Source organism: Mustelus asterias, chromosome 2, assembly GCF_964213995.1.
Source record: "Mustelus asterias chromosome 2, sMusAst1.hap1.1, whole genome shotgun sequence".
Lineage (NCBI taxonomy): Eukaryota > Metazoa > Chordata > Chondrichthyes > Carcharhiniformes > Triakidae > Mustelus > Mustelus asterias.
In genome coordinates this window covers 22,142,784-22,399,943 of record NC_135802.1, presented here as the reverse complement: position 1 = coordinate 22,399,943, position 257,160 = coordinate 22,142,784, and the positions used below count along the sequence as shown (strand labels likewise).

The 257,160-nt window shown below is 44.0% G+C and overlaps 2 protein-coding genes across 2 annotated transcripts; one reads left to right on the top strand and one right to left on the bottom strand.

The window, feature by feature from the left end:
* Positions 1-13,595: 13,595 nt before the first annotated feature.
* Positions 13,596-111,896, top strand: cnpy1 (canopy FGF signaling regulator 1). The gene is made up of 5 exons (XM_078232247.1): positions 13,596-14,108; positions 69,093-69,208; positions 108,139-108,345; positions 108,707-108,803; positions 110,737-111,896. Exons 1-5 carry the CDS (start codon positions 14,000-14,002, stop codon positions 110,778-110,780), a joined length of 573 nt encoding a protein of 190 aa, XP_078088373.1. The 5' UTR covers positions 13,596-13,999; the 3' UTR covers positions 110,781-111,896.
* Positions 111,897-120,664: 8,768 nt separating this feature from the next.
* en2a (engrailed homeobox 2a) lies at positions 120,665-124,725 on the bottom strand. The gene is made up of 3 exons (XM_078227653.1): positions 124,476-124,725; positions 124,212-124,403; positions 120,665-120,981 (listed from the first exon to the last, which is right to left on the bottom strand). Exons 1-3 carry the CDS (start codon positions 124,723-124,725, stop codon positions 120,665-120,667), a joined length of 759 nt encoding a protein of 252 aa, XP_078083779.1.
* Positions 124,726-257,160: the final 132,435 nt, after the last annotated feature.

Below are 257,160 nucleotides of genomic sequence, written 5' to 3'. Positions count from 1 at the left end.
CCCTAATTGCCAAATACTACCTCTTTCGTGATAATGATAGTTTCTCGGTCCTCACCTGCCATAGCCTTCTTGTCATCAATTTTTGGCATGTTATTTGTGTTTTCCACTATGAAGACGAACACAAAATACCTGTTCAATGCCTCAGCCATTTTCTTATTTCCAGTTATTGCATCCCCCTTCTCATCCCCTAAAGGATCAATGTTTACTCTAGCCACTCTTTTTCATTTTATATATTTGTAGAAACTTTTGCTCGCTGGTTTTACATTCTGAGCTAGTTTACTCTCATAATCCATTTTACTTTTCTTCATCGCTTTTTTCGTGGCTTTCTGTTGACCTTTAAAGATTTCCCAATCCTCCAGTTTCCCACTAATCTTTGTCACTTTGTATGCATTTTCTTTCAATTTGATACCCTCCTTTATGTCCTTAGATATCCATGGCTGATTATCTCTTTTTCTACAATCCTTCCTTATCACTGGTATATACTTTTGCTGAGCACTGTGAAAAATCACTTTGAAAGTCCACCACTGTTCCTCAATTGTCTCAATCATCACCTGGATAAGAATGGTTCGATCAAGCAGACGCAGCATGGATTCATGAAGGGAAAGTCGTGTTTGACGAATTTACTGGATTTTTATGAAGATGTGACTAGTGCGGTTGACAGAGGGGAACCGGCGGATGTGGTGTTTTTAGATTTCCAGAAGGCATTCGATAAGGTGCCTCACAAAAGGTTGCTGCAGAAGATTGCTGAAGTAAATTGGAATATTATTTAAATGGAGAAAAGTTACATCATGCTACTGTGCTGAGGGACCTGGGGGTCCTTGTGCACGAATCGCAAAAACTCAGTCTGCAGGTGCAGCAGGTGATCAAGAAGGCGAATGGAATGTTGGCCTTTATTGCGAGGGGGATAGAATATAAAAGCAGGGAGGTCTTGCTGCAACTATACAAGGCACTGGTGAGGCCGCAACTGGAGTACTGTGTGCAGTTTTGGTCCCCTTATTTGCGAAAGGATATATTGGCCTTGGGGGGAATGCAGAGAAGGTTCACCAGGTTGATACAGGAGATGAGGGGTGTAGCTTATGAGGAAAGATTGAACAGATTGAGTCTGTACTCGTTGGAGTTTAGAAGGCTGAGGGGTGATCTTATAGAGACATATAAGATAATGAAGGGGCTGGATAGGGTAGAGGTAGAGAGATTCTTTCCACTTAGAAAGGAAACCAGAACTAGAGGGCACAGCCTCAAAATAAGTGGGGGCCGGTTCAGAACAGAGTTGAGAGGGAACTTCTTCTCTCAGAGGGTAGTGAATCTCTGGAATTCTCTGCCCATTGAAGTGGTGGAGGCTACCTCGTTGAATATGTTTAAATCACGGGTAGATAGATTTCTGATCGATAAGGGAATTAAGGGATATGGGGAGCAGACGGGTAAGTGGAACTGATTCGCTTCAGATCAGCCATGATCTTGTTGAATGGCGGGGCAGGCTCGAGGGGCTAGATGGCCTACTCCTGCTCCTATTTCTTATGTTCTTATGTTCTTATCAAAGGGAAATGATAGTATAATTACCAGCCTTTCCTGGAAACAGAGGAGGCAGTATCTGTCCAGCAGTCTGAGGGATAGGTTTTCCATCTCGCAGCCTGTAAGCTGGTTCTAGATAGCAGACCAGAAGCAAGGGTGCAGAAACCTTTGTGGAGGCAGTTAAAACCCATATCTTTGCTGAACCAAAAAGAAACATTCCCTAGAATAACTCCTCAATCGTATACAGTGTGGTAACTATAAGCTGGCCTTTACTTCTAGATCTATTGAATTTGGATGTTGTTTGGGAAGAGGAAAGTTCTGAAAGAGTTCAGATCTCGTAAATGTATTGTGGATCAAAAGCATCATTTCTATGTGGATGTGTTTAGTAGTTTTAGATCATTATAGTCCTGTTTGTGTATATGTGTCGTTTCTGTATTGTAATAAATAGGCTGGGATTCGCCCAAAAAAACGAAGTGCCCAAAGGGTGGGAAAACGGGCGAATTTCCTGCCTATTTTTTGGGCGTACTTACCTGAATAAATCTCTGACACATCACAGAATGCCTCTGAGGGATTCACTCTGGAAAGTGGAGGGCCTCATCCCGCTGGAGAGGCCGGCAGCATAGCGCTGAGCAGGCCACTGCTCATGCGCCGATCTGTTAATGGGGAGATCTGCGCATGCGCACTGGCTCCCCACCATCTGCCTCCCAATTGTTGGCCTACCCAGCCCCCCAACACCCCCAATTGCTGGCCGACCGGACCCTTCCAGGCCAGCCCCGATCTCCCCCGCCCATGTCCTGCCAGGAGACCCCTGCCCCGCCAGCCCCGATCTCCATCCCCCCGATGGCCAGCCTCGATTGCTCCCTCACTTACTCCCCCACTGATCCCATTGCAGAGTGTGCAGTGGGTTCCCCCCACCATCACCACTGATCGCCCCCAGTAGGCCCCACCCTCAATATTCCCCCCCTCTGATCCCACCCCTTTGGCACTGACCGGTGCCAGGTGGGCAGTGCCAGTGTGCCCTTTTGTCAGTACCAGGGTGCCAGGCTGGGGCACCCCTCACTTGCCTCTGATCTCCTGGTGTGGGTCTCAATGAGCTCTGTCTCCACCAACAGTGTGGGGAGCAGTTGTAAACCCTGCTGGTGGGAACCTCTTCCAGCAGGGTGGGGGAGATGCTCTTGGGCTTGGAGACTACCATCCCAGGCCCGCTAATCATATGGAAATAGCCGGACGCTGGTCATGAGTCCCGCTAAAGTCCCGCTGACGTCTCCTGGCTTGCTCCGCTACTCGAGCAAAGCAGCGGACTGGGGGAATCCCAGCTCGAGTCTACAAAGTCTATAATGTTATACTGCAATTGGATTGGTTACTGGGTCTCGCACATGGCTCCTCACACCATTCCTGTAAACAAAAGTATACACCACCACGAACTGATGTCCCAGGTTTGAACATCCTCGCAGATAAAATCAGCCGGGTTTCTGACACAGCAGTGAGAGAGAGAGCTGGGAGGTTACAGGTAAAATCAAAAAGTGCCACAGGAGTCTCGTAAGTTGATTGGTTGATAAATATATAGGCCTTTCTCGACCTGGCACAGTGGAGAGAGATGAATGGTAAGTTACAGGTAGATTATCTCTTCTATTATACCACTCTGTCGTAAACACCTTATATAAAGTTTAATATATGTCAGTGCAGACATATATATGTCAGATTCCTATTTATTGACTCCAGCTCAGCCTTCAACACTATTATTCCCACAAAACTCATCTCCAAACTCTGTGGTCTGGGCCTCGGCACCTCCCTCTGCGACTGGATCCTGAACTTCCTAACTCACAGACCACAATCAGCAAGGATAGACAACAACACCTCCTCCACGATCATCCTCAACACCGGTGCCCCACAAGGCTATGTTCTCAGCCCCCTACTATACTCCTTGTACACCTATGACTGCGGCCAAATTCAGGGTCCTGGGGTTTTATGATCCTTTTGGAATTGTTGGGTGGAGCATGATTGACTGGTCAGGTGCTGCCCGGGACAGATTTTTTCCCATATAAGTCCAAGGTTTTAGTTTTGGTTTAGATGATATGTGGACTGCAGACAGAGAACAGTGTCTCTGTCTCTCTCTCTCTCTGGAGTTGAAAATTCTGCTGTCTGTAAGTTGTTGTTAGAAGCCAGTGGAAAAAAGCAGTGTGTTTCTGACTGTCTTTCTCCAGAGGTGTGCTGAAAGATTTCAGGACTGGGAAGTCTCAGATTTTTAATCCAATATTCAAAGGAACAATTCATGGCAGATGTTAAAAAGCTGCAAAATCCACCATCATGTGAGCATACTTTTTTGTGCCAAGTCATCATAGTCAGCTGTTACGGTTCATACTATATTATGGTTGTTTTTGCAATTGTCACAAAAGTTAAGCTAATTTTTCTAATTATTTGTTAACTGTGTTCTTAAATAAACTTTGTTTGATAAAAGCCTCCTTGTGGGTCACTGGAATCAAACCTGGAGTGAAACACCTTATGCTCACCTGTGCCAAATTCAAAGGTAAAAACTTAGGATGTAGGCTACCTTCATAAAACACCTTGGAATTTCTGGCCTGGGTCATAACAGATGGCATTACATTACTGGAGAGAGGATGTTCTAGTGGGGTCAAGGACAGAATCTCTCTGGCTGAACGTAAAGAATGAAAAGGGTGCAATAACATTGATCAGCATTGTTTAATAGATCATCAACTAATGAAAGGATGTACAGAGGCAAATTTGCAAAGTACAGAGAGGTCCAAAAATTGTAGAGTAATTATAATGGGGTACTTCAATTACCCAACTATAGACTGGAGATGGAATGGTGCAAAGGGACAAGAGAGGCGTGAGTTCCTGGAATGTGTTCAAGATAATTTTCTGTAGTAATCTGCTTCTGGCCCAACAACAGAGCAGGCAGTTACACCTAGTTCTGGGGAATTAGTGGATCAAATATGAGTGGGAGATCATTTAGGGGACAGTGACCATTGTATCAAAAGACACAAAAACAGAAAATGTTGGAAAATCTCAGCGGGTCTGACAGCATCTATGGAGAGAGAATAGAGCCGATGTTTTGACCCTTCATCAAAGCTCTGACAAAGGGTCATCCTGACTCAAAACATTGGCTCTATTCTCTCACTACAGATGCTGTCAGATCTGCTGAAATTTCCCAGCATTTTCTGTTGTTGTTTCAGATCCTGGCACCTGCGGTAATTTGCTTTTATATTATTGTATCCTAAGATTAAGGTTGGCCATGATAAAGGACAAGGAACAATCCAGCTAGAGTTATTTCCTTTCCAACACAAAACACTAAATCAAACCCCCTTAAACCTATACCTTATTTCAAATATTTGACAATACAAATATAGATCACATACTTGACAATACAAATATAAACCTACCTCAGTTTCCTGACACAGTTTAACATAGAAATCATAGAAACCCTACAGTGCAGAAAGAGGCCATTTGGCCCATCGAGTCTGCACCGACCACAATCCCACCCAAGCCCTACCCCCATATCCCTACATATTTACCCGCTAATCCCTCTAACCTACGCATCTCAGGACATTAAGGGGCAATTTTAGCATGGCCAATCAACCTAACCCGCACATCTTTGGACTGTGGGAGGAAACCGGAGCACCCGGAGGGAACCCACGCAGACACGAGGAGAATGTGCAAACTCCACACAGACAGTGACCCAAGCCGGGAATCGAACCCAGGTCCCTGGAGCTGTGAAGCAGCAGTGCTAACCACTGTGCTACCGTGCCACCCTAACAGACACAAAGACAACTGAACAGCACTTCAAAGAAAAGGAAATTAAGTTGGAAATTATATTAATATAATTATTCACAAGAGACCAGTGCACCAAATGCAGGAGCAGCACCATGTGATTTGATTTGAGTTATTATTGTCACATATATTAGTATACAGTGAAAAATATTGTTTCTTGCGCGCTGTATTGACAAAGCATACCGCACATAGAGAAGGGGCGGCACGGTAGCACAGTGGTTAGCACTGCTGCTTCACAGCTCCAGGGACCTGGGTTCGATTCCCGGCTTGGGTCACTGTCTGTGTGGAGTTTGCACATTCTCCTTGTGTCTGTGTGGGATTCCTCCGGGTGCTCCGGTTTCCTCCCACAGTCCAAAGATGTGCGGGTTAGGTTGATTGGCCATGCTAAAATTGCCCCTTAGTGTCCTGGGATGCGTAGATTAGAGGGATTAGCGGGTAAAATATGTAGGGATATGGGGGTAGGGCCTGTGTGGGATTGTAGTCGGTGCAGACTCGATGGGCCAAATGGCCTCTTTCTGTACTGTAGGGTTTCTATGATTCCTAAGGAAAGGAGAGAGTGCAGAATATAATGTTACAGTCATAGCTAGGGTGTAGAGAAAGATTTATTTAATACAAGGTAGGTCTGTTCAAAAGTCTGATGGCAGCAGGGAAGAAGCTGTCCTTGAGTCGGTTGGTACGTGTCCTCAGACTTTTATATCTTCTTCCCGATGGAAGAGAGTGGAAGAGTGCATGTCCAGGGTGCATGGGGTCCTTGATTATGCTGGCTGCTTTTCCGAGGCAGTGGAAAGTGTAGACAGGGTCACTGGATGGGAGGCTGGCTTGCGTGATGGACTGGGCTTTGTTCACGATCCTTTGTAGTTTTTTGTTTGAATTAGTGTTTTGTGTTGGAAAGAGAATAACTCTAGCTGGGTTGTTCCTTGTCCTTTATCATGGCCAACCTGAATCTTAGAACAGGAACCATACCATAAAGAATGCTTTCTATGGTGCATCTGTAAACATTGGTGAGAGTAAAAGAACAAAGAACAAAGAAAATTACAGCACAGGAACAGGCCCTTCGGCCCTCCAAACCTGCACCAACCATGCTGCCCGACTGAACTAACACCCCCTACCCTTCCAGGGACCATATCCCTCTATTCCCATCCTATTCATGTATTTGTCAAGACGCCCCTTTAAAAGTCACTACCGTAATCCGCTTCCACTACCTCCCACGGCAACGGGTTCCAGGCACCCACTACTCTCTGTGTAAAAAATCTGCCTCGTACCTCTCCTTTAAACCTTGCCCCTCGCACCTTAAACCTATGCCCCCTAGTAATTGACTCTTCCAGCCTGGGAAAAAGCTTCTGACTATCCACTCTGTCCATGCCTCTCATAATCTTGCAGACTTCTATCAGGTCACCCCTCAACCTCCGACGTTCCAGTGAGAACAAACCAAGTTTCTCCAACCTCTCCTCATAGCTGATGCCCTCCACACCAGGCAACATCCTGGTAAATCTTTTCTGTACCGTCTCCAAAGCCTCCACATCCTTCTGGTAGTGTGGCGACCAGAATTGAACACTATATTCCAAGTGCGGCCTAACTAAGGTTCTATAAAGCTGCAACATGACTTGCCAATTTTTAAACTCAATGCCCTGGCCGATGAAGGCAAGCATGCCGTATGCCTTCTTGACTACCTTCTCCACCTGCATTGCCACTTTCAGTGACCTGTGCACCTGTACACCCAGATCCCTTTGCCTATCAATACTCTTAAGGATTCTGCCATTTACTGTATATTTCCTATCTGTATTAGACCTTCCAAAATGCATTACCTCACATTTGTCTGGATTAAACTCCATCTGTCATCTCTCCGCCTAAGTCTCCAACTGATCTATATCCTGCTGTATCCTCTGATGATCCTCATCGCTATCTGCAAATCGTCCTTTGTATTTGTACAAACCTTTGTACAAACCTTTGTATCGTCCGCAAACTTACTAATCAAACCAGTCACATTTTCCTCCAAATCATTTATATATATTACAAACAGCAAAGGTCCCAGCACTGATCCCTGAGGAACGCCACTTGTCACAGCCCTCCATTGCGAAATGCACCCTTCCACTACTACCCTCTGTCTTCTTTGACTGAGCCAGTTTTGTATCCACCTTGCCAGCTCACCTCTGATCCCATGAGACTTTACCTTCTGCACCAGTCTGCCATGAGGGACCTTGTCAAAAGCCTTACTGAAGTCCACGTAGACAACATCCACTGCCCTATCCTCATCAATCATCTTCGTCACTTCCTCGAAAAACTCGATCAAGTTCGTGAGACACGACCTCCCCTTTACAAAACCATGTGGCCTCTCACTAATACGTCCACTTATTTCCGAGTGGGGATAAATCCTGCCTCGAAGAATCCTCTCCAATAATTTCCCTACCACTGATGTAAGGCTCACCGGCCTGTAATTACCTGGATTATTCTTGCTACCTTTCTTAAACAAAGGAACAACATTGGCTATTCTCCAATCCTCTGGAACCTCCTCTGTAGCCAGTGAGGATACATAGATTTCTCTCAAGGCCCCAGCAATTTCCTCCCTTGCCTCTGTCAGTATTCTGGGGTATATCCCATCAGGCCCTGGGACTTGTCTAGCTTAATGTTTCTCAAGAACCCCAATATCTCCTTTTTGATCTCAACATGACTCAAACTATCTACACATCCTTTCCCAGACTCATCATCCACCAAGTCCTTCTCTTTGGTGAATACTGACACAAGGTACTCATTTAATACCTCACCCATTTCCTCTGGCTCCACGCATAGATTCCCTCCCTTGTCCTTGAGTGAGCCAACCCTCTCCCTGTCTACCCTCTTGCTCTTTACATATGTATAAAAAGCCTTGGGATTTTCCTTAATCCTGCTGGCCAATGCTTTTTCGTGACCCCTTTTAGCCCTTCTTACTCCTTACTTAACTTTCTTTCTACTTTCCTTGTATTCCACACTTGCTTCGTGTGCTCCCAGCCTCCTAGCTTTGACAAATGCCTCCTTTTTCTCTTTGACTAGGCTCACAATATCTCTCGTTATCCAAGGTTCCCAAAACTTGCCATACTCATCCTTCATCCTTACAGGAATGTGCCGGTCCTGAATCCCTATCAACTTACACTTGAAAGTCTCGTAGCGGACATGCCAAATTTCCTTAGCCTCCTCAGAAAGTAGAGGCATTGGTCGGCTTTCTTAATTATAGGCTGACATGGAGGGACCAAGACAGGTTGTTGGTTATCTAGGCACCTAGAAACTTGAAGCTCTTGACCATTTCCACTTTGTCTCCATTGATGTAGACAGGGGCATGTCCTCCACTACGCTTCCTGAAGTTGATGACAGTTTCCTTTGTTTTGTTGACATTGAGGGAGAGATATTGTTGCTGCACCAGTTCACCAGATTCTCTATCTCATTCTTGTACTCTGTCTCATCATTGTTTGAGATCCGACCCACTACGGTGATGTCATCAGCAAACTTGAAAATTGAGTTGGAGGGGAATTTGGCCACACGGTCATAGGTGATTCAGGAGTGTAGTAAGGGGCTGAGAACACAGCCTTGTGGAGCAATGGTGTTGAGGATGATCATGGAGGAGGTGTTGTTGCCTATCCTTACTCATTGTGGTCTGTGGATTAGGAAGTCTAGGATCCAGTTACCGAGGGAGGAGCCGGCCCAGATCACAGAGTTTGGAGATGAATTTTACAGGAATAATGGTGTTGAAGGCTGAGCTGTAGTCAATAAATAGGAGTCTGACATAGTGTCTTTGTTATCTAGGTTGAGTGTAAGGCCAGGGAGATGGCGTCTGCTGTGGACCTGTTGCAGCGATAGGTGAACTGTAGTGGATCCAGGCAATCTAGAAGGCCGGAATAGATTCGTGCCATGACTAAGCTTTCGAAGCATAATGATGGATGTCAGAGCCACTGGACGATAGTCATTAAGGCACGCTGCCTGGCTTTCTTTGGTACCGGGATGATGGTCATCTTCTTGAAGCAGATAGGGACCTCAGATTGGTGTGAAGAGAGGTTGAAGATGTCTGCGAATACCCCTGTCAGCTGGTCCGCACAGGATCTGAGTGCTCATCTGGGGACCCCATCTGGGCCAGTTGCTTTCCATGGGTTGACTTTCGAGAAGGCTGCTCTGACGTCTGCGATGGTGACCTTGGATATAGGTTCGTCCGAGGCTTCCAAGGTGGAGGATGTGCTCTCGCTGACCTCTTGCTAAAAACAGGCGTAGATGCATTTAGCTCATCGGGGAGGGGTACATTGGTGCTGGTGATTTTACATGCCTTCATCTTGTAGTTTGTTATGTCTTGCAGACCTTTCCATAAAGTCTTGATCTTCAATACAGGCTATTAAAATTCCTTTTTTAGTGGCTACCTTCAGAGTAGTAAGAAGATCCTCATTTGCCATCTCAGCTGAAGATGCTGCTTTTGACAGGGGAAATTCAATTGAGAATTAAGAGGAGAAAGGTGAATTCCAGAAGGGGTTTTAGTCCAACCTTGGAAGATACGAATGTCCGTTAGGTGGGGTGGAGAGGGTGGGCAGAATTTTCCTGTCCTGCCTGCATGGGAATCGTAGCAGGCGGGACAGGACTATGCAAAGGTCCCTTGACCGGATTTTCCGGTCTTGGGGTGAGTATGGCCGGAAAATCCAACTTGTCTGCCACAACTTTGGCAGGGACCTATGAAAAATGGTGCAATCATTAAATCCTGAATTGCACCATTTTTGCTGGGCTTCTGTGGCTCATCTACAAATGCTATGAGAGATGAGTGGGATAACCGCCACTGAAATTAACTCCCGTCACATAGAGAGATTCAGGCTCGCACATAAAATTCTAACAGACATCGGGTGAGATTTTCCGGCCACGCTCGCCCCGGAACTGGAAAATCCCGCCCGCGGTCAATGGACCTTTCCATGATCCGCACCCCCCCCCCTCACCCGCTATGATTCCTGTGGCGGGTGGAATGGGAAAATTTGCCCCATTGTCTTCAAATGTTCCTTAGTTTAACTTTATTTCTGTTACATTGCAATGCTCTTCTGTGCTGTATGTAGATGCTGCAACTACAGATTCCTTTGATCCGAAAGAAGCTAGTTTTAAGACAAAGAAAGATAAAGAGAGAACACAAATGGTCTCTGTAGTCATCTATTTTTCTTAATGACTAACAATAGTCCTTTGTTTTTTTGCTTCAAACATTTATCCAAATCTCTCTGAATGTTACTACTGAAGTACTATTGTACTAATACTATTGTCCAATTGCAGTGCATTCCCGATTACAGAAAAAAGTTTTCCAAAGTCGCCTCTGTTCTTTTGTCAATAACCTTGAATCTATGTCCTCTGGTTACCAACCTTTCTGCTGATGTCTTTCTACCTAAACCGTTCAAAGGGAACCTCTGCTCAGGCTCAGGTTTTGCAACCTCGCTGAATGAAACATAAATTAACAAGCCCATGAAAGCAACATGGACAGAATTTATAAAATACAAAACAGAAACTGCTGGATAAACTCAGCAGGTCTGGCATAATAAAGGTCTAGACATAATTTATAATGCGTCCCCAAAATCAACTGCAACAAATGTCAAATTGCAGTGTTTCTTTTAAAAGGCAGATTTCATTATATATACATCCACCAGCACAGAAGTAATGTAACCAGTGTTTGCAATGGTGTGGCAGTTTCATCATTTCTGGAAACCATAGCCACCTTTATGTTGGTCATGTAGGCCCTTTCAGTAAGCTACCTACCAAGACAACTTGCTCATGAAATTTAGAACCTATTTTGATTTTTGTTTTGCTATGTGCGAATCTGAATCTTTTTTTCATGTTTTTGCTTTCATTTTTCATTATTCTAGAATTAACTTTAATTCTATACAAATGCTTTGTCTCTTTAGTACAACCATTACCACTCCCTTTGCCTTTTGTTCCATCACGTTTGCCATTTAATCTCTCCACGCCAATCCAGACCTTCCCTTTTGATTTTCCTCCCCTCTTCTTCAATAGCCCATAACCCTATCACATGGCTACCATCCTTCAGTTCTGAAGACTTATATCTGACTTGAAACGTAAACTCTGTTTCTCTCGTTAATGACGCTGCCAGGCCTGTTGAATATTTCATAGAATCATACAGTGCAGAAGAGGCCATTTGGCCCATTGGGTCTGCACCATTACCTGCAAAACACCTGACCTCCCACCTAATCCCATCTGCCAGCACTTGGCCCATTGCCTTGAATGTTATGATGCGCCAAGTGCTCATCCAGGTTCTTTTTAAAAGATATGAGGCAACCCGTCTCCACCACCCTCCCAGGCAGCACATTCCAGATCGTCATCACCCTCTGGGTAAAAAAAGGTTTTCCTTACATCCCCCTAAACAGTAAGCGGCGGGGTGGCACAGTGGTTAGCACTGCTGCCTCTCAACGCCAGGGACCTGGGTTTGATTCCCGGCTTGGGTCACTGTCTGTGCGGAGTTTGCACGTTCTCCCCGTGTTTGCGTGGGTTTCCTCCGCGTACTCCAGTTTCCTCCCACAGTCCGAAGGATGTGCTGGTTAGCTGCATTGGCCATGCTAAATTCTCCTTCAGTGTACCCGAACTGGCACCAGAGTGTGGTGACTAGGGGATTTTCACAGTAACTTCATTGTAGTGTGAATGTAAGCCTACTTGTGATACTAATAAATAAATTTTAAACCTTAACTATTGAATATTTCATAGAATCACAGTACAGAAGAGGCCATTCGGCCCATTGGCTTTGAACTAGTACACGTGAAACACCTGACTTCCTACAAAATTCAATTTACCAGCACTTGGCCCATAGCCTTGATTGTTATAATCATAGAATCATAGAATCCCTACAGTGCAGAAGGAGGCCATTTGGTCCATTGAGTCTGCACTGACAACAATCCCACCTAGGCCTATCCCACATATTTACCCCACTAATCCCTCTAAACTACACGTTCCCAACACAAAGGGGCTATTTAGCATGGCCAATGCACCTAACCTGCATGCCTTTGATGTGCCAAGTGTTCATCCAGGTTTTCATAGAATCCCTACAGTACAGAAGGAGGCCATTCAGCCCATCGAGTCTGCACCAACAACAATCCCACCCTATCCCCGTAGTCCCATAGCCCACTCTGCTAATCCCCCCGAAACGTGTTTCGCATGGCCAATCAACCTAACCCGCACATCTTTCCGACTGTGGGAAGAAACCAGAGCACCCGGAAGAAGAAACCCATGTAGACACGGATAGAACGTGCAAACTCCACACAGACAGTGACCCAAGCCGGGAATCGAACCCGGGGGTCCCTGGTACTGAGGCAGCAGTGCTAACCATTGTGCGACCATGCCATACGTGAGGCAATCCACCTCTGCCACCCTCCCAAGCGGCACATTCCAGACCGTCACCACCCTCTGGGTAAAAAAAGATTTTCCTCGCATCCCCTAAACCAGAGCTTTCTCTTTAACTTGTTATGAATAAAGTTAGGCATTCGTTTCTGATAAAGCAAAGTCAGATTTTAACAAACAGTCATTCTGATTAACAACCGAACCATCTCACATTGAGCAATCTCTGCTCTTTGGACCACATGCTCTGCTCCCCAAAGGCAGGCCTTTCCCGCCCTCATCCAGGCTTCCCATTGGTTCCCGAGCCCGGTATTAACGTGGCGAGCGCTTACTGGCTGGGGGAGGGAATATGATGACGTGGAGGTCCCGTGTCCATTTCCTGTGTCTGACGTGGCAGCGCTCAGAGGCGGCAGGCGGGAGAGATAGTGGCCGGGGCACGGGGGCGGGGCTTGCGGGGGCACGGGGGCGGGGCTCGCGGGGGCAGGGCTCGCGAGCACGCTTTCAGAATGGGCGGGGCTATAGCAGGTGGCGTGGAGGAGGTTGGCAGGATGAAGACGCCTCCGGATAGGGGAGGCGGGGCTCACATGGATAGGGGGCGGGGCTTTGCAGGATGAAGACTCCGGCTCGGGAATAAGGAATGTGATAAGGGAGGGAATGAATGGAGGGCGGGCACTTGCAGAGAGAGTGGGCGGGGCACACACACAAGGGAGTGTGGGCGTGCTCGCAGAGAAAGGGGCGGGGGATTGAGGGGATAGGGGCGGGGCTCGGAGTGCGAAGCCCTCAGGGACAGAGGAGGTCGCGGGGCTGGCGGAGATGGAGGGCGGGGGAGCTCTCAGTGGTAAAGGGGGCGGGGCTCTCAGGACGAGGGCTCTCAGCGGCAAAGGGGGGCGGTGCTTGTAGGGATGGGAGGGCGGGGCTCGCGGAGAAAGGGGCGGGGCTTTCAGTATAAGGGGCGGGGGGCGTAGGTTCTCAGCGGTGAAGGGGCGGGACCCGCAGGGATAAAGAGGGCGGGACTCGAAGAGATCGGGGCGGGGTTTGCAGGACGAAGCCTCTGAGGGGGTGGCGCTCGCGGGGATGAAGAGGCGGCGCTTGGCCGCTTACAGGAGTCGAGGTCACGGTTGTCCTCTTTCCTGGCATTACGCTCTGCTTTTCCGTGCGTGGGGTATAAGGTCCCCCCCCCTCAATCGATTAGGCTCCCGTCCGACAAGTCCGACCTTTAAACAGAAGAGCGAGCCGAAGTTCGCCTTTTTAAACGAAACTTTTTAAACGGGAGAGAAACTTCCTGAACTGTGAACAGGCGGTTTGGGGCTGTCGGTCGGTCGGTTGCTGCAGCCTGTCTCCCGTTGGTGACGGTTGGAGGGCAGCGCGTGCGTTGACAATGGGCTGGCGGCGGTGCCAGGGGCTCGAGCTGCTGCTGCTGGCGGTGCCGCTGCTGCTGCTGCTTCCCCCGGTGCGCGGGGGGAAGGACACGGAACTGTACTGCGGAGGTGAGTGAGGGTGAGCGGGGACTGGATATGTTGTTGCTCTGTCACTGACTACAGCTACATCCCAACGCACCTCACACAGGAGAGACATGACCCCCCCCACAACATCCCGGCCAAGGAGGACATTAGGACAGGTGACCAGGCAGGGTGAACTTGCAAACTTGTCTTCATGTCAAGAAGCGAAATACCTCAGACGGCTGGAAGTCTGAAAACAGTGTCGTCGAATCCTCCAGTGCAGAAGGAGGCCATTCGGCCCATCGAGTCTGTACCGACCACAATCCCACCCCGCCCCCCCCAGGCCCTATCCCCACAACTCAATGCATTTACCCTAATTAGTCCCCCCCCCCCCCACCCCCCAGGGACAATTTAGCATAGGCAATCCACCTAACCTGCGCATCTTTGGACTGTGGGAGGAAACCCACGCAGACACAAACAAAATTGTGAGTTGGACTTTAACCTCGCGTTGTTAAACTTCTTACTGTGTTAACTCCACACAGACAGTGACCCAAGCCGGGAATCGAACCCAGGTCTCTGGTGCTGTAAGGTTGGGGTGCGTTATTGACCCTGACAATCACATTTTAATTTGATGTTTTTAAGTTTCCTTTGTACTTTGATTTCTGTTCGGGCTGTCCCCCTCCTTTTGGGGAGCTGCCCCTTTTACTTTGTCCTGACTGAATCTGAGTTTATTTATTTGATTTGACCTAAAAAGAGGGCAGCAGTGCTAACCACTGTGCTGCCCTTTCTAGCATTTTCTGTCTCATTTGCCTTTTATTTGTAACACCTTAACCTCTCTCTCAATTTTGACACTGAGCCACAGAAGGAGTTTAGTTTATTTATTAGTGTCACAAGTAGGCTTACACTGCAATGAAGCTACTGTGAAAATACTCTCGTCGCCACATTCTAGCGCCTGTTCAGGTACACGGAGGGAGAACTTAGCATAGCCAGTGCACCCAACCACGTCTTTCGGACTGTGGAGGGGAAAGTGGAGCACTGAGGAAACCCACACAGAGATGGGGAGAATGTGCAGACTCCACACAGACAGTGACCCAAGTTGGGAATTGAACCTGGGTCCCTGGAGCTGTGAGGCAGCAGAGCTAAGCACTGTATTAATAAAACATCCCAAAGCAGGAGAGAGATTTATTGCCCTCAAGGAGGCTTTCCCTCCTTGAGGCTCTGGTGGGATGTGGGCAAGACTCACGTCCGTACCTTCTGTCGGGAGTACGCGAGGGGGTCGACAAAGAGGTGGAAATCCAGGCTCAAGGACTTGGAGAAGGAGGTGCTCGACCTGGAGGCACGTCTCAGTTAGCCCAACGCGGACCCGGCCCTGCGTTCGGAGTACAGGGAGAAGAAGGGCACGCTGCGGGACCTGCAGCTTGCCAGGTCTCGCGGCGTGTGCGTGAGGTCGTGGCTCCAGTTCCAGGTGGGCCTGGACCGCGGCTCCCCCTTCTACTCGCTGGAAAGAGGGCAGGCTAACCGTCAGCAGCTCCTTACGCTGCTGGCCGACGACGGTTCCCCGTCTCGGATCCGGAGGGCATCCGGGCTATTGCCCGGGAATATTACACCTCGCTCTTCTCTCCGGATCCGTCCAGCGAGGATGCCTGCAGACTTCTGTGGGAGGACCTGCCGCAGGTCAGCCCGGAGGGCGTCGGCGGGCTTGAGGCCCCTACTACCATGACCGAGCTGACCGGTGCCCTCAATGGCCTCAGTCGGGGCAAGGCTGGACGGGCTGACAGTAGAGTTCTTCAGGGTATTCTGGGACGTCCTGGGGAGCGACTACGTGGGGTCCTGGAGGAGAGCGTCGCTACCGGGGAGATGCCCCTTTCGTGGCGCAGGGCCGTCATTGCCCTGCTGCCCAAGAAGGGGGATCTCCACCTCCTAAAGAACTGGCGCCCGGTCTCCCTCCTCAGCACGGATTATAAAATCTTTGCCAAGGCTATGGCTTCACGCCTTGGATCCGTGCTGGACCACATGATCCACTGTGACCAGTCCTACACGGTCCCGGGCCGTTGCATACACAATAACCTCCACCTGGTCCAGGACCTAATCCATCATTCCCAGAGAGCTGTTCTGTCGGGCGCCTTGTCATTAGATCAGGAGAAGGCGTTCGACCGGGTGGAGCACGAGTATTTACTCGGGACTCTGCGGGCATTCGGGTTCGGGACGCATTTTGTCACCCGGATCCGATTACTGTACTCTGCCGCAGAGTGTCTGATTAAGGTTAACGGGTCCCTGACGGCGCCCCTTCGCTTTGGGAGAGGAGTACGGCAGGGCTACCCCTTGTCCGGCCAACTGTATTCCGTATGCGTGGAGCCATTCCTGCGCCTCTTGCGGAGGAGGTTGTCAGGTTTGGCCCTGCGCGGACCGGACGTAGGGGTGGTCCTGTCAGCTTACGCTGACGACGTGCTCCTCATGTTCACGGACCCGGCTGACCTGCGGAGGATGCGAGAATGCCAGGCGGTGTACTCCGCCGTGTCCTCCGCCAGGATCAACTGAGCCAAGTGTTCCGGACTCCTTGTCGGTCCTTGGGAGACGGACCCCCTTCCGGAGGAGCTCAGGCCTTTTACCTGGAGCAGGACCAACCTCCTCTACTTGGGGGCCCATCTCTGCCCAGCCGAAGAGTCCTGGCCAGCGAACTGGCGGGAGCTGGAGGCCAAAGTCTCCGCCCGCCTGAATCGCTGGACAGGACTGCTCCGAGTGCTGTCCTACGAGTTCGCGTCATAAACCAGCTGGTCACCTCCATGCTGTGGTACCGGCTGGTCCCTTTGACCCCTCCCCCTGGCTTTGTCGCCGATATCCAGAGAACCCTCCGGCGGTTCTTCTGGGACAATCGACTGCACTGGGTCCCTGCTGCGGTTCTGCATCTCCTGCTTGAGGAGGGCGGACAAGGTCTGGTGTGCCTTCGCACTCGGATAGTGACCTTCCGCCTCCAGGCCCTGCAGCGGTACCTTTACGTTGAGCCCCCTCCACAATGGTGTGCCATGGCGATGCATTTCTTCCGCCAGTGGCACGGCCTCAATTATGACGTGCAGCTCCTGCATATTGATCTGGGGCGTGTTTCGACCGTCGTGCAGGAGTTGCCCGTCTTTTACCAGGGCCTCCTCACTGTCTGGAACACGGTCGCCTCGCGACGCAGCCCCACCCCCACCCGTCAGGAGTAGCGGCTCTCGTGTGAGAGCTGCTGCTCAGGAATCCGCTCCTCCAGCCGTATGACTTCAGGTGGCTGGCGGAGAGGAGGGCTGTGGACGTCGGGGTGACCAGAATCGGGGACGTGCTCGATGGCGGAGGGGCGGGCTGGATGGATGAGTCCCCGCGTGCTGGCTGAGCGCACGGGGACGACCGTCCGGCGCGCGGCCAAAGCCATCCTAGACCTTAGGACGGTCGTGCTTGGCCCCGAAACTGCACGCAAACTCGAGGCGGCGCAGGCGTGCGGTGGGATCCCGGCCGAGCGTTCCCCTGTTCGGACGGAATTCCACATTGGCCCAAAACCTCAACCCCCCTCCTCGGGTGAGGTGCCCCACAGCCTGAGCCGCCTCGCGGAAAGGCCTCGCCTTTTTCTACCGCGTGGAGGCGTTGCCTGTGCGGGCTGCTGCTGCACGCTTTCCACTACCGCCTCCTCGTCTGTCGCCCGGATACACCTTGGCGGGCCTTGTTGCCGCCGGGCGGCGGAGGTCCCCGCTGGAGGTCTCTCTACAGCGGGATCTCCCCCAATTACGTCAGGGACCTGGGGTGGAGGGTGATGCATGCAGCAGTGCCACACAACCGTAGGATTCACTGGTTCACGGGCTCCGAAGACTGCCCTTTCTGTGGCCTTGTGGAGTCCGTGGACCATGTCTATGTTGTGTGTCTTAGGCTGCACTCCCTTTTTGTTTTCCTAAAGAACCTTTTATTGATGTTTTGTTTGCACTTCAGTCCCACGCTCCTGATCTACGGACACCCGGTGTGAAGAGGGGAGGGTCGGGATGGTGACCTCCTCGTGAACCTGCTCCTGGGCCTGGCGAAACACGCCATTTACCGGTCCAGGCAGCGGGCGATCGAGGGGGCCGTCTGTCCTGACTGTCTGCCCCTCTACTGCGGCTACGTTCGTGGCGGGGTGTCCCTGGAGAGGGAGCATGCGGTGTCCACGGGCGCGGTTGACGCCTTCCGTGCCCACTGGGCACCGCAGGGGTTGGGGTGCATTATTGACCCTGACAATCACATTTTAATTTGATGCTTTCAAGTTTCCTTTGTACTTTGATTTCTGTTCGGGCTGTTCCCCCTCCTTTTTGGGGAGCTGCCCCTTTTACTTTGTCCTGACTTAATCTGAGTTTGTTTATTTGGTTTGACCTAAAAAGAGGGCAGCAGTGCTAACCACTGTGCCACCCTGGCATTTTTTTCCATCATTTTTGAGTTTTGTGTGTAACATCTTAACCTCTGTTTAACAAAAAAAAACACACAACTTCAACACCAAGCCACAGAAGGAGATGTCAGGGCTAAATGCCCAACAGATGAAGTCTGATTTTTTTTTTAAGATCCCTTTTGAAGTTAAGGGGTTCTGGGAGGACATTCCAGACTTGACAGCTGAAAGATTGGCTTCCAATGATGGAGCAAGTAGAATTGGAGATGTGTAAGTGACCAGAATCACAGATTACTACAGAGGCTCTTCGGCCCATTGAGTCTGCATCGATGCATGAAATACTCTAACCTGCCCACCTAATCCCACTTGCCAGTACTTGGCCTATAGCCTTGAATATTATGGCATGCCAAGTGCTCATCCAAGTATTTTTTAAAGGATGTGAGGCATCCTGTCTCCTCCACACTCCCAGGCAGTGCATTCCAGACTGTCACCACCTTTGAGTAAAAACGTTTTTCCTCAAATCCCCCCCTAAACCTCCCACCCCTTGCTTTTAACTTGTGTCCCCTCGTAACTGACCCTTCAACAAAGGGGAACAGCTGTTCCTTATCCACCCTGTATGTGCCCCTCATCATCGTGAACACAGAAAAGAAGATTGAGGACAGCACAGAAGTTAAAGAGAGCACATTAATTAGTAAAGGCAGTGTCAGTAATCCTAGTACCAGACAGATCGGGCAAAAGCAAGACAGAGAGCAAGGGAAGCCCGGATTAAACTGCATTTATTTCAATGCAAGAGGCCTGATGGGCAAGGCAGATGAACTCGGGGCATGGATGGGTATGTGGGACTGGGATATTGTAGCAATTACTGAAACATGGCTAAGGGAGGGGCAGGACTGGCAGCTCAATGTTCCAGGGTACAGATGCTATAGGAAAGATAGAACAGGAGGTAAGAGAGGAGGGGGAGTTGCACCTTTGATTAAGGAAAACATCACGACAGTACTGAGGGGATATATCCGAGGGTTCGGCCACTGAGTCTATTTGGGTAGAACTGAGAAATAAGGGGGAAATCACTTTGACAGGGTTGTACTGTAGGCCCCCAAATAATCAGTGGGAAATTGAGGAGCAAATATGTAAGGAGATTACAGATAGCGCCAAGAAAAATAGGTTGCTAATAGTGATGGATTTTAACTTTCCCAACATTGATTGGGACAGCCATAGTATTAGAGGGTTGGCTGGAGGGAGATTTGTTGATTGTATTCAGGAGGAATTTCTCATTCAGTATGTGAATGGCCTGACTAGAGAGGGGGCAAAACTTGACCTCCTTGGGAAATAAGGAAGGGCAGGTGACAGAAATATTCGTGAGGGATCACTTTGGGACCAGTGACCCATAATTCTATTAGTTTTAAGGTAGCTATGGAGAATGATAGGTCTGGCCCAAAAGTTAATATTCTAAATTGGGGCAAGGCCAATTTTTGATGGTATCAGGCAGGAACTTTCAAAAGTTAGTTGGGGGAGTCTGTTGGAAGGCAATGGGACATCTGGTAAATGGGAGGCTTTCAAAAGTGTGTTAACCAGGGTTCAGGTAAGCACATTCTTCTTAGAGTGAAGGGCAAGGCTGGTAGAAGTAGGGAATCCTGGATGACTCGGGATATTGAGGCAGCTGGGATCAAGCGAATCCCTTAAGTGTAGGAGTAGAGTTAAGAGAGAAATCAGGAGGGCAAAAAGGGGACACAAAATTGTTTTGGCAGATAAGGCAAAGGAGAATCCAAAGAGCTTCTACAAATACATAAAGGCCAAAAGAGTAACTCGGGAGAGCGTAGGGTCTCTTCAGGATCAACAAGGTCATCTATGTGCGGATCCACAAGAGATGGGTGAGATCCTAAATGAATATTTCTCATCAGTATTCACTGTTGAGAAAAGCATGGATGTGAGGGAACTTGGGGAATTAAATATTGATGTCTTGAGGAGTGTACATATTACAGAGAAAGAGGTGCTGGAAGTCTTAAAGCGCATCAAGGTGGATAAATCCCCGGGACCTGATGAAGTGTATCCCAGGACATTGTGGGAGGCTAGGGAGGAAATTGCAGAGATATTTGAATCATCAATAGTCACAGGTGAGGTGGCTGAAGATTGGAGGGTGGCAAGAGTTGTGCCTTTGTTTAAAAAGGGCTGCAGGGAAAAGCCTGGGAATTACAGGCCAGTGAGCCTCACATCTGTGGAGGGTAAATTGTTGGAAGGTATTTTGAGAGACAGGATCTACAGCATTTAGAAATGCAAGGACTGATTAGGGACAGTCAGCATGGATTTGAGTGGAAAATCATGTCTCACAAATTTAATTGAGTTTTTTGAAGGGGTAACCAAGAAGGTATTTGAGGGCAGTGCAGTTGATGTTATATACATGGACTTTAGCAAGGCCTTTGACAAGGTACTGCATGGTAGGTTGTTGCATAAGGTTAAATCTCATGGAATCCAGGGTGAGGTAGCTAAATGGATACAAAATTGGCTTGACGACAGGAGTCAGAGGGTTGTTTTTCAAACTGGAGGCCTGTGACCAGCGGTGTGCCTCAGGGATCCGTGCTGGGTCCATTGTTATTTGTCATTTATATTAATGATTTGGATGAGAATATAGGAGGCATGGTTAGTAAGTTTGCAGATGACACCAAGATTGGTGGCATAGTGGACAGTGACTAAAGTTATCTTGGATTGATCAACTGGGCCAGTGTGCTGGCGAATGGCAGATGGAGTTTAATTTAGATAAATGCGAGGTGATGCATTTTGGTACATTGAACTAGGGCAAGACTTGCTCAGTTAATGGTAGGGCGCTGGGGAGAGTTACAGAGCAAAGAGATCTAGGGGTACAGGTTCATAACTCCTTGAAAGTGGAACCACAGGTGGATAGAGTGGTGAAGAAGGCATTCAGCATGCTTGGTTCCATTGGTCAGAACAATGAATACAGGAGTTGGGACATCTTCCTGAAGTTGTGAAAGACATTGGCAAGGCCACACTTGGAATACTGTGTATTCCAGTTCTGGTCACCGTATTATAGAAAGGATATTATTAAACTAGAAAGAGTGCTGAAAAGATTTATCAGGATGCAACCGGGACTTGATGGTTTGAGTTATAAGGAGAAGCTGGATAGACTGGGACATTTTTCTCTGGAGCGTAGAAGGCTGAGGGGTGATCTTACAGATGTCTATAAAATAATGAGGGGCATAGATCAGCTCGATAGTCATATCTTTTCCCAAAGGTAGGGGAGTCTAAAATTAGAGGGCATAGGTTTAAGGGGAGAGATACAAAAGGGTCCAGAGGGGCAAGTTTTTCACAGAAGATGCTGAGTGTCTGGAACAAGCTGCCAGAGGTAGTAGTAGAGGCAGGTACAATTTTGTCTTTTAAAAAGCATTTAGACAGTTAAATGGGTAAGATGGGTATAGAGGGATATGGGCCAAATGTGGGCAATTGGGACTAGCTTCGGAGTTTTAAAAAAAAAAGGGCGGCATGGACAAGTTGGGCCAAAGGAACTGTTTCCATGCTGTAAACCTCTGACTCTATGACTTCAATCTGCCCCTCCGTCTTCTCTGCTCCAACGAAAACAATCCAAGCCTATGCAACATCTCTTTATAACTTAAAAGTTCCAAAACCAGGCAACATCCTAGTGAATCTCCTCTGCATCCTCTCCAGTGCAATCACATCCTTCCTATAATGTGACGGCCAGAACTGCACACAGTACTCCAGCTGTGTCCTCACCAAAGTTCTATACAACTCCATCATGACCTCTCTGCTTTTGGAATCTATACCCCGATTGATAAAGCCAAGTGTGCCATATCCCTTTTTCGCTACCCTATTTACCTGTCTTTCTACCTTCAGAGATCTATGGACAAATGTGCCAAGGTCCCTTTGTTCTTAGGAACTTCCCAGTGTCAGACCTTTCATAGTATACTTCCTTGTCGACGCTTTTCAGGGTTAAATTCCATCTGCCACTTAGTCACCCATTTGACCTTTCAATTGGAACGGCTGAAGGAAGTTACAGAAGTATGGTGTGTTTGAGGCCATAGAGGGACTTGAAAATAAGGATGAGGGTTTTAAAATTGAGTTATTGGTTAAGTGGTAATTGTGTATTAATAAGCACAGTAAGGAGTGAACAGGGCTTGGAGCAAGTTAAGATGTGGACAGCAAAGTTTTGGTGCCGAAAGAGAAAATGCTGAAAAATCTCAGCAGGTCTGGCAGCATCTGTAAGGAGAGAAAAGAGCTGATGTTTTGAGTCCAGACGACCCTTTGTCAAAGCTCAATTTTTCAATCTCTGGACATCTCAAAATACATTCCAACCAGTTATTACTTTTCAAGGATATTCATTGTTGAACATGCAACAGCCAATTTGTGCACAGCCAGGTCCCACGTATGGCAATGTGATATTCCATTTTTGATGACATTGTCTGAGGGGTAAATATTGGTCACGATACCAAAAACACTTTCCTGCCTTTCTTCAAAATTAATGTTCATCCGAGAGGGCAATTCGAGCCTCAGTTTAACATCTCATCTGCAAGATGGTGGCTCCAGCAGCACACATTCATGACACTGCAGTATCAGCCTAGATCAGTGGCCTTCAAATCATAGGACAATGCAGGCAAATAGGTCAATCCTGCAGCCTGAAAGTTGATTGTCATTGGCTGCTGAACCGCTCCTAAAAATGCGTCGGACTCTGGCTTCTTGTAATGATGAGTAAATCATTGGCTGTTCAATCGCAGGTGCCGAAACATGGACTAATCTGGGTGGAACAGTGGTTAGCACTGTTGCCCCACAGCACCAGGGACCTGGGTTTGATCTCTGGCCTTGGGTGACTGTGTAGAGTGCTGAACAGCCACTTTCTGTACCTTGGGGATTCTATAGATTCTATTGTTGAAGACAAAATGATGAGGGAGGAACCGGGGACCTCCAAGAGTGCATTTCCATTTCGACTAGGAATGGGAAAACATATTTATTTGTATGAATGCCAAAGGCAAGACCATTTGTCAAGTAGTGTAGCCTTGAGTAAAAGAGGTAATTTGGAAAGGCATCACAGGACAATGCAAGCACCATTTCAAGGTAACTTCCCTTTAAACAGTACCATTTGGACGGAAAGAAAGAAAGGCATTAAGATTATTAACTTTTCTCATGTAATGACAGTTGTCAAGTTTGTCAACTCCATCCATGCTAGAGCTCTGGTTCAAATTGTTACCTGATGCTACCTTCGACGAGCTAATCCTTCAGCAGATGTGAGATGGTTCAAGGAAAAGTCCTCCAGAGCTTTTTAGATCTGCTACCTGAAATTGTCACCTTCAAGAAATGAGGTGTACAGAGAGCTGTCAGATAATGTGTGGCTGCTGGACTTGGTGTTTCTTACAGAGACAAGTGCAAGATTGAATGATCTGAACAGTGAACTGCAGAGAATTGTCATACATGATGAGTGCAGTGAATGTGTTCAAGTTGAAACTGGGCCTGTGGTCCCCCCAGTTAAAGAAGAAAATTACTGAGCACTTCCTAAATCTGGGGAAAATCCAACAACAGGTCAAATAGAAAGGGTTCCATCCAAACAAATTCTGTGACTCCTTGAACAAATTGGTAAGCGAATTCGGCAGACGATTTCAGAAGTTAGACAAGATGGAACAAATCATTGTTTGTCTCGAATCCATTTTTTCAAGTGAATATTGGAGAACTGACAGCAAAATTTCAGCAGGTGTTCAAACAAAACCAGTGGACCTGATATGGAAATTGCCATGCAAAATAACATGGAACTGAAAGCTGGGACAAAAACGTTTGGGCACTTGTAAACAGAGAGAAGTACCCTCTTCTAACATTGTGCGCACTCCAAGTGAAGGCTTACTTTGGTTCCACATATCTCCATGGGGTGGCTTTTCCCCAGATGAAAATCAAGTCCAAGTATTGCACTTGTCTTACGGATACCCATTAGAAGGGCTGTATGAGACTGGCCATCTCAAACTATGACCCAGACTTCACCGCACTCTAGTGTGCAAGCACAGGTGTCACACTAAGAATAGGTGAGTGTTGTGTACAAGTACATTTTCAGGGGGTTTTAGTAAAGTCACATTTTTAAGAATAGATCTTGTGTTGCATTTTGATGCTAAAAGTGATTCTGTGCTTTAAAAGGTTGGAGATCGCCTAGATGCGATGTTCATGTCTCTAGTGTCGCAACTGTGCAATGGCTGACAATAGATAATAGGTTTTGACAAATTAACACGGTGAAAGTTGAAGGGGAAGATGGAAGGAGGAGCTGAGAAGTTAAAATAACCAGAATAATTTGAGCCTGGTTAGGATCGTGGATTAGGAAATCTTCCATCCTGTAGCTAAGTGTCAACTTTTAATTACATTTGTTGGATAGGTTGAAGGAATTAAGTTTGGGAGGGGGGAAAAGGAAATATGTAACAATGACTGCAAATTTTAAAATGGCATTTCTTGAAGTGCACTTAATTATAATTTAGGTATATCCCTCACTGAATAAGTAGAGATTTGATATTAGTTATGAACTATATGAATGAATTTGAGAAAATGAACCAGCTTATCTACCTATTTGATTTGACAACCATCGGAATTGCTGGATGAGAAAGCCAAGATCTATCTTATTCACCTGACAGCTGGAGTAGTTGTAACATCCAAGATAACTGAATTGTTGACTAATGGTAGTGATCAGTCCCTTCGCTGTTAATCTACGATATAGTCATGATGTGGAGATGCCGGCGTTGGACTGGGGTAAACACAGTAAGAGTTTTAACAACACCAGGTTAAAGTCCAACAGGTTTATTTGGTAGCAAATGCCATTAGATTTCGGAGTGCTGCTCCTTCGTCAGATGGAGTGGATGTTTGCTCTCAAACAGGGCATGCAGAGACACAAAATCAAGTTACAGAATACTGATTTAGAATGCGAATCTCTACAGCCAACCAGGTCTTAAAGATACAGACAATGTGAGTGGAGGGAGCATTAAGCACAGGTTAGAGATGTGTATTGTCTCCAGACAGGACAGTCAGTGAGACTCTGCACGTCCAGGAGGCAAGCTGTGGGGGTTACAACATATCACTATCAGTTGAGAGCAAATATCCACTCCATCTGACGAAGGAGCAGCGCTCCGAAAGCTAATGGCATTTGCTACCAAATAAACCTGTTGGACTTTAACCTGGTGTTGTTAAAACTCTTACTGAATCTACAATATACCCAGCCATGGCATAACTGATGGGTTTGCTTTGGTAATCATAGGTCCAAGGTCACCAGTTTCTCCCAAATATGATAGACTTGCCATATGTTATGCTTCAAATTACGAGTAGACTATATCCAATTACTTCATTATACCAAAATGTTTTTTTTTAAAGAAAGCTATCTAATTTGCATTTGAATGAAGCAATATACTCTGCTTCCAAAATCTCCCCAGGGAGTGTGTCCCATGGATTGATTGTGAAATATTGTTTCTGCAAATTAGTTATGAATTTACCTACCTTCAAGCATAGGCTAAATTCCCTAGTTGTGCTGTTCTGGACAATGCAAAATAACTTGTCAACATTATCTAGCCATATTAGAATGCTGAACATGTCAGCTCTCATGATAATATGCCTACAATATATAATCACTTCTCATGATCTCTTTTTTTTCCCTCTTTGTTCTTTCTCACCTTTCCTGTTTTCGTTCTTCACCTTGTGCTTTCCCGTTTCCCCCCATTTCCAACCTCCCCACTCTCCATGCAGTTGTCAATAGAAACTGAGCTTGATAATACTTCGAAGGGGTGAGTCTCCCTAACTCTTGATATCTCCATCTCTTCTTTCTTTATGACCCTCACCAGGCATTTATTCACTTGTCCTAATATTTCTTGATTTGCATTAGTGTCACTTTTTGTCTGATTATGCATCCATGAAGCTCTTTTTCTACATTAAAGGCATATGTGCGAGTTGAATGACATGATGGATTTTGAGTTGCTTGATCCTGTATTGCATGTGTTGGAGTACAGATCAGAAACCCCAAGGTATATTATGAAGTCAGATCAGACCCCAACAATTTGTTATTTTGGCATTAATATGAGGATGTGATATTTCACTCCAGGCACAATTCTACTGACACGCTGGGAACCTTTAGCAAAACAAATTTTATTTAACAACACAGTTTAACTATAACAAAAGACCAATACTTAAGACAAGATACACTCATTAACTGCTAACCTCTCACTGAGTTCCAATTCAAGCAAATTTCCTCTCCGACTTAAACCCCCTCTTTAACATTAGTTAGCAAAATGCAGGCTTACTTGTCTCAGATTAATAGTCCTAGAGCTCTCAGAACGCAGAGAGACACCGGTTTCTTCTGACAACCCAAACAGTATGTTTAAAAATGAAACTCAAACAATATTTCTTCCCGACAAGCCTAGCTCCTCCCAAGTACCTGATTCTGTCCTTGTCAATCAATGGAATTGCTGCAACCCCCAGGGAGACCTAAGTAAACACAAATGCATTATCTCTACTTCAAACACTTCAGGTCTAAAATGAGTACTTATCCTGTGCTCCCAGCTACCAATTTAAAAGATTTCTTAGACAAATCAGCACCTTGCAAAACAGATCTGAATTCTAAGCATATCTCTTTCAAGAAATGCGATGTACATGTATTTCTTAAAGGCACAGTATCATCACATACCATAACTGCATTAAATGCTGAAATATTGAAAAACTGAGGTCACTACTGATTTTATATTAGTTTGTTGGTCTACAGTCTTGATGGTAATAGAAGATAAACGGAGGAATAATGAATATTTCTACCCCCTTGAAGTCTAATTTCACCTGTTTGAAGTGGCCTCTGCATTTGTTACAGATCATAAATACTATAATTGCATGATTTATTTTTCGAGGTGGGGGAGGAAAGTGGGAAGAAAAGAATTTAGGGATTGAAACATTTTTCTTTGAACTGGGAAAATGAACTGCATGTCCTCTATAGGAATATTTTAGATGTTGGCACTTTGTTCAGTTTTCCAGATTTTGCATTTCAATATTTAAACATTTTGAGCAAACCTGGAGCCTGAGGTTTCAGTATGTAACCAGCAAAAACAGCCACTAATCAAGAAAGCAAATCAGCACTGTTAACTTGGGCTAACTAGGAAGGAGGCGGCACGGTAGCACAGTGGTTAGCACTACTGCTTCACAGCTCCAGGGTCCCGGGTTCGATTCCCGGCTCGGGTCACTGTCTGTGTGGAGTTTGCACATTCTCCTCGTGTCTGCGTGGGTTTAACATAGAACATAGAACAGTACAGCACAGAACAGGCCCTTCGGCCCACGATGTTGTGCCGACCCGTTTACTCCGGGTGCTCCGGTTTCCTCCCACAGTCCAAAGATGTGCGGGTTAGGTTGATTGGCCAGGTTAAAAATTGCCCCTTAGAGTCCTGGGATGCGTAGGTTAGAGGGATTAGTGGGTAAATATGTGGGGGTAGGGCCTGGGTGGGATTGTGGTTGGTGCAGACTCAATGGGCCGAATGGCCTCCTTCTGCACTGTAGGGTTTCTATGATTTCTATGTTGTCTTGCGAGATTCTCTCTCCCCTGGAGAAAAAATACTTAAAAGATGAACTAATGCAAAATGAATAATCACTGATTGGAGTACATTCATGTAGGTTTAAGTTTATGAGCATTTCAACAAAATGACCTAAGCCCATAACACTCAAAGCTACAAGTCAACATTGCATTGGCTATATGAAAGAAAATCTTGCTGGATTTAAAGAACTGGGCTTGGAGCTAATGAAATAGCTCATAAGGTTATTTGATTCATAAAAGTACATTGATGGCATGTCTACTTGTGCGGAGGGAGATGGAGAGTTATTCATTTGTGCTGCTGAAGTAACATCAGGGGCGGCACCGTAGCACAGTAATTAGCACTGCTGCTTCACAGCCATGATGTGGAGATGCTGGCATTGGGCTGGGGTAAGCACAGTAAGAAGTCTCTCGACACCAGGTTAAAGTCCAACAGCTTTATTTGGCAGCACTAGCTTTCGGAGCCTCGAGCTCCTCCTTCAGGTGAGTGAGGACTTGTGTTCACAAATGGGGCATATAAAGACACAAACTCAATTTACAAGATAATGGTTGGAATGCGAGTCTTTACAGGTAATCAAGTCTTAAAGGTACAGACAATGTGAGTGGAGAGAGAGTTCAGCACAGGTTAAAGAGATGTGTATTGTTTCCAGCCAGGACAGTTAGTGAGATTTTGCAAGCCCAGGCAAGTCGTGGGGGTTACAGATAGCGTGACATAAACCCAAGATCCCGGTTGAGGCTGTCCTCGTGTGTGGAACTTGGCTATTAGACTCTGCTCAGCGTCTCTGCGTTGTTGTGTGTCGTGAAGGCCGCCTTGGAGAACGCTTATCCAAAGATCAGAGGCTGAATGCCCGTGACCGCTGAAGTGTTCCCCGACTGGAAGGGAACACTCCTGTCTGGTGATTGTTGAGCGGTGTTCATTCATTCGTTGTCGTAGCGTCTGCATGGTCTCCCCAGTGTACCATGCCTTGGGACATCCTTTCAGCCCCGAACGTCACCCAAGCACAACGCAACGCCATCCGCGCTCTCAAGACCAACCACAACATTGTCATCAAACCGGCAGACAAAGGAGGGGCCACCGTCATACTGAACAGAACGGATTACTGCAAAGAAGTGTACTGACAACTGAACAACCAGGAACACTACAGACGGATACCCGCAGATCCGAACAAAGAACATACCCGTCAACTCAGACTGAAGATCTTTGATCCGGACCTTCAGAGCACCCTCCTTGCTCTCATTCCACGTACTCCCCACGTTGGAGATCTCTACTGCCTCCTGAAAGATACTCGAGGCCGACGCACCCGGCTGTCCCATCATATCAGGCAATGGGACCCTGTGTGAGAACCTCTCCAGCTACGTCGAGGGCATCCTGAAACCCATTGTACAAAGAACCCCCAGCTTCTGTCGTGACACTACGGGACTTCCTACAGAAACATATGGAGCAGTTGAACCAAGAGCACTCCTCATCACAATGGATGTCTCAGCACTCTACACCAGCATCCCCCATGACGACGGCATTGCTGCAACCGCCTCAGTACTCAACGCCGACAACTGCCAATCTCCAGATGCAATTCTACAACTCATCCACTTCATCCTGGACCACAACGACTTCACCTTCAACAACCAGTTCTTCATCCAGACACACGGAACAACCATGGGGACCAAATTTGCACCTCAATATGCCAACATCTTTATGCACAGGTTCGAACAAGACCTCTTCACCACACAGGACCTTCAACCGATGCTATCCACGAGATACATCGATGACATTTTCTTCCTTTTGGACTCATGGCAAACAATCTTTGACGACAAGTTCCATGCCATCATCAGACTTGCCATGGACTACACTCCGAAATTGGTTGCATTCTTGGACACGCATCTCCATCAAGGACGGTCACCTCAGCACTTCACTTTACCACAAGCCCACAGATAACCTCACAACGCTTCACTTCTCCAGCTTCCACCCTAAACACGTTAAAGAAGCCATCCCCTACGGACAAGCCCTCCATATACATAGACATAGAACATAGAACATTACAGCGCAGAACAGGCCCTTCGGCCCACGATGTTGCACCGACCAGTTTAAAAAAAAAAAACTGTGACCCTCCAACCTAAACCAATTTATTTTCGTCCATGAACACAGGATCTGCTCAGATTAGGATCGCAACAGACACCTCCAGACCCTGAAAGATGCCCTCATAAGAACAGGATATGGCGCTCGACTCATCGATCGACAGTTCCGGCGCGCCACAGCGAAAAACCACACCGACCTCCTCAGAAGACAAACACTGGACAGGGCGGACAGAGTACCCTTCATCCAGTACTTCCCCGGAGCGGAGAAGCTACGACATCTTCGCTGGAGCCTTCAACGTGTCATTGATGAAGACTAACATCTCGCCAAGGCCATCCCCACACCCCCACTTCTTGCCTTCAAACAACCACGCACTACCTCAAACAGACCATTGTTCGCAGCAAACTACCCAGCCTTCAGGAGAACAGTGACCACGACATCACACAACCCTGCCACAGCAACCTCTGCAAGACGTGCCAGATCATTGACACGGATGCCATCATTTCACGTGAGAACATCATCCACCAGGTACACGATACATACTCTTGCGACTCGGCCAACGTTGTCTACCTGATGTACTGCAGGAAAGGATGTCCCGAGGCATGGTACATTGGGGAGACCATGCAGACGCTACGACAATGAATGAACACCGCTCGACAATCACCAGGCAGGAGTGTTCCCTTCCAGTTGGGGAACACTTCAGCAGTCCGGGCATTCAGTCTCTGATCTTCAGGTAAGCGTTCTCCAAGGCGGCCTTCACGACACACAACAACGCAGAGTTACTGAGCAGAAACTGATAGCCAAGTTCTGCACAAGAGGACGGCCTCAACCTGGATCTTGGGTTCATGTCATGCTATCTGTGACCCCCACGATTTGCCTGGGCTTGCAAAATCTCACTAACTGTCCTGGCTGGAGACAATACACATCTCTTTAACCTGTGCTTAACTCTCTCTCCACTCACATTGTCTGTACCTTTAAGACTTGATTACCTGTAAAGACTCGCATCCCAACCATTATCTTGTAAATTGAGTTTGTCTCTTTATATGCCCTGTTTGTGAACAGAACTCCCACTCACCTGAAGGAGCTTGAGGCTCCAAAAGCTAGTGCTGCCAAATAAACCTGTTGGACTTTAATCTGGTGTTGTGAGACTTCTTGCTGTGCTTCACAGCGTCAGGGACCCGGGTTCGATTCCCGGCTTGGGTCACTGTTTTTGTGTGGAGTTTATCACGTTCTCCCCGTGTCTGCGTGGGTTTGCTCCGGTTTCCTCCCACAATCTGAAAGACTGCTGGTTAGTTGTATTGACCCGAACAGCGCTGGACTCTGGCAACCATGGGAATTTCACAGTAACTTCATTGCAGTGTTAATGTAAGCCTTACTTGTGACTAATAAATAAACTTTAACTTTGTCTTTGAATGCTGCATGCAAATGAGCTGTGGAATAAGTCTGCTTTCTGATGTTTCCTTTCAAATAATTGTTCATGCTGTGATAGTACCGATATTTTGGAAACAAATTTGATATAAATTACAGTTGCTTATCTTGTGACATTTTTATATATAAATGTTACTCATCTCTACATTATTTCTCTGCCTAAACTCCTTTCCCCTTCCTCCCCCATTTGTAATTTTGTAGTGCCATCTTTCCTTTCAGCAAGCGTGAAATTTAGACACAGAAATTGGAATGTGTTCTTATGTCCATCCTTTTTTGTGTGTTCGTGTTCACATTTTGGTGCGTTTAAAAATAATAAACTATGAAAAATTAGATGCACACATTGTTTTGAATTGTCATAAACACTGAGCTCAGCAAGTTTGAGCTGATGAGCATTTCATTGTGCCGCCTTCACCTGGTTAATTTGGAATGCACATGATGGGACGTGTTTTGTCTGAGGTTAGTTAGGTGTGGATTGCATCGAATTTTTCAGTGCCAAAGCTCATCCAGAACTGAATATTTGACAACATAGGCAGTTAGAGAATGGAGAGTTGGGACGCACTTGATCTTATATGATCGTGTGAATGGTACTTGTTTACATTGTAATTGTAATGCAAAAACAAATTAGACTTGCATATCCAATATTATCTGTGTGCACTTACCTGCAATGTTTTCCATTCTAAATTCCTATGCTCATATTAATAATGGAAGCCACTTATGTGAACTGGATGAGATATTCTCCAGTGGGAATGTTGCAGTACCACGTGGACAGTGTAATTACAATACAAGTTTACAAAAACATTTTCCATTATACTAGAATTTCTAATAGAAATAGAACAGAATATGACTTTAAAATGCAGACTGAATTGTGACTACATGCCTTAGACCAATTATCTCCTGACCCTATAACCCCACATAATATAAGAAGTACATGCCTTGACTTGCTATATGCAATGCCATGGGAAATCAAATGGTGTCTTGTAAAAATCTTTAGCCTATGCATACTTCATGACAAAACCTACCTCAATTGTTCTTCTCTTCCATTGTAAATTCTTATGTCCTTATTTTTAATTCAGTGTCACACACACATTATGGAGCTGTACCTTGTTCCAAATCTTAACAGAAAGAGGTTGTTGTTCCGATGATGCCTTTATGAAAGAGTTATTCAAGTAGCCATACTCTATTCTTACCCCACAGCACTTGCAATTTTTGCTCTTTCAGTTCCCTTAGTGAATCTACTTCCACCACCCTCTTCAATACATTCATGACACTGAAAATATTATTTCGTCACCTTTTTCATTGAATCATAGAATCCCTATGGTGCCGAAGGAGGCCATTTGGCTCATCAAGCCTGCACTGACAACAATCCCATCCAGGCCTAGTTCCCATAACCCTATGTGTTTACCCAGCTAATCCCCCTGACTAAAGGACAATTAATCAACCTTACCTGCACATTTTTGGAGTGTGGGAGGACAACAGAGCAGCCAGAAGAAATCCATGCAGACACAAGAAGAATGTGCAAACTCCACGAGGCTTAACCAGACAGAGCAAGCCCCGACATTGAGGTTTGACTGGACCACCAGAGCCCTGAGTGCCTGAAGCCACAACCAGAGCCCAGGACCCCACCGGACACACCCTCTTACCTGCTGGAAGGGTGGACGACCTCACCAACCACCAGGGCCAACCAGAAGCAGCCTCCTACTCCGGATTCAAGTCCCCCTCCCCAGCATGCTCTTGGCAAATGTCCAAGCAATTGAAAACCAGCTGAATGAACTTGAAGCTTTCAAAGAGCGGAGATACTGCTGTGTGCTCTGTTTTATAGAGACATGGCTCAGTCCTGCCTCACCTGACTGTGCCTTATAACCTGATGGACCACATGACATCCTCAGGCAAGGCGAGGGGCGGAGTGGTCTGTCTCCTAATCAACTCTTGGTGCTCAGATGTGGCAAGCTACTGCTCCTTGGACCTAAAATATCTAGCAGTGAAATGCTGACCCTAGTTTGTGCCATGGTGGGTGGGAGGGGGTTCACCTCTGCTATCCTGACAGCGGTCTACATCACATCCCAGGCAGAAAAGAAGAATGCACTGGATGAAAATGTATATCGCTATAAGCAACCTTGAAACGGAATGCCCCTAGGCCTTGTTCATTTGTAGTTGGTGACTTCAACTAGGTCAACCTCAAGACTGTGCTACCAAAATACCACCAACACGTTTCCTGTCCCACCAGAGGTCCAAGCACCCTTGACCACTTGCTATGCAACCATCAAGAACGGCTACCGCTCCATCTCACGACCGTATTTTGAAAAATCGGGCCATAAACCTTATTCCCAGCTTACAAGCAGAAGTGTGAGGATCTGGTACAGAAAGTCATGCAGTGCTTTGATACTGTACCTTTAAGAAATGTTCTCTGAAGGTTTTTCAAGCAGGTCCTAGCATTTTATTTTGGCACCGTTTTGTCTGCAACCTGCGTCTCTAATTGTTACTGCAGCAATATAATGGACATCATGTTTATTTTTAATCTGGCCTACTGCAGTGTCATAGAAATCATAGAAACCCTACAGTGCAGAAGGAGGCCATTCGGCCCATCGAGTCTGCACCGACCACAATCCCACCCAGGCCCTACCCCCACATATTTACCCGCTAATCCCTCTAACCTACGCATCCCAGGACTCTAAGGGGCAATTTTTAACCTGGCCAATCAACCTAACCCGCACATCTTTGGACTGTGGGAGGAAACCGGAGCACCCGGAGGAAACCCACGCAGACACGAGGAGAATGTGCAAACTCCACACAGACAGTGACCCGAGCCGGGAATCGACCCTGGAGCTGTGAAGCAGCAATGCTAACCACTGTGCTACCGTGCCGCCCCTTTTAAATGTCTATATCTGCAAGTTGGGAGACCCTGACCTATACAGAATATCAGTGTCCTGGGGTTTTATCTTTTTGGAATTGCTGGGTGGAACATGATTGACAGATCAGGTAATGCCTGGGGACAATTTTTTCCACAGAAAAGGCATTAGTTCCATTTAATCAATGAAACAGTTCGCAGCAGGTGTTTAAAAAGCTGCAAAATCCAGCATCATGTGAGCGTACTTGCTTTTTGTGCGAAGCCTAGGAAGGGGTGTATGATTGTGGGTGTTGTTTGACTTGGAACATCATAGCTAGCTGTTAAGGTTTATACTATATCATGTTTGATTCTTGTAATTGGTAAAAGTTGTTCTAAATCTTTTTTTATTATTTTTAACTGTTCTTAAACTTTCTGATAAAAGCTTCCCAGAGGGTCAATTGAATCATTCCTGGAATGAAGCACCTTAGTCTCTCCCATACCACATTCAAGTGTAAAAAAATTAGATCTAGGCTACCTTTATAAATCACCTTTAGGAGTTTCTGGCCTAGGTCTTAACAGTGCTGATCTGAGGCAATAGAAGATCTTCTACATAACTGCTTGAATTCAGTGGCCAACCCAAATGTGTATGCCACTACCATCACGGACTTCTTCAGCAGTAAGTGTGTAGGGGACTGCATGCCAAAGAAATTAATCCATGTGTTCCCAACTGAAAACCAAGGGTGAACTGAGATCCTACTGAAGTCCCGGTCTGAGGCGTTCAAGTTGGGAGACCCTGACCTATACAGAATATCTAGGTATGACCTTTGCAAAGCCATCCAGGATGTCAAGAGACGCAATACCACACTTGGCTAGAGGTCTAGACTAACCACACAAACACCCATTGATTGTGGCAAGACTTGCACTAAGCAAAGTTGAGAATCGCTGGCAATTACACACTCCTCCCTGATTTGAGTTTGATGCATTCTATGCTCATTTTGAACAGAAGGTCCGTGATATAATGTCGCCTGTCCTGACAGCTTGGGGTGCACCTGTACCTACAGTCACTGCCACAGAGGTCCGAACAGCCGCCTTGAAACCATGGAAAGCGACTGGCCAGGATGGAGTCCCCACTCAGGTCCTGCAGGGACCAGCTACTGGGAGCATTTGCAGACATCTTTTAACCTCCTTGCTCGGATCTGAGGTTCCCACCTGCTTCAAGAAGGCCACTATCATCCTGGTACCAAAGAATAATTTGGCAATTTTCTTTAATGGCTACTGCCCGATTGGCCCTGACATCCATCAATATAAAATGCTTCAAGAGGTTAGTCATGACTCACATCAGCTCTGGTCTCCCAGATTACCTTGATTCACTGCAATTTGCCTACCACCACAGCCGGTCCACAGCAGGCACTATATATTGTCACTGGACTAGTAATCCAGAGAGCCAAGGTACCTGGGTTCAAATCCCACCATGGCAGATGGTGAAATTTGAATTCATTAAAAAATTTGAATTAAAAGTCTAAAGATGACCATGAAACCATTTTCCTTTGTATAAAAGAAAAACCATCTGGCTCACTAATGTTCTTTTAGGGAAGGAAATCTGCCATTCTTCCCTTCTGGCCGACATGTGGCTCCACCTTTTAATTACCCTTGAACTGTGGACATTTGGGATGGCCCAGCTAGTGATGTCCACATCCAACGAATGAAAAAAATCCTGTATCTGATCATCGTTCTTTGCCCTGGCACCAGTGGAGCAACATACCATTCGCTTGCCGATGCCCCTAACTATTGAATTCCCTTTGACTCCTGCATTTCTACTTTTTTTTTCTATTTTTCCCGATGTAGTGTCAAAACTCCCACGGTGCTGGGATTTGATTCTTAGTAGCCTGTAAGTAGTCATCCTTCCTGTTGTTCACAACTGCAAACCAGTTAGGAAGCACTACTAGCATGTGTGATGCTTGTAATTTCCTACATCTGGAGCTGTGCAGAGACCATATACTGGAATCTACTTTTCTTTGTGTCCTGCAGTGATAATTATGGTTATCTAGGGTGCATGAATTCAGTGGTTCTCAATGTATGGTCTGTGAGAGTTCTTTAGTTAGTCCATGGGCTTGTCCAATATTTAAGTTACTAGCTTGTAAAGTCATGACCAAAGCAATGTCAGGGAATAGACGAGAACACTTGCACCTGCTGCCATTCCCAATGAGAGAGTTCAGATAGTGGGTTGAAAACAGAGGAACTGAATAAACATGGAGCTGCTATGAGATTAAAATTTGCCATCTTGGAACCCGTTCTTCCCATTAATTGTGTTTTTTGTGGTGGAATGGGAGGGCTCGGACCCAGTAGGTCTGTGGGATTCTCTTTTCAAACCAAAATGTGTGAACAATTTCTAACCATACTTTTGTACTTGGTGGTAGAATTCCAGAAATGTTTATGCTACCTCACTTTCCTTGCTGAATTATTGGAGCCTGGCTCTTACCATAGAACAGAGAAAGAACAGATGTGACAAGGTTTTTTTTAACACAAAAACAAGTTAAAATTTAACAGATCTTTCTACATTGAGATTGTGACGCAAGCTATTTGCTACTCTTCTATTTGGCTAATATGAGAAAGCAAGCATATGTGATGCTCAGTTTCGTTGGGCAGTATCAATTTTTTGAGCACAAAAGATAAGCAAATTCCCTTCCCCTTGTGTCAAACATGCATGAATCTAATTGAATTCAATTTTTTTGACACTTAGCCGATTTAGTAAATCCATGGTCTAATTAATCACTAGCTCTGTTCATCTATCTACCCTATGCTCATTGGCTCCAGGTCCAGCAACCAGATTTTGAACTTTTTATCCTTGCTTTCAAATCCCTCCATAGTTTCACATATATCCTCATCCAACCAGAAGAAGATGAGGAAGGTTTTTTAAAAAACAAACATCTTAAAAGAGAAGGTACACCTTAAGAGCAGAGAAGATCGGAGGGAATTCCTCTTTGTTTTCTGGTTTCGTCAAATTTTGTTAACCTCTTATGCAGCACCATGGGACACTTAACTACATTGAAGTTGCTCTGTGGTTTGAAAAGTTAATATCCAAGTTTAAATGTATGGACATGTAACTTTTTGTAAATTGAATATTTGAAATGTTAAACTTTTCAAGGGGGCAGTGGTGTAATGGACCATGTTAATGCTTTGAGAATATGGGTTCAAATCCTACCACGGAAGTTGGTGGAATTTTAAAATCTTAATTAATAGCTAGCCCAGTTTTCATGGTCAGAATTGTTTTTTTAAAATAAAAAAAATCCCTTGTTCACTAATATCCGTTTTTGGGAAGGAAATCTAACATCCTTATCTAGTCTGGCCGACATGTGACTCCAGACTCTCAATCTTCTTGACTGTTGACTGCCCTGTTATAATGGCTTGCTAGACCATTTCAATAATTTGGATGAAGGGGCCAGTGGTATGATTGCTATGTTTGCTGATAACTTGCTTTCCTGCCTACCTTAAGTCATGAAGAGAACATGAGGCCACAAAAGAATATAGAAGGTTTAGGTGAGTGGACAAAAATCATCTGGCAAATGGGGTATAATGTGGGAAAATGTGAGGTAGTCCATTTCGGAAGGACAAATGAAAAAAGAAGCATGTTATATAAATGGTGAGATGCAGAGGGATCTGGGGTGTCCGAATACATAAATTGCAAAACGTTGTATGCAGATACAGCAAGTAATTATCGAAGCCGATGTTATGCTTCAGGTGTACAGGACATTCCTGAGGCTACATTTGGAATACTCTATACAGTTCAGAGAGAGTTTGTTAGACTAATACCTGGAATGGGCGGATTACATTGAGAAAAGGCTGGCTTGTATCCGCTGGAGTTTGAGGCGACCATGAAATCTTTTAAGATCCTAAGGAGTTTTGACAGGGTGGATGTGGAGAGGATGTTCCTCTCGGAATATCTGAAACAAGCGGTCACTGTTTAAAAATAGGGGATCGCTCATTTAAAACCGAGATGAGACCAATTTTTTTCTGAGAGTTGAGACTTTGGAATTCTCTTCCTCCTAAAGGTGGTTGAGGCAGAGCCTTTGATTATCTTTTAAGACAGATCCAGATAGATTTTCACTAAGAAAAGAGGTGAAATGTTATCTGGGGCAGGCAGGAATGTGGAGTAGATGTTAGATCAGCCATGATCTTATTGAATAGTGGAGCAGGCTTTAGGGGCTCGGGGGCCTGCTCCCCTAATTTGGACATACCAAACCATGACAGAAAAATTGAGGGCTGCAGCGGTTCAAGAAGGCAGCTTGGCCCAACCCATCTCCAGAGTAATTGGGGATGGGCAACAAATGCTGGCGCTCACATTCCATTAAAGAATTTTTTTTTAAAACTCTCTTGTATCATAAAGTTCTGAAGTGGAAGTGCAACTGCTGTTTAATCACTAAAATGAGTTCTGTGCAAACTTGATGGGCTGAATAGCCTCCTTTTGCACTGTACGAATTCTTATGTGTACCTCGGGGAAGGGAGCTGTCTGTTTGGTGAGAATCTAGTAAGTGGGTAAGTACTACTCAATCCTAAAGTTTAAAACACTACACAACTTGGTGGTTTAGCAGTAAATGAATTTAATTGTTTAAAGCACATTAAGGCGGCAGGTTAGCTGATGTGTCAATGCTTCAGCATGTGAGTGCGCCTGGATAATATCTTGATCCAAGGCAAACATCTCATCATAGAAATCCTACAGTACAGAAAGAGGCCATTCGGCCCATCGAGTCTGCCCGACCACAATCCCACCCAGGCCCTACCCCCATATCCCTACATATTTTACCCACTAATCCCTCTAATCTACGCATCCCAGGACACTAAGGGGCAATTTTGGCATGGCCAATCAACCTAACCTGCACATCTTTGGACTGTGGGAGGAAACCGGAGCACCCGGAGGAAACCCACGCAGACACGAGGAGAATGTGCAAACTCCACACAGACAGTGGCCCAAGCCGGGAATCGAACCCAGGTCCCTGGAGCTGTGAAGCAGCAGTGCTAACCACTGTGCTACCGTGCCGCCCAAGTGTCTCCGAAGTGTTTGTGGCTTGAGGAACTTCAGCTCCGAGTTTTTGAGCTGCAGAGTCTGCAATACAACAGGGAGACGCAATGTTGCCGGGATGATCACACCACTTACGATAGGGTCTTCTGATTTGATCAGTGGTCAGGGACAGGATAGTGTGACTGCGGGGGAGACAGCAAAGAGATCCAGGAGTGCACGAGTGTCAGCCTCTGCAATTGTCGAACAGGTTTGAAGTTTTCCCAACTTGTTTGGATGAGAGTGGTGGCTGCAAGATGGATGAGCTGACTGACCATGGCACTGTGGACAAGAAGCCACTCAAGTCCAGGGAGCATAATGCAGTGATAGGGGACAGTATATTAAGGGGAATGGGCACTGTTCTCTGTAGCAAAGGAGAAATCCAAATGGCTATGTTGCCTGCTTGGTGCCAGGATTCGGGATCTCTGCTCTGGACTGGAGAGGAATTTGCAGTGATGGGGGAGGATCCAGTGGTCGTGCTTAATGCTTCTAAGGTAGATAATATAGTCTTAAAGTGTATTCAGCAAGACCCCAGAATCAACAATAAGATAATGACCAGATGATGTTAAAAAAAATGTATTTAACGAAGTGAGGGATGCACATTGACCAGAACACCAGGGAGAACTCTCCTGCCAATATCTGAAATACTATTGTGGGGGATCTTGTTAATGCCCACAAGAGTGGGAAAGAAGCACACCTCTCAGTGAACTACTGCACTAGCATTGCAAGCCTAGATAATATGCTAAATTCACTGGAGTGAACCTGAAGCCATAACCCTCTGAATCTGAGGCAAGAGTGTTACTGCTTAGCAATGATTTTTCACAATCCATCCTTCCAAGTTAACTGAGCTTCAGGTTAAAGCTTAAAAGATACTGAGCTGTATTTCCTGTTTCAAGTATTTGCAATATTTCCTTTTATATTTAGCTGATAACTTATAAGAACATAAGAAATAGGAGCAGGAGTAGGCCACCTGGCCCTTCGAGCCTGCCCCGCCATTCAACAAGATCATGGCTGATCTGAAGCGAATCAGTTCCACTTACCCGCCTGCTCCCCATATCCCCTAATTCCCTTATCGATCAGAAAACTATCTACCCGTGATTTAAACATATTCAACGAGGAAGCCTCCACCACTTCAATGGGCAGAGAATTCCAGAGATTCACTACCCTCTGAGAGAAGTTCCCCCTCAACTCTGTTCTGAACCGGCCCCCCCCCTTATTTTGTGACCATCTTGTGTAAATCTAGTCTCCATATTATCATTATAAATAGGATAAGTATTCATTTACACTAACCTCCATTACTGAAGGAAAAAAATGGATCAGTAAGTGCTGTAACCTGCAGGGCTACAGATCAGGTGCTGGAAAGTAGGATTAGAATGGGCAGCTGTTCTTTTATTTTTGACCTGTGCAGATATGCTGGGCTGAGTCGTGGAGGACCAAAGGGTAGATGCTAATGTTCTGGAATCTTGAACTTGGCAGAATTTTAAAATAAAAGATTCAGATTGAGATAAGGAGGAATTTCTTGAGGTTCTTTTAATCTTTGGAATTATCTTCCACAGAGCAGTGGAGAGGCTTAGTCATTGAATACATTCAAAAGACTGATGGAATTTAATCCAGATAAATGCGAAGTGATGCATTTTGGAGGAAATAATGTAGGGAGGAGTTATACAATAAATGGCAGAGCCATCAAGAGTATAGAAACACAGAGGGACCTCGGTGTGCAAGTCCACAAATCCTTGAAGGTGGCAACACAGGTGGTGAAGAAGGCATATGGTATGCTTGCCTTTATAGGACTGGGTATAGAGTATAAAAGCTGGAGTCTGATGATGCAGCTGTATAGAACACTGGTTAGGCCACATTTGGAGTACTGTGTCCAGTTCTAGTCGCCGCACTACCAGAAGGACGTGGAGGTGTTAGAGTGCAGAGAAGGTTTACCAGGATGTTGCCTGGTATGGAGGGTCTTAGCTATGAGGAGAGATTGGGTAAACTGGGGTTGTTCTCCCTGGAAAGAGGGAGAATGAGGGGATATCTAATAGAGGTGTACAAGATTATGAAGGGGATAGATAGGATGAACGGTGGGAAGCTTTTTCCCAGATCAGAAGTGACAATCACGAGGGGTCACGGGCTCAAGGTGAGAGGGGCGAAGTATAACTTAGATACTAGAGGGATGTTTTTTACACAGAGGGTGGTGGGGGCCTGGAATGTGCTGCCAAGTAGGGTGATGGAGGCAGACACGCTGACATCGTTTAAGACTTACCTGGATAGTCACATGAGCAGCCTGGGAATGGAGGGATACAGACGATTGGTCTAGTTGGACCAAGGAGTGGCACAGGCTTGGAGGGCCAAAGGGCCTGTTTCCTGTGCTGTACTGTTCTTTGTTCTTTGAGTTGGGTAGATTTATGATCTATCTACAAGGGAGTCCTTTTTATTGGGGCAGACCGGAAAGTGAAGTTGGGGTCATAATCGGATCACCATAATCATGTTGAATGGTGGAGCAGGCTTGAGGGGCCAAATGGTCTACTCCTGCTCTTAGATTTGTAACCCACAGGTCATTGATTTTTAAAAAGCATTGGCAAAAAATCCAAAAGGAGGATTGGATTTTTTTTCCACTTGAGGTGCCTGAATCTGGAACACAATGTTTGAAAAGGTGGTGGAAGCTGATTCTGTAATTTGAAAACCGATTTGGACAGGTATTTCAGGATGAGGAACTTATAGCGTTATGGATGAAAAGGTTGCGGTGTGGGACTAAACATGAATGCTTTTTCAAAGTGCCAGCACAGGCATGACTGGCTAAATGCTTTCCTCTTATTGAGCAAATTTCTAGAATTTAATGTGAAATGAATAGTATTTGGTACATGGTAAAGTCCAGTGCTGTTCCATGTGTTAGGCAAAATGAGTAATCAACAGGAGGCAAGCGATATTTGCATTTCCTTGGCATATTTTCTTCAGCCTGTTTATGGGTTAAAATGGTGAAGACAAAGGCTTCACTTCCTTGGTTATTATTCATTTAGTTACATGCTGAAAGGTGTATGACAACATTCAATAATATCTTCAGGGCAATAGGGATATACAGACATATGAAGATGACAGGCAGGTAAACCAGTGGCTGGACCATCTTGGCTAAACACTTCATATTCATGCCTGAAGCCATATAATTGTATGAGGGACGGAATCCAGAGCCAAGAAATGAGGAAGAATATGCTAAAATTCTTCCTCCGGCCCTCATACGATCAAACTAATCTAGGGCATCACACACATCAAATATTATCTCATAGTACAGAGGTTGAATGCCTACCTGTCACAGTTCGGAGCTAGCGCAGCCTGCTGTCAGAGAGTCAGTGTCTACCACACCAGCTGACATTATTTTGAGGCTCTCAATTGCCTGGGGAAAGAAGAACCACTTAATATCCAGTGTACTTCTAGCTTACTTTGTTTAAATTTGTGTCCCCTGGTCCTCCACAGTCTGTTAAACTGGAATAATCTATAACTACGGATGGCCTCCAGCTGTTCAATTATTTATTGACCTCTATCAGGTCACCTCCAAGTTTACGCTACTCTAAAATAGATCAAAGTCCTCGGGTGTATCTGAGTAACTGTGTGGGTCTTTTAAACTAGGAATCATTTCTGTAGCTCTACTCTAGACTTTTTGTGCTGATGAGGGACCAGAATTGGGCACAGTACTCTAGATGTAGGGACCTACTGCCTGTACAGTGTTGAAATAGTGTCCTCTGATTTATACTGAAAGGTTGCACCTGTGGGACCAAATACCTTGTGGCTTTGGCTATACTTTCTCAATGTTGGTCATAAACCTTCACAATAACATCAAGATTTTTTTGGTGGTGTTCCCTGCAAAGCAATCGGCATTCTATGTTGGCCCGTCCAATGTGTTCAGCACCACTTTCATGTAAACGAAATGCTATTTGCCAATATGCAGCCCACTTTACTATTGTAAGCATCAACCATTGTAACTCACTTGGGGCTAGGGGCGTGGATGGGACACAGTTTGTGAGGAGCATCCAGGAGAGCTTCTTGAAATGGTATGTAGATAGTCCAACTAGGGAAGGGGCCATACTGTATGTGGTATTGGGGAATGAGCCTGGCCAGGTGGTCGACGTTTCAGTAGGGGAGCAGTTCGGGAACAGTGACCACAATTCAGTAAGCTTTAAGTACTGATGGATAAAGATAAGTGTAGTCCTCAAGTTAAAGTGCTAAACTGGGGGAAGGCTAATTACAATAATATTAGACAGGAACTGAAGAATGTAGATTGGGGGCAAATGTTTGAGGGTAAATCAACATCTGGCATGTGGGAGGCTTTCAAGTTTAAGTAGATAGGGATTCAGGACCAGCCATTCCTGTAAGGATAAGTATGGCAAGTTTTAGGAATCTTGGATAATGAGAGATATTGTGAGCCTAGTCAAAGAGAAAAAGGAAGCATTTGTCAAGGCTAGGAGGCAAGTGTGGAATATAAGGAAAGTAGAAAGAAACTTAAGCAATGAGTGAGGAGGGCTAAAATCATTGGCCAGCAGGTTTAAAGAAAATCCCAAGGCTTTTTATACATATATAAAGAGCGAGAGGGTTGGCCCAGTCAAGGGCAGGGGAGGGAATCTATGCATGGAGCCAGAGGCAATGGGTGAGGCATTAAATGAGTACTTTGTGTCAAAGAGAAAGACTTGGTGTGTGATGAATCTGGGAAAGGGTGTGTAGATAGTTTGTCAGGTTAAGATCAAAAAGGAGGAGTTTGGGGATTCTTGAGAAACATTAAGGTAGACAAGTCCCCAGGGCCTGATGAGATATACCCCAGACAAGGGAGGAAATTGCAGGGGCCTTGAGAGAAATCTTAGTATCCTCACTGGCTACAGGGGAGGTCCCAGAGGATTGGAGAATAGCCAATGTTGTTCCTTTGTTTAAGAAGGGGAGCAAGAATAATCCAGGTAATTGCAGGCTGGTGAGCCTTACATCAGTGGTAGGAAAATTATTGGAGAGGATTCTTCAAGACAGGATTTACTCCCATTTGGAAATACGTGGACGTGTTAGCAAGAGGCAACATGGTTTTGTGAAGGCGAGGTCATGTCTCACTAACTTGATTGAGTTTTTCGAGGAAGTGATGAAGATGATTGAGGGTAGAGCAGTGGATGTTGTCTATATCGACTTCAGTAAGGTCTTTGACAAGGTCCCTCATGGCAGACTGGTGCAGAAGGTGAAGTCGCATGGGATCAGAGGTCAGCTGGCAAAGTGGATACAAAACTGGCGTGGGTTCATGTCACACTATCTAATCCCCACGACTTGCCTGGGCTTGCAAAATCTCACTAACTGTCCTGTCTGGAGACAATACACATCTTTAACCTGTGCTTAACGCTCTCTCTACTCTCATTGTCTCTACCTTTAAGACTTGATTACCTGTAAAGACTCGCATTCCAACCATTATTTTGTAAATTGAGTTTGTGTCTTTATATGCCCTGTTTGTGAATAGAACTCCCACTCACCTGACGAAGGGGCAGCGCTCCGCAAGCTAGTGGCTTTTGCTACCAAATAAACCTGTTGGACTTTAACCTGGTGTTGTGAGACTTCTTATGGTCATAGACAGGGGGTAGCAGTGGAAGGGTGTGTTTCTGAATGGAGGGCTGTGACAAGTGGCGTTCCTCAGGGATCAGTGCTGGGACCTTTGCTGTTGAAAGTGACAACGCAGGTGGAGAAGGTAGTCAAGAAGGCAAATGGCATGCTTGCCATCATTGGCCGGGGCATTGAGTTAAAAAATTTGGCAAGTCATGTTGCAGCTTTATAGAACCTTAGTTAGGCCGCACTTGGAATATAGTGTTCAATTCTGGTCGCCACACTACCAGAAGGATGTGGAGGCTTTGGAGAGGGTACAGAAAAGATTTACCAGGATGTTGCCTGGTATGGAGGGCATTAGCTGTGAGGAGAGGTTGGAGAAACTTGGTTTGTTCTCACTGGAGAACGACGGAGGTTGAGGGGGCAACCTGATAGAAGTCTACAAGATTGAGGGGGGTGGATAGTCAGAAGCATTTTCCCAGGGTGGAAGAGTCAATTACTAGGGGGCATAGGTTTAATGGGCAAGGTTTAAAGGAGATGTACGAGGCAAGTTTTTTTTTAAAGAGGGTGGTGGGTGCCTGGAACTCGCTGCCGGGGGACATAGTGGAAGGGTAGGGGGTTTTAGTTTAGTCAGGCAGCATGGTTGGTGCAGGCATGGAGGGCCGAAGGGCCTGTTCCTGTGCTGTTATTTTCATTGTTCTTGTAATCCTATCACAGGTTTTGCTGTAATTTATAGAAACATAGGAGCAGAAGAAGGCCATGTGGCCCTTCGAGCTTGCTCCGCCATTCATTAAGATCATGGCTGATCGTCCAATTCGATCGCCTAATCCTGCTTTCTCCCCATAACCTTTAATAAGCATGTTATACTCCCAATGCCACTGAAGATTGTTAATGCAATATAAAGTTGTAGTTAATAGTTGTGACTCAGCTTGGAGATTTTACAAGTGGCGATGTTTGCAAATCGCCACTTGTAAAATCTCCAAGCTGAGTCACAACTATTAACTACAACTTTCTTGGTTGTGGGATTGGAGCCATTCAAATTTGAAGGAATGTCTTTAAGGGAGGGATAGAGTGGCATAGGGAGCTTTAGGTTCAGGTAACTGAAGGCATGCCTGCCAGTGGTGGAGCATTTGAAATTGTGGCTATGCAAGGGTTGCAGGGCTGGCAGAGGTTAGAGATATTGTGGAGCAAGGTCATTGTAGACTGGCCAATGGAGTATTAGAATAGTCCAGCCTAATATGTCAGGATTTCAGCAGCTGATGCGTTGCAGAGATGGGTAATGTTGCAAAATGGGAACAAGGCAGTCTTGGTGATGAAGAAGAGATGGGGTTAGAAGCTCAAGTTTGCAGATGGTTAGGTTCATGCTTGGACTGTAACCAGGGTTGGAGACGATATTGACTGAATAGAGTTTGTGATGAGAACCAAAGATGGTGGTCTTTACAATATTTTAACTGGAGGATCTGTCTGCTCCAAGGATGATGAGCAGTATGAGAAGTCAGAGTCCAGGGAGGTAGTGGTCATGCTATATCGAATTATATTTCACATTTGTATTTATTTCATGCTTTATTTCAACAATTCTGTCTGTCAAATGCAGCAAAACGTTGCTTTGCATCATTAAAGAATTGCATAGCTGTTCAGTTTGAGTTCTTGTTTAGTTGCATTAGTTTATATATTTTGAAGTTTGAGAAGTGGAGGAACCCTTTCAATTAGTATTGATAAAATCCAAGACATTCCTGGTCTGCATGGCTGAATGCTGCACCACATGATGTATTTACCCCTTGAGCTATCAGATTTTAACTGACTTTGTTACCAGATGGTATTAAGAAGCCTCTGTTATAATCATAAAACTGAATAGATCTTCAGTGTTTATATTTAATGTTCAAATTTGTTTTTCTTCATTTATACACTGCAATATTAAACTCTGTACCCACTGACAAAATTAAATTCAGAAAAAAACTCTTTGGTCTTGTATTGCTGTCAATCAGAATTTTTCTGTTTCTTCTAGTTTTAGTCAGCTGTGTGGACATGACCTAATCTGATGACAATTGATTACTGTAGTGGCCATTAGCCGTTTGAAGCATTCTGTTAAGTGGAAAGATTACAGTACAGATCAAGACAAATTCTATTTCAAATGAGAAATGATCTGTATAATTACAATTCTAGAAATATTTCTTTCATGTAGATTTCATTAAATTTTCCATTGATCCCTTGGAGGTTTTAAGGGTAACTGCAGATGGTCGCCAAGTAAATGTACCAAATATTGCTCAAGGCAGGATTTTGATTTTTTTTTCTCTCTCTTGTCTTCCTCCACCCTGTTGTTCTAGGCTAGCAGTTTAAATGCTGCAACCCAAGGACAATTTCATGGACAGTGAATTGCCGTTTCTTGGTTAACTTCCCTGGAATCGTGTGCAAAACAAGCCTGCATCCAATCAAAGCCTCACTTTTGTTCACTGTGTTCCAGTTTTTGGTTTAGATTTTTTTCTTTCATTGGTTTGTGTATTTTTTGTTCCTCTCTGGGGGCTCTCCTATCTGCATAGATTTAATTCTCTGAAATCCTTTCTCATTTTGGGCTGTGGCAAAATTGTGCAGTCAGTTTGCTTTTGCTGAACCTACATAACTAAGCCGGAGTTGTTTGCATTGTGTCGGGAAGAATTTCATAACTAATTTTTTTCTTCATTCCAGTTTCTAGGGCATGCTGGTTACAAGCGTAGTAATTATTTAATGTTGGTTGAAACTTATTTCTATCTATAAGATGATCCATTATTGTGATTGAGTAGCTCTTTACTGTTTTAGCAAGTTCATATGACAAGATTGCGTCTCTGCCTCTTCCTCCTACTCATTAGCTACCTTGCCCTTTTTCTTAGGCTGTTCTATCAAACACACTTGCTATATATTATGCATGCCAAGAATATTCACAGACTCTAGGAACTTGCATCATAAATATTTCAGTTGCAGAAATACTCAAAATTATCTCCATTTCTTTCCGAAAATTATCGGTGAATTAAAATGTTTATGATATAATTAAACTACCTACATTCAGTAGATTACTTTTGAAGGATAGAAACAATTTGAAGGTAACAACCTGTGGCACCTGTAACTTTTAGATCTACAGGAGTAGATCTAAACTAGGAGTAGGCTATTCAGCCCTTTGAGCCTGCCCTGCCGTTCAATACAATTTTTAATAGCGTCACAAGTAGGCTTGCATTAACACATTCAATGAAGTTGCTGTAAAAATCTCCTAGTCGCCACACTCTGGTGCCTGTTTGGCCATGCTAAATTCTTCCTCCGTGTACCTAATGTACCTAACCAGCACGTCTTTCGGACTGTGGGAGGACACCCACGCAGACACTGGGAGAACGTGCAGACTCTGCATAGTGACCAAGCCGGGAACGAACCTGGGTACTTGGTGTTGTGGGGCAGCAGTGCTAACTACTGTGCCACCGTGCGCCCAATACGATCTGATTATAACCTCAACCCCATATTCCTGCTTACCTCAGTAATCTTTCAGCCGCTTGTTAATCAAAATCTATCTAGCTCTGCCTTTAAATATATTCAAAGACTTTGGAGCCCTTCATGACTCACGACAGAGACACAAAATCTTCTCCATCTCGGTTTTAAATGAGGAACCCTTTATTTTTAAACATTTGACCCCAAATTCTAGATTTTCCCACAAGAGGAAACGTCTTCTCTACATCTACCCTGTCAAGATCTCTATCTTATTAAAAAGTTTCAGTTGAGCCACAATCATCTAAACTCTAGTGAATACAAGCCTATCCTGTCCAACTTGGGGGTCAAATGTTTCTTTCTGCACAGAAGGGATTCTATGAACTTTTCCCCTCAAGCCAACTTGCCCATTCCTGGTCTGAGTTTACTCCGCCTTCTCTGAACTGTTAACACATTTGCATCTTTTCTTTAAAGAGGAGATCAATACTGTACACAATAGTCCAAATGTGGTTCCACCAGTGCCCTTTACAACTTTTTATCCCTGATACAAAAAGGGGTAAGGGGATATGGGAAACAGGTGGGGAGGTGGAATTGAGACCAGGGACAGATCAGCCATGATATGATTGAATGGCAGAGCAAGCTTGAAGGGCTGAATTTGCCTACTTCTGCTCCTAATTCCTATGTTCCTATATTGTACAACTGAAGCATAACCTGCCGAGTTTTGTAATCCATTCCCCTCACAAACAGTAACATTCTATTAGCTTTGCTAATTACCTGCATGCTAGTCTTTTGCGATGCATGCATGAGAGATCCCTCCTGCATCTGTTCTGCAATCTCTCACCATTTCCTACCTGTCTTTGTATAGAAACATAGAAAAACTACAGCACAAAACAGGCTGTTCGGCCCCACAGGTTGTGCCAAACATATCCCTACCTTTTAGGCCTGCCTATAACCCTCCATCCTATGAAGTCCTAGTACTCATCCAGGAGTCTCTTAAAAGACCCTATTGCGTTTGCCTCCACCACCACTGACAGCAGCCGATTCCACTCGCCCATCACCCTCTGTGAAAAACTTACCCCTAACATTTCCCCTGTACCTACTCCCCAGCACCTTAAACCTGTGTCCTCTCGTAGCAGCCATTTCCACCTTGGGAAAAAGCCTCTGAAAGTCCACCCGATCTATGCCTCTCAACATCTTATATACCTCTATTAGGTCTCCTCTCATCCTATGTCTCTCCAAGGAGAAAAGACCGAGCTCCCTCAGCCTATCCTCATAAGGCATGCCACTCAATCCAGGCAACATCCTTCTAATTTTCCTCTGCACCCTTTCAATCTTTTCCGCATCCTTCCTGTAATGAGGTGACCAGAACTGAGCACAGTACCCCAAGTGGGGTCTGATGAGGGTCTTGTATAGCTGCATCATTATCCCCGGACTCCTGAACTCAATCCCTCGATTGATGAAGGCCAGCACACCATACACCTTCTTAACCACCACCTCCACCTGCGGGGCCGATTTTAGAGTCCTATGGACCCGGACCCCAAGGTCCTTCTGATCCTCTACAGTACTAAGAGTCTTTCCCTTTATATTGTACTCCTTCATCCCATTTGACCTGCCAAAATGGACCACTACGCATTTATCTGGGTTGAAGTCCATCTGCCACTTCTCCGCCCAGTCTTGCATCCTATCTATGTCCCTCTGTAACTTCTGACATCCCTCCAGACTATCCACAACCCCACCAACCTTCGTGTTGTCGGCAAACTTACCAACCCATCCCTTCACTTCCTCATCCAGGTCATTTATGAAAATGACAAACAGCAAGGGGTCCCAGAACAGATCCCTGGGGCACACCACTGGTGACCGACCTCCATTTAGAAAAAGACCCATCTATACCCACTCTCTGCCTCCTTTGGGCCAGCCAGTTCTGGATCCACAGGGCAGCAGCCCCTTGGATCCCATGCCCTCTCACTTTTTCTAGAAGCCTTGCATGGGGGACCTTATTGAACGCCTTGCTAAAATCCATATAAACCACATCTACCGCCTTCCCTTCGTCAATGTGTTTAGTCACATTTTCGAAGAACTCCACCAGGCTCATAAGGCACGATCTGTCTTGGACAAAGCCATGCTGAGTATTCTTGAGCATACTAAACCTCTCTAAATGCTCATAAATCTTGTCCCTCCGGATCTTCTCCATCAGCTTACCAACCACTGAGGTTAGACTCACCGGTCGGTAATTTCCTGGGCTATCCCTATTCCCCTTCTTGAAAATAGGAACCACATCTGCAATCCTCCGGCACCTCTCCCGTCTCCATCGACGACGCAAAGATCATCACCAGAGGCTCTGCAATCTCTTCCCCCGTCTCCCACAGTAACCTGGGGTACATCCCATCCGGACCCGGCGACTTATCTATCTTGATGCCATTCAAAGATTCCAGCACAACCTCTTGGTTAAAGTCCACATACTCAATCTTTTCAGTCCACCGCACGCCCGCAGTACATCCACCCGGGTCCTTCTCCTCTGTGAAAACTGAGGCAAAATACTCATTGAGCACCTCTGCCATTTCTACTGGTTTCCGTACAGATTTTCCCGCCTTCACCTTTTATAGGCTCTATTCCTTCATGTCTCATCCTTTTACTCTTCACATATTTATAGAACACCTTAGGGTTTTCCTTAATTCTACCTGCAAAGGCCTTCTCGTGACCCCTTCTGGCTCTCCTAATTTCCTTCTTTAGTCCCTTCCTACAAGCCGTATACTCATCTAGATCCCTATCTTCACCAAGCTCTCAGAACCTTTTTGTACGCTTTCCTTTTCTTCTCGACTAGGTCCCGCACAGCTTTCGTGCACCACGGTTCCTTTAACCTACCAACTCCTCCCTGTCTGCTCGGAACGTTGTCCTGTAGAACTCTAGACAGACATCCCTTGAAAAACTGCCACCCCTCTTCAGTACATTTCCCCGAGAATACCTCCTTCCAATTTACTCCTCTAATTTGCTGCCTTATGTCTTCATATTTCCCCTTACTCCATATAAACACTTTCCTAGCTTGCCTGATCCCCTCTTTTTCCAAAGCAAAAGGAGGTAGAGTTATGATCGCTATCCCCAAGGTGCTTTCCCACTGAGATCTGACACCTGTCTAGGTTCATTGGTCAGTATTGACTCAAGTACAGCGCCTCCTCTTGTAGGCTTGTCCACATGCTGTGTCAGGAAACCCTCCTGAACACACCTAACTAACTCCTCCCCATCCAATCCCCTTCTCCTAGGGATATTCCAATCTATGTTTGGGAAATAAAAGTCTCCCATCACAACAACTCTGCTATTATTGCAACTTCCAGGATCTGTTTCCCTATCTGCTCCTCCACCTCCCTGTTACTATTGGGCGGCCTATAGAAAACTCCCAGCAAAGTGATCGACCCATTCCCACTCCGAACTTCCACCCACAGAGACTCTGTAGACAATCCCTCCACAGCATACACCACCTCTATCATCAATAAATTTAGCAACCATACCTTCAGTCCCTTTTTATCCAAGTCATTTATATAAATTGTAAAAGGTTGAGGCCCTAGCATCGATCCCTGTGGTGTACCACGTGTTACATCTTGCCAACAAGAAAAAGACCAATTATGCCAACTGTTTCCTGTTCACTAGTCAATCTTCTATCCATGCCAATATATTACCACCTATACAACCTTCTTTTCCACAATAACCTTTAATGTCACACCTTAGCAAATGCCTTTTGGAAATCTAAGTACAATACATCCACTGCTTCCCCTTTATTCACTGTGCGTGCAATTCCTTTACAAAAAAAAAATCCAATAAATTAGTTAAATATGATTTTTCATTCTCAAAACCATGTTGACCTTTTTAATAGCTTTCAACGTTTTCTCTACGATAGCTGTTAAGCTACCTGGTGTATAGTTTCTTTTTTCTGAATCACTCCCTTTTTTAATAAAGGAATTGCTTTTGCTATTTTCCAATCTAATGGAACCTTCTCTGAATCTAGGGAATTTTGGAAAAGGTAGAAGCTAACGATGTGTGAGCACTGCACTCTTCAGATTAAGGTGACAGTGAAGGAGATGGAAAAAAGACTTGCATTTGTATAGTGATTTTCATGATCACCGGGCATCTGAAAACACTTTGCAGCCAGTGATACACTTTCTACATTACACTATTGTGATGTAGGAAATGCAGCAGACAATTTGCACATGGCAAGCTCCCACATCTGTTTTTACGATAGTGATTTCAGGGATATAGGCCAGACCACTAGGAATTAGAAGTATTAGTAGGCCATTTAATCTCTTGAGCCTTTTCTGCGTTTACTAAGATCACAGTTGACCTGATTATGGCCTCAAAACTATTTCCCTGCTTGCCTCCATATGCTTTGCCCTTGTTGGTCAAGAATCTATATAGTTCCACCTTTTAAAACTATTTAATGACCCTAACTCTACCACCCTCCTGGGAAGAGAATTCCACAAACTTATGATCCTCCAGAGAGAAAAACATTTCCTCACCTCCATCTTAAATGGGAGACCCATTATTTTTAGACTGCCCCTTAGTTCCAGTCTCTCCCACATGAAGAAAAATTATCTCAGCATCAACACTGTCAAGTCCCCTCCGGATCACCCCTCAAACTTCAATCCAGGTTGAACCTGGGCCCAACCTATCCTCATACGATAACTGCCTCATCCCAGAAATCAGTCAAGTGAACCTTTTTCTGAAGGTTCTAATGCAGTTATGATCTTTCTTAACTAAGGAGGCCAAACCTTTAGAAAATACTCTAGATGTGGTATTACCAGCACCCTATACAACTGTAGCAAAATATCCCTACTTTTATATTCCATTCCTCTTGCAATCAACCACAGCATTCCATTTGACTTCTTAATCACTTTCTGTACCTGCATGCTAACTTGTGGTTCATTGTGTAAAATGTTGTGTGATTTCAAGAAATTACATAAATCTCTTGGGGCTAAAGGGATACCTTGTATCCAGGAGGGGAGGGGAGGGGGGGGACAGAATGAATGGCAGAGCAGGCTCGAAGGGCTGAATGGCCTACTCCTGCTTCTATGTTTCTTGTGTGTATCAGGACATCTAGGGGTTGACAATAATTGAAGGCATTTGCCAGCAATTCCCTGTCCATGTAAGGATAAACTGGGGGGAAAAGTCTTCCTACCAAAATGGACAAGTTCACATCTTTGCATATTTACTCCATCTTCCAATTTTTTTCCACTCAAACTATCCATCTTCTTTGCAGACCCATCTTCACAAGTTTTTCTTTGAAATAGTGCCATGGGATGTTTTGCATCCACCAGAGCAAACAGCTGGGCCTTGGTTTAACATCTCATCCGAAAGACGAGAGCTCTGACAGTGGAGCAAACCCTCAATCCTGCATCGGATTGTCAGTCTTGTCATTTCTGCTGGAGTGGAACTTGAACCCGGAACCTTGTGATGCACAGTCGAGCATCCTACCACTGAACCACATCTGATACTGGAAGATTGTCTTTTTCATTCATTCATGGGATGTGTTCATTCATCACTGGCTAGGCCAGCACTCATTTCCCATCCCTAATTGCCCTTGAACATAGTGGGGGACTGCTGCTTTAAACTGCTGCAGTCCATGTGGTGTCAGTACACCACAGTACTGTTGGGGAGGGAGTTCCAGGATTTTGACTCGGTGATAGTGAAGGAATCATGATATCTTTCCAAGTCAGGATGATGAGTGGTGGTGGTGGTGGTGTTCCCATGAGTCAGAAGATGAGTTAACTGCCACCAGATTCTTAGCCTCTGACCTATTCTTATAGACATAGTATTTATATGGCTAGTCCAGTTCAGTTTCTGATCAATGGTAACACCAGGATGTTGATGAGGGCAATGGTTAGATTCTCTCTTGTTGGGAATGGTCATTGCCTGGCACTTGTGGGGTGTGAATGTTACTTACCACTTGTCGGCCCAAGCTTGAATATTGTCCAAGTCTTGCTGCATTTAAATTTAGATTGCTTCAGTATCTGAGGAGTTGTGAATGCTGCTGAGCATTGTGCAATTGTCAGCGAAATACGGAAGGAAGGTCGTTGATGAAGCCATTGAAGATTGTTTGGCCTAGGACGCAACTGGAACTCCTGAAGTGATGTCGTGAGCTGATGATTGACCTTCAACAACCACAACCATCTTCCTTTGTGCTAGTTATGACTTCTAGCACAACGGAAAATGGTTCAAATTGTTGAATTTAATGAGTGTTTATTGCTTTGACTGCTCTTGCACTCTGTCTCCACTATAAATCCAAACAAAGGCAGTTTGAGATGGATTCAGTAAATTAATACCTGAATAGTTTCAGACCAGGCCCAAGGGTCTTCCTGAATTCTGTGACAAGAAAAGATGTTAATAGATGGACTTCTCCTGAAGTCAGCAGTTTCTGTTTAGTGTCTCTTATTCTGACTGGCCTGGAGGAAAATAGAGTTTAAATACAGAGGGTTAATTGGCTCATGAGATAACCCCCCCCCCGGACCAGCAACGCAAATATGGTCAATTCAAGGTTTCGGTTTAGATATAATCAGTTTATGGCTAGAAGGGTTCCCTTCTCCACCACACCTAATGGTTTAAAGTGATTGCAACTAATGCTTTTTCCCACACTCAGTTGATTACACAGGTGATGGAATGTTTTGTGAATAGTACAGTAGATGGGCCATTTTTATTCACCCAAGATTATTATCTCTGGTTTTACTGGCTTCATTATAATGGGTTTGCAATTTGCAGGTTGCAGCTTCATTAATGTTCGACCATGTTAGGAACTTGCTTTCAGTCTTTTAAATATCAACTAGTAGTTTCAGCTCAATAAGTAAATCATTTTAGATATAAAGCATGGCTTTAAAACAGCAAGCGTTGATTGCCAGAGCTACAGTGCACATACTGCATGCACCTTGGCACTTTAGGTCAGATCCTAAAACAGCAGGTGGGCTAACTTTTTAGTTGGAGTTGTGGGTTGGATTTGACAAGCTCTGAGTGGGTGGATTTAGCGTTACCCCACCCCACCCAGCCTGCCATCTTCCCACTAACCCCCATAAAACATTAGGTAGGCAGGTGCCAAAAAAATAAGTAGGTGTCCGTTGAACTTATTACTGACCCAGATACTATGCTGTCCATGCCATAATAAGTTGCTGTATCAGGCCGTTTTGGTGAAAATCTTGTTAAAAGGGCAGGAAGAGTGTGTACTATCTTTTGGGGTGGGGTACCCTCACCTGTCTGTCTGTCATTCCCCCTCCTATGTACCCTTTCTGGATGGCCAAACCCTCCCTGCCCAATGTCTGGCCTCCTGTAATATGCAATTCGTGATATCTCCATTGTTTGTAAAGAGGTTCAGTGTCCCAAGATGCTTTGTTTTGAAATTTGGTTAGAGCTAAGCTTAAAAGCTTCAGCGATCCCTAAAATGCTACGTTGTTGTGGAACTGAAGGTTCTCTGATTTCAATTTCTGTTTGGGTCAAGGGGGTTAGTTGCAGTTTGCATCTTTTGTGGTTTACAGTTGACCGAGGAAACCCTGAGAATTGTTAGCAAGCATATCATGGGGAACTGAGATGGTGGTGGAAGGTCATTGGTTCCGTGCTGGAGGCAACTAGGTCTCAGAGGAGCCATGGAACCAAAGAAAAGTTACAGCACAAAGAGGCCATTCAACCTATCCTGCCTGTGCCAGCTCAAAAAATGCAACAAGCTGCCCCTTCAAATCCCATCTTCCAGCACCCTGAATGTAGCCTTGCAGCTTACAACCACTTCTGATGTAGACCTGGATGCCTTTTTCAATAAATTGCATCTCTGCTGCAACCACCAATTGGAACAGAGTTGGAGCGGTTTTTGAGGGAACTGAGTTGAAATTGCTCATGAGGGAGACTGAGTTTTTTAATGAGAATTTGTGACTGTTTGGTCACTGACATCTGGATGGTTTGCAGAAAAATCTGTAGGATCTGTCTTGATCGCATCGGCCACTTAATGTGCAGTGTGGTGCATTTAATCACAGTTAGCCTCATGTTAACTCTAAATGCTAAGAGTACACGATAGATACTAGACCATTTTCTTTTTCTGATTTAGTAAAGGTTATTTTTGTTCAAAATTGTGGAATGTTGTGGCTTTATTTTGAGTTGGTAACTGGGATTTCAAACTTTGTCTGCATCAAATAAGAAGTTACTGGTCCCTAACCGGATCATAAAATTACATATATGTTTACATAGTACTTGAGAGGAAATGGAAAGAGCCGAGCAATGTTTCTGTCTTATCTACTTGCTTCCTATATGGTGATAACACCACATTCCTTTTACATCGATACATATGCAGACAGGATGGCCCAGGAAACTTGTCTCATCTCCCTCTAGAGGCCACTGGTGCAGCAGTTGTGCAAGTCATGGTGTAAATTCAAGTCTTATGATTTTATATTTGTAAGCTGTCAGCTTAACATACTGGTAAGTCGATGAATACCGACCAGATGTCTTTGTCCCTCCTGAAGTGCAGCAGGGCCAGTTTAAAACATAATCAATGTCATGTTTCATCTCTGTTTAATTGTGTATAAAAGAATCTTTCAGAATGTAAATTTTCCAACCTTTATTTAGTTGCTGATTTCAAAAATAAAAATTTGTATCAATAAAACAGGCAGACAAAAATTGAGATTGGAATAGGAAGAATTATTTAACTATACATCTTTATTAAAGTGTAGCAAATCAATTCTGAAAATATTAAAACTGGGTAACAGTATAGGGAGTCATGAGAAAAATTACACTTTTTCTTTTACTCGTTGTCTCGAGTTAACTTCTTGCCTCCCACCCCAAAACCAGCACAGGACTGAATAACACATTTCTGTCCTTTCAAGCTCTATCTGGCAAAGCATAGGTCAGAACAATGTTTGATTTGATTCACCAAGTAAAATTGGACGACAGTGCATTCTGATTAAACACATGTAAATATGCAATTTCTTGGGCATGTTCCTTCAAGAAATTTGAAAGCAAGGTGTGCTAATTGTAATAACTTGTATTTTTTTTTATACTGAATGTTTTGTCTGTACTGGAGCTGCAATACACATTTTAAAAACAAAATCCAAGATTTAGCCATATATTCCCATAGCTTTTCCACTTCATGACGGTTGCAGGAGATAGTAGGTCAAAGCTTCACAAAAATCACTGAAACAAATTTAAATTGGTTTCCCTTGAGCCTTGTGACATTCTGCAATCTCTTATAAAGCCACAAACTGCCTTACACATTCCTCTGGAGAGTATAATCCAGCCATTTTTCTTTTCATTAACCTGTCTGCCTCCAAATCGTTTGACTCGTACGTGCTGTGAAGATCCAAAGAATTGCTTACATTAACTGTCTCTAGTACTTGATAGAAATATATTTCTTTCTCCCTGCCTATGTTTTTTATAAAAGCTATATTTTGCTCTTTATTTGCCTGTACTCATGCTTTGTGTTCTACGAAAAGTGTAGGTAGGAACAAAGTGGTGAAAAAGAGGATTAGCATGACAAAATTAAAAGGAAATAAAATTTCTGATCATTTTTTTCCCCTATGTCACTTTCTATTAAATTTTATTTTGGCTACTTCCCCCTTGGCTTGCGCTATCTATTTGAAATTGAAGCAATTTGGCACTGGTCTTTTGACTGAAAAGCAATTTTTCAATCAAAAGATAACCATGATGGTTTATGTTGTGATCAGATCAATGTGTAAACAAAAAGTCACCACAGCACGAACTGCCTAAAGGATGAATAAACCTGTCAGTGGTCAGAACAGCCCAACATCACCTCCAGGAACAAATGACATTGTTGCAATTGATAATCTGCAACTATTGCCTGTACGCTACCTAACACTGATTTTAGAAAACATATGCCTTTCCTTTGCTGCGTAACTACAAAACACACCAGTTTGATGTATAAAAATGTTAAAATCAAAAGTATTAAATTAAAGCCCATGGGATTAAAGAGGTCATGGTGCTATGGGTACAAATCTGACTGCGAGTAGTGGGGAATGGTTGATTTTCGCACTGAATGGAATGATGCAGTAGTTTCCCCCGGGTTATATATTGGGGCCACTGTTTTTGATTATAACCTGGGTTTGTCAAAAGGTGTACGTTTCCAAAATTTGGAAGTGTAACAAACAAACAGTCAGAAGGATAACATCAAACTTTAGGATGGAATGGTAGATTCGATTTAAGCGGGAAGTGATGCATTTTGGAAGGAAAACTGAGGGGAGGCAATAAAAACTAAATGGTACAATTGATAAGGGGTACAGGAACAGAAGGACCTGCAGATTAATGTGTAGACATTTTTGAAGGCGACTGGATGACTTGAAAAGGCTGATAAAAAAGCATACAGGAGTCTTGGCTTTATAAAGAGAGAAATAGACTAAATAAGTAAGGAGGTTATAGTTAGGCTTCAGCTAAAAAACCTTCACCTATGATTTATCAGAGTGTTATGTCCAATTCTGGCAACCATACTTTAGGAAGGATGTCAAGGCCTTGGAGAGTGTGCAGAGGAGATTTACTGGGGATGGAAGATTTCAGTTATGTGGAGAGACTAGAGGATCTGGAATTATTCTCCTTGGAACAGAGATGGAGGAGAGACTTGTTAGGAATACTTAAAATTATGATGGGTTTTGGCATGGCAAAAGTGATTTTTACTGTCAGGTGGGTTCTGGTTACTTGTCCACTGGCAGAGGACAAGCATTTAATATTACTGTCAGGGTGGGGAAGTAAAGAAAATTATGCAGCAAGTTATGATCTGGAGTACATTGCCTGAAAGAAGGGTGGGAAACATTCAATACAAACTTTCGAAAGAGAATTCAATAAATTAGGGGAGGTGCTGTTCTCGTGGTATTATCGCTGGACTAGGGGACCTGGGTTCAAATCCTGCCTCGGCAAATGGTGGAATTTGAATTCAATTTTTTTTAAAAATCTGGAATTAAGAATCTGTTGATATTGAAACCATTGTCGATTCTCGGGAAAAACCCATCTGGTTCACTAATGTCTGTTTTAGGGAAGGAAATCTGCTGTCCTTGCCTGGTCTGACCGGGTACAATTTTGTCTTTTAAAAAGCATTTAGATAGTTACATGGGTACGATGGGTATAGAGGGATATGGACCAAATGCGGGCAATTAGGATTAGTTTAGGGGTTTAAAAAAAAGGGCGGCATGGACAAGTTGGGCTGAAGGGCCTGTTTCCATGCTGTAAACCTCTATGACTCTATGACCAACATGTGACTCCAGAGCCACAGCAATGTGGTTGACTCTCAACTGCCCTTGGGTGTCGCTGGTTATCCAACATTTATTGCCCATCCCTAGTTACCCACGTCCCACGAAATAATTAAAAAATACACCACCCATAAAGTGCAGGGTAATGTGCAAAGAAGATGAGAGTGAGACTAGAAATCATAGAAACCCTACAGTACAGAAAGAGGCCATTCGGCCCATCGGGTCTGCACCGACCACAATCCCACTCAGGCCCTACCCCCATATCCCTACATATTTTACCCACTAATCCCTCCAACCTACGCATCTCAGGAGACTAAGGGGCAATTTTAGCATGGCCAATCAACCTAACCCGCACATCTTTGGACACGAGGAGAATGTGCAAACTCCACACAGACAGCGACCCAAGCCGGGAATCGAACCCAGGTCCCTGGAGCTGTGAAGCAGCAGTGCTAACCACTATGCTACCGTGCCGCCCCGACTAATTGGATAGCTCTTTGAATGAGTAAGTACAAATGTGGAACGATTTCCTTCTGTGCTGTATGAACTCCTCCTGTAACTGTGGGAATGACACATCACCTCTTCCGCCGCCCGCGCCCCCCCCCCCCCCCCCAACCGAACCTTTTGGGTTCATGGGATGATCATTAAGGGTTGCATGCTCTAAACAATCGATGGTGACTGTCAAGTGGAGACTCGGGAGGGATAGTTGTGGGATCAATGCTGAGGTTATACCAATTTTCAAGCATTACAGTTGGGTCACTATGGGGGGGGGGGGGAAGAATTATATTTAGGAAGTGTAACCAACTGTGCAGGACCAAATGCTGAATTTAAGAGTGTTTATACAGGCAAATTTTATTTGCATTTTTGACCAATAATGTGATCTTCCACCATCAACAGTGTCTACTTATCCTCCAGCACATAATCTTCTCTGCTACTAAAGCCCTTGTGCATTTTCACTTTTCCTATTGATTTTTTCCCCCTAAAATGCTGCCAACCTCCACTTCAAAGAACACAGCTGCCATCTGCATCATCATCATTCGCTTCCTTTTCCCTGGCAAATCACTTGTTTTATTAACAAAAATCTCCTTATTTTCATATTTGTCTACAGCATTTCCCCAGTACTATTTATTTAGATTATCTTTTTAAACTTATTCTCAACTCACTCAGCCCTTGCCTTTTAGAATGCATGAACGTACTAAAAGTATTTTGCTTTTTTGCCTTCAATAACCTGCTCTTTAAATATCTCTCATTATTTTCTCCTCCCTCCCCACTTCTAATTTTATCTTTTCCTACCTTTTACCCCCTCTGTTTGCCACTTCTCTCCCCACTTGCCTGTTGGGTAGGATGAGAGATGGGCAGTAAATGTTGGATTTGCCAGCAAGACTTGCCATCAAGAACAGTTAATTACAATATACATTCAGGAGAGTGATAATAAATACCATCCGTCAGAATTTCTCTGACAATCTGCCCAACGCCAAGTTAAGCTAACCAGCTCTTATTTTCACCCCTGTGAAACAACAGTTGCAGAAAGGAAACTTGCTCGCGACAACAGGATTAAAACACACAAATTTTTAAACCATAACCAAGGCTAATGTAGGTCCTTCTGGGGGATAATATTACAAATTAAAATAAGCAAGTGGCACACATTTTGGAGTCATTACTTTGTGGTCAGTTTTCATAGCTGAGGGAGGGGGATGATAATCTGCACAAAACAAAAGCTTAACACGTGATCACAGAACCATTGTCAATTGTTGGAAAAAGCCACCTGGATCACCATTGCCCTTTAGGGCAGGAAATCTGCTGACCTACATGTGGCTCCAGACCCACAGCAATGTGGTTGACTCTAGCTGCCCTCTGAAATGGCATAGCATGCCATTTGGTTTTATTAAACCGCTATAAAGTCTGAAAGGAATTAAATTGGATGGATCAACTGGCATCGGATGATTTACTGGAATGTCCACCCTGTAGAACTGTCTGTCGGTCTAATCAAGCAGCTAACTAGCATAATCATTCTCTCAATTATGCCTTACACACAATGTCCTAAACACCACCATCATGATTCCTGGGTATCTCCTGTCCCACTGGAACCACCAGACTTTGTGGCATAGTGGTATACAGTTTGGAGAGAGTTGCCCTGTTCATGTCTGTCCCTCATGAAGTCTCCTGGCATCAGGTCAAACGTAGACCTGGAAACCTCCTGGCTATCACCTGCAGTTCCCCCCTGCCCCTCAGCTGATAAGTCAGTACTTCCATGTTGAAGGAAGCACTTCTGGGCATAGAATGAACTCTGGGTTGGGGACATCAATGTCCATCAGCAAGAGTGGCTTGGCAGCACCACTCCTGACCAAGCTGGCAAGAGTCCTAAAGGATACAGCTGCTAGACTGGGTGAGGGAAACAACAGGAGGGAAAAACCTACTTGACTTCATCCTGACCAATTCACCTATCGCAGATGCATCTGTCCATGACAGTATTGGTGGCCTCTGCACAGTTCTTGTGAAACAATTTCCAACTTCACATTGAGGATACCCTCCATCTTGTGTGACACGGCTGTGCTGAATGGGATAGATTTCAAACAGACCTAGCCACTCAACATTTGGCAACTTTGAGGCACTGTAGGCCATCAGAAACTCCAAGGTATTTTATGAGGTTAGCCTAGACCCTAACTTTTTACATTAGATTTTGGCATTGGGGTGAGTATAAGGTGTTTCATTCCAGGGATGATTCAAGTGACCCACTAGGAAACTTTTATCAAAGCAAACTTTATTTAAGAACACAGTTAGAATATATCCAAAAGAATTAGCATAACTTTTACCAATTAAAATACTTAAATCTGACAAAGTATAATTCTTAACAGCTAGCTATCTCCTTTTGTTCCAATTTAGCAGTATCCCCACGTAGACATAAATCTCTTCCTTTAGAACCAGTTAGCACAGACACCAAAGATACTTAAGTACTAGATTTCCAGCCTTTTGGCATTTCTGGAGCGTGAGCCAGCCAGACACCTGTCTTCTAATTCTAATGCTGCAATTTCCAGAGACAGCTCCATCCCCAAACAGTAGAATCTGAGGAAAAGATGTATTTCTTGGCAAATTCCAGTCTCCACTTCAAACAGAGCAAGGGAAAACAACCTCTCTTAAAAATCTCAAAAGCAGACAGCCTTGCATTCTCTGTGTAGTCTAGCTATACCCAGTCATATGACCTTACCTGTCAATCAAGCCCTGCTCTGCAATATCCAACGGGAAGACACAAAGCAACAGAACCCTGCATTAATTCGGATCAAAACAAACATGGATCAATTATGTTGCTGCAATTATAGTGCTTCTGGATCCAGTCAAAACAGCTACAATAAAATGGAAGAGACTAGTAAACACACTCAGCACAGGAACATGACTAAAATGCATTTCTTAAAGGCACAGTATCTTCACAGTAACCTCATGGCCTGGCATATCCCCCATTCTGCCACCAAGCCAGATCCTGATTCAATGAAGAGTGGAGAAGGGCATGTCAGTAGCAGCATAGTATTACTGAAAAATGAGATATCAACTTGGTGAAGATAGAGCATAGGACTACGTTCATGCCAAACAGTGTAAACGGCATATGATAGAACTAAGCGATCCCACAACCAGGTCAGATCTAAGTTCCGTGTCCTGCAGCATTGAGTTGTGAATGGTGGTGGACAATTAAACAACTTACTGAAGGAGGAAACTCCAACCCTCAATGATGGGGGAGCCGAGCACATCAGTGTAAAAGGTAAACCTGAAGCATTTGCTACAATCTTCAGCCAGAAGTGCTGAGGAATGATTTATCTCCGCTACCTCCTGAGGTCCCCACCATCACAGATGCCAGTCTTAAGGCACTGGGTACTGACCAGGTTATGGGCCCTGACATCATTCCAGTAATAGTACTGAAGATTTGTGCTCCCAGAGCAACTGTGCCCTTAGCCAAGCTGTTCCATCACTGACATCTACCAGGCAATAGCTATGTACAGTCCACAAAAGCAAGACAAATTCAACCTGGCCAAATACTGCCCTATCAGTCTACACTTGATCATCAATAAACTGATGGAAAGCGTTGTTGAAGTGGCACTTGCTCGGCAATAACAGGCTGACTGATCAGTTTGTGTTCTGCCAGGATCACTCCGCTCCTGACCTCATTGCAGCCATGGTCCAAATATGAACAAAAGGTCTGAACTCGAGGTGAGAATGACTGCCTTTGACATCAAGGCAGTATATGACGAAGTGTCATCAAGGAGCCCTAGCAAAACTGACGTTGGTGGGAATTGCGGGGTGGAAAGCTGTCTGCTGATTGGAGTCCCAGATGGTTGTGGTTGATGGAGGTCAACCACTTCAGTTCTGGGACAAAGAAACATAGAAAGTAGGAGTAGGCCATTCGGCCCTTTGAGCATTCTCCACCATTCATCTTGATCATGGCTGAGCATCGAATTCAATATCCTGATTTTCCTTCCCCCGCTCCCCCACAACCTCCTTTACATAGTAGTCTTATGTGAGACCTTGTCGAAAGCCTTCTGAAAATCTAAATAAACCACATTCACTGGTTCTCCTCGGTCAACTCTACTGGTTACATCCTCAAAAAAATTCCAATCGATTCGTCAAATATGATTTCCCTTTTGTAAATCCCTGCTGACTTTGTCTGATTATGTCACTGCCTTCCAATGCCAAGTTATGAAATCCTTGATAATGGACTCTCGCAACTTCCCCAGTACTGACATTTGGTTCACTGGTCTATCGAACCTGTTTTCTCTCTACCTCCCTCTTTGAATAGCGGGCTTACATTAGCTACTTTCCAATCTGTAGGAACTATTCCAGAGTCCAAAGAATTTTGGAAAATAACCACCAATGGATCTATTTTCAGGGCCACTTCCTTAAGTACTATGGGATGAAGATTGTCAGGAACTGGAGATTTACCCACCTTCAATCCTATCAATTTACCCAAAACCATTTCTCTACTAATGTTGATTTCCTTCAGCTCCTCATTAAAACATGGGTGCAAATTGAGAGAGGTGGATACTCAACGAGACCTTGGAGTCCTCATTCATCAGTCGTTGAAAGTAAGCAAGCAGTAAAGAAGGCAAATGGTATGTTGGTCTTCATAGCGAGAAGATTTGAGTATAGGGATGTTTTGCAGCAGTTGTATAGGGTGTTAATGAGGTGTCCTTATCAGTTCGGTGCCTTTATCTGAGAAAGGACGTCCTTGCAATAGAGGGAGTACAGCGAAGGTTTATCAGGCTGATTCCTGGGATGGCAGGTCTGTCATATGAAGAGAGATTAAGTCAGTTAGGATTGTATTCATTGGAGTTCAGAAAAGTGAGGGGGGATCTCATAGAAACTTATAAAATTATAACAGAATTAGACAGGGTATATTCATTTTTCCCTTCTTAATCAATCCCTTGGCCCTCCTTTGCTGAATTTTAAACTGCTCCCAGTTCTCAGGCCAAATCTTTTTCTTACCAACCTGTATGCTTGAATCTGATATCTCTAATTTCCCTTGTAAGCCATGGTTTGGCCACAATTCCCTCACCACTCTTGCACCAAACAGAAATAAACAACTTCTGGAGTTCACCTATTTGTTCTTTAAATGCCTGCCATTGCCTGTCCACTGTGTTTCCTTTCAGTAATGTTTCCCAGTCCATCATGGCCAATTCATGCCACTGCATGTGTTCCTCAGGACAGTGGCTTAGACCCAACCATCTTTGTTACTTTATCAATTACCTTCCCTCCATCATAAGGTCAGAAGTAGGATAGTTCACTACTGATTGTGCACCATTTGCATCAACTCAGATACTGAAGTAGTCTGGTCCCATCTGCAGCAAGACCTGGGCAGCATTCAGGCTTGAATCTGCTGACAAATGCCAGGAAACGACCATCTCTAATAAGAGAATTGAATCATCTTCCCTTGACCTTCAAAAGCATTACCATTGCTGAATCCCCCACAATCAACATCTTGAGGATTGCCTTTGACCAGAAACTGAACTGGACTTGCCATATAAATACTATGGCTACAAGAGCAGTACAGACGCAGGGAGTTCTGTGGTGGGTAACTCCTCAAAGCTTGTGTCTTGCAGATAGTGGACAAGTATGACTGAATTCTCTCCACCTGCCTGGATAAGCGCAGCACTAACAACACTCAAGAAGCTTGACAACATCCAGGGCTAAGCAGCCTGCTTGATTGGCACCCCATCTACTCCACCACAACGCACAGTAGCAGCAGTCTGTACCATCTGCAAGATGCATTACAGCAACTCACTAAGACTCCTTCAACAGCACCTTCTCAAACTGCTTTTTCTACCACCGAGATGGACTAATGCAGTAGATGCATGGGAACATCACCTGCAAGTTCCCTTCCAAGTCACATTCCAATATCACCATTCGTTCACTGTCGCTGAGTCGAACTCCCTTCCAAACAACACTCTGGGTGTCCCTGCAACATATGGTTCAAGAAGGCCGCTCACCACCACCATCTTCAGGGCAATAAGGGATGGGCAAAAATAATGCTGGCCCATCCAGCGACGCCCGCGACCTGTAAAAGAAATGGAAAAAAAGCAACTTCAGAAAAATACAGCTGCATCATTACTTAACTCCACTGCTATGACACTGTATTACTTACATTTGTGCTGAGTAATTTAGTGTTTAACCTTTGTTACTTACGAGCAAAGTGTTTTTAAAAGCACATGACTGCGAATGGTGAATTGATGATCAGCGGAAAGAAGCACTTGAGTCTTGGAAATATTGTCTTCCAAACCCCCTCCTGTTTGAAAAATTGAGGGACCTTGTGGAGTGTTTGTGGACAGCAATTTTTTTCACCCTCTTTTCTGTGCTTTTCACTGTGACATAATGGCTAGCGACTATTATTTATGTGCAACCTGGACAGCAACTTCAGGTGAACAGAGCTGCATAGTTTAAAATGTGAAAATCTGTCACTGCAAATTTGTAGAGTGCATAAAAATGGCATCACTATCTGGCTCCCCATTCAAATGTATTGGATGCCCAAAGTTTCGACACTTGCATGGTAGATGTGTACTAAACTTGTCAGAAAATTAAAAGCTTGTCCGTTTCAGTCTTGATACCCTTTTTAAGTGCATTGTGTTAATTACTGCCAAACAGCACCTCTGGCGATGGAAATTAACTTTTTCTAAGTGTGAGGTCTTTGGAGATTTTTTAAAAATATACTTTCACATTTTATTTTCCTTTTGGTTTTAATCCAATCCTTCATTCCCTCTTTCGCTTTCCATCCCTGTTTTGATGTTGGGCTTATTATTTTAACTTTCATATCTTGGTGTGCTATTCATTAACAATACTTTAGTATGATTAGTCCAAAAGACACATCATTTCTTGTTACTTGCCACTTGGATCTCTACTTTACAACAACTTCCCAGTCCAAAATGGGCAAGCACATGTGACTAACAGCACCTATTTGCTGGTTCCGTAAATTCTGGCCCATGGTCTTTGAAAAGCACAGTAAGAAGTCTCACAACACCAGGTTAAAGTCCAACAGCTTTATTTGGTAGCAAAAGCCACTAGCTTTCGGAGCGCTGCTCCTTCATCAAGTAAGTGGGAGTTCTGTTCACAAACAGGGCATATAAAGACACAAACTCAATTTACAAAATAATGGTTGGAATGCGAGTCTTTACAGGTAATCAAGTCTTAAAGGTATAGACAATGTGAGTGGACAATATTTTCTCCACTCACATTGTCTGTACCTTTAAGACTTGATTACTTGTAAAGACTCGCATTCCAACCATTATTTTGTAAATTGAGTTTGTGTCTTTATATGCCCTGTTTGTGAACAGAATTCACACTCACCCGATGAAGGAGCAGCACTCCGAAAGCTAGTGGCTTGTGCTACCAAATAAACCTGTTGGACTTTAACCTGGTATTGTGAGACTTCTTACTGTGTTTGCCCAGTCCAACGCCAGCATCTCCACATCTTTGAAAAGCGAACTGTTTACAATTTGTTAATTTTTGAATTGCAAGTTAATATTCAGATGCAGCTGGAAGGAAATGCCTACAAGGTAGTGTTTGGCTTTTAAATACACTCCAGAACATTGTGAATAGTTCAGTTCTATTTAAAAACTTACATTGTGCTACACTTTCTTTTTTTAAAAAGTTCTTGATGTTTACTCCTTCATTGGCTCAATCAGCTCTACTCAGTTGCTCTAATGTTGAAAAATAACTCCAAATATTTTACTTGCTCTCCATCAGCAACATTTCATGGAGCATCATTACAATATGATAGAAAAATGAGCTCTTGTTTCTCAAGTTATATTTGTACTTTAATTTATTCGATAAACTAAAACTGTCCTATTTTTTTAAAAAGGCTGTTTTCCTGAAGGAGTGCGGTTTTCTAGCAAATGTAGTCTTTGTTCCTGTTTTAATTAATATCCAAATTTACATTTCCTAGCAGTCAAAGCAGACTCCTGAATGACATGAGAAATAACTAACACTAGTCATATAAATCCCAATATTACAATGGTTCAAATTTTTTTTCCTGTACATTATTAATCTTCAAGAATATTGAAAAATTGGTTTGCATTGGGGATTTGTTGGTTACATGCTTCAAGCTGACAATCCAGGATAACGTACCATAAATCCAGAGGTAACAGTAACCTCAGCCAATACAATATTTTAAGATTAGATGTTCCTGAATTGTCAAATTCTGTGAACTGCACATTTATTTTGGTACCCCTGATTCAAAGCTCTGTACAGACTGCCAGGTCAAAGTAGAGGAATTGTTTTGCATACAAATCTAAATCTCGTCAAACTTTGCAACAAAATTTTTCATCTGAGATAATATTTTGAGTTCAGATAAAATTTAGAGATGTAACTGCTGAGAAGAATGATGTGTGGCTTTCAATATTCTCCTATACCCATTGAGTTTTCATTTCACAATATAATCACACTGATCAGAAGTGTTTTTAACTGGGATTTCTGTTGCTCATAATTTCAGGGTTTCACTTCAAATTTTTCATATGCCAATGTCCATTCATTTTGTATGCTGCAATTTGGCAGAGAGCTTCACTCGGTTGAGGCAACTGAATGTTTTAGATTTTTTTTCCACGGACGGCACGGTAGCACAGTGGCTAGCACAGTGGCTAGCACTGCTGCTTCACAGCTCCAGGGTCCCGGGTTTGATTCCCGGCTCGGTTCACTGTCTGTGTGGAGTTTGCACATTCTCCTCGTGTCTGCGTGGGTTTCCTCCGGGTGCTCCGGTTTCCTCCCACAGTCCAAAGATGTGTGGGTTAGGTTGATTGGCCAGGTTAAAAAAATTGCCCCTTAGAGTCCTGGCTTGCGTGGATTAGTGGGTAAAATATGTGGGGGTAGGGCCTGGGTGGGATTGTGGTCGGTGCAGACTCGATGGGCCGAATGGCCTCCTTCTGCACTGTAGGGTTTCTATGATTCTATGACTAGTCCCCGCCTTTCAAAGGAGGGAAAAAAAGCTATTCTGTCAATATGTAAAAGCATTTTACTCTTTAGTGGAAAAAAGTCTTATCTTTTTGCATTTATTTGACTTGATTTTGTTTTAACTTAAGTTTGCAGGGCATTAGTAGCTGAAATAGACTGGGCAGTTAAGAAAGTGGATCCAAAAAAGACTATTCAAGTGGGATCTTTCCGAATTAGTCCTGATGGCTCTCAAAAACCAAATGAGGTATGTATACTATTTTTAATAAGCACATTTACAGCCACTTATTCAAACAGCAGTGGTCCATGAATTCAGTAACCTTAATCATACAGGGTAATAGATTATAAATTGAGTCTACCCTTGGGAAATGGAAATAATCTTTTTGTAATATCTCGGATAGACTTTAATATATAAAATAATTAAAGTATTCTCAGAATCTTCATGAAATACAGAAAAGAAAATCCAAATTTTACCCTTGCTGTTTGTAGCTTTTAGTAGTGGTTCTGAGTTTAACAGAAGAGTAATTGGAACACCATGATGACTTATTCTGAGGAAACGGAGCTGGAATATTTAGTGTAGTGTACTGATATTTTTAAGTGGAATGAGTGGAGTTCACTTGACCTGTTTGTTTGAACTTCTAGTTTTATTGTCTAATGGAGTTTGCATTCAATATGAAAGTTATCTCACTAAATTAAGGAGATCAATAATGTGTTTAGTTTGCATCAATTTCTCCTGAACTGAAGTAATGCCCTCTGAAGTAACACCCTTACTGATGTATGTTAAGATTGGAGTGTGGGCAAATGTTCAAAGGAATAACTTGTATCCTACTCAAAGTTCTTCCAACAATTTTTCTGTATAACCTAAAAGAAGATGAGATTCATCACCGAAGGAGTTTAAATTAATGTAAACTTCTATTATAGTACTCGAGCGCTGTACTCTCATAGAGGTTAAAATGAGACAGGAAAAGGAGACTTATGTCCAAAAAAAAAGAAGTGTATGACAATTATAAAGTTAATCTAGGAGAAAACAAAGCTAAATTTATAACATACAAAAGAGATCTTTTGAAAACAAAAAATACAAAGGTTAAGGATGGGTATGAGAATAGATTAGTAACTAACATAAAAAGAACTTGGTCGTCTATAAAAGTGTACATAATAAAAAAGTAGTCAAAGGTAGGAAGGGCCCAATTAGGGTCCAAAAAGAAGATTTTGTGGAGGCAGTGGACATTGCTGGGGTAATAATGAGTTGTTTGTATTTGTCCTCATTGAAGAAGAGGATGCTGCTAATGTAGCAGAATTGGACAAACAGTTGAAGGGAAAAGGAATGACAAGGCTATGGGGATAGTGCAGGATTGTGGGATTAATTAAATGACTCGACCAAGGAACCAGCAGAGGCACGATGAGCCGAATGGCTCCTTCTGTGCTTTATCATTTAAATACTTCAAGTGTAAACAACGGCTTTAAGCTGGAGTAGACTCCACCTCCTGATGAACTTTTGTTTGTTAGCTTAGACAGTAGCTTGAGGGTAGACATTTCAAAACTGGGATAATGTTTGTGAGTTTGACAAACATTCAGGATTTGGTACAGAGGCTGGGCTCATGCGTTGCTTCAGTAATGAAACAGAACTGCGTTGTCAGAAATGCTGTCCTTTTGGATTTGATAAACTGCAGTTCTGTCTCCTCCCGATGTCTTGACCAACATTCTTCCCTCGGCCAAAACCACTCTAAAAGTTCACTTCGCTGATGTTTACCAGCATAGTTGACTTGTTCACAACAAGCTTGTTTTATTAACTCCTGGATGGGGGCAGTACTGTCAAGGTTGGCATTTATTGCCCTTCCCTAGTTAATTGGAGCTGGAGCAGTGGTGGACAACCTTCTAAACCTGCTGTGTTGGTTTGGCTCAATTGTGTGGCTTGCTTGGTCACTTTGGAAAGCAGTTAAGAGGCAACCATATTTGAATTGGCCAGATAAAGACAGCAGATTTCCATTCCTAAAATCACGAGTCAGTTGTTTTTTTTTTTTGCATAACGATCCAACATATTAGTTTAAAAGTAATCTTTTAAATTGAATTCAAATTCTTATGTAGCCAGGGTAGGATTTCAACTCTTATTCTGGCTCACTACTGCAGTAATGTAACTATACTACTGTATTTAATCTTATTTGTATCAAGTCATTTGTGTTGAGCAATTTAGTGTGAGCATGTATGTTTCATTAATCATGTTAATTGTTTGCAGCAGGAGGTGTCTGAAAAGCTTATCACAGCTAATGTGGATTTTGAATTGGAATTAGTGATCAGTGGATAAAAGTGTGTGTGTCCTGGAAATACACTGACTCCTAACCCCCTGCTGTTCAGAAAAATTGTGGGTCCTGTGGAGTCTAATCAACTTGTATTTGATACTACAACAGTAAAAAATCTGTGTAGGCAGCAATTATTCTAACTACATTTCTGGCTTTTAACCCAACTGGGGGGGCGGGGGGGGGAAAAATCACTAACTGTAACAATGGTCCAGAATTTACTGTGAAAATAAGGGTATGCGAACAGTACTCACCATGTGCGAATCTGACAGCAGCTTCAGCCAAGCGCAGCTGCACAGTTAATTGTGGAAATCATTGTCAAGAGATGTGCCACTCAGCCATAAGATGCATGAAAACAGCATCTCGCTGTCTGGCTCCCCATTCAACTAAACTGTAACACCTCCAGTTTGGAAATCAACTGCTCAGAAGCAGCAGTTTGGAAATATTTGAGCAGACTTGAGCAACTCTCAGCATCATTTTAGTACAGTTCTTTGGGAGCGGAAACATATACAGTACTTGGATAAGTAAAATGATTTTCCATTACTGCAATATAATGTTTTATCTCTCTTTTATGGTTTGGTACTACAATGTTTTCCTGTTCACATTTGTGATCAGGCATTCTAACATCATTCTATAATCCCAAAATGACTTAGTCCCAAGCATTCCAGACTGGAGAGGTTACAGTATATATTGAGTGCCATGAAGTTATAGAACTTCAGAATGGTTCCAACACAGAAGGAGATCATTGGACTTGTCAAGTCTGTGCCATCTTTCTCCAAGAGCTGTTCAGTTTGTCTCATACCCTTATCCCCGTTACCCTGCATATTTCTCATCTTAATGTGCCTATTCAATTCCCCTTTGAAAGCCACAATTTGAATCTGCCTCCTCCACCCTCCTGGGAGCATTCCATATCCTAACCGCTCACTGCATTTTAAAAAAATGCTGTTTCATGTTTGGTTCTTTCGCCAATCATAAATCTGTGCCCTGTGGTCCTTGACCCCTCTACCAATGGGAACAGTTTCTCCTCATCTACTCTGTTTTGCACACTTTCATCAAATTTCCCCTCAATCTTCCAAGCTTTTCCAGTCCTGCCCTATAATTTAAGTCATCTCATCCTTGGAATCATTCTGGTAATTTTTTTCTGCACCTTCTCTGAAGCCTTCAAATCCATCCTAAATGTGGTCCCATAAATTAAGATTGTTTCAGTCTCAACTGGGGTACTATGTGCTTTCATCATATCTTTCCTTGCTTTTGTACTCTGATTTGATTGAAAAGCTCAGGATCCTGAGCTTTTGAATCACTTTCTCAGCCTGCCCTGTCGCTTTCAATAATTTGTGCACATTTCTCCATTTTGCACCTGGTTTAAAATGGTACACTTTAGCTTCTCTTGCCTCTCATTCTTCCTGCCAAAATGTATCAGTTCACTTTTCTCTGCATTAAATTTCATCTGCCACGTCTGCCCATTCCATTAACGTATGTCCTCTTCAAATCACTATCCTTCTCGCAGTTCACAATACTAAAAGTTTTCAATTTTGCTATTGTGCCCTGTACACCCAAGTCGAAGTGATTAATCTAGATCGAGAAAAGCAGTGGTCCCAATACCGAACACTGGGAGAACACCATTTGTATGCCTTTCTCTAGTCTGAAGAACAACTGTTTCCTGTCACTCAGCCAACTTAGTTTCCATGCTGCCAGTGCCCCTTTGATTCCATGGGCCTCGCATTGTGAGGCACTATATCAAATGCCTCTTGGAAGTCCAAATGCACATCCAAGATGTTGATGGTGGAATATTGGGCAATGATGGTGTGTTGAAGACCATAGGGATATGCCTGAGTGTTTTCTCACTTGTTCACTATCTCATGTGACTCTGCCATTTGTCAACTGGGTGTTATACAGTGCCTGTTGAAGGCTGGCATGGGCTGGAGAAGATGTGAATGGAGCTGAACACAGAATCACCAATGAGCAACTTGATTATGACCTTGTGTTAGATGGCAGGTCATTGAAACAAAGGACAATAGCTAGCCAGAGGACAGTTGAATGGAGCTAAGAAACTAATAGAAAATGCCCAAGTTTGATTCATAATTTTTCTTTTAAAAAAAATGTTCATGTACAATTTTACTTTTCTTTTGAAAAGGATATGGTGATGAACTTTTGAAATCTTAAATTGGATTTTAAATTATAGTTGGAATTTCATCTTATTTCTATCGTCACATAAGCCAAAATCTGCCGATTTATGCAGTTTTCTTTTAATTAAGAATTAGTAGCTTTGCTGCATGTTGCTTTTTGTAGAAATTGTCTGACTCAATACAATTTTATAAATATTGTGCAGTCAAAGTTGCAGCACAGAAGGAGGCCACTCAGCCCATCTTGTCCATGCCAACCCCTGGACACCCAAGTGCCCTTTCTAATCCCAACTTCCAGAACCTGGCCCACGGCCCTGCAGCTTACAGCACTTAAGGTGCAGATCCAGGCACTTTTTAAGAGTTTATGGTCTCTACCTCCACCACCAATCATCAGGCAGTGAATTCCAGATACCTATCACCCTCTGCGTTTTTTAAAAAAAAACTCTTCCTCATGTCCCCGCTATATCTTCTGTCACTTACTTTGAATGTATGCCCCCGGTTTGAGAAATCTCCACCAAGGGAAACAATGTTATCCTGCCCACTCTATTCTTCCCTTCATAATTTTGCACACCTCAATCAATTCAGCCGCCTTTGTTCCAAGGAAAATAACCCAACCTATCCAATTTCTCTTCACAGCTACACTTTTCTAGCCCTGGCAACATTCTTGTAAACCACTTCTGCACTCTCTCCAGAGTAATTACATCCTTCCTGTAATGTGGTGACCAGAACTGCATACAGTACTTCAGTTGAGGCCTCACAATTCCAACATTGTATCCTTTTATATTCTATATCTCTTTCACTGAAGGAGAGTATTCCATATGTCTTCTTTATAACCTTGTCTACTTTAATTGCTTCCTTTAGGGACCTGTGTACTTGTATGCCAAGATCTCTCACTTCATCTACCCTTTTTAGTAAATTCCCATTTATTCTGTACTCCCTATAACTATTTGACCTATGTAAATGCATGACCACACAATTCTGTTTTAAAATCCATCTGCCACTTTACCGACCACTCCACCATTCCATCTGTATCATTTTGGAGATTATAGCTCTCCTCTACACTATCGACTACTCTGCCAATCTTTGTTGTCTGCAAATTTCCCAATTATGTCCCCCATATTCACGTACAAGTCGTTAAATATAACACAAACAGTAAGGGTCCCAACACCGAGCCCTATGGAACACCACTTGAAACAACTTGCCATTCGCAAGGACATCCATTAACCATTACCCTTTTGTTTCCTGTTACTACACCAACTTTTTATCAAGTTTGCCACATTACCTTGTATCCCATGGTCTTTTACTTTTTTGACCAATCTGCCATGTGGGACCTTGTCAAATGCCTTGCTAAAATCCATGTACACAACATCCATTGCACTACCTTCATCAACCCTTCTTGTCACTTCCTCAAAAAGTTCATTCAAATTTGTGAGGCAAGACCTTCCTTGAACACATCCATGCTGACCACCTCTGACTAGTCCATGCCTTTCTATGTGATAGTTAATCCTATCACTCGGGATTCATTCTATTAATTTTTCCCACCACCGACTAACCTATAATTTTCTTTTGAACCCTTTTTAAACAATGGAACTACATTTACATTTCTCCAGTCCTTCGGTACTTTCCCTGCATCTAGCGAGGATTGGAAAATCATCCTCAGATCATTTGCTATCTCCTCCCTGACCTCCTTCAGCAGCCTCGGAAACAATCATCTGGCCCTGGCAACTTATCAACTTTAAAGGATTCCAACCCTTTGAATTCTTCCTCTCTCTTTATGATTATCCTGTCCAATCTCTTTTGTTCTTCATGGACTACTATGCACCATCGCTTTCCTTTGTAAACACAGAGACAAAATATTCATTTAAAACCCTTTCTACAGCCTCTGCATCTACATGCATTCCCATCTTCATCTTTGATAGGTCCCACTTTTTTGTTAACTAACCTTTTACCATTAATATGTTGGTAAAACATCTTTGGAGTTTCTTTTAACTTTACTTGCTAATCTTTTTTATGCCCTCTTTGATTTCCTTATTTCTTTTTTTACTTCATCCCTGCACTTCCAGTTTTTGTCTTGGCCACCTGCAGGGCTTAGTTCTTTGTGCCTATTGTACGCTTTCTTTTTCTGTTTGATCTTCCCCTGTATTTCTCTAGACAACCAGGGGGGGTCTAGATTTGGCAGTACCACTCTTATTTTTGGAAGGGCTGTGTCTACTTTGTACATTTTAGGATCTCGCTTTTGAATGCTTCCCACTGGGTTATCCACTGATTTATCTTCTAGCAGTGCTTTCCAGTCCACCTCAGCCATGTCCGTTCTCATTCCTGCAATATTCGCCTTCCCCTAGTTCAAAACTTTTGCTTTTGTTTTATCTCTTCCTTTTCCATGGTAATGTTAAATTTAATTGAATTGTGATCACTATCCCCAATATGGTCGCCAACTCTCACTTCACCCACTTGCCCTTTTTTGTTTCCCATAAAACACGTCAGAAACAGGAAATGTATCATCAGTTGTGATCTCCATCAATTTGATGTTCATGATCTGCTCTATTAACCTTCCTGAAATTTCAAGTAGAATATTTTTCCAGTTGTCTCCCATCCGCTCCATGCCTGGGGTCACAGGTATACTTTTGCCACTTATCCAGACTCTGGTATCTGAAGCCTCAGTGTGATTCTGGCAACCTCCATACTTTTCAATTTCAGCATTTAGTCACCTTTTGTAGCGTAGTTCAAATCTTTATACATGCAGGAACAGATTATATATTTTAAACACAAATGTTCCAAGACTTGGATACATTTTTTTTAAATCCTGAGAAATTTCTTCCTATTTTCATTGAATCACAGAATTGCAGCATTGAAGTACCACTAATTGCACCATTATGAGTACCACTAATTTTACGTACATCAGATATATATTTCACCAACCACAGTTTTTGCAGTTATTGTATTTGATAACCTCATCATTCACCCAGGTCTTGGGGTTCAGTTGATGGCACATCTGCCTCTGAACAAGTCCCATTCCAACACTTAATGACATGGTTCAATGGGTTGGTATTCAGCCTTGTAAATCCTTCCGATGCTCCACACCATTTTCTCTAAGGGGAAAAGAGAGTGAAAAGATATTCCAAACAAACAAGTGCCTCATTTATAGTAAAGGGGATGTCAATGAAGGACACCTCTTTGTTTCTAGAATATCTCTTGCATGTAGTGAAAACATTTGCAGAGAGCTTCTGCCTCCTGGTAGTGCTCTGATTATGTTTTGTTGCTATATCCACATAGAAAATGGGAACATCTTTGGGACAGATAAAATGGTATTCTTCAGGGTAATTTTAAAGGCATAGCACTTCTGAGAGATTAAATCCACCCTGCAAATATGACATTTAATGATTATTGTAGGCTTCAAAACTGTAAAACCACAGTCTTTGAACATCGCTATGAAAAAGCCATGTTTAAAATGTGAGATTGCATTATCCCGGTTAAATGGATAATGATTCCCACTTACTGACATACAGTTAGATAGACTCTCTAGTTCATGTTGAATTTAGCTGTTGGTCTTTTGAGTGGATATTTGGTGGTTAGTTCTTTTAGAAAGTGATCTAGATTATAACTGCAAATTTTATTCATGACATTTTAATGCAAACCTGTACCTTTTTAAATTTGCTATGCAGCTCTCCAAGACTGATGGGGTAAATTTTGTCTGTCTTTCAAATGCGGGGCGGCAGGGTAGCACAGTGGTTAGCACTGCTGCTTCACAGCGCCAGGGACCCGGGTTCAATTCCCGACTTGAGTCACTGTCTGTGTGGAGTTTGCACGTTCTCCCTGTGTCTGCGTGGGTTTCCTTTGGGTTTTCTCCCACATTCTGAAAGACGTGCTGGTTAGATGCATTGACCCGAACAGGCGCCGGACTGTGGCGACTAGGGGAATTACACAGTAACTTCATTGTAGTGTTAATGTAAGCCTTACTTGTGACTAATAAATAAACTTTAACTAAATGTCTGGCAGAAAAAATAGATGAGCACCTTGCTGCCTTACTCCCATTTTTCCCCTGCTGTTAAGGGTAACTAACTAACTCTCAGTGGCCCACTAGGTGGAGAACTGTAGCTTCAAATTTATATTTTGGGACTCCTTTTTGAAGATGAGAATAGTTTGTTTCATCAACAGACAAGTTCACTACATGTTAGAGCAGCATGTTGAGCTTGTGTTATTCAAATCATTATGCCAATTATAAAACATACAGATGGTGTACGTTTCTTTGACAATGAAGATTACACATTATTTATCATGCATTTTAACACTTACCAAAAACATTGTGGGTCTGTCCTTATGACTTGGCAGTAAATGCATCATATGGTGATATACTGAACCACACAGAGCAGAAAGGCCCTGACTTAATCAAGGTGTGTGTGTTTGTGGTCTCAACTGATTTGATTAACATTAAGTGTAACTCCGTACTGTGATTTATGTTTCCCCCTTTATAGCTCCATCTGCTGGTGCAATGTGCTGGTCGTTGTTTGCTCTTTTTGTCTTGGGATTTGTAGAGCTTTGTTTTGGGATGGAAAAGTAATGGGTAACTATCCATTTAAAAATGTGACCTCAGTGTAATACCATTTGGCTAAAGTATTCCAGTTGGCATATTATTCTACATAATTTGCTAGAATTTTCCTGTATTACAAAATTTGTGAGCTGTTCATAGAAATAACTTGCATTTATATAGCATATTTATGTAGTAAAACATCCCATTTGGTCCATCGAGTCTGCTCCCCCTTTCAGTCATGGCTGATAAGTTTCTTAACCCTATTCTCCCACCTTTTCCCTGTAACTTTTGATCCCCTTACCAATCAAGAACCTATCCATCTCTGTCTTAAATACGCTCAATGACTTGGCCTCCACAGCTTTCTGTGGCAATGAATTCCATAGATTCACCATCCTCTGGCTGAAGAAATTCCTTTTCATCTCAATTCTATAGCATCGTCCCTTTACTCTGAGGCTGTGCCCTGGGATCCTCGTCTCTCCTACCAATGGAAACACCTTTCCCACATCCACTTTATCCGGCTTTTCATTATTCTGTAAGTTTCTATGAGATCCCCCTCATCCTTCTAAACTCCATCGAGCACAGACCCAGAGTCCTCAAACACTTCTTTTCATTCCCGGGATCATTCTTGTGAACCTCCTCTGGACACTCTCTAAGGCCAGCACATCCTTCCTTAGATACAGAGCCCAAAATTGCTCACAATATTCCAAATGTGGTCTGACCAGAGCTTTATAAAGCCCTAGCAGTACATCCCTGCTTTCGTATTCTAGTCCTCTTGAAATGAATGCTAACATTGCATTTGACTTCCTAACTACCAAGTCAACCTGCAAGTTAACCTTAAGAGAATCCTGAACTAGGACTCCCAAGTCCTTTTCTGCTTCCTATTTCTGAATTCTCTCCCCATTTAGAAAATAGTCTACACCTCTTCTTCCTACCCAAAGTGCATTACCTCACACTTTCCCATGTTGTATTCCATCTGCCACTTCTCTGCACACAATCCTAACCTGTCCAAGTCCTTCTGCAGCCTCCCTGCCTCCTCAATGCTATCTGTCCCCCCACCTAGCTTTGTATCATCTGCAAACTTAGCCACAATGCCCTCAGTTCCTTCATCTAGAAGAGCTTTGCTGAAAATTTATTGGGGTGAGGATGTAAGCGAAACCTTCACAGAACTAATTGTTCAGAGCCAGAGGGCAATGAAAACACGAACGGGTGAGATTGTAAAGGGAGATGGAGTCAAAAGAAGTATTTAGAAGGGTGTTGAGATCCAAAACTGAGACATGCTGTGGTACAAGACCACGTTGAGTGGAGAGCGGGTGAGTGGTGCTGCTGAACAGTGGTCAAGAACATGCATATTTGTGGTGTGTGACTGACTGTGGGCCTTAGTGCAATGAACTGGACAGCTTGACATGTTAGGGCAGCATGTTGTGCTTGTGTTACTCAAACCATTATGTCAGTTATAAAACATACAGATGCTGTACGTTTCTTTGACAATGAAGATTACGCAGTATTAATCATGCATTTTAACACTTATCAAAACCATCTGTGGGGCTGTCCTTGTGACTTGGCAGTAAATGCATCATATGGTGATATACTGAACCACAAGAGCAGAAAGGCCCTGGTTTAATCAAGGTATGTAATAGTGGTTGATCTGAAACATAAAAGGTGTATTTTCAGTTGGAACCTACACTGAGTTAGAGGTTAATGTTGAGCAAGAAGCATGCTTGATCAAACTTGAGAAAGGAAACTAAAGTAAATGAAAGCAAACAAGGTAAAAGAGGCAAGCTAAAATTGTGCCTTAACTTCTCCAAGGTGACTATTCCTGCAAGAGAAGTGGCAGTGAATTAAACACTAAAACGAAAGCAAAAATACTCCAGGTGCTAGAAATCTAAATTTAAAAACAAACGATGCTGGAAATGCTCAGCAGGTCTGGCAGCATCTGTGATGAGAGAGTTGACTGTTCAGATCAATGTGATTCAGAACTGGAAAATGGAGGTGCAAGAGATTTTAAGCCAGTACAGAGGAAGGGAGAGGGAAGGAAGGAATGAGAAAGTTCAATAAAGGGATTTGATTCTCTGCCTCACTTTGACCTCTCTGTCCTTGGCCTCCAAACCTTTTCCAGCTCAAGGAACAGCACTTCCTCTTCAATTTCTTTGGGAATCTGTGTTTGAGTTCAACATTTTCAGGTTGTAACTACTTCCCCCTTTTCCCTACCAGCTGTTGGTAATGATTCTGATATGGCTATTTCCTCTAGATTTTAAAGAATTTTTTTTTTTTGCTTCTTTGCTTGTTTCATTACCACCCTCTTATTATTTGATTTCTCCTTTTGTTCTTTCCTCCCTTGTCCACCTTTGCCACTGTACTTGCTGAAAAGCTGTTACATCTGACTTTTTCCAGTTCCAATAGAAGGTTATCAAGCTGAAACTTTGGCTCACTTTCTCTTTCCACAGATGCTGCTGGCACTGAGTATTTCCTGTATTTTCTAGGTTTGTTTTCAACTTCCAGCATTTTCGATGTTTTGCTTTTCTATTAAGTATTCACTTCTAAAAATAGGGAGAGCGGGGTCAGGGGTACTTCCATTATCCCACGCTGAGATTCTATAGTACACCATTTTGGTTATGTACATTGATTATAGGAGGCTGGCAATCTTTTCGCAAAACAGTGCTGCTTAGTGCCATATTGGAGATTTATGTTGCATTCGCACCACCTCTTTACCTAAAGCTCCTTTTCTCGAGAAGATGGCAAAGTTCAAATGTATTGGTTTCAAAAGGATCAGGGGAGGGGTTGGGGGAGTTGAAGAAATTGAGAAGTCCAAATTAGGCACGCTGCCTTCACTCATACAGAGACTGTATGCCTCAAATAGCCAACTGCTTTAATGATCTCTACCTCCATGTAGTAATCAGAATATGCCACAGAAATTTAATTTCAGCTGATGCAGCTTTGCATAGCCAGATGAGCTGCAATGCAGGGCAGTCTCAGCACAGCGTGGGATGTTTGAATCGCTGTCACTTTTTTAGAAGCAGACATTGAAACTGTTTGAGCTGCTCCTGGTATAGCAGGAATCTGCAACTATGTGTTAGAAACGGCTATGATGCATTCAGTCAGAGGTGCCTTTGGTGCATAGGAACCAGTTATGATGTCTGCCTCATACATCCCTGTGGCAAAGCATTTCATGCCACACGTGTAAAGAAACTTCTCTTGGTCCCTCCTTATCCTCTGACAATTTTAAAGTGATCACCCTTCATTGCTGACTTCCCAAAGAAATAGTCTTTCCATGTTCAATTTTCAAAATCCATCATAATTGTTTAAAACCTCTATATCTCCTTGTTTGCTTCTGTTTACAATGCATGTTTTTGTGTCTTAACTGTAGAAGAATAATGGGCATTGTACTGTGATCAAATTCCATTTTTCAGAAGAATTAATTTGTTTTAAAATTTTTAACCTTTGGCTGTTAAAACCAACAATTTTAAATTCATTTATGTAGACATGAATATTGGGCTCGCTTGCCAAGCAACAGATCTTCATAACAGCAAGTTGTGTTTATAAAGCACTTTGACCATAATAAAATATTCCAATGTGCTTAACAGGAACATTATAAATTGAAATTCAACAAACACCGAGTCACCTGAGATAGTAAGACAGCTGACCAAAAACTTGGTTAAATGGGAAACCGGTAGATTTTATGGGGGTCTTAAAGGAGGAAAGTGAGGCTGAAGGAGGGAATTCCAGAGATTAGCATCTTTTGCAGCTGAAGATACAGCCACCAATGGTGGAGTAATTATAACACTTGAGGCCAAAATTGGAAAAGTGTAGAAACACGAATATGGTGGCACAGTGGTTAGTGCTGCTGCCTCACAGCGTCAGAGACCCAGGTTCGATTCCTGGCTTGGGTCACTGTCTGTGCAGAGTCTGCACGTTCTCCCCGTGTCTGCATGGGTTTCCTCCGGGTGCTCTGGTTTCCTCCCACAGTCCAAAGACGTGCTGGTTGGGTGCATTGGCCATGCTAAATTCTCCCTCAGTGTACCCGAAACAGCCACCAAAGTATGGCAACTAGGGAATTTTCACAGTAACTTCATCGCAGCATTGACGTAAGCCTACTTGTGACACTAATAAATAAACTACAAACTAGGACTTGGGAGTAGGCCATTCAGCCTTTCAAGCCTGCTCTGCCGTTATGGTTTTGACTGCACTTTCCTGTCTACCATCCATAACTCTTAACTCCCTTGTCTATCAAAATCTTGTCTAAATATGCCTTGAATAAATTCAATGATCCAGCCTCCATTACTTTCTGAGGAAGAGAATTCACATACTAACGACTGAGAAAAACATTTCTCTATTTACAAAAAAAACCTGGGAGAGTTGTGGTACTGGAGGTATGGAGAGTTAAACCCATGGATGAGGATTTTAGAAAATAGATGTTTAATTGGGAGCTAATGAACACTGGGATGATGGGTGAACAGGACTTGGTGCGAGTTGGGACACTGGTGGCAGAGTTTTGGATGACTTCAAGTTTACAGGGGGTTGAGTGCTTTGAAATAGTCATATCTAGAGTAACAAATACACAGATGAAGATTTCAGCAGCAGGGTTGGACAGAGAGACAGTGGAAGAAGATGGTGTAGTCAACAATGTTGATGGCTTATAGACAGGCCAAGGAGGATTTGTTTACCTTTCTTACAGTCACTATTTCTTGCAGAGGAATGAGATAAATGGTTCTTTTGATCTAAGATGCAAATTTTTAAATAATTCAAATAAAAAAATTATCCCTTTAAACTTTGTTATATGACTCTTCATTTCTTTGCTCAGAACTTTCTTGAGGAAGCTCCTGATGAAGATTCCTGTTGTGAAAGGTTTATTTTTCTGACAGTTAATAAGATGCCCTACATCTGTGCATCTTCAGCAATGTTGTATTTTGTTCTGACTTGAATTTTGGTTTAAATGTGTCACTCACTCCTTGCCTTGGGTGGCACAGTGGTTAGCACTGCTGCCTCACAGCGCCAGGGTCCCAGGTTCAATTCCGGCCTCGGGTCACTGTCTGTGTGGAGTTTGCACATTCTCCCTGTGCCTGCGTGTGTTACCTCCGGGTGCTCCGGTTTCCTCCCACAGTCCAAAGATGTGCGGGTTAGGTTGATTGGTCATGCTGTATTGTCCGTGAGCGTCAGGGGGATTAGCAGGGCAAAATACGTGGCATTGTGGGAAAAGGGCCAGGATGGGATTGTGGTCAGTGCAGGCTCGATGGGCCGAATGGCCTCCTTCTGTACTGTAGGGATTCTATGAAGCAAGCATTTTTGACTGATGGGTAAGTCTGGTGGGATTATTCTGTAACAGTCAGATGGATTGTAACGATACCTAACACCCATTAGTTGTCCAACTGGAAAATCTACAGTATTCCTTAAAGTCAGGTTGATTCTGAAACTTCATGTCTATTCTGATGGAACACTTTGCCTGCCTCACCATTAAGTCAGTGGACACTGCTGGTCCTCGCTTGCTTCTCTCCCCCATTCCAGACTCCCGTGTGGGCCTCGAGGCCAACATGTGAGCTAGCAGAATTGATAAGGACCTGACTAATGAGGTATGTCCTGCGTAAGGATGCACTACTATTGGCCCAATGACGAATTTAGTATCCTTCTCTGGACTCTCCAATCTGGGGATTCTTGGTTGTGCATCTGAATTCAGGCTACTATGATATTTATGATATCACTCACCACTCCAACTCAAAATGTATACCATAGCTGCTAAATGAATGCTAGAAAACTGCATCAGAATTGCTGTTCGCCAATTATTACCTTGTTTGTTCAACTGATTGAAATGTTTGGACAAGTAACAAGCCACAGAGCTAAAAACATAAAATGATTCTGTGACGTGTCCTTAGGGAAGTTGTATCAAATAGGGGTGGCACAGTGGTTCGCACAGCTGCCTCTCAGCGCCAGGGACCCGGGTTCGATTCCTGGCTTGGGTCACTGTCTGTGTGGAGTCTGCACGTTCTCCCCGTATCTGCGTGGGTTTCCTCCGGGTGCTCTGGTTTCCTCACATAGTCCAAAGATGGGTGGATTGGCGATGCTAAATTGCTCCTTAGTGTCAGGGGACTAGCTAGGGTAAATACAAGGGGATCTGGGGATTGGGCCTGGGTAGGATTGTGGTCGGTGCAGACTCGATGGGCCGTATGGTGGCCTCCTGCACTGCAGGGATTCTATGCTTCAATGGAGGAATGTAGATTTGAATTCCTGCTTGGCACACATGTTCTCTTTAGTATGCCACTTTTTGAAGCAAAGTCCTGTTAAAATGTTGGAAAAATGATGTGGCCAAATGTGAACAGCAAACTGTGATAATGACCTGATCACCTGTTTTTAATGGTGGCTGCAGGTTAAATATTGAGCTGGATACCCTGCATTTCTTTTAAATAGTGCCATAAGATCTTTATAGGTGGGACCCTGATTGGGAGTCCATTCAAGTTTGAAGAAATTTCCCCAGAATCTGTGCAAAACATTCACTAGTTTAAACTAGTTTGTGTGTTGGCATACCATGAAGTAACATATGCTGCAAATCATCAGAATCTGTGGTGCTTAGCATCTTGTCAACTCCTATAATGCTCCTTATCAATTGGCTCCTACCAAAGATGAAGAAGCCCAATAGCCTCATTCCTTTAATCATCACTTTATTCTTAATTGAAATGATTATTTACCCTTTTGTATGTTAACCAGAATGGAACATTGCTTGAGGTATTATATATTGCTTGAGGCATTATATATTTTCAGCAAGAGATGTATCAGTTTATTTTAATGTCTTATATGAGTATAAATATTCTATTCACACTTTCACTGCTTTCCACACAGATTTGGTGTGTTAAGTGCTTTCACACCTCGATCCCAAAGTACTTGGGCCACTATTTATCCTGTTGGGTGTTATATCTTTTTCTATTGAGTTTCATATGTCACTGACTTTCCTGATTTCAGATTTTATTTAACTTTTTTTTGGTATCCTTGGGTACTGCTTCCATCTTTAACTGCCTTTGGAGTTAGTATTGTCTCCATACTTAAGCTGTTTGTTTTGGCTTGTGAAAACAAAGTCATTAAAGGTGGATTAGGAACAGTGGGGCCCAGGATTGAATTCTATGCATATTGTTTCAATCTGGTTAGGGACCATTAACATTTTAAAGCAATTAACTGACACACCAAAGCTACAAGATTTCATGTTTTTTTTTAAACACAAACTTTATTATGTATATGTACTTTATTATGTATATGTAAAGCACTATTAACTTCACACTCAAGCTTATAAAGACTTGCCCTATAAACTTGGGGGTATTGTTAAACAGGGATAGAGTATATCAGTTCTTCCAACTTGTTATAAAGGAAAACTTTTTTTTAAAAAAATCAGTCACTGAGTGTATTAAAAGAAACCTGGCTAAACTCTCTTATTCTGGGTCTCACAGCAGCAAAGGTGAATAATTAGCCATTTAAGCTAAATGGTGTGACCTATGGAATCGTGAAGTTAAATAATTCTGCAACAAAAACAGAAAATGCTGGAAAATCTCAGCAGGTCAGACAGCATCGGGAGAGAAAATAGAACCAACAGTTTTGAGTCTGGATGACCCTTCATCAAAGTTAAGAGTAAAGAAAATTAGACCAGATTTACGCAATGGGGGAGGGGGTTTGTTGCTGTAATTGGGCAAAGGAAATGTAAATGATGATGATGAAAAAGGCTGGTAAAGGTGCTAAAAATGTCCATTAAGTGATCAGAGTGTAAATGGAGAACAGAAGTACAGATTGTTAAGGGACTGCCTGAGGAATGTGACAGTTGCCCTGAAAGGGGGAGGGAGTGGGGGTTTGGATGCAAGATGGAGATGTGAGACTGGAGAGGTGGAAAAATGGAAATGAGAATGAAGGGTGGTAAAAATGGATGAATGAGATGAAAAAAATAAATGGAAATAGGATGAAGGTGGAAGGGAGAGTTCATGCTCTGAAGTTTTTGAACTCCATGTTCAGTCCAGAAGGCTGTAAAGTGCCCAATCGGAAGATGAAGTGCTGTTCCTTCAGTTTGCGTTGGGGCTCACTAGAACATTGCAAAAGACCAAGGACGGACATGTGGACAGGAGAGCAGGGTGGTGTGTTGAAGCAACAGGAAGGTCTGGGTTCTGCTTGCAGATAGACCAAAGGTGTTATGCAAAGTGGTCACCCAGTCTGTGTTTGGTCTCTCCGATGTAGAGTAGACCACATTTGGAGCAGTGAATGCAATAGACCAGATTGAAGGTGAATGAGAAGCACTGCTTCACCTGAAAGGGGTGTTTAGACCCTGGGATGGTGAGCAGGCAGGAGGTAAAGGGGCAGGTGTTGCACCTGGGGGGTGTGGGGAGTGGGGAGACAGAAGAGTGGGCCAGGGTGTCCCGGAGAGAACGATCCTTGCGGAATGTTGACGGGAAGTGAGGGGATGATGTGTTGAGTAGGGGCATCATGCTGGAGTTGCAGAAATGGCAGAGGAAAGTCCTTTGAATGCGGAGGCTGGTGGAGAGAAAAGTGAGGACAAGGAGAACCCTATCCTGGTTCTGGAAGGGAGGGAGGGGAGGGGATCAGAGCGGTGCCCCGCGGGATGGGTTGGACACGGTTGAAAGCCGTGTCAACCATAGTGGGTGAAAAACCACGATTAAGGAATACGTACCGGCAGCGCTATTTTGGAAAGTGGCATCATCAGAACAGATGCAGCGGAGGCAAAGAAACTGAGAGAATCAGATGGAGTCCTTGTAGGATGTGGGGTGTGAAGAGTTGCAGTCAAGGTTGTTGTGGTAGTCAGGCTTCATTAACATCCCGGCTTTCAATGATGATGAAGCCCAGAGTGCCGATTGGATTGGCTGTGCCTGACATTGTCACCAGTGCAAGGTTTGCATTGTTTCCTGGGTCAATTGGCCAACAACTAAATTCCAGAGGTTGAGGCAAGAACAACTGCCCTTGATATAACGCAACATTTGATTGTGTGTGTACCACGTACAAAATGCACTGCAGCAACTCATCAAGCCTCCTTTGGCAGCATGTTCCAAACCCGCAATGTCTACCACTTCAAAGAAAGCCTGACAGTCGCATGTTCCCTTCCATACCATGTGCCATCCTGACTTTGGAACAGCATTGCCATTCATTCTCTGTCACTGAGTCAAAATCTTGCAACTCCTCTATCAGCATTGTGCTGTATCTATACCACTTGGACTGCAACAGTTCAAGAAGACAGCTCACCATCATCTCCGTTGGGATTATTTTTTGATGATTGCACAGTTTTAATCTCCATTTGCAATTGCTCAGATAAGAAAGCAGCCAAGGTCTTCATGCAGCAATTCAATACAATCCATGTCATATCAACAAATGCCAAAAGGCATTTGATACGTTGAAGGCTATGGACCCTGACAGTATTTCAGCAATAAGAACATAACATAAGAAATAGGAGCAGGAGTAGGCCATCTAGCCCCTCGAGCCTGCCCCGCCATTCAATAAGATATGGCTGATCTGAAGTGGATCAGTTCTACTTACCCGCCTGATCCCTATAACCCCTAATTCCCTTACCGATCAGGAATCCATCTATCCGTGATTTAAACATATTCAACGAGGTAGCCTCCACCGCTTCAGTGGGCAGAGAATTCCAGAGATTCACCACCCTCTGAGAGAAGAAGTTCCTCCTCAACTCTGTCCTAAACTGACCCCCCTTTATTTTGAGGATGTGCCCTCTAGTTCTAGTTTCCTTTCTAAGTGAAAAGAATCTCTCCATCTCTACCCTATCCAGCCCCTTCATTATCGTATAGGTCTCTATAAGATCCCCCCTCAGCCTTCTAAATTCCAACGAATACAAACCCAATAGTACTGAAGACTGTGCTCCAGAACTTGCCGTGCGCTCTAGACAAGCTGTTCCAGTACAACTACAACAGTGGCATCCACCCGACAATGTGGAATATTGCTGAGGTATGTCCTGTACACGAGAAACAGAACAAATCCAACCCAGCCAATTACCACCTCATTAGTCTACTCTCAATCATCAGTATGGTGATGGAAAGAGGTCATCAACAGCGCTTCAAGTGGAACTTACTCAGCAATAATCTGCTCACGGATGCGCAGCTTGTGTTCTGCCAGGATCACTCTGCTCTTGACTACATTGCAGCCTTGATTGAAACATGGACAAAAGAGCTGAGTGCTAGAGGTGAAATGAAAGAGACTGTCCTTGGCATCAAGGCAGCATTTGACCGGGTGTGGCATCAAGGACCCCAAGCAAAACTGAGGAATCGGAGGGGGGGAAATCCCTCCGCTGGTTGGAGTCATAACTGGCACAAAGGGAGGTGGTCGGAGATCAATTATCTCAGCTCAACCATCTCCAGCTGCTACATCAATGACCCTCCTTCCATCATAACATCAAAAGTGGTGATGTTCACAGATGACTGCACAATGGTCAGCATCATTTGCACTGAAGCAGTCGTGTACAAATGCAGCAAGACCTGGATAATATCCAGGCTTGGGCTAATAAGTGGAAGTAACGTTCGTGCCGCAAGTGCCAGAGAATGACCATTTCCAACAAGAGAGGATCTAACCATCACTCCCTTGATATTCAATGGGATTACCATCGCTGAATCCCCCACTATCAACATCCTTGGTGTTACCATTGATCAGAAACTGAATTGGACGAGACATATAAATACTGTGGCAATCAGAGCAGGTCAAAGGCTGCAGTGAGTAACTCGTCACCACCTGACTCCCCAAAGCCTGTCCAACAAGGCAGGAGTGTCATGGAATACTCTTCACTTGCCTGGATGAGTGCTGCTCCAACAACACTCAAAGCTTAACAACATCCAAGACAAGGCAACCCTCTTGATTGCTACCCCTTCTCCAAATATTCAATCTTGTCCTCACTGACTAACCGTGGCAGCTGTGTTTGCCATCTACAAGTTGCACTGCTGGAATGCATCAAGGTTCCATAGGCAGCACCTTCCAAACCCACAACCACTACCATCTTGAAGGACAAAATCAGCAAATACCTGAAAACACAACCACCTAGAGGTTTCCCTACACGTCACTCAATCATCCTGACTCAGAAATATATCGCTGTTCCTTTAATGTTGCTGGGTCAAAATCCTGGAACTTCCTCCCTAATAGCACTGTTAAAACAACTGCAGTGGTTCAAGAAGACAGCTCACCACCACCTTCTCGAGGGCAACTAGGGATGGGCAATAAGTGTTAGCCTTGCCAATGACGCCTGTATCCTGTAAATGAATTTTTTAAAAATTGAAAATCCCAGGCAATGACCACTCTTAACAAAAATCAATAACGTTCAATAATATATCTCCCACTATCAATACCATTGATCAGTCATAACCGTGACTACCAGAACAATCATGAGATTGGATATTCTGTGTGTGCTTTCTGACTCACTTGCCACTGCCTACAAAACACAAGTTAAAACTGTGGTAGAATATACTCAGTTTATGTTGGTGGGGTAGCTGCAACGACTGAAGAAACTTGACACCATGTTTAACAGGCCTGATCGGCATCTAGCATCTTAAACATTGCATTATCCAGCACCAAAGCACTTTGGCTGCAGTATGAACTATTTATTAGCTGCCATGATGGATGAATTTTGACTGCGATGTTATGAGAACTTCCTGTTTTGTTTTGCAAAGTGTTATTAGAACTTTAACTTTAGGGAGAGGCAAACAAAGCAGATAGTTTATCTTTATTCTTTCATGGGATGTGGGTATTGCTGGCTGGGCCAGCATTTATTGCCCTTCAACTGCAGGCTTACTAGGTAATTTCAGAGGGTATTTAAGAGTCAACATTGCTGTGGATTTGGAGTCATATGTGGGCCAGACCAGGTAAGGATGGCAGATTTTCTTCCCTAAAAGGCATTAGTAAACCAGATGGGTTTTTATGACAATCAACAGTGGTGTCATGGTCATTGTTAGAATTTTAATTCTTACTGGATTCGGATTTCACCATCAGCCACAGTGGGATTCAAACCCAGGTCCCTAGTGCACTACCCTGATCTCTGCAATACTAGTCCAGTAATAATACCACTACACCACCACCTCCCTGGAGAGGGGCTGAAGGATCTTGAGGTGCAACAATTTCTAAATTTTCAACAGAAGAACAGCTGTGTATGGTCGATCCTTGCGAGCAAGTAGCTTGCTGGCCAGTACAGAGATTGAACCCGCGACCTTTGCGTTATTAGCACCACACTCTAACCATCTGAAGTAACTGGCTGTAACAGATTTCATGTCTGAACTGAAGAATGAAGTCTCTAAGAACACAGTACTTGTATTACACTGCAATCTCAGCCTGGGTTATGTGCTCAAATCCTGGAGTATGTTCAAACTGTCAAAGTTCTGATTCAGATGTGGAAGTTTTGCCAACTGAGCCGAGTTGACTGACCAAACTGTGATCTTTGTTTAGTGTTGATGTAGTTATTGTTATTCTAGACATTGCTACTACATATTGGAATAGAGTCATTATGATACAACAGAAACCATTTGGCCCACCAGGTCCTCAATCCAGTCAGTTCCGTTCTCCTGCTTTGTCTCTGCTTTCCCCTGCGCGTTTATTTCCCTCAATTTTTGAAATCATCAAACACATCCGCTTCCAACATCTTTTGCAGGCAACCAGTTCCAGGTCTTTACCACTCCATGTTTAAAGAAAAAACATTTGCGCACATTTCTCCTGCATCTCTTGTCCATAAATCTGTGTGCCTAGCCTATGTATCATCAGTCCTATTATTCCCACAAAACTCATCTCCAAACTCCGTGGCCTGGGCCTCGGCATCTTCCCTTTGCAACTGGATCCTGAACTCCCTAACTCACAGACCACAATCGGTAAGGATAGGCAACAACACCTCCTCCACGATCATCGTCAACACATAATTAAGGACACCATGCAACCCGGACATTCTCTCTTCCACCTACTTCCTTCGGGAAAAAGATATAAAAGCCTGAGGTCACGTACCAACCGACTCAAGAACAGCTTCTTCCCTGCTGCTGTCAGACTTTTGAATGGACTTACCTTGCATTAAATTGATCTTTCTCTACACCCTAGCTATGACTGTAACACTACATTCTGCGCTCTCTTGTTTCCTTCATATAGCCAGCACCTACCACATTTTCCCTCATGTACCTACTCGGTTACTTGATCAGGAAGTTCAATTTGATGAATCAAACTTGCCTTTTTCCAATCCATGTTGGCTCTCATTAATTAATTCAAACCTCCCCAAGTGTCCATTGATTTGCACCTCCCCCCACCCCTTCCCACTGGATTTATTGTTTCTGAAATCTTACCCACCGCTGATAAACTGCGCAGTTGTTGCTAGGAATATCCATAAACCCTATGTCAGATTTGCTGCTCACCAATCTTTTGGCACCTCTCCAAAATCTGGGGAAGATTATGGCAAATCCATCTGCTATTTCCACCTCCACTTTCCTTAGTTACCTAGAATGCAAGCCTACCAGACTAGGTGACTATTCAACCTAAGCATAGCCAGCTTTCCTGGTGCATCCTATCAATTTTCACGCATCCATTACCTCTGCCATTGTTATGGTTCAGGTTAGAAACTCAAGTGTTCTATGGAATCCGCCTGGATCATGGTTAGGATAAGCATGAGATGTTTCACTTATGATTCAAGTGACCCACGAGGGAGCTTTTATCAAACAAAGTTTATTTAAGAATATAGTTGACATGTATAGTAAGAAAATTAGCAAGAACTTTTATCAATTACAAACAAGAGACAAAACAACTACTTTTAAACAATGCATTTGGCTACCTTGTGGTCTCAAGTCAGCACAGTCCAGTAAGTATGCTGTCTAGACTGGTCTCCCATTGTCCGTAAACTTCAGCTTATCCAGCGTTTTGCTATTGTTGTAGGTAAAAAACCTCTGACACTATTAGTGGTTCAAAATGCAGTGTTTATTTTCACAATTGTGGGAGAAGTGAGGTTCCTAACAGTGGACCCCCTGCCTTCTCATCGAACACAAGTAACATAGAACATAGAACAGTACAGCACAGAACAGGCCCTTCGGCCCACGATGTTGTGCCGAGCTTTATCTGAAACCAAGATCAAGCTATCCCACTCCCTATCATCCTGGTGTGCTCCATGTGCCTATCCAATAACCGCTTAAATGTTCCTAAAGTGTCTGACTCCACTATCACTGCAGGCAGTCCATTCCACACCCCAACCACTCTCTGCGTAAAGAACCTACCTCTGATATCCTTCCTGTATTTCCCACCACGAACTCTATAGTTATGCCCCCTTGTAATAGCTCCATCCACCCGAGGAAATAGTCTTTGAACGTTCACTCTATCTATCCCCTTCACCATTTTATAAACCTCTATTAAGTCTCCCCTCAGCCTCCTCCGCCCCAGAGAGAACAGCCCTAGCTCCCTCAACCTTTCCTCATAAGACCTACCCTCCAAACCAAGCAGCATCCTGGTAAATCTCCTCTGCACTCTTTCCAGCGCTTCCACATCCTTCTTATAGTGAGGTGACCAGAACTGCACACAATATTCCAAATGTGGTCTCACCAAGGTCCTGTACAGTTGCAGCATAACCCCATGGCTCCTAAACTCCAACCCCCTGTTAATAAAAGCTAACACACTATATGCCTTCTTCACAGCTCTATCCACTTGAGTGGCAACCATTAGAGATCTGTGGATATGAACCCCAAGATCTCTCTGTTCCTCCACAGTCTTCAGAACCCTACCTTTGACCCTGTAATCCACATTTAAATTAGTCCTACCAAAATGAATCACCTCACATTTATTAAGTAAGAACAGAGTTTATATATGTCCTGGGCCCCGCCCTCATTACATTGCAATTCTCTAAGATGTCTGTCATTGTTCATGGTGAGATTCTTGTTGTATTAGCAGTATCTTCCTCTGCGTAGTTTGTTCGATCTCCAAGGCCACGATTGTTCGTCATTTATATCCTTGAAACAACATCACAGGTTTTGCACAAACAAGTTAACACTAATATACATACAGGTTTGTATAATACTTTATATCAGGATAAGATGAATAACGTATGATGAATATATATATATATATATATATAAATCTATGGTTATACAAAGACAGAAGGCATACATGTCAACTCCATCGTGTTAAACAAAGGTACATGAAAATGGAGGCTGTTTAGCTTATTTCAAGCTGGGTTAATCGCATTTCTGAATAACAGTGGAGACAGCAAAAAATAGCTGTTCCTCTTATTTGGTACAGACATGAAAAACACCGAACTCTGACGAAAACATGAACTCTGCAGTGTTCTCAAAAAAATCACAGAGTTCGGGTGTAAATGCTTAAGTGTGACAAAGTTCATTAACCCATTCCCGACTTCAGCCAAGTATGGCTTGATCCACATCAAACTCTACTCACTTATCACATCTGTGCTCACTAGCATCTGTTTAAGCTCATTATTCCTCCTTGTCTTTTTATCTACGTCAAGACTTTGTGTGTATCCCCTTTACCTCCACCATTGGCAGCCTTACCATCAACCACACAGACCTTGTATTCTATAGAATATACTCACTCATCTTGCTTTTCCACTTCTCCTAAGACCTTCCTTTAAAACCCATCCCATTGACCAAGTTTTTAATCGCCCAACCTGCTATCTTCCCGTTGCTTGGCTTAGTGAATTTCTTCCTGATTGCACTTCTGTGAAGCACCTTGGAGGATTCCCATTATATAAAAACCAAGATGCAAGTTAGTATTGTTAATTGACAATTTTAGTTTTGCATCTGAGCAGCTAGCCATCCAAAGGGCAGCATATCTTTGTCTGCTAAGTTCTTGAATATAAAAAGAAAGATCCATTTGAATTGAGGGTCCCATTGCATCTACATCCCATCTTTTTCCCTTTTCTGCTCCAAGGAAAACAAACCTAGCTTTTCTAAGCTTGCCACATAACTGAAGATTCTCATTCCTGCTAAATCTCTTTGTCCTCTCCTGAGTCTTTAATTTTGTTAGGATGGTGTCCAGAATTGTATGCACTAATCCAGCTGAGTCCTAACCATAGATTTTTGAATGCTTAGTATGACTTTCTTTTCTGTATTCAAATATCCCAATTTACGAAGCCAAGTGTCCCTTGTGCTTTTCCTGCCATCTTCTGTTGAACTCACACCACCTTTCCTGCCCCTGCCCAAATTATACCATTTTATATTATTGCTTCTTCTAAACTGCATTGCTAGCACTTGGCACATTAAATTGAACCTGTCATGTGCCTGCCCATTTCGCATTCTGTTTATGTCCTTCTGAAGTCTGTTATTATTTACTAAGTCTGTTATTATTACCAAGTCTTGAACCTTTTATTTTTGTACAACTTCCAAGTTGCACACACTATATCCCGGTCCAGGTCATTTATCTATGGCTACCGATGCTGCAACTCTAGAAGATGTGCTCCCCATACATGCAGTTTCAGTGCCTGTGGCATCATTTTGTGATGGTGCAGACAGCATTTTGCTGAAAAGAACAATATGCTTGTCGCCTCTTCTAGAGCCCTTGCCTCAAGCAGGACAGTGAGGGAGAAGAACAGCGAGTAGGAGGCGCTGTGGGCTTGGGGGTGCAGCTCGGGAAAGGGCTGGTGAATAACAGGTGGCAAGGGTTTGAAGGAAGCGCAGTGTAGGTTTTGGGGGTTGGGTGATGAGCAGGAAGTGACAAGGGTTTTGGGTAGGGGTGGTGAGCAGGGGATGCCAAGGGTATAGGAGTGGGAGATGGCAAAGTCTCAGAGGTAACCAGCAGGAGGTGCAGGAGCTCAGGAGAAGGGCAGCAAACGGAGGAAGACAGCTGGCACGTATGTCGGCAGTGGGTGAAACTCTGCATGCGTGCCAGTGGGCATATGGGGAACTGTACTGCTTGGTGGCAGGAATTAGTGATTATGTATAACAAGAGCATGGTCCTAATATTATTTCCTGAGAGAACCTCCTGCAAGCTTTCGTCCAGTCAAAAAGCATTAACTTGCCGCTTCTTCTGCCTCCTATCTCTTAGCCCGAGTTGCCCACGTCCCTTTAATAACATATATTTCCATTGTCTGAATAACTCTGCCACTAGGAAGCTTTTTGAGAGTCCATATATATTCTTCTCTGTTACTTCATCAAAGAACTTAATCAGGTTTCCATTAATGAATCTATGCAGGCTGGCTGCTATGCTTCTCTAAGTGAGAATTAGTTTTGTCCTGACAATTGTCTCTAAATGTTTCCTATCACTAAACTGGCCGATAGTTATCAAAAATATCTAAGCTGCAAAATTGCATTTTTTTTACAAGAAACACATTTGTCAGACATAGAACATATAAGCTGGTCTGATCTTGGGCAAACCAGGTGTTATTTCCCTCTCTTGCATAAGGGAGAAAAGTGGGTGCAGCAATCTTATTCCACAGATCAGTGAATTTCTGTATCCACTCACAACATAAGGACAATGAAGGCCAGTTCATATTACTTAATGGACCAATAGTTGGGACAGAGGGATCATTGAGGATGACGCACAATTTATTTTTAAAAATCTTCAACCTTACCTTAAAAGTACAGGATTCAGAATCATCAAACCCTGCTCCAAGATGAGCAAATAATTAAGAAGCCATGTTATGGAAGTTGGGTGAGTAGACACATGGTAGAATCTGTACCTGGGTCACAGCGATTTTTATTCCAACAGGCAGTGTTCTTACTCTTTCATTTCTTTCCAACTAAGTCAGAGGCCCATAGAATAATTGACCTCCTCCCAATAATTCTCTCCAATCATGGACTCATAGCTGTGACTTGGGATCTGGGATAAAAATCTACCTTAAAGAGGTGGTGTTTGAATGCATCTGTCTTAAATGAAGAAGAATTTGTTGAATTTGTGAGAAAAGAATTTCAATTCTATGCCGCACCGGATACCTCGCCCTTGATCATTTGGGACTGCACGAAGGTCTAAGAGGTTGCATCATCTCATTTGCTTGTGCCAAAAGGAAGAAAAATGAATCAAAATGCATTGAATTAGAGAAGGAAATTCAAAATTTAGGACAGTAGTAGCTCTCATCAAGATTTGATGGCCTCCCTTACAGGCTTGCAGAGTTCTAGAACAACTTTCTGCAAAGCATCAAAATGATAAGGTTGTCAGAAAATAGTGCTAAGGAATTGGACAAATCTATCATGGGTGGCACAATGGTTTGCACTTTTGCCTCACAGTGCCAGGGATCTGGGTTCACTTCTGGCCGTGGGTCACTATCTGTGTGGAGTTTGGACGTCTCCCTGTGTCTGCCTGGGTTTTCTCTGGGTGCTCCGGTTTCCTTGCACGGTCTAAAGATGTACAAGTTAAGTGGATTGGCCGTGCAAAATTGCCCCTGAGTGTCAGCGGATTAGCAGGATAAGTACATGGGGTTATGGGGATAGGGCCTGGGTAGGATTGTTGTTGGTGCAGGCTCGATGGGCCAAATGGTCTCCTTCTGCACTGAATGGATTCTATGATTCTATCACCTTTGGAAATTGATGAAACAATAGATGCACTTAAAAATAATAAAAGCCCTGGCTTCGATGGCTACAGAAACAAATTTATAAGACTTTTAAGGACCTTTACTTCAGCAGACCTATCATCACACCCTAGAAGTGGTCATTCATAAGGAGAGTAGGGACCCAACAGAGTGTGGAACATATCACCCAATATCATGACTTGATCGCAATCTGAAAATTCTAACGTCAATACTGGCCATAAAATAATAGAATAATAACTGAGATTATGCACCCAGACCAAACTGGTTTTATAATGGGGCAGTACTCTAGAGGCTCCTTAATATTGTAACTCATGCCCTAAATAGTGGAGTTGAGGCTATGACCTTATCTTTAGATGCTGAATAAGTGTACTTATTTCAGACTTTAGACCGCCTGGGGTTTGGACCCAACTAGAAGAGCACAAATTGTCATTATATCCTGCTGACGTCCTACAACATCCATAATTTTTTTTCTGAAAGGGAGTATTAAAAAGTTTGGCAATTGCTCGGGTTACAAAGTTAATGTTGATAAAACTGAAAGAATCCCCAAACATATCAAGACACAAAGTATATTTAAATGGCCCACTCGAGGCATTAAATATCTCTGTGTTTCTTGTCCCACCATCAATTGATATGGTGCAAATTATACTAGTACCGTATCAAGAATGATCTGGATCGGTGGCTGATCCTACTCCTCTCTCTGTCAGAGCAGATTGAAGTTATTTAGGATGAATATCCTCCCCAGATTGTTGTACCTGTTCCAGATGCTGCCTATTCAGATTCCAAAATCTACATTGAATATGCTGGATCGTCTGATCTCCTGTTTTATATAGCAAGTAAAATGACCCAGAGTGCAACTTAAAACTTTACAGCTTATTAAATTGAAAGGAGGTTTAGATTTCCCCAGTTTTAAATTCTATTTTAGGCCAGCTCAACTAAAATCTATGACAGCTTAGTTAACAGAGTAGAAATGTGCTGGCTGAACCTGAAACTGCCCATGAACAGCACTGCTATTTATGGGTAATAGCAGAAGGGACTGAAGAATGAGTGAATGGACAAAATTGGCGATCAATATTTGGAAATAAATTCCGAAATCATAGATTTATCTGGCTCAATCTCAGTTCTGACGACTATTGGGTTTCAAAAAATGTCATATTCTCCATGCATGTTAGGAAATGAATATGAATATTAAGGAATATGAATGCAGTGTCACCTTCCTTCACCAGCTATTTCAGAAGGATGCTCTAAAATAATTTAAGCATATCAAAGGGAAATTTTGCCTTCTAAATACTGACATTTTAGATACCTACAGGTAAAACATAGAAACTAGAAGCAGGAATAGGCCCTTCAAGCCTGCTCTAACATTCATTTTGATCATGGCTTCATCAAATTCAATATCCTGATTTTCCCCCCTTCCCCCATTTCCCTTGATCCCTTTAGCCCCAAGAGAGAAATCTAATTTCTACTTGAAATCAGGCAACATTTTGGCCTCAACTACATTCTGTGGTAGTGAATTTCACACATTCACCACCTACTCGGTGAAGAGGTTTCTTCTCACCTCAGTTCTAAAAGGTTTACCCCTTATCCTCAAACTATGACCCCTAGTCCTGGGCTCCCCCACCATTGGAAGCAGTCTTTCTGAATCTACTCTGTCTAACCATGTTAGAATTTTATAAGTTTCTGAGTTTAGAAGTTCACTCTTCTAAACTCCAATGTATATAATCATAACCGACTCAGTCTCTCCTCATATGACAGACCTGACAACGCAGCAATCAGCCTGGTAAACCTTTGCTATACTCCCTCTATAGCAAGAACATCCTTCCTCAGATTAGGACACCAAAACTGAACACAGTAATCCAGATGTGGCCTCACCAACGTCCTATACAATTGCAGCAAAACATCTCGATCCCTATAGTCAAATTATAAGGAGCAGAAATCCTCTCTCTATGAAGGCCAACATACCGTTTGCCTTTACTGCGCGCTTACTTTCAATGACTGATGCATGAGGACTCCAGATCTTGTTGAATATCTACCCTCTCTCAATTTATACCCATTCAAGTAATAATCTGTCTTCCTATTTTCTTTTAAAGACATTTTTTTAAAACATGAAGACATAAACAAAGTATGAAGTCCAACTCCAGTAAAGTCCTACTTTGCAAACATTCAACGAAGTGTCACTGGGGGAAAAGTAATATCCTGCATATATCAGATACTGCTCTCCATGGTGCCTAGCAATTCCTCCTACATTAAAAGGAAATGGGAGGTTGAACTACAATAGGAGATACCGGTGGAAAACTGAAATCTGTTCTGAGGGCCATCTTGTCACCTACTTAAATAGCTGGAGAAAATATAAATGGAACCTCAATACTAGGTACTTCAGAACACCACATATCCCTGTAGAAATTGGCTCCTTCCACACAAGTATTTGCTGGAGAGAATGGGGAACCAATTGGTCATTACTTACACACATTCTGGCCATGTCCAAGGTTAAGGGAGTATTGGGGTAAGATATTCAAAGCATTGACCAAAGTATTCCACATGGATATTCCACAGACCTCTAACTGCTCTGTTAGGTACAATTCCAGAAGAGAATGGAAGGAAGAAAACATAACTATCATTTACAAATTTTTGTCCCCAACTGGATGAAATCCGTATTTTCAACCTATGAATCTTGCTTATCCAAAGTCAGAGTGCTATTTGAGATTGAAAGAATCATGCATGTATTAGACTTTCAGAGTGAAAAATTCTTCTGAAGGTGGATCCCAGTAATGGGAATATTGTTCACATGAACTAAATCACAGAGCACACGCCCACCCCACCTCACCCCAACCCAACACCACTCATGTAAATTTTATTTGTCCTGTTTTGGTACTTTTGTTTATGTGATTTTCTTTTACTGTGCTTTCCCATCTACTTTCTATAGTCATTTTTCACTGGTACCCTGTGTAAGGAAACAACTTTCATACAGACCGGTTATCATCATCAAATTCTTGTTTATCTGCTGTATCAACATTTCATAGAATCATAGAAACCCTACAGTGCAGAAGGAGGCCATTCGGCCCATCGAGTCTGCACTGACCACAATCCCACCCAGGCCCTATCCCCACATATTTTACCCGCTAATCCCTCTAACCTACACATCTCAGGACTCTAAGGGGCAATTTTTAACCTGGCCAATCAACCTAACCCGCACATCTTTGGACTGTGGGAGGAAACCGGAGCACCCGGAGGAAACCCACGCAGACACGAGGAGAATGTGCAAACTCTACACAGACAGTGACCCGAGCTGGGAATTGAACCCGGGACCCTGGAGCTGTGAAGCAGCAGTGCTAACCACTGTGCTACCGTGCCGACCGATTTGTCGATTTTTTATATATATATATATATCCTTGATTCTCTAAACTAAAAGTGTCTTTGTAATATGTTTCTTTTATATTTCTGTTAACAGCACTGATGATTAATGTGATCTACAATTTTGTATGCTATGAGTAAAGAAAAAAAAATTGCTTTCAACATTTTCCCTATGGCAATTAAGTTAACTGGCCTGAAGTTTCCTGCTTTTTGTTTGCCTCTCTTTTTGAATAATGGAGTTACATTTGGGTAGCATGGTGGTTCGTGCTGTTGTATCACAGTGCCAGGGATCTGGGTTCGATTCCAGTCTTGAGTGACTGTCTGTGTGGAGTTTGCATGTTCTCGTGTCTGTGTGGGTTTCCTCCCACAGTTCAAAGATGTGCAGGTTAGGTTGATTGGCTATGCTAAATTGCCCCTCAATGAACCAAGGTATATAGGTTAGGGGGATTTGTGGGTAAATGCATGGGGATAAGGGAATGGGGCGGGAGGGTGGGCCTGGGTTACAATCTGTCGGAGAGTGGGTGCAGACTCGATGGCTAAATGGCCTCCTGCATTGGAGGTACTCTATGATTTGTTATTTTCTGATCTTATTGGAACTTCCCCAAATCCAGGGAATGTTGGAAAATTAAAACCAACGCATAATCTCATTAGTCACTTATTTTAACACCTTAAGATGAAGTCCATCTGGGCCTGGGGTTGTCAGCCTGTACCGCCAACAATTTGCTCAGTACCACATCCCTGGTGATTGTAATTTTCCTGAGTTCCTCCCTTCCGCTATTTCTGGGATGATACTTGTATCCTCTATAGTAAAGACTGATGCAATATACCTGTTCAATTCATCTGCCATCTCTTTATTTTCCATTATCAATTCTCCAGACTCAATTTCTATAGGACCAATGCTCACGGTGACACAATGGGGTGGGTGGCATGGTGGCACAGTGGTTAACACTGCTGCCTAACTGCGCCAGGGACCTGGGTTCATTTCCAGCCTTCAGTGAGTGTCTGTGTGGAGTTTGCACGTTCTCCCTGTGTCTGCATGGGTTTCCCCCATGTGCTCCAGTTTTCTCCCACAGTCCAAAGATGTGTCAGTTAGTGGGTTTAGTCATGGTAAATGCGCAGGACTACGGGGATAGAGCAGGGGGTGGGCCTGGGTAAGATGCTCTGTCAGTGAGTCGGTTCAGACACGATGGACTGAATGGCCTCCTTCTGCACTTAAGTTTTCCATTCTTTAAGTACTTTCTTGTTTAAGTATCAACAGAAATTCCTACTATCCATCTTTATATTTCTAGCTAGCCTCTCTCGCACTCTAACCTTTCCCTCCTGAATAATCTTTTTTTGTTATTTTTTTGTCATTCTTTATATTCTGACCTGTCACCTATTTTTGCGCAATTATATGCTTTTTCTTTGTTTGATACTGCCATTCACTTTTTAGTCAACCATAAATGGTGGGTCTTTCCCTTGATTTATTTTTGTTAGAATGAATCTATTCTGTGTATTTTGAAATATCTCTTTAAATGTCTGCCATCGCATCTCTATTGACCTATTCCTTAACCTCATTTGCCAGTTCACTTCAGCTAGCTCTCTTCATTTCCATTTAATTGCCCATATTTAAGTTTAAAATACTAGTCTCAGACTCGCTTTTCCTTCCCTCAAATTGAATGGGAAGTTCAGTGATGTTATGATCACTGCCACCTCGGGATGTCTTCATCTGATTACAAAAGCAGGGAAGTCATGTTTGAGTTGTATCGAAATTTGGTGAGGCCACAGCTAGAGTACCGTGCAGTTCTGATCGCCACTTTATAGGAAAGATGTGACTGTACTGGAGGGGGTGCAGTGGAGATTCACCAGAATATTGCCAGGGATAAAACATTTAAGTTATGAAGAGAGTTGGATAGGCTTGGGTTGTTTTTGTTGGAGCAGAGAAGACTGAGGGGCGACCTGGTCGAGGTGTACAAGATAATGAGGGACAGAGTAGATAGGGAGCAGCTGATCCCCTTAGCTGAAGGGTCAGTCACGAGGGGCCTCAAGTTCAAGGGGAGGGGCAGGAGGGTTAGCGGGGATTTGAGAAAAATCTTTTTCACCCAGATGGTGGTGATGGTCTGGAATGTGCTGCCTGGGACAAAGGGTCATCAGGACTTGAAACGTCAGCTCTTTTCTCTCCTTACAGATGCTGCCAGACCTGCTGAGATTTTCCAGCATTTTCTCTTTTGGTTTCAGATTCCAGCATCCGCAGTAATTTGCTTTTAGCTATATCTAACTCATTCTGGAAAACATACAATGTTTTTGCCTCAACTGCTTTATGTGGTAGCGAGTTCCACAGGCTCATCTAAAGAGGTTGCTCCTCATCTCAGCTGTAAAAGATTTACCACCTATCCTTAGACTAAGACCCACTGATTCTGGACACCCCCACCATCAGGAACATCCTTCCTGCATCTACCCTGCCTAGTCCTGTTAGTATTTTATAGATTTCTGAGATCTCCCCACATTCATCTGAAGTCCAGCAAATATAATCATAACTGACTCAATCTCTCCTCATACGTCAGTCCCACCATCCCAGAAATCAGTCTAGTAAACCTTTGCTGCACTCCTTTTATAGCAAGAACATCCTTCCTCAAGTAAGGAGACCACAACTGCACACTATATTCCATGTGTGGCCTCACCAAGGCCCTGAAAATTGCACCAAGACATCCCTACTCCTGTTCTCCAATCCTCTCGCTATGAAGGCAAACATACTATTTGCCTTCTGTACTGCCTGCTGCATTTATATGCTTGCAGCAACTGGTGTACAAGAACTCCCAGGTCTCATCGCACATTCCCATCTCTTAATTTATAGCCATTCAGATAATAATCTGCTTTCCTGTTTTTGCTACCTAACGGGGTAACCTCATGTTTATCCACATTATACTGCATCTGCCATACATTTGCCCACTTGCTCAGCTTATCCAAATCACACTGAATCATCTCTGCATTCTTCTTACAGTTCACCATCTGCAAATTTGGAAATATTACATTTAGTTCCTGCATCTAAATAATTAATATACATTGTAAATAGCTGGGATTGTAGCAATGATTCCTGCGGTACACCACCTGTCACTGCCTGCCATTTGAAAAAAGACTTGTTTATTCCTACTTTTTGTTTCCTGCCTGCCAACCAGTTTTCTATCCATCCCAATACGCTACCCCTAATCCCATGCGCTTTAATTTTACATGCTAATCTCTCTCCGTCAAAAGCCTTCTGAAAGTCCAAATAAACCACATCGCCTGGCTCCCCTCATCAACTTTACTAGTTATATCCTCAAAGAATTCCAACAGATTTGTTGAGCATGATTTCGTAAATCCATGCTGACTCTGTTTGATTCTACTACTGTTTTCCAAGTGCTCTCCAAAAAATCTTTGATAGAAGACTCTAGAATTATCCCCATTACCAATGTCAGGATGACTGGTCTATGATTCCCTGTTTTCTCTCGACCTCCCTTTTTAAATAGTGCGGTTACATTAACTACCTTCCAATCTGTAGGAGCTGCTCCAGAATCTATAGAATCTTAGGTGACCACCAATGCATCCACTATTTCAAAGACCACTTCCTTAACTACAATGGGATGTAGATTATCAGACCCTGGAGATTTAGAACCATAGAACCATAGAAAATTACAGCTCAGAAACAGGCCTTTTGGCCCTTCTTGTCTGTGCCGAACCATTTTTTGCCTAGTCCCACTGACCTGCACTTGGACCATATCCCTCCACACCCCTCTCATCCATGAATCCGTCCAAGTTTTTCTTGGCCTTTATTGGCCTTCAATTGGCCTTTGTTTAAATAATAAATATTATTATTGGCCTTTATTTATTGGCCTTCAATCCCATACATTACCCCAATGCCATTTCTCTGCTAATACTAATTTCCTTCAGTTCCTCCCTCTCACTAAACCTGTGCTCCCAACATTTCTGGTATGTCATTTGTGTCCTTCTTTGTGAAGACAGAATCAAACTATGTATTTAGTTGGTCAGCCATTTGTTTTTGGTTTGCTATTATAAAATCCCCTGTTTCTGACTGTAATGGACCTACATTTGTCTTCATCGATCTTTTTCTCTTCATGCACCTATAGAGACTTTTACAGTCAGTTTATATGCTCCCTGCAAGCTTACATTTGTACTCAATTTTCCTCTTCTAATCAATCTCTTGGTCTTCCTTTGCTGAATTCTAAACTGCTCCCAGTCCTCAAGTCTTGTTTTTTTTCTGATCAGTTTGTATTCCTCATTCGATGTCATTGTGCAGCCACGTCTCTGTAATGGCTATCAGATCGTACTTATTTATTTCTATTTATGCTATCAGTTCATCCGTTTTGTTTTGAATGCTGTGTGCATTCAGATACAGAGCTTATAGTGTTGTCTCTTTTATTATTTTTGTAACCTCTAACCTTGACTGCTATTCTAAGATTTCTATTCACAATCATTTCCTGTCACATTCTGTTAATCATTTCCCATATTAATACCTTTCTCTCTTGCCTTATTTCTACTCTTTGGTTTATCACATCTTCCCAAATTTGGTTACTCGCCCCCAATACTTAGTTTGAGACCTTCTGTACTTCCCAAGTTGTGCGGCTCACTAGAACACCAGTCCCAGCATAGTTCAGGTGTAGGCAGGATCCCACTTTATTAGACTGGTGTCAGTGCCCCAAGAACTAGAATCCACTTCTCCCACATCAGTCTTTAACCTATGCATTCATTTCTTTAATCTTATTTGCCCTATACCATTTTGCACGTGGCTAAGGTAATAACCCAGAGAACCTTCGACATTCTGCATTTTAATTTAGTGCCTATCTCCTCATACTCTCTATGCAGAACCTCTATCCTAGTACCACGGTGGCGCAGTGGTTAGCACTGCTGCTTCACAACGCCAGGGGCCTGGGTTTGATTCCCGGCTTGGGTTACTGGCTGTGTGGAGTCTCCACGTTCTCTCTGTGTCTGCTTGGGTTTCCTCCAGGTGCTCTGTTTCCTCCCACAGTCCAAAAGATGTGCTGGTTAGGTGCATTGGCCATGCTAAATTCTCCCTCAATGTACCCGAACAGGTGCTGGAGTGTGGAGACTAGCGGATTTTCACAGTCACTTCATTGCAGTGTTAACGTAAGCCTACTTGTGACACTAATCAATAAATAAACTTTAATAAATAAACTATGTAGTTACTACAACTGCACAAAATGATTTGAGTAAAACTTTTTATGCAATGTCTCTTTTTAAAAGAAAACTCTCCATTGTCATATTTTGCGCTATTACCAGAAAAATATACTGCTGCTGAAGAAGACCTTAGTCCTACGATAAGTTCAGTGGAGTTTGATATAAAATTCCATTTTACTTCATTCATAATGGAGTATTCATTGTCTGAATATTTAGCCTCCACTCACCCAAAACTTAAATCCACAGTTTGAAGATAAAATGTGACCTTTGTAAATGCTCTTTATGTTGATCTCATTTTGCTCTGTGTAGGCACACTGAGTGTTCATTTGTTTTTTTTTAAAGCTGCTATTTCCTGCAGAGTTGTCATTACACCTTTGATGAGAAACTGCATATATGTTAAATACTCACCTTCTCAAGCTTGAATATTTTTCTTTGGTTTTGTGTAACTGGCATAGATTAGTACAGCAGTTGTTTTTACTTGACTAAGTTACAGGGGCCATGTTCCCATGATCCTCTGTGACCAATATTAAAGCTTACTCACTGAATAATTGTCAAGTATACTCTGTGGAATTTTATTGTTCACCTTCAGTTTAAAAGAAATGACTTGAGGGGTTTCATTAAAAGGTGGCTCGAGGCTGAAGACTGACATCTGACAGTTACTATGTAAACCGTGGGCAATATGTTTTTGATTTGTTTGGCCCTCACTGGGCTCATATTTCAAAGCATTGATAAGATTTGTTTGATGGTGTAAACGGCATTAATTCTTCCATGCAATTTTCACACTTCTGTGTTTCAATTATGTTTAGTAGAGTAATACAAATTTCTGTGAAGTTTATATATGGATGTACAAGGTTGCATATCCACAAAAGCGTATTTGAATGTGCTTAAACGTACTAAATTAAATGCAGTCTTAAGTTTAAAAAACACTTCCATCAGGTTAGCCATTATTTCTTTTGACCGGAGCAGTTAGCAAATTTGAATTGGATACTTTCAGCTTTTTAAAAAAGCAGCAATTTTAGAACAAATGTGATTGTCTACCCAAAGTACAAACCAGTTATATTCAAGCAAATTAACTTGTAATACATGACATAGGCTAGTAATTAACTTACAAATATCTTATAATTTTCAGCCAATTGCTACAGAAAATCAATGATATGTTTGTTTTAGATTGAAACTGATGCTAAAATCTTACAATCACAATACATCTGTATGCTACCTCAAAATGATTCTTTGAATTCCGCATATGAAGAAATAATTTTAGTCATGCATTTGTAGTGCTAACTTTTTAGGTAATTTATTCCCCTCAGTGGAGCATCTTTATATTTTGATATCTAACTTAAAAACACGTTGGTACAAAACATCTGAGGTTTACATATTTCCAAAGTCATGTACCCAACCCTGGGTGGTAGACGGCGATCATAAAAATAAAATTGAAATTTCAAAGAACGGGTTTCTAAATCCAAATGGATGAAATTTAAGTGATTTGTGTCCATCTTGCAAGCAAGAAATATTTAGATGTTTTTTCTCCCAAGTTCTAGGCTCCTGGTTATGTTCCAGGCAGTCATTCTTGTGTTTTTATCATATCTATTGGGATTAAGCAGTGTTTTGTAGAATTGTTTACATATGCATTTTCACTAGCGGTTTGGCTATCTTTATTTTTTTAAATGCTTTTGTTATCCTGAAGGTGGGAATCCTCTCTTTTGTGTCTCAACACTGGAAAAATCCAAAGCACTTCACCTTTATCGCCTCCTTGCAGAGCATCAGTCTTATTTTTTAGTAAGATAAGAAACTTTTGTCCAAGCAGACAGGCAAAATTGATTGTGACTCTCTTCCATCACATTTTAATAATGGCAGTCTCTTCATTCTCATTTCAATGGCAGCCGCAATTTGCAGGGCAGTATCTCAAACATCTTTTCTACTGGCAGAGGGCAATGTATGTGTGTTTTTCTTTCCCCTCCCCTCTGTCACACCAAGAAATGTTTTTATGAACATGATGCATTTAAACTTCTGCGACTATGTTGGAGACAAGCGTTATTTTTCCACCCCAGCTAAATGGTGTTTAGTTCCATAGATTTGTTACAAAGCCACTAGAGAATTTGGCGCTATCCATAGTGTTGGCCACAATGTTGTTTTATGCAGATGTAGCATAAAATGTCTAGATGTGCACATAGTTTCCCCGCACTTTACCAAAAACCTCGATCGAAGGGTAGATTTTGCCAACAGCGTTCAATAAAGATAAGTTGCTTCATTCTGCTAAAATAATCATCAACCCAGTAAAATGGAAGGAACATCTGAGCTAGCAAGGCAGTCAGTAAATCACTTATTTTAATGTTTAGGCACTGATGTATTTGCTTTGTGATCAGATGGCAGTGAAGCAAGGAGAAACCTTTTGTGTGAATGAACTGCTTATGTGAAAATGCATCCATAATGTAATCACTGGGACCGGAAGGGGCCATACTGTGTCTGAAAGGAGACAATGGAATCTGGCCATATCTACATTGCTGAAATCGAGTTCATCAGCGATTCAGCCCTTTGACTGCGGTTGTCATGCAAACTTCCTACTTTGATCAGTGGAGGGTGGAGGGAGGGACTCGCGTAGGCCTGCGGATGTATCTCTGCTGTTTACCCTGTACTTGGCTTCAATTGAAATTCTTCCGGAGAAAGCAACGGGGCACATTTTGCACCTTGACCTGTCTAGACAGTTAAAACTTTTTGTCCAGTTACCAAGGCAAAGGGCTATTTTGACCTCTTGTGCACTCTTTGTGGCGATTCACTCTAGGCGTATAGGTGTTGACTGGAGTTTTCTTGAATTTGGTGAAGGGGGGAGGAGATGAGGCAATCCAGCAGCTATTATTCCAGGAATTGAAAACTGAGACTGTAGACCTGATTGACTTTTGGGCCTTGCCTTCCCCTCTGAATCCTGAACGAGGATTAAGCAGCTGCTGGCAGGCAAACGAACAACGTCTGGACTGACCAGTCATTGAGTAAACTGGATGTGTTGCTTCCCTGACTTAATTTTCTAAAATTAAGTTTTTTTTCGTCAAATTTGTTGGTACCCACAGGATAGAAAATCTATTTGAAATGAACAAAATGGATAAAAGCGAATGCTAGGACATTTTGTTTCAGACCCAAGAGTTACATTGTAAATCTAAAGTCTTAAAACTGCCATTCAGTTAGTCTGAGATTTCTTATTTTTTTTACAGAATGTGTAATGTAATGTTGTAGCATTGTTCACGTGTTGCTCTGTTTTTTTTGCAGATTCCATACGCTAGGTCAGAGACCCATCTACTTGAACTCTTTGAAACTATCTGTTCAAACATGGATGATTATGCACTGTATGAGGATCCAGAGACCCAGAAGAAGACTTACATGCGATTTGCTCCGAGGGATTCTGAGAAATTGGGCTCGGTAGATTTTAAGAATTTCAAGTTTGATCCTGAAAAGTCAAAATCGCTAAAGTTTGTGGTAAGGCTTTTACAATGTGTTCGGACAGCCTTTACAGCAGAGGGCACTAGCACGTCAGCTCGTGAAACCGTCATTAAAAATGATGCTACTTAAGTTTATATAATTCATCAAAAAGGAGCCGAAAAATCCACGGTCATAGAATGGCAGTTAGATGGCGATCACATTTTGTAGTTAAATCTTCTGTTGTTCAACTGTGAAAATATTACAAGATGGTTTGTGCCATGTTGGTGAGATATAGGGAATAGAAAATGGCAGCAGGCAACAAAGAAACACCTAGAGTTGTGTGTGCTACAGAGCAATGACGATTACTCATTTTGACCGTTTTGCACTTCAACACCCTCCTTTTTTATTCTGATCTCAGTGTGAAAGTATAGTGGAAGAATACGAAGATGAAATAATTTCTCTGTTCACCCATGAGGCAGACCATGCGGCTGACAAGCTATGCAGCGAGAAATCAGGTACTGCATCTGATGTGACGGTATACTTCCTTTTCTGAGTTTCTTGTTGCTATGCCACATTGATGCCCTGGGGTGGGGAGGGTGGTGGGGGTGGAGACGGTAGGAATGTTTAATCTAATGAAAATAGCGTGGGTCATTACTTTCATGTAGAAGTTTCTTCTGTCAAGCTACCATTAGCCAAATTGAACTTTTGCTTAATTATTGATGCTTACATCGGTTCAGAAGATATACAGATATACTGGGTGTTTAGCTAAGTCTATCTCACTGTTTGTGACTGGTTCCCATTAGTATTCAGAAAAGCTGCCTACTGAAAATCCCCTTGGCTGAAATGAGATTCTTTGGGGAATAAGTGGCTAAAATCTCAATTTTCTTTTGATTAGAGTCCATCGTTAATAACTAATATTTTTTCTCCATCCATTGTGCTGGTAATGAAAAGGTGATGTATCGTCATGTTCATTTCAAAATACTCAAAAAGCTGCAAAACCTTTAATTTCAGCAGTGTTTTGCTTGATGTGTGCTAATAGATCTGTGACAGTAGCTAGTTCTCGAATGTGTTTCTCAAATGTCTCACTAGTGCTGCTATTTTATTTCAAACCATGCTTGTATTGGCCTTTGAGATCTAAACTATCTTTAAAATTTAGTTGTGTGTTTTGCAGCTGGGCTCACCAAAATAGGCAACAATAAACTTAGAGATAAAATAATAAAGCTTGTAAGGATTGAGTTCTCCTGCAAAATACCTCTGATTACTCATGTATTGTTAGCGTTTCTAATCAAATTTATATAAACAAGGAGGGAAATTGATATGTATTTTTCCATAAGCTATAGTGAACTGTGATCCCCAAAAAAGGTACAGGTGTCATTGAAATGAGTGATTCTCTTTTGAAGTTCAGAATCCCAAAAATTGAATTAAGCTGTTTGCCTCAGTGAGGTTAATTTTATATTAGTTAGTAATATGAATAGGTATCTATATAGTATCTGATAAGATCTCCATTTCATAAAAAATCAATCTTTTGGGTCAGCCTCCTGTCTCTTTCGGTAAATGTTACTAGGTGATAAACCTTAAGTTTATTTTGTGTCTTGTATATTTAACAAGCTTGTAAGCAATCATAGTACTGCAATGCCCTGTCATAGCCTGCATAGATGGAACTCTACCTATTTTCCTTTAATAATATATATTTTAAACTCCAGACAGACATCGACCAATGTAATTTTAAACTACGTCCACAGATTTGGGAATATTTGGTACAGTTTACAACTTCTTTGAATTAAAATAATAGCTTTGAATGCCCAACATATTCCATACAAAAAATCAATGCTGACGTTAAGAGGCTTAGTAAGACTGCACGGCAAGTGAAGCAAATATGTACGAGTACCAATTAGCTTTGAAATCTTTTGATATTTTTAATTACCTTTGAGGTATTGTACAGGTACTGAATAGGATGGTATGTTTGCATCACTACAATATGTTAACTATTGTAAATTATTCCTTTAAATGATATCAACAGATGTTGAATTTTGGAATGGTCCTAACAGGTGGTTGGAAGTGTTTGTTCCACTGTTTTCAGTGCAGCTTTTTGTGTGAACTTCTCCCTCTGGCTTACTCAACTATCTTGCGAAAGCTTCCACAGGTTCAAACAAAGGAATGTAATTTTAGACATGCAGAAAAGTAATCAAAGATGTGACTTTTGGAAAGACCACTTTGTAATGCAGGACATTATTCAGCTACATTTGCCCTTTTTGCCTAAGTTGAAGGAATGCGTTTCTAGTGGTTTATTCCTTTTTTAAATAAATAGGCATATTGTTCAAATCAACTTAACCTGGTACAATAGTTCAGCTATTAAAAATATCACTAGTTATTAGAATATTTATGAACAAAAGCAAGAACTTGAAACATTTATCTATTTATTCATTTATCTTTTTCCCCCCGAATCAGAGATGTGTGATCCACCCAGCCAAACTCCTCGCTCTGATCTATAATCCAGCACAGAACTGGCGCATATGGAGTTGGAATGGAAGAATTATAAAGGGATAGCATCAACAGCTGGTAAACTTACACTGGACCAGGATTGCTGCTCTGAATTTGTTGTCCTCTCGTCAAGAACCATTAGTTTGGATATTTTCATTATGATTGTATCTTGTGATCATTTTGATCTGTTCTCGTGTTTTCATATTATCCACAATTTATTAAAGAGATTTTTTTATAACCGAATCATATGGATTAAATTAATAGCTACCTTCCGGAAGATTTTAACTTGACACCAAAACCAGAAAATAACACTTGCTGATGTTCCCCTCTTTTTGATCAAATAAAGTGTGCAATTTTTTTTTTGGAGGGGGGGAGAGGGGGAGTTTATTTTCAATTTTATAATCTATGCTTTCAAATAAAATTATTCCAGATTGGTCGATTTGTTTTCATTTTAAGTTAATTATTGGGATTGAATTTTTGAACATGAATTCAACAACAAAAAAATTAAACGGTCCAACTATCCTCCAAAATGTAACTTTTATGTTATCCTCAGATTGGTCTACAAACTTTTAAACTGTGTTTGAGGTTCCCGCTCCCATTGCAGCGTTTTCATTTGATATCCCTGCCCAACATTAAAGAATTGTGTTAAGCCACAGTGAATATCGCATCAGGCTGCGTAGCAATCCTTTTTATCTGCACAATGAAATATAAATGTTCATCTTTCAATTAAAAATCCTCCATTGTCTTAGCTCCAGTTTATCTTAATTTGTACTAATTTGTAAGCTTTTTTTGTGATACAGTATCAGACGGAATCTAATTAAAATCTGCACCGTGTTTATAATCCATTTAGCACGAAATCATTCTTAAGGCCTCAACACATGTTGATGTTTATTCCAACACTTTTATCGCGGTACATAAGAAACTGTCTTCTTTCAACTCCTGCTGCCTTTCAACCTTTCTTCCACAATTTTTCCTAATTGATGGCTGATTTCCAAACATCACACGTTTTACTAGAAAACTTTCCCTCAGATTTGATCTGTTTTCAATGATGCCCACATCTTGAGCGGGCATGTTTTTTTTTTAAACTGCATTGTTCAGTGAATTAGAATAAAAGGAAGACAATGTGCAAGTGTCAGCAAATGTGTTTTTTATGTTCAAATCGATGACTTTTTAGCGGCTCTACAAGTAAATTTCATTGTTACCTCGTGAAACCAAAGACCCCTTAAAACGTGGAGCTGCTGTCATTGGCTCCATAATTGTTTCTTTATAATGCTGAAATTGACACATAATCTGTGGTCATGAGGTCAAAGTCTTAGAGAATGTCCAGTTTAAACAGGAACTTTCGAATTTTGAAATCACCGGAGAAACTAGGAACAGATAAAACGGCCTGTGCAGCTGACGACCTCAGTAAGTAAATGTATATGATGCAGATACTTTGAAACACTTTATCTCTTTGCTGATAAAGGCGACGGAGTATTAACTCTTTGCCTACCCCGTTTACATTTCGAATTGTACACGGCCCCATTAATAGTGTGAAGGTCCTGCAGTGTTTTTTTTTCGCGGAGGGCACATACTTGTAATTCAATGCAGAGTCCTGCTGGGAAATGTAAACTCGTGGGAATTTTTGTTCATGATGTCCCTTTTAAACGCGTGTTTGACCACTAGGATTTTTTTCCTTTGCAAACGAACTTTCTGTGAGGACCATCACTATCCGTTTGTGATCATTCAGAATTAAGCATTCGGGGTTTTTTTTCATTTTAAATGGCCTCCAATGGTGTTTTTTTGATGGGACTGTGGGATCAGACTGACCATGGTCCAGGAACGCACTTCCATTCTCTAAATATTTGAGCGTTCATAAGGAACTAAATATTTGTTGTTACATTTGCGTTCATTGTCGTTTTTAATTCGAAAGAAAACACATTCTCAGTGCGTGCCACTGGCAAAAGTCTGCTGCAAATATATCTGGTGAATTTGAGAGCTAGTGCTTTGCAAGTTTTGAACAGAGGGCTTTTGTGTTGTTAAAACAGCCCCTTATCACAAGTTTGCTGATACAAGTTCTTGAATATATTCCGAAAATTACGTATTCCGAAAATGCATATTTGATACCATACAAATGGGATTCTATATTAGAAATAGATTGCTTCCTTAGGCTATAACTACAACTTTCCCCGCCACCCACTCAAATTTTCTTCGCCACTTTTCTCTGCTTCTTGGATGTATTTGGAATAATGATGGTTATATTTCTGTCCACATTGACTGTAGCGGGTGCTACACATTATTTGCAGAGTATTGATCCTGGTGCTTGGTACAAAGACCCGAGGTGAAACTGGTGGAATGGACTCAGTTTGCCATCTGTAAACTGGATAGATAAATGCTCATTTCCTTCTGCTCGTATTCGCCTTGGCAGGGGAGCTTAGCAAGGTCAGTGACACAGCTGCTGAGGCTTTGGGTGGAAGAGAGGGAGTATCTTTCTTTAGACTGGCCCGGTCCGTATGAAGGACCATTTTGTAAAATTACCTAAATTCAATATCATTGAACCAGGAGGTCCACCTCAATCAGAGCTGCAGCAAAGTGGTTCTCTACAGTCTGACAAAGTTCAGCCTCTGAGCTGCAGCATTAACTTGTATTCTAACAAGATTAAAATATATTTGTCCTGGGGATTAGCATACTTAAATCCCCCTTCCCCTTTTTGGTGGTGGCAGTTCTTTGATCTGTGTTGCATGGCAAGAGTCTGGCTTGGTCCTGGCCATCCGAGTGCCAAGTGTGAAATCGGCCTGATGTCATCCCTATTCTTCACTTTTACATCTTTCACCAGTTTAATTATATTTCCGCCACAAAAGACTGGCGCTTCATTGCATATTCAAGTTGGACAAGGAAGCATTAAAAAGTATGGGTGAAATAACTGTGGGGGGAGGGGATCGCTTTTGTGTTGAGGACAGCTAGTGAGACCCAAAAAAATACTTTCCTGCTATTTTCTCTCTTTCCCTTCCCCGCCCCCAATAGACTCCCCCCACCCCACCCCCACACCACCCCACCAACGCCTCAACTTCTGTGTAAGTGCGAGATGCCGTAAAGAACATTTAAACTGGCCCACTCTGGTTCTCGCCGAAACATTTTTTTTAATCCACCGCCATTTGCAATACTTGATTGTAAAGTCACTGGGGATAATCCATTTTAAGTTCGTCGCCGCAGGTTTTGATTGGTTAAAACGGGTTTGATAGGAAAGTGTCAGCTCGATAGTTTTGACGAGAGATGCTTCGGAGAGTTTTTGAGAGTTTTACCCAGAGGCGCGGGGGGATCGAGAGGAAACGAACCACCTGCAGTTGTGGCAGGAGCTTTGACCTTCACCCCAGTCTCCTGGCCACTGACTCCATTCACAGTGTCTGAGAGGCACAGTTGCTCCCCACTTGTACAGGACCAGGCTCATCAAGGCAGTGACCATTGGGCGTTACTTCCACATACAAGCTAAGCAAGAATAGAAATGCAGATTACTTCTTTAGCATTTGATACCAGGTCAATGCTGGGAAATGCTCTGCTCTGACAGCTTCTTTTGTCTGAGATTTTCTGTAACGTTTCCCAGTCTCTGTATTTAGTAGAGACAGGTAGAAACGAATGGAACTTAATGACGTTTGGAGAGGAAATAAAGGTATTGATCTTTCGGAGGGCAAATGTCACCTCTTATACACTATCCCGCGGTGTAAATAGAAAATTCATATAACCAGGGCTTCCTGCTTCAGACCAAACAAAAGGTCTGGAGAGGACGATCAAATCTATCAGCCAAAACTTTGGAGAAACTCTCCGGCATGTTTACAAGTGTAATTTATTATACACGCGTTGCAACTCTTAATTTAAAACCATTTAATCTGGAAAGTTGTTGGGAATGTTTCAAAAAAAAAGTTTGCAGAGATAAAGAGGGAAATTTAAGATGAGTGTAATTATATAAATAGTGTGAATATTAGATAATGCTTTGGATGTTTTATATTTCAATTCAATAAAATATGGAAGATTTCAATGTTGAATACAAAGACGAAGAACAGTACACCTTATTGTTGGCTCCTCCAAGAAACTTATTTCCCCTTCTTCCCCCACCCCGCCCCCAGTTGAAGTTTCCAAATTGGAATCAAAACGCTATCTGTTTAGCCCTTTCCCCGCACGTAAAATATTTAAAAGCGTTTAATACAGGCCAAGTTTCTTTTTGAATAACTTGATTTGCCAGTATTTAAACAAGGATTTTCACAGTAACGTCATTGCAGTGTTAATGTAAGCCTCCTTGTGACACTAATAAAGAACCTTTAAACTTGAAAAGTGTTGCAAAAGTTTTCAATATAATTCTCTCTCCCCCCCCCCCCCCTCCCCGACCCCAAGTTAAAGATGGGCGGTTTACAGAAGGAATATTAATCAAGTGACGATCCATCCGGCATAACGGGCACTGATATCTTTCGGTCGCCAGAATATTCATATGAATGGCAGCCGCCAGCTACAGTTCACACCTTACCTGTATACATTTCATATACACACGTTTTCAGAACCGGCGCGCAGGCGGCTGGAAAGGAATCCTGGGTCTGTCCCTTTAATTACTAGTTGCGATAGTTATCGCTACAAAGGTTCCAAACTTTACAACGTGTGCTGTGAAATGTGCATCTGTTGAGGGATTCAGAATTTAACAGCGAGGGGAAATTTGAACGTGAGCTGGAGTGTGAAGCGACGTTTATTTTGCTAACAATGACATTCCGCGGATGGGAAACTTTCTTTAATTATCATTCCTGGAATGTTTTCCAAAGCTCAGCCGTACCCAAGAGTACAGAAAAGAGCATTTGTACATTCTTGGGCATTTGAGCGGCTAGGTTAATTCACACCTTTAAAAACGTATGACCGGGGTCTCTTCACCTTTTTGCCCCTTCTGTGACTTGTATATTGGGAGTGAGAAAAGTCCAATTAAGCTTTCTGGGGTGGGGGTTTTTTTTGAGCTTGTGTCCATCAACTACAATTAATCATTGTTCTATTTTTCGGCATTTGAAAGCAGCCAATACTTTCAGGGGAAATAAGCCATTTCATTCGAAAATTAAGGTGGCTAAACCCATTGAATAATTGGACTATTATCTGCAATCATCAGAATGGGTTGGAATATTTGGAAGGAAAATGATATTTCTCTACGAGGCATCCGGTTCAAGTTCTCTGTTAAACCGAAACTGTCCTTTCTCTTGCATTTGATGTGTTGTAGCTGTATCAAGGGCGAGAGATTTAGTGATCTGCTAAGCAGAGCATTACAACATTAGCAGCTGTTGCTCCTGCAAACTTCTTCATCCTGTCTGTGCACAGCTACTAATGCCCGCGTTCTAACTGTTGAAAGTAGCCCAGACATTTAATAGAGGGGGCTTTTTTTTAAAAAGGATACTGTTAAACCCACGCGCTCCCTAATGTTTCACTTGTCACAGAATGCCAGCCGCCCGTCATATTTAGTCTATTTTGGTTGACTAATGGCTTGTTTGTACTACGGTGCTTCAGGTAACTCTATAAACAATCCGCGGTTTGTATTGCAGGAGTGCGCTTCGCAAACAATCAACACGAGTCGATTACAGTTGTTCAGTCCTGGTTATTTGAAATGCTATTTGTGATGTTTCATCCACAAGCAGTTCCACTTTGGTTTACTTTACTGAAAATGAGCGACTTTGGTGAACCCCAAAACAAGAAAAACTCGAGAATCTTTATCTTCACGAACATCGTCCATCGATATCTTACTGGACTATATTTAAATTGGTAACACTCGACAGAATCAGAAACATATCTACAGGAGCACTGCTAATCGGATACGAATTCTGTCCGAACAATACATTAAACAATTAAATGACCGTAAACATTCGATTCCAACATTTACATTCATTTTTATTTGACTCCTTTGCACTCAATGCAAACCTCAGCCCTTGTCTGGCATAGGCACCAGTCGCCACAATTTGGGTCACACGTGGAAACAAGGGGAGTTTCGAGGGCGATTTCTTCTCCCAGAATGTCATTTGCTCATCTTTCAGATTTCTGCTTTGGAGTTTTTCGCCCAGCTCCACGTGTTAAAGCTGCCTCTGTATCCATTCTTCCCGCAGCTGAGGCTGTGTGACGGCAAGTCTCGAAGTGATTTCTCCCCACCAAGACAGTAAGGAACCGGCGGCAGAAAACGTCAGAAACATCCGCATTTAACACCCCCACAAATATTCAGTTAATTTCCACTCGTCAAAAGTTGGCATCTGCTTAAGAATATGCAAAGAAAATTCTACTGGAATCGTTTCCCCTTGTCCTCTTAAAGTGCAGATATTTGTTAGTATTACAAGATCTGTTTGTATTGCTTGCCAACAAGCTTTGTTCCTTTTTTGGGGAGGGGGGATCAGTTGAATTATCAGTCACTGATATAAAAAAATCCCTAATTTTGTTCAGTGTTGCATGTAATACGAATCTCAGCCAAAGCGATTTGAGCTCTGGCCTTTGTTTCCCATCGTATTTATACACATTTTAAAATCCTTTTTATTCATTTAAAAATATTTTGTTCTGTTTTCCCTCCGTTTCCAACACCGTGGCTTTATTTTCCTATTGCAACCATGCAATGTCTTGGGAAACATGAATATAGAATGTCAACACAGTGCTCGGTTCTATTGTTAGACGCAGGGCCTGTTTGGTATACTGCAGGCTTTTCTTCAGTTTTACCAAGATGTGCGTCTGTCGTTACAGGAATTTTTAAATTTTGTTTTCCGAAACTTCGTCGGACTGGTGAAATATTATAAAATGCTAGTCTGAATCCTTTGTGGACATTATTGGACTTATAAATAGACCGAGTAACGTTTTATATGTGTCCACACATACACAACATGCATTTTGCTTCATACACTGTATGACGCCAAAGTCGGTGTGTTAAACTTGTGACTTTATCACTCTCCTTGCTGTCGCTTATTTTGGGAGGGTTTGATTTATATTTTTATATACGATGCTTATGAATCTCTATATACGTTATATTGAATTTATGAGTCACCAAACTGTAATGACAACTAAGCTATTTCCTTTGGTAAAATTAAAGAGAACGACATTGTTGTATTAAAATATCCATTGATTATAAACTGCGTTTTCTCATTTAAAAATAAAAATAAATACTTTTATTTTTAAAAGTCCGTGTCCCTTTTGGTGTTTATCGTCATACTGACATAATATATTCTCGCCGAATTAGATTCAATCATCGTGTTCCAGACTGTATTAGAACAGAGGGGAACAAATTATGCATATTTCACGTCAAGTTGTTATTGCAAGTCGCTGCATAACATGCTATATATAATCTGTAAGAAATCGGCACAGGCGAAGCCTAATTTCAATGGGATTGGATAAATTGGATATAAAATGTTAAACCTTTATGGCAATGATCTTGACTTTAAAATGATTCAATTTCTAATGAAATCGGTGTTCAATTTTTTCTTTTTGCCTGTGCTGCACTGGCTTCCATTGTATCCGCATTCGATTTTAAATGAAATATTACTGAATGCTATGCCTAGGAGTGTACAGTTGTTTATTTATCCACACTCGGAACAAAACACTTGTACAGGACAAATTTGAATGAATGATATATAGATTATATATATAAAATTTCCATTGCTTCAAGTCTGGAATCATACAAATAAAACCACACATACAATATTATAATTTAGAAAGAATGTATACAGATTGATTGGTTTTCTTTGATATCTAGTTGGCAAAGCATTCGTACACGGTTTGCGTCTCTACCTAATATATCTCGCAGTTCCTACTTCCCTATGAATACTTCCTATTCTAGGCACTTGCTGCTATTTTTTTCTTTTCTCTTTTGTACAACTTTTACCCGGTGTCATTGTACTAACACCGGCTCCACGGAAATCAAACAGCCAAGTTACTTAAAGGAGACAGCATTGTCCAGTGTCCTGTGTGTATTATATATACTACTCAGCCGAGGCCAGTCAACCAAAATGAAGAGGTGTAAAGCTGAAGTTCACGTAAAACATTTTTAAAACAAAAACATAATTAATGTTATCAGTTTTGTACTCCTTGCGGGCAAAGTCAAGTTGCACTCAACTTGTTAAGTTTTCTGATAAAGGAAATGTCCTTTTTTTTTACAAGATTCAGCACCACACTGTTTGGGCGCTCTACATCTTTTAAAAAAGATTATCAAGTCTCCTTTTACTGCACATTCAACCACGTTAGGATCATTCTGAGACCTAAACGTTAACAAGCGTGCTGGCAGCACCTCTTCTTCGCAACTTTAGAGTTGAGGTTAAACGACCAGAAACTAAGCCCACGTTATGTGTTTGGCACATATCCTTCAAAATTGAGTGCATCTGAAAGGCATCAACGAATAAGGTAATGCTACTTTTGCAAAGCGGGAACGCTTCTGTATGGGTCTTAGTTACAGCGGGGGAAAAAAGATTCACGTTCCGCCTTAAAAAAAAATACAGACCCGTGGACAAAACCGCAGGGGTTGTTTATACGTAAAGCTTTGCTCGCTTCCAAGTTGAGGGCGGAGAAGGGTTCCAGATTAGGTCCTCGTCTCTAGAATCCTTTTTCAGCGTACTCACACGGCAGAGAGCAAATACTCCAGCAACCATTTCCAGGTCTTCCCATTGCTCGGGCTAGTCACCGGTAAGTGGTGAGCAGAGCGTGATTTGTGGCTTTCTGCTGAATGGTATCTTGTTTTAAAAAGAATGTTCCCCCGCTACACTCAACAACAATGCTATCGCAAGAGAGCCAGAAAGTCAATTGGAGCACATCAAATGTTTCTCTTCCCCCATTTTAAGTATGTGTCTCTTTTCAAGTTTTTATTTTTTTTTAAAAACAACCTTTATCTGGACTTCCGGTCATTTACATCTCGAATCAAGTTTTGTGAGTTGAACTTGACATTTTGAGACTTCTCCACCTCGCCATCTACCACAGGAAGGCGCTCCAGAGGCGGAAACGCGTCGTTGCGGATCGTTCGCTTTCTAACCTTCCCCTCCTTTCTTTCTAAACTTATTTTTTGAAAATTAAAGGTTATACTTTTTTTTGTAACCTCCCGTGTTTAAACATTTCTGCCAGAGTTTCGTCGGACGCTTGCAAGCTTCCAACTCGTGGATATATCCCAAATGTTTGAGCCATTTCGACTGGGAACTAAGGTAGACATACAGTGAAAGTTGAGCTGTCCACATGCAATGCCTAAGTGTCTTTCGCCAAATAAACTACTCGCACGATTCGCGGGGTGGGGGCAATAAAATCAAGCTCCCCTCACTGCAAAATTAGCCGAACAATCAAATCCCTCCAATGTGGAAAAACGGTTCCTTCTTCGGGAATGTAAGTGGTCTAAAAGGCGAGCTGCTACAATGGAGACATTCCCCACACATTGCCTTGTTTTCAATCCCCTTCAACAAAATCGACCCCAAAAAGCTGTAAACCTCGTGGTAGCGTCAAACATTTGATATTTATTTAATTTAACATTTTTCTTTCTCTGTAAAACAACAGCAGGAAAATTCTTTGGACTTCAGCAGGTTGTGTGTGTATGTGTGTGTGCAGTGTATTTAAAAAAAATTCACATCAGACAGTTCACCGAGAGTGTCTGCAAGCATCCAGTCGGCGCTTTGGTAGAAAAGGCGCCCAACAAATAACATCCACGGCAAAAAAAAAGGTAGTTTCTGAAACCCCAGAAACAAACAAAAAAAAATCTCATCATATATTGAAATATCTCAAGTTTTTTTTTACATTGCCTTACCTGAATTATATACACAGAATATTGCGGAATAATATCTCATACAATTTCATTTTTGTTTAAAAACTATGCTGGTATCTTTTCTCTCAATACACTGGCCCTTTATTTAAAATTTATATTATTGCATTGTATCTCGCACTTCAGTTGTTAAAATCTTTGCTATTCACTCTCTTCCTTATGTTCCTTCTCGGTGCTGGAATGATTGTAAAGTCCTTGCGCCATTAAATGGAGTGCCAGTGTGTTCTTTGATCCGCTAGCTTTCTTGATTTTGGCTCGCTTGTTCTGAAACCAGATTTTAATTTGGGATTCGTTGAGACTCAGTTCGTGAGCCAAGCTCTGCCGGCGCTGCTCGGTGAGATAGCGGTTAGTCTGAAACTCGGCTTTCAGTCTCTGTAGCTGCTCTGCAGTGAATGCTGTCCTCGGTCGCTTGTCCTCTTTGTTGAGGCTCTTTTTCTTTGGCTTGCGGGACCTGGGACCTAAAATTTCAAAACAACAACAAAAAAAATCAAATAAAAAAAAACGGACTCAAGAACAACTTCTTCCCTGCTGCACTCAGATATTTGAATGGACCTACCATATAAATTAATCTTTCTCTGCACCCTAAGCGAACAGGCGCTGGAGTGTGGCGACTAGGAGATTTTCACCGTAACTTCACTGCAGTGTTAATGTAAGCCTACTTGTGACACTAATAAATAAACTTTTAAAAAATGACTGTAGCACTATATTCTGCACCCTCTCCTTTCCTTCTCCCATATGTACTCTATGAACTGTGTTTTGTCTGCATAGCGTGCAAGAAACAATACTTTTCACTGTATCCCAATACATGTGACAATAATAAATCAAATCATTTAAAAAAAAATGCAATTTGGTTTCAAATAGAAAAATAAAAAAGGCAGTTTGTCTTTTTTTAAAAATAAACTCTTGTGTGGCAGAAACTGGGCTCTTTTTCGTTTCTCGCTCCCAAATATATCAGAACTTTAAAAGGTAACAGTGTCGTTTGAAGTCGTGATTGCCCATTCACGATTTCTGTCTGTTTTACCTCCAGACTTTTGGCCTGTAAAATAACTGTGACAATCAGCACCCAATTGTAAATTTCAGAAATTAAATTATTCAGTGGTATAGACTGAGGTTTTTGATGTAGTGGCTGCAGGAACTGACATTTTTTGTGTGCTGCGTACAACATGATACAAATCACTGCAACACTACAGCGTGAGGTGCAACTTGGTCCAAACGCAAACTGATCTTCTTGCAAATTAGCCCCACCAAGTTGGGCCAGTTCTCCTGACGCCCCTTCTCCCCGAAACCCGGCAGCCCTACAAATTAAGCGGGGGGGGGGGGGGGAGGACGACGCTTTGCTCGAGTTCTCGACTTGACCGAGCTAATGGGAGAGATTTGCGAGCGTCAGGGCTGTTCAGGCCAAGTAATGTCTCGAATCCCGGATTGAATTCGACGAAGCGCCCTTGTTCCACAAACTGGTGAAGTTTTTTTTGAGAAAGGGACAATTGACCAGAGGTGTACCCACAGACTGTGGTCTCGAACTCGCTGTTTTGATTGGGAAGATGGAACATTGTGTGTTGACCGTTCCAGAGAGAGAAGGAGGGGGAAAAAAGTCATCCAGGCGTATTTATTATTAATCTGGACAATCTGACGCTCCTGTGAGCTATATAATAAAATGCGGATCCATGATTATTTACCAATTGTATTTTTAAAATGGCATTAAAATGGAAGTAGGAAGACTTTTTTCAAAAAATTGTGAATTAATAGGAAGCCCCATTGGCGCTTCAGAAAGAAAAGACCATCCATTAGTAAATCTATTTCAATAAAGGTCAGCCAGTAAACCATTCATTCCTACCTGAACCTGGGGTCAAAAAGTATCATCAAAGGTTGGAGGGAGCAACATTGGAGCAAATGTTTGGTGCACAAGCTACATTTGGAAGTGGCAGGAACAGGCAAGTTTCTCTCTATTGGGGAATAGATGTGGAAGGGTACATTTTTTTTAATGGCTTGTGGGAGGAAAGGGGGGAATCGGCTGCCACCTATTTCTCGGTAAATTGTTATCATTGGCAGTAGCAATAAATGTATTGACTGGAACTGGGAGGAAGTGTGACGGTTCCGGGGGGGGGGGGGGGGATGTCGCCTGGGTTTTTTGTCTGATGGTTCCGAATCGACTATGGTGCTGGGGCCGGTTACATTTTTAATGCATTCCCCGGCTCGGCAAAGTGTGAACCTAACACACCACCAGACACAACCACATGGGACTACGAGGTTCGAATAAATGTGGATAATTATGTCGAAAGCGGACAGCGTAACAAGCCTAGTTCTGTTTACAAGCAGAGCAATTCTACAATGGTCTGTATTCCAAAATTTCGCCTCGCTTAGAATGTATTTTGAAATAAAGCGAAAGGCTACGGTGAATTAAACATTCTCTCCTCCCCTGTACAGAATCAACCCCCAAATTAAAAGAACAGAGGTATTTATTATTTAGTCAGAAAATGCCTATTATTTCCGGCGAAATTATTTGAGTCCTGTCTTTTATGCCGAGGGGGGTCTAAAGTTGCATTTTCGGCACCTCGAGAAATGTCAGAATCAGATTTCAGTGCAGTACGCTGAGGGTTCATTCACTGCGAGGGGTTGTTTAAAAAAAAAATTATACTCTTTACCAATTCCGTCTACATCTATTCCCCAGCCCTTGAAAGCTGCAAGTCTGAAGCCGAGCTAGTTTAGCGAGGCCCACTTCCCTGACAAAAATATGCTAAATACCAGTCAACAAAGAGCTCCATCAGACATACAAGAGCGATGGAGCGCATCGTGAGTGTTCTTATATCGTAATAATTACCAGACAGATTTCTGCTTAGAGAGGGGGGGAAAAAACATTGCACCTTATTTCAGCAATGGAACTCCTAGTTATCGTCCATTTTAATCTAACAATGGATGGAGCTTTTTTTTTCTCTCTCAAACAATAGGTCCTGTGATAATTTACCCAGTCGGCGCTCTATTGAAAAAATATATATATCAACAGCGAACGCCGCTCTGGGAAAGATTTTGAAGCGGCCACTTCACCGGGTGATCCTGTCGGCAAAACTCTCCCCCTCCAAACTTGAAAATGTAACCTTTGGGTTTACTGGAGAGGACAAAAAATATACACATACACAACAGCAGCAAAGCCATCTCAGAGTTGGACATGACTCTAAGTGTGTCAAGTAGAGAGTGACGTTCATTATCCTCTCTCTCCCCCCGCCCCCCCCCCCCGCCAAAAAAAATAAACATAATCTCGGGTTTATATGCTCATTCAGCAATATATGATTTTATTAACAGTGAAATGAGAGTGGAGGAGACCCCACGTGTGAGAGAGAGGGGCCTATCTTTTGTTATTTCCCAAGCATTTGGACAACCGCACATATGCATGTCCCATCGCGGTGTTAGGATTAATTTTGAGCAACTTTTTTTGCTGCCATTGCTTTGCTGGAAAGGCTAAGAGCATCCCTGTAAAATATTATTGTCACGTGGGAGAGATTGAGAGCAGCCAGAGAGACACTACTCGCTCAGTTCAAGTTGCCTTCTGCTTGCAAAAGAAAATGAAGTGAGAATTGTGTCCTTTTTTTTTTGTAATATCTGTCCTTGAAGTGTAAAACTAGCCTTGTATTTCTCTTTTAAAAATTAAGCGCAGATAAAGAGTGGGGTTGTGTGTGTGTGGTGTTTTTCTCACCTGAAGAAGGTCGGTCCGAGTATCTAGTGCAGTAAACCCAGGCAGGCCACAGCATGGGCTGCGAAGTTGCAGTGCTGCTGCTCTGGGAGCTGTCCGAGTCGGAGGACTGTTCGGCGCTCTCGCCTTTCCTCCGCGCTCCTTCTGCCGCCACATCACGTTTCTTGGCCGGGGCAGAGGGGCTGGCAGGAGCCCCTCCTCCACCACCTCCACCTCCTCCACCTCCTCCAGCGCCCACACCTCCTCCTCCTCCTGCTCCGGGCGAACTGCCTCCACTCTGAGCTGCCACCAGAACCGAGGGGCTGACATTCTCCCTCCCGGGGACGTGGCTGGAGTCCCGGTGCCCTTCTTTCCTCTTGCCAAAGTCCGGCCGGAGGATGTTGTCGATGAAAAAGTTGGTGATGCGGTGGGGGAGCTGGTTGCCGGGCGCCTGGAGAAGGGGCATGATAGCCCGGTTCGACTCATTACTCGACTCCTGGTTGTCCACGCGGGCAGTATTCTGGTCATTTTCTTCCATAATGTGTCAAATCTTCAAAACTCTCCTCCTCCTCCTCTTCTTTCAACCCCCCCCCCTTTCCCCTCTCACTTCTCCTTTTTGCCTTCACTGGCTCCCCGCGCGATATCCAACTTGGTGTGAGAGAGGAAAAAACAGCACACACAATCTTGCTTTGTTAAAACAAAAAAAACCCCCTAAAACCTTCTTCCTTCAAGTTGGTTGCAGCATCGATCTCTTAAGCTTTTGAGAAGATCTTTCTCCCCCCACCCACCCACCCTCCCTCCCTCCCTCCCCCGTCTCTCTATAGACGGATATGCATACTCTCTCTTCCCCCAGTATCCATGGTACACATCTATTCAGCCTTCACTTTTTCCCAGGCTGTTATCCCCCTCCTCTTCCTCCTCTCAACCTGCTGGGTAGCTCCTTCCACTATTGCAGCAAAGAGAAAGCCACCCTCTACCTCTCTTAGACACACACTCCCTCTCTCTCTCTCTATCTCTCTCTGGTCGCTGGCAAATAAATATTAAAGAGTGACCGCCAACGGATCAGAAATACTTTCACTCTGCCGGATTTTTTGTTCTTTTTTTTAATAGGGCCCATCACGTGATGCAGGTCCCCGGTATCCTGGACACGTGCCTCTGTCCAATAAACTGGAGGAGATTTCACCACATGACTATGACACTTTCTCTCTCTCTCTCTTTCTCGCTCTCTCTTCAGTGGATGACACACGGCCGCCCACCCCCTCCCTCCCTCCCTCCCTTCCTCCTCCCCTCCCTCCCTCCCCACACCACCTTTTTCCTCCTCTGTTTCAAAGCTGCAGAGTCTCTCCAAGGCACAACCACACATCCCCAGCACAGAGGGGGGAAAAAAAAGAGGAAGCCACTCCACCCCTCACACTCCAGCAGCCCCTCACACTCTCTTTCCCGCCCTCAGCTCAATAGAACCACAACAGCAACAACCCCCCCTCCCCATCCCAACCCACCCCCCAAAAATAGACACATTTTACAATGCCAATTTCCTCTCATTGACACTCTATAATAGAAATCTCTCTTTCCTCTCTCTCCTCTGCTCACCTACCCACAATCCATCGCTCTGTTATAACACAAATAATTTTTGATTGGGTAAAACACAAAGAGGTGGTAGGGTTGGGGGGTGGCACAGAGAGAGAGAGAGAGAGAGAGAAAACAGTTATTCCCCATTCCAATCCAAAGCCTTCTTAATTTCATTGCAACGTCCCTTGATCACTGCACTCATTGGAATTTCAGTCTGAAATTGTACTGATCTCTCTCTCCCTCCCTCCCTCTTCCAGGGCTCGTTCCAAAGCTTTAGAAAAGTCAGGGACAGTCCCAGGTTTTTAAGGTAAGACGTTTGTCAGTAACAGGGGGCTTGCAGCCGGGGGTAGACTGCATTAGATTGCATTAATAGCCATTTCTCAAACGCCCCCTGCATTTTCTTTATTATATATATAAATGAACATCGATGTAAACTCCTGTGATCTCGAGGGATCGGCAGCGAGAGGAACATTAGCAGAAACCACACATCCGACACCCACAACTCCCGCCGGCTGCTTTCCCTGAGCTAGCCGGCCCGGTGACTGATCACAACTAATTTTAACTGGATGTAATGGAGCGCTTCTCAGCCTTTGGTAACACAGCCTCTGCTTCCCCGCAACACCGCCCCCCGCCCCCCCCCCCCCCCCCCCCCAACAACACTCTTCCCTATGAACCAGGCATTGGGAAAGCTTCAGAAGTTCCAGACCAGGGGCCGATCTGGAAGAAGGAGGGGAGGTCGAGAAATGATCTTTCTGGAGGCAGAAGCCGCCGCTCCCCCCGCCCCCACCCCCATGTTACAATCTGCCTTCATTTCGCGGTACATTTATAATGGGGATGTGGCGGGCATTACGAAAGGGGGTGAGGGGAGGGGGGGGGGTGGGGGGAATTGGGTGAGAGGATAAGAGAGGGGCGAATCGGTAATAGATTGAGCCGGAGTCGCTCTTCAGCCTGGGGGATGCAATGCGAAAGATCTAACTGGACTGGCAGCAGTTGTACACGAATGTAGCAATGGTCAGTAACATTGATTCAGCACTCCCCCCACCCCACTCACCCCCCCCCACCCCACTCATCCCCCTCCCACCCCACTCAACCCCCCCACCCCACTCACCCCCCCCCACCCCACTCACCCCACTCATCCCCCCTCACCCCACTCCCCCACCCCCACTCACCCCCCCACCCCACGCCACTCCCCCCACCCCACCCACCCCCCCACCCCACTCAACCCCCCCACCCCACTCACCCCCCCCACCCCACTCATCCCCCCCCACCCCACTCATCCCTCACCCCCCACCCCACTCACTCCCCCACCCCACTCACCCCCCACCCTACTCACCCCCCCACCCCACTCACCCCCCCACCCCCCCCCACCCCACTCACCCCCCCAACCCCCACTCACCCCCCACCCCACTCACCCCCCCCCCCACCCCCCCCACTCACCCCCCCCACTCACCCCCCCACCCCCCCACCCCCCCCCCACCCCACTCACCCCCCCATCCCACCCCACCCCCAAATCACAAGCTCAAAGACATGCCAGTAAAACAGGGGCTGAAGTTACCCGCCCCCCCCCTCCTTCCTAACTCTCGCTGTGTGGGTGCGGATAATAAATCCACATTTGCGGCTGGACCCCCATTTATTCCTGCTAAAATGTTCCGCACCATCTACCCGACCCTCGCAACACATTTCCGCCTTTAAACTTCCAACAGCCCCCGGCTGGGGCTGTGGAGCCGCCAGGCTTGGGGCGGAACCTGGAGGCGGTTAATGATTGCGCCCCCCCTCCCGCTCCCCATCCCCCAACCAACCCCCCAACCAACCCCCCAACCCCCCCGCTCCCACCATCCCCCCACCACACCACAAATTTGGGCAAGTTCTGGCATTCTCCCTTTTGCACTGAAGCCGATTAGAGGGACTCCGCCAAAGTAGTTTAGGGCTGCTCTAGCGCGCTAATACCCGCTCATTAAGCCCCTTTTTAAAAGTTGTTGCAAGGTGTTTAGCCATCAGGCATTCTCCTCGCAGCACTTCACCAGTTGAAACAAGTTGCAGTCGCACTCGGCTTGTGTCTTAATTGGGTGCATTTAAAATGCCTCGCCTTCAGATTTAGGTGTAATCTCGCAGGGGTAATGAAGTGAGTGAGATCGGGGCGTCTTGCTGGGCGGGTGGAGCCGGGAGAACCATTTTCAGCATCGCTGCACAGCGGCGGGAGAGCGCTTTGGGACGCCACGGGGCGCTACAGGAATGCAGTTTGTTTGTTTGCCTGCACGGTGGACTCTCAATGCTGGACTCATCCATTGAGCCGAGCTCCGTCTGGTTCTCTCTCACTCTCGCCGACAAACACTCGCTTTATGAATACGTTGAAAGTAAACTTTATTTCTTTGTCTCCCGCCCCCGCGATCCCCCCCGCCCCCCCCCCCCCCCAATAAGACATAGGAGCAGAATTAGACCACTCGGCCCATCGAGTCTGCTCCGCCATTCAATCATGGCTGATATTTTTCTCATCCCCATTCTCCTGCCTTTTCCTCATAACCCCTGGTCCCCTTATTAATCCCACATTCACCTTAAACTTGTCTTGACACTCTGTAGGGTTATACATTTCCTCCCATCTCTCTCTCTCTCCTCCCCCACTTGGGCCGTCAAGAATTTATAATTATATATATTATATATATATATATATAAAACACCACACAATAAACCCTTTGGAGTGTTGCATTCAAATACACTTATTTATTTCGTCTGTTCCAAAGTCCTCGATTGCATTAATGAAAGATGCATGCTAAACTAGGTAGGTCGACAACCTGAAAACGACTCACAGTTTTTCCGTATTGTTACCAACAGTGCGTGAATCGTTAAGTTTTACGATTCTGACAGATTTGTTTTTGCTGCAGGCGCCCTTTCAAATATTTAAGTGTCTAAATGTCTCTATTTAAATCCAAACCGCACCTACTCTAAAACAGCACCGTAATATACTGTGACTTGTTGCTGGAGTATACACTTGTTAAGATTGCTTCTCACCCTCACCCCATCCCAGTCATTCCACGTGTTTACTAAAAATCAACGTTATATTTGTTATGGAAATAAGGCTGCACTTTCCCGATAAGCAGGCTGGGTACAATGCTACATTTGTTTACTGTGCTGTGGACAAATACAGAAAACACCCATTCATGTAATGTCGCCACAGTGCTATTAGGCGGGTATTCAAACGGAAAAATGCTGGACAAACTCAGGAGGTCTGGCAGCATCCGTGGAGAGAGGAGCAGAGTTAACGTTTAGAGTCTGGATGACTCTTCAACTCTGTTTCTCTCTCCATAGGCGCTGTCAGACCTGCTGAGTTTATCAAGCATTTTCTGTTTTTATTTCAGATTTCCAGCATCCGCAGTAATTCGCCTTGATCTTGTTGTTATTTCTAGTCCTACCCTCACACAACACAATTGATTATATATATATTTTAAAGTGTGGACTGAAGCAGGGAGGGTAATCCGATGCAGAACTAAAAAGGGAATTGAACGAGTTCTTGGCTGGAGCGGAAACTTCCACCAGTTGCAGCGTGAACTGAGATCTTTCAATTTTGATCATTTATTTTATTGTCAGACATCCTTTCCTGCATTACAACAGCGGTTGTCCTTCAAAAGTGCTTCCTAAAGCGACATGGGACGTTCTGAAAGCGTGAGTGATAGGCGCTACATAAATGCAAGTCTTTCTTTCCTTCCTTTGGTACCAAGGTTAGAGGTGATGCAAGTAATGAATAGGGGCAATTCTTAAATTGCTGTTGTCGCGGTACCCCGCGAATCCTGAATTTAATCAGCTGTGGGGGGGGGGGGGGTGAGGGGGGAGGGGTGAGGGGGGAGGTGGGGGGATGGCAATATAAGGAGACTGGTTCAGTCCTTGCCCTTTGCTCCAGCCTTACTTTACCAGCAAGGACAGATGACGACATTCCCCTCCCCTCTTTCATTTCAACACAAGCCAATGCTCCAAAATTAGGCTCAAAATTGTCCACATACACCAATATTATTATCTTCTAGCATCTCTGGAGAGAGAATGGAATTAAGGTTTAGAATCTGGAGTCATCCAGACGCTGCCCACAAATGCTGTCAGACCCTGCTGAGATTTCCCAGCACTTTCTGTTTTTATTTCAGATTCCAGCATCCGCAATATTGTGCTTTTGTTTTATTATTATCTTCTAGTGTTGATTGCGTCGGCTGCTTAAACAGAATCCGTTTCACAATGCTTAAAGTCAGCCAAGTTTCTTTTAAAGGCATCATTTAAAATAGTCCTCAGTACAGAGGGAGTGCGTTTGATGCACCTTGCGTGCGCCAGGGTGTTATCAGCACAAGAGGACTTCCTAATTAATACTAATGGTCTGAAAGGACAAATCGCTGCATTTTTTTCAACAGCCCCACACCTCAGCTGCACGACCCCCTTCCCTCCCACTCCTCCCCTTTCACAGGTACTGTGGTGGCCTGGCGCTTTGATTCTAGACGATGAGGTCGGTGAATGAGAAGTTAGGCCCAGGCCTCGAACCAAACTTTGAGCTTCACCGCTGAGCCCGGGAGGTCTGTGCACAGCGAGATTGCCCGCTGGCGATGGTTTGGAAATAGGGTCAAAGATTAACTAACCCAGGGAAGCTGAAGGTTGGTCGCTCAGCTGAAACAGTAGTCAAACTTTCAGTGACTACACATTCGGTCAGAGAGACCTGTTGAAGCAGCTTCTGTTCCTTCAGCTGCTGTTGATTTACTAAATAGAGAGGAAAAACAACTGATGAACCAGGGACACAGTTCTTCCCTGCTGCCATCAGACTTTTGATTGGATGGACCTACCTCGCATTAAGTTGACCTTTCTCCACACCCTAGCTATGACTGTAGCATTACATTCTGCATCCTCTCCTTTCCTTCTCTATGTACGGTATGCTTTGTCTGCATAGCGCGCAAGAAACAGTACCTTTCACAGTGTGGCGGCTAGGGGATTTTCACAGTAACTTCATTGCAATGTTAATGTAAGACTAGTTGTGACTAATAAATAAACATTTTTTTACATGTGACGATAATAAATCAAAACAAAAACGTTTCGGGCGGCTGCAGGTTGACTTAGCCAGGGTTGTGCTATTCTGAGGTTGTCTAACAATCTATTTAACGCCACAACAATTATATTGTTTTTGTTTTGTTCTTTAGTACCAGCCTGGTAATCGAATCCTACAGCCTTTTCACATACGGCAGGATGGTATTAAGTCCTGGTGAGTTCACCTTTAATTAAACCACCTACAACCTGAGCATCTGCTCCATGGGGACACAGTACACATGTACCTGCAGCTGCGCTCACCATTCACAGGACCTCTATTCTCATCCGCCAGTAATTTCCAGAAACATTAACCTCCTCTAAAGAGGCAGAACGATTAGAGGCCGTTTCAGAATAAGCGTTGATGAGGCTCCCGACCTGACTGATGTTTATTCCAGAATCGATTCCAACGGTTAAAACACTGTAAGGCCCAATGGCGAGCACACGAGTCTCCTACCTATTGTGGGCGCAGTATTGGGAAACACCAGAGAGATGATGAAATGTCAAAGGACAATAATGTTCAAGAGGTTATCCCTCTGAAGCGCCTAGCTCCAAGAGCCAACAAGAAACCAAAAGCTGGGTTTTATTTCTAACCACCTTATCATGTAATTCCACCCCAACCCCGCCACATTTCTTTTGGATATTGGCTCACTTTAGTGTACATAATCGAGCAGATTCTCCAGATAAAGGTAAAATATTGCGGATCCTGGAATCTGAGCAGATTCTCCGTTCGGGAAAGTATTTTATGCGTTAGGAGAGGGTTTCATGTACTCTCCTGAGTGGTGAAAGTAACTTGATGAGTTCTGGCTAAATGCAAAGTTCAACAGTTACCCGGTAGAACCACAACATGTTTACCTCATGCCCACACTGCTTTCAGATACATTGGTAATCTCTATCGACAATTTAATTGTTCAGATGCATTTAAACGTCTTTTCAGTGCTTTGAATCTTGATCAACATTTCAGAAACTTTTGCATGTAAAATTCTGCCATCCACACCTGGGAAAAAATTGCACCCACAGTCAGGAATGAAATAGTTGAATAGGAGATTTAATCGCCCTTTATGCCATCGCATATTTCCATCCAATAGGGAAAGGAGTGAGAAAGTGTTCTCAGCTTGAGAAAAGAAACTCAGTAAAATGGTACAACAAACGATGAAAGTGATCCTGTGCTCTCCCTTTAGTATTGCCTCCACCAATATTGCTGCAGGTTGCTTTTGAGTCCCCCTCAGCTCTGCAGCAAAAAGCAAAATGCCCTGCAATTTTATTTCTATTCGCTCCAGCGATGTTCACAATAAGTGAACGGATGTTGTGAGCAAATACCGCTGTCAGGGATCTCTCAGCCTTTGGGCCTGTAACTCCCCCCCCCCCCCCACCACCACCACCACCACCCCCGTCTTGAGATTGCCCGGCTCTCAGGAAACCGTTCAGAAATTGGATTATGTTCGAGGGGCAAACGCATTGAGTTGAAAATCGGAGCTAATCTCTCAATGGGTGTCACATTCCCACTTCGTCCCCCGAGTTCTGGACTTCTCCAGAGCTACAGTTTTCAGGGTCATGCACAGGAGAGTGAGGATGGGTGTGCCTGGGTGTTTTTTTTGAGGGTGGGTTGTTACAGCCAACATTAAGTGAAGCAAAGACAGTGTTTCAGTTACTTGGGAGAGCTTCATTCTTCTACCAGATAATCTCTCCCCACCCAGAGTTTGTGACTCTCTCTACCCCTTGTTGTGAAATACCTCAAAGGTATGACACTTGGGGACAGGATGGGGAAATACAGAAAAAAATGTCTCCGAGACTGAAGGAGGGGTTCTAATTTCAGCAGCTGTGGGTGAATATGTCAGAAAGTCCAAGGGGTTAACGGGGTGAATGTGTGGAAAACCCGCCAACACCCACCCCACCCCCCGGGACAAGGCAGCCAAACATCGAGCTCCGATGAGGAGAAAGTCATTTTGGAAATCCATCCTCAATTTCTCTTATCTTCCTGTTTCCCTTCAAAACCCGAAAGGTGTGAAATAAAGTTTTTTTTTCCAAAATGCCTCGAGTTTCAAGGCTTCCCCCTCCCTCCCACCTCCCGCCACCACTTCCGAGCTGCTAATCCTTGTAGACACAACAAGGAGTATTGTGACGGTAAACTCCTGCAACACTAGCCGATCTTGGGTATTAACGTAGGCCCAAGTCAGGGAAACAAGATCCGCTCGACCATTCAGACACAGGGGAAAATAAGTGGCGAATTCCTTTGGATTTTCACCCCGGTATAATTTTCTCCTAACAGGGTGTAGTAACTAGCTTATTCAATGTGACAATTTAAACCCACACATTCAATTCTCATTAGCACTGAAAGGTCACCTTCGAGGAGTCCCTTTAAAACCACATCAACCAAGTGTTTAAGTGTGAAGGTGTTATAGATATGTAAAATATGGTATATATGTCTATGTATATATTTATAGTGATATAAATGTTATATACATATATAAAGTTTGTGGTGATTAGAATAACTTTTATTTGCTTAGGAAGAGGCTATCCTTTTGCAGACTTGAGAAAAATGTGGATCTAATCTACTTCGAAGGCCAATAGTTGCCACTTACCTTCCTCGCTGTGACTGGAGACGCTCTTAATTAATGTTCTTTGGTCCCCAGCTCGCCTGCTGTAAATTAAACAGTTCCCTACCACCGCACTCAGTTTGTCTCAAGCTTTGCTCGACTTTTGTTTATTTGCACTTTGAGTCACTTTATCCGCGTGTGAAAAGAAACAGCCAGAGGGAAAGAAATGTCCATATAGAGAGTGAGAGAAAAAAACACGTGAAGGTGTTTGCATCAAATCGGTTAATCGATTACAATTGCCCACGTTTCAGTGTCTGATTAATTCTCCTGTTCAGTGCTAACCCCCACCCCACACCACCTTCTCCCTTATTTCCCCCGCCCTAATTTTTTTGTCAATCTCACTCAATATAAAATTAGACTTGCTGACTGATGCTAAAACTATCAGGCACGGTTGCAGAGATGAGCCTGTTTTTTTTTGGGGGGGGGGGGTGTGGAGGAGGAGGATGTCATTTGTACACTTTCTTTTTAAAACAACCGATACACACAAAAACATTTATATTTATTTGAGCGTTAAAAAAGGGCAGGCAAGCTTTAGTTAAACATGTTTGGCTGAGGGTTCAAGTCAAACAATCTTGTAACTAGGATCTTGTGATTTCCGAAGTACCAAGGAAGGGCCCTCTTTGAATGGGACCGGAAAGCAGCTTTTACAGAAGTAATCGGTGCTCCCCCCCCCCCCCCCCACCCCCCCCCCCCCTCCTCCTCCTCAAATTTTTGCCGGTAGATTCAATTTCCAGAAGTTCTTCATCAAAACTTCTTAAACCCAAAATAAAAAAGTAGTGCCAGTTTTTTGTTGTTGTTGTGCGCTGGGGGGAAATTGCTGCGTGCGTATTTAGGTGTGCATCTGTTAGGACCTCACATCAGAGACTTGTGCGGCGGATCCAATACTCAGAACGTCATTGACAATTCATTGCTATAGGTCAAAGGATGTCACACTTGTCTCCGCATTTAAAAGTATTTATGAATGAACGGCGTTGGAGTTGCCAGCCCATAGATCATAGAGCCAGGGTGACGACAAGGATGTGGTCGAATGGATCGGTGCAACAGCAGCCGCGAAACAATGCGAGAGGTCACAATCCGAATCCTTAAGCATCAGACATGGGGAGGGGAGGAGAGGAGGAGGAGGAAGGAAGGGAGGGAGGGGGCAGCCAAATTGCCCCGAAAGTCATGTCCTTCAAATGTGATTCATTAAAAAAAAAATACATCGAGGGACATTGCGGGCAAGAGTTGAGGGGTTAGAGTGTTGGACAAAAGCTGTGTGGGTTTACAGCAGGTCGATGTGTTGTGTTGTGAGAAGACACATTTTAAAATCGACCCCTATGAGGGCCCAGCCGATGACGCAATTTCTATTAAAATGCAGCGTTATCCAAAGCGTGAAACATCTGCTTTTCTTTTGCAGGCCGCACATTCCCTCTGACAATTGTTCCAAAGCTGTAGTTCCTCTCTTGTATATTAAAGTAGCAGTTTACTGTGCCCGTGTGTGTGTTGTGATGATCTTATCTGAATCATTCTCGCCCTTTACAACTTTAGTGCTGATTTTTACACACACACACCGTTAAAGTCACACTCAGAACGCGTGAAATCACGATCAGGTGATTGGGAAACTGATCAGGGGATGCTCAATGGAGGGAGAGATTGCAACCTTCAACCGAGATGGAACAAACAGCCAATTCCGCCCAGTGACTAAATTAATATATATATGAAACATAAAGGCAGTTAAGTTTAAGTCATGGCACCTTGCTAATGTCAGTGTGGCTGTGGAGTTGGACGAATATTGTTTTCAAGATCTTTATTTTCGCCCTGGAATGGTATCTATTTAATTAGATTTTAATTATAACAGTATCGATGTCCAATTTAGCACCAGGTCACTTGCTGCTGTCCACTTTCTCTCCCCCCCCCAACCCCCCTCTTCCTTTTTTGTTGTTAAGTGTTTGATCCAATTTCTTTTGAAAAGGGTGAACGGAGGCATCAGAGGGCTTCTGTTCGGCGGAGTGGACACTTTGGTGTCGGAGGGAGGGAGGGAGGAAGGGAAGGGAGGGGAGGGGAGGGGGGGGGGGAATGTTGCGAAAGATAATTTCTAGGTTTTAATTACACTTTAATCCGCCTGATCGCCGCGGCGTGAAGAAATCCCCTCTGAATGGACCTGAGTGAAAAGCGCCGTCAGGACTCTGCTAGCGGCTTCTAATCGAGCCCTTTGCAGCAGTGTGTTACACCCTCCTCTATCCGAAAACGCAATTAAGGACCTGTAGATAAACCTAATTGAATGATGGTTCTTGTCTTTGGAGACACCGTTTAGTAAAAATGGCTTCATTGACAGCCGAAGCCTGGTCATTTATCCTGCTTTCAACTTTTGTGTAGACGGTGCTGGGGTTATAATAGGATGATAAACAATTTCGACTCATTAGTCTTTCGAATTAATGGCCCATTTTTTTTTCCAGGATGCCATTTTCCTGATATTTTCATTAGCTCTTAAAATGCGCACGTGGATTCCAGGGAATATTATCGCCGCCCCGAAAGAGGAAAATAAATGACAACAATTACGAAGACAGTAACAATGGCTAATTGGCCGCCTCCGCAGCTTTCCTTTGGGGTAGATCTCGCTACTTTATTGCGCGTGAGCAATGTTAGGGCACGGAGGCAGATCAAGGCACCGGCAAGGAAGTGTTTAAGAATGCACGGTATCACATAACACACTGTGGAACGACACATGCAGGCAAAAAGTGAATTCGTCAGAGACATCTTTCCGCCGATTGACTAGAAGGTTGTGGTTAAAGGACTCCACTGATGGACATCCCATCTCTTGCTCCAGACTCCTAGCACTATATTTTGTTCCAAATGCAGCACTTTCAGAAATACGAATGTTAAAAACAAATGTACACTGTAGACACAACAATACCGGCTGTCCACTCAACCACCACCCAGCAACCCAGTGTACAAGATGGGATTTAGGGAGCAGATTCATTTTTGTATATCTCTGTACGCAAAGACTGTCGAATTCAAGTGAACCTACTAATAAGATGTGGCGATTGATAACCCCATACATAACCCGGTGTCGGTTGTTCGACCCCAAGCCACTGGTTCCCCAAATCGCTTCCTACTTTAAAACATCTACAACAACCAATGTACTCCTGTCAAGTGGGGTACCTTGCTCCACTCGGAAGAAGCTGAAACGTATTAATACATTCCCCCCTCAATGTCTTTGATAAAAAAGAAAAAAAGTTTTTTTCCAAAAATATACTTTATTCATAAAACTGTGATAACATTAAAATCATTCCAAAATGACCACCACACAAAAAAGCAAGGTGCTAGCGAGACCTGGAGATTGCTTCAGTGTTTATGTGAACACATTCGGGCTCTTTGCCTACATCAATAACACCGAGATGCTTCAATGCAGTAAAGGAAACGGTTCAGGCATTTTGCAATGGTCTTACAAGTGTTGCAGAGTTATTTTACGGGTTGTCTACGTAGAAAATGTTGCACTCCCGAGTACAACTGAGACACATGTAGGATTAGTTAAAGGCGATTCAGGCCATATCTTCCGACCTTTAGGAAGGTACTTCTTGTGAGTAGGACTCCCATCTTAAGTCGGGAAAAGAGCAAGTACTTTCTGAGGGAAATCCGGTTCAGCAGAAGCCTCCTGACCAAGAATTCAACCCAAATCGTTAACTTTTCCCTGCTTAAATGTAAACAGATGCTGAGAAATATATTGCATTTGGGCAAAAAAAAAAGTATTAATTTAAATTTTCAGTATTGTTTTAAATTTCACGTCATCTTCCGGATTATTGTTTGCGTTGGATTGTTGGGGGAATCTATATCCAGAACACTTGATTCTCGATAAACATTTAGTAGTCAGGGCTCCGAGGAAATCTGTTTTGTTTTGTCTCTTGGAGAAGCTATTAAAAAAAACACAAACCTCCCAATATGTTTGAAACGGTTAGCGGGGAATCTAATTCTGCTCAAGAGTGAAAGGCTGGAGCAGGTAAAGAGCGAGAGACATTCGGGGATTTGAAGAAAGCTAGCAAAGTTAACTCTGGGAATACATCACAACCCACAGCGGTGCTGAACTGCTAAAGCAAGAAGCGAACATGTTGGACCAAATTGCTGCATCTGGCTAAATTATTGGTAATTAAAAGACGCCTGGCCCCGACTTGAACAATTAAAACCAACACTTTACTATTCGAAAATATGAATAATCGCCCCTAGCCAACGAATCCTTAGAAAAATTTTTTTTAAATCTAAACGCACAGACACAAGGAAAGCTGATTTTTTAGCCACACCACCAGAACTGGATAACGAATGTTTTAGTACGAATTCTACACACAAATCAGTCCATTTGCGAAATTAATTAGGGTATCTTAACATTCCTTTTGGAGAAAAAAAAACATGGGGGGGGGGTGGTGAAATGTGTTCACATAAACACTAAAGCAATCTCCAGGTCTCGCTAGCACCTTGCTATCAAAAAAAAACTTGACACTGTCGAGTCCTAGCTTTTGGGAATCAGCACCATGACCAATCGATTCATAGACAACAAACGTCTGGAATTTGAATTCTGAACAAAATAGTTTGCAAAGACCCCTGTTAATAAACTTGACTTGTATATATTCACACCGGAAGCGTTAATAATAGATGGAAAGGGCGATCTCAGTGCCAGTAATGCCGGACAGAAGGTATGAAACGGGACTGGACTGCCACTGTGACCCTTCAGCGGGAGTGTTAACTTTCAGGGAGGCTGGAGCTTGCCTTTTTAAAAATTTCGGATCCTTTCAGTGGGTGTAACTTTTGAACTGGGTTCAGTTCCCCAGAACTTCCGTTCTGGCAAAAGGAATCCTGATTTGATCAGGCTACAAATACACGTCCCTTTTTTTGCATTTTGTTACTACACAGGGGGAATCCTCTCTTTTTCTCCCCCCCCCCCCCCATCTTCACATTGATTCTCCCTTTCCTACCTAGTTACATTGTCACCGCAGTGTATCAGTGACTTCCACAGTTTATATTCAGCAGGCATATCGCTTTTCAATTGACTTTTTAAAAAAAATCGTTGCGTTGCTACTTTCACACACACACGGCAGCAGAATATTTCCCCGTCTCTCTCCAGACTTTTAACCCACCCTCCTCCCCTAACTTCCTTCCCTTCACTTATTCCTCATTTGCAATAAACACACACCAAGCCTGGAATAAAACCTAAACGATTAGCGGGGCTTGCTGCATGTTATTTGTCCCTGCCCCCCACCTCCCTCTGAAGTGCAACATTCAGCCACAACTCGGCGGCGTAGAAACATCGCCCTTATTCGCTTTAATCCCAGATAGTTGGCAATTATGAATTCTCAGAAACTCATTACAGGGGAAGACAATACACTTGCACCGCCTCCAGCCACAGCTGTGGGCTACAATAAACCTAATTACCATAGGCGCCAGCTTCCCAAACATTTTTTAGTGCAACAGCAGTTCAGGTTTAAAAGGCAGAACATGACTTCTTTAAAAATAAAAACAAACAAACCTTTGTTATCAAAACACGTTCCTTAAAATATAAAAAAAATGCATTTACAACAAATACCCATTTAAACCAAGGCCAGGCCTTACTCAACTGTAAAGCCTGCTGGAGTTTTGGAGCTATGCTAATTACCCCTGGATTATGGAGAGAGGGTTATAAGATTGGAATGTGGATTTAAAAAGGTCTTGTCACACCTTAAGAGGTCAATCTTGCCGTTTGACCAAACTAATTTTTTTTTGCAACACAAACAGAAAATGCTGGGGAAAAAAAAATCTCCTCCACTAATTATTATTTTTGCTTGTTATGGACTGAAATGGGGGCCTTTTTCCTTCCTCCCTGTGTTTTGTTTTAATCTCCCCAAATCGTATTTCTGTTAAGTATCTCCCATGATAGCATGTGAGGGTATTCAAACAGAGAGGAGAAAAACACACAAATGTTATGGAATAGAATAAGAGCTTAATGGGCTGGGGGCATTGCTGGAGACTCGAGGTCATTCCTGTAAACTTACACGCAGAAAATTGCAGTCACTATTTATTTGTCACAGTCAATTACTAGGATTGGAGCAGCACTGAATCATTCCTGGGGAGGGAGGGGGGAGGCCAGGGTGGGAGAATTAGAATGCCGCGACGTCACCAGGGGGCAGGCCAGCATTGTGATGTCAACACTTCAGTCACGTGGCCCGTCCCGTCAATCACTCCCCATTGGCCCCTCCCTGCCTCCTTCCAGAGCCTTCCATGAAAAGATGTCCCTCAGCAACTTCCATCCCCACCCAGTTCCCATCCAACCATCAACTCTGCAGGATTCCAGAGGGAAATGTTCAATCCAAATCTGCATTGTCATCAGCCACAGGTGTGTGGAATTTTAAGAGTAAATCCATCCACAGGATATGCATCAAAATGGGATTCACGCGCCTTTAGTGGTAGTTATTGTTGGTGCAGAATCGATGGGCCGAAGGGCCCTTTTCTGTGCTGTACAACTCTGCTAGCCATGGGAATCGTAGCGGGCAAAGGGCAGACAATGTTGACTTTGGGTGGGATTGTCCGGTTTTGGGGTGGGCGTGGCCAGAAAATCCCGCCCTGTGACTCCATGCGGGTGCCTCAGAACAAACAGTTGGCACAGATTCGCTAACTTTGAAAAAAATAATGGGGACGATCTTATCTTCTCATCCCACTGGTTGATGATTGGGGTGGGCTGGTGAGATCACAAGAGAGGCTAAAAATCGGGTTCAAAAGTAAAAGTTTACTTATTAGTGTCATAAGTGAGCTTACATTAACACTGCAGTGAAGTTACTGTAAAAATCCCCTAGTCGCCACACTCTGGTGCCTGTTTGGGTACACTGAGGGAGAATTTAGCATGGTCAATGCACCTAACCAACATGTCTTTTGGATTGTGGGAGGAAACCAGAGCACCCAGAGGAAACCCACTCAGACACAGGGAGAAGGTGCAGACTCCGTATAGACAGTGACCCAAGCTGGGAATCGAACCCAGGTGCCTGGCACTGTGAGGCAGCAATGCTAACCATTGTGCCACCGTGCTACCCATTTCACTTCTCTCGCAATCTTACCAGACCTGGATTAACAGTGAGATCAGCCTTGTGCCCGGAAAGGGCTGTCAGTTAAGCAACACTTTAATTTTAAAATTCTCATCCTTGTTTTCCAATCTCTCCAAGGGGCCTCACCCCGTCCCCTGTCTCTGTGATCTCCATAAGAAGTTTAACAACACCAGGTTAAAGTCCAACAGGTTTATTTGGTAGCAAAAGCCACTAGCTTTCAGAACAGTCTGTTCCTTCGTCAGGTGGGTGGGAGTTCTGATCACAAACAGGGCACAAAGACACAAACTCAATTTACATGAATAATGATTGGAATGTGAGTCTTTACAGCTAATCAAGTCTTAAAGGTACAGACAATGTGAGTGGAGGGAGCATTAAGCACAGGTTAAAGAGATGTGTATTGTCTCCAGACAGGACAGAAAATCTCACTAGCTGGGTGGCACGGTAGCACAGTGGTTAGCACTGCTGCTTCACAGCTTCAGGGACCTGGGTTCGATTCCCGGCTTGGGTCACTGTCTGTGTGGAGTTTGCACATTCTCCTCGTGTCTGCGTGGGTTTCCTCCGGGTGCTCCAATTTCCTCCCACAGTCCAAAGATGTGCGGGTTAGGTTGATTGGCCATGCTAAAATTGCCCCTTAGTATCCTGAGATGCGTAGGTTAGAGGGATTAGCGGGTAAATATGTAGGGATATGGGGGTAGGGCCTGGGTGGGATTGTGGTCGGTGCAGACTCGATGGGCCAAATGGCCTCTTTCTGCACTGTAGGGTTTCTATGATTCTATGATAAACCTGTTGGACTTTAACCTGGTGTTGTTAGACTTGTTACTGTGTTTACCCCAGTCCAACGCCGGCATCTCCACATCTGTGATCTCCTCCAGGCCTATAATCCTCTGAGATATCTGTTGTGCTCCTGTAATTTTGGCCTCTTTTGAGTGTCCCTGACATTAATTGCTCCTCTATTGGTGGCCAAGACTTCGGTTGCCTGGACTTGAAGTTCTGGCATTCCCTTCTCACATCCCCTCACCTTTCTTTGCTGCTTTAATATGCCCCTCAAAACTTACATCTTTAACAAGCTTTTGATCATCTGCCCGAATGTCCCTTAGTGTGGTACAGTGGCAGGTGTCACGATAACAATGCCATGAAATGCCGGGGCAATTTATTTTATAAACAGAGCCATATGAAAACAAGTTGTTCTTTGTTTGAGGTAATTATCACAGTCTAAAAACCCAAAAGAACAAGCTCAAGTACTGATGAAAACATTTAGAATTTATCAGTTTGTTGATGGAGCTGCACTGATTAGCTGGCAGCCATCTTGAATATTAATTGGAAGTTTGGAACGATGGACATTTCCTGCTCCAGGCACTATGCAGATTCTCTGAAGCTGTCAGCCATCATCACAATCCTGGTCCAATAACTCAATCCTTGGGAGCAGCAGCAAACTAGCCTGCGTTGCCATTCATGTCGTGTTGCCTATCCATTTCAACGCATTCTTTCTGCTGCACTCTAACAATGCCTCTGGTGGTCTAATCACACTGTTACATCGCAACACTCCACATTGGGGTGCATTCCCTCTGCTATTTTAGCATAGGAACAACCTAGTTTTGATTTATTTATTTGTTAGCGTCACAAGTAGGCTTATATTAACACTGCAATGAAGTTACTGTGAAAATTCCCTAGTCGCCACACTCTGGCGCCTGTTCGGTTACACTGAGGGAGAATTTAACATGGCCAATGCACCTAAACCAGCATATCTTTCAGAATGTGGGAGGAAACCAGAGCACTCGGAGGAAACCCACACAGACACAGGGAGAACGTGTAAACCCCACACAGACAATGACCCAAGCCGGGAATCGAACCTGGGTCCCTGGCGCTGTGAGGTAGCAGTGCTAACCACTGTGCCACCGTGCCGCCCGCTCACCAATGCTACGCTTGTGTATTATCAATCACTGATTGAAACCTGAACTAATACCGAAATGAAACAGAGGTATGACCTCCTCCTCCCCCAAAGAGTCCTGATTGAACAATGGTTGATACCAGTGGTGGGCAACCTACAGCTTGGGGGCCACTTGTGACCCATCAGGGTTCTGAGTGCAGCCAACGGGCATTTTTTTGACTGTTGCACACTTGCAGAGTTTCCACGTTCTGCTGGTTTCCATAAATGTAGCTTTTTTCCCTATTGGTATACCTCTGTAAGCAGTGGCGGATTAACCATTAGGCTGAGTAGGCTTAAGCCTAGGGGCCCGGAAGGGAGGGGGGCCCCGAGAGCAAAGAAAATCACTAACTGTTCAGGTGAGCGTTCATTTTCGGCACTGAAGAGGATCAAAATCTATTTGCGCTCAACAATGAGCGATGAGAAACTTAGTCATCTGGCACTCATACACATTGAATCAGACATGCTTCGATCTGTTGATTTACATGCTGTTATCGACACTTTTGTGAACCAAAAAACGCTTTTTAAAGTACAAATGTAAAGAAAATGAAAAATAAATGAATAAAACGGTTGTAATTGATTCATATAACTTTATGATATTATACATGTAGTACATTATACAGAGTACAACAATATAAGTTATCTAACGTCACTTAATGTCACTTATTCTACTCAACGAAGGGTGGGGCAGGGGGCAGGGGGCAAGGTCAGGGGGCCTTACCAAAGCTCAGCCTAGGGGTCTGGGTGGTAGTTAATCCACCACTGTCCGTAAGACCATAAGATATAGGAGCAGAATTAGGCCACCCGGCCCATCGAGTCTGCTCTGCCATTCAATCATGGCTGATATTTTTCTCATCCCCATTGTCCTGCCTTTTCCCCATAAACTTTGATCCCCTTATTAATCAAGAACCTATCTATCTCTGTCTTAAATACACTCAATGACCTGGCCTCCACAGCCTTCTGCGGTAAAGAGTTCCAGAGATTTACCATCCTCTGGCTGAAGAAATACCTCCTCATCTCTGTTTTAAAGAATCGTCCCTTCAGCCTGAGGTTATACCCTCTGGTTCTAGTTTTTCCTACTTGTGGAAACATCCTCTTCACGTCCACTCTATCCAGGTCTCACAGTATCCTGTAAGTTTCAATAAGATCCCCCCTCATCCTTCTAAACTCCAACGAGTACAGACCCAGAGTTCTCAGCCATTCCTCATACGACATTCCAGGGATCATTCTTGTGAACGTCCCCTGGACCCTTTCCAAGACCAGCACATCCTTTCTTCGATACAGGGCCCAAAACTGCTCACAATACTCCAAATGGGATTTGACCAGAGCCTTCTACAGCCTCAGAAGTACATCCCTGCTCTTGTATTCTAACCCTCTCAACATGAATGCTAACATTGCATTTGCCTTCCTAACTGCTGACTGAACCTGCACGTTAACCTTAAGAGAATCTTGAACAAGGACTCCTAATCCCTTTGTGCTTCTGATTTCCTAAACATTTTCCCATTTAGAAAATAGACTGTGCCTCCATTCCTCCTTCCAAAGTGCATAACCTCACACTTTTCTACGTTGTATTCCATCTGCCACTTCTTTGCCTACTCTGCTAACCTGTCCAAGTCCTTCTGCAGCCCACCTGCTTCCTCAATACTACCTGTCCCTCTACATATCTTTGTATCATCTGCAAACTTAGCAACAGTGCTTTCGATTCCTTCTTCCAAATCGTTAATGTATATTGTGAAAAGTTGTGGTCCCAGCACCGACCCCTGAGGCACACCACTAGCCACCGGCTGCCATCCTGAAAAAGACCCCTTTATCTCCACTCTCTGCCTTCTGCCAGTCAGACAATCCTCTGTCCATGCCAGGATCTTACCCTAACTCAAGTGATACACATGTAAAGCAAGGTCAGGTGAAGTGAGCTGCATGTTGACTGCTCACAACATTGACTGTTAGAGCCATGCATTTCCTCTGCGTCCAGTCAGAGCAATATTTCTTTTGCTTTGACCATATGAAGTTGATGACAGTTCTATTAATATATGAATTATTCAGCATTTTCTATAACTTGTTATGAAATATTTGGCATGTATTACATGTACTCAATCTTATCCCAAGTTCGTAGTTGGTGAACATGCCTAATTTAAATCTGGTAAGAAGTCTCACAACACCAGGTTAAAGTCCAACAGGTTAATTTGGTAGCAAAAGCCACTAGCTTTCGGAGCGCTTGCTGCTCCTTCGTCAGGTGAGTGAGGACTTGTGTTCACAAACAGGGCGTATAAAGACACAAACTTAATTTACAAAATAATGGTTGGAAAGCGAGTCTTTACAGGTAACCTTATATGCCCTGTTTGTGAACAGAACTCCCACTCACCTGACGAAGGAGCACCGAGCGCTCCGAAAGCTAGTGGCTTTTGCGACCAAATAAACCTGTTGGACTTTAACCTGGTGTTGTGAGACTTCTTACTGTGTTTACCCCAGTCCAACGCCGGCATCTCCACATCATAATTTAAACCTTACAGCCCGCTGAGATGAAAAAGGGCCACTCATGCAGCCCACTCGCTATCCTTTTTGATTTATTATTAGATCATAGAATCCTACAGTGCAGAAGGAGGCTATTTGGCCCATCAAGTCTGCACCAACCACAATCCCACCGAGACCCTATCCCCATAGCCTCATGCATTTACCCTGTTAATCCCCCTGACACTAAAGGGCAACTTATCATGGCCAGTCAACCTACCCGCACATCTTTGGACTGTAGGAGGAAACCGGAGCACCCGGAGGATACCCACACAGACACAGGGAGAACGTGCAAGCTCCACACAGACAGTGACCCAAGGCCGGAATCAAACCTGAGTCCCTGGCGCTGTGAGGCAGCAGTGCTAACCACTGTGCCACCGTGCCACCCATATTGTCACGTGTATTAGTATACATTGAAAAGTATCATTTCTTGAACGCCATAGAGACAAAGCATACCGTTCATAGAGAAGGAAACAAGAGAGTGCAGAATGTAGTGTTACAGTCATAGCTAGGGTATAGAGAAAGATCAACGTAACATAAGATAGGTCCATTCAAAAGTCTGATGGCAGCAGGAAGAAGCTATTCTTGAGTTGGTTCGTATGTGACCTCAGACTTTTGTATGTTTTTCCTGATGGAAGAAGGTGGAAGAAAGTATGTGTGGGGTCCTTGATTATGCTGGCTGCTTTTCTAACCTGGTGTTGTTAGACTCTTTACTGCTTTTCTAAGGCAGCAGGAAGTGTAGATCGAGTCAATATCCTAGGTTGCTCATCACTGGTTTATATCATAACTACAGTACTGATGTAAAATGAACCGGCTTCTCACTGATACCACAGTTGCAATGTAACCTTTACAGTTCTACATGGTGTTACTGCACTCAGCTACTGGCACTGTATATCACCAATTTTTTTCATGCATTCCTTTCACCTTGCCCTTGGATATGTCGACTCCACCATCCCCTTTATCTGCCCTGACCTCAGCCTCTGATCTGGTCTTAGATTTACACCAGCAAAGAGCCTTGCCCTCAAGGCATGCTGTCAACTTCCACTGTTTCTCACCAATCAACAAAAGTTCAGAGCATGGAGCAACCTTTGCAGTCAGTTTGGACCTTAATGCTGGATTTACACTCTGCACATTTAGCACAACGCTATCTTTGTCAGGTAAACATATTCTTAAACTGAGGTTATTTTTTATTACGTGTCACATAAATTAATTCAGCCAATAAGTTCCAGATGCATTTGAAAAATGATTCCAGTCTGCTTTATTCTTTCTGGCAAAACTCTCTTTTCACTCTTTTCGTGGATACAAATTAAGCTACTTGGGAAAGAAGATAGAAGTTGTAATGTACAGCACCTTTCATAACTTCAGTATATCCCAAAGCACTTCTCAGCCGTTGAAGTACTCTAGATATCAGAGTGTCATAGAATCATAATGGTACAACAGGGAGGGTGCATTTAGGGCTAGTCAGTACAAAGAGCCTGACTTGTTATTTAGTAAGATCAAGGCCGAACCTCATGATCATGATGGGGAAAATGCTGGAGTCAATTACGAAGGATGTAATATCTGAGCATTCAGAAAGCAATGACAGGATTGGTCCAAGTCAGTATGGATTCACTAAAGGGAAATCGTGCTTGACAAACCTGGAGTTTTTTGAGGATGTGACCAGTAGAGTGGACAAGGGTGAACCAGTGCATGTTGTGTATCTGGACTTCCAAAACGCTTTTGGCAAGGTCCCACACAAGAGATTAGTGAGCAAAATTAAAGCTCATGGTATTGGGGGTAATGTATTGATGTGAATAGAGAACTGGGTGGCAGACAGGAAGCAGAGAGTGGGAATAAATGGGTCCTTTCCAGAGTGGCAGGCAGTGACTAGTGGGGTACCGCAGTGTTTAGTGCTGGGACCCCATACATTATTGCTGTTCACAATATACATTAATGATTTGGATGAAGGAATTGAATGCAATATCTCCAAATTTGCAAACAACACTAAGCTGGGTAGCAGTGTGTGCTGTGAGGAGGATGCTAAGAGGCTGCAGGGCGACTTGGACAGGCTGACTGAGTGGGCAAATGCTTGGTAAATGCAATATAATGTGGATAAATGTGAGGTTATCCACTTTGGTGGCAAAAACAGGAAGGAAGATTATTATCTGAATGGTGGCAGTTTAGGAAAAGGGGAAGTGCTACGTGGCCTGGGTGTCATGGTGGAACAGTCGCTGAAGGTTGACATGCAGGTACAGCAGAAGGTGAGGAACCTGTGGCATGCTGGCCTTCATAGCAAGAGGATTTGAGTATAGGAGTAGGGATGTCTTGCTGCAGTTATACAGGGCCTTGGTGAGGCCACACCTTGAGTATTGTGTGCAGTTTCAGTCTCCTAGTCTGAGGAAGGACATTCTTGCTACTGAGGGAGTGGAGCGAAAGTTCACCAGACTGATTCCCGGAATGACAGGACTGACATATGAAGAAAGACTGGATCGTCTGAGCTTGTGCTCACTGGAATTTGGAAGAATGAGAGGGGATCTCATAGAAACATATAAAATCCTGATGGGACTGTGACAAGCTAGATGCAGGAAGAATGTTCTCGATGTTGGGGGAAGTGTAGAACTAGGGGACACAGTCTGAGAATAAGGGGTAAGCCATTCAGGACTGAGATGAGGAAGAACTTCTTCACTCAGAGTTGTGAACTTGTGGAATTCTCTACCACAGAAAGCTGTTGAGACCAGTCCGTTGGATATCATAGAATCATAGAACACTACAGTGTAGAAGGAGATCATTCGGTCCATCGAGTCTGCACTGACCACAATCCCACCCAGACTCTATCCCCATAACCCCATGTTTTTACCCTAGCTAGACCCCTGACACTAAGGGGCAATTTAGCATGGCCAATCTACTGAACCCGCACATCTTTGGACTGTGGGAGAAAACCCATGCAGACATGGGGAGAGGTGCAAACTCTGCACAGACAGTGATGCAAGCTGAGAATTGAACCTGGGTCCCTGGCTAACTACTGTGCCACTGTGCCACCCATCCATGACATCCAGATATGTTCAAGAAGGATCTGGATGTGTCCCTTGAGACTCATGCTCAAGGACGTGTGGGATATGGAGAGAAAGTGGGAGTGGGATACTGAAAGTGCATGATCAGCCATGATCATATTGAATGGTGGTGAAGGCTCAAAGGGCCGAATGGCCTATTCCTGCATCCATTTTCTATATTTCTATAACTCGACTTTCCAACCTGAGTCCAATGTCTGTTGATTCGCCCAAGTGCCAAATAATCTATTGATCTGATTCTTGCAGATATATTCACTGACTGAGTGTCCATAGTCCTCTGGGTGGATATGCAAAGTTTCTCCAACTCTAGATCAGGAACTTTCTCCTCATCTCAGTCCTGACCGAAATCCTGAACCTGTGGTTGCTAGTTCCAGACTCTCCAGCAGGGGCCAACAGTAGAGGCGGGTACAATTTTGTCTTTTGAAAAGCATTTAGACAGTTACATGAGTAAGATGGGTATAGAGGGATATGGGCCAACTGCGGGCAATTGGGACTAGCTTAGGGGTTTAAAAAACGGGCGGCATGGACAAGTTGGGCTGAAGGGCCTGTTTCCATGTTGTAAACCTCTATGACTTTATGACTCTCACCAGCTACACTGTCAAGCCCTCTAAGAATTTCATAAGTTTCAATGAGATCACTTCTCATCCTTCCAAACTCCAGAGAATATCTGACCATTCTACTTTCTCTCTCATTAACCCTCTCATTCTGGGAATCAATCCGATGAACCTTTGTGGCATCTCTTCTAAGACAAGTACGCCCTTCCTGAGATAAGACCAAAATTGTACACAGTACTCGAGGTGTGGTCTCATCAAAGTCCAAAATAACTGCAACACGTCTCCCGTAGTTTTATCCTGTAATCTTCCGACAATGAGATTCCATTTGCCCTCCTATTTGCTTGCTTCACCTGCACGTCAGTGTTCTGTGACTCATGTTCAAGGACGTGTGGGATTCATCTGAATCCCAACATTAGCGGGTCTCTCACCTTTTAAAAATGTTGGCTGCTGCGCTGCTTGAGGCCGGTAGGCAGACAACAGTGGGGGGGGGGGGGGTTTTGTGAGATTCCGGTCGCCAGTCTCCGAGGTGCATTTTTTGAGTGCAGTCAGCTTCCCGCTTGCACACTTTCCAGCGTGAGTCACGCCGAGGCACTCTGCATTACACAGAGTGTCAGAGATTCATTCAGGTAAGTACGTCCAAAAAATGGGCGGGTAATTCTTCCATTTTCCTGCCTGTTGGGCACTTAGTTTTGATTTGGTAGAATCCCGGCCATTGCACTTTCCCATTTTTTCCTACCAAAGTGGAGAACCTCAGACTTTCTCACATTATACTCAATCTGCCACCTTTTTGCTCAATCACTTATAACAACAGCAATGTACTAAAACATTTCAATGGAGGCATTATAAAACAAAACGATGACATTGAACCACATAAGGAGATATTAGAGCAGATGATTAAAATGCTTAATCAAAGACGTAGGTGTTAAAGTGTCTTAAAGGGGGAAAGCGGATAGTGAGGTGGAGAGATTTAGGGAGAGGATTCCTTAGCTTGGAACCTAGGCAGCTGAAGGCATGGCCACCAACTCAGGAACGCTCGAGAGGTTAGAACTAGATTTATAGAACCTTAGTTAGGCCGCACTTGGAATATAGTGTTCAATTCTGGTCACCACGGAAGGACGTGGAGGCTTTGGAGAGCGTACAGAAAAGATTTACCAGGATGTTGCCTGGTATGGAGGGCATTAGCTATGAGGAGAGGTTGGAGAAACTTGGTTTGTTCTCACTGGAATGACGGAGGTTGAGGGGTGGGTGACCTGATAGATTATGAGGGGCATGGACAGAGTGGATAGTCAGAAGCTTTTTCCCAGGGTGGAAGAGTCAATTACTAGGGGGCAAAGTTTAAAGGAGATGTACGAGGCAGATGTTTTACACAGAGGGTGGTGGGTGCCTGGAACTCGTTGCCGGGGGAGGTAATGAAAGTGGATACGGTAGTGACTTTTAAGGGGTGTCTTGAAAACACATGAATAGGATGGGAATAGAGGGATATGGTCCCTGGAAGGGTAGGGGGTTTTAGTTCAGTCGGGCAGCATGGTCGGTGCAGGGTTGAAGGGCCGAAGGGTCTGTTCCTGTGCTGTAATTTTCTTTGTTCTTTGTTAGAGTGTCGATATCTCAGGGATAGTAGGGCTGAGGTGGGCACAGAATTAGGGAGGAGCCAGGTACTGGGGGGATTTGGAAACAAGGATGAGAATTTTAAAATCCAGGTGCTATTCAAACAGAAGCCAGTGCAGGTCAGGAGTAAAGGGTTTGCTGTAAGTTAGGACATGGCCTGCCGTGGTTTGGATGTCCTGAAGATTTGGGGGCATAGAATGTTGGGAGTGTACTGGAATAGTCAAACCTGGAGGTATCAAAGGCTTGAATGTGGGTATCAGCAGCAGCAGAGCTGGGCAAAGGGTGGAGATGGGCAATATTTTGGAAGTGAAAATAGACGGTCTTCGTGATGGCGTGGATATGTGGTTGAAAGCTAATTTCGGGGTCAGTTATGTCACAGGATGTGAATGGTCCTGCTCCGCCTCAGACTGTTTCCAGGGAGAGGGTTGGAACTGGTGGCGAGGGAGCAGAGTTGTGTTGGGGACCAAAGACAAAGGCTTCAGCCTTTCCAATAGTTATATGGTCTATATCCCTTTGCAGCCTCTATCAGTGCACCTTACAGTTCACTTTTCTAGCTAGATTTATATCATTGCCAAACTTGAATATAGTTGGACTTTGACATTGGTTGTAAATAACTGAGACCCATCAAATAATCCTTGCAGCACAACACTAGTCAGACCCCACTATCCCAAAAATGACCCATTCAATACTTTTGTATATTTTATGTCTCAGATCTATGCAAAGATGACACTAGTTTCTATGTGTGCAACAGGTTTTGATTCACAGTGCTTTACAATGCCTGCCACATGCTCTGGCTTCTAGCTTTTTATACTGTTTGTTTATTTTGCCCTGAGTCCATGATCAGGCGTAGCCAATCAAGCACAGTGACCATCAATAAGAAATTGACCCACATAATCAAACACAGAATAACTAAAGACGACAATTACTTCTCTCTGCTGACTGTTCACTAACAAATCCTCAATCCATGCTAATATATTACCCCAACTCCATAAGCCCGAATCATGTGTAGGAACCTTTTCAGTGCCACCTTATTAATACCGTCTGAAAATCCAAATGAAATACATTCACTGGTTTTCCCTTTTCTAGCATTCCAGTTACAACAGTTACAAAAATCTCTAATTAGATTCGTCAGACATGATTTTCATAAAACCATGTTGATTCTTGACTGTTCAGTCATATCATGGTTTTTCAAGTGCTCTGTTATCATGTTCTTAATAATAGCTTCTAACATTTCCCCTACTACTGATGCCAGGCTAACTGACCTAATGTTCCTTGTTTTCTCTCTTCCTTCTTTCTTGAACAATGTGTTAGATTTTCTCTCTTCTAATCTGTAAGGGTTACTTTAGAATCTAGGAAATTGGTGGCACGGTGGCACAGTGGTTAGCACTGCTGCCTCACAGTGCCAGGGGCCCGGGTTCAATTCCTGGCTCGGGTGACTGTCTGTGTGGAGTTTGTATGTTCTCCCCGTGTCTGCCTTCGTTTCATCCGGGTGTCTGGTTTCCTCCCACACTCCAAAGATGTGCGGGTTAGGTTGATTGGCCTTGAAAATTGCCCTTTAGTGTCAGGCGGACTAGCAGGGTAAATACATGAGGTTATGGGGATAGGGTCCAGGTGGTATTGTAGTCAGTGCAGACTCGATGGGCTGAATGGCCTCCTTCTGCACTGTAGGGATTCCATTCTGTTCTAAGTTCTGGGAGTAATACTTTCTCTGCTGGCACCTCTGTTAAAATCCTAGGATTTGGGTAATTTGGCTGGGGCTTTTAGACCTATTTGTTTCTCAAGTTTTTTTTTACTACCCAACAGGAGATTGGGGTCTTTCACACTCCCCACAGGGTTCAGTGTCTTTTTTCCCCCAACCCATTTGGAGGAATGCAAGTTGTATATTGTAGCGTCAGGGAAGTCTCCATTATCTTGAGAGGGTTTCAGCTTATTTTTAAAAAACTTCAGTAGGACGAAGGAAAATTGGAAATTGTGTCTTAGAAAAAAGATCCTCCCAACAGAATATAATATTAATAATGTAGGGGATGTTAAACAAATATTTTGTGTTTGTAGCCATAGTAGGAGATGCAGAGAGCATACTGGAAATTTAGGGGAATACACAACACACACTAGACCTAAAACTGCCAATTTCCCAGTTTGTCCCTTGGACAGCTCCTAGCAACAGTGTGGAAGTACCAACACCACACGGACTGCAGCGGTTCAAGAAGGCAGCTCACCACCACTTTTTCAAGGGCATTTAGGGATGAGCAATAAATGCTGACCTAGCCAGTGATGCTCACATCCCATCAAAGAATAACAAAAACATGTCGGAAGTATGGCATTCAATATCTGTCATGATGTGGAGATGCCGGCGTTGGACTGGGGTAAACACAGTAAGAAGTCTCACAACACCAGGTTAAATTCCAACAGGTTTATTTGGTAGCAAAAGCCACTAGCTTTCGGAGCGCTGCTCCTTCACCTGAGTTCCCACTCACTTGACGAAGGGGCAGCGCTCCGAAAGCTAGTGGCTTTTGCTACCAAATAAACCTGTTGGACTTAAACTGGTGTTGTGAGACTTCTTACTGTATTCAATCTCTGCACAGCAAGATCCTATAAATGACAATGTGGAAATGATCAGATAATCTGTTTTAGAGATCTTGTTTGAATATGCAAACAAGAGCAGAAGTAGGCCACTCAGCCCCTCGGGTCTGCTCCAACATTTAATAAAATCTTGGCTGATCTGTTCAAATTCCCATCAACACCCCGATACCCTCATCCAAAGGATAGCACCTGTATCAGTGTAATACTTTCCTCGTGCTGCACTGCAGTGTCCATCTGGATTATGTGCTCAAGTTTCTGGAGCGCAACTTCAATCCATAACTTTTTGTTCAGAGATGCACGTACTACCAATTGAGCCAAGGCTGGCACCTACTCTACCTCCTGCTACATTCCACATGCTGTCCTTTGGGTGAGAAGTTAAACTGTCTGCCCTCTCAGGGTAACCTAAAAGATCCTGCAGAACTATTTCAAAGGACAGCAGGGCAAATCACTCGATGTCCTGGACAATATTTAGCTCTCAAATAATGGCCGTGATTCTCCCATCCCGCTACGCTAATTTTTTAGGATAGTGGGCCGGGAGAATCGTGTGTTGGCCAATTTGAGGGATTCCCATGAGCGCTTGCGTCTCACAGGACCGGATTTCCGATGGCATCTGCGCCGTGCCGGAAATCGACAGGGAGGCGGGGTCAGCATTTAAGTGGTATTTAGCATACTATTTAAATGCTATTAGCGGGCCCTGGACTGAATTCTCCAGGCCCACTAGCATTTCCCACCCCACCAGAGTGTTTCACTTCAGCGGGGATTATAGTAACTTCCCACTAATGGGGAGCTTGTAGCCTGACCCCGCTGGAGTGAAGGGGGGCAATTGGGGCCCCCCAGGGGGTTGGTGCCCCCCTGGGCTTGGGCACCCTGGCTGTGCCAGCCTGTGCCCCTAGTACAGCCCAAGGAATAAAGTGCCAATGCCCAGGTCTTCTGAGCTGTCAGGGCTGGGAAGGGTTGGAGCAGAGGTGGGGGCCGCAATGCCAGATGGCCCAGGCATTTTGGGGTCCCTTCCTACAACACAGGACACAAGATTAAGTGCAAGTGAGGGAGAAGAATCTGGGCTGCATGCAACTTACTTGAGATTTCTCCAACAAGTGGAGGATTGGCAGGTGCTCATTTCTATGCTCCAGCCAGACCATGCTGTAGCTAATGGTATGGATCCCCTTCTCTCCCGCAAGCTCCAGTACCCGCTGCTCAAAGGGGGTAAGAACTCAGATCTCAGGCACACCACCCCCTGTCTTCACCCTCTCCCAGCGATTATGGGTATTCCTCTCCTGTGGGGACAGAAGGAGCCATGTAAAATCTGATGACACAAGTCCTGCAGAGTTTCAGGGAGTGGCCCTCAGAGGGCAAGGGTTGTGATACTCTTGGGGGAAGAAGGGAGGTGCTTGGCCGTCAGGGGCTGGAAGCATCCAGGGTGCTGAGGATCTGGAGGTCATTTAGGGGGAAGATGCTGGATGAGGTAAAACATTCACCCTTGCTGCCCAGATTAGATCATTCAGTTTTTTGCGGCACTGCTTTTCGGTTCTCCTGGCCAGTGCCCTGGCACTCACGCATGCTGGCACGTCCTCCCAGGTTTCCACTCCTTCCTCTGGACGGCATCCTGCTAGAGGGAAGAGGGTGCCCCACCTTGTCTCCACCGCCTCCAGCAACCTGGTCAGATCAGCATCAGAAAAACGGGGAGCTGTCTTCCTGGAGGCTACTTCTTCCTGCACTGCCTGCCTTTCTATCCATCCTTGGGGGTTTTATGGAGCTGCCCCTTGTTAGGGCAGATCAGATGCGGGCGGTTTGGGTGAATCATGTGCCCGTTAGAGCATTCCAGTGAGTTAATGCAGTTTGCCTTGGTGCCCTGTCAGGAGTGTGATGGAATACTTCCCACTTGCTTGGATGGGTGCAGCTCCAACAACACTCAAGAAGCTTGACACCATCCAGGACAAAGCAGCCCGCTTTGGCACCACATCTACAAACATTCAATCCCTCCACCACCGACGCTCAGTTGCAGCAGTGTGTACCATCTACACGATGCACTGCAGCAATTCACCAAAGATCCTTAGACACTACCTTCCAAACACACAACCACTTCCATCTAGAAGGTCAAGGGCAGCAGATACATGGGAACACCACCACCTGCAAGTTCCCTTCAAAGCCACTCACCATTCTGACTTGGAAATATATCGCCATTCCTTCGCAGTCGCTGGGTCAAAATCCTGGAATTCCCTCCCTAACGGCATTGTGGGTCATCCCACAGCACTGGACTGCCACGATTCAAGAAGGCAGCTCACCACCACCTTGTCAAGGGCAACTAGGGATGGGCAATAAATGCTGGCCAGCCTGTGATGCCCATTTCTCACGAATGAATATGAATTATGACCATGGAGGGGAAGACAAGGCAGCACTTGCAGGTGTGCTGGTGGAGGGGGAGGGGCACATTTGTGCCTCTGGGATGATCGGGGGCTGGGGAGAAAGAGGGTCATGTCAGTCAGCCATCGGGGCCGGCGGGGTGATGAGGGGGCCATGTGCAATGGGGTCCTGGGGGATTGGGAGGTTGGGGTGTGGGGAGTAAGGGGCTCAGTAATGGTGGGGAGGTCTCTGATGTCCTTGGGAGGCGAGGGGAGGGGGAGGCTGTATCTGATCCAGGAGTATTCTGTCAGCAGAGCTACTTTTTGTTTCACTTCTCATGCACATGCGCAGTTTGTGGCTCCGATCTGAGCTGCTGGCTGTCTGGTGAATTAGGCCCCGCCCACTGCCTGCAGTGGCTAGAAATGGTCTAGCCCGTATTTTCAAAGACTGAGTGCAAATGATTTGGCGTGAAAACTCGCTGAGAAACGGATCAGGAACTCTCCTGTTTGCATGCTAGCTGGTCACTTAGAAAATAGTCTCGCCCAGTATCTGTGTCATCAGTTGGCATCTCTCAGTGGCACACTGTATCCCTTTGTGTCACGCAGTATCTCTGTGTCACACTATTGCTCTGTGTCGCACAGTATCTCTCTGTGTCGCACAGTATCTCTCTGTGTCGCACAGTATCTCTCTGTGTCGCACAGTATCTCTCTGTGTCACACAGTATCTCTCTGTGTCGCACAGTATCTCTCTGTGTCGCACAGTATCTCTCTGTGTCACACAGTATCTCTCTGTGTCGCACAGTATCTCTCTGTGTCACACAATATCTCTCTGTGTCATGCAGTATCTCGCTCTGTGTCACACAGTATCTCTCAGTGTCACACAGTATCTCTCTCTGTGTCACACAGTATCTCTCTCTGTGTCACACAGTATCTCTCTCTGTGTCACACAGTATCTCTCTCTGTGTCACACAGTATCTCTCTCTGTGTCACACAGTATCTCTCTGTGTCATGCAGTATCTCTCTCGGTGTCACACAGTATCTCTCTCTGTGTCACACAGTATCTCTCTGTGTCGCACAGTATCTCTCTGTGTCGCACAGTATCTCTCTGTGTCACACAGTATCTCTCTGTGTCGCACAGTATCTCTCTGTGTCGCACAGTATCTCTCTGTGTCACACAGTATCTCTCTGTGTCGCACAGTATCTCTCTGTGTCACACAATATCTCTCTGTGTCATGCAGTATCTCGCTCTGTGTCACACAGTATCTCTCAGTGTCACACAGTATCTCTCTCTGTGTCACACAGTATCTCTCTCTGTGTCACACAGTATCTCTCTCTGTGTCACACAGTATCTCTCTCGGTGTCACACAGTATCTCTCTCTGTGTCACACAGTATCTCTCTGTGTCGCACAGTATCTCTCTGTGTCACACAGTATCTCTCTGTGTCGCACAGTATCTCTCTGTGTCGCACAGTATCTCTCTGTGTCACACAGTATCTCTCTGTGTCGCACAGTATCTCTCTGTGTCACACAATATCTCTCTGTGTCATGCAGTATCTCGCTCTGTGTCACACAGTATCTCTCAGTGTCACACAGTATCTCTCTCTGTGTCACACAGTATCTCTCTCTGTGTCACACAGTATCTCTCTCTGTGTCACACAGTATCTCTCTCGGTGTCACACAGTATCTCTCTCTGTGTCACACAGTATCTCTCTGTGTCGCACAGTATCTCTCTGTGTCACACAGTATCCCTCAGTGTCACACAGTATCTCTCTCTAGCATCTTCTCCCAAATTGCCTCCAGATCCTCCTACCCCCAGAATCCTGCAAGCTTCCAGCCCCTGACCCCCAAGCACCTCCTTCCTACCACCCCTCCAAGAGTAGCACTGCGCTTGCCCTCTAAGGGCCACCACCTGACACTATGCAGGAGGCACGCCATCATTTCCTTCAAGGCTCCTTCTGTCCCCACAGGAGAAGACTGACAATAACACCAGAGAGAGGGCAAAGACAGGTGGTGGTGAGCCAGATCTCCGGGTTCTCATCCCCTTTGAAGAGCGGGCACTGGAGCTCTCAAGGGAAGGGGAGATGCGGGCTGTCAGCAACAACATGGTCGGGCTGGAGTCAAGAAGTGAGCACCTGTCAATCCTCCACTCAATTTGAGCTAACTTCTCAGGGGCATGGGCTTTGGGTGCAAAGGGCAAGGTTTACAGGAGATGTCCTGTGTTGCAGGGGCAGATCTGGATGCCACGTGGCCTTCTGGCATCGTGGCCCCCACCTCGGCTCCCGGTCCGTCCTGCTCAAGACAGCTCGGGTGAGTCCTCGGAGGATATGACTGAAGGGACCTCCGAGGGTGGCACCGTTTTGGCGTCAGCTTCCACCTTGCAGTTCACCATCCCAGATATTAACATGTCGGTGGGTCCAGTTAGCGGTGAGGCTTCTGGATCACTCTCTGGTGAGCACGGCACATCTGCTGATATACATCGGGTAGAGGAGGGAACGTCCAAGGCCTCTGGCATGTGGGGGCCTGCTGGAGGTGAGGAATCAGCTGGCCCCCAGGCTACATGCTGGGCCTCTGAGATCACTCCTCCCTCAGCTGCTGGAGATGCAGCAACAGAGCCAGGGAATGCAGGAGGGGCTGACGGCTACACTGGACCGACTGCAAGACTGTTGGGAGGAGTCCCAAAGCTATTGCCTGTCTTGTGTGGTTCCCAGGCCAACACTGCAAGGGTGGCATCTACAGTGGAAAGCCTGGGGCAGGGAATCCTCACCATGAATGGCAGGCTCGAAGCGATGGCCGAGTCACAGCGGGTCACAGCTGAGGGATTCTCAAGGTTCTCAAGAACTATTGAATGGCATCAAGGTTGGTAAGTCGCCGGGACCGGATGGGATGTACCCCAGGTTACTGTGGGAGGCGAGGGAGGAGATTGCGGAGCCTTTGGCGATGATCTTTGCATCGTTGATGGAGACGGGAGAGGTTCCGGAGGATTGGAGGATTGCAGATGTGGTCCCTATATTCAAGAAAGGGAACAGGGACAGCCCGGGAAATTACCGACTGGTGGGTCTAACCTCAGTGGTTGGTAAGTTGATGGAGAGGATCCTGAGAGACAGGATTTATGATCATCTAGAGAAGTTTAGTATGATCAAAAGTAGTCAGCACGGCTTTGTCAAGGGCAGGTCGTGCCTTACGAGCCTGGTTGAGTTCTTTGAAAATGTGACCAAACACATTGACGAAGGAAGAGCGGTGGATGTGGTCTATATGGACTTCAGCAAGGCGTTTGATAAGGTCCCCCATGCAAGACTTCTTGAGAAAGTGAGAGGGCATGGGATCCAAGGGGCTGTTGCCTTGTGGATCCAGAACTGGCTTGCCTGCAGAAGGCAGAGAGTGGCTGTGGAGGGGTCTTTCTCTGCATGGAGGTCAGTGACCAGTGGAGTGCCCCAGGGATCTGTTCTGGGACCCTTGCTGTTTGTCATTTTCATAAATGACCTGGATGAGGAAGTGGAGGGATGGGTTGGTAAGTTTGCTGACGACACCAAGGTAGGTGGTGTTGTGGATAGTTTGGAGGGATGTCAGAAGTTGCAGCGAGACATAGATAGAATGCAAGACTGGGCGGAGAAGTGGCAGATGGACTTCAACCCGGATAAGTGTGTGGTGATCCATTTTGGCAGATCCAATGGGATGAAGCAGCAGTATAATATGAAGGGTACCATTCTTAGCAGTGTAGAGGATCAGAAGGACCTTGGGGTCCGGGTCCATAGGACTCTTAAATCGGCCTCGCAGGTGGAGGATGCGGTCAAGAAGGCGTACGGCGTACTGGCCTTCATTAATCGAGGGATTGAGTTTAGGAGTCGGGAGATAATGCTGCAGCTTTATAGGACCCTGGTTAGACCCCACTTGGAGTACTGCGTGCAGTTCTGGTCACCTCATTACAGGAAAGATGTTGAAGCCATTGAAAGGGTGCAGAGGAGATTTACAAGGATGTTGCCTGGATTGGGGGGCATGCCTTATGAGGATAGGTTGAGGGAGCTTGGTCTCTTCTCCCTGGAGAGACGAAGGATGAGAGGTGACCTGATAGAGGTTTACAAGATGTTGAGAGGTCTGGATAGGGTAGACTCTCAGAGGCTATTTCCAAGGGCTGAAATGGTTGCTACGAGAGGACACAGGTTTAAGGTGCTGGGGGTAGGTACAGAGGAGATGTCAGGGGTAAGTTTTTCACTCAGAGGGTGGTGGGTGAGTGGAATCGGCTGACGTCGGTGGTGGTGGAGGCAAACTCGTTGGGGTCTTTTAAGAGACTTCTGGATGAGTACATGGGATTTAATGGGATTGAGGGCTATAGATAGGCCTAGAGGTGGGGATGTGATCGGCGCAACTTGTGGGCCGAAGGGCCTGTTTGTGCTGTGGCTTTCTATGTTCTATGTTCTGCGGCCCATGGCTGAGAGAGTCGGGAGCTTGCAGGAGACCCAGTGGGACAGTGCTGAGACACAGCCCTTGAAAACGTGGCTCATTCGCAGAGGGTCATGGGGTTGCAGAGTGTGGCACAGTCTCAGAGGGCACTTGCTGCAGCCATTTACAGGTAGCCCCCGACCCAGGTGGCCATCGCAGCGGGCTCGACTACCATGGCTAGGACGCAGGTGGTCCTCCAGTACTGGCAGGGCCAGATGACACTGGAGCTTCTGGAGCTCACTGCAGATGCACCACCGTCCCATGGAGTGACCCAGAGGCCCACTGGAACTTCGAGGGAGGAGGAAGGGCCCATGCCAGGACCTTCCAGCCAGGAGACTGTGGCTAGACCTTCTAACTTCCCCCTTGCTGACACCGGGGCATCTCAGGGGCAGCAGGATGAAGAGGGTGTCATGGAAATGTGCCAGACACCTGGAAGCAGGCCAGGGCCCTCAAGGTCCAGGGCCCCCAGAGGACGCCTGCCAAGTGCATCACAGGCCACGGGGTGAGGTAGGCAGCTGGTCCCCTCCACCTCCGATGTACATTCTGGGGAGTCACTGAGATGTAGTGGTAGGCCATGTAAGGTTAGGAAGTTGTAGTTGCACTGAGATGGCATGGGTGAAGGGCTGCACTAGTTAGATAGATCTTTAAGCACCTTGACGTTTTCTGTTCACATGTTTTTATGTTAGAACTTATTATTTAAGCACCTTTATTGTCATCATTAAATGTTCTTTCACCACCCACCTGTGACTAATTAGTCTCAGATTTGCCTCGAATAGGAATCGAATGGAATCCATGTGCATAGACACAGCCCCCTAGTGACTGAACCGCCTGGTGATCAGGGCCTCCCTAGCCACCCTCACATGCCTCATTCGAGCTGCCAGCCCTCCAGTGCCTGGGTGGCGTTGCTCAGCATGCTCCTCCTCCTGCCCCTTCCCCAGTGACGCCCAGCTGGTCGGCCTCCACACCCTCCTCCTCCTCCAATAGGTCACCTCTCTGCTGTGCCAAGTTGTGCAGGGCACAGCACACCACCACAATGCGGGAAGACATCAAGGGGCTGTACTGTAGGGCCCCACCAGAATGGCCCAGGCACCGGAATCGCATTTTGAGGAGCCCAGTGCACCCCTCTCTACTATCGCGCAGGTGGCTACATGGGCCTCATTATAGCGGGTCTCTGCCTCAGTCACAGGCCTCCGCACAGGCGTCATCAGTCATGTCTGAAGCGGGTAACTCATATCACCCTCGAGCCGCCCCCGCAGCCTGGGCTCCTCCTCAAATGCCTCCGGTATGTCAGAGCTCCTGACAATGAAGCTGCCATGCACGCTGCCAGGGTGTCTTGTGCAGACGTGCGTAATGTTCATATTGTGATCACACACCAGTTGGACTTTTAGGGAGTGGAACCCCTTTCTGTTGATGAATCTTCGTGGATTCTGCAGCGGGGCCTTGAGGGAGACGTGGGTGCAGTCGATAGCCCCCTGTACACTAGGCATCCCCGCAATGGCCCCGCAATGGCTTCTGTGACCTGCTTGACACAGGTGTACACATCTGACTGGGAAATGCTACATACATCACCACTAGAAGTCTAGAAGGAGCCAGTTGCATAAAGTTCAGAGCAACGTCAATTTGACAGCCACCAAGAGTGGGTGCACCCCACTCGCCCCGAGGTGCCAGGTCCTGCAACAGGTGGCACAAGTGTTGCACTATCTCCTTTCGGAGGGAGGGAGGGTTGGAGATGGAGTGGAACACATGTAGAGATTAAGGAACGGTGCTTGCCCCTAGCCCAGCAACAGTCACTGTCCATACTGCCCATGCCCCCACCCACATGCTCCCCAGAATCACAGAACCCTCATTCCTCCGCCCACATGCTCCCCAGAATCACAGACCTCCAATTCCTTCACCCACATGCTCCCCAGGATCACAGACTCTCCAAACCCCACCCACATTCTCCCAGAATCACAGCTCCTTGAAAAGTTCAGAGGCTGCAGCAGTGCAATTTGCAATCAGCTGGAAGAGTGCTGAGTGCACTAGGACCCAGCAGTATCCACAAGCCCTAAGGTCAGTGCTGAGATTGGGGTCTGTGCTGCAAATCGGACATCGGACACCCTGTTGAGCAACAGCCCCCCACCTCCCCTCACACTCACAGAGCTCCCCCCCGACCTGAGAAACAGAATGGCCGCAACGAAAGGAAACAGCACTTATCTCCTTACTGACTCTCACTGTTGGAGCGCCTGAACCGGACTTTTATGGAGCATGTCTGTTTCATGCCGATTCTGGATTGGCAAACGTGGTGGGAAAGGGGGAAGTGCCGGTTAAGTTGGGCATGCAGCCCATTAAGTTCATTGAAATACATGCAATTACATTTAAATGGCTGTCACGCCCATTTCGGGTGCGGTCCCGATCGTGGCCATTTTCAGGCCTTGGTACAAGGGGGACCGGCGTGGAGGTGAGTGCGGATCGCGCAACTCGCCTCACGTCCGATGTTACGAAGTTTTCGCACCTAAAAACGGGCGCAATCCGATGGTAAACCCGGGCCCAGTGTCTCAGTGTCACACATTATCCCTCAGTGTCACACATTATCCCTCAGTGTCACACAGTATTCCTCTGTGTCACACAGTATCTCTCAGTGTCACACAGTATCTCTCAGTGTCACACAGTATTCCTCTGTGTCACACAGTATCCCTCAGTGTCACACAGTATCTCTCTGTGTCACACAGTATCCCTCAGTGTCACACAGTATCTCTCAGTGTCACACAGTATCTCTCAGTGTCACACAGTATCCCTCAGTGTCACACAGTATCCCTCAGTGTCACACAGTATCTCTCAGTGTCACACAGTGTCTCCCTGTGTCACACAGTATCTCTCAGTGTCACACAATATTCCTCAGTGTCACACAGTATTCCTCAGCGTCACACAGTATCTCTCAGTGTCACACAGTATCTCTCAGTGTCACACAGTATCTCTCTCAGTGTCACACAGTATCTCTCAGTGTCACACAGTATCCCTCAGTATCACATAGTATTTCTCAGTGTCACACAGTATTCCTCAGTGTCACACATTATCTCTCAGTGTCACACAGTATCCCTGTGTCACACAGTATCCCTCAGTGTCACACAGAGTCTCTCAGTGTCACACAGTATCTCTCTGTGTCACACAGTATCCCTCAGTGTCACACAGTATCCCTCAGTGTCACACAGTATCTCTCAGTGTCACACAGTATCCCTCAATGTCGCACAGTATCTCTCAGCGTCACACAGTATCTCTCTCAGTGTCACACAATATTCCTCAGTGTCACACAGTATCTCTCAGTGTCATACAGTATTCCTCAGCGTCACACAGTATCTCTCAGTGTCACACAGTATCTCTCTCGGTGTCACACAGTATCTCGCTCTGTGTCACACAGTATCTCTCTCAGTGTCACACAGTATCTCTCTCAGTGTCACACAGTATTCCTCAGTGTCACACAGTATCTCTCAGTGTCACATAGAACCTCTCTCAGTGTCGCACAGTATCTCTCTCAGTGTCGCACAGTATCTCTCAGTGTCACATAGAACCTCTCTCAGTGTCGCACAGTATCTCTCTCAGTGTCGCACAGTATCTCTCAGTGTCACATAGAACCTCTCTCAGTGTCGCACAGTATCTCTCAGTGTCACACAGTATCTCTCTTAGTGTCACACAGTATCTCTCAGTGTCACATAGAACCTCTCTGTGTCGCACAGTATCCCTCAGTGTCACATAGTATCCCTCAGTGTCACACAGTATCTCTCAGTGTCACATAGAACCTCTCTCAGTGTCGCACAGTATCCCTCAGTGTCACATAGTATCCCTCAGTGTCACACAGTATCTCTCAGTGTCACATAGAACCTCTCTCAGTGTCGCACAGTATCCCTCAGTGTCACATAGTATCCCTCAGTGTCACACAGTATCTCTCTTAGTGTCACACAGTATCTCTCTCAGTGTCACACAGTATCTCTCTCAGTGTCACATAGTATCCCTCAGTGTCACATAGTATCCCTCAGTGTCACATAGTATCCCTCAGTGTCACACAGTATCTCTCTTAGTGTCGCACAGTATCTCTCAGTGTCACACATTATCCCTTAGTGTCACACATTATCCCTCAATGTCACACAGTATTCCTCAGTGTCACACAGTATTCCTCAGTGTCACACAGTATCTCTGTGTCACACAGTATCTCTGTGTCACACAGTATCTCTGTGTCACACAGTATTCCTCAGTGTCACACAGTATCTCTCAGTGTCACACAGTATCTCTCAGTGTCACACAGTATCTCTGTGTCACACAGTATCTCTGTGTCACACAGTATCTCTCAGTGTGCCACATTATCTCTCAGTGTCACACAGTATCTCTCAGTGTCACACAGTATCTCTCAGTGTCACACAGTATCTCTCAGTGTGACACAGTATCTCTGTGTCACACAGTATCTCTCAGTGTGACACAGTATCTCTGTGTCACAGTATCCCTTAGTGTCACACAGTATCTCTCTGTGTCCCACATTATCTCTGTGTCACACAGTATCTCTCAGTGTCACACAGTATCTCTCTGTGTCCCACATTATCTCTCAGTGTCACACAGTATTCCTCAATGTCACACAGTATCTCTCAGTGTCACACAGTATCTCTCAGTGTCACACAGTATCTCTCTCAGTGTCCCACATTATCTCTCTCAGTGTCACACAGTATCTCTCAGTGTCACACATTATCTCTCTGTGTCACACAGTATCTCTCTGTCACACAGGATTTCTCTGTGTCACACAATATCTCTCTCAGTGTCATACAGTATCTTTGTGCCACACAGTATCTCTCGGTATCACACAGGATTTCTGTGTGTTACACAATATTTCTCAGTATCACACAGCATCACTCTGTGTCACACAGTTTCTCTCCGTGTCACATAGTGTCTTTCTGTTTCAGGTTGTATCGGTCACACACTATCTCAGTGTCACACACTAACTCGGTGTCACACAGTATCTCTTGTGTCACCAAGTACTCCTCTGTGTCACTTTGACACTTTGTCCCCGTGTCATATAATATCTCTCTGCGCCACACATGGTGTTCCTGTTTCATACAGTGTTTGTTGCCAAGGCTATTGCAGTGTAATCCCTGGATTCCCTAACATTGGTTGCCAGAGGTATGCATGGAACCTGATAGAAATCCTTCTGGACTTTTTCCTTTCCTCTGGGGAAACTCTGAGTGCTTCAAAATGACAGTGTAGTCAAGACTTGGAACTGAAAATGTGGAGAAGGTTACTGCATGTCACAACAGCTAAATTTCCAAATGACCTGAACTGTAATTATATATTGTTACTTCAGATTGGTGAGAACTGCTGATGAAAATGATAACAGGCTGAAAGTGAAATGAGCATAGCACAATGAATACCGTATTTATTTCACATCCCAGTGTTAGGAGTAAATCAAAATTCTTCTTTCTTCCGTTTTCCCCCTGAAACCTGTGGAAATATATGGAAGCTTAGTGGTGGGGAATGGAAGATTTTTCCACTTCTTCCAACCAACATTGGAGTCAATTCTTCCTTCTGATCAGAACAAGGTTTGATGCACAGCAAGCAGCTGACACACTATTCCAATGATATATCTTCATCTCCATGTTTGAAGAACACCCCTACTGCTGCAATGCGATTTTTCCATTGCACACGGGAGCCCAATAGTACCTGAACAGAATGTCAAATGCTCTTGGTGGCACTGTGGTTAGCACTACTGCCTCACAGTGGCAGGGAGCTGGGTTCGATTCCCAGCTTGGGGTCACTGTAAAAAGAACAAAGAACAAAGAACAGTACAGCACAGGAAACAGGCCCTTCGGCCCTCCAAGCCTGTGTCGCTCATTGGTCCAACTAGCCCATTCGTTTGTATCCCTCCATTCCCAGACTGCTCATGTGACTATCCAGGTAAGTCTTAAACGATGCCAGCGTGTCTGCCTCCACCACCCTACTTGGCAGCGCATTCCAGGCCCCCACCACTCTCTGTGTAAAAAACATCCCTCTGATATCTGAGTTATACCTCGCCCCTCTTACCTTGAGCCCGTGACCCCTGAGTCTGTGTGGAGTTTGCATGTTCTCTCCGTGTCTGTGTGGGTTTCCTCCGGGTGCTCTGGTTTCCTCCCACAGTCCGAAAGACATGCCGGTTAGGTGCATTAGCCATGCTAAATTCTCCCTCGGTGTACCTGAACAGGCGCCGGAGTGTGGTGACTAGGGGATTTTCACAGTAACTTCATTGCAGCGTTAATGTAAGCCTATTTGTGACACTAATAACTAAACTTTAAACTTTAAACTTTGAAGACAGGAAAGGGAGGATAAAGTAGGGGGAAAGAGTGGCGGGGAAGGAAAATGAAGAAAGACGATAAAGAAATAAAAGGTAGAGAACAGTAAAAAAAATTAAATAAAATGAAAACAAAGGGGTGGAGGTGGGGTTGAGCTAATCATCTGAAGTTGTTGAATTCGATGTTGAGACTGGAAGGCTGTAAAGTGCCCAGCCGAAAGATGAGATGCTGTTCCTCCAGTTTGCATTGAGCTTCACTGGAACATTGCAGCAAGCCAAGTACAAATATGTGAGCATGGGAATAGGATCGTGTGTTAAAATGGCAAGCAACCGGAAGATCAGGGTCCTGGTTGCACGCAGACCAAAGGTACCCAGCAAAGCGATTACCCAGTCTACGCTTGGTCCCTCCGATCATAATCTACAGTTCTACATGATCTACAGTTTGTGAATCACCAGTTTGCAAAACACTCTCAATCTCTATAAATCTGCAAACCGAAACTAAAACTGGGCTTCTCTGTCAAGTCATGATGTGGAGATGCCTGCATTGGACTGGGGTAAACACAGTAAGAAGTTTAACAACACCAGGTTAAAGTCCAACAGGTTTATTTGGTAGCAAAAGCCACACAAGCTTTCGGAGCTGCAAGCCCCTTCTTCAGGTGAGTGGGAATTCTGTTCACAAACAGAGCATATAAAGACACAAACTCAATTTACATGAATAATGGTTGGAATGCGAATACTTACAATACAATACTTGATTAGTTGTAAGTATTCGCATTCCAACCATTATTCATGTAAATTGAGTTTGTGTCTTTATATGCTCTGTTTGTGAACAGAATTCCCACTCACCTGAAGAAGGGGCTTGCAGCTCCGAAAGCTTGTGTGGCTTTTGCTACCAAATAAGCCTGTTGGACTTTAACCTGGTGTTGTTAAACTTCTTACTTCTCTGTCAAGCACAGCTGCCCCCAGTCATGTGACATTCCCTGTAAATCACTCCCAGTCAAGCGCGACTCTGCAATCCCAGAGAACATTCAAACCAGAGAACTTCATTCATTCAGATCAAAACAAATGGGATGTCAATTAGAGTGCTTCAGTAACAATAAAGGACACTGGCTAGAGGCAACACGGTGCCGACAAAATCCCAGGGACTGCTAACACATCCTGCAGAGAAACATGATTAAAATACAATTCTTAAAGGTACAGTCCTGTCACAAAGAGAGACTCTGGGATATGTTGAGTACTTCCCATATCTTGGCAGCCACCTCTCTCAAAAGGTTATCATTGATGAGGAGATCCAACACCGGATTAACTGCACCAGCTCAGCTTTCTGTAAAGTTCAACAGCTGGTGTTTGACAAAAGGACTTGAGCTAGACAACCACAGTCCTAGTGTATAGAGCAGTTGTCATCACCACACTCCTGTCCTACAGTGAGACTTGGACTGTGTATCGGTGACATGTAAGTGCAGTAGAGAAATTTCATCAACACTCCTTCACCACATCCTCCGGATTCAATGGGAGGACTTTCAATAAAACCCGTTACTGTCCTTGAAACCAGCTCCACAATCATTCCTGCAAAATCAACTCCGATGGACCAGACACTTTGTCCAGAGGGTCGAAAATACTCCCCTGCCAGCGTCTGTTTTCTCGACTCTCAAACGCCCAGCGTTCCAGGGAGGACAAAGAAAGTGCTTCAAAGACACTCTGAAGCTCTGCTTGAAGTGTAGCAGCATTGACAGTATTGACTGGGAGCAGCTCGCTACCAATCGTTTACCCGCGACAACTTGTCCTTCAAGTTACATCACGCTTTGCGTCCAAACGTCTGAATGATGAGGCAGAGCGGCAGCAGAGAAGTAAAGAAAGGATGCAAATCCTGCTGTCTGGATTCCAGTACTGTCATAATGTTGGTTCTTTATGCTGCTGTGGTGGTGTCCCAACGATGAGATCTCAAGGCTTGTGTGTTTAAACATGAGCACCTTTCTTGGTAGGCTTTAACTATTTACAATTCCAAATATGGTCATGCATGGCATTGCTCCCACCAGCAGGTTAGCTGCTGACAGGGTATTCTTCTAGACTGTTTTCTGACCATGTGACTACATGAGGTAGCGATGCTGGCGTCGGACTGGTGCACGGTGCATATTCATGCGACTCGACCAAAGTTGTCTACCTCATGTGCTGCAGGAAAGGATATCCTAAGGCATGTTACATTGGTGAGACCATGCAGACGCTACGACAACGGATGAATGGGCACCGCACAATAATCGCCAGGCAGGAGTGTTCCCTTCCCAGTCGGGGAGCACTTCAGCAGTCAAGGGTATTCAGCCTCTGATCTTCGGGTAAGCGTTCTACAAGGCGGCCTTCAAGACACATGACAATGCAGAATCGCTGAGCAGAAACTGATAGCTGAGTTCCGCACGTATGAGGATGGCCTCAACCGGGATCTTGGGTTTATGTCACACTACTTGTAACCCCCACCATACTGCCTGGGTTTGCAAATTCCTACGAACTGTCCTGGTTTAAGACAATTCACACCTCTTTAACCTGTGATTATCCCTCTCTCCACACACACAGTGTTTGTACCTGTAAAGACTTACCTGTGGTGACTCGCATTCCAACCATTCTTCACATTCCAATTTGTAGTTATCTTGCAATTGTGTCTTTGCCTATATATGCCGTGTTTGTGAACTGATGAAGGAGCAGTGCTCTGAAAGCTCATACTACCAGATAAACCTGTTGGACTTTAACATGGTGTTATGAGACTTCTCACTGGGCCTAGAAGGACAGGGACAACAGATACATGGAACACCACCACCTGCAAATTCCCCTCCAAACCACTCACCATCCCAACTTGGAAATATGTCGCCGTTCCTTCGCTGTTACTGGGTCAAAATCTTGGGGCTCCCTCCCTAACAGCACTGTACCTACACTGCATGGACAGCTGGGATTCAAGAAGTAAGGGTACAAGGGCAATTAGGGATGGCTAATAAATGCTGGCTTCACCAGCGAATCCCACATCTTGTGAAAGAATAAAACAAACAATGTTTAACACAGTTGGTCTATAGTTCTTTTCTCTTTAAACAATGAGTACTCACATTAGCCATCTCTTGCCCAATTTCTTTTAAGATGCCCAGATGCAATTCATCTGGATAACATGTTCTTTCCTTTTTATGTTTGATTAGTTTATCATTTATGTCTCCCTTTCTATATTAAATATAGAACATAGAACATAGAAAAGCTACAGCACAAACAGACCCTTCGGCCCACAAGTTGCACCGAACATGTCCCTACCTACTAGGCTTACCTATAACCCTCTATCTTACTAACTTCCATGAACTTATCCAAAAGTCTCTTAAAAGACCCTATTGAATCCGCTTCCATCACCACTACCGGCAGCCGATTCCATGCACCCACCACCCTCTGAGTGAAAAACTTACCCCGAACATCTCCTCTGTACCTATTCCCCAGCACCCTAAACCTGTGACTTCTTGTGGCAACCATTTCAGCCCTGGGTAAAAGCCTCTGAGAATCCACTCTATCAATACCCCTCAACATCTTATACACCTCTATCAGGTCACCTCTCATCCTTCGCTTCTCCAAGGAGAAAAGACCTAGCTTTCTCAACCTATCCTCATAAGGCATGCCACCTAATCCAGGCAACATCCTTGTAAATCTCCTCTGCACCCTTTCTTTGGCTTCCACATCCTTTCTGTAATGAGGCGACCAGAACTGGGCACAGTACTCCAGGTGGGGTCTGACCAGGGCCCCATACAGCTGCAGCATTATCTCCCGATTTCTAAACTCAATTCCTCTATTGATGAAGGCCAGTATTCCATACGCCTTCTAAACCACAGCCTCTGCCTGTGACACTGCTTTGAGCACCTATGAAACTGGACCCCAAGATCCTTCTGATCCTCCACACTGCCAAGCGTCTTACTCTTAATATTATATTCTTTCATCCTATTTGACCTGCCAAAATGAACCACCACACACTTATCTGGGTTGAAGTCCATCTGCCACTTCTCCGCCCAGTCTTGCATCTTATCTATGTCTCGTTGCAACTGCTGACATCCCTCTACACTATCCACAACACCACCAACCTTTGTGTCATCAGCAAACATGCCAACCCATCCTTCCACTTCCTCATCCAGGTCATTTATAAAAATCACAAAAAGCAAGGGTCCCAGAACAGATCCCTGGGGCACTCCACTGGTGACCGACCTCCATGCTGAAAAAGACCCATCTACAACCACTCTTTGCCTTCTGTGGGCAAGCCAGTTCTGAATCCACAAGGCAATGTCCCCTTGTATCCCATGCCCCTTCACTTTCTCCAAACGCCTTGCAGAAATCCATATAAACTACATCTACCACTCTTCCCTCGTCTATGTGTCTAGTTACATCTTCCAAAAATTCAATTAGGCTCGTAAGGCATGATCTGCCTTGGACAAAGCCATGCTGCTATTTCTGATCATACTATTCCTCTCCAGATGTTCATAAATCCTGCCTCTCAGGATCTTCTCCATCAACTTACCAACCACTGAGGTTAGACTCACTGGTCTATAATTTCCCGGGCTATCTCTTCTCCCTTTCTTGAATAAAGGAACCACATCCGCAATCCTCCAATCCTCCGGAACCTCTTCCGTCTCCATTGATGACGCAAAGATCATCGCCAGAGGCTCAGCAATCTCTTCCCTCGCCTCCCACAGTAACCTGGGGTACATCCCATCCGGTCCCGGCGATTTATCTAACTTGATGCTTTTCAAAAGCTCCAACACATCCTCTTTCCTAATGTCCACATGCTCAATCTTCTCAGTCCACTGCAAGTCTGCACTGCAACTACCAAGATCCTCTTCCACTGTGAATACTGAAGTAAAGTATTCATTGAGTACCTCTGCTATTTCTACCGGTTCTATACAGACTTTCCCACTGTCACATTTGATAGGTCCTACTCCTTCACATCTTATCTTCTTGCTCTTAACATACTTGTAGAATGCCTTGGGATTTTCCTTTATCCTGTCATAAGAACATAAGAACATAAGAAATAGGAGCAGGAGTAGGCCATCTAGCCCCTCGAGCCTGCCCCGCCATTCAATAAGATCATGGCTGATCTGAAGTGGATCAGTTCCACTTACCTGCCTGATCCCTATAACCCCTAATTCCCTTACCGATCAGGAATCCATCTATCCGTGATTTAAACATGTTCAACGAGGTAGCCTCCACCACTTCAGTGGGCAGAGAATTCCAGAGATTCACCACCCTCTGAGAGAAGAAGTTCCTCCTCAACTCTGTCCTAAACTGACCCCCCTTTATTTTGAGGCTGTGCCCTCTAGTTCTAGTTTCCTTTCTAAGTGGAAAGAATCTCTCCATCTCTACCCTATCCAGCCCCTTCATTATCTTATAGGTCTCTATAAGATCCCCCCTCAGCCTTCTAAATTCCAACGAATACAAACCCAATCTGCTCAGTCTCTCCTCATAATCAACACCCCTCATCTCTGGTATCAACCTGGTGAACCTTCTCTGCACTCCCTCCAAGGCCAATATATCCTTCCGCAAATAAGGGGACCAATACTGCACACAGTATTCCAGCTGCGGCCTCACCAATGCCCTGTACAGATGCAGCAAGACATCTCTGCTTTTATATTCTATCTCCCTTGCGATATAGGCCAACATCCCATTTGCCTTCTTGATCACCTGTTGCACCTGCAGACTGGGTTTTTGCGTCTCATGCACAAGGACCCTAGGTCCCTCTGCACAGCAGCATGTTGTAATTTCTTTCCATTTAGATAATAATCCGATTTGCTATTATTTCTTCCAAAGTGAATAACCTTGCATTTGTTAACGTTATACTCCATCTGCCAGATCCTCGCCCACTCACTCAGCCTGTCCAAATCTCTCTGCAGACCTTCTACGCCCTCCACACGATTCACTTTTCCACTTATCTTTGTGTCGTCTGCAAACTTTGTTACCCTACACTCAGTCCCCTCCTCCAGATCGTCTATATAAATGGTAAATAGTTGAGGCCCCAGTACCGATCCCTGCGGCACGCCACTAGTTACCATCTGCCAACCAGAAAAGCACCCATTTATTCCGACTCCCTGCTTCCTGTCGGATAGCCAATCCCCAATCCACGCTAACACCCTACCCCCAACTCCGTGTGACCCAATCTTCTTCAGCAACCTTTTGTGAGGCACCTTATCAAATGCCTTTTGGAAATCCAAAAACACCGCATCCACCGGTTCCCCTCCGTCAACTGCACTAGTCATATCTTCATAAAAATCCAACAAGTTTGTCAAGCACGACTTTCCCCTCATGAATCCATGCTGCGTCTGCTTAATCGAACCATTCTTATCCAGATGGCCTGCTATTTCTTCTTTAATGATGGATTCCAGCATTTTCCCAACTGCAGACGTTAAGCTAACCGGCCTGTAGTTACCCGCCTTTTGTCTATTTCCTTTTTTAAACAGCGGCGTAACATTAGCCGTTTTCCAATCCGCCGACACTACCCCAGAATCCAATGAATTTTGATAAATAATCACTAACGCATCCGCTATTACCTCTGACATTTCTTTCTGTACCCTGGGATGCATTCCATCCAGGCCCGGGGACTTGTCCACCTTCAGTCCCATTAGTCTACAAAGCACTACCTCCCTGGTAACATTAATTGTATTGAGTACCTCTGCTCCTACCAACCCGCTGTCGTTAATATTCGGTAAACTATTTGTGTCTTCCACCGTGAAGACCGACACAAAAAACTTATTTAAAGTTTCAGCCATTTCCTCATTTCCCACTATTAAATCCCCCCTCTCGTCCTCCAAGGGTCCAACATTCACTCTTGCCACTCTATTCCTTTTTATATATTTGTAAAAGCTTTTACTATCATTTTTTATATTTAGAGCTAGCCTAGCTTCATAACCTATCTTTCCTTTCTTTATCGCTTTCTTAGTCGTTCTTTGTTGTTTCTTAAAGTTTTCCCAATCTTCCGATTCTCCACTATTTTTGGCCACTCTGTACGCATCGGTCTTTAATTTAATACTCTCCTTAATTTCCTTCATACTCTCCTTAATTTCCTTCATACTCTCCTTAATTTCCTTCTGTCTGCCAAGGCCTTCTCATGACCTCTTTTTGCTCTTCTAATTTCCCTCTTATGTTCCTTCCTACTAGTCGTATACTCTTCTAGATTTCTAACATTACCTAGCTCCCTGATCCTTTTGTAGGCTTTTCTTTTCTTCTTGACTAAATTCGTTACAGCTTTCGTGCACCATGGTTCCTGTAACCTACCATAACTCCCCTGTCTCATTGGAATGTTGCTGTGCAGGGCTCCAGACAAATTTTCCTTGAAAATTTGCCACATTTCTTCTGTACATTTCCCTAAGAAAACCTCCTTCCAATTTATGCCTCTAATTTCCTGCCTAATAGCCTGATAATTGCCCTTACTCCAAATAAACACTTTCCTATCTTGACTGATCCTATCTCTTTCCAATGCTAATGTAAAGGAGATAGAGTTATGATCACTATCCCCAAAATGCTCTCCCACTGAGAGATCTGACACCTGCCCAGGTTCATTCCCTCATACCAAATCAAGTACAGCCTCTCCTCTTGTAGGCTTATCCACATACTGAGTCAGGAAGCCCTCCTGAACACACCTAACAAACTCCTCCCCATCTAAACCCCTTACCCTAGGGATATTCCAATCGATATTTGGGAAATTAAAATCTCCCATCACGACCCCTCTGTTATTATCACATCTCTCCAGGATCTGCTTCCCAATCTGCTCCTCCACATCCCTGCTACTATTGGGCGGCCTATAGAAAACACCCAGTAAGTTATTGACCCCTTCCTGTTGCGAACCTCCACCCACAGAGATTCCGTAAACAATCCCTCTGTGGCGTCCATCTTTTCTACAGCCGTGACACTATTCCTGATCAACAGTGCCACTCCCCCACCTCTTTTGCCTCCTTCCCTGTCTCTCCTGAAACATCTGAAACCCGGCACTTGAAGTATCCAGTCCTGTCCAAGATAACTAAGTCTCTGTAATGGCCACCACATCACACTTCCAAGTAGTGATTCACGCTCTCAGCTCATCCATTTTGTTCACTACACTCCTTGCGTTAAAATAAACACATCTCAACCCTTCGGTCTGAGCGCTCCCCTTCTCCGTCACCTGCCTATCCTCCCTCTCACACTGTCTACAAGCCCCTTTTATTTTTAAGCTAACCTCCTCTCTCCCAGTCACCTGATTTTGATTCCCACCCCCCAACCATTCTAGTTTAAACACTCCCCAGTAGCCTTAGCAAACCTTCCAGTCAGGATATTGGTTCCCCTGGGATTTAAGTGAAACCCGTCCTTTTTGTACAGGTCGCACCATATCCTTCTATCCTTTTGATCTCTATTTCTAGTATTAGCATGTTAGTTGCTGGTTAACGCTGAGACAAAGGCTGGAATTCTCCAGTCTTGGAAGCCCTGCTACTGCTGTCAGCAAGAACGGAGAATTTGGCGCTCAGCCAAAGCTCCATTCACACCAGCGAGACCGGAGAATCCCATTTACAGGCGAGGGTGGAGAATTCCAGCCACAGTAATTATTTGATATTTCTGCGATTTTCCTGTCCTTAACTGTGAGTTTAGTATATATTCTTTGATGATCCTATCCTCATTTTCAATCCACTAAGTGTTCGTGAAATACGTTACTATTTTCTTTTATATTCCTTGATAAATTAACTTCATGATTTCTCTCGGCCTTATCTTTTTGACGTCTTTCCTCATTTTTTCATATTCCCTTTGTCATCCTTTCCGTTCTTATCTTTTGTACTTTAGTGTATGGCTTTTTCTTTAGTTGCAGTTTTACCCAAATTCCTTTCTTCATCCACAATGTGTCATGGCTGGTTAGTTTTTATTTTTTTACTGGAATATATTGCTCCTGGACAGTTTTCATCACCGTAACAATCCTCTGAGAGAAGTGTTCCCCACTGCTGTTCTATTTCTTTCTTTGTCAGTAGGTTTTAAGGATGATCTTAGAGAGGAAACTGGAGAGGTGATGAAGTATAAGGAGTGACGTGCAGAGATATGCAGAGGTGGCGCACCAGGCTGCCTTAAGGGCCAGACGTTTACCGTCACGCCCGCCACGGGAATCGGAGTGGGTGAGGGGCGGACAATGGAATGGTTCCGGAATGAGCAAGGTTGTAAAATCCTGTCCAAAGTCCACATTTGACCTCTTTGAAATGTTCAAGTTGATATTATCTAAGATTCTAAGATATTATGTTGGTATGAAACTAACAGTTTCTGGAATAATTTACTCATGGAATGTGGATGCCTTGAATGAGCCTTTGGCTTGATGGATATATTTCCACCCCTTGAGTTGAAAGAATGGGTTGGCTCCCACTCCAGGCAGCTCCAGTAAAGCAGGGATTTGGTTGGTTGGTCTGGAGCTGGAGAACACAGTAGTAGATCCATATCTTTCAGGAGTGGAGTTCAGAAACAATTCTGCACTCAAAGGGTGGTAGAAAATTGTAACTCTCTTCTGCAAATAGCAATCGTTCGTGGAGCAATTGTTGATTTTAACCTGAGATTGATGGATTATTGTTGGCCAAAGACATCAAGGGATCTAGGGGACATTTGGGAACATAAAAAATAAGAGCAGGAGTGGACCATTAAGTCCCTGCATCTGCTCTGCCATTCAGTAAGATCATGATTGATCTGATTGTGGCCTTAGCACCACTTTCCTACCTGGACCCCAACTCCCCATTGTAGATAACCCTTGTCAATTAAAAATCTGTCTGACTCAGATTCCCTGAATATAACAATGGCCCAATCTCCATTGCTCTCCGTGGAAGAGAATTCTAAAGAATAACAATCCTCTGAGAGAAGAAATTTCTCCGTGTCGTCTTAAATGGGGCACATTATTCTGAACCCGTGTCCGCTAGTTCTAGATTCCCCCAAAAGCGGACACATCTCCCATGTCAAACCCCTTCAGAATCTTATATGTTTCAATAAGATCACTTGTCATTCTTCTAAACTCCAAAGTGTGTACACCCCCAACCTGCTCAACCTTTCCACATAAGACAACCTCTTCATGCCAGGGGCCAACCTAGCAAAGGACATATGGAGCAAAGATCAGCCATTGAATAGCAGATCAGGCTCAAGATGCTTGATGGCCTATTCTTCCTGTGTTTCTGGAGACAGGAGCATTAGCTCTCAATTCTAGATTGATAACCTATGGGACCTCTTGAATCTGATGGGTGTGTGTGTGGCCTCCTCTGTTCCTCATCTCCCATTGAAAAGTTTAAATGGAGGCCTTTATCCTTGATTCAGCTCAGCAGGGAGAAGGGAATATGAAGCTGAAAACCTGGGAAGAGGTCAGTGGGAAACCACCTCAGCTGCTCTTCCCCAATAAGTGCCTTAACAATCTCATGCGTGAGTTTAGACCTGCTGTTGGACAATTTATGGACTGATGGGAGAGGCTGTTACATTGTAACTTTCACACTTAAAAAGTAATTGATTAAACTCTGTCTTTACTTCCCGCTGCCTCGGCAAAGCAGCCGGCATAATCAAGGACCCCACGCATCCCGGACATTCTCTCTTCCAACTTCTTCCGTTGAGAAAAAAATGCAAAAGTCTGAGGTCAGGTACCAACCGACTCAAGAACAGCTTCTTCCCTGCTGCCATCAGACTTTTGAATGGACCTACCTTGCATTAAATTGATTTTTCCCCAAACCCTAGCTATGACTGTAACACCACATTCTGCACTCTCTCCTTTCCTTCTCTATGAACGGTATGTTTTGTCTGTATAGTGTGCAAGAAACAATACTTTTCACCATATACCAATACATGTGACAATAATAAATAAATCAATTTTTGCCATTTTTACGTTAAAGTTAAAGTTTGTTTATTAGTCACAGGTAGGCTTACATTAACACTGCAATGAAGTTACTGTGAAAATCCCCTAGTTGCCACACTCCAGCACCTCTTCTGGTACAAGGAGGGAGAATTTAGCCTGGCCAATCCATCTAACCAGCACATCTTTGGACTGTGGGAGGAAACCGGAGCACCTGGAGGAAACCCACACAGACACGGGGAGAACATGCAGACTCCACACAGATAGCGACCCAAGCCGGGAATCGAACCCAGGTCCTTGGCGCTGTGAGGCAGCAGTGCTAACCACTGTGTCACCATGCCACCTCGGTTCCTCACTTAATACATGGACATTGCAAGAAGTTCTATTGAGATAAATGTGTGTTTATACTGTATCGAACTGCGTCAGGTAGGAATAAGCCTGTCTAGTGTTGAGTTCAGGAGTTACACGAATGCAATGGCTTGCAAACAATAACGGGGAAGATTCATATGTGTCCGAGAAAACATGACAATTAGTGAAATCCAGTGTGAGCAGAGACTTCATTTATTCTTCCTGTCATCTCACTGACCTGATGTGGCTCTCTATAGTGCTGGAGGCAATGCTTGTATCTCACAACCACAATGCAGAAATATTAAATGCAGCATTTAGGTTCATTATGGGACTAATTAGTCAATGTATGAGGAGAAGTGGAAATGGGAAAGATCAGACTCACCAAGAGTTCTTGCAGTAGCACACATAATGCTGAATTTACTTTAAAAAAAGCTTCAATAGCTCTCTGGAAAGTATTCTCTCTGTTCATGTGAATTGAATGAATGGCATGTGACTAGGGATGACGAGTTTTTGTGGAGTGTATTCTTCCACATAGACGCAGAGATAAGCAGCAGCCAATGATTTGCACTAAAATCTTCTCCGGACATTGGAAACTACAACCAAATAATCACATCTCTAAACTCATGTCACCCTCTGACCTTCTTCTCTGACAGTCCCTCAGGGTTGAGGGTGATTTGCTTCCACTCCGGCGAGGTGGGTTTCGGGTGGCTGAATCGTCCAATCCTGGAGTTGCAGACTCTGCCACAGGTTAGGCAGGTGGTGTTTGATGAGGTGGATGGGATGCTTTGGATTCTGTGCTCTCTTTCTGCTGTTTACGCTTGGCCTCCACGTGCTCCATCTGCTGACGCTCGATGCCCTCATGGATGCTTCTTCTCCAGTTTGTGCGTTCCAAGGCAAGCGATTGTTGATGGGAATGTCGACCCCAACAAACTACCGTGTCATCTCCAACCTTTTTTTCCCCTCCAAAGTTCATGAATGTTTTCACCTCCCAAATCCATGCCCATCTTTCCCCAAATTCATTGTTTGAATCCTTCCCATCAGGATTCTGCCCCACCACAGTACCCACAAAACGGTGACACAGTGGTTAGCACTGCAGCCTCACAGTGCCAGGGACTCGGGTTTGATTCCTGGCTTGGGTCACTGCCTATACGGAGTCTGCACGTTCTCCCAGTGTCTGTGTGGGTTTCCTCTGGGTTCTCTGGTTTCCTCCCACAGTCCAAAAGATGCGCTGGTTAGGTGCATTGGCCATGCTAAATTCTCCCTCGGTGTACCCAAACAGGTGCTGGAGTGTGGCAGCTAGGAGATTTTCACTGTAACTTCATTACAGTGTTAATGTAAATCTACTTGTGACACTAATAAATAAACTTTAAAATTAAAAAAAAAGTTATTTTCAGTCACGAATGATGGATACTGTGAAAAAGTAAACTATCCTTCTTGTCAACCTTAATCTCTATGCAACCTTAGAGATGGTTAGACATTCCAAAGAACAAAGAACAAAGAAAATTACAGCACAGGAACAGGCCCTTCGGCCCTCCAAGCCTGCACCGACCATGCTGCCCGACTTAACTAAAACCCCCTACCCTTCCGGGGACCATATCCCTCTATTTCCATCCTATTCATGTACTTGTCAAGGCGTTCCTGAAGAGTCGCTACTGTATCCGCTTCCACTACCTCCCCCGGTAACGAGTTCCAGGCACCCAGTACTCTCTGTATAAAAAATCTGCGTAAGTTCCACCTGCAGAAAGACGAGTAAATTCCCACTGGGGAGAGGCTTCACCTGCTCTGTGTGTGGGAAGGGATTCACTAATTTATCCAGCCTGCAGAGTCACAATGTTCTGACTGTGGGAGAGATTTCAAAAGGTCTCAGCAACTGGTGTCCCACCAGTTCATTCAAGGCTATGGGTCAAGTGCTGACAGATGGAATTAGGTGGGAGTTCAGGTGTTTCTAATGTGTCGGTGTGAACTCAATGGGCCAAAAGGACCTCTTTTGCGCTGTATGATTCTATGATTCTATGGTGACCACACCATTTGACTCTAATGCCTTTCAATTGTCATTAAGATGGGTGGGATTGCTCTCACCTGGTTCTATTCCTATCTCTCTAATTGTATCTGGAGTATCACTTGCAATGGCTTCTCTTCCCATTTCTGCACCATTACCCCTGGTCTCCCCCATTACCTCCTTGCCCCCCTCCTATTTGTCACCAACAAGCCACCCCTTGGTGACAGCATCTGAAAGCAGTGTTGGTTTTCATAAGTATGCTAGCGACACCTCACCACCATCACCTCTCTCAGCTCCTCCCCTGTTGCTAAATGATCAGACTACTTATCCAGCAAGCACTACCGAATGGGCAGGAATTTCCTCCAGTTAAATATTGGGAAGACTGAAGAAGTCTTGGTCGCCACTCCAAACCTGGTGTCAACTCCATCCCTCTCCTTGGCAACAGTCTGAAACTAAACAAGTCTATTCACCACCTCGGTGTTATATTTGACCCTGAAATCAGCATCCACTCAAGTACTTGCACCATCACCAAGACTGCCTATTTCCACTTCCATAACATTGCCCAACCTTGCCCCTGCTTAATCTGCTGCTGAAGCCATCATTCACGACATTATCATCCCGATACTTAACTATTCCAATGCAATCCTGTTTGGCCTCCAACATTCTACATACCATAAGCTCGAGGTCACACAAATTCTGCTGCCCATGTCATTACTCGCATCAAGTCCCGTTCACTTGTCATCCCTGTGCATACTGACCTCTTTAGGCTCCCAGTGAAGTAATTCCTCAATTTTAAAATTCTAAGCTTTTAAACTTTTAAGTTTATTTATTAGTCACAAGTAGGCTTACATTGACATTGCAATGAGGTTACTGTGAAAATCCCCTAGCTGGTGCCTATTCGGGTACACTGAGGGAGAATTTAGCATGGCCAATGCACCTAACCAGCATGTCTTTCGGGCTGTGGGAGGAAACCCACGCAGACACGGGGGGAGAACGTGCAGGCTCTGCACAGACAGTGAGCTAAGCCGGGAATTGAACATGGGTCTCTGGTGCTGTGAGGCAGCAGTGCTAACCACTGTGCCACCGTGCCGATTCTTATCCTTCATTTCAAATTCCTTCATGGTCTCACCCACTCCTTCTTATCTCTGTAATCTCTTCCAGCTTCACAAACGTCCGAGATATCACTGCTCATCTAATTCAGGCCTCTTGTGAATCCCTGAATTTGTTGACTATACCATCAGTGGCCTCAGCCCAAATGTCTAGATTTTCCTCCCTAAATCTGTCCGACTCTCCACCTCGCTTTCTTCCTTTAAGACCTATTCTTTTAACCAAACTTTTGACCATCATTTCTAATGCTGCTTCATGTGTCTCTGTGTCTAACAATTCTGCGAGGCACCTTAGGATGTTTTATTATGGTAAAGACGCCATATATAGATATAACTTGTTGTTGGGTGTGGAAGGGTATTTGAGAGTGCCAGATTAGCCCTTCCCTCCTCTGGCTCCCACACATTACCTCTCCATAATGAACTGAATTTGCCAGTTTGAGTGTGAACTCGTGTCCAAACATATCTGGCTCACCATGTCGTTCTGTGTCCCCATGCGTGAAATATAGAGTTAGCTATTACAGTTTTATGTAACTGATTTTCATCTCTCTCCTCTTAGAGTGCTGCCGTATGACTTTCAATTCAAACCACTGAATCTGAGCTTCGAAATTACAATACCAAACAGTTCCCAGGTTGTGCAAATGGAAGATGAAAGGTAACTACAAAGATTTGGATCACACTTGTAGAAAAGGCAAGGTCATGTTTGGGTAGGCACCGCATTTTCAATCTGATCACCTCAACTGAGAGTACAGGCGCCTAACACAGTTGTGAACAGATAATTCCTGGGCTCCGGGATCAGAAAGCTTGTGAAGATTATCCAGTCAGAGCCCTTCGGGAAGGAGACTGAATTATATATATTTTTTAACAATTTGTCTTGTTGACAACTATCTTCAGAGATCCGCCACCGCATCGACGATATTTCATGGTGCGTGCCTTAGCCACAATCTTGGGACTCTGCTTGGCAGCGTAGAATGACTCCCTTAAGACTAACTGTAATAAGTAAACCTTCCCATGCTCTTGGCAGATCCAAGCAGAGGAAAAGAAGCAAATGAGGAAAGGCAAGCCTATCTACAAAATAGACGAAGCATATATTGCAGATGGAGCGGGATAAAGGATTCTGCCTGTACTCCATTGGGAAAGCGAGGGTAGATAGATTGCTTGAAGGACTCAGCATGTAGTTTTATCCTTTAATCAAGCTACCTATCCCCAATTCCCCAGTGTAATACAGGCAAGTCGTTCAATATTACTTAACTCTGGCAGCAAGTGTATGTATTCAAATGCACTTGAACTGGGTCTGCCTGTGAGTGCAGCTCTCGATGACTTTCTGTTATAGTAATCAATCTTTGGTTCTGTCATTCATTATTACCGAGATTTTCTCAATGGGGAATGCAACAATCTGATTGGCTAATCATCCTACCTTCATTTAAATGTCCTTTACCAGGCTAAGTAATCAGCCAACAGTGATACAATTATTGTAGCTTTTTTTTCAAATTATAATCTGACATCTGCTGTAAATGACATTATTACCTTTGCTAATGGGCAGGTGAGTGACAGTTGACATAGCTGTCATAACATGACTGTCATCTGCGGTAATCTTGAAATAGAGCTAACATATTTGGTCCTCGGATAACTATGGTGACCGTCTGCCATTAATGCCGCGGTAAATGTAATGCAGTCATCCACAACATGTGGGACCCTCAGGATTTACCTTCCCAGTTTGCCGACTGCAGAAAGGGAGCAATGTAATTATCCCATGTATGTATATAATAGATGGATATATCACAATGGGATAGACCAAGGGGGAAAAAAAATAACTGTCAGCGCCGAGAAGTGCAACTCAAAAATGTTGGCAATGTCCAAGTGACCTTCTGCCAGCGGCTAAAAGGGAATAGTTTAATGTTAGGGGTGACTCACAGAATTTGGCTAGTTCTTGATTGGGTGGGTATGTGGAGGAGTTACACTGGAATTACTGTCCTTTGTTCTCATTCAGACTTTGTTCGACCTGCTGTGCATAAGCCGCATTTTATCTATCTGATGGATCTTTTATATTAAAAAAAAAATCAAATTCAGGATGTTCGAGCCATTTAAAAATATAAACGTGGTCACCCGGTAAGTTTGTGGCGCATAGTTCATCGGTGTTTATATTTTCTCTGTCATCAACTTGATAATTTCCTGACCTGACATTTATGAAACATAATGGACACTTGAGAATTAATTACAGGCGCTGTAATTTAATTGAAGGGTTCCGATCACTTCAGTTCGGATAGATGAGCAAAGCTCCAGTAGTTTACAACTGCAATATGAACCCTCAGATTAATTCACAGCCTTGAGCTCATTGTTTTCCTATTTTAAAAAAAAATCAATCACTCAATATGTTGCAGTTGTCGATCCCACAGCTGTCAGCTAGCTTGTGTCTGTCAGTACTCTTTAAATGCGTGGTGACATGAGGGAAAAGGGTATTAATGCCTTCAGGTGTAAGCAGAAAAAAAAAACTATTGACAGGATAAAAGGGAAAGCACAAACGCTGGAAACCTGAAATACAAACAGAAAATGCATGGGGGAATGCCAGTGCCCGAGAGGGTGAGAAGTGGGACTTTTAGTCTGGAAAAGGCATATTGCGCACTGACCAAAAGCAGGATGGAGACTAGAGAACAACAAATAGGCATCTGTGGTAGTAGGGTCTGGTACATGGAGGGTTAATGTGTCACTGAGTACAGTGCCACCCACACAGCGATGTAAGAAGGCAGATGACCTAGACTGAGGGTCAGTGTGGTGTGGGTCAGAGACGTGTTATGATCTAGGATGGAGATAGCTCCCTGCCTGTACCCTTTACTGTATAGTTGTATTTAGTTACAACTAGTTAATCAAAGTCTTGCTGTTAACACACGCCCTCTGCAATCAACACCATCCCAACAAGCCCTGGATTAAAATCGCCCATGCTCACAGAAATGCTGAAGGACGAAGATAAAGGGCATCGACCACGGATTCTGAACAGAGACGAGCTCCCAGATGAAACTACAGGTACTGTAAAATATCACCAGTAAAAGTTCCAGAGAGAAGAAATTGGAAGGTAAAGGGCAGAAGTTTTACTGCAGCAGAAGACTCCATACAATCTCTTGTGGAAGTCCTGCTTTAGCACCACGATTCGTAACCTGTGAGGGTGAACTAAATCTTTTTCACTTCCAGGCTGCAACCAGTCCTGAGAAGCTTTCTTACTAATTCAGTCAGAAACGCCATTTGAATGAAACCCGTCGCTAATCCTGATTCTCCAACTCTGAGCCTCAAAACGTGGTCTTAGAGTTGAGCAGGAAAAAAACCCCAGATTAATTTACTTAACTCTTGGGAATCTCGTGACTGTCTGAATCCTTAAATAACAAACCTGCGATTCATTTAAAGGCCTTGCTACTTGCAACAATACATCGCTGATTAAATCACATGCTGATTCGTGCAGCCATTGTTGAAAATTCTTCTTCCTGAAGCACGCTGCTGTGATTTTTGCAAAACCGGCAAGCGCAGAACATCCATGGTTCTGCAGTGAATGGTGACGGCATCTTGGAAGCCTCTCAGTTCTTAAAGCTTCACTCACACTTTTCAAATCTTCAACATGGATCCCAACTTCCAACTCCACTGGGGGTCACCAAATCTCCGCATCAGTCACAGAATTGGAGTCTTTGGATGAAAAGATCTTTACGGTACAGCATTGCTACAGGTTTAAATAAAGAAATCAGAAGTTTATTCACAAGGGCCAATTTCTGATGATATAATTGCACCTCAGGATACTGATGAGTCATCTGCCAAATTTGAGGAGATTTTTAAAAATCCTTTGACATTTATTTCAACCTGAGACCCAACAAAATATTGGAGAGAACCAAGTTTAATAAGAGAATCGAACTGCCTGGGGAACCTGTTGATTCCTTCATAAACTATCTGTGCAGGCTGTCAGAGGGGTGTGAATATGAGCTCCTCCGAGACAGAATCGAGGTGGGTGTTGTAGATGATTCACTCTCTGACCTCCTACAAGCTAAAAATAATCTTACTCTCGACAAGACAATCCAGCTGCTTAGACTGTATGAACTACATGAACAATGCAAGACTATCCTAAGGGAGGAGATTACAACATGGGACAGAAGCCAGCACTCAGTCCAGGTTATCAGGTCATGCAGGGACAATCCAAGTCAGGGAAAGAAATCCCTCAACTGCCCGGCAAAGCGACTGTGACAGCGCTACGGTCTGAAGCGTCCTCCTCACAGGAGAGATCAGTGTCATGTGAGGATTGTCCAATGCATCTACCGTAACCGACAAGAGACACTTAGGTAAACCGTGCAAGTCAAAACTCCAGCGCCGCACAGAGAGCCCAAGGATAGTCCATGAGAGTCCACGGGACTGACAACTCAGAAGGCCATGCTTCTTGTGCGAGATCAAAGATTGTGATTCTTCGTTTTGGAATTCTGATAAATGGTCATCAAACACATTTTAAATTAGATTTAGGTGCCAGCGTGACAGTTCTGTCAGACAAGGAACCATGGCTCAAAGATCTCTGGCTTAGACCACTTCACTTTATGGAGCAGGGGGAGGATGACTCCCGGTCATCAGCATGATCCTGAAACCACTAAGGTATGACACCAAACAGATCTCCGAGCTGATGTACATCATATGTAATCAAATTTTTTCTCTCTTGAGCCTCCATAGTCCTGGATCTCCCCCAGACAATGGAGCATATTAGCCAGCCAGAACACAATGATTAATAAGGGGATCAGAGGCTATGTGGAAAAGGCAGCAGAATGGGGATGAGAGAAATATCAGCCATGATTGAATGGTGGAGCAGACTCGATGAGCCGAGTGGCCTAATTCTGCTCCTATGTCTTATGGTCTTATGGTCTTACTACAGTCCTGAGTGCTCAAGGTGGACTTGGATTTCACCTTTTTCAAGTTAATCAATGAGTGCCACAAGTAGGTTTACATTAATACTGCAATGAAGTTAATGTGAAAGTCCACTAGTCGCCACACTCCAGCGCCCGTTTGGATACACTGAGGGAGAATTTAGCACGGCCAATTTCAGACTGTAGAAGGAAACCGGAGCACCTGGAGGAACCCCACGCAGACACGGGAAGAATGTGCATCCACACAGAGAGTGACCCAAGCCAGGAATCGAACCCAGGTCCCTTGCGCTGTGAGGCAGCAGTGCTAACCACTGTGCCACCGTGCCACCCTGCAAAGCATGTTTGTCGATTAATCATTCCAGGTCCTGTAATGTTCCTAATGGTCAGACCAGTGTACCTACCATGAAGTGCCAAAGAATGATCAGCAGTCTGAGAAGCCTCTACTTCCAACTACGATGAAGGGTTTTAAAAAGTTTTCCATGGGATGTGGGCAACAGAACGATGGCTGGGCCAACATTTATTTCCCATTGCTAATTGTCCTGGCTATTTCAGAGGGTATTTAAGAGCCAACCACATTAATGTGGATCTAGATTCATATATAGATTTCCTACCTGAACCAGATGGGCTTTTTATGACAATGGTTTCATGGTCATCAGTAGACTTTTAGTTCCAGATTTCTAAAATTAAATTCAAATTAGATTCAAACTCGGGTGCCCTGGGCATTACCCTGGGTCTCTGGATTACTAGTCCAGTGAGAATATCACTGTGTCATTGCCTCCCCGTGTAGATGTGTACTGTCAACACACCAACCACTGTGCACACACTGCATCTTCAGCCAGCATGCCACAACCATGTGGGATGCCGCAACCGGGTAGCAGTCTATCATTGTTAACAACAAAAAGCAGAGGTGAACACATCACTCAACGTTCCTCTCGTTACAGTGAAAGGTTCAAAAACGTTACTGAAGGCGATGGATTCATTCGTACAACCAATTCACCCAGGTACCCACAAGCAAATGGTGAGACAGAGAGAGAAGTAAGAAGAGTAGCAGCATTGTTGAAAAAGAATGATGATCTCAACTGTCAATCTAACCTTTCACAAATCAAGAATGGATTAGCTCCATCAGAACTACTGACGGGAAAGAGATTACGAACATAGTTTAACCTGGTTTCTGCAGCTGCAGAGGAGCTGAATCTTCTTCAATCCCACTTAGTATAGAAAATCCTGCCTGAGGTCAACGGACCTTTCCACGGTCCGCCCCTCGCCTGCTATGATTCCTGTGATGGACGGAACAGGAAAATATTCCCCGTAATGTGGCTTGGACAGAGTGGGAAGCAGGGAGTTTGTTGAATGGGAGAATTTGGAGAAGAGGGGAAGGAAGTGCTCCTTTCTTTTTCCAGCTTTTTCAGCCTTCAGTATTTGGTTCTTACCTGAGTATAGGGGAAGAAGATGATTGGTGAGTAACTGTTAAGTAGCTGGTAAGTTATACTACTTATAATAAATAATTTGTAAAGTTAAGCTATGGCAGGGTAGCTCGGTCAAGTGGAATGTGTATCCTGTGGTTTGTGGGAAGTCATGCACACACAATAGCCGGAATTCTCTCGCCTCTCCCACCACGGAATTGGAGCAGGTGAGGGGCGGACAACGGAAGTGTCCATTGACTTGGTCAGGAATTTCCGGTCTCGCTCGAGCGAGACCGTAAAATGCTGCCTAATGTGTCCTGGACGAACACATCTGCAGGAAGTTTCACCAAAGTCTTCACCACAGAGGTTTCACCAAAGTCTTCACCACAGAGGTTTGATTTCTGAACTTGAGTGTTGGCTGAAGTCATGGTGAAGTGGTGTATCTGCAAGGCAGAGAATTACATGGAGAATGCATTTAGGGAGGTGATTACACTGTAGGTTAGGAACATACAGGTAGAGTTGAAATGAATGTTGTTTTGTCCCTATCTCTCATCTAACAACTTGAGATTGTTGTTGATCCATCTCTGAAGTTTATGGAGGTAATAACAAATCAAATGTAGTTCTCAAGTTTCTCTTCAAGAGTAAGAACCTTGGTGAACTTTGGTTAGTTGCATGAATAGTGCTTCTATAAGATGTCAAAAAGCTATTCACATTACGTGATAGCAAACTTGCTGTTTTGAAGCTTTTAAAGAATGTTTCAAGGATTGCACAAATCTTTCAACTAACCCATTGTTTGATGGATGATAAAGTGCTTATTTTATATGCTGATTACTATTTACTTTGAGATAATCCTCAAACTCCTGTGAAGCAAGCTGTGAACCATTATCGCTAGCAATCTATTCTGGTTTGCCAAATCATGCAAAAATGTTGTCAAGTTTTTCAATGGTTTGTTCAGCTGTGGTAGGTCTCTTGTAAAGAACCTCTGGCCACTTTGAGTGTGCATCAATTATGACTAAGAGCATGTAACCTTCAAATGGACCATCAAAATCCAAATGCAATCATCGCCATGGTATTTTAGACTGCTTCCAAGCATGTAAAGAAGAAAACAATTTCTTATTTGTGCACAAGATTGACACTGTCCCACTTTTTCTTCAATCTGAGCATCCAGACCTGGCTACCAAAAATAATTGCTTGCTAATTCCTTGATCCAGACTATACCAGGATATCCCTTATGTTATTGTTCAAAAACTCTTCCATGCAGATGATCCTTCTTGGAGTTGTTCAAGAACTCTTCCACGCTGATGAGGAAGAATGATCACTCTGATTCCCCATAATAGACGCTGACCTTAGATAGTCAACTAAAGCTTTCTTGACACTTATGGTTACAGGAGCATCCATAGAGGAGCATCTTGCAAATCTCAAAGAAGTTTTAAAGAGATTTAAGAAGACCGGGGTGAGGCTATAAAGGGAGAAATGGACATTCCAGGTCCATGGAGTAACACACTTAGGGTTCAAAGTGGACGCAACAGGGCTGCATCCTATGGAGGAGAAGATAAAATAAATTCAGGAAGCACAGGCCCCAAGGAATATATTGGAATTAAAATCTTTTTAGGAATGGTGAACTATTAATGGATGGTACTTATGTATGGCATTTCACAGCACTTACTGACCACAAACCCCTATTTAAGAAGTAAAAGGCCATTCATTCCATAGCTTCAGCAATGGTCCAGTGATGGACTCTATTGCTAGCAGCCGAAGAGTATGCCTTTCAATATAGCCCAGGCACACACATTTCAAATGCAGACGCTTTAAGCCACCTTCCCCTACCTGAAAGTATACCGTCTCTGCCGGTACCACAGAAAATTATTCTTGCCCGAACCTTCTTCAATACATTTCCCGTGTTGGTGAGACAGATCAAGTTTTGGAGCCAGAAAGACCCCATATTATCTTGAATATCACGACTGGCATTATATTAACAGGTCTGAGGAATTACAACTCTTTCAGGTAAGAAAAGACAAGTTTAAGTTGTGAGGATGGCGTTTTATTATGGGGAGCAAGGATGGTCATTCCCACTCCCACTAAAAGTTATAGTTACTAGAGTTACATTGTGCCCATCCTGGGATGACAGTGAAGAAGATGCTTGCCAGGTTGACAATGGGTGTGATTACACATTGACTTTGTGGGCCCATTCATGGGCACTATGTTCCTGCTCATAGATGCGCACTCCAAATGGCTGGACACAGATGAAATGAAGTCCATGACCTCATCAGCAATGGTCAAAAAATTGTGACAGACATTCACCGCCCACAAGTTGCCTGGAGTGCTAGCATTCAACATATTCGAACTCCACCCTACTACCCTGTTTCGAATGGACTGGCTGAGAGAGCCATCCCAACATTCAAAGCTGCCATGAAAAAATAGTCATCTCTACAAACCAAATTGGCCCGTTTTCTCATACCTATACAACAACACCTCATGTCACCACAGGTGTTACACCTGCTGAGTTATTAATGGGCAGACGTATCAGAACTAGATTGGATCTCATATTTCTGAATTATGCAGGGAGGGTGGAGGCAAAACAGAATGCACAGAAGAAGCACCACGACTCGACAAAACCGGAGAAGGCATTTGAGCTGGACAACTTGGTATATGTAAAGAATCATGCTGCTAGTCTAATTGGATCCCTGGAATGGACGTGGCCAAAACAAGCCCAGTGTCGTATGAAATAGATGTTCAAGATAACAGGGGAAGGATACATCTGAACTATTTGAGAAGGAGAGAATTGGACACAGAACCAGTGGTACAGTCTGCCCCGAGTATGCCTGTCAGTCATATTGCTGTGGATGAAAATAATGCAGCAGCAAGTTACCCTCAGGAAGAGTCAAGTAATGTTCCAGTGTGAACTAGAGAAGCACCTTCTGATGCACCTTTGTATCGAAAGTCCACCCATTGAGGTCCAAACCAAAGCTACCTCTACTGCTGGAGCACATGCTAGTGAATTATGACATTCCCAAAGGATCAGGAAGTCCCCAGACCAACTTACCTTATAAAGGACTGTACTTGAGCGCACGAAGCCTGGAGCTGAGCGTGAGTTTTCCTTGTCAATTAGGAGTCTGAAGGCTTGGTGTATGGTAGCCTTTATATCACTCTCTGTACATCGTTACCTTAATAAACAATTCATTCATTAATCTGCTTGGTCCATGTGCCATTACTTGGCTCTTCCCCTAATCTATCTTTGCTGGATAAAACAATTCTCTAGCCCTTTTTGGTGTAATCCTTTAACCCCAATAAATATTCCTTAATGAACCATACTCGTTATCTGCTCTAATAAATGTTTGTAATAAACCATATTCATTATTCCCTTCTTACCGTCCCCTGTTTTGGCTATTGGCCTAGCCCAAAGTAGCTAACTCTCCTTGGGCTGCTAGTCTAATTGGATCCTTGGAATGGACATGGCCAAAACAAGCCCAGTGTCATATGAAATAGATGTTGAAGGTAAAAGGGGAAGGATACACTTGAACTATTTGAGAAGGAGAGAATTGGACACAGAACCAGTGGTACAGTTTGCCCCGAGTATGCCTGTCAGTCATATTGCTCTGGATGAAAATAATGCAGTTACCCTCAGGAAGAGCCAAGTAATGTTCCAGTGCAAACTAGAGAAGCTATCTACACTGATGCACCTTTGCATCAGATTCTTTTACTCTCCGCTACCATAGATAATACGGCCAGGTATCCAGCTTAGGTTCACAAAGGTATGTGGTCAGACAATCTGTCATAACCGATCCTTTATTATGGGCATATAATTCCTTACCTCATTACTCCAATTGCTGAATCTAATTCCCCATCACCACTTCTTGTGTGCCTTTCTAGTATGGAAAATGAGGCAAGTTAGGTATCTAATCATTTGGATTATGTTCAGGACATGGGAAATAATACAAATCCATGGACACATTTATATGTTTGAGCCCCAATTCCACAGATCGTCCCACAATGCGGAGTTGACGATCTGATCAATGCTGTCCATTGAGGCTTGGGCTTGTGGAAGTGTGTAGCATGTTCTATATACATATTGAGCCTGTTTTTGAATCATTGTATATGTTCCAGCAGAAAGGGAATTGCATACTAGTACTGACTCAACTACTGTGTCCGATTGTCCCTCACACTTCCTGCGATTTGCATGTCAACTGCTCCTCTCCCATATATTTCCACTAGTTCCACTTTTCCTACCAGGGACAGGACGTACTCACATCTGGAAGAGAATAGACTTATTAGCAATAGGCAACGTGGTTTTGTGAAGGGGTTGTCGTGTCTCACAAACATGATAGAGTTCTTTGAGGAAGTGACAAAAAAATGACCAGAGCTGTATACATGGACTTTAGTAAAGCCTTCAGTAAGGTTCCTTGTGGCAGGCTGATACAGAAGGTGAAGTCATATGGGACCCAAGGTGATTTGGTAAGATGGATATAAAACTGGCTTAGGCATAGAAAGCAGAGAGTAGCAGTGGAAGGGTACTTTTCTAACTGGAGTCTGTGACAAGCGGTGTTCCACAAGGATCAGTGCTGGGGCCTCTGTTATTAATAATATATATAAATGATTTGGAGGAAAATGTAGGTCGTCTGATTAGCAAACTTGCAAATGATACAATAATTGAGGGATTAGTGGATAGTGAGGAGGATTGTCAGAGGATAGAGCAGGATATAAATCGACTGGAGACCTGAGCCGAAAGGTGGCAGATAGAACTTAACCCAGACAAATGTGAGGTGATGCGATTGGGAAGATCTACTGCAGAAGGAAAGTATACAGTAAATAGTAGAGCCCTTAGAAATATTAGCATACAGAGGGATCTAGGTGCGCAGATCCGCAGTTCCCTGAAAGTGGCAATTCAGGTAGACAAGGTGGTCAAGAGGGCGTATGGCATGCTGGCCTCCATTGGTCAGAGTGTTGAGTATAGGAATTGGAAAATCATGTTGCAGCTGTATAAGACGTTTGTTAGGCAGTATTTGGAGTATTGTGTACAACTCTGGTCGCCACACTACTAGAAGGATGTTGGTACATTGGAAAGGGTGTAGAAGAGATTTACCAGGATGTTGCCTGGTTTGGAGGATATGGATTATGATGAAAAGTTGAACAAACTTGGATTGTTTTCACAGGAGAGTTGGAGGATGAGGGGGGGACCTGATAGAAGTTTACAAGATTATGACAGGCTTGGGTAGAGTGGATAGTCAACAGTCTTTTTCCCAGGGTCAAAGGGTCAATTACTTGGGGACATAGGTTGAAAGTGAGAGGGGGAAAGTTTGAAAGAGATGTAAGGGGCAAGCTTTTTACACAGAGGGTGGTGAATGCCTGGAAAGCACCACCGGAGGAGGTGGTGGAAGTAAATTCTTTAACAACGTTCAAGAGGCATCTGGATAGATACATGAATAGGCCGGGATTGAGTCATTTGGAGCATGTAGAGGCAAGAAAATATTATTAGAAATGCATCTGTGTCAGCACAGACTTGGTGGGCTGAAAGGCCTGTTCCTGTGCTGTACTGTTATTTGTTACCCTTGCCAGTACTTGTGGGTTGAAACACACCATATGATTAGTTATGGGGTATAACTGATTGTTCCCATATCGTAGGTGCTAGTGCCATGTGGTAATTTAATATCTCCCTTTGCCAAAGAACACAACTTGGGTCAGCTCTTTTGAAGCCATCATAGCCTCCATTGTACAATTTACTGTTGCATTAAACCAGCACTTTGACTTTTCTGTTTCATAGATTGGATGTGCACACAATACTGAGGTGGCTTTTACTCTACACCCATCGAAAACTGTACTGATAATGTTTCCCTCTATTTCTACAGCATATAACAGGACGTTATGGTATTAACATAATGATTTCCTCTAATTACCCCAATATTCTCTCCCTATATTACACCCAGCCAGGTGTTGATGTGGGTATAATGGGTACGACTATTACAAAATCGATGACCACATTGCCATCCATAATACATTCAGTGTTAGTTCTATATACATGTGCTAGAACTCTGAGCTTGCAACCAGTTAGTCCTTGGTCCTTGTGCCATGAAAAATTAAATAGATGTGCATTTGTTACCCATAAGAGAACCACCTCTCATTAATTTGCCTTAAATTTTCCCAGTTGCGTGTTTTGAATTCTCTGCCTCTTTGCCAGAATTGCGTTAAGTTGTGAGCTCAGGCTCCGGGCCTTCTGGTCCACGGCTGCCAGATCAATAGAGTTAACTATGGACGTCCCTGAATTAAAGATGGCATCATTTATCAAACTGCCTTTTTTTGACTGGCTCTTTTTTTCTGGGACTGAGGGGGGTGGTGGGAAGGAGGGGGCAGGGGGGTGGGTGGCAGGGAGGCCATCAGCCACGGTCCTCAATTAAACTGAAATGCTTCAGTTGTCAGTTGGCTTGTCAGGGTCGTATACAGTTCCCAAGTATGAGATAAACAACGCAGAGGCAGGGTTATAGAGTCATACAGTAAGGAAAAGGCCCTGCGGCCCATTGAGTCTGCACCGACAATAATTACCACTAAAGTCAGACTAATCCCATTTTCCAGTACTTATCTCATATCCTTGAATGTTATGATATTTCAAGTGCTCATCCAAATATTTTTTAAAGGTGGTAAGATTTCCGGCTTCCACTACCTTCCCAAGCAATGCATTCCAGATTCTCACCACGCTCTGAGTGAAAAAACGTTTTCTCAAATCCCCTCTGAATCTCCAGCCCCTCACTCTAAAGCTGCCCTCCTTGTGATTGATCCCTCAACCAAGGGGAACAGCTTCTTCCTCTTCACCCTGTCCATACCCCTCATAATCCTATACACCTCAATATGCCCACCCCCGCCTTCCTTAGCCTTCTCTGCTCTAAAGAAAACAATCCAATCCTATCCAGTCTCTCCTTATAGCTCAAATGTTCCATCCCAGGCAACATCCTGGTGAACCTCCACTGTACCACCTCTAGTGCTATCACATTCTTCTTATAGTGAGGTGACCAGAACTGCACACAGTACTTCAGCTGCGGCCTAACCAACGTTATACCGGAAATGTTTAGGATTATGGGTACCAGCTCATGGTATTATACAATGCTTTATTTTAGTCATTGATTAATACAAGACCTCTTGCTGGTCCAGGATTTGTGCTTGGACATGATGGGTCTGTTGGCAAGAGGGCTGAAGCTTTAATTGCTTTGGCTGGGCCTGTTTGTGGTGTTGTTGGAGGGGGTGGAGTTGTAGTAATGATCTGTCCATGAGGGTGCATTTCCCATATCCACCTACAATCACCATTCTCCCATTTAAGAACAGATGGGGGGGACTGTGTGGGTTGCAAAGATCCCACTTTGCGATGGATGCTTGTAATCTGGGTGTAGGCCGTTAAGCATGTTATGTAAATGTATCTCTCCTTTACACAAAGTAATTCAAGCTCTCTTCCCAATCTGTGTGTTAGAAGCAAAAGGCGTCTGAAAATTTAATAACAGCCAGGCAAACAACCCCCACCACCCAGTCGGCCTGCCAGATCATAGAATTATAGAAACCCTACAGTGCAGAAAGAGGCCATTTGGCCCATCGAGTCTGCACCGACCACAATCCCACCCAGGCCCTACCCCCATATCCCTACATATTTACCCGCTAATCCCTCTCACCTACACATCTCAGGACACTAATAGGCAATTTTTTTAGCATGACCAATCAACCTAACCCGCACATCTTTGAACTGTGGGAGGAAACCGGAGCACCCGGAGGAAACCCACGCAGACACAGGGAGAATGTTCAAACTCCACACAGACAGTGACCCAAGCCGGGAATCGAACCCAGGTCTCTGGAGCTGTGAAGCAGCAGTGCTAACCACTGTGCTACCGTGCCACCCATCCCCGTCACTTCTCCGTCCCAGCTGAAGCAGACCTAGATCGCAGTTTAAAGTCACTTGTTCTCCTACTGCCACATTTAACGTTCCATGTGATGTGTTGCATTCAGCGTTGTTCGAGGTATTCCAGAGCTCCTTCGATGGAATCGAAGTTGTGGTGCTACTTACTGCTCCGGTGGCCAGGATCATCAGTCCCTCAAGGGTTAATATGGCAACTGAGATTCTGTAAATTAAGCAGGCAACTGTCCCAATTGTCATTGGTTGGTTGATTTCAGTTCCGTGTAACAGAATCAGTTTGTGAAACAGTTTAGTTGTGGCCAGTGCTTCCAGCGCCCCCTACCTTTGATATCCACACAGGTGCAGGCATCACTTGTCATAATAATCTCATATGGTCCTGTCCATTATTAGGAATGGGTTAACTGCAACCTTCCACTTTAGACCTAATTTGTATGTTAATTGTTTAATAGTGCTCAGCGGGATATATAAAGGGGTTACAGGTAGCACTGGGTGTGTGTATGGGGAGTTGTAAAAGAGTTTGTGACGAAGCTGGACTTTCATCACCTTTTATTACTGGACTGCAACTGAGAGGCTTAACATCCATTTGAGTGCAAATCCAGGTTTGTCAGGCACGATCTTAACCATCACCTTTTCCTGAATTCTGGGAACCTTAGCTCGCTTTGACATGGCACTGCCTCTGTGTCGTGTATAATCTGCTGATCTCTCATCTCCTGTCTTAATCCATGTAGCTATTTGCATGGTTCCCTTGCAAACTACCTCACTCTCTCTCTCGCTCATTGGTCCTATCCCACCTCCGCTTATTACTACACCCCCTGGCAGTCTCGTGGCTCTCCTGAGTCATTAGCTCATATAGACTTAGTCCCGTCATCCTGCTAGGTGTTGCTCTAAGTCCTGTTTTGACACTGGGTAGTAAGTCTGACCAACCTTGCCCTGTTATCCTAAATGATCTTCGCTAGTGCTTTCTTTAATGTTTGATTCATTCTTTTGACCAAACCTAAACTTTGTGGATGGGAGGGAATGTGGCATTTAAAAGAAAAATACTTAAACATTTACATACTTCCTGGAGCACCTGCCCAGTAAAATGTGTGCCCTGATCTGAATCTATCTTCAATGGTATGCCCAATCAACATCATTGGACCCCAGTGTTGGCTGAGCAGTCTCGTGTGGGTATGGCTTCTACCCATCTTTTTCCATTCTTCCTCTACCTGAATCGTGGTCATAGAGTCATAGAGGTTTACAGCATGGAAACAGGCCCTTTGGCCCAACTTGTCCATGCTGCCTTTTTTTTAAACCCACAATTAATCCTAATTGCCTGCATTTGGCCCATATCCCTCTATACCCATCGTACCCATGTAACTGTCTAAATGCTTTTTAAAAGACAAAATTGTATCCGCCTCTACTACTACCTCTGGCAGCTTGTTCCAGACACTCAGCACCCTCTGTGTGGTCAATTGACATTTTTGTCCTCTTTGACCTTCAAGTTGTTTCACCCAAAAATGCCCTTTTTAACTCTCTCTCTGACTATGATCATTTTAAGATTCTCTTAAGGTTATTTTCTCTATTGTCTTGATTTTTCTAAAAAGAAAGTTTTCTTTTCTTTTAATTTAGGCCACATTGATCATTTCATGTCAAAGGGGTCTCTGAGGTTTGAGTTTATCTCCTCCTGTACAGTTCCAGTGTGTCAGGTGATGGCCTGATTATCAAGTTCAGTTCTCTTAAAGGGTTGTATGTTGTGTCCTTTTTCTCCAATGTTATTTCCTATTTCGTCATACCATAGAACAAAGAACAAAGAACAAAGAACAGTACAGCACAGGAAACAGGCCCTTCGGCCCTCCAAGCCTGTGCCGCTCCTTGGTCCAACTAGACCAATCGTTTGTATCCCTCCATTCCCAGGCTGCTCATGTGACTATCCAGGTAAGTCTTAAACTATGTCAGCGTGCCTGCCTCCACCACCCTACTTGGCAGCGCATTCCAGGCCCCCACCACCCTCTGTGTAAAAAACGTCCCTCTGATGTCTGAGTTATACTTCGCCCCTCTCACCTTGAGCCCGTGACCCCTCGTGATCGTCACCTCCGACCTGGGAAAAAGCTTCCCACTGTTCACCCTATCTATACCCTTCATAATCTTGTACACCTCTATTAGATCTCCCCTCATTCTCCGTCTTTCCAAGGAGAACAACCCCAGTCTACCCAATCTCTCCTCATAGCTAAGACCCTCCATACCAGGCAACATCCTGGTAAACCTTCTCTGCACTCTCTCCAATGCCTCCACGTCCTTCTGGTAGTGCGGCGACCAGAACTGGACGCAGTACTCCAAATGTGGCCTAACCAGCGTTCTATACAGCTGCATCATCAGACTCCAGCTTTTATACTCTATACCCCGTCCTATAAAGGCAAGCATACCATATGCCTTCTTCACCACCTTCTCCACCTGTGTTGCCACCTTCAAGGATTTGTGGACTTGCACACCTAGGTCCCTCTGTGTTTCTATACTCCTGATGACTCTGCCATTTATTGTATAACTCCTCCCTACATTATTTCTTCCAAAATGCATCACTTCGCGTTTGACGTTTACATTACTTACCAATAAAGTATTCTCATAATTACTGTAAAACAGAAATCAAACATCCCTGTTTGATTCCAGGCATGAACACGTTTTGATTCTTTGGGTGGGATTTGCTGGCTGCACTTGCACCAAAACTTGAAAATCCATCCCGACCCCCCCCCCCCCCCCCCCCCCCGCCCCCCCCCCCCCCCCCCGCTATGATTCCTGTGGCAGGCGGAATGGGAAAATTCCCCCCTTTGTTTTCTTTCCCCTTAAATTATGTTTGATTTTGTTCAAAGGTAACGCACTAAATTATTGTGCCTGACTTATTTTTCAATTTTATTCTGTGGGCTATGAATGAATTTGATAGAGGTGTATAAGATGTTTAGGGGTATTGATAGAATGGATTCTCAGAGGCTTTTACCCAGGGCTGAAATGGTTGCCACAAGAGGTCACAGGTTTAGGGTGCTGGGGAGTAGGTGCAGAGGAGATGCTAGGGGTAAGTTTTTCACTCAGGGTGGTGGGTGCGTGGAATCGGCTGCCGGTATTGGTGGTGGAGGCGGATTCGATAGGGTCTTTTAAGAGACTTTTGGATAAGTTCATGGAAGTTAGTAAGATAGAGGGTTATAAGTAAGCCTAGTAGGTCGGGACATGCTCGGCGCAACTTGTGGGCCGAAGGGCCTGTTTGCTGTAGCTTTTCTATGTTCTTACTTTCTCCTAATTACCTTAACTTTACTCGTGACAAGATGAGATTTGGAGAAACAGATGGTTTTATGCTTTGCTCAGGCAGCTGGTGTGTCATCTCGCTGGAAAGGGAGCTTGCCTCTTGTAACTACTGCCACTCAAGGCTGCTGTCCACCCAATTTCCCTATTAGCTCCACTGTCCAACACTTACACATGATGTGGAGATGCCGGCGTTGGACTGGGGTAAGCACAGTAAGCAGTCTCACAACACCAGGTTAAAGTCCAACAGGTTTATTTGGTAGCAAATACCATAAGCTTTCGGAGCAATGCTCCTTCGTCAGATGGAGTCCACTCCATCTGACGAAGGAGCATTGCTCCGAAAGCTTATGGTATTTGCTACCAAATAAACCTGTTGGACTTTAACCTGGTGTTGTGAGACTGCTTACAACACTTACACAGGCAGTGACCAGCTTCTTTGTGAGGCTGCTTCGAGCAATGGCAATCTGGGGGATTTCTCTGAAACTAAATAATTAAGCCAGCTGCTTTCCTGGTGATAGAAACAGACTGAGATATAAGATTTTACATGAGATTTTAATTCTGCCACCCATTGCATAATTTCCATCTGGGTCCCACCTATGGAGAGTTCCAAATTTCATCTGGATGAAAGCAAATTACTTTGACAAAGGGTCATCTGGACTCAAAACGTCAGCTCTTTTCTGTCCTTACGAATGCTGTCAGACCTGCTGAGATTTTCCAACATTTTCCCTTTTGGTCCCAAATTTCATCTCTTTTGTTGTTCTTTGTTCTCCTTTAAACCAATTTTTAATGTTTGTTACTTAACCAAGTTTGAACGAAATCTTAACCGTTCATTTTTCAAACTCAAATGTTTTGAAAAATTCAAATTTGATTGGTGCCAAACTGCCGGCATATCTTTGTTTTGGGAGCAGACAGGCCTTCACAATTCTACATGTGTGCAACTTGACTTCAAACTCAAACACAATCCTTTTGAATTCTAGCACAGTTTGAATTGCTTTTAAATAGAAACTCAGCAGTTCAAATTAATTTTAGTTCTCCTTCCAGACTAATTCTACAAATTTTCCTGGGGGGACTATACACAACAATAAAACTCTTACTTGGCATTAACTCAAAAAGAAAGCAATGAACTTATCTTTTGCATTTTAACTTTAACTGACTCAACAATCACAACAATTTCCTGTTCACTTCACAAATGTTCCTGAAACTGAAGGGACTATAAGACCCAGAAAGACATCACAAGTTGACTCAGTGCTGGATTCTATCTCTCGCTCTGAGTAGACTGAAGACAGCTTCTGCTCTCGTGGCACAATGGTTAGCACTGCTGCCAGGGACCCGGGTTTGATTCCCGGCTTGGGTCACTGTCTGTGCAGAGTTCACACGTTCTCCCCATGTCTGCGTGGGTTTCTGCCGGGCACTCTGTTTCCTCCCACAGTCCAAAAGACGTGCTGGTTAGGTGCATTGGCCATGCTAAATTCTCCTTCAGTGTACCCGAACAGGCAACTCAGGGATTTTCACAATAACTTCACTGCAGTGTTAATATAAGCCTATCTGTGACACTAATAAACTAAACTTTTAAACCTTTGATTAAAATCTGCAAAATGCTTTTTTCACAGAAAGAGAATTGTTTGACTCAAGCCTCTATTCCATTTACAGTTTGACCAACCTAATTTTATCGATCAGTTTCCTATGCTATCGGGAGAGGTAAAGTGAGATTGTTCCCTCACCTCCCCACTCCTCAACAAATTCAACTTCCTTCAGGTTTAGTCTTACCCCATTTCTTGGGTTTACTAATCTGACTGGTTATGGCCATAGAGGCCAAGGTCTTAGTGTCCTCGCTCAAGTGTTCTGAATTAAAGAGGCAATTGCAACAACTAGATTTAAAGTGGGCAGCAGACTTCAGAGGTAAATCAAACATCTGATGCTATTTTGTGAATTGAGAGTTGAAGCAATTGTGAGAAGTTTGTACTGCAAGAGTTGGTGTAAATCCTGGTGAGAATTTGCTGTTTCAAAGTGGAGTGGAAGCTTTGTTTAAAATAGTTATTTGTGAAACCTGGACTGGATTTCAGAATGCAAATCGCTTCTGAAAAGTATGATTATTAAAGAAGAATTCAAAGTGTGTTTTTTTTGGGAGTGGAGTTTAGAAACTCTCAGGTGACAAACATCTTGAAGGATTCTGAAGAGAAACGCACAGTCACTTGAGGTTAAGGGTGGAGAATGTATTTGGCCACAGCCATCTTCAAAAGCACGCTGTGTTACTGAGACTGTTGTCGCTTGAGATATACTTAGTAATCTGTGTTAATCCTAAAATCTGTGTATTTCTAAAAGTAAAGCGAGAGTAAAGAAGTAAAGTATCATAATCCAATTTTTCCATGTTTAATAAATGTTTTATCCTTGTTGTTAAAACTAATTATCAGTCCTGTGACTCTGTTCTTCCACATTTTATAAATGAAGCAAATGTTGCAGTCTTTTGAGCCAGGGTTCCATTCTGAAATCTTCCCATACAGTTATAACATAGAATCCCTACAGTGCAGAAGGAGACATTCGGCCCATCAAATATGCACCGACTCACTGGAGTATTTTACCCAAGCCCTATCTCTGTAACCCCATATTCACCCTGCTCCTAACCTACACATCTTGGCAATTTAGCACAGCCAATCCACCTAACCTGCACATCTTGGGACTGTGGGAGGAAACCGGAGCACCCAGAGGAAACCCACAGACACGGGGAGAATGTGCAAACTCCACACAGACAGTCATCCAAGGCTGGAATTGAACTCAGGTCCTTGACGCTGTGAGGCAGCAGTGCTAACCACCATGTCACTTGTGCTGCATCACCTGGGATTGTAACACATCCTGGTGCATTGGGTTTAGAGTATTATCCAGCCCAGTGTATTGGGTGCATTAAAAATGGATACGGGGCTGTGGTTTCCATTATTGGGGAGCAGACTTATGATCACTTCCAGGCGGCTACTCAGCTCCTAAACTTAGAAAACATGAAGGCCAGGATAGCCACCTACACGGGGTAACCATTACAGATAAAGGGTCCCACAGCGACCCTTGTGACTTGTAGGCAGCATTCAGCTCGATTTCCATTTATCATTGTATAGGGATAAGGACCTAGCCTATTGGGAGAGATAGGATCCAACACATCAGACTGAACTGGCTGGAGATCTTCAGGCTCTGTGTGGGTAAACTGTACAAAGTCAGCAATAAATATCTTGACTTTTTCCAGGAATGGCTTGGAAAAATAAGGTGCACCAAAGCTAAGATCTACATCGACCCCGATGCTATGCCTATGTATCTTAGAGCGAGACCAGTTCCATACGCCCCATTGGACAAAGTAGAGTCGGAACTGGAGTACCTGGAAAAGCTGGGTATAATGTGATGCTACTGTGCCTTTAAGAAATGTATTTTATTCATGTTTCTCTGCAGGATGTTTCTAGTAGTCCCTGGCATTTTGTTGGAGCCATTTTGTCTGCAGCCGGTAGCCGCTATTGTTACTAAAGCAGTATAATTGACATGTTTGTTTTAATCTGAACTAATGCAGTGTTCTGTTGCTTTTAATGTTCCCCTGGGGTTGCAGAGTAGAGCTTGATTGAGATAATTGGCAGGTCAGATCATATGACTGGGCACAACTGTTTTCACAGAGAATTCCAGCTTAGTTTTTCAGATACTGTTTTGGAAGCTGCAGAGAGAGAGAGGTATCCTTTTCTATGTCTGAAGACTGGAAGCTGCTAGAGACTAGATTCACTTATAGTTTTGCTGTCTTGAGGATCTATCCTTCTCTGAAAACTGCTGTTTGGATTTCTGTCCATAGGTGTTAAAAACTGGAAATCTAGTATCATGTGAACATACTTGTTTTAGTGCTAATTCTGAAGAAGGGTGGATGACGAGGGGGTATTGCTTTCAAATTGGAACAACAGAGATCTAGCTGTTAAGAATGATATTGTTATGTTTAAATCTTCTAATTGGTAAATTATGCTAATTTTTGTTATATTCTAACCGTGTTCTTAATATTGCTGGTTTGTGATGCTGACAGCGTGGGTTCAATTTTCCTACCGGTTGAGGCTCTTCATGAAGGTCCTACCTTCTCAATCTTGCCCCTCACCTGAGGTGTGCTGATCCTCAGGTTAAACTACCACCAGTCAATTCTCACCCTCAAAGGGGAATTATGGTGATTTTTCCTTTTACCGATTGGATGTAGATTATTCCCTAGCCTAGTGTATTGATTGTATGTTGTTACCCAGTCCAGTATATTGGGTGATCACGATCCAGCTGCATCTATTGGGTGTTAATTATTATCCCATCCATTATGTTGAGTGTAGATTATTATCCAGCCCAGTGTATTTGCCGTAGATTATCCACTAGCCCAGTATATTGATTTTATATTATTCTTCAGTCAAGTGTATTGGCTGTTGATTGTTCTGTCCAGTGTATTGATTGTATATTAATATCAGTGGTGTTCTAACTTCATGTCTATAGACCAATTGAAAATGACTAAATCTGGTATAATCATTTTGGTGCATCCCTAATGGTAAATAATAAAAATGGAATCCCTTTGTCACAATCATGAGGGTGATCTTGGCTCTAAGCTCTCATCATCATTTTCAAAGTTTGATGCCATCTCTCTAATGCTCCCTGTGACTCTGGATGACATGCCAATGATTTGTACTCTTTTATATATAGGCTGTTCATGACCTCTTTAAATAATCTTGACATGAAACTTGACTCTTGTGCTGATTGTATTTCCTCCGGTAACCCGTATCTAGTAAAGAACTTGGTTAATTCCTCTATCACTTTCTTGGCTGCAATGTTCCTTCATGGTATGGCTTCATGAAATCTAGTGGATACATCCATAATAGTTCACAAGTATCGATTTCCACTTCATGTTCTCAGCAATGGTCCTACACATTCAATTAGAACTCTTGTAAAAGGTTCTTCGAAAGCTGGAATAGGGATCAAAGGTGCTGGCTTTATTTCAGTTTGTGGTTTCCCTATTACTTGAAAAGTGTGACAATTTCAGCAGAAGTTAACTGCATCTTTAAGTAGTCCCGGCCAACAAAACTCTTTCTGGATCTTTGCTTGGGTTATCTTTCTTCTGAGATGTCCCCTCTAATGGAATGTCATGGGCTATCCTTTGACTCTCTTTTCTATACTCAGGAGGTAATAGAACTTGGTGTATTTCTACCCATTTGCCATTTGCACTAACATGCGGTGCTCGTCATTTTCACATTAGTATTTGGTCCTTTACATAATAACATTCAGGAATACACTGAGCTTCCATTCTGAGTAAGCCGACTAATAGATTTGGACTGCTTGCAACTGTGCTGTAGCTGAATTTTGTATTGGTTGTTCAACCACAGTAGGCATCACTACTATCAGTGATCCTGCTATATCATTCTCTAGAATGAAGTAAATCCATGCCATGGATAATATTTCTACCATCCTACAACCACTTCTCCCATCTTCAAGCTACTCAAGTTTATTTTCACCAAAGAAATTTTTTGTGTATCACCATGAACTCAGCTGACCAGAAGCTCTTCCTTCAATATCTCTTCTGAACAACAAATCCCTTTATCCCACAACATTAGCAAATCCATGTGTTTCCCAACCAGAAACCATGGATGAACAGGGATATCCACTGTCCAGGTCGGAGGCATTCAAGTCAGGCGGCCCTGACCTATACAAGAAATCTGGATATGATCTACAGAGATTCATCCGAGATGCCAAAAAACAGTACCGGACCAAGCTAGCGTCCCAGGCTAGCCACACGGACTCCCACTGCCTATGGCAAGGTCTGCAAGGCATAACAAGCTACAAGATGAAGGCATGTAAAATCGCCGGCACCAATGCACCTTCCCCTGATGAGCTCAATGCATTTTATGACTGTTTTGAGCAAGAGATCAACGAGAGCATCCCTTCCATCCCAGAAGCCTCAGACGAACCTGTATCTGAGATCACCATTGCAGATGTCAGAGCAGTCTTCTCGAAAGTCAACCCAAGGGAAGCAACTGGCCTGGATGGGGCACTCGGACGAGCACTCAGATCCTGCACGGGGGTATTCGCAGACATCTTCAACCTCTCTTCATAGCAATCTGAGGTCCCTACCTGTTTCAAGAAGACAACCATCATCCCGGTACCAAAGAAAAGCCAGACAGCATGTCTTAATGACAATCATCCGGTGGCTCCGAATTCCATCATTATGAAGTGCTTCGAAAGGCTAGTCATAGAATCATAGAAACCCTACAGTACAGAAAGAGGCCATTGGGCCCATCGAGTCTGCACCGACCACAATCCCACCCAGGCCCTACCCCCATATCCCTACATATTTACCCGCTAATCCCTCTAACCTACGCATCTCAGGACACTAAGGGGCAATTTTAACATGGCCAATCGACCTAACCCGCACATCTTTGGACTGTGGGAGGAAACCAGAGCACCCGGAGGAAACCCACGCAGACACGAGGAGAATGTGCAAACTCCACACAGACAGTGACCCAAGCCGGGAATCGAACCCAGGTCTCTGGAGCTGTGAAGCAGCAGTGCTAACCACTGTGCTACTGTGCCGCCCATCATGGCACGAATCAATCCTGGCCTCCCAGACTGCCTGGATCCACTACAGTTTGCCTGCTGCCAGTAGAGGTCCACAGCAGACGCCATCTCCCTGGCCCTGCACTCAACCCTGGAACACCTAGATAACGAGGATACCTATGTCCGACTCCTATTTATTGACTACAGCTCAGCCTTCAGCATCATTATTCCTACAAAACACATCTCCAAACTCCGTGGCCTGCAGCTCAGCCCTGGTGCCCCACAGTCTCCTACTATACTCCTTATACACCTTTGACTGGGCAAATTCCCCTCCAACTCAATTTTCAAGTTTGCTGATGACACCGCCATAGTGGGTCAGACCTCAAACACTGAGACAGAGTACAGGAATGAGATACAGAATCTGGTGCGACGACGTCTCCCTCAATGTCAACAAAACAAAGGAGATAGTCATCAACTTCAGGAAGCGTAATGGAGGACATGCCCCTGTCCACATCAATGGGAACGATGTAGAAATGGTCGAGAGCTTCAAGATTCTAGAAGTCCAGATCATCAACAACCTTTTCTGGCCCTTCCATGCAGACACTACAGTCAAGAAAGCCCACCAACGCCTCTACCTTCTCAGGAGGTTAAGGAAATTTGGCATGTCTGCTACAACTCTGTCCAACTTTTACAGATACAACCAGAAAGAATGCTTTCTGTGGTGTATCACAACTTGGTATGGCTCCTGCTCTGTCCAAGACCGCAAGAAACTACAAAAGGTCGTGAACGAAGCCCAGTCCATCACTCAAATAGGCCTCCCATTCATTGACTCTGTCTACACTTCCCGCTGCCTCAGAAAAGCAGCCAGCATAATGAAATACCCCACACACTCCAAATATACTCTCTCTTCCACCACCTTCCATCAGGTGGAAAAAAAGTACAAAAGTCTGAGGACAGGTAGCAACCGACTCAAGAACAGTTTCTTCCCTGCTGCCATCAAATTTGAATGGACCTACCTCACACTAAGTTGATCTTTCTCTACACCTTAGCTATGACTGTACACTACATTCTGCACTCTCCCCTTTCCTCCTTTATGTACGGTATGCTCTCTGTATAGCGTGCAACAAACACTACTCTTCACTGTATACTAATACATGTGACAATAATAAATCAGTAAGAAGTCTCTCAACACTAGGTCTCCTGATCAATAATAAATCGAATCAATTCAAAATTGTGCCAAATTTTAGGCCACCTGGGACAACAGGAAGGTATCAGTAAGCATGAACTTCTTAACGTTATTACAAATATATAATGCTTGCTATGACAGTGTAGAAACTTGGACTGGAAAGTTCTAGTAAAGGTGATCAAATTATTAGGGATTGACTCACACCTGTATCTCAAAATTTGAATCTCTTTTACCCATTTTAGTCTGTCCACCTGGAAATACTTTTCCTTCACGCCCAAAATCCATAAACTCATCAGCGAGCTGCTGGCCATTCTGCCCCTGTACCATTTGTACACATTTTCATTCCTATCGTTTGCTCTTTTCCTCTATCAATCCTACCTGTTTCTACTGTCCTCCAGTCCCTGATTTCAGTGCCGGTCTTCAGTGCGGAAGACACAAATAACATGCCACAAATTGATGACCAGGAGGCTATGGCAGGTGAGGACCTAGAAACAATCATTATCACTAAAGAGGTAGAGTTGGGCAAGCTAATGGGGCTAAAGGTAGATAAATCTCCTGGCCCTGATGGAATGCATCCCAGGGTACTAAAAGAGATGGCGGGGGAAATGGCAAATGCACTTGTGGTAATTTACGAAAATTTGCTGGACTCTGGGGTGGTTCCCGCAGATTGGGAAACAGCAAATGTGACGCCACTGTTTAAAAAAGGAGGTAGACAAAAGGCAGGTAACGATAGGCCAATTAGCTTAACTTCTGTAGTGGGGAAAATGCTTGAATCTATCAAGGAAGAAATAGCGAGACATCTGGATATAAATTGTCCCATTGGTAAGATGCAGCATGGGTTCATGAAAGGCAGCTCATGTTTAACTAATTTACTGGAATTCTTTGAGAACATTACGTACGCAGTGAACAGTGGGGAACCGGTGGATGTGATATATCTGGATTTCCAGAAGGCATTCGACAAGGTGCTGCGCCAAAGGCTGCCACATAAGATAAAGGTGCACGGTGTTATGGGTAATGTATTCACATGGATTGAGGATTGGTTAACTAACAAAGCAAAGAGTGGGGATAAATGGGTGTTTTTCTAGTTAGCGATCAGTGACTAGTGGTGTGCTTCAGGGATCAGTGTTGGGACCGCAATTGTTTACGATTTGCATAGATGATTTGGAGTTGGGGACCAAGTGTAGTGTGTCAAAGTTTGCAGATGACACTAAGATGAATGGTAGAGCAAAGTGTGCAGAGGACACAATATCTGTTGAGGGATATAGATAGTTTACGTGAGTGGGCAATGATCTGGCAGATGGAGTACAATACTTGTAAATGTGAGGTCATTCATTTTGGTAGGAAGAACAGCAGAATCGACTATTTAAATGCTAAAAATTTCAGCATGCTGCTGTGCAGAGGGGCCTGTATGTCTTTGTGTGTGAGTCGCAAAAGGTTGGTTTGCAGGTGCAGCAGGTAATTAAGAAGGCAAATGGAATTTTGTCCTTCATTGCTAGAGGGATGGAGTTTAAAAACAGTGAGGATATGTTGCAGCTGTATAAAGTGCTGGTGAGACCACACCTGGAGTACTGTGCACAGTTTTGGTCTCCTTATTTGAGAAAGGATATACTGGCACTGGAGGGGGTGCAGAGGAGATTCACTATGTTGATTCCAGAGTTGAGAGGGTTGGCTTATGAGGAGAGACTGAGTAAATTGGGGCGATACTGATTGGAGTTTAGGAGAATGAGGGGGGATCTTATAGAAACATATAAAATTGTGAAGGGAATAGATAAGATAGAAGCAGGGAGGTTGTTTCCATTGGTGGGTGAAACTAGAACTAGGGGGCATAGCCTCAAAATAAGGGGGAGCAGATTTAGGACTGAGTTGAGGAGGAACTACTCCATCTGAGGGGTTGTGAATCTATAGAATTCCCTGCCCAGTGAAGCAATTGAGGCTACCTCACTGGATGTTTTTAAGGCAAGGATAGATACATTTTTGAACAGTAAAGGAATTAAGGGCTATAGTGAGTGGGCGGGTAAGTGGAGCTGAGTCCATGAAAAGATCAGCCATGATCTTATTGAAGGCCGGAGCAGGTTGGAGGGTCTAGATGGCCTCCTCCTGCTCCGAGTTCTCAGATTCTTAAGTAACCGTTATAGTTTTCAGTGTCATTGATCTTCCGCCCTATGGGTTTGGTTGCCTCCAGCCCTCAAATTCCTTGCCTTTAGAAGTTATCATTTGTGTAACCCCACTGATCACTGGTAAGTGTTTTTTATAATATGGCAATTTGCAACTCAATATTTCCAGATGTCTACTAATTTGTTGCTGGTAAAATCACATTATTCATCCAGACAACTGCTAATCTTGTTACTTTACTGTTATGATACTTTCATCTTAGATTTAACTGTTGACCTCTAACTTCCCAGATTCCTAATAGTATTGACGGTAAATTATTATCCAGCCCAGCGCATTGGCTGCAGGTTGTGATCCAGCCCAGTGCATTGGGACAGCACAGTGGTTAGCATTGTTGCCTCACAGCGTCAGGGACTTGGATTCGATTCCTAGCTTGGGTCACTGTCTGTGTGGAGTCTGCACAGTCTCCCCATGTCTGTGTGGGTTTCCTCCCACACTCCAAAGATGTGCAGGTTAGGTGGATTGGTCATGATTATCCCTTAGTGTCAGGGGGACTAGTGAGGGTAAATGCATGGGATTATGGAGATAGAGCCTGGGTGGAATTGTGGTCGGTGCAGACTCAATGGGTGAATGGAATGGCAGTGGGCCCCCTTCCCTCCTTCCTCCCACTGAACGCTGCAGAGTGACTGCAGGCCCGCTGCCCGGTGGGCATTGCCCAGGTGGCACTGCCAGACTGGCACTGCCCAAGGGGCACCCCGCCTTGCCCTCCGCCTCTCTAGGGGGCTGCAATGGCCTTCAGTTCCACTGGTGAGGCCAAGTTGACTGCCCCCCATTCATGGGGAGTGTGTCTATTCCTCACCGGTGAGAACTTTTCCCGGCGAGGTCATAAAGGGGGGCGTGCTGGACGATTAAGTGCCGGGCTCGATAAGCTGATGTTAAACAGCATTTAAATAAATTTCCATACATCAACCTGCCTCTTGTCCATTTCCAGTGAGAGGCTGACCACGGTGGAAATATGGCGCTCGTAAAATGGCGCCGGTCGTGAAAACCGGCGCCAATCATGCTAAGCGCTTTACACCCCATTTTACCACTGCGTCGCGTCTGAAAATGGGCGCAATGCAATGGTAAAATCGCCCCCGATATGTTTCACTTGAGGTATGATTCAAATGAACCACTAGGGAGCTTTTATCAAAGAAAGTTTGTTTAAGGATATAGTCAACATGTATTGTAATAAAATTAGCAAGAACTTCATCAATTACAAACAAAAGAACCACTATAAATGTATACCCCTTAACAAAGATATCTAATGTGTTCCAATCAAACCAAAACCCTTGCCATAGACAAAATCCTTTAAACAGATTCAGCAAAGTCTGTTGCTCACGTGATAATGGAAATTGAGTCCTTTGATTGAAGTCTGCAATTCTCTGGATTCACTCCGAACAAAACAGCTTCTCAAATCTCCAGAGAGATTCCATTCCAGCCCCCAACTGCAGATTTTCACCCTTCAGTAAAACCAGATTTTTTTTAGCTAACTGACAGAATTTTTCAAAACAGGGAGAGAGGAAAAACACTTTTTAGCTTGCTGTCCCTTCTAAAACTAAAGCACAAACCTGCAACTTCAAACTGAAAATGAAAATAAAACTGTCCAAAAATACATGACCATCCTCCTAACAATGCAGGATCGTAAAACTAATCTCAAAGTAAACACAAACAACCCCATTTAAGCCACTCAAGTAGCCATAAAAGGTCATTTCCAGCCAAGCTGGCAACAATGACATCACTAAGGCTGTGAGCTGAGAAACACTGATGGAGAGCTGCAGAGATCATGATTTTAAAAAAAATCTCTTAAAGGTACACTAATGGTACACCTCCCCCCTTAAGAAAAAATATGAGCGATCAACATTCAAAGGTGGTTTCATTCTTCAAACCCTTCCACTTTCACATTACTAGTACTCTACAATAAATATACATTTTTACAAAATCAAAACCTGCAAACATAGCAGCCATATAATGCACTCCAGTCCTTGTCCAGTCCAGTCAAACACTCCTTTTTATCACATTCGTGACAAACTGCTTCCTCTCCAACATTCTACTTCAGTCTTTCATCCTGCTTTGATTCCAAATCCAAACTCAGTTTGATGTTGCGATGATAACTTAACTCTGGTAATGTCCTCACAGAACTAGACAGGATCAGCAGGATAACACTTTGCATGTGTGTAGTCAGGGCCATTCAGAAAAGTCTTTTTATCTCTGTCCCCTTTCTTGGTCATTGGCCTTAGCTCCTCCTCAATCAAGCAATTTAACTCCTTTTGTTTGCTCTGGATCTGCACCATCTCTTTCTGCACACTATTTTGTAAAGACACACAGCAGATTGTTTTTCTTGGTGTCAGAACTCATTTCGACCATGGTTCCAAAGATCATTGTGGCAGTCACGCTGAGGTGAAGACCACTGTAATTCACTCAAACACCAGCTGTGTACAGGACTGTTTCACTGGGCATCGACACCTCTGTACACTGTACAGAATCATTATAAGAAGTCTCACAACACCAGGTTAAAGTCCAACAGGTTTATTTGGTAGCAAATACCATAAGCTTTCGGAGCGCTGCTCCTTCATCAGATGGAGTGGAAATGTGCTCTCAAACAGTGCACAGAGATACAAAATCAAGTTACAGAATACTGATTAGAATGCGAATCCCTACAACCAGCCAGGTCTTAAAGGTACAGACAATGTGGGTGGAGGGAGCATTAAACACAGGTTAAAGAGATGTGTATTGTCTCCAGACAGAACAGCTAGTGAGATTCTGCAAGTCCAGGAGGCCAGCCTTGCCTCCTGGACTTGCAGAATCTCACTAGCTGTTCTGTCTGGAGACAATACACATCTCTTTAACCTGTGTTTAATGCTCCCTCCACCCACATTGTCTGTACCTTTAAGACCTGGCTGGTTGTAGGGATTTGCATTCTAATCAGTATTCTGTAACTTGATTTTGTGTCTCTGTGCACTGTTTGAGAGCACATTTCCACTCCATCTGACAAAGGAGCAGCGCTCCGAAAGCTTATGGTATTTGCTACCAAATAAACCTGTTGGACTTTAACCTGGTGTTGTGAGACTTCTTACTGTGTTCACCCCAGTCCAACGCCGGCATCTCCACATCAGAATCATTATGCCAGCAGTTCATTTCAGATGATGGTACAGTTTTAGCAAACAGTCTGATCTCACGTTGTTGTCCTTTCCTTTGATCCACATTAGTATGATACTTCTACCCCTCAATCTCCTTTTTGAGATCACACATGGCTATTGATGTATCCACACTTTTCTTTGCACAGATGATGAGCTGTCTTTGACAGTCCTGCAATTTATGTTCAGGCAATTTGAACAACTGAGGAACATGTTCCAAAACAGTCAGTTTGACTTATACCTGTCTCTACACCTGCACACTTTATTTGTTCACATCTTTGTCGATTAACTGGTTTTCCTTCTCCACATTCACCAGTTTTGTTTGATTAATCGAGACTTTTGGCTGCTGCATCTCAGACCGAGTAAGCATCAGCTTTTCCATCTGAACCCGTGCCAACTTGAAAAGGTCATGTCTGCAAGGATGTTGTTTAATTGGAACAGCACTTTCTACAACTGTCTCACTCCCAATTGTCTTAGTGCTTCCCAGAGTATTCCCACATACTTGTCCATGTGATTTAATAACTCTTTCAGGTCAATTCAATTTTCCTCTGGAAGGTAACTCAGCAATTTATCCCAATTTTTAATAATGTCCTCATTATCCAGTTTAATTTGAAGAATGTCAAATTCAGTCATCGGATTTGGTTCCTCACTAAGTTATAACCACTAAAACATCCTCCTTTTGCTTTCCTTCCCTATCAAAATACCTTTTTAAGCATATTCACATAACACAGAGTTTTCCTTTTATCTGGTGTTCTTATCAAATAATTCACCTCACTCAATTTCCTTTCAATTTGCTAAGGCCGACTAAACTTTCTTTTAAAGGTTCACCTACCACTGGTAGCAGTACTAAGACTTTATCCCCATGAGCAAAACTACAAATTTTTGATTTCTTATCCGCTTCCTGTTTCATCACATGCTGTGCTACTTTTAAATGTTGTCCAGCCAATTCACCTGTCTATTCAATCTTTCCCTAAAATTTGACACATAGTCCAATGATATCAGCCCGTAATTTACGACCTCGCTCGGGTGAGACTCGTAAAATCCCACCTGAGGCCAATGGAGAATTACGTTCTGTGAGCCGCGCCCCCCCCCCGATTTGGTGCAGGCGTGGTGGTAAAATTATGGCCGTAGTTTCAGAACACTCACCAATTTCTCTTGAATCAATTTAAGTGGTCCTCTTACCTCATGACCAAAAATCATTTCAAATGGACTGAATTTGGTTGACTCATTAAGTGTATCCCAATCCTCTGGATAATCTTGACAAAAAACCCTCAACATTGGGTGGAACTCTCCCAAAAGAATTTGTGGGAGAACTGGAGTAATTCACGTGGTTTTTTCCAGTGGGACTGCAGACAATCTCCCACACTCTGTGTGCAATGCAGAGGCCACCAGCACGAATATCATTAGCTTTCAGGGGGTGGGACATATTCCCACCTGGGAGGCTGAAATTAGTGGGCTCCTGCGCCTGCAGTTTGCTGCCAGCTCGATTGTGGGCCAGGCCCAACCGCCCTAATCTGCAGCCATTGCCCCCAACCCCCTAGATCGCTGGCCTCCCTCCCACCCCTTTGCAGAGCGGCAGCGGGACTCCCCACCCTCTTGACACTGCCTCATGCCTGGTGGGCAGTGCCAAGGTGCCCCCTGGGCATTGGCACTTTGCCTGTTGGGCAGTGCCAGGAGGCAGCACACGCTGGCACTGCCGGGCCACCCAGGCCCTGGGGGCACCATGTCCCCACCACTCGACCCCCTGGGGGCCCCGACTGCTCTCCATTCACTCCAGCAGGGTTGTCCCGATAGTTCCCCGAAAGTGGGGAGCTACTGTAAACCCTGCTGGAGTGAACCACTCTGGTGGGGTGGGAGAGGCGAGCGGGCCTGAAGAATTCAGTCCCAGGCCTGCCAATTACATTTAAATAACAGTGAAATAACTTACCCGGTCTTCCCGCCAGTTTCCAGCGTGGATCTTATGACACCAAAAACCCGGGCTGGGTGATGCGGGAACGCATGCGCGAATGCCACGCATGCCTAGATGCGAGATTCTCCCACCATGCTGCGCTAGAAAAATAGTGCGGCGGTGTGGGAGAATCACCCCCACTGTCTTTAAAGTTTGGTGCCACCGCTCTAATGCTTCCTGCGATTCTAGGTGGTACGCAGTTGATTTAACTTGTTTTATTCCTAAGCTATCCATAACCTCCTTCAATAGTTTTGAGGTAAAATTTTTATCCTTGATCTGATTGTATTTCTGTGGGTAGTCCATATCTCGTAAAAAATTGAAGTCACTCCTCTACAATCCTTAGCTGTAATATTACATAATCGATGGGCCTTTTGAAACCTAGTGGACACATCCATGATAGTCAAAAGATACTGATTCCCACTTTTTATTTTAGGGAGGGGTCCTATGCAATCAGTTAAAATCCTGGTAAATCGTTCCTCGAATGCTGGAATGCGTATTAAGGGTGCTGGTTTTATCACCGTTTGAGGTTTCTCTATCACTTGACATGTGTGACATGACCGACAAAATTTAACTACATCTTTACCCAGTCCAGGCCAATAAAAATGTTTTTGTATTTTAGCTTGAGTTTTCCTTATTCCCAAATGATCTCCTACTGGTACCTCATGTGCTACTCATAACTTTATATACCCCACTGGTAATACCACTTGATGAACGTTTGCCCACTTTTCATTCACCTGAATATGTAAAGGTTTCCATTTCCTCATTAAGTCATTATTTTTCAGGTAATGATATTCTGGAATACACTCAGATTCCTCTTCCGTGTATGCTTTCTGTTACATTGGTTTTATTTCTATACCTTTTTGTTGTAACTCTGCCAACTTCCCTAAATTAATAATATCCACCTCATCCTCCACCTGTTCTTGTTCTTTTCCAACCATCTGATCAAAAATCATTTCTGATAATTGAACTTCAACTTTCTCATCTTCACTCTCTGACTTCTCCTCTTGTCTTAACCTGTGACCTTGTTACTACACAATCAGGAAATAAAATCCCAGGATAAGCATACTTCAACCAGCTCAGTTGTATGATTCTCCACTGGCTTTTCAAACACAGTAGGCATCACTCCCACCTGTGATTCAGTTATATTGTTACCCATGATAAACTATATTCCTGGACAAGACAATTTCTCTATTACTCCTGCTACCACTTCACCACTCTTCACTGGACTCTCCAACCTCACCTTATATAATGGAGCACTGCTCTTCTCACCCTGAATTCTACATAATACCACCTTTTCTGGCAATACTGCTTCCAAATAACATAACTCCTCATCTCTTACCATCAAAGATTGACTTGCTCCCGTATCTCAATTTTAACTGCATTGCCTACTCTTCCTGGTACATATGACTAAACTTTACCCACGCAAGTACATTCTTTAAAAAGATATGGCACCTTCTCATCAACCAACTCCTGACCAGGCTGTACGTTCTTTTGCACCTCTTTCGCTTCACCTGGGCTTTCCTTTACCACTTTAACAAACCCCACTGGCTTATCCTGTTTTACCACGTAAGTCTTCCCAGTGCTTTCTTGAACAATCAACACTGACTTCACATGGCCTAATTTATTACAGTGAAAACATCGGAGGCTTTTCATTCCTCTTTCACCCTCCTGTATTTCCTTTTTAACCTGAGGTGCACTGCCTTTATTATCTCCCACAAGATCTCCTTTACCACCTGAGAATTTCTCTTTTCCCCAGTTTCTATCCCTCACAGGCGGAAACCGATGTCAGAAATCAAACTTTGATTTGTGAACTAATTCATAATCATCTGCCATTTCTACTACTAATCTTTCAGTTTTAACCCTCTGCTCTTCCACATGATTCACATTGCGTCAGGAAGTGAACTCCTCCAAAATAATCATTTCTCCAAGAGCTTCATACATCTGGTCTATTTTCAAAGCCCTTATCCACCTATCAAAACGACTCTGTTTGATCCTTTCGAATTCTTCGTATGCTTGACCAGGTTATTTCCTTAGATTTCTAAAACTTTGCCTGTAGGCTTCTGGCACTAGTTCATACGCACCTAAGATGGATTTTTTCACCTCCTCATGGTTCCCATATACCTCCTCCGATAGTGATGCAAACACTTCACTAGCTCTACCTACCAACTTTGTTTGAATCAATAATTCCTACATGGTTTGTGGCCATTTCATTTGTTTAGCCACTTCCTCAAATGAAATGAAAAAAGCTTCTACATCCTCCTCATCAAACCTTGGCAATGCTTGGACATATTTAAATAGATCCCCATCAAGCCTTTGACTACGACGCTGTTGCTCTTTCTCGCTGTCCTCCTCGTTGCTCTCAACCTGTACCAATTGCAACGGGATCTTGATCAATTGGGCCAGTGGGCTGACAAATGGCAGATGGGAGTTTAATTCAGACAAATGCGAGATGATGCATTTTGGTAGATTGAACCGGGGCAGGACTTACTCAGTTAATGGTAGGGCATTGGGGAGAGTTACAGAACAAAGAGATCTAGGAGTACATGTTCATAGCTCCTTGAAAGTGGAGTCACAGGTGGACAGAGTGGTGAAGAAGGCATTCGGCATGCTTGGTTTCATCGGTCAGAACATTGAATACAGGAGTTAGGACGTCTTGTTGAAGTTGTACAAGACATTGGTAAGGCCACACTTGGAATACTGTGTGCAATTCTGGTCGCCCTATTATAGAAAGGATATTATTAAACTAGAAAGAGTGCAGAAAAGATTTACTAGGATGCTACCGAGACTTGATGGATTGAGTTATAAGGAGAGGCTGAATAGACTGGGACTTTTTTCTCTGGAGTGTAGGAGGCTGAGGGGTGACCTTATAAAGCTCTATAAAATAATGAAGGGCATAGACAAGGTAGATCGTCAATATCTTTACCCAAAGGTAGGGGAGTCTAAAACTAGAGGGCATAGGATTAAGGGGAGAGATACAAAAGTGTCCAGAGGGGCAATTTTTTCACACAGAGGGTGGTGAGTGTCTGGAACAAGCTGCCAGAGGTAGTAGTAGAGGCAGGTACAATTTTATCTTTTAAAAAGCATTTAGATAGTTTTATGGGTATGATGGGTATAGAGGGATATGGGCCAAATGCGGGCAATTAGGATTAGTTTAGGGGTTTAAAAAAAAAAGGGCGGCATGGACAAGTTGGGCTGAAGGGCCTAATTCCATGCTGTAAACCTGTATGACTCTATGACTCTATGATTCAAATGACCCACTAAGGAGCTTTTTTCAAACAAAGTTTATTTAAGAATATAGTCAACATAAGAACATAAGAACATAAGAAATAGGAGTAGGAGTAGGCCATCTAGCCCCTCGAGCCTTCCCCGCCATTCAATAAGATCATGGCTGATCTGACGTGGATCAGTACCACTTACCCGCCTGATCCCCATAACCCTTAATTCCCTTACCGATCAGGAATCCATCCATCCGCGCTTTAAACATATTCAGCGAGGTAGCCTCCACCACCTCAGTGGGCAGAGAATTCCAGAGATTCACCACCCTCTGGGAGAAGAAGTTCCTCCTCAACTCTGTCTTAAACCGACCCCCCTTTATTTTGAGGCTGTGTCCTCTAGTTTTAACTTCCTTACTAAGTGGAAAGAATCTCTCCGCCTCCACCCTATCCAGCCCCCGCATTATCTTATAAGTCTCCATAAGATCCCCCCTCATCCTTCTAAACTCCAACGAGTACAAACCCAATCTCCTCAGCCTCTCCTCATAATCCAAACCCCTCATCTCCGGTATCAACCTGGTGAACCTTCTCTGCACTCCCTCCAATGCCAATATATCCTTCCTCATATAAGGGGACCAATACTGCACACAGTATTCCAGCTGCGGCCTCACCAATGCCCTGTACAGGTGCATCAAGACATCCCTGCTTTTATATTCTATCCCCCTCGCAATATAGGCCAACATCCCATTTGCCTTCTTGATCACCTGTTGTACCTGCAGACTGGGCTTTTGCGTCTCATGCACAAGGACCCCCAGGTCCATTTGCATGGTAGCATGTTTTAATTTGTTTCCATTGAGATAGTAATCCCATTTGTTATTATTTCCTCCAAAGTGTATAACCTCGCATTTCTCAATGTTATACTCCATTTGCCATATCCTCGCCCACTCACTCAGCCTGTCCAAATCTCTCTGCAGATCTTCTCCGTCCTCCACACGATTCACTTTTCCACTTATCTTTGTGTCGTCTGCAAACTTCGTTACCCTACACTCCGTCCCCTCCTCCAGATCATCTATGTATAGTAATGAACTTTTATCAATTACAAACAAGAAACAAAACAACCACTATAATGTATAATCCTTAACAAAGATATCTAATATGTTCTAATCAAACCAAAACCGTTGCCATGGACAAAACCTTTTTAAAGTTTCAATACAGTAAAGTCTACTACTCACGTGATAATGGGAATTGAGTCCTTTGTTTGAAGTCTGCAGTTCTCTGGATTCGCTCCGCACAGTTTGAAAACAAGACAGCTTCACAAAATACCAGAGGGACTCTGCTCCAGCCGCCAACAACAGCAGATTTTCATCCTTCAGGAAAACAAGATCTTCCTTCCAGCTAACCAACAGAATTTTCAAAACAACAGGGGAGAGGGAAAACTCTTCTTTTTACTTGCTGTCCCTTCTAAAACTAAAACACAAAGCTGCAGCTCCAAACTGAAAATGAAAAAAATAAAACTGTTCAAAAACACATGACCGTACTCCTAACAATGTAGGATTGTAAAATTAATCCCAAAACAACCCCATTTAAGTCACTTAAGTAGCAATAAAAGGACATTTCCAATCAAGCCAGCAACAACAATATCACTAAGGATGAGAAACATTGATTGTGAGAGCTGCAGAGATCATAATTTTAAATTCTCTTAACGTTACAATTGAGTGAAGATTATTATCCAGCCCAGCATATTGGGTTAGATTATTATTCAGCTCAGTGTAATGGGTGTAGATTATTATCCAGCCAACTGTATTGGTTATAGATTAGTATCAAACTCAGTGTATTCAGTGCAGTATATTATGCAGGCCAGTGTATTGAGTGTAGATTACTATCTAGTCCCGTGTATTGGATTAGATTATTATCCAGCTCAGCGCATTGAGTGTACATTATTGTCCAGCCCAGTGTTTTGGGTTAGGTTATTATCCAGATCAATATATTGGGTTTAGATTAACCAGCCCAGTGTATTGGGTGTAGATTATTATCCAGACCAGATTATTGGGGGTAGTTTATTATTCAGCCCAGCGAAATGGGTGGAGAATATTATCCAGCCCAGTATATTGGGTGTAGTTTGTTATCCAGCCCAGTGTATTGAGTCCATCATCCCAGTACCAAAGAAAAGCCAAGCGGCATGCCTTAATGACTATCATCCAGTGGCTCTGACATCCATCATTATTAAGTGCTTCGAAAGGCTAGTCATGGCACGAATCAATTTCAGCCTCCCAGATTGCCTGGATCCACTACAGTTCACCTACTGCCGCAGCAGGTCCACAGCAGATGCCATTTCCCTGGCCCTGTACTTATTCCTGGAACACCTAGCTAACAAAGACATCTATGTCAGACTCCTACTCATTGACTATAGCTCAGCCTTCAACCCCATTATGCCTACAAAACGCATCTCCAAACTCCATGTCTTGGGCTTGGGCTCCTCCCTCTGCAACTGGATCTTGAACTTCCTAACTCACAGACCACAATCAGTAAGGACAGGCAACAGCACCTCCTCCACGATCATCCACAACACCGGTGCCCCACAAGGATGTATCCTCAGCCCAGTACTATACTCCTTATACACCTATGACTGTGTGGCCAAATTCCCCTCCAATTCAATTTTCAAGTTTGCTCATGACACCACCATAGTGGGTCAGATCTCAAACAATGACGAGACAGAGTACAGAGAATTTGGTGAACTAGTATGACGACAGTAATCTCTCCCTGAATGTCAACTAAACGAAGGAGATAGTCATTGACTTCAGGAGGCATTGTGGAGAACATGCCCCTGTCTACATCAATGGAGACAAAGTAGAAATGGTCGGGGGCTTCAAGTTTTTAGGTGTCTAGATCACCAACAATCTATCCTGGTCCCCCCATGCCGACACAATAGTTAAGAAACCCACCAACACCTCTACTTTCTCAGAAGACTAAGGAAATTTGGCATGTCAGCTACGACTGTCACCACCTTTTACAGATGCACATTAGAAAACATTCTTTCTGGTTGTATCACAGCTTGGTATGGCTCCTGCTCTGCCCAAGGCTGCAAGAAACTACAAAAGGTCGTGAATGTAGCCCAATCCATCACGCAAACCAACCTCCCATCCATTGACACCAACTACACTTCCTGCTGCCTCGGAAAAGCAGCCAGCATAATTAAGGACCCCACACACCACAGACATACTCTCTTCCACCTTTTTCCATCGGGAAAAAGATACAAAAGTCTGAGGTCAGGTACCAACTGATTCAAGAACAGCTCTCCCCTGCTGCCATCAGACATTTGAATGGACCTACCTCGCATTAAGTTGATCTTGCTTTACACCCTAGCTGTGACTGTAACACTACATACTGCACTCCCTCCATTCCTTCTCTATGAATGGTATGCTTTGTCTGTATAGCATGCAAGAAACAATACTTTTCACTGTATACTAATACATATGACAATAAATTAAATGCGTGTTGATTATCATCCAGCCCAGTGTATTGGGTGTAGAGGAAAGTTTATTTATTAGTCACAAGTCGGCTTATATTAACACTGCAACAAAGTTACTGTGAAATTTCCCTAGTCGCTGCACTCCGGTACCTATTCGGGTACACAAAGAATTTAGATGGCCAATTCACCTAACCTGCACATCTTTGGACTGTGGTAGGAAACCGGGGCACCCAGAGGAAACCCACGCAGACATGGGGAGAACGTGCAGACTCCGCACAGACAGTGACCCAAACCGGGAATTGAACCCGGGTCCTTGGCACTGTGAGAGGCAGCAGTGCTAACCACTGTGCCACCATGCCGGTTATTACCGTGCCATGTAGATTATTATCAGGGCCAGTGTATTGGGTGTAGATTATTATCAGGGCCAGTGTATTGGGTGTAGATTATTATCAGGGCCAGTGTATTGGATGTAGATTATTATCAGGGCTAGTGTATTGGGTGTAGATTATTATCAGGGCCAGTGTATTGGGTGTAGATTATTATCAGGGCCAGTGTATTGGGTGTAGATTATTATCAGGGCCAGTGTATTGGGTGTAGATTATTATCAGGGCTAGTGTATTGGGTGTAGATTATTATCAGGGCTAGTGTATTGGGTGTAGATTATTATCAGGGCCAGTGTATTGGGTGTAGATTATTATCCAGCCCAGTGTATTGGATGTAGATTATTATCAGGGCTAGTGTATTGGGTGTAGATTATTATCAGGGCCAGTGTATTGGGTGTAGATTATTATCAGGGCTAGTGTATTGGGTGTAGATTATTATCAGGGCCAGTGTATTGGGTGTAGATTATTATCAGGGCCAGTGTATTGGATGTAGATTATTATCAGGGCTAGTGTATTGGGTGTAGATTATTATCAGGGCCAGTGTATTGGGTGTAGATTATTATCAGGGCTAGTGTATTGGGTGTAGATTATTATCAGGGCCAGTGTATTGGGTGTAGATTATTATCCAGCCCAGTGTATTGGATGTAGATTATTATCCAGCCCAGTGTATTGGATGTAGATTATTATCAGGGCTAGTGTATTGGGTGTAGATTATTATCAGGGCCAGTGTATTGGGTGTAGATTATTATCAGGGCTAGTGTATTGGGTGTAGATTATTATCAGGGCCAGTGTATTGGATGTAGATTATTATCAGGGCTAGTGTATTGGGTGTAGATTATTATCAGGGCCAGTGTATTGGATGTAGATTATTATCAGGGCTAGTGTATTGGGTGTAGATTATTATCAGGGCCAGTGTATTGGGTGTAGATTATTATCAGGGCCAGTGTATTGGGTGTAGATTATTATCAGGGATAGTGTATTGGGTGTAGATTATTATCAGGGCCAGTATATTGGGTGTAGATTATTATCAGGGCCAGTGTATTGGGTGTAGATTATTATCAGGGCTAGTGTATTGGGTGTAGATTATTATCAGGGCCAGTGTATTGGGTGTAGATTAATATCCAACCCAGTGTACTGGGTGTAGATTATTATCCAGCCCAGTTTATTGGGTGTAGATTATTATCCAGCCCCGTGTATAAGGTGTAAATTATTATCCAGGCCATTGCATTGGTTGCAGATTATTATGCAATTTAATGTCTTTATTGTTGATTATTATCCAGCCCAGTGTATTGGATGTAGATTATTATCCAGCCCGGTTTTTTGGGTGTAGATTATTATCCAGGCCAGTGTATTGGATGTAGATTATTATCCAGCCCAGTGTATTGGATGTAGATTATTATCCAGCCCAGTGTATTGGGTGTAGATTATTATCCAGCCCGGTTTTTTGGGTGTAGATTATTATCCAGGCCAGTGTATTGGATGTAGATTATTATCCAGCCCAGTGTATTGGATGTAGATTATTATCAGGGCCAGTGTATTGGATGTAGATTATTATCCAGCCCAGTGTATTGGATGTAGATTATTATCAGGGCCAGTGTATTGGATGTAGATTATTATCCAGCCCAGTGTATTGGATGTAGATTATTATCAGGGCCAGTGTATTGGGTGTAGATTATTATCCAGCCCAGTGTATTAGAACATAGAACATTACAGCGCAGAACAGGCCCTTCGGCCCACGATGTTGCACCGACCAGTTAAAAAAATAAAATAAAATAAAATAAAATAAAAAAAATAAAAAAAATAAAAACTGTGACCCTCCAACCTAAACCAATTTCTTTTCGTCCATGAACCTATCTACGGATCTCTTAAACGCCCCCAAACTAGGCGCATTTACAACTGATGCTGGCAGGGCATTCCAATCCCTCACCACCCTCTGGGTAAAGAACCTACCCCTGACATCGGTTCTATAACTACCCCCCCTCAATTTAAAGCCATGCCCCCTCGTGCTGGATTTCTCCATCAGAGGAAAAAGGCTATCACTATCCACCCTATCTAAACCTCTAATCATCTTATATGTTTCAATAAGATCCCCTCTTAGCCGCCGCCTTTCCAGCGAAAACAATCCCAAATCCCTCAGCCTCTCCTCATAGGATCTCCCCTCCATACCAGGCAACATCCTGGTAAACCTCCTCTGCACCCTCTCCAAAGCCTCCACATCCTTCCTGTAATGTGGGGACCAGAACTGCACACAGTACTCCAAGTGCGGCCGCACCAGAGTTGTGTACAGTTGCAACATAACGCTACGACTCCTAAATTCAATCCCCCTACCAATAAACGCCAAGACACCATACGCCTTCTTAACAACCTTATCTACCTGATTCCCAACTTTCAGGGATCTATGCACACATACACCCAGATCCCTCTGCTCCTCCACACTATTCAAAGTCCTCCCGTTAGCCCTATACTCAACACATCTGTTATTCCTACCAAAGTGAATTACCTCACACTTCTCCGCATTAAACTCCATCCGCCACCTCTCGGCCCAACTTTGCAACCTGTCTAAGTCTTCCTGCAAACTACGACACCCTTCCTCACTGTCTACCACACCACCGACTTTGGTGTCATCAGCAAATTTGCTAATCCACCCAACTATACCCTCATCCAGATCATTAATAAATATTACAAACAGCAGTGGCCCCAAAACAGATCCCTGAGGTACACCACTTGTAACCGCACTCCATGATGAATATTTACTATCAACCACCACCCTCTGTTTCCTATCCGCTAGCCAATTCCTGATCCAATTTCCTAGATCACCCCCAATCCCATACATCTGCATTTTCTGCAGAAGCCTACCATGGTGAACCTTATCAAACGCCTTACTAAAATCCATATATACCACGTCCACTGCCTTGCCCCCATCCACCTCCTTGGTCACTTTCTCAAAAAACTCAATAAGGTTAGTAAGGCACGACCTACCTGCCACAAAACCATGCTGACTATCACCTATCAATTCATTACTCTCCAAATAACTATAAATCCTATCCCTTATAATTTTTTCCAACATCTTGCCGACAACAGAAGTGAGACTCACCGGTCTATAATTCCCGGGGAAGTCTCTGTTCCCCTTCTTAAACAATGGGACAACATTCGCTAACCTCCAATCTTCTGGTACTATACCAGAGGCCAACGACGACCTGAAGATCAGAGCCAGAGGCTCTGCAATCACTTCTCTTGCCTCCCAGAGAATCCTTGGATAAATCCCATCCGGACCAGGGGATTTATCTATTTTCAGACCCTCCAGAATATCCTGCACATCCTCCTTATCAACTGTAATACTGTCTATTCTACTCCCTTGCAACCCAGTGTCCTCCTCAGCTATATTCATGTCCCCTTGCGTGAACACCGAAGAGAAATATTGGTTCAATGCTTCACCAATCTCCTCCGGTTCCACACATAACTTCCCTCTGCCATCTATAACTGGCCCTAAACTTGCCCTAACCAACCTTCTGTTCTTGACATACCTATAGAACGCCTTAGGATTCTCTTTAACCCTATCCGCCAAAGTCTTCTCATGTCCCCTTTTAGCCCTTCTAAGCTCGCTCTTCAACTCCCTCTTAGCCAATCTAAAGCTTTCTAGTACACTACCCGAGTGCTCACGTCTCATCCGAACATAAGCCTCCTTTTTCTTTTTAACCAACAAAGAAACTTTTTTGGTGCACCACGGTTCCCTAGCCCTACCAATTCCTCCTTGCCTGACAGGGACATACCTATCACAGACTCGCAGTAGCTGCTCCTTGAAAAAACTCCACATGTCGGACGTTCCCAGTCCCTGTAATCTCCTAGTCCAACCTATGTTTCCTAATTCTCTCCTAATAGCCTCATAATTACCCTTCCCCCAGCTAAAACCACTGGCCCGAGGTTCATGCCTATCCCTTTCCATCACTAAGGTGAACGTAACCGAATTGTGGTCACTATCACCAAAATGCACACCAACTTCCAAGTCTAGCACCTGGTCTGGCTCATTTCCCAGCACCAGATCCAATATAGCCTCACCTCTAGTTGGCCTGTCTACATACTGAGTCAAAAAACCTTCCTGCACGCTTTGAACAAAAACTGACCCCTCTAACGAGCTAGAGCTATAACAATTCCAGTCAATATTAGTCAAGTTAAAATCCCCCATAACAATTGCCCTATTACTTTCACTCCTAAGCAGGATTGACTCCGCAATCCTTTCCTCAACCTCTCTAGAACTTTTAGGAGGTCTATAAAAGACTCCCAACAGGGTGACCTCTCCTCTCCTATTTCTAATCTCCGCCCATACTACCTCAACAGATAAGTCCTCATCAAACCTCCTCTCTGACACTGTGATACAATCTCTGACCAATAATGCTACCCCTCCCCCTCTTCTACCTCCTTCCCTACTTCGACTAAAACATTTGAACCCCGGGACCTGCAGCATCCATTCCTGCCCCTGCTCTATCCATGTCTCTGAAATAGCCACAACATCGAAGTCCCAGGTACTGATCCACGCTGCAAGTTCACCCACTTTATTGCGAATACTCCTGGCATTGAAGTATACACATTTCAAACCCTGCTCCACCCCACCTCTGCAATGCCGTGCATTGCAGTCCCCATCCATGCATCCCTCACTTTCAGCCCCACTACTCAGGATCCCTCCCCCCCCCCCCCCGAATCAGTTTAAACCTCCCTGCATGGCCTTAGCAAATTTACCCCCCAGGATATTGGTCCCCTTCTGATTAAGGTGTAGACCATCCTTCTCATAGAGGTCACACCTTCCCCAGTACGAGCCCCAATTGCTTAAGTACCTGAACCCCTCCCTCCTGCACCATCCCCTCAGCCATGAATTCAAACCAACCTATTGGATGTAGATTATTATCCAGGCCAGTGTATTGGGTGTAGATTATTATCAGGGCCAGTGTATTGGATGTAGATTATTATCCAGCCCAGTGTATTGGGTGTAGATTATTATCCAGCCCAGTGTATTGGATGTAGATTATTATCCAGCCAGGTGTATTGGGTGTAGATTATTATCCAGGCCAGTGTATTGGATGTAGATTATTATCCAGCCCAGTGTATTGGGTGTAGATTATTATCCAGGCCTGTGTATTGGGTGTAGATTATTATCCAGCCCAGTGTATTGGGTGTAGATTATTATCCAGGCCAGTGTATTGGGTGTAGATTTAGCTATCTCCCGATTTATTGGGTGGGTGTTTAATCGCTTTTCATATGAGGGGAATGCTGTCCTTTTGCACTTGTACAGCTTGTTAATTTTAACTTGTTTCGTTAAGGTACATCGGACAGTCGGTACTCTGATGTTCTGAACTCTGCCGACTTTAAAAACAAATTGATATTCAGGATTGCACTGGCACAGCATAGAACGTAGCCCTTCGGCCCATCCAATCCATTCCGGCATTTTTGCTCCAATTGACTATGACTAAAATCTCCATCTCTGTTATCACCACCCTTTTGGGGGAGTGGTTTATTCTGAATTGGACATTCTGAATTACCCTTTGATTTTTCATTCTGATAACCGTGATCAGACATTTCCATTTATTGTGATTTAAAAAAAATTTAACCTTATCATTTCTAATAAAAATACGCCAATCGCCATTCCCGATAGTGTTGAGGGCTCTTTATTAATGGAAGTTGAATAGTTGCTGGCTTTCTGGAGGTTCAAACTTTCTGGAGCTGTACAATCAGTAGGAGACAAGCTTCAACAGATGGCAGAGAAGCGGATGAGATAATGAAGCTGGAAAGAATTCTCTCGTCAAAAGCACAAGCCTGGATAACTCATGCAATCTTTCCAGTCCGCACCTTGGGCAGTCCCTGCCTTGATATTTATTTCTATATCGTTTTCACATTCCCCCACCCCCTTAGCTCGCAGCTTGCTCATCGATTGCCCGTGTATGTAATTCTGTTACTGTGTTGCTTACATGTCCTGGCGCTATTTCCCTTCAGTTGAAGTTCGCTACTCACTTTTGATTTAACAACAAGATAATTAAGACTGCGCGTTTTGGCGGGTGGCTTGGGGTGTAATATGCTCGATGTTCACCATTTGGGATGGGGAATGTACCCTCATAATACAGCGGGATTTGCGCCCAAGAGGCTGGATTTTTCGGTTCTTCCCGCCGACGATATCATCCGGTTCCGACCGCTCTCAGTGTGTTGCTGAAGTTTTATGTGCATTGGCTTTAAACTTAATTGACATGTTCTTTTCTGATGTGGAACCAGAACCTAACGATGGGGATGGTTCAGTGGGTTCACAAAACTAGTGGGACAAGACACGAGTCAATTCCAGTCTCCCAAATTGCCTGGATCCACAGGTCCACAGCAAACGTCATCTCCCTGGCCCTGCATTCAACCCTGGAACACCTAGATAACAAAGACATCTGTGTCAGATTCCTATTTATTGACTATAGCTCAGCCTTCAACACTTATTATTCCTACGAAACTGATCTCCAAACTCCATGGCCTGGGCCTCGGTCCCTCTGCGACTGGATGCTGAACTTCCTAACCCATAGACCACAATCAGTAAGGATAGGCAACAACACCTCCTCCATGATCATCCTTAACACCGGTGCCCCACAAGGCTGTGTTCTCAGCCCCTTACTATACTCTTTATGCACCTATGACTGTGTGGCCAAATTCCCCTCCAATTCGATTTTCAAGTTTGCCGATGACATCACCTAGTGGGTCAGATCTCAAACAATGAGGAGACAGAGTACAGGAAAGAGACAGAGAATCTGGTGAACTGGTACGGCAACAATAATCTCTCCCTCAATGTCAAAATGAAGGAGATTGTCATCGACTTCCGGAAGCATAAAGGAGAACATGCTCCTGTCTACATCAATGGGGATGAAGTAGAAAGTGTCGAAAGCTTCAAGTTTTTAGGTGTCCAGATCACCAACAACCTGTCCTCATTCCCCCTATAGCTGACACTATAGTTAAGAAAGCCCACTAATGCCTCTACTTTCTCAGAAGGCTAAGAAAATTTGGCATGTCAGCTATGACTCTCACCAACTTTTATAGATGCACCATAGAAAGCATTCTTTCTGGTTGTATCACAGCTTGGTATGGCTCCTGCTCTGCCTAAGACCGCAAAAAACTACAAAAGGTCGTGAATGTAGCCCAATCCATCACACAAACCAGCCTCCCATCCATTGATTCTGTCTACACGTCCCACTGCCTCAGCAAAGCAGCAGCATAATTAAGGACCCCCGGACATTCTCATAGAAATCATAGAAACTCTACAGTGTAGAAAGAGGCCATTTGGCCCATCGAGTCTACACCGACCACAATCCCACCCAGGCCCTACCGCCATATCCCTACATATTTAGCCGCTAATCCCTCTAACCTACCCATCTCAAGACACTAAGGGACAATTTTAGCACGGCCAATCAACCTAACCCGCACATCTTTGGACTGTGGGAGGAAACCAGAGCACCCGGAGGAAACCCATGCAGACACGAGGAGAATGTGCAAACTCCACACAGACAGTGACCCAAGCCGGGAATTGAACCCAGGTCCCTGGAGCTGTGAAGCAGCAGTGCTAACCACTGAGCTACCGTGCTGCCTCTTCCACCTTCTTCCCTAACGAAAAAGATACAAAAGACTGAGGTCAGGTGCTAATCGACTCAAGAACAGCTTCTTCCCTGCTGCGGTCAGACTTTTGAATGGACCTACCTTGCAATAAGTTGATCTTTCTCTGCACCCTTGCTATAACTGTGACACTACATTCTGCACTCCTTTCCTTCTCTATGAAGGGTATGCTGTGTCTGTATAGCGGGCAAGAATCAATACTGTATACTAATACATGTGACAATAATAAATCAAATCAAGTCAGATCAAGACAGGGAGGAGAATCCAGCAGGGAAAACTCAGCCCCCAACTTAGTTTAGGTATGTTGTTGTGCAATAGACCTCCCGAACCGACACCTGATCGTGTGGAATATTTCACTGTCATACACTTGCTGCAACGTCACTTATATTTTCTGGGATAAATTGGATTGAAGGACCCAATCACACTGTACGAGTGATACCACTCATTTCCAACATCACTATCCCTCAATGAAATAGCCCAATTATGTGGAGTGATTCTGTTTTATTGCAGTAATAAAACGATCACAATTCGCACCAAGTTAGTGTAATGAGCGAGAAATTGCAGCTTTGGCTGGTTTGTCCCTGTCTGTGGCTCTTTTGAGTGATTTATCTGCCAATTCCTCCGCGGATTTATCTGGACTAACTGAGGATAGCTGCTGAAATCATACCATTCACTTGCTCACCGCGTCAAACAGTGAATCTTGTGAGTCGCTGCAGATTAAAACCAGGTTCTAATATCATCCCTGAAATTAAACCCAACGGGAAACTGAGTCGAAAGTCTCTCGGATGCCACTTTAGAGAGCGCGGTGCGAGCGTCTGTGCCATAGTCTGTCCGACAGTCTGCACTGCGCCGTGTACTCTGTCTGACACTCTGCGTGGCAGCCTTTGCGACTCTCTGGCACGGGGTGGGACACACTTCTTGGCACTCTGTGTGAGATTGGCACAAGTGTGGGTACGACATTCGCTCATTTGCTTCCGAAGTCAATGAGAAATCCGCTTGGCGGTGGTAAATACGATAATACCAGAGGGTAGCTTCTGTTACTTGCCCTTGAACTTTAGGACTGATCTGATGATCTGTACAGTGTCCGGAGAGGCTCCTCAAACAGCTCCAATCAGCCTTCCTCTGTTAATCTGTCAGAGTGAAATCGCTGCTAAACAATCAGCAACTATCATATCCAGAATTCTGGAGGGAAATATCGGGATCATCCGATGACATTAAAACTAATTAATTCATTTCAGAAATGCCATTATTGATCTACATAAAATCCCTGAGCCTCGTGGCCCTCGACCTTACCTGCTGGTCATCAGAGAATGGGCTGACTGCTCCTCACTGAGGCGGCAGATGCCAGAGGACTGGAGCCTCCTCCATATCCGCAGCACTGACACACTATGTTAACCTAATAGTTGTTGTCTACGATTAACAACTTGTCTTGTTCAATTATAAACACGCACACACATAGACATACATGTAAACACATACATATAGACACACATGTAAACACACGCGCAGACATGCATATAAGCACTCATACACATAGACATCCATGTAAACACTCACATAGACATCCATGTAAACACTCACATAGACATACATGTAACCACACACACATAGACACGTAAACATTCACAGACATCCATGTAAACACTCAGACATAGATACCCATGTAAACACACACATAGACACACACGTTGACACATACATATAGACATACATGTAAACACACGCATGGACATACATGTAAACACACAGACATACATATAAATACAGTGATACATGTAACCACACAAACACAGGCATGCATATAAACACACAGACATACATATAAATGCAGTGATACGTGTAACCATACAAACACAGGCATGCATATAAACACACAGACATACATACACATACATATAAACACACACATAGACATTGATGTAAGCACACATATAAACATACATATAACACTCGCACATGGACATATGTATAAACACACACATTGACATACATAAAACACATAAAACACGGGGCGGCACGGTAGCACAGTGGTTAGCACTGCTGCTTCACAGCTCCAGGGACCTGGGTTCGATTCCCGGCTTGGGTCACTGTCTGTGTGGAGTTTGCACATTCTCCTCGTGTTTGCGTGGGTTTCCTCCGGGTGCTCCGGTTTCCTCCCACAGTCCAAAAATGTGCGGGTTAGGTTGTTTGGCCATGCTAAAATTTGCCCTTAGTGTCCTGAGATGTGTAGGTTAGAGGGGTTAGTGGGTAAATATGTAAGGATATGGGGGTAGGGCCTGGGTGGGATTGTGGTCGGTGCAGACTCGATGGGCCGAATGGCCTCTTTCTGTACTGTAGGGTTTCTATGTTTCTATGATTTTACATACCTATAAACACACGCACTCGGACATATAAACATCCACATAGACATAAACACACACATATAAACATACCGCACATACATAGACATATGGTACACTCTAGAACACACACACATAGACATACACATGAACACTGATACAAACATTTACATAAACCTTCACTCGCACATATAGGCAAATATATAAACATTCACCCAGACATAGCCATAAACAACTCGCACACGCAGATTTATACTCAGCGGCACTGCTGAACATACACACAAAAATACTTCACAGATACAGAAACACTCACCAGCACATACATATGAATGCACACACATACATTCAATCCTCACACAGATATAAACACACATACAAATATATACAAACACAAACCCACACAACGCCCTAGCTTCCTTACATGCGCTGCTATGGGGCATTCTCCCATACATCACTCGCTGATGGGTTTGGCACTATTGAATAGCGCAGTCTGTTATCACACTTCATGTCGTTCAAAGTGTGATGTCCATTTCCAAGTTGCAATTAAAAACTTCTTACTTGGCATTGACCAACTCTGTTGGTTTGCATTTGAATTCTTCCTATGACTTTCCAAATCACAGACGCCTGATATCTTCCAGGGACATTATTAACTTATTATTGTGTATTAACTAAAGGTGGCTGGAGCAGGCTGATAGCCCGTGCGGCTGATTTGGGCTAACTTTTAATGTGATGTATGCAACCAGGGTGATGATGATCGTTACGGCGGTACAATCTCCAGACTTACAGTCGCTGCTTGAAGAAACGAGTGTTTGTCTCGGTTTGTTGGTAACGGTAGTTCGGAGCCGAAGCTCTTGCTGTTTTATTAAAGTTAAAAGTTAAAGTTTATTTATTAGTCACAAGTAGGCTTACATTAACACTGCAATGAAGTTACTGTGAAAATTCCCTAATCGTGAAATCAAGTGAATCATTTAACCGCGGCCCGCAGTGTTATATATGGGCGATGTCAGTAAATGAAATTCTTCATCCAAAGCCAAACTTCTCCGATTCCCCATCACCTGCCCTAAGTCTCATCACTCACTGTCAGTAACATTGTCCTTTTGATTTTGCTGTTTGACCTGCCGCTTGTTTCGGGAGGTGGGGCGGGGTGGTTTATTTATGTTCACCTAAACTTGGAGGAGGAAGTGTGCACCAGTTTGTGTTTGGTTCAGATTTGGAACCTGTGCCATTTACACTACCGCCTTTTCAGCTAGGACAGTGACCAGGGGTAGCAAGGTGGGAAAGGAGGAAAACACCAGTCTGAGGCAGGCGTGTGCACCCTGCCACGGTGTGGTCAGCATCGTTGCAAATTGGACTCTGCGCCTCCCCTTAACTTTTGGCAAACGGTATTTTGGTATGATTTAATTTCACGGGAATCCACCTGCCCGTAAAATGATAGAACCTGAGGGCCGAATGAGTGTAGTTTTGCAAAGTTCCAACCCATCCACACCTCATTGCAGTCCGTGCTGTTTCACCCAGAGACTCGTTTGTCCATTTTGAGGGCTCGCCGTTGACAAGGCGGCTTTATTACCTCGCCTTGTGCCAACTTGCTGCAAACTGTTAATCAGTAACATTAATTTCCTCTAATCATCCCCTGCCCCCCCCAACAGTAGGCGGCTTTGTTACACGGATTGTGTTTTCTAAAACTAGGGAAGGTGACAGGGCAGTGCCCCAATCCCTGATTCCCGGGCTCCTTCATTCCCCTCTCCCGCATATTACCGGGAAGCATCTAGCCACCCTTAAGCTGTCCAACAGGTTTGCACTCGACAAAGTGGAGATTATAACAGGTGGGAGGCATCATCCTGTGTTTTTCTTTTTAGTGTAAAAAATCACCTCATTTTATCTGTGCAGTGGGTTCTGTTTTATTAAAGGCCAATGGAATATTAATTGGCTGCTCTCAGTCCCAGCACACAGGAACTCTTACACTCGCCCAACACAACCAAGGCGGCAGATCTCGGTAAAATTCCCAACAACCTCTGTGATGTTGTGAGACTTCTTACTGTATTACAATCCCCGCCAGCAATTGACTTTGTCTGCTGTTGTTGAGTATCTACAATGCCCCACGTTCAATTGTTGTGTCCTGGGCAATGTTCACAGTTGAGAATTTAACGAGTGGGGAAGGAATAGGCAATTTCCCACTAACTATTGGGCTATTATTGGGATAGTAAGACCTCGCCGATGTAACCAAGCGTTTGGAATGTCGGTCCTATCTTCATTTCACTCAAAAGTAACATTTGAATTTCACACTGAACTCGACTAAAAATGGGTTAATAAAACAAGGAGTTTTATTGAAATGCAGTAATGTACAAGTGATTTTCCTCTGTATGAATATTCAATTTATTGACTCAGTAGACGACGATGGTGCTGTAAATCTGCAGAGCTGTAATTAGTTAAGGAGGTCCAAGTAATCCCTCAGTGTATGAAAACCTAAACAAGCCCACCCCAACAGAACAAGCAATAATTGGATGGAATTTTATTTAGGTGTAAACATCTGACTGGAAATCCTGAGGCTGTCTTTCTGCGAAGTGAAAGTCTCCCTTAGGCTACTGAACCCCTCCCAGGAAAGTAGCATGCTGTAAACACTGTTTTCCATAGTAATTGGAGCAGTGTGATGGACGCAGTGTGGAGTGCCGAGATTCCTGGCGGAGAGAGGAACTCGAGTCGATTCGTGCACGGGCCCAGAGAGCGCGGACACGCTTGTTCGTTGCCTCTCAACTCGGTCCTGTTGGATAAACAAAACTTGCGTTGCAACAGCAGAAAGGTTTCTCTCCCCTTGTCATCCTTCGCACATGAGAGCGCCCACTTGTTGGAGGAACCCGGGTTATTGAGAGGGCCGACCCCGCACAACGCACACAGCAGATCGCCCCGAAAGGCGGTCGAAGCAGCCCATGTGCTGTGGTTGGCTTGTCCTGCCTCTCCCCAATTGTAAAGGCTGCCCCGCGCTCGGTAGGAAAGCAGTAACTTAAAACTCTCTGGTCAATGCCTGGCCGCATTCCTTGCAAGGCCATGTTTCCTTTTGCAGTTTGTCCTCCAAAGGTCGTCCCGTGCACAGTGCCTTCTTCACCTAGAACCGAGTGGCTACATGGGTCAGTGATTGTTAGTCTGTCTCTAGGAATAGCCCAGTGCAAGCACTGCCACTTCCAGTTACAATGATTCTTCCCACCTCCCACCCCTGCTGAATTATCTAGATTTCCAGAAATATCGTACTTAAATACCTATTGCAACAGGTGTCAAGTATTCTCAGTTTCCATTTGTCATTAAAACATTTTCGTTAGATTTGCTCAGAGCCGCTTACACCGGTGAGGAGGATGAAGTTAAAAGCACCCCTGGAACTCTGCTCCATAGCACCGGGGCCACACTCAGCAGCTCCAGAATGCACACACCCTTCGACCGTCTGACAAAGAGCAACTTTCAACTCACTTGTCCCCGGGAGTTCGCACTGTAATCAATTCTTCCGGACCGAATCGTGGCCGGGGTCACGCACAAATCAAGAGGAGGTACAAACCAAACAAACAAACAAACAAAGCGGTGCCAGCCATTCACTGCCATGTACAGTTTTGGAGCTTGGACTGGGAGGGGGAGGGGGTGGGGGGGGGGGACCTATTGTTGGGCAACAGGCGGGAGTGCTCCTACTCTCAGAAGCTTTCACACTGCTCGCAGAGAGGAGGAGTGGACATAAACACAGACCAAAAACACTGGCGACCCTCACCCATCACCCCCTTCCCCCCCTCCCATCCCCAACTTTTTCTGCCTCTGTCTTCAACTTTCCCCAACTTCCAAGTTCACCAAGTGTTCGGCTTGAAGTGCGCTTGTGAGGTTTTGTACGCTATCAATGTGGCGGCATTTCTCTCCCTCTTCGTGAGGCCCGACCGTCAAACTGTGCAATTCTCCCCCCCCCCCCTCTCCCGCCGAGGAACATTGGGGATCCCACCCCCGCCTCTGTGGAGAGATTTCACTGCCGCTTTTGTTCCTCAACAGAAATGCTTCTGAAAGTCCGACTAGTGTTTGGATTTTGTCCACTGACCGTCCTTCCAGGAACCATCAGTAAATATAATATGTAGAATTTGAAGATTTCAGTTTCGAATAACTTGGGACTCCTGTAACCCACCCGAAGTCGATGCCTTTAACAAAACCGATAAGGGTTTGGGAGTGGGACATAGATTCCGGTGGCAGTGCGGCATTCCCGCCCGGGTTACACAATCACTTCTTTCAATGTATTCCCCCCAACAAAATGGGGAAGTCACCCCGGCGGCTGGGTGGGCAGTTTTTTTTAAAAAAAATAGCTCATTGGAAAATGAAGTATTTTTGTTAAGGCGGGAAGGGTTTGAGTTAAAATCATATTGTTTGAACATCTTAAATCGCAGCATTGAAAAAGGGGGCGGCTGGCGATGAAAGTTGGGAACCGCTCTTGCATTTAATTAAGATTCAGATCTAGGCCAGCCCGCGCGAATTTCAGCCTGGTAATTATTTAATTTCCGTTTGTATAGATTTAAACACACAGCAGCGTGTTGTGTGTCTATTCACTCCTCCAGATAACACACAATAAACCCACATCTCAACGCAGCCCAGATATGTTTCTGATTGTTATGCTGGGAGCATGAAGTTACAGTGTGTCTCTTCAGGTTCAGATTTCGGCTTTTGCTGAATTAAAAGGAAAAGGGCGGGGGGTGTGTGTGTGTGTGTGTGTGTGGGGGGGGGGGGGGGGTAGAATAGGCGTCCGGAGTTGTGAATTTTTGTTATATGAACGACTTGTGGTGGCAACTCAATATGACCTCCTCCGAGAAGGAAATTAATATGCGCCGTGGCATCGATGAGATAGTATTCTCCACAATTTGCAGTGCACCTTAACATCTCGAAAGTGATTAATAACGCAAGATGTAACAGATCTCCTCCCCCGTTCCCTCATCTTACCACCCAGTTAATGTGGATAACGCTGTCCAATTTCTCTGGAGTTTTTTTCCCCCCACCTTTCTGACACTATATATCATTGCACCGCGCTAACTGGCACCCAAATATATAAAACAGCCACATAAATTAGGCGAAAGGTTTCATTCCCGATACATAATGCCTCCACCCCCCCCCCGTCCCAAAAATCCCCCCTCACAATATTACTGTCTCTATAAATAAAGGATTGAAGTCTGGCTGTAAAGAGAGAAGAAAGGACAGCGACTGACTCCCGGCTCGTTTATGCATTGCTGCCTAAATTAAAAAAAAGAGGGTTTCCCTTCAGTGATTTCATTCTCTCGCTCTGTGTTGCCTGGAAGGTCTGCGCTTGCACCCAGGCCAGTCCCAGCCCCGGATTCCTACGGCGAGAGAAACGGCCCAGGCACAAAAGTCAGGCGTCTGGGTGCCTTCCACCAGCTATTAGGACTGCTTTGCGCCCACTGTAACCTTGTGACAAAAACCGCCAGTCTCAAAGACAGACGCACACGCGCGCGTAAGTATGTGCAGACCTAACGCAAGTCGATTTTTTTTTCATCCAGCAGAATGTGCATGTTAATATTCTTGGGGGGGTGGGGGGGGGGGCAAATAAAAAGAAAATGCTTTCTTTAAAAAAAAGAATAGCCAATATTCCACTTAAAGCCTTATTGGCTCGGTTTGCAGTGCATGTCGCCAGCAAACGGTGTTGGCAATGTGCAAGGGATTCTTTGTTAAAAAGAAAAATAAAACTAAAATATTGTTAATTGCACTGAAGGTGACTTTGACTTTCAGAATGTTAAAGTTTTAACACTTGCTCTCTACTGCCACCTGCCGCCCTGCCTGCTGTAGAATATTTTGCCTGTCTCCTTTTTTTGTAATGATTCCGGCCGACGCCTTGGGTGCAGTTTGTTTGGGGTTTAAAGTTTATCAGCGCACGTCAGTCAAAAGGGAATTTGTTGTATTAATACCGTAGACATGCCGCACGGGAAGAGCTAATATCAAGTCCCAATGCATTTCTGGCCGATCCAGGAGCAGGCTTGAAATATGAAAAACGTTATCTCATCTCTCTGTCAACAATAATTCACACACTGCTATCCGTAAACACAGGATTCTAGTCATCATTTATGCATTTTAAAAACAACTGCCAGCTGAGCAGATTTGAAAAGTCGTTTTACTTAGTACCGTGTAGTATATTTGAGACAAAAATCTTGTCAGCGATCTGACCTTAATTTATATGTAAAAGTGGGAAGCAATGTCGAATTGTTTTTATTTATGAATTAATATTGCAGCAACCAACTTATTGAAGTGATTAATTATATCTTTAATTTACCTAATATTTTAGTGGAAGCAATATTTTTCGTAAAGTTTTTTTTGCTTGAAAACCTAAGGCCATCAGAAGGCGACAGTTTATCTGACAATTTGATCATTCCTATAAAACAACCTGATTAGTGAAGTGAGCCAAAAACTTCTGTTTTCCGCGGACGTTAAGGGCTTTCGTGAAACTGGGACTCGTTCACCTTCAGGGATAGGGGGGAAAAAAAGGTGGTGTAAAGCTAAGTGTTCATTCTCACTGAATGGCTATCAAACCGCTAGGAGTTTGTATCCACGTGTCCGGCTCCTTCTTATCTCATTGCTGTCAAAACACACCTACTATTGGACACAGTGAAAATGGCTTTAAAGTTCGGCAGATTTTTTTTTAAATGGCATTTTTATTTCCCGATACTGGTCCATGCTGTTGTCAGTGAGATAGATAGATGACTGAAACATAGTTTACACACTGTGTGGGGGAAAAAATGTCTCCCGGAAGTCCAAAATATAAACCTGCAACACTTGTGACCCAGACATGTATCACTCGGCCGCTAATGCAATAGGACATTGTAACAACTTCCTGATAATCACAGATGGGCTTGAATGCACGATATTTTTGTATTCAGTACAAAACGCCAGGCAGCAAGACAAGGGGAGATTGGAAGTACGTTTTATTTTCATTCAAGTTGAAGCACAATCGCGAATCTTAACAAAATAATAAATTTGGTATCATTCATGCGTGTGATTTACAGGTCGAAATATGGGTAAATGGGTAATTTACTCAGAGGAAGCCCCCATCCACCCCCCCACCATTACTGTATCAGTACTGCAGATTGAAGGGTGATTTACTGTAGCTTATTCAATTTTCATTCTAGCGTTTCGCTCTGTGTTTAGATTGAAAGGACAAGGGCCCCAAGATAAATTACACAGTGGTAAAAATTCAACCATTTCAAGTTGTTTTAAGAATATTTTAACGCCGCGTTGTAAACGACAACCTTGAGGCGAGGCGTTAATTTGCGAAAAATGCAAGAAGTGGGAGCTTAAAAAAAGCACATGCAGGTTTCATAACTAAATGTGATAGAATACAATAGATACAAACCCAATGTTGACAACAATATAAAGGACACCTGATCAAAGGTAGAATGCGGAAGCACTCATATAAAGAAATATTGCCTGATTTATATGATATTAACATGTACATATATATGAGTCCAAACACGTATGTACCCAATGGGAAATTTAATCTCTAGATTTTGTTATAGATTACTGGGATCTGATAGCACTGGACCCTAGCAGACACAAACACATACATGTGTCTTTGCATTAGCGAATAATTTCTCCCTGCCTCACCAAATTTAATCCGAAGACATCTCATCTAAAAGTGCAATACATAGTTTTGACATATCAATTTACACCGGTCTCACCGTATCAGTGGGAGTTTGAAAATTCCTAAAGCGAGGGCAGGAGGTGAAATGTGAGTATCTGGCAGCTATGACTACTGTCTGGGTGATTGACGCACGTCTCTATCACGGGCAGCTGTTGTGTACCCTAATCTGATCATTCGACACCTTATTGAGAGTCCCGGGGCATTCCCACTGCATTTCTGCGGTTGACAACAAATGGCGGGTGGACAGGTAATAATAACCCAGGGGCTGTTGCAGTGTTCACACAATTCACCGCAGCTTAGCAAGACTGCTTCCTGAAGTCAGCACAGTGTCGCTAAGGACACGGTGTGTGTGTGTGCATTGTATTTTACAGGACCACTAAATAAACTCGATTAAATGATGCTACAGACAGGGGATTTGGGTGGCATCAATGTGCTGTTTTATAGATTTGGATAGAATGGATAGAGCGAGCCCTTGCCACATTTTTATTTTTACATTGCTTTGCTGGACTGGATTGAGAATTGTTATTCCTGGGGGTTTCTCTTTTAACTTTTCGCTAGCACCAGCGTATATCTTCAGTGTAACGCCTTCATCGCATTTTTCGCAAACGGCAGGGCAAAAGAAGCCTATTTTTAATTGTAAAACAAGGGGCACATTCAGTGCCATATTGGAGACAGCTCGGATTTCGATTCCATTTCCATTGTAATGACCCGAATTTAACTGATTGCAGAGATGGTGTAGGTTTTTTTAAAAAAAAAAGTGGGCTGCCTAATTATTAAATTATGAAGGTGGTTTGCAATACTGCACCCAGCGTAACAACTGGCTGCATCACGCTACACTCCAGCCACAGTGCTGCCCGCTGTTCTTTCATTCCAACAATGTCACAGTGAAAATGACTGTACGGAAAGCTTGCAGGGAACTGGCAGCACGTGACTTATTACGAGTCATATGATCACAGGATAAATAGTCTGTAACGATTTCAGGTGGCTGGATGATGCGGGGGTGGGGGGAATATTGGGAGCAAACTTACTTCCCCCAATTGTTAATTGTTGATGGATGGGAATCGCACACTGTGCAAGAAAGCCCAGACTGCAATGTTGTCAACTGAAGCAGCATCTCCACAGACTGTGGAGTTGGTAGCCGCCCTTTCTTGTTGTTCAGAATGGACATGATGTGCTAAATGGGGGTCAAAGATAAAACTAACCGGCCAATCTAATCATGCCCCCGATAGTCTCACGCGGCTGGACGAAATGGTAGCGATTTTGCTCAGATTTAAGGGTTATAACGAAAATCCCCGCTGCCCACTCCTCAGATTCATTTGCCAAAAACAAGCTAAATCATTATTAATCTTCCTCTTTAACTCTAGCAGCGACGACTTGAGCGGAGGGCAGAAGAATATGAGAGGGACCTGCTTAGAGACCCTGTTATTTTGACCCGTTATATATCAATAGGTAACCTCACCCACAATACGCCGTGGACATTATAGCAGCACCCTAACCATTTGGAGATTATGGGCTGGCTCCTGTAACTCCGCAGACAAGAATTAATATTTCACCCCCAAGCTTCCTTGTGCCCCTGGTCCCAGCCAGTGTCACCCACCCGCACGCTGCTTTCCAAGTGAACCATTTCCCCTCACATAATCTACTTTTCTCCTGCGAAGGAAAGAGAAGGCGGCTTGGGGAGGATGCATACATACACGCCCGTCACTGAATTTTATGTCAATTTATTAACATATCTCCTCTTTAATTAAACAAGCGAACGCTTGTTATGCACGGGTCGAGCTCCCTATACCGCTCTGTCTCCCCCTAACTATAACATTAGGTTATTTGTAGTAACATATATCAATGTCCCTCATCATCTTGTTGACGAGTTTATTAATGGTAAATAAAACACAGGCGCATACACAGTGGCTGGCTTTGCTCACAAAATGCTCATTTTCTATCCTGGCTGGCTTGCTTAGGTTGATGCGTGACCCTGTCCGTTTGTCTACTCTGGGATCGTTTAGAACATTCGATTGAATAGTTTAACTTTATTTTTTTTTAAATAAGGGAACAGTGTGAGTTTTCTCTTCTCACTCCCGCTATCCGCAAGTCCCACCTTTGAGTCCTCATCTCACTGGATTGAATGGCCCCGTACACTCAGCTCCATTTATCGACCTCCTGCCATTTCGTATTGACTGTACATGAATCAGAGGCGGCCATATATTGTTGTTGGCTTGGGCTTGGTGGCGTGGGGGGGGGGGGGGGGTGGTTTAAAAAAAATCCACGGGAGATCTATAAATTAAAATGTTATCAGCAGTAAGTGATGCGGTTGGGGTTGTTTATTTATTGCACGCAGCTCAGCTCTAAATCAACTCAAACTTAAAGACATCAACCAAAACTTTCAAACTGGGGACCACTGGCAGGCTCAAGGCGGAATTGTACTGCTTTGTGACTGTTGTTTCGGGGGAGGGGGGGGGGACACGTTTTCTCAGTCCTCACACTGAAAAAAAACTCGCGGCTAGAGAACAGCAACTAATTCCACAGCCTAGGGAAAGTTGCAGACCAACCCCCCTCCCCTCCCCTCCCTCCACTGTAAAAAACCGCCAGCCAAAAAGGCCTGTGCATAATTTTGCTCCTTACCCCATCACAAGGTCCAAAGTGACATTATTTGCGTTCAGGGACCGAATTTGGCGAGATTGCAGGGGTTTGTTTGATTGTTGTGAAACCTGGGTGAGCCTTGGCGCTGGAACCCCCCCTTTCCCCGTATACAACCGCCCCCGCCACCCCTGCAAATTGCACACACAAAAAAAAACACGACATTAAATCCCGAAATGTGAGAAAACACAAGGAAAGTCGCCAGCCGAAAGCTGCAAAGTGTGCATCACCCCGGCATTCAGCCGCTCTTTCAAGTGGAGACGTATGTTTCCAATGCTACAAGTTAATTAATTCGCGATTCTTAAAGGTCACAATGTTAACGGGTTTCGTAATTAAAGTCATATATTTCTGATGCCTACAGTATAATTACAGCGCCGCAAAACTCACTACATTAATGAGAGGCCCGGAGAGCAGCAGACTTGTTATCCAGGAAATGTTCCGCCTGCTCCATGTGTATTCTTAGCTGAAGCATTTGATTTCTGCCCTTTCCCCCTCTTTTCAGGTGATGTCTATCCAACTCTCGGTTCGCCCGCTTTTTCAACACTTAACTGTGCAAAATCACCTCAATTTAAGTTAAACGAAATTACATTTAGACGCTTTGAAAAAAAAACTCTTCCTTTGAAATAGGTGCAGTTGTCTCCCGGGTTTGTGTTTCGACGGTTGGATTTGCAAGTGTGATATGGTTATGTGTAAGTGTGTGTGTTGAAGGGAGTAGATATACGTGTTTGTGTGTGGTGGCTGTGTGTGTGTCTGAATGTGTGTTGCCTGAGAGTAGTGTTGATGTGACAAACCCGGCGTTTTTGCGTGTCCTATATTGGTGTACTTGTCAATCAGCTCACGAGAAGGTAGATTCGCATATTCCTATGTTTGTATATGAATGTTGTGTTTCTATTGCGGTCTGTGATGATGTGTAATTATGTGAGTTGGTACAATGTATGTGATTATAGTGTTTGTGCGTACGTGTAAAGGAGTTCCGTGGGGATGCATAGCTGTGTGTGTATGTATATGTACGAGTATGTCCCAGTGCGTGTATGTGCGAGTTTGTATGTGAGAATGTATATATATATATATGAGTATGTGTGTGCATATACGTGTGATTGTGTGCGTGAATCTGTGCATATGTACATCTCTGTGGTACGTATGTTTGTACGTATGTGTGCGTATCTGTGTGTATGGATGTATGTATGTGTATGTATGTGTATGGATGTGTATATGAATGTGAGTGTGTATGATATTTGTGTATAATGTGTATGGGGATGTATGTGCATGTACACATAAATGAATATGTGTGTGTGTGTCCATATGTGTGCAACATATGAATGTGTGCTGGTGTGTATGTGTATGTATGAATCTATATGTGTGTATATGTGTGTACCGAATAATGTGTGTGTGTGTATATTTGTATGTGTCTGTGTCTATGTGTATGTAATTTGTGTGTGGATATGTGTGTATATATATATGTGTGTGTGCATGTATGCCCGTGTGTCTATACATTATAATGTGTGCGAATGTGTATATCAATGTGCGTGTATATATATGTGTGTATTTATTGTGTGTGTGGATCTATGATGTGTCTATGTTTGCCTGAGTGTGTTGCGGACCAATGTCTAGTATTTGGACTTGGCTGAATTTTTTTGCCTATTTCATGATTTCTTGAGAATATCTAATGGCAAAAGCTTTTAAAAAATAACTTTAAAAGCCTTTTGTAACCGACACTTTCCAAAGGGCAAAACATCGGGAGCAGGAGCTGAGTAAGACCTTCCCGCTATATTATTATCCAATACCAGTGCTAGTTACAACCAGAGAATCTTACACTGAGGGTTTCCAATTTCATAAATATTTCTAGACTGATTTCAATAATTGCTGATTTACTTCTGGCGGCTTTTTTTTCATCCTCCACTTGCGACGTTTTGTTTTTATACTTTCGCTTAACTAGCCCATATTGGAGAAGAAACAGGCGCCAAAGCAATTGTCACTTTATTTGGGGGGTGAAAAATAGATTTAGTTCATTGACACAAACTATCCGATGCTTTTTTTTTGGATTTGTTGTGAGCTTATTTATTTCAGTGTGAGCCCCTGTGGATCCTGGCTAAGCATATGTTATTTCAGCCCAATAGCTTCTTGCACAGTGTACAGTCTCCCCGCATACCGAGTACCAATTGTCCGTGAACATGTCTGTTTATGTACCCCGGATTGGGGACGTCTGCACGGGGCTGCCTTTTATTCTGCCACAGATGTACATCAGTGGAGAACTTGCCTTAATCTCGCACCTTTCCTCAAAGCGCTTGCTAACCAATAAAACATTTTTTTTTCTTGAAAAGTGTGGTCACTGCCGCAACTTAAAACAATTCCAGGGTGCAGACAGTATTGTAAGCGGCTAGAATGAAGTCTGAATAGTTCACAGTAAGCCATCTGAACTCCGAGTGTGTGCACGTTGCAGGATTGTGTCTCACAGTCCAGGTCGGCTGTTAATATTGGTATTAAACACAGCTTGCTTGATAAACTAACATTGTAATTGAACTTCCTATGAGTTTCTGGATTCATGTCAGTTCCCCGCGACACCAGGTGATAGGGTTGGCAATGATGTAAGCAGCAACATGGGTCAATGTCACTCGACAGGAAGCGGAGGTGAACTGGAAGGAATCCGCTCTATTTCTCCCCGTTAAAAGGAGATTCCATATAAGATCATCATCTTTCATGTGGGGCACATCTTTTGACTCGCCGGGATAAAAGATACTCTCCAGGTAACTGGGGTGCAACGAACAATCTGTAGTTTGGACTCTCATCAGCTGGGCTAATGCATTTCCCTGAGTCTAGCATCCCTGCGACTTAAGTACTGGCACCATCTTTGCAGACGTTGCTTTATTTGCCAATTCCTATCCTTCGGATTAGTGCAAAAAATGGCCACAAATGGCACATCGTCCAATTAATTTATCTGCGGCTGGTCGATTAAAACTGAGGTAAAATTGTCTGTAATTATGAATCCCTTCCTAGAGCCATGTGGTGAGATGTTGCGCCAATGGAAGGTGCCAGGCCTAGCCTTACTGTACTTGGGTTTGTGTCTATGATTCCTTAGGGCGTGAATTCCTAATCTCATGATGTTTCTTATCCTTTCACAGGACGTGGGCGTCGCTGGCCAGGCCAGCACTTACTGCCCATCCCTAGTTGCCCTTGAGAAGGTGCTGGTGAGCCGCCTTCTTAAGCCGCTACCGTCCTTGTGGTGTAGGTACACCCCCAGTACTTTTTGGGGAGGGAATTCCAGGATTGTGACTCAGCAACAGTGAAGGAATAGCGACATATTTCCAAGTCAGGATGGCGTGCGACTTGTTAGATTTACGGGAGACACTGAGGGGAGATTAAATATTTTCCCTTGTCAACAACTATCAAGCAACCTGCCCAAGTGATTTTCCTGCCTACCTTATTGAGTTGGACTGTGGGTTCTGGTAAAGATAGACTTAAAAAAAACATTGAATTAAAAACAAGATGGATTCCGAGAAATGTAGGCTTTAGATTGTGAACGCTTTTTCGAGTGGAATTAATTATCTTCAACTACCTGCGCTGTTTAGTTTGTTTATGTTACGAATACAACACGGGGATGTATTACAATATTTTGGAAGTGTAAGTATTGTCAAACCATAAAGCACTGGAGACACGGAAACTGCTTCATAATGACAGTAATGATGTGGAGTAGGGACAGAAGAACGAGAATGAGCAGTATGCCGCTTGATCCTGCCGTAGAATGAAAACTAGCACCGAGAGTGGGAGATGGGTGCAGTGAGATGTGTCAAAACAAACATTCCACAAGCTGCCGAACCACATAGTCCCGAGGAGCCAGCAATAATGTTATAGAGTGCTGTTCGGCTGTGAGTAACCTCTGAAGATAGGGCCTTACTGGGGGCATGGTTCCAGCAGATCCTCCATGTGATTGGATAGTTTTCAAGTATGAGCCTAATCCTTGAGTGTGTCTAGCCCATCTAAGCGTGTGTATGTGTGCGTGCATTTGTGCACACAGGGAGAAAAAGTTGCCGGGAGGGTGACAATCTGGCTCAGACATCCTTCAGTCAGGTCACAGGATATAGCTCGAGCTCTTTTCCCAAAGCTTACGGTGCAAATGATGTGTGAAATCAGACTTTTTGATAGCGCAGAACCCAAAGACATACAGAAGAATGGCTTCCTCCAGCCGCGAGTAACATCCAGTATTAAATTGAGATGCGAGTTGGTCGCAAAAAGGGAGAGATATTTGCAGGGAAGGAAAGTTGTATTCTACCTTGCTGGTTTGTTCAGCAGCCTCAGTGAAATTCACTGCCCAACAACGGCCTGCATTAAACAGTTGATAAGTAATCATGGTACACACATTTGACAAGCAGGTCAACATAGCTCAAAACTGTTGTGTAGGATCCCCCAGAATATTTAAAGATGGCAGCTTACTAAGTAGACTTCTGTAGTGAAGGGTGCAATCTGTTGGAATTGAATATGAACATGGGGCCATTTTGTAGGATTTGTGCCAACTTCATTGGGATTACAGAGGGACAGGGTTGACATCTTCACCTGGTGAAATCATTATTCAATGGAGTATGGTTATGATGATTTTCACCATGCACCACTGCTTGTGGGCGGGTTCTTGGTGCCTGCTATGTGCCTGCCAAAGGTTGAAACCCGCAATCTAATGACCAACTATTGACTAACCTCCTTGGTGGGAAGGTTTCTCTTGAGTTCCTCATCAGACACCACACCAGGCAATGCGAGACTGGAACCATACCGATTCGTGTGGGGAACTCAGTCATCCAACACTTGAGTAAGGCAGGTCTCGAAGTATTTCAAAGCACTGTTTCTAACGGATCCTCAGCCTAGTCCCATTGAGGGTGCCGCGCGTAATTAACCTGTTATTTGGCATTGGGATTCTTCCCTTTCTATTCAGATAGTAATAGAGTACTTTGAGGATAGGGTTGTCTTAGCTGGCTATTAAGCATGGGCATTTCCAGTAGCCTGCCCTTGCAAGCTTAGTGGTTTTAATCTGGTTTAGCTTTCGCAATGGACTGAAACACAAAATGCTTGGTTGGCTTGGTTGGCCAGTGCTTGGTTGGCAACATATACCAAAACTCTCTGGGCTGAAGGACGTGAAGCGAGGATGGTAAATGTGCTCCACATCAGGCTGTACCCATATACTTATGTCGGTTCGCTAGGAGCATCTTAAACATTGCAATGGAGTCCATTGACTCTGTCTACACTTCCCGCTGCCTCGGCAAAGCAGCCAGCATAATTAAGGGCCGCATGCACACAGGACATTCTCTCTTCCACCTTCTTCTGTCGGGAAAAAAGATACAGAAGTCTCCGGTCACGTACCAACCGACTCAAGAACAGCGTCTCCCCTGCTGCTGTCAGACTTTTGAATGGACCTATCTCGCATTCTCTGCACCCCAGCTATGACTGTAACACCACATTCTGCACTCTTTCGTTTCCTTCTCTATGAACGGCATGCTTTGTCTGTAAAGCGCGCAAGAAACAATACTTTTCACTGTATGCTAATACATGTGACAATAATAAATCAAATCAAAAAAATCCACCAAATTGAGAAAATGTCGAAGGAATGAAGCAATACCTTGCTTTTAAAATCCAATTCACCAATCCTTCATTCTTAAAATCATATATACCCACGCACAATTGTCTTTATGGAAATGTCGGTTGAAGGTTTATACATGTGCTGTTTGCCTCACTAGCGTACTAGCTCACAGCCTGACTGCTCCTTGGCGGTGACATCTCAGCATTAACACACAGGCAGGGAAATTTCACTGGAACATGTGTAAAAGGAGTTTAAACGTATGGAAAAGAAGGACTTTTTAAAAAAATTGTAAAATGAACAGGCCAGGGTTCCGACTGTGGCTTGTCTATTACCTTTCTTTTAATCCCGGAGACGTGGCTGCGTTTGAAAACTGAATTGTAAAAGTTAGATAAGATCTTGGTTAGTTAACGCCGAGATGCTAGGGGGCATTTAACAATTCTCTAAAAAAAACACAAATATGGAAATGTATTTTAATCAGAGTGGAGAGGAGTTCGGAGCTGTGGCGTTTAATATCGCTAGCCACTGTTAATCTCCCAAAAAAATGGATCCGCACAGACATGTAAAGCTTACATATAATATTGGTGGCACCAGAGAAGGTGAACACTTGTGTCTTCAAGACGCTGTTTTGTTCACTATTTTAATGCGGGCGTTAAAGTGTTTAAAATAAGTCGACTCCGAACAATGCTAAGGTGGAGTCAAGATTGTAAAAAAAATATTAAATGATCGTCAATTAGTGCGGCAGCAGTAATCTGGACTGTAGGTCCAAACGTTTTGAGTGTCGGAACCACGAGTCGAGGGTAGGGGCTGGGACCGCGATGTCAGTGTTATTTTAGTGGTTAAATAACATTGATGTGATTATGTGTATGTTTAAAATGGCGCTATACTGAAGGGTATAAAAAGTAACGACATTAAAAACAGAAAGTTGTTAGACATCCTGGGTGTGAACAGGAAATAGTTTTTGCATTTCTGTATTTGGGGTTTGTTGTGGACTCCTAATATTTTTAACAAATCAAATGTTCGACATTTGCAATTTTTCTTTTGGCTTGTATCTATTCAAACCCCTTCACTTTAGTCCGCGGTGCTTTTATATTCTGCGGTTTGGCTTTACCCTTTTTTTAATTGCAGCGTTAGCTTCATCGCGGTGCAGGACGCCTGAATAAATGTATGAATAAACTGAATACATGTATTCCCGATTTGCAATAAATATCCTGCACTATATGTAATGAATGTATAATATAAACGGCATGCACATTATATCGAAACAGCAGGTATTGAGTACATCTATTGTATGGATGTAATATATATTTAAATACTAGGAAGATAATAAGTGTTATTTGGTTTTTTTCTTATTGTTTACGAGTTATTAAGACCTTGCACCCTTCAAACTCCTCACTGGCCCCCATCAACAGATTTCATCATTCTCTCTCGACCTAACCTAAGAATTCAGTTCAGTCAAGGTCTGACTTACAACTGGGAGTTAAGACACAGATGGCCACAAATAATAATTGCTCCCAGGAATTTTTTTAAAAATTAAAGAAACAACCCTTTAAGTTATAAAAGGGCCCGGTTAAAAGAAACACCACACTTGCCGGTTCGAATTTGAATTTTAGATTTTAAAACATTATCTATTTTAATTGATCGATTGGTTATGTTTGCAATGATTCCAAACGCCGCCTTCCTCTCCTTGTTTCTGTCCAAAAACGGTGATCCAGATGTGAGCTGCCGACCCGCAAAGTGCCCGCAGACCCTGGTGCAGGCGGTTGGCTCCTTGTAGCGGAAGCAGCGTCGTTCTCATTCCCCTCACGGAAAGGTGGAGAACTCTGTGCCTTGTGTTTCTCATAGTCCTAGTTGGACTGTGTGTGCCCGCATATGTCGCATTCATCATCCGTGAATGATGGTGAAATGAAATTTCCGATGGCGGGTGTTGTTGAGTGAGGTGAATTGTGGTTAGAGATTAGGGCGGAATGTCATCGTCGGATTGTAACCCCCCATTGCTTAACATTTTGAGCGGTGGGCCCAGACTGGCTTATATCATATTAAGGATTTCAAATGGGCCATTCTAAAAAAAAAATCACAGTTTGAGTGAAAGGCCTGGGTTGCGTTGAGCAGAACCGGTCGCTCTGTATCTAACTTTTATCTTTTATCTATAACTGACTGGTTAGTCATTCTGTGGATCTTTACAGTGGAAATGTAGATCCTGGGAAACTATTCACAACAGTTCAGTAAGTTAGAGCTGAGCCTGGATGCTCTTGTTTAGCGGGCCGGTGTGGAAATAGATCAGGAGCTGTCCATGATCCGGTATTTCTCTAACACAGGTGGTTGAAAAGGACAACAGAGAGTAATGAAAGACACCCCTAGAATAATCTGAGCTGGAGTCAGCATAACCTCCAGCCCACTTTGTACAGTTAACCTTGGCCTTCTGTAATAGGGCAATGTGTGCTATTAATCCGACCATCCCTGCCCTCTGAGCGACTGCAGGGGCTCAAGCTCCATTCATCACAGAGTCTTTCCTCACCATTCCGGCTGACCTCATCCCGCCTCATGTCATCTTTGACCATTGCCGCCCTCCCGCCCCAAACTGGGTCCCTGATTCCCCTTCAGCCCAACACAGGGACAGCAGCTACGGCGGGAGGGGGAAAGGGGGTCTTCCCCAGCCCTTGACAGCAAGGCCGGCCGAACTCTCACCCTGGTGTCAGTGCAAAGATGGTCTTTGTACCGAATCCAATCCACAATTAAACAGGGAGACCTCGCCAACCCACCCGGACACGGTCCCCCTGCTCAGATAGCAGCAAAGCAGCATTGTGTCGAATATTTAGATTCATTAGAAATACCCCTCTCCATCTATCTACTTCCCCCACCCCCCTCCCCTACACCCCTACTCCCCTCGAGTGACTGTACCGGACACTGGAGCTGAACCCCGGATCGGTACAGTGGACAGAGGGATCTGTCTGTGGATTGAAAACCTGCAGATTCACACTTCGCCTCACTATCTAACCACCCCCTCCAATAAAAGGAGACACTTGCATGTTAAAATGGTGTAGATTGATTAAAATAAAAATGCTCCATCACACAAAACGAATAGTTTTTAAGCTTCATTACAGCTATCTGATTGAATTGATGAACGATTGTGCTCAATGTGCGGGTGGCAGTGGAGTCAGCATTTTGAACCGAGGGGACCGGCTTTCTGTAGAGGAAGAAGGAGCTTTCTCTCTGATCAGATGGTGCTGGGTGCTCAGATTCAGGCTGCCAGGGAGCTCTGGGTCGCTGTGTGGATTTCTATCTGCTGAATCCGGTCACCGAGACCCCCTCCCTCCCTCTCCCTCTCTCTCCTGGTACGTTTCACAGATCAACAACACAACCAGCCACTCAAAACTGGGCGAGTGAGTCACTGGAACTGCATGGCTGCCTATTCCAGGGGTTGCACCATTGACTGACAAATGACAGCTTAACAGCCCAGCCCTGGTGGAATGTACTGGGGGTAAGGGTGACTCATCCCTGACCCATGCCCACCTCTGACAGAGGAAGCACTTTGAGATTGCCTCCGAATTCATCCCGCTTCCCCCGCCACAGGAGAGTCCTGTTCCCCCAACATGTCTATTGTAGGGACCGGGGATAGAGTGACCAGTTCTCCACTCAGTTCCTCAGGATTGATTCACCCTCCAAAGGGTGGGCCAGAGCATCATAGAAAGCAGGCCACTCGGCCCATCGTGCCTGCTTGCCGGCTCTTTGACAGAGATACCTGGCGAAGTCTCCACTCCTCCTCACTCTTTCCCCCTCAGCTTCCAACCCTCCCTCCCCACCCGAGTATTCCCCGTTTGGGGGTGGGTTTACTCCTGAAACCTGCCTGCTCCACATCACACTAACCGGGAGCCTTGAACCCGAGTTGACATTAGTCACAACACGGGAGCACGGAGAGAGCTAAAGAAACGTGTCAAACTGCGAGGATTTCGATCAATGTGTACCAGGGTTGTACCAAATCCCTGACCCACTGACTGAGGAGAGGGTAAAATCCAGAGGATGAGGGCCGGGGGATACTTCTGTGCACAGCGTGCTGAGAATGTGGACTGTTCGGCTGGAAAAGGAGCAAATCTCTTTTTAATCAGGGAAACTGATTGACTACTTGACTGGAACAGGGTAGAACTGGACAAGTGTCTGGGAGTGCCGGCGCTGGGAGAATGGGCGAATTGCTGTCCTGCGCTATATCATTCTGTAATTTAACTCTGCATTTAACTCCAGTGGCATCAATGTAGATTCACAGTGGTTAGCACTGCTGCCTCACAGCGCCAGGGACCCGGGTTCGATTCCCGGCTTAGGTCGCTGTCTGTGTGGAGTTTGCACGTTCTCCCCGTGTCTGCGTGGGTTTCCTCTGGATGCTCTGGTTTTCTCCCACAGTCCAACGTGCTGGTTAGGTGCACTGGCCATTCTAAATTCTCCCTCAGTGTTCCCGAACAGGCGCCAGAGTGTGGAGACCAGGGGATTTTCACAATAACTTCATTGCAGTGTTAATGTAAGCCTGCTTGTAACACTAATAAATAAACTTTAATTATCCTAAGCCTCTCCCCCCTCATGCAGGCCACTGCTGAAGGAGTGGGAACATGATTTCCAGGCACTTTTAGGGTTAATACACCAGCTTCCAATTGTTGATCTCTGGTCACTATAATCTGTGAGTCAGGCTATGAAGATAATGCTGATATCTGATGGGTTGCTTGTCTTTTACAGTACCACATTGGTAATCAGTAATAAAATCAGTGTGCCCAGGGAGACAGAACTTTCCCTAGTCCTGTCTGGCGCTCTGGGGGTTAATCCTACCCTTATAGTAACATACCAAAGATGTTGGTGATTATAGTTTAATTCTAGACTTTGTCTTCCTGTAGATTATGACAGGATAATTCCTCTGGTTCAGAGGAAGCATCTCGCCCTTGGTTTATTTTTTAAAACATGTTCCCCCCTTTCTCCTTTCCTCAGCTGAAAGTGTTTATTTTTGGGTATGGTTTACAAAATCGTGTTTTCAAATCTTCCGTGACTTCGGTCCCTCCCTATCTCCATAACCTCCTCCATCCCTACAACCCTCCCTATCTCTATAACCTCCTCCATCACTACAACCCTCCCTATCTCTATAACCTCCTCCATCCCTACAACCTTCCCTATCTCTATAACCTCCTCCATCCCTACAACCCTCCCTATCTCTATAACCTCCTCCATCCCTACAACCCTCCCTATCTGTATAACTTCCTCCATCCCTACAATCCTCCCTATCTCTATAACCTCCTCCATCCCTACAACCTTCCCTATCTCTATAACCTCCTCCATCCCTACAACCCTCCCTATCTCTATAACCTCCTCCATCCCTACAACCCTCCCTATCTCTATAACCTCCTCTATCACTACAACCCTCCCTATCTCTATAACCTCCTCCATCCCTACAACCCTCCCTATCTCTATAACTTCCTCCATCCCTACAATCCTCCCTATCTCTATAACCTCCTCCATCCCTACAACGCTCCCTATCTCTATAACCTCCTCCATCCCTACAACCCTCCCTATCTCTATAACCTCCTCCATCCCTACAACCCTCCCTATCTCTATAACTTCCTCCATCCCTACAATCCTCCCTATCTCTATAACCTCCTCCATCCCTACAACCCTCCCTATCTTTGTAACCTTACCCAGCCCCTACAACCCTCCCTGTCTCTATAACCTCCTCCTGCCCTACAAGCCTTGGAAATCTCTCTGCTTTTCCAATTCTGGCCTCTTCAGCCATCTTCAGTTTTTATTGCTCCACCATTGGTGACCATGCTTTCTGTAGCCACGGTCTTAAGATCCGGAATTTCCTCCAGTTTCCTCCCTCAGTCCAAAGATGTGTGGATTAGGTTGATTGGCCATGTTAAATTGCCCCTTAGTGTCAGGGAGATGAACTGGGTAAATAATGGGGGCTATGGGTTAGGGCCTAGGTGGCATTGTTGTCAGTGTGGGCTCGATGGGCCAAATGGTCTCTTTTTGCACTGTAGGCATTCTATGATTCTATGATTTGGCCGATGATGTCTGCATTCTAACACACCTCCACTCAGTCTCCCTCATTATGCTCACCATAAACTCAGGCTTATCCTGCTGCCACTGTCTTTGCTCACAACCAGTCCTCTTCACCCATCACCCCCTGGGTTCACTGAACTAAACTGGCTCCTGGACAAGCAATGCATCCAATTTTAAATCCTCAAGCTTGTTTTGAAATTCCTCTATGGTCTCAATCCTCCCTATCTCCACAATCTCCTCCAGCCCCACAACCCCCCGAGATATTTGCACTCCTGTAATTCTGGTCTTTCGAATATCCCTGATTTTAATTGCTCCACCAATGGTCATGCCTTCAGCTGTCTTGGCCCCAAGTTTTGGAATTCCCTCCCTAAACCATTCTGTCTCTCTGCCTCCCTTTTTTCCTTTTAGATGCTCCTTAAAACCTACCTCTGTGACCAAGTTTTATGACCATCTTTCCTGATATCCTCTTATGTGGCTAAGTGTCAAATTTGTTTTTAAATGCTCTATGAAGTGTCTTGGGCTAGCTAAAGGTGCTACATAAATACAAGTTGTTGTTGTTGATCGTTCACCTCTATAGCCCAGGGATAATGTGGCCAGTTGTAATTGCCCCCACTGTTATTTAGATCAGTTATTTCAACATAGCCCAGAACTTTCCAGTCTGTGTATCATAGCTGCCATTTTACCACCTGGGAACACCAAATAGAAGTTTGTTTCTTACTCCCCTTTCTTTCCACACAGTTCTCCCTCCATCATTCATCCTCCTCTCCTGACATAGTTGACTCCTTGTTAAAGTACACTCTCAATATTTTTGGTCCCATATTGATCATGTTGACTGAAGGGACTCTGTAGTTATGGGAACTGCAATTATGATGAACTTTTAACAGTTTCGTTCAGTTTTTGATTGCAAATATATTCTTATACATATTTCAGGACAGGATATGTTCACTTGACAGCAGAATTCCCTAAAGGTCAGGGCTAGAATCCAACAATATCCTGTTATCTCACTGCTAATATTCTCTTTTATTTTTGGTTTGAACCTGTCTCAATAGGATCCAGGAGTGATAGTTCTGCCATGTTGTTTGAATACACTTAGATAAGTTACAATAGGATAAAACTGTACTTATCATTACTAATAACACATTTAGGTGGTTCCAATATTCATGCATAATGTGTATTTTTAAAAATAACTTAAGAGAGTGAGTGAGGCCTTCACTCAGGGGGCATTACATTAATCCCATTTATGTTCTGATATCTGTGCACATGCACAGCGAACATTGGCCAGGATGCATCAGAACTATTCTTTGTTGCAAAAATATGCTTCATTCATAAAATACCTGAAAGAAGATGGCAAACATTTCAACATGGCCATCACACAAAGTGCAATAATAGTCAGGTTTTCTACATAGATCATGTTATAATCTGAGTTGTTTCGATACAGTCAAAGAAACATTTGACAGTTCAACATGATCATTACAAATGATGCAATAGTATTTAAGTTGCCTTCATAGATCAAGTTGCACTCTGAGGTGCTTCAATATAATTGCGATACATGAAGTATTCATCCTATACCTGCAGTGCAAACTCATCCGAACTGAAGTTAGTAATGCAGTGCAGACCTGAGTTCTCCCCGGCTTTCTGAAACCTATGTAGTGTTGTTGCCACAATGCTAAATTCACAGTGTAAATGCAGAGCTGACTGCAGAATGAACCATCATGAGGTTCCTTGCCTTTAATTTGGCATCATCTGGAGAGTAAATCCAGTTCGGCTGCAAATTCGTAGTTCATGCATCGTCAGTGCATCCAGTCAATATCTGAATACTTTGTAAAGGCACCTGTCTTTACGTTAAATCTCCAGAGGATGGAATTCTATCCTCCCTGCTCCCCCAACATTTAAGATTCAAAGCATTGAGAGGCAGCTCTCTCCATGTTTGTTTCCAACCTGCTTTGTCTCACATAGGCCGGTTGGACCTAAGTTTTCAAGTTGTACACACCCTTAATGCATAAGAAATTTTCATTGCACATTAAATCCAATGTAACTCGAAAGCATTTGGGGAGTTTAATCTGTATGCAAAGTGAGGTTAAATTAGATTCTGATTATGTGAAAGAGTTTGGTTTTATATGTGTTTAATAGCGTCCCTATATTTAACTCCTAAAGTTCAGGAACTCTGAATTACAGGAATAAAGGTTAACAGGGTTATATTTATATTTAGGAGATTGTCTGTTTCAGAACAGAAACAGCATACAACTAAAATTAAGGAATTTTGAGTATCTTTGGTAATAAATAGGTCTTGATGATTTTAGTGCAGTAATGTGTACATAGACTGACATTCCTTCGGCATCATTTATTCAGGGCTTGTGTCTGTTCTCTCTGTTTCATTAGGTAAGCAATTGTGCTGTGATGGTTACTAAAGATTATGTTATCTTTGCCCTATTTTAATAACCTTAGACTGAATTGTATTTTTTATTTTTCTCAGCTCCTCCAGCCTGCTCCTCTGCTGAAGACACTTACTCCTGCTGGGGTGTCCCTCCAGCAGCTTCCACAGTTCTTCCTGTGCGAGTTCACACGGTACATGTTGGCAGACTGGTTGACTAAAGGTGTCACTGACGTGCCCAATCCTGCCCCCGCACACTTCTTTAGGGGTCACTGGATTGCAATTAGGAATCATCCTAATTTCCCCCTCGTTCGCTGAAGGCTGCTGAGGCCAATTATAGTGTCACACTGCAGTCCTGGCTAAAACCTGCTAGCTCAGCAACAGACTGGAAATCCAACCTGGACCTTATGGTCTGTGTGGCTCGGTGCCATGTCCTGCAATGGATTTACTAACGAAAGCATCAGGGGAGCTGTCAATATTCCATCCTTAATGGCATAATAAATGTACCAGATATACCTTGTAAATATTATACAGCGGATTCTTGCTGTTTCTGAGTTATAAGAGAACGTGTACTAATTAAGTGAGAACTCCAGTTGACTCCCACTCATGTTTTGTTCCCAGTGACAGAGCCGGGTTTTATTTGATGAGCATCCAACTGGTTTTATCCCTCCTCACTCATTCATCATCTCCCCTGGTCCTAAAGAGAGGTTTCTGAAAGAAAGGACCAGGGTGGTTGTGGAGTGTTCAGTTTACCGGTGTTATGGAGAGTGTGGGAGAAAAAGACCTTCATTGGGGCATTTGACCAGTTAAGGTACTGATTCCCTAGTTGTAAAAATATCATTGAGGGGATGTGGGTGTCGTTGGCTAGGCCATCATTTTTTGCCCATTCCTAATTGTCTTTGAGAAGGTGGTGCTGAGCCGCCTATTCCAATATCTTGGGTATATCAGATCTTCTATGGGCAGCAAAGTGGCACCTGATCTGCCAACGTGTCTCACTTGGCAATGCAGATTCACTGTTGCTTCAAAGTGTTGTCATTAAAGACTGGCCCCCTATTTACACTTACAGTTAGGAGGAATGCTGAGGGAAACTTACACCTTTCTCATCACTGATATTGGGGGGGGGGGGGGAATTTTATTCCTGAACTTGCTTCTTCTCCCAGTCAAATCCGAGGCTCTCAGACCTTTGTCTCACTGCGTGGAATGACATGCTAATCATAAAAATGCATCTACAATGGTTCAGGCTAAGGTACTCCTTCACTTGTTTCAGCCGTTCCCAGTGGCTGTGATTGATCTGGCAAAGTTCCACAAGATACATTTTACTTGTCTCCTCATGGTCCTCTGGACCTTGGCTTCAACTCTTGCACTTTCCAGTGATATTCTGCAACCTGGGGTTGTCAAGGAGAACATTTACATTCCAGCTATCTAAACTCCATCAGTGCATCACATGGTGCTGGTTCTATGCTGTATCATTTGAGACCTTCACTCAGGACTTTTACTAGAAATCATTGACTTATCTTTGCACTCAGTAATGGATTGACCAGCTGCTGATTTGAGCTGTTCTTTGATTCATTTGGACTGTTGTTTCTTGATTATCAGATCTCTTGTCATCCAATCGCTCTGGGTCTCCAGGCACCCATCATGGCATCATATCAATCTGCTTTGAAACTCAATCCTTCCCTTGCTTAATATCCATTCCTAAAGGATTACTCTTTAGCCTCATGTATTGGGTATGGATATCTTTCTCTTCTTCACCAAGTTTGACAATTCTTGTTGGAGGAAAGGTTAAGTAGCTCTGCTGCCATCTGGTGAGACCTGCTGCCACTGCTGATGTTAAAGATCTTCTAGACACTGATTTTGCTAGAGTTGGACTCATGAGGCTGAATAAATTCCAATCTTGAATCCTAAATGGTTATATGTTTGAAATCAGCATGGGTCAGAGAGTTGGTACAACATCACTGTGGTTGTGTCTCCCACCCATGTTCCCTTCGAGTGCAGGTTGGTGAATTCCTCAATGCTTGGGATTTACTGAGATTGTTCTGTTGAAAGCTATGTTTATAACGTGTGAAATCTGTCATTTAGAACAAATTCTGACAAGCTGCATGAGACCATTCCATTTCAGTTCAATTGCATCAATGATATCAAAGAGTCAACTGCCCCTTGACTCTTTACAAATATTGAAATCTAACAGAAGTTTGGTGAGAGAGTTTTGCAGAACCAGCAGAGGAAATAGGGTTTTTCAACTCTATATCATTCTAAGCACATATCTGTTTCAAACCATACAATTAGCCGTTACTTTCTGTTATGAATGCTATTTATCATGGACCCATGTAACAATGCTAATGTTTAAGGTTAGTTTGCATGACCTTGCCTGTTATGTTCATGTTGGCTTTCGGTGCAGTTGCCTTCCCATTCCTACATGGCCTGGATCTAGTATTTGCTTCTTTGCATGTTTTTATGTTGTAATTTTGTGGCATTCATATATATGAACTTTCCAGCAAATATCACTGGTCAGTCCGGAAACTCTGACTGCTCTTTACTTTCCAGAAACCAGAATGCTATAATTGGCCTTGGTGTCAATAATGAGAGAACAGTTCACCATTTACCGCTTAGTGGTTGAACATGGTTGAACCACAACCTTCTAGAAAAAGTGAGAGGGCATGGGATCCAAGGGGCTGCTGCCATGTGGATCCAGAACTGGCTTGCCCAAAGGAGGCAGAGAGTGGGTATAGATGGGTCTTTTTCTAAATGGAGGTCGGTCACCAGTGGTGTGCCCCAGGGACCCTTGCTGTTTGTCATTTTCATAAATGACCTGGATGAGGAAGTGGAGGGATGGGTTGGTAAGTTTGCCGACGACACGAAGGTTGGTGGGGTTGTGGATAGTCTGGAGGGATGTCAGAAGTTACAGAGGAACATAGATAGGATGCAAGACTGGGCGGAGAAGTGGCAGATGGACTTCAACCCAGATAAATGCGTAGTGGTCCATTTTGGCAGGTCAAATGGGATGAAGGAGTACAATATAAAGGGCAAGACTCTTAGTACTGTAGAGGATCAGAAGGACCTTAGGGTCCGGATCCATTGGACTCTAAAATCGGCCCCGCAGGTGGTTAAGAAGGCATATGGTGTGCTGGCCTTTATCAATCGAGGGATTGAGTTTAGGAGTCCGGGGATAATGATGCAGCTATATAAGACCCTCGTCAGACCCCACTTGGAGTACTGTGCTCAGTTCTAGTCGCCTCACTATAGGAAGGATGTGGAAAAGATTGAAAGGGTGCAGAGGAGATTTACAAGGATGTTGCCTGGATTGAGTGGCATGCCTTATGAGGATAGGCTGAGGGAGCTCAGTCTTTTCTCCTTGGAGAGACGTAAGATGAGAGGAGACCTAATAGAGGTATATAAGATGTTGAGAGACATAGATCGGGTGGACTCTCAGAGGCTTTTTCCCAGGGTGGAAATGGCTGCTACGAGAGGACACAGGTTTAAGGTGCTGGGGGGTAGGTACAGGGGAAATGTTAGGGGGAAGTTTTT

What these genes read in the sequence shown, in the direction of transcription:
- en2a (XM_078227653.1), bottom strand. Translation starts at nt 124,725, where the DNA reads ATGGAAGAAAATGACCAGAATACTGCCCGCGTGGACAACCAGGAGTCG. An exon ending in GGCAGCTCAGAGTGGAGGCA is followed by an intron (nt 124,404 to 124,475) that starts GTTCGCCCGGAG and finishes GTGGTGGAGGAG; the next exon opens with GGGCTCCTGCCAGCCCCTCT. An exon ending in CTCGGACCGACCTTCTTCAG is followed by an intron (nt 120,982 to 124,211) that starts GTGAGAAAAACA and finishes TTGAAATTTTAG; the next exon opens with GTCCCAGGTCCCGCAAGCCA.
- cnpy1 (XM_078232247.1), top strand. Translation starts at nt 14,000, where the DNA reads ATGGGCTGGCGGCGGTGCCAGGGGCTCGAGCTGCTGCTGCTGGCGGTG. An exon ending in CAAAATCGCTAAAGTTTGTG is followed by an intron (nt 108,346 to 108,706) that starts GTAAGGCTTTTA and finishes TTCTGATCTCAG; the next exon opens with TGTGAAAGTATAGTGGAAGA. An exon ending in GCTATGCAGCGAGAAATCAG is followed by an intron (nt 108,804 to 110,736) that starts GTACTGCATCTG and finishes CCCCCGAATCAG; the next exon opens with AGATGTGTGATCCACCCAGC.